A 288,358-nucleotide genomic window follows, 5' to 3' on the forward strand; every position below is an offset into this window, starting at 1 on the left:
AGTCTGGCTATGCTCTATCTTCATCACACAAAATATTTAAATCATGCACAACCCCGATGACAAGCCAAGAAATTGTTTCATACTTTTGATGTTCTCAAACTTTTTCAATCTTCACGCAATACATGAGCGTGAGCCATGGACATAGCACTATAGGTGGAATAGAATGGTGGTTGTGGAGAAGACAAAAAGGGAGAAGATAGTCTCACATCAACTAGGCGTATCAACGGGCTATGGAGATGCCCATCAATAGATATCAATGTGAGTGAGTAGGGATTGCCATGCAACGGATGCACTAGAGCTATAAGTGTGTGAAAGCTCAAAAAGAAACTAAGTGGGTGTGCATCCAACTCGCTTGCTCACGAAGACCTAGGGCATTTTGAGGAAGCCCATCATTGGAATATACAAGCCAAGTTCTACAATAAAAGATTCCCACTAGTATATGAAAGTGACAGCATAGGAGACTCTCTATCATGAAGATCACGGTGCTACTTTGAAGCACAAGTGTGGTAAAAGGATAGTAGCATTGCCCCTTCTCTCTTTTTCTCTCATTTTTTTTGTTTTTTTGTTTTTTTTGGGCCTTCTCTTTTTTATGGCCTCTTTTTTTTCGTCCGGAGTCTCATCCCAACTTGTGGGGGAACCATAGTCTCCATCATCCTTTCCTCACTAGGACAATGCTCTAATAATGATGATCATCACACTTTTATTTACTTACAACTAAAGAATTACAACTCAATACTTAGAACAAAATATGACTCTATGTGAATGCCTCCGGCGGTTTACCGGGATGTGCAATGAATCAAGAGTGACATGTATGAAAGAATTATGAACGATGGCTTTGCCACAAATACGATGTCAACTACATGATCATGCAAAGCAATATGACAATGATGAAGCGTGTCATAATAAACGGAACGGTGGAAAGTTGCATGGCAATATATCTCGGAATGGCTATGGAAATGCCATGATAGGTAGGTATGGTGGCTGTTTTGAGGAAGGTAATGGTGGGTGTATGATACCGGCGAAAGGTGCGCGGTATTAGAGATGCTAGCAATGGTGGAAGGGTGAGAGTGCGTATAATCCATGGACTCAACATTAGTCATAAAGAACTCACATACTTATTGCAAAAAAAATTAGTTATCGAAACGAAGTACTAAGCGCATGCTCCTAGGGGGATAGATTGGTAGGAAAAGACCATCGCTCGTCCCCGACCGCCACTTATAAGGAAGACAATCAATAAATAAATCATGCTCCGACTTCATCACATAACGGTTCACCATACGTGCATGCTACCGGAAACACAAACTTTAACACAAGTATATCTCAAATTCACAACTACTCAACTAGCATGACTCTAATATCACCATCTTCATATCTCAAAACAATCATAAGGATTCAAACTTCTCATAGTATTCAATGCACTTTATATGAAAGTTTTTATTATATCCATCTTGAATGCCCATCATATTAGGACTAATTTTATAACCAAAGAAAATTACCATGCTGTTTAGACTCTCAAAATAATATAAGTGAAGCATGAGAGTTCAACTATTTCTTCAAAATAAAACCACCGCCGTGCTCTAAAAAGATATAAGTGAAGCACTAGAGCAACGACAAACTACTCCGAAAGATATAAGTGAAGATCAATGAGTAGTTGAATAATTATGTAACTATGTGAAGACTCTCTAACATTTAATAATTTCAGATCTTGGTATTTTATTCAAACAGCAAGCAAAAAAAATCAACTAAAATGATGCTCCAAGCAAAACACATATGATGTGGTGAATAAAAATATAGCTCCAAGTAAAGTTACCGATGAACGAAGACGAAAGAGGGGATGCCTTCCGAGGAATCCCCAAGCTTAGGCTCTTGGTTGTACTTGAATATTACCTTGGGGTGCCTTGGGCATCCCCAAGCTCAGGCTCCTGCCACTCCTTATTCCATAGTCCATCGAATCTTTACCCAAAACTTGAAAACTTCACAACACAAAACTTAACAGAAAACTCGTAAGCTCCGTTAGTATAAGAAAATAAATCACCACTTAGGTACTGTTGTGAACTCATTCTAAATTCATATTGGTGTAATATCTACTGTATTCCAACTTCTCTATGGTTCATACCCTCTGATACTACTCATAGATTCATCAAAATAAGCAAACAACACATAGAAAACAGAATCTGTCAAAAACAGAACAGTCTGTAGTAATCTGTATCATTCGAATACTTCTGCAACTCCAAATATTATGAAATAAATTGGAGGACCTGAGTAATTTGTCTATTAATCATCTGCAAAAAGAACCAACCTAAAAGCACTCTACAGTAAAAAATGGCAGCTAATCTCGTGAGCGCAAAAGTTTCTGTTTTTTACAGCAAGATCACAAAGACTTCACCCAAGTCTTCCCAAAGGTTCTACTTGGCACAAACACTAATTAAAACATAAAACCACATCTAACCAGAGGATAGATGAATTATTTATTACTAAACAGGAACAAAATGCAAATAACGAAAATAAAATTGGGTTGCCTCCCATCAAGCGCTATCGTTTAACGCCCCTAGCTAGGCATGATGATTTCAATGATGCTCACATAAAAGATAAGAATTGAAACATAAAGAGAGCATCATGAAGAATATGACTAGCACATTTAAGTCTAACGCACTTCCTATGCATAGGGATTTTGTGAGCAAACAACTTGTGGGATCAATAATCAACTAGTATAGGAAGGCAAAACAAGCATAACTTTAAAAATTTAAGCACATAGAGAGGAAACTCGATATTATTGCAATTCCTACAAGCATATATTCCTCCCTCATAATAATTTTCTGTAGCATCATGAATGAATTCTACTTGCAGCTGTGAGACAACCCCTGTGCAGTCGCTGCCTCAATCCGTTTGACTTCTTCAATCTCAACTTAAAGCGGAAAGGCTTGCTTCAGCTCAGCTCCGACTTGAAGTCAAAGATGCAATGAAGATGTCACAGGATTGCCTTCCTGGCCAGTCCTAGTGCCTTCTAAAGTGCTCCCAATTTTGTATATTCTTTTGTCGGTGGGTTTATATGCACTGGTGGCGACCTTTGATGCCCAGTGTATGTAATCCGCGGTCACGTTGCGCTTTATTATCACCGGTAGCGAACTTTGATTCCTAGTGGATGTAATATGTCGTAATTTCTTTATTGTATAGTCTAGGTTTATTCTTTGGTCGGTATGCTATAATTTAGGCCGAACCGTTCAGTGGATCTTAGTGTTGTCGGTCTTCAGGCCGGCCCGTTACGGGCCAAAACGTGGGCCTATAATCATCTTGGGCAATTAGCAGGTCTAAACCTATAGTAGTTTGCCGCCTTTAACATGCCGAGTAAAGTTCGGGCCAGCTGGGCCAGAGAATACCATGGGCTTTTAACTGGCTAAAACCTAGATTGGGCTAGCGTTGAGCCAAAAAATTCACAGGCCAATATAGGCCGAAACTACCTAAGGCCCATGTTTGGCCCAAATAGGATGAGCAGTTAACAGGCCAAAATATATCTCGGGCCTGTTTGGCCCAATAAAATTATGGGCTTTAAGCAGGCCGGTATCCACGCGGGCCATAGGCCCAAAAGTGTCATAGGCCATTATCAGATGGGCTGTAAGCAAGCCGGATTCAACACGGGCTGTAATTAGGCCCAACTGTTACACGGGCCATTAACAGGCCGATAGGCCAGTTGGGCTGAAATTTATCCACGAAGACTACGGGCCGTTAAGAGGCCTAAAGTTACTTCGGACAAGAAATAGCCCAGTTTCTGCATGGCCCGTAAAATGGCCTAAAGTTAAACCGGGCCGACAATGTCCCAGATGCACCACGGGCCACTAACAGGCCGAAACTATTATCGGGCCGAACTGGTAAACGAGCATTTAACAGGCTGAAATACAAACCTGTCTTAGAATGGGCCCAAAAGAACAGTGGCCTGGTAACGCGCCTGATCTGATATGGGCCATAATTTGGCCCAAAACACGGCAGGCTGTGAATGGGCCTGATCTGGTATGGGCCTCAATTTGACCCAAAACATGGCAGGCTGTTAACGGGCCAGCCCACGAGTGTCTAAAAAAACATGTTGGGCCTTTAGCTGGGCCGGCCTTTTTACCTAAAATGGGCCACTGTTGGGCTCTGCCACGCGTTGACATATCATAGGCGTCTTCCATCCATTGTAGGAATGACATCTGTCCCAACGATTAGCTGACACGTGCATTATCCGGCAAATGAGAATTTTACACGTGGAAAATCCCCATTGGTCGGGCCTGTTAACGGGTTATCGGATCCAAACCGGAACCCGATAGCTTAATGGCGACCCATTACGGTGGATACCACGTGTCGGTCACCCTTAACGAAAGCACTTCCATGACGCGCGATTTATCGTCATGGAAGTGGACACTTCCGTGATGATAATTTTGGTAATGTCATGGAACACTTCTACTACAACACAGGTATGACTATCTTGATTCTGTCATAAAATCGTCATGGATATACATGCATGACAGAAAACGTGACCAACTGTGACAAACACACATCATCACGGAAGTGTATTTTTTTGTAGTGATTGTTTTGAAAAAGTGTTGTCATCCGAGATTTCTTATTATTGCTCGCTAGCTAGTTGATCATGCCATTGATATGAGTGAATGTGAGACCTAAATGTTAGTGTGAATATGGTTAGTTCATAATCTTTGTTGAAAACTTGAATGATGGCTTTACATATTTGCAACAACAAGATCAAACAGAGTTTGTAAGAGTTTTTCTTTATCACTTTCGGTTTGTCAACTGAATTGCTTGAGGACAAGCAATGGGTAAAGCCTGGGGGAGTTGATACGTCTCCATCGTATCTACTTTTCCAAACTCTTTTGCCCTTATTTTGGACTCTAATTTGCATGATTTGAATGGAGCTAACCCGGACTGACGCAGTTTTCAGCAGAATTGCCATGGTGTTATTTTTGTGCAGAAATAAAAGTTCTCGGAATGACCTGAAGCTTCACGGAGATCAGTTTTGGAATAAATAAAAATATTGGCGAAAGAATCAACCGAAGGGGGGCCACTCCCTGTCCACAAGGGTGGGGGTGCGCCCTCTGTCCTTGTGGGCCCCCTGGACCTCCACCGACCTCAACTCCAACTCCATATATTCATGTTCGGGGGGAAAATCAGAGATAAGGATCCGTCGTGTTTTACAATACGGAGCCGCCGCCACTGCTGTTCTTCCTCGGGAGGGTAGATCTGGAGTCCGTTTTGGGCTCCGAAGAGGGGAAATCATTGCCATCGTCATCATCAACCATCCTCCATCACCAATTTCATGATGCTCACCGCCGTGCGTGAGTAATACCATCGTAGGCTTGCTGGACGGTGATGGGTTGGATGAGATTTACTATGTAATCGAGTTAGTTTTGTTAGGGTTTGATCCCTAGTATCCACTATGTTCTAAGATTGATGTTGCTATGACTTTGCTATGCTTAATGCTTGTCACTAGGGCCCGAGTGCCATGATTTCATATCTGAACCTATTATGTTTTCATGAATATATTTGTGTTCTTGATCCTATCTTGCAAGTTATAGTCACCTACTACGTGTTATGATCCGGCAACCCCGGAGTGACAATAGTCGGGACACTTCCCGGTGATGACCGTAGTTTGAGGAGTTCATGTGTTCACTAAGTGCTAATGCTTTGGTTTGGTTCTCTATTAAAAGGAGGCCTTAATATCCCTTAGTTTCTAATAGGACCCTGCTGCCATGGGAGGGTAGGACAAAAGATGCCATGCAAGTTCTTTTCCATAAGCATGTATGACTATATCCGGAACACATGCCTACATTATATTGATGAATTGGAGCTAGTTCTGTGTCACCCTATGTTATAACTGTTGCATGATGAATGCTATCTGACATAATTATCCATCATTGATCCATTGCCTACGAGTTCATTTCATACTGATCTTTGCTCTGTTACTTTTCTGTTGCCGCTGTTACGATCGCTACAAAACTACTATTGTTACTTTTGCCACCATTACTGCTACTTCCATACTACTTTGCTACTAAATATTTTGCTATAGATATTAAGTCTTTCAGGTGTGGTTGAATTGACAACTCAGTTTCTAATACTTGAGAATATTCTTTGGCTCCCCTTGTGTCAAATCAATGAATTTGGGTTGAATACTCTACCCTCAAAAACTACTGCGATCCCCTATACTTGTGGGTTATTAGTAGAGATTTCAGCTTCAGGTATTTTTCTTTATTAGTGACAGTATCTTTCATGTATTTAGCATAAGGGGCCATCTTTAAAATATCAGCCAAACGAGTACGCAAACAGACTGGTCTAAGCATTTCAGCAAAGCGTTCAAATTCTTCATCATCCTTTTTCTTAAAGGGTTTAGGTGGAAAGGGCATGGGTTTCTGAACCCATGGTTCTCTTTCTTTACCATGTTTTTAGCAACAAAGCCTCTTTTATCATAGCGCTTATTTTTGGGTTGTGGGCTATCAAGATCAACACTAGGTTCTATTTCAACATCATTATCTGGTTCCTTATCATTATCTGGTAGAGTATCTTCATGAACATCATCATTATCATTATCATTATCACTAGATGAATGTTCATTACCAGATTGAGTTTCAGCATCAAAAATAGAGACATCATTGTTATCTTTAGAAGGTTTTTCTACCTCAGGTTCACTAGAAGTAGGTAAAGTCCTATGATGTTTCCTTTTCTTTTTTCCTTATAGATGGACTAGGTGCATCAACATTGGTTCTTTGAGAGTCTTGTTCAATTCTTTTAGGGTGACCTTCAAGATAATGTGTCTCCTGAGTCATTTTACCTCCTCTAGTCGTTACTCTAACAGCATAATCATCCATATTATTGTTCATTTCATTAAGCAGCTCACTTTGAGATTCAGCAACTTGTTCTAACTAGGTTCGAACCATAGAGGCATGTTTCCCTACACCTCTAACATCATTTGTAATTCTAAATAACAAGTCACTCAAGTGAGCAATCATACCAGAATTTTGTTTCAACTGTTTCATAACATTAGCATTGAAGTGATCTTGTTTTCTAATGTAGTTTCCGAATTCATACAAGCATTGACTAGGATGTTTATTATAAGGGATATCACCTTCATCAAACTTTAAAAGAGAATTTACCTCTAACACCTATGGTGGTGTGTCAAGACCATGTATTTCTTCAATGGGTGGTAAATTCTTAACATCCTCGACTTTAATACCTTTTTCTTTTTTTTGAAGGGTAAATGACAGTGGGAGAGGCTCCCACTGACTTTGTATTACTCACAAAGGAACAGTTACATATGCGTTACAAAGGGTTTTTGCGGCCCCCCCGGCCATGCAAGCTAGCTACAACCCTAGTGACCCAAATTTACAATGTAACTAGACAAGAAGGGGCGAAGTTCCTCTCTGCAGTTATGTGTTAGCAACTCCAAGAGATGCTTGAATCTAGCCAGCCATGCTCCAAAGGAATGCTGAATCCCTCTGAAGTGTTGGTTGTTTCTCTCCATCCATAGACTCCAAGCAGCCAAAAGAAATATATCCATGAAAAGAGGTTGCCTCCAGTTATCCCTACCCCCACATAGCAGAGCCAATCTATTGGCACCTATCGGCCATGCCAATCCAACTTTACTCCAGCAGTGTTGACTAAAGGGGCAATTGAAGAACAGATGTTCCACAGTTTCCTCGGGAGGGTTTTGACAGAACATGCATGTGTAGTTGCCCCCCGCGACAGAAAAATGTCTGCGTTTGAGCATATTCCTGGTATTCAGACGATCAACTAGGAGCAGCCACCCGAACATCTTGAATTTGATCGCGCTCTTGGCTTTCCAGAGCCAACCGAACGCCTCATCTGCCACAACCTGCTTGTAGCAGTGATTATAGAATTTCTTGGACGAGAAACGCCCGAGCGTGCATTCCCAAATGTCACAACGGTCGTTGGCCACACGAATTTGCGTCGACCCCTACTGGATCTCTTTGATTTCCTCTCTCGCCTGGATCGAGAGAGGTAGACTAAAGATCATGGCTGGGTCAGTTGCAGTAAGAACCTTAGCAATGGAGTCGTCTTCATTCAAGCAAAATGAGAAAGCCCGTGGGTACATGTCCATGAGTGGGGAATCTTGACTACTATCAAACCAAACATCTTTCCAAAATAAAGTGCTAGAGCCATCCCTCGGGGTGACTTTGGTGATCCCCCGGAAGACCCCACTGAGTTGCATCACGTCCTTCCACCAGAAAGAGCCCACTGCATCAGTTGCATGCGGTATTTTGTTTCTGTAGTAAGCGTCCCAAACTAGCTCCACCCAGGGGACATCTTCATGATTATAGAATTTGAATAGATGTTTCAGGAGAAGGGCAACATTGTGTGTTTTGATATCAATAACACCAAGGCCTCCACAGCGTTTTGGGCGGCACACAAGTTCCCAGGCCGCAAGGGAGTTGTTCTTGACCCCATCGTCAGAATTTTTTGCCCAGAGGCAATATCTGCGCAGTTTGTCCAGATGCTCGATCACTTTTCGGTGCAATTTGATTATGCACATTGCATATATCAGCATCGAAGTCACAACAGAATTGACCAAAGTCAGTTTGGCCCCGGATGACATCAACGACAACGCAGTGGACGTCTTCCTCTCGACTGCATGTACTAGCGGCATGAGATCAAGAACACTTGGCCTCGTCGTCCCCATTGGGAGGCCGAGGTAGGTGAAAGGCATGGAACCAACATAACAACCAAAAACCCCAGCCAATTCAGAAGCACGCTGGTGATCAATGTTAATGGGTATAAGAGTTGATTTCTGGAAATTGATCTTCAGCCCAACCGAAATAGCATAATCCTCCAAGATAGTTTGCATACGGGCAGCTTGTTCAGGACATGCCTGCATAACCAAAATCATGTCGTCAGCGTATTGAACAACGGGGAAGTCACCCGCACTGTCACGAGGGAGAGGAAGCTCAACTAGTCCTCGAGCGAAAGCATCATTAATTGCTGCTTGGAGAAGGTCAGCCGCAAGGACAAAGATCAACGGTGAGAGAGGGTCACCCTGTCGCACACCACATTTACAATTAAATTTCCGACCAAGAACTCCATTAAGGAGTACAGAAGAAACCCCCGAGCCAAAGATCGTTTTCATCCATCCGAGCCATTTGTCATCAAAACCCATGTGCTTCATGATCTCCATCATGGGGGCGTGCTCAATCGTGTCAAACGCCTTAGCAAAGTCTAACTTGAGGAGGATATTTTCCCTCGCTGAGGTATGGCATTGATGGATGTATTCAAACGACCACGCCAGGCAATCTTGGATTGTCCTCCCTTTGATGAAACCGTACTGGTTTTTGTGGATGATTTTGAGGATGACTTTCTGCAGCCGGTTAGCCAAGATCTTTGTGATGATTTTCAGACAACAATTCAGTAAAGTAATTGGTCTATAATCATTTGCAGTTTCTGGAGAAGAGATCTTAGGGATCAAGGTGATGTACCCCTCACTAATGCTGGTGATATCTAGCCCTCCAGCATGAAAGGCATGGCACAGCTTATAGAAATCCGACTTGATGATCTGCCAGCAGCTCTTAAGGAAACAACCATTAAAACCATCAGGGCCCGGAGCCCTGTCACTCGGCATTTCCTTAATTACAGTATCTATCTCTTCATTGGAAAAGGGTGCCGACAATTGATCCAGTCCCTCGATCCGACGAATGATTCTAGAAAGATCAAAACGCATGTAGTGGGTTTAGAAGAACCCAAACGTTCCTTATAGGTTTTGAACAGCACCCCTTCCTTGCCAACGTGGTCATGGATTTCCACAGCATCATCACGAAGCATGGCAATAGAATTGTGTCTATATCTCTCAGTGGCCAGAGATTGAAAGAGCTTGATGTTTTCATCAGCAAATCTAAAATACCTGATCGTGCATCTTTTCCTCCAGTACTCGTTCTGAAACTTTAGCAGTGTCTGCAAGTGAGATTTCAAAATCCTCCTAAAGTTTGACTCCTGGATAAATAGAGGTCTTTTGTCCTCGAGATTATCCATCATAACTAAAGATTCATTACTGTTCTGGATCATAATTTTTAGCTTTGAGATACCTCTGCTCCATCTCTTGAGATCATATCCCAGAGTTTTCAGTTTTTTACAAATGCGGGCAGCAGCGTTCGGGGCATGGCATGCCTTGGACCAAGAGGCGGCAACCACATCCGTAAACCCAGCATGGTTAACCCAGAAATTCTCAAAGCGGAAGAGCTTGGACTTGGGGATATTAGATTCAATTGCAACCACACACGGAATATGATCAGACACCGGTTTCCCCAATGGCAGGACCATCATGTTTGGGAAGGAGGTAGTCCAACAAGAGGAAGAAAAGAACCAATCGAGTTGTTCGAGCAGGGGGTCGTCTTGCATGTTGCTCCAGGTATATGCTCTGCCCTTCACAGGTAACTCCATCAGAGAAAGCGCTCGAATGATTTCATTAAACAACAACATGTCCGCAGCATCGCCCCCAGGCTTGTTTCTATTATTCGTGGAACGAATAAAATTGAAATCTCCAAGGATCAACCAATTTTCATCATCAGGTATATTTAGGTCAAATAACCAGTTAGTAAAATCCACCCGACGCTGACGAGAGCATGGACCATAGACATTGATCAATTTCCAAGAATCACTAGACTGAGTAGCAACAAAAGAGACACCCACAGCAAACGAGTCAACATACCAAGGCGTGCCCACAAACACAGAACTATTCCATATTATAATAAGACCACCAGAGGCACCCACTGATGGTGCAAACACAAATTTATCAAAACGCTTAGGGCAGAAAGTTTTAATAAACGCCAGATCAAAAGATTCACGCTTAGTTTCCTGGATACAAAGCACAGAATAACCGCTAGTATCAATAGCATTCCTAAGAGCCAAAGTCTTAGCATCAGAGTTGATGCCCCTGATGTTCCACGCCAGTACATTCCACGACTTATTCATGAGCGAGCGAAAATTCAGTCGCCAGCTCCAGTGGACGAGCGCTGATCATCCAGCAGCTTCTCGGGAGAAAGAACATCTTGCGCAATCCCGCAACGGCTACCCATCTGTTGAAGATCTTCAATCGACGTAGGAGGGGGACAAGCACCAGACATAACCTGCACGGGGGCAGCAGCCAAAGAAACAGCTGTGATAAAAGAGGTCTCGCGTGGTTTCACCCGTGACTTAGAGCGCTTGGTGTCAGAGACATGATTGATCTTGAAGCCATCATACTTGTTAGATCGAGCGCTTCTTCTGACAGTGGTTGTGTCTAGAGGCACTAGCACATTGCAGGGCTGAGGAGCATTATAAAGAGAAGCAGAAGCAATCACCTGAAGAGCAGTATCTTGATCTAACAGGGGCACTGACTGTAACTCTGCATCTTTAGAAACAAATCGTGAGATCGCCTTGAGACCAGGAGAGCGAGCCGCCATCTCCCAATCAGTATCTATCACTTCAGACCTGTGCTCAACAGACTCCTGCAGCAGAGACGAGGGTATGATGACAGCCCCCAACTGAAAGGTTGAACTGAACACCGCTGACATAACATCACGCTCTGGGACCATGCCTTCAAGCTAGGCAGCCGCAGCAGCATTCAGTTGGTTCTGGAGAAACTTGAACGGGTTAAGGGGTAACATAACATCCTCAGATTGCTGAAAGGTGAGGGCCGGCGTATATATGCGTTTGAGCATCCCTTCCATCCAAAGCAACAGCTCATGATCAACAACCACAAAGAAATTAACTGAATCCCCTCCTGCTCTGACAAACGCCAGTCGTGCAGTAGGATTCCCAAGCACAAAACCATCAGCCAACGCTTCCACCGCCTGAAACTCTGAATCAGAAGACCAAATATCAGACAGGTTGTCCTGGACATTGTTTTCTGGGTCCACACCATCCATCAGGGACGGCTCGTCGTACTGGAAGAAAGTTCTAAAACTGAACCCTGTGTATGGCGGAGAAACCACGGGCCACATAGGCCAACCATTTTCCTGAATGTGCTCCTAGGCAGGTTCCGGGGCGTTCCATGCCTCTTCATTCAGAGCCTCTTGTGCAGTCATCTCATCAATTCTTGCCTGCTACATGAGGGTGTAGTATGGAAGCTCATATGGGTGGGGTGATGCATTCAGAAGAGGAGGAACATCTTCATTACCAACTAAGCTGGGAATAGTATTTCTGCCATTCAGAACATACACAGGGACAGACCAAGATCGAGCAAGACCTGGCAGCAAACCAACCCTGGTAACCAACAGACTATGCGGCACCTCAGCAACATCTTTGATATGACACTTAACCAGAACTCTAGCTTTGTTGTGACCCGGGCGTGGCCAGACAAGAAGCTTTCCAAAGTTAGAGACTGCCTTATGAATATAGTGTTCAGTCTGATAGTCCATTGGGAAAGCGAGAAACATGACCCAAACCTCATATTCAAAAGCAGGCATGCGCATATTGAAACATTCGTCATGAGGGACTAAAGAGAAAGTAGAATCCTCAGTCAGAGCATGAGGCCCCTCTCTAATGGCAGCATCCCTACTCTCCATATCCGCAAAAACCACACATCCAATTCCCAGCGGGTAAATAAAATCATCCACCAAATCATACTCTAGATCCCCAGTGATAATGCGACAGACCTCGGCTAGCCAGAACTCCTTTTGATGATCAGGGACTGGAGGATGGACTGAAACAATAGCGTACCTATCACGGTTGAGGGGCGGATCATCTACCACCATGACATGGCGCTGGACTCGATGAGCAGGGCCACGGTCAAAGGTCGATCCAGCCGGAGCGAAGGCGAACGGGCGCACTAGGAAGTTCGCCATAGCTTGAGTTGCCGGAGGTTTGGTATCCGCCCAAAGGGAGATCGCCGATGATGGACAGAGATTACTCCGAGACGAAGGCGATGGGAGCGGGGGCGATGAAGGTGGGGGTGGTGAGCTCGAGGAAGACGTCGGCTCACCCGATTGGGGTTTTTGGCAGGCTGAATTGACTACACCCTGACCGGGGAGGCGTATCGTCAAGCAATGGGGGGTGGCCACGTCCGAGGAGCGTGGGATTTTCTGTTTCTGTTTCCAAACCCAACGAGCACGCGTATCCCTCACAACACGGGCCATACCAACAACCATAGAATTTCCAAACGCAGACACACCCGATTCACCCCGAGGCAAGATCCTCTCTGATTTTGTTACTTGTAGGGATTTTTGTGCCCAAGCCCAATGAGGTAAAAATTTGCAAGATCTGGGCTTACGGGCCACATGACCCAGACGGTGGCAAAGCGTGCAACGACGAAGCCGAGGACAAAGCCTAGTCATGTGGTCAGTTGCAGAGCAAGCATTGCATGGATGACCTAAAGGGTCCGGGCCCATCTTGCATGGCACATGCTTGTGGGAATTTCTACGTGAAGAAAAACAAGAACAATCCCCAGAAACATCCCCACAACTTTGATAAAAGTACCCAGTGCAAGTGTCTACGACATGTCCAAGCCGATCACATATAGAACAATGCTTAAGCCTATTGTATATATAATCTTTGGTTGGAACTGATGAAATTTGTACCATGAGCTTAACACTGTCATTATCATAACCAGCCTGCCATCCATCCAAGATGGAGTAAAGAGTATCATCAGGGATGGACTCCCATGATCCCAAATTAAACAACCCACCTCGAAAAGAAGGCAACTTGGCCGGATTATCGGAGGAGATAGGTAGGGATATGGACCCAATCCGAAGAATATCCGGAGAAACCGGAGCCAGAAAACTACCAAAAGAGATCTCAGCAGGAGGCTCACCGGAATGCAAGTCCGTCGGCGGCGGGATCAAACCCAAATTCTGAAACACTGGAATAGATGCAGGATCCATAGGCACATTATGCTGTGAAGATAACCATTTAGATTTGATAGCCGGACCAGGTGAAGAAGCCAAACCAGTCAGCTCAGAGTCCGCATGCCATGATTGAGTCCATACCACGGTGCAAATGAAAGTGACAGATAAAATCCGGCCAAATACGGTCCCGTGGACAAAAGATAAAGTGACCCACTCGATTTGATGCCACCGAGAACCGGAAATGACGATCACCCAAGCGAACAACATTGAAACCATCACTGAGCCCTCCAATACATGATTGAAGAGCCAAACCAACCGAATCCACCGAGAGGGGAAAAGAGGCCGAGGAGAAGGAAACTTCAAGGAAGAATTCCTTGGAGCCGCGGTTGGGGACGAAGTGGACCGTAGATCCAAACCGTGCACGCACCTGTGCCTCGACCTTAAGGCCGGGGGAGAAGTCCCAATGGAGGAGGCCATCCATTACCTTTTTCCTTCATACATTTCTTTGCTTCTTGCATATCTTCAGGACTGAGAAATAAAATACCCCTCTTCTTCGGAGTGGGTTTAGGCGGTGGCTGAGGAAGTTTCCAATCATTATAATTCTTCAATATATTATTCAATAATTCCTCAGCTTGTTCAACAGTTCGTTCCCTGAAAACACAACCAGCACAACTATCTAGGAAGACCCTAGAAGCATCGGTTTGTCCATTATAGAAGATATCAAGTATTTCATTTTTCTTGAGAGGACGAACAGGCAAAGCATTAAGTAATTGGAGAAGCCTCCCCCGAGCTTGTGGGAGGCTCTCTTCTTCAATTTGCACAAAGTTAAATATTTCTGGTAAGGAAACCACTTTTTTATGAGCAGGAAAATATTTTTTTAGAGAAGTAAAAAATCATATCCTGGGGACTACGCACACAACCAGGAGCAAGAGTATTGTACCATATCTTAGCATCACCCTTTAATGAGAACGGAAAAAACTTGAGAATATAATAGTAGCGAATTTTCTCATCGTGAACAAAAAGGGTGGCTATATCATTTAATTTAGTAAGATGTGCCACAACAGTTTCAGTTTCATAGCCATGGAAAGGATCAGATTCAACCAAAGTAATTAGCTCTGGGTCGACAGAGAATTCATAATCCTTATCAGTAACAAAGATAGACGAAGTAGCAAACTTAGGATCACATTTCATTCTAGCATTCAAAGTTTTTTCTTTCAACTTGCATAATTTCTTAAGATCGTCTCTATCTTTACAAGCAAGAAAATCCCTAGCAACCTCTTCATCCATAACATAACCCTCAGGTATCTTAGGCAATTCATATCTAGGAGAGCTAGGCCTAACAGGTGTTTCATAATTTTCAGTTTCAAAGACTTCATCAGTTTTAGTAATTTCATCGGTTTCAACATTCTCAATATCTTTAACTCTAGAAAGTTGTTCATCAAGAAATTCACCTAGTCGCACATTCTTATCAAGCAAGGTACTAGCATCATCATAAGAATCATTCATAGCATAAGCATCATTATCAACTACTTGCGACATATCAGAATTAACAACAGGTTGTAGTGTCGCAAGCTTACTCAAAACAGAAGGCGAATCAAGTGCAGAGCTAGATGGCAATTCCTTACCTCCCCTCGTCTTAGAGGGAACGATCTTGGTTCTGATATCTTTCAGATTCTTCATAGTGATCAATAGATAATAATCCCAAGTGAATCAACAAATATAGCTATGCTCCCCGCCAATGGTGCCAGAAAAAGGTCTTGATAACCCACAAGTATAGGGGATCGCAACCGTTTCCGAGGGTAGAGTATTCAACCCAAATTTATAGATTCGACACAAGGGGAGCCAAAGAATATTTGCAAGTATTAGTAGTTGAGTTGTCAATTCAACCACACCTGGGGACTAAATATCTGCAGCGAGGTGATCAGTAGCACAGTAGTATGATAGTTTGATAGTGATAGCAATAGTAGTAGTATCAATAGTAACAGTAACAACAGTAGCAATAGTTTTGTAGCAGTTGTAAAAGTATCAGCAACAGTAGTAACTTAGCAGATAAATATGTGAAAAGCTCGTAGGCATTGGACCGGTGATTTCGTTGGATGATATTCATCATATAATAGTCATAACCTAGGGCGATACAGAACTAACTCCAGTTCATAAATATAATATAGGCATATATTCCGTAAATAGTCATACGTGCTTATGGAAAAGAACTTGCATGCCATCTTTTGTCCTACCCTCCCGTGGTAGCGGGGCCCATAAGGAAACTAAGGGATATTAAGGCCTCCTTTTAATAGAGAACCGGAACAAAGCATTAACACATAGTGAATACATGAACTCCTCAAACTACGGTAATCATCGGAAAGAATCCAAATTATTGTCACCTTGTGGTATGCGGATCATAACACGTAGCAGGTGCATATAACTTGCAAGATTGGATCACAAACATAAATATAATGGTGAAAACATAAACGGTTCAGATCTGCAATCGTGGCACTCGGGCCCTAGTGACAAGCATTAAGTATAGCAAAGTCATAGCAATAACAATCTCAGAACATAGTGGATACTAGGGATCAGGCCCTAAAAAAACTAACTCGATTATATGATGAATCTCATCCGACTCCTCACCGACCAACGAGCCTATGAAGGAATTAATCACTCCCAACGGTGAGCATCATGAAGTTGGTGATGGAGGATGGTTGATGATGACGAAGACCAAAAATCCCCCACTCCGGAGCCCCGAATGGGCTCCAGATCTGGCCTCCCGATGAAGAACATGAGGTGGGCGATGGCTCTATATCGTAAAACATGATGAAACTGTTGGGAATCATTGCATGGAAAACAAAAATTTCTACGCACGCGCAATGATCTATCCATGGAGATGCATAGCAACGAGGGGGAGAGTGTGTCTACGTACCCTCGTAGACCGTAAGAGGAAGCGTTTCTCAACGCGATTGATGTAGTCGAACTTCTTCGTGCTTCAACCGATCAAGTACCGAATGCATAGCAGCTCTACGTTCTGCACACGTTTAGTTCGGTGACGTCCCTCGCCTTCTTGATCCAGCAAGATGTTGAGGTAGTAGATGAGTTCCGTCAGCAGGACGGCGTGGTGACGGTGATGGTGAAGTGATCCTTGCAGAGCTTCGCCTAAGCACTACGAAAATATGACCGGGGGTGTAAACGGTGGAGGGGGGCGCCGCACACGGCTAAACAATTGTCTGGTGTGTGCTAGGCGCCCCCATATATATATATATATATATAGGTGGGAGGGGGAGGGGAGAGGCCAGGAGGCGCCCCAAGTAGGACCGAATCCTACTTGGGATCCTCCCAAGCCGCGCCCCCGCCATATCTATCAGAGGGGGAAGGGGGAATCCTATTCCCTTTCTTTCCTTCTCCACCTTGGCCGGCCCATATGGGGGGTGCACCAGCCCCTTGTGGCTGGTGTGTTTCCCCTCTTGGCCCATAAGGCCCATATCTTTTGCCGGGGCTGCCCGAAACCCCTTCCGGTGACCTTCTCCACCTTGGTTGGCCCATATGGGGGGCGCACCAGCCCCTTATGGCTGGTGCGTTTCCGCTCTTGGCCCACAAGGCCCATATCTTTTGCCAGGGTGCCCGGAATCCCTTCCGGTGATCTGATATGTACCCAGTACCCTCCGGAACACTTCCGATGTATGAATACCATCGTCCTATATATCAATCTTTACCTCCCGACCATTTCGAGACTCCTCGTCATGCCATGATCTCATCCGGGACTTCGAACAACATTCGGTCGCCAAATCACATAACTCATATAATAATATATCGTCAACGAACGTTAAGTGTGCGGACCCTACGGGTTCGAGAACTATGTAGACATGACCGAGACACCTCTCCGGTCAATAACCAATAGCGGAACCTGGATGCCCATATTGGCTCCTACATATTCTACGAAGATCTTTATCGGTCGAACCGTCATGACAACATATGTAATTCCCTTTGTCCATCAGTATGTTACTTGCCCGAGATTCGATTGTCGGTATCTTCTTACCTAGTTCAGTCTCGTTACCGGCATGTCTCTTTACTCGTTCCATAATACATCACCCCGTGACTAACTCCTTAGTCGTTTGCTTGCAAGCTTATGATGTGTATTACCGAGAGGGCCTAGAGATACCTCTCCGATACTCGGAGTGACAAATCCTAATCTCGATCTATGCCAACTCAACAAACACCTTCAGAGATACCTGCAGAGCATCTTTATAATCACTCAGTTACATTGTGACATTTGATAGCACACAAGGCATCCCTCCGGTATCCGGGAGTTGCATATTCTCATAGTCGAAGGAATATGTATTTGACATGAAGAAAGCAATAGCAATAAACTGAACGATCATTATGCTAAGCTAAAGGATAGGTCTTGTCCATCACATCATTCTCCTAATGATGTGATCCCGTGATCAAATGACAACTCATGTCAATGGTTAGGAAACCTTAACCATCTTTGATCAATGAGCTAGTCTAGTAGAGGCTCACTAGGGACACAGTGTTTGTTTATGTATTCACACATGTATCAAGGTTTCCGATCAATATAATTCTAGCAAGAATAATAAACCTTTATCATGAATAAGGAAATATAAAATAACAACTTTATTATTGCCTCTAGGGCATATTTCCTTCAATCTCCCACTTGCACTAGAGTCAATAATCTAGTTCACATCGCCATGTGATTAACACCAATAGTTCACATCGCCATGTGATTAACACCCATAGTTCACATCGCCATGTGACCAACACCGAAAGGGTTTACTAGAGTCAATAATCTAGTTCACATTGCCATGTGATTAACGCCCAAAGAGTACTAAGGTGTGATCATGTTTTTCTTGTGAGAGAGGTTTAGTCAACGGGTCTGCCATATTCAGATATGTATGTATTTTGCAAATTTCTATGTCTACAATGCTCTGCACGGAGCTACTCTAGCTAATTGCTCCCACTTTCAATATGTATCCAGATTGATACTCAGAGTCATCCGAATCAGTATCAAAGCTTGCATCAACGTAACCCTTTACGATGAACTCTTTGTCACCTCCATAACCTAGAAACATTTCCTTAGTCCTCTTTAGGTACCTAAGGATAATTTTGACCGCTGTCCGGTGATCTGCTCCTGGATCACTATTGTACCCCCTTGCCAAACTCATGGCAAGGTACACAATAGGTCTGGTACACAACATGGCATACTTTATAGAACCTATGGCTGAGGCATAGGGAATGACTTTCATTCTCTCTCTATCTTCACACCTTGTAACACAGGCAAGAACCCTTTCTTTGACTGATCCATTTTGAACTTCTTCAAAACTTTGTCAAGGTATGTGCTTTGTGAAAGTCCTATTAAGCTTCTTGATCTATCTCTATAGATCTTGATGCCCAATATATAAGCAGCTTCACCGAGCTCTTTCATTGAAAAACTCTTATTCAAGTATCCTTTTATGCTTTCCAGGAATTCTATATCATTTCCAATCAACAATATGTCATCTACATATAATATCAGAAATGCTACAGAGCTCCCACTCGCTTTCTTGTAAATACAGGCTTCACCATAAGTCTGTATAAAACCATATGCTTTGATCACCTCATCAAAGCGTATATTCCAACTCCGAGATGCTTGCACCAGTCCATAGATGGATCATGTTGGAGATATGCCCTAGAGGCAATCAAGTATGATAATATTTCCTATGTGTTTATGAATAAATATAGTCCTTGGACATTATCAATGATGTGTATCAGCAAGTACGTGACTTGTTTGTGGGACTATGCATTGTATGATGACTGTCCTAAAAGGCCCCTAGTCGAAAGGGCCGTGTGGACGCGCAGCCGACTAAACTAGCATATGATACGGTCGATGGCTTGGTCTCACTAGCCATGGAGCATTGGATGCTAACCGGATAATATGGACTTGGAAGGATCTGGTCGGATTCAACATAGTCGGATCCGAGTCGAGATAAGGTCCGAGTCGGACAGACCCAACTATGAGATGCAGTGATATGTCATCTGTGAGTCTCTAGTACAACATACGTTCTATGTCCTAAGACCTGAGCTGGCACATGTAATCGGGATGGTGGTAGACCTGCTTTGGGCCGACCAAACGCTACTCCGTGACTGGGTAGTTACAAAGGTAGGTTTCGGGCTTGTTCAGACCCATGATGTGAGACATGGTCAAGCAAGCTGGGATTTGCCCCTCCGATTAGGAGAGATATACTCTCGGCCCCTCGTGTGATCCGACTAGGATAAGCATGGCCATGCGACAAGGATTATGAGATAATCCGGTTTGTGGTCGGCATCACTTGAACGAGAAAGAGGTCAGCCTAGCACAAGGATGACAGACTCACCTTGAGCCCGACAACATATATCGTGCGGCAAAAGGAATGGAAGTGTGATGTACAGGTTCGCCTAACCAGCTTCATTGTCTACTTGGTGGTTGGCACGCCTTGCTAGAGGCCGCTACCAGTCGAGCAGGTCGGAGGTGATCCGACCTGCGACCAACCCGACTTGAACCTAAGGGGTCGCACGCTTAAGGGAAGGGACCTGTGAGGCCAGACCGGACTCCACGAGTCAGATGTGATCCTAATCGGACTCAGATCCCGGCCGAACATATTTTGGGCTTTAGGGTCCGTGCGAGGCCCAAGTGTTGAGGCCACGACGGATGCCTATATAAAGTGGAGGTGCGGCACACTCATTTGATTGATTGCTTCGGCACTGTCACTAGGGTTTGCATGTGTTGCGAATAGAAACCTCCACTCACCGCCAGTTGTGTGATCGGACCTAGCAGTCCGCCGCACAACGTTTCCTCCTGCACGCGCGGATACCGTTACAGGCGGTGCACTTGCGCCGCTCCGGCAAACTTGTACGTGGGATAGGACGACCGGCTGTTCAAGGGAGATCGGACGAGGAGGAGACGATCCACGCGGACGCGCTGCCCCAACTCTTCTTCCGCTGCACGGCATTGCGCGTCTAGTGGTAACGATCTGTGATCCATTCCCGTAGCATGTTCCTGGTTGTTCTACGCGTAGGAAAATTTTAATTTGTAGTTGACGCACCCTACCGTAGAACCCAACAGTGGTATCATAGCCTCTGCTATAGGATTGGGATTCAGATCATATGCATATTAGATATGTGGAGGCGGCAGATGAGATCTGTCGTCGTTTATGAGATCGGCTGTGTGCACGGTTGATGGGATCAACAACACATGGGGATTGATCAGGCTATGTTTTCTGTCAATCAGGATCGATGAGGTCGTGACACAACCTACCCCTATCAGTCGGGACCGCCGTGTGCGTAGCGCCTTGTATTTCGTACACGATCACTCAAACCGGTAGAATGCGATTCTATGCGTAACTTTATTTTTCAGGTTTGATGTGAATAGTATGGCTCATGTGTATGTGATGCATGTGTGTAATTTATACATGGCCTGCGTGTCATGTTTGTCAGCCGGCAGGAGCCAAAGTGCTGTCATTATAATGTATAACGACCTGCGCGTCGACTTGTGATTCTCTGTAAAATTCATTACTAGTTGTAGTAGTTGGATTATGGAGATTAGGTTGGTGGCTTGGCATCCCGGCATGACAAACAAGATGGAGTTCCTAGATGGTCATCGGAGTTGGAGCCGACCTGGAAGAACGTCCAAGAAGGAGCCATACTATTTCACAATATGTGTTTATTTGTGATTGTTATGCTTCTTTGTTTCTATGCATGTTAAAATGGTAGAAAGACCCCTCATGAATATCAAGCAAATTGCCATCCCCGATTTTGCACCTTCGCACGTCAAGTACGTCTAGTAGTGGGCTCATAAAATTGGGGTGCTGCTAGGTGTCCTTGAACTGAAGGGTTCGTGTCGGACATGGACATGCACTGCATCAGGTTAACTTGGCAAGGCTATCAAAACGGTTTTGGGCCTTGTGGCAAAGAAGGTTGGGAGCCGGGGTATGAGATACCTTCCCGACGGACAGGAGTCGTATAGAGATACGATTAGCAAGGAGTTGCTTACCTGATAGGCATGTTGTCTAGCAGTGATGCTAAAGCTCACTAGGCGCATGTGCTAGTAGAATCCTAAATCACTAAGAGTTTGCGGGGGATGCCGACTTCAGTGGGAGTATTTCAGTTTAGGCTTGAATTACTCTACATAAACACATTGCTTAGTGATTGCATATTTTATGTTGTAGATCAATGGCACCACCTGCTCAACCCAACTTTGCATTGAAAATCAATTCTGGAAAAGGATAAACTGAATGGAACGAACTTTACCACCTGATATAGAAATTTGAGAATTGTTCTCAAGCATGATAAAAAGGAACATGTTCTAGAGGATCCACTTCCAGAGGAACATGCCGATAATGCTAATGCCACAACTAAGAATGCCTACCAGAAACTCATTGATGAATCAATGGAGATCAGCTGTCTGATGCTGGCTTGTATGGAGCCCGATTTGCAACAACATTTCAAAAATGTTGAGGCTTACGATATAATCGAGAGTCTCAAGAGCATGTTTCAGACACAGGCTAGGACTGAAAGGTTCAATGTCTGGCGATCCTTGATAGATTGCAAGCTGAAGGAAGGTGATCCACTGAGCCCACATGTGATCAAGACGATCGGATATGTGCAAGCTTTGGATTGGTTTGGCTTCTCGCTCTTGGATGAGCTGGCTACTGATGCAGTTCTGGGTTCTCTTCTGCCCAGCTATGGGACGTTCATCTCGAACTATCATATGCATGTCATGGATAAGAAGCTCACTGAATTGGATGGGATGCTCAAAGTGGTAGAGCAGGATATTAAGAAAGGCACGCATCAAGTGTTGATGGTGCAGAAATCGGCTAAGTTCAAGAAGAGTTGGTCCAAGAAAAAGGCTAAGGCAAAGGGCACGGAGACGGTAAACTCCGCCGCTGCGCTGAAGTCTAGACCGGACTCGAAGACCATTTGCTATCATTGCAAGGAGACCGGTCACTGGAAGAGGACCTGTAGCAAGTGGCTTGCAGAGCATGGCAAGAAGGCCGGGAATGCTGCTTCAGGCAAAGGTACACTTGTTGCATATGTTATAGATATTTACCTTGCTGACATACCTAGTAGCTCTTGGTTATTTGATACCGGATCAGTTGTTCATATTTGCAACTCGATGCAGGGGCTGGTAAGAACTAGGCATGTGGCACAAGGGGAGATTGACATTAGGGTCGGCAACAAAGCAAGAGTTGCTGCATTGGAGGTCGGCACGATGCAGCTCCAGCTTCCTTCTGTATTTATTTTGGAATTGATTAATTATTATTACATTCCTGCACTTAGTCAGAACATTATTTCTGCCTCATGTTTGATGAGTCAGGGTTATGAATTCAATTTAAAGGACAATGGTTGTTCGTTTTATTTGAATGGTATGTTCCACGGCTATGCACCCATTGTTGATGGGCTATTTATATTGAATCTGGAACAGGAACCAGTCTATAACGTGAATGTCAAGAGATACAAGCTTAATGAGATAAATCCGACATACTTCTGGCATTACCGGCTTGGACACATTAGTCTGAAACGCATGAGGAAGCTCCATGATGACGGGCTCCTAACTTCGTCCGACTTCGGGTCATTCGAGACATGTGAATCATGCTTGCTCGGCAAGATGACTAAGTCTCCTTTTGCAAAGAGTTGCGAGAGGCCGTCCGAGCTATTGGAGCTTATACACAGTGATGTGTGTGGTCCAATGAGCACAACTGCCAGAGGTGGCTATCAGTACTTCGTGACTTTTACCGACGACTTGAGTAGATATGGATATATCTATTTGAAAAGTTCAAAGAGTTTCAGAACGAGGTTGAGAATCAGCTCGGCAAGACTATAAAGCTTCTACGATCTGATCGTGGAGGTGAGTACATGAGCCAGGAGTTTGATGATCATCTGAAAAGCCGAGGTATAGTACCTCAACTCAAACCTCCGGGTACGCCACAGAGAAACGGCGTGTCGGAACAGAGGAATAGGACCTTGCTGGACATGGTCCGGTCTATGATGAGCAAATCGGATTTACCCTTGTCATTCTGGGGATACGCTCTAGAAACTGCAGCTTCAACACTTAACAGGGTACCATCAAAATCTGTAGACGAGACACCACATGAGATGTGGACCGGGAAGAGTCCCAGTTTGTCTTTTCTAAAGATTTGGGGCTGTGAAGCATTTGTCAAGCGACTTATGTCAGACAAGCTTACATCCAAGTGAGATAAATGCATATTCGTGGGATATCCGAGGGAAACCTTGGGATATAGCTTCTACAACCGGGAAGAGAACAAAGTGTTTGTTGATCGGAACGGGGTTTTCCTTGAGAAAGAGTTTCTCAGTCGGGAGGCCAGTGGGAGGACGGTCCGACTCGAAGAAATTCGAGGACCACTCGGGGACGGCTCGGCTGGTGATGAGATCATACCGGAGTCAGTCAGGGAACCCGTAGTGGAAGCGGCACCGGAACCACAGAGGTCAGAGAGATTGCGCAGAGTGCGTGATGTATTGTTGCTAGAAAGCGACGAGCCGACCACATATGCAGAAGCGATGGTGAGCCCAGATTCCGAGGCATGGCTGGAGGCCATGAGATCCGAATTAAAGTCCATGGATGAGAATCAAGTCTGGGACCTGGTTGATCCGCCGCCTGGCGTAACAGCCATTGGTTGCAAATGGGTCTTTAAGAAGAAAACGGATGTGGATGGAAATGTTCAGATCCACAAAGCTTGGCTTGTCGCTAAGGGTTATGGACAAGTTCAAGGAATTGACTACGACGAGACTTACTCGCCGGTAGCGATGCTGAAGTCGGTGAGGATCGTTCTAGCTATAGCTGCATATTTCGATTACGAGATATGGCAGATGGATGTCAAGACGGCTTTCCTTCACGGAAATTTAACCGAGGACGTGTATATGATACAACCCGAGGGTTTTGTCGATCCAAATAGCGCTAGTAAGGTATGCAAGCTCAAGAGATCCATTTATGGGTTGAGGCAAGCATCTCGGAGTTGGAACATTCGTTTTGATGAGGTCGTCACTGGTCTCGGTTTCATCAAAAGCGAAGAGGATGCTTGTTTATACAAGAAGTTAAGTGGGAGCTCGATAGTGTTTTTGATCTTGTATGTGGATGACATATTGTTGATCGGGAACGATGTTTCGATGCTGAACTCGGTCAAGGAGTCATTGAATGGCAAGTTTTCGATGAAAGACCTTGTGAGGCAGTATATATTTTAGGCATTAAGATCTATAGAGGTAGATCGAGGAGGCTGCTCGGCTTAAGCCAGAGCATGTACATAGGTAAAGTGTTGAAGCGGTTCAACATGAGTGAGGCGGAGAAAGGGTTCTTGCCACTCTCACATGGTATAGGGCTAAGCGAGACTCAGAGTCCTTCGACATCTGATGAGCGAAGCAGGATGAGTAGGATTCCGTATGCCTCGGCAATCGGATCCATCATGTATGCCATGATATGTACAAGGCCTGATGTTGCTTTTGCAATAAGCCTAACAAGCAGATTCCAGGCCAACCCAGGTGAGAGTCACTAGGCAGCGGTAAAGACTATTTTGAACTACCTGAAAAGGACTAAAGAGATGTTCCTAGTTTATGGAGGTGAGGAAGAGCTCGTCGTAAGGGGTTACGCCGATGCTAGTTTCCAAACCGATAGAGATGATTGTCGATCACAGTCCGGATTTGTGTACGTCATGAACGGAGGGGCAGTGAGCTGGATGAGTTCCAAGCAAGATACGGTGGCCGATTCTACCATAGAAGCCGAATACATTGCGGCTTGTGAAGCTGCAAAGGAAGGTGTTTGGATCCGGCATTTTCTGGATGATCTTGGTATTTTCCCAGCCTCGGTAAAACCGTTCGGCCTTTATTGTGATAATTCTGGTGCCATCGCACAAGCCAAGGAACCGAGGAATCACCATAAGGTCAGACACATAGATCGGAAATATCACCTGTACGCAAGATCATAAAGAATGGTGATGTAGAGTTATGCAAAATTCACACGGATGCAAACGTTGCAGATCCGTTGACTAAGCCGCTTCCACAACCCAAGCATGAGGGGCACGTTAGAGCTATGGGCATTCGATATCTATTTGATTGACTCTAGTGTAAGTGGGAGACTGTTGGAGATATTCCCTAGAGGCAATCATGTATGATGATATTTCCTATGTGTTCATGAATAAAGATAGTCCTTGGACATTATCAATGATGTGTATCAGCAAGTACGTGACTTGTTTGTGGGACTATGCATTATATGATGACTGTCCTAAAAGGTCCCTAGTCGAAAGGGCTGTGTGGACGCGCAGCCGACTATACTAGCATATGACACGATCGATGGCTTGGTCTCAGTAGCCATGGAGAATTGGATGCTAACCGAATAATATGGAATTGGAAGGATCTGGTCGGATTCAACATAGTCGGATCCGAGTCGAGATAAGGTCCGAGTCGGACAGACCCAACTATGAGATGCAGTGATATGTCATCTGTGAGTCTCTAGTACAACATACGTTCTATGTCCTAAGACCTGAGCTGGCACATGTAATCGGGATGGTGGTAGACCTACTTTGGGCCGACCAAACGCTACTCCGTGACTGGATAGTTACAAAGGTAGGTTTCGGGCTTGTTCAGACCCATGCTGTGAGACATGGTCAAGCAAGCTGGGATTTGCCCCTCCGATTAGGAGAGATATACTCTCGGCCCCTCGTGTGATCCGACTAGGATAAGCATGGCCATGCGACAAGGATTATGAGATAATCCGGTTTGTGGTCGGCATCACTGGAACGAGAAAGAGGTCGGGGTAGCACAAGGATGACAGACTCGCCTTGAGCCCAACAACATATATCGTGTGGCAAAAGGAATGGAAGTGTGATGTACATGTTCGCCTAACCAGCTTCATTGTCTACTTGGTGGTTGGCACGCCTTGCTAGAGGCCGCTACCAGCCGAGCAGGTCGGAGGTGATCCGACCTGCGACCAAGCCGACTTGAACCTAAGGGGTCGCGCGCTTAAGGGAAGGAACCTGTGAGGCCAGACCGGACTCCACGAGTCAGATGTGATCCTACTCGGACTCGGATCCCGGCCGAACCGATTTTGGGCTTTAGGGTCCGTGCGAGGCCCAAGTGTTTGTCGGATTCTGGGTTCCGGAAAACCCTTGAGGTTCGAACACTGGGGTGTGCACAAAAATCTCTCTCTCCCTAGCTCGCTCTCACAACGATCTCAAGGCCAAGCTCGACGAACCCGAAGAACAAGAGACATGAGGGTTTATACTGGTTCGGGCCACCGTTGTGGTGTAATACCCTACTCCAGTGTGGTGTGGTGGATTGGCTTGTAGGCTGAGGATGAACAAGTACAAGGGATGAACAACCTCCTGAGGAGAGGTGTTCTTGAGCTCGGTGAGCTTGTGTGTGTGAGGATGGTCTGAATGATCCGTCCTTTGCTAGGGTGGTGGCTAGTCCTATTTATAGAGGCACCGGTCCTCTTCCCAAACATTAGGCAGGAAGGGATCCCACAACGGCCAATTTTGAAGGGAGACAACTAGTACAAGTTATCCTGACAAAAGGTGGTCTTCGCTTGGCAAAGGCTCTGGTGGTGACACCGTCGTGGGCTCCGTGATGACCTTCGTCCGTCGTCCTGCTGGTCTTGGTCTCATTGCACCGATATGGAAACCTTTCCCTGATGCCTCGGGACTCCTCGCATGTGCTTGCCCCTTTAGCACCAAAGAGGCAACTGGTACTTTGCGCCCGCTGGCGCCCGCGTGGCCTCGGTCGTCATGGCTCACATCACGCACACCTCGCGAGGTGCCCCCTACCTTGATATCTCCGCTCCTCACTAGCCGGCCTAGCGAGGCTACCCCTGAGGATGTCTTGTGTCGTCCACCTCGCGAGGCTTGGCCCCTCGCGAGGGTCTTGAGTGGTTGCTGAAGAAGATGGGCCGTACCAGGCTGCTCGCTGAGCCACGCCCTGGGCCACTGCCAGGCAAGTCTGGGGACCCCCGTTCCCAGGACGCCGGCAGTAGCCCCCGGGCCCAAGGCGCGCTCGTAGTTGGCTTCAAGGCTGTAACAGCCCCAAAATTGGTTTATCAATTTTTGTGCTGTTATTCTCTCCTGGCACTCATTTTCAAAATCTTTCTCCTGAGTTTGTTGGATGACTCTGAGACTTCTTGTCATTTCCAACCCTTCAAAACCTTGCTCATGTCTTTGTCAGTGGGCAAGACCTCATTTGCATCAGCTCAAACCCTCTCAAACCCTAATTCCAAATTTGTGGAATCTGAATATGGCCTTTGTGATTACAAAGGAGCTATCATTTTCCTTGAGCTGTTGATCATCCGATCTGTTCCCAGAGACCCTCCTATCCTTGTAAACCTTGGATATGCAAAAATATTGCCAAGTCCCATGCAATATTTTTGAATTATGATTTGTTCCCTTTCTTGCCTTTCTAAGGAATAAAACCCAAAGGCATAGCTAGCCATCTCCTAAATTCATGTGAATTGGTGGAGTTGATATTTATGCCTAATCGAAGCTCTCGCAAATATATTGGCCATAATTAAATAAGGAAAGTTGTCTTTTCTTATTTTATGCCAATATTCCAATTCTGCCATTTTCTAAAGGAACTACTATTTTTATAGCAGAGAAAATTCCCACATAAATTATGGAGCTTGTCCTTGCTATATAATCACTAGTTACATCCTTATCTCATGTTCCACAGATCAAAAATTGGGCACATGATCCAATGCAAGTTTCTGCCTTCTCTGAAATCTTGCAAAGGAAGTGCCTTATTCCTAATTCTTATTGAGCTGCAATTTGGCAGGGTGATTAACATTGATAAATCACCCATGGATACCAGAGATGAGCTCAATCCATTCATCCTAGCTTCCTGTGCAATTTTTCAAAGTTTCTGACCAGAATGCAACTTTGTGAAGGAAGTGCCTTCATAGAGCTTCCAAATGGGATGAAACTTTGCCATCCTCTCAAGTATTCCAAATAATTAGCCTCCACCTAAATTCAATTCATTTAAGTGAATTATGTGAGCACAGGAGCAATTCTTGTTTTCTGTCCGAATTTTCAGTTTGTGAAGCAAGTATATTTTATCCTGCTCCATTATGGCTGAAAATATTTCCAAGCCTTCTACTATCCATATAACCCATCTACCCAAGAGTTTGGCTCATTTCATGTGGCCAATATTTTCCTAGAATTTTCCCAAGTTTCTGGTCAGAAGTGATGTTTGTGAAACAAGTACCAATTTGGCAAGTCCATTTGGTATGATCTTTTTGCAGCATCTGCATATGACGAAATCATGGAGAATTGCCAAGTGGTAGCCTTTTCCAACACTCCTAGTGGTGCTCCTTCCTCATTTGTTTTCCGGACCAATTTTAGCAGTTGCAAAGAAACTATGCTAAATCCTTTCCCTAATGCCCTCCAACTTCCCAGGACCGTAGTCCTTGCTAGCTAAAACCTGCCAGACATCAAGTTTAGCCCTTAAGCTCACCGTCTTGATCACCAAGATGTGGCCAAGTTTGCAACAACAAACTTGTCGAGCTTGTTTCCCTCTGCTCCCTACACATCTGCCTGTGACATCACCTCATCTTTAATGATCCTTGGAAGCACTACGATGTAGACATCATTTGGCATGAAGTAGATGGCCAGAGCGCGTGTTGTCCTTGGTGACCACGGGCATTGCCAGCCAAATCGATGGTCTAGCCACTGTTGGCATCGGCAATGCTGCTCCGGCCAGATTTGGTTTGTCCATGAGTGTCTACCAGCTCAGCATCGTCGTCGCCGTTCGCCTGGACTCCTTTCCCCCTTCGTTTGCTTCCTCGTTGAGCCGTCGCCGAACAGTGAGCGCCTGTGCGCGCCGTCGTCTTCCTCCTCTGTCTTCTTCTCCCTGAGCCCCCTTGGCATTACGCAGCCCCGTGAGCTCATCCGGATCCCCCTCGTCGCCTTGCCGCCGCTTCCCGTGACCTTTGGCCGCGCCTGCCGACACTGCGCCCATCGCCGGCGCACGGACACGTTGCCTGTCGCGTGCCACCTCCTTCCCTCCCCCTCGAGCCCTCCCCGCGGCTATTTAAGCACGCCCTCGAGCCCTCGCAGTCCACAACGCCTCCCTGAGCCACCCATCCCTCCCCGGGGCCTCTCCCCGACCCCCACCGCCGCCATGGCCGCCGCCTCGGTCTTCTCTGATTCCGGCGACCAGTAGACCCCCTCGCCGTTCCACCTCCACCATCTTGTCCCCTGGAGTCCAGCGAGTCTTCCCGTAGCCTCGTCCGTCCGTTTCTCCCACCGAAGCACCTTGCTCGACGGCGGCCGAAGCCCCTCTCCTCCGCGGGCCTTGCTCCTCCCTCCCTAGGGCTCCTCGACGACAGCTGACACCACCACGAGATGCGCCTCTCTCTCCTGAGCATCTGGGTAGGTCGGCCGTCTTGTGCGGTGGCCGGAGTCGCCGGTGAGCGCCGTTGGGGCGGATGCCTTCCACGGCCATGCGCGCACCCGCGCGGGAGGAAGAAGAAAGCAGGCCAGGCGGGCCCCACCACCACGCGACCCCACCTGCCATAGAGTTAGTCGCCACATCAGCGTAAGTGGAAGCACCCCTGCCACTTTACATTTTCTGTTAAATGAAAACGTATTATCTGGAATACGTTTTCTCTGCACTGGAAACATATTCTGAAGAATGCACTTTCTATTTTTCAGCCCCACCCGCCGAAATGCTTAATTTGTGAATGTTCAGTGTTTAGTGCCTTTTCTGCCTAAAAAGTGAACGGCCACAATTTTTCAACCGTAACGCCGATTGAGGTGATTCCAACGCTCACGTTCTTTGTTCGTCGAGCTCTTTCCGTTGGTATCATTTTCATTATGTTTTTACACAATGAAAATGACCACTTTGCCCTTGCCTGTAAACAGCCCCCTCCGAGAGAGAACTGTTTCCGGCAACTCTTTCCGCGATCGTTTCACACTTCTTCCCGAAGTATTTGTCAACCCCCAGGCAATCCAACCTCTTATCATGAGCCCCGAACTTGCATGTTGACTTTGCTGGTACCTCGTGTGTGTGTTTAGTTGCAGTAGTCCTTATCTGTTTTGTCTGCCATGATTCCAATTGTGCTTTATGTTAGTACTGCTTGTTACGTCATGCTTGCCTTTCATGATAGCACTTGCCATGCTAATTAGAGTTTTGTTAATATCATACTTGTGTTTGGTTAGTTTCATGCCAGTAGTTTTGATGGTATGATGATTTTGGTTACACCGCCGATAAGCTAGTACCCGGTATTGTCATGTTTCATATGCTATACCTGTTCACTGGAAAAGCTTGATATTTGTTAATGCATTTGTTTTCTGCATGTTCATTGTTGCATCCTTGTTAAATATGCTCATAATATTGATGATAACATGACTTGATAATAAACCCCCTCCGTCATCGATGGGATCGAGTCATAGTGCCACCAAATCGAGCTTTCTCCAGTGCAACCACATTTACCTTATGGGAGGTCCTAGCTGGGTCTATTGTCATGCCTCTCATCGGTGCCTCCAACGAGGGAAGGTTATGGGCGCGCGCTACCCTGATCAGGTAGGCGGACATAAGCCTTGTGTGCCCAGGTTTGTTTTTGAGGTCATGTCCCCGTTTGGGACCGTTTTTGTTTTGCCACGACGGTAGCTGTTGGTGCCTTTGGTAGGCATGGGGCCACCCAGGACTGAACCCCAAGGGGGTGTTGGTCGAAGTGGCCGGGAGAGTATCATGGCAGTAGGACGGTTTTGTCGGAATGCCGTTGGTCCACCCGAATGGGAGTGCGAGGCCATGGATTCCGTGGTGTGGGTAAAAGTGCACTACCTCTGCAGAGTGTATTCAATCTATCGATAGCCACGTCCTCGGTCATGGGCACAGTTCGTAGTAGATCACACTATCGGGTCTTGGTCGAAATGGAGGATAAATCTGCTAATAACTTATGTGATAACTAAGATGTGATAAATAATAAGGTGACTTGGACTATGAGAAAATCGTGAGAAGTCACGATGATGTGTTGATATGACCCCGAGACGAGGTCTCGGTAAGTCATGAGTTTGCTCCGAGGAGCCGTGGCAGAGTAAGTGATTGTTTCATGAGGTTAATACAATATGTCTTCACGGGAGGTAACTGGTAGTTTGTTTTCAGCATAGTTTCATGATGCCATGCCATGTTTTGATATGCTATGCTTTCTTGTTGTTATATTAGAAGTAAGTTTGATATGCCATGCTAGTAGATGCTATGATGTTGTTCATGCTTAGTTTGATTTGTGATTCTTGTTAATATTATACCATGCTTAGAAGTTGCGTTGGAGTAGATTCTTGCATATGCTTGGTTCTTGCTTGTCATCTATTTGTTTGGATGCTATGTATTTGGTTGTCTTGCAAGTACATTCAATGTACCAACCTGGCGTGTCATGCCAGTTTGTAGGTCGTGCCAGGATTACTTGCTTGTTTGGTCGCGCTAGGCCGTAACCTTGCCAGTCCTGTGAGTTGTGGAGCCCAGCCAGAGTCGGCGAGCCGTCAAACCAAGACTTCCGCCGCCAGTTATAGATAGCCGTAGAGCTATGCCACACATTGTATTCATCAATGATGTACTCTTCTATGTCATGTAATTGATGAATATCCTTGTACCTGGAATGCTTTATCATGGACCTATCGTGCGTCAGGTGTTACCCTGGGCTGACGTGCGAAGGCCCCCTGCTCCAAGCGGATCGAGGTGCCACAGGGGATGGTATCAGAGTAGCCAGGCTGGCATAGGTTATCCTAGCATTAGATCACCGCTACCTTCAACCCGTAATGACCCTAGAGATTTGACCCATCCCTGGCATCCGGCATGGCCACTATTAATCAACAGGTGGCGCAGTCGGGATCGACACGTCCTCACCCCACTGTCCCCACCTAGTTATCCATGGAACGAATAGCAACCCTATCCGTTCTGGTCGGCCGTACCGCTTACCCTTCACCATTAAGGGAAAGGGGCCACACCATGCGGGCATGTCCCGCATAGCTGCCTATAAATTCCCCTTTCCGCTAGCCGTATCGCTCACCCCTTAGTCAGCCATGTCCCTGCAGAGAAGCTTAGCTAGTAACAGTCCAGCCATGACTAGCACCTTCAAAGCTCCCAAGTTTTACACCCGCACCTGTGCCGTCAACCATACTGGCTTTCCACCCCTTCTTGCCGAGATGCTCACCAAAGCCTTTGGCTGTAATGCTAGCCCCGATTACCTGGTGTTCCAATCGACACCCGTCCCTCACCTTCACCGCTATAATGCAAGTGTGCACATCGGCCCAGGTCCCGCAGTAGATGGCCAGCCTTTGGTTTTTCAGGGTAGAGCCATGCCTACCACTGATTTAACCATTCAGGCCGCTGCTGTGGAGGCTATTCTATACCTCCGAACCAAGTTTCCGCAGGTGGCACAAAGATGGGAGTTCTGCCTTTTCCCCATTGTGGCAGAAGCAGGAATTCAGCCTTCTCCCATTATCCAAGGAGATGACCCCGCAATCGCTCGCCTGGTGCAATATATCACTGCCCAGGGGATGATGATTTCTAAGATGCTTGCTAAATTTAGAACCCTGGACAACGATGCGGTACGAGTTGTCAGGGAAGCTTATCGTGAGGCTCGTAAATTTGCATCTCAAGCCGTCCCCCCATGCCATCCGAACCAGTGCTACCCTCTCAGCCTGTGTTGTGGCCCAGGCCAAACATCGTCACCCTCGACAAGGCTCTTTACCGAATCCACCAGCAGCATTTGCTTGGATCAATTTCAGCTGCACCCCCAGCAGTCGAACCCCCACCCATAGTAGTGTCGAACGATGAAGATGGAGATTGGCTCAGTCTTCATCCTCCCGGAGAGCCCTAGCAAGGCCAGCCCTCTGCATGACCTCAGTCACGCAGTCAGGTGTTTCTGCGAGTAGGTCGATCTGTCGGTTCATCCTCGATATGAGGATAGAACCATGTATCCCGGAGTGCGTAGTTTGGATTAGCGCGTAGCGCATTCGTGCTTGGTTGTATGATGGTACTGTTGTAACTCATATGTTGTGGTTTATGTATGCTTGCTTGCTCTTGTTTGTGTCTTTGTGTTTGCTTGTCTCTCTGTCAAGCAGAAATGTTTGATAGGGTTGGCAATGGTTGCTAACAAGATTTTAATCAGTAGAGCACATACACTAAAAACAACATTGACTCGTTCAGAGTCTATAATAAAATGCGCGCTGGTGTAGGTATATGTATACTAGGAGTACATATACCCACTGGCATTAAAACACCTTAGTTTGATTTGTCTGGTGTGTTTTTCTGTTGCATGTATGTTGCATCTGTTTGTTTGTTAGTTTAGACTACACTGCATCCTGCACGCAGCCCTGGTTCACTTACGAGTACTTTTGTGTAGTACTCGGGAAATGCAAAGTCACATCCCTATCTCTATCTGTGCATACCCCGTGTGCCAGATTTTCAAACCCAGAACCTCGAGGAGACATTTTCATTTGGCCATTTCTCGTCCCTAATTCTTTTTCGCTAACCCAATTTTGTTTCCGGAGAAATGTTGCCAGCTTTATTTCCCTCAATCCAATACAACTCCCCGATACATATTTCAACTTCGATTCTACCTCGACACATACATTTCGCAGAGCTATCCGCGAAAATTTTCCCGTGCCCTAGTCTGACTCCTGAGCTGGCACAGCCACCTCACCCGCATCCGAACCCCATCATCATCACCATCACTGCCTTGCGTGGCGTCGGCCAGTTGCCACCACCGCTCCATCACAGCGCGTGATTACTCCGCCGGCGCGAAGCGACGGAGAATCAAGCGTGGCGGAGGACCACCCCGTGCACCATCTTCTTCGACACCTCGAGCCACCGCACCCAGTCGCGCGTTGCCTCGAGCCCGCTCATTCCTGATGAGTATCACCAGGAGGAACGAGGCGCCGATCAGCGTGCCCAGCATCGCAGCTAGGAACCACCGTAGCGCCACCAGGAACACAGCCTCGCCGAAGGAGCTCGGCTCGATCCCTTCCAAACCAAAGAGGTAGTAGAGCGGCATGGTGTTTGTGTGTTGGAAGAGAGCCGCGCTGCCGTTTTTATAGCCCAACCCTGGTGTACGGTGAGTGAGGTCCAGGAAAATCGCTCGTCGCCCGATCACCGACGTCCAAGAGGCGAATCCGCGAGCAGTGCCGACAAGGCACTGGCCCGCGACGTGAGTGCTCGCTGCACCGGCACCGTGCATGCCGTGCACTATGGCTCTAGGGTCCTCATCGCCCTAGGAGCTAGATGCGTGCTGCACCAAGCCGCACGCGAAGCAGCAACACAGAAGAAGCAGTTAGCCGGAGGCAGAGGAAGGAGGCTGCCAGTGGGCCCTGGACCCACGTGTCAGCAGGTGAATCCACTGTTCACTGGGGTGCATATAGCAGATTTTTTTTCGAGAGTTTGATCTCGAGTGCCCCTAGCCGTGGATATAACCGTGTTTGCCCATATCTCTCGGGGTGTACCAATTATCGGTGCCCCCAACTCGTTCAAACTTGACCAAAGGGTTAAAATTAACCCAGAGGTTTTTCCCCGGAGTGGTTATCTTTGCAATTGTGCTGTACACCTAGGAATCTCGAGGATGAGATTCTTTTTAAGGGGGGAAGAGTTGTAACAGCGCCAAAATTGGTTTATCAATTTTTGTGCTGTTATTCTCTCCTGGCACTCATTTTCAAAATCTTTCTCCTGAGTTTGTTGGATGACTCTGAGACTTCTTGTCATTTCCAACCCTTCAAAACCTTGCTCATGTCTTTGTCAATGGGCAAGACCTCATTTGCATCAGCTCAAACCCTCTCAAACCCTAATTCCAAATGTTTGGAATCTGAATATGGCCTTTGTGATTACAAAGGAGCTATAATTTTCCTTGAGCTGTTGATCATCCCATCTGTTCCCAGATACCCTCCTATCCTTGTAAACCTTGGATATGCAAAAATATTGCCAAGTCCCATGCAACATTTTTGAATTATGATTTGTTCCTTTTCTTGCCTTTCTGAGGAATAAAATCCAAAGGGCATAGCTAGGCATCTCCTAAATTCATGTGAATTGGTGGAGTTGATATTTATGCCTAATCCAAGCTCGGGCAAATATATTGGCCATAATTAAATAAGGAAAGTTACCTTTTCTTATTTTATACTAATATTCCAATTCTGCCATTTTCTAAAGGAACTACTATTTTTATAGCAGAGAAAATTCCCACATAAATTGTGGAGCTTGTACTTGCTATATAATCACTAGTTCCATCCTTATCTCATGTTCCACAGATCAAAAATTGGGCACATGATCCAATGCAAGTTTCTGCCTTCTTTGAAATCTTGCAAAGGAAGTGCCTTATTCCTAATTCCTATTGAGCTGAAATTTGGCAGGGTGATTAACATTGAGAAATCACCCACGGATATCAAAGATGATCTCAATCCATTCATCCTACCTCCCTGTGCAAGTTTTCAAAGTTTCTGACCAGAATGCAACTTTGTGAAGGAAGTACCTTCATAGAGTTTCCAAATGGGATGAAACTTTGCCATCCTTGCTAGTATTCCAAATCATTAGCCTCCACCTAAATTCAGTTCATTTAAGTGAACTATGTGAGCACAGGAGCAATTCTTGTTTTCTGTCCAAATTTTCAGTTTGTGAAGCAAGTATATTTTATCCTGCTTCATTATGGCTGAAAATATTTCCAAGCCTTCTCCTATCCATATAACCCACCTACCCAAGAGTTTGGCTCACTTCATGTAGCCAATATTTTCCTAGAATTTTCCCAAGTTTCTGGTCAGAAGTGATGTTTGTGAAACAAGTACCAATTTGGCAAGTCCATTTGGTATGATCTTTTTGCAGCATCTGCATATGATGAAATCATGGAGAATTGCCAAGTGGTAGCCTTTTCCAACACTCCTAGTGAGTGCTCCTTCCTCATTTGTTTTCTGGACCAATTTTAGCAATTGCAAAGCAACTATGCTAAATCCTTGCCCTAATCCCCTCCAACTTCCCAGGGCCGTAGTCCTTGCTAGCTAAAACCTCCCAGACATCAAGTTTAGCCCTTAAGCTCACCGTGTTGATCACCAAGATGTGGCCAAGTTTGCAACAACAAACTTGTCGAGCTTGTTTCCCTCTGCTCCCTACACCTCTGCATGTGCCATCACCTCATCTTTAATGAGCCTTGGAAGGACTACGCTATAGACATCATTTGGCATGAAGTAGATGGCGTGAGCGCGTGTTGTCCTTGGTGACCACGGGTATTGCCAGCCAAATCGGTGGTCTAGCCACTGTTGGAATCGGCAATGCTGCTCCGGCCGGATTCGGTTTATCCCAGAGTGTCTACCAGCTCAGCATCGTTGTCGCCGTTCACGTGGACTCCTTTTCCCCCTTCGTTTGCTTCCTTGTTGAGCCGTCGCCGAACAGTGAGCGCCCGTGCGCGCCGTCGTCTTCATCCTCTGTCTTCTTCTCCCTGAGCCCCCTTAGCGTTATGCAACCCCGTGAGCTCGTCCGGATCCCCCTCGTCGCGTTGCCGCCCCTCCCCGTGACCTTTGGTCGCGCCTGCCGACACTGCGCCCATCGCCGGTGCACGGACACGTCGCGTGCCGCGTGCCACCTCCTCCCCTCCCCCTCGAGCCCTCCCCGCGGCTATTTAAGCACGCCCTTGAGCCCTCGCAGTCCACAACGCCTCCCCGAGCCACCCATCCCTCCCCGGAGCCTCTCCCTGACCCCCACGGCCGCTGCCTCGGTCTTCTCTGATTCCGGCGACCAGTAGACCCCCTCGCCGTTCCACCTCCACCATCTTGTCCCCTGGTGTCCGGCGATTCTTCCCGTAGCCTTGTCCATCCGTTTCTCCTACCGGAGCACCTTGCTCGACGGTAGCCGAAGCCCCTCTCTGCCGCCGGCCTTTCTGCTCCCTCCCTAGGGCTCCTCGACGACATCTAACACCACCACGATATGCGCGTCTCTCCTGAGCATTTGGGTAGGTCGGCCGTCTCGAGCGGTGGCCGGAGTCACCGGCGAGCACCATCGGGGCGGATGCCTCCCACGTCCATGTGTGCGCCCGCACGAGAGGAAGAAGAAAGCAGGCCAGGCGGGCCCCACCCCCACGCGACCCCACCTGCCATAGAGCTAGTCGCCATGTCAGCGTAAGTGGAAGCGCCCCTGCCACTTTACGTTTTCTGTTAAATGAAAACGTATTATCTGGAATACGTTTTCTCTGCACTGGAAACGTATTATGAAGAATGCGCTTTCTCTTTTTCAGCCCCGCCCGCCGAAATGCTTAATTTGTGAATGTTCACTGTTTAGTGCCTTTTCTGCCTAAAAAGTGAACGGCCACAACTTTTCAACCGTAACTCCGATTGAGGTGATTCCAACGCTCACGTTCTCTGATCATCGAGCTCTTTCCGTTGGTATCATTTTCATTATGTTTTCACCCAATGAAAATGACCACTTTGCCCTTGCCTGTAAACAGCCCCCTTCGAGAGAGAACTGTTTCCGGCAACTCTTTCCGCGATTGTTTCACACTTCTTCCCGAAGTATTTGTTGACCCCCAGGCAAGCCAACCTATTATCATGAGCCCCGAACTTGCATGTTGACTTTGCTGGTACCTCATGTGTGTGTTTAGTTGCAGTAGTCCTCATGTGTTTCGTCTGCCATGATTCCAATTGTGCTTTATGTTAGTACTGCTTGTTACGTCATGCTTGCCTTTCATGATAGCACTTGCCATGCTAGTTAGTGTTGTTAATATCATACTTGTGTTTGGTTAGTTTCATGCCAGTAGTTTTGATGCTATGATGATTTTGGTTACACCGCCGATAAGCTAGTACCCAATAATGTCATGTTTTATATGCTATACCTGTTCACTGGAAAAGCTTGATATTTGTTAATGCATTTGTTTGCTGCATGCTCATTGTTGCATCCTTGTTAAGTATGCTCATAATATTGATGATAACATGACTTGATAATAAACCACCTCCGTCATCGATGGGATCGAGTCATAGTGCCACCAAATCGAGCTTTCTCCAGTGCAACCACATTTACCTTATGGGAGGTCCTAGCTAGGTCTATTGTCATGCCTCTCGCCGGCGCCTCCAACGAGGGAAGGTTATGGGTGCCCTACCCTGATTAGGTAGGCGGACATAAGCCTTGTGTGCCCAGGTTTGTTTTTGAGCTCATGTCCCCGTTTGGGACTATTTTTGTTTTGCCACGACGGTGGCCGTTGGTGCCTTTGGTAGGCACAGGGCCACCCAGGACTGAACCCCAAGGGGGTGTTGGTCGGAGTGACCGGGAGAGTGTCATGGCAGTAGGACGGTTCTGTCGGAATGTCGTTGGTCCACCCGAATGGGAGTGCGAGGCCATGGATTCCATGGTGTGGGTAAAAGTGCGCTACCGCGTCCTCGGTCATGGGCACAGTTCGTAGTAGGTCACACTATCGGGTCTTGGTCGAAATGGAGGATAAATCTGCTAATAACTTACGTGATAACTAAGATGTGATAAATAATATGGTGACTTGGACTATGAGAAAATCATGAGAAGTCACGATGATGTGTTGATATGACCCCGAGACGAGGTCTCGGTAAGTCATGAGTTTGCTCCGAGGAACCGTGGCAGAGTAAGTGATTGTTGCATGAGGTTAATACAATATGTCTTCACGGGAGGTAACTGGTAGTTTGTTTTCAGCATAGTTTCATGATGCCATGCCATGTTTTGATACGCTATGCTTTGCTGTTGTTATATTAGAAGTAAGTTTGATATGCCATGCTAGTAGATGCTATGATGTTGTTCATGCTTAGTTTGATATATGATTCTTGTTAATATTATGCCATGCTTAGAAGTTGCGTTGGAGTGGATTCTTGCATATGCTTGGTTCTTGCTTGTCATCTGTTTGTTTGGATGCTATTTATTTGGTTGTCTTGCTAGTACATTCAATGTACTGACCTGGCGTGTCATGCCAGTTTGTAGGTCGTGCCAGGATTACTTGCTTGTTTGGTCGCCCTAGGCCGTAACCTTGCCAGTCCTGTGAGTTGTGGAGCCCAGCCAGAGTCGTCGAGCCGTCAAACCAAGACTTCCGCCGCCAGTTATAGATAGCCGTAGAGCTATGCCACACATTGTATTCATCAATGATGTACTCTTCTATGTCATGTAATTGATGAATATCCTTGTACCTGGAATGCTGTATCATGGACCTGTCGTGCGTCAGGTGTTATCCTGGGCTGATGTGCGAAGGCCCCCTGCACCAAGCGGATCGGGGTGCCACAGAGGCGAAGACAAGGGGAAAGTGCGGAGTGCCATGGGCCCCAATAGCCTGCGGCCTTCATTGACGCATGGTGATTGACAGGACGTGGGCGTCGCCGCTTCCCCACGTTGCCTTGGCAACCGTCCCCACCTGACAAAAGGCCGGCGCGCGTTGCACAGCCTTCATTGCCTTCCTTCACCTGGCTCTAGACCCCTTTCTCCTTCTTGCCCCGAGAGACTCCAGATCCACAGGGACCCTTCTCCGAGCCCATAGCCAATGGCGTCCGACAAGGCGAAGGCCGCGAACTCGCCTTCCTGGTACGAGCCGGCCTGGAGCACGCCGAGCGTCTCGGAGAAGAACCTCGCCGCCACGCTCCTGATGACGGCGGACGGTACCAACGAGGGGGGGGAGACCACGCTCCGGGCTGGCTCTGGTGAGGCAGAGCCCTCAGCAGTACCTTCTATCCCTTCTCTGAATTCTTCTATGCCGTCCTTAGCCACTACAAGCTACATGCCCTTCATCTCCATCCCAACTCCGTCCTCCTCCTGTCGATTTTCTCCTTTTATTGTGAAGCATTTGTGGGGGTGATGCCGTCCGTGGCATTGCTTAGCCACTTCTTCTACCTCCAGCTAAAGGAAGGCCATTTCTCGGGGTGCGCCAACTTCGTCGCGGCTACCGGGACCAACGCGATCTCGAAGGCCAGGAAGAAGGCCGAGGGCTTCAGGAGCAAGTGGGTCCTTATGGACGCCAAGTGCGTCCACCCTCGGTTGGTGCTGCCGACGGGGATGCCCTCGCCTCATGACGGATAGTTCCGCGCGAAGCTCACCGACCCCTGGGCAAAGCAGGTGCTGGAGAAGATGACCGCTGACCTGAAGCCTGATGACCCGAGGGCGGAGAAGCTGATGGGACCGATGCTTGTTAAGGAGTTCCTGGCGCAGCGCATAGCTCCGCTCCCGGCACGCTCGCGCCCCCTATGGAAGCTTGGGGACGAGGGGGACACCCTCCGTCTGCACCCGGGTGCCTTGTCCGAAGAGGAGCTGGGCGCGGCCATCCGTCTTCTGGTCGGGGATGACGAGGGGTATCCGCCAGCCTCCCATCTTCCCTTGTACCGCCGCCCAGATAGGGCGAAGGTGGCTGCCGCCATGCCTGTCTTTGACGGATGCGGGCTCGTGCTGCCAGCGCCTTCCGAGGCCACGGAGGTGGTGGCCCCGGTACTGGTGTCTTCTGCTGATTCTGGCAAGGAGGAGAGGCCCAATTCGGAGGCGACCCTGGAGGGGGAGGGGGAGACCTCTCCTCTTGCGGCGGACCTCCTCCGCGCCCTTCCTAACGACGACGAGGCCGGCGGCCATCCGGTGAGGGAATCCCAGGCCCCTGCTGGGGTCACCATGAGGTCCGGGGGCACCCCCCGAAGAAGCCGTCGACCGGGATTCCGACAAAGAGCAGGTCGGCGTTGATCTCCCGAGGTGGCGCCACTATTGTGACATCGACCGGTGCTGCTACCGGGCCGGCTGCCGCGGCCTCATCTGCTCCTGGAACTCGCAAGCCGGCGCCCCAGGCTGCGAGGCCCCTGGGCTCCGCGCTCCTGAAGAGGCCGCGGGACTACGCCGCCGTGGACCAGTAAGCACCTTGTCCTGATTTTGTTCTTGCTACTACTTCTATCGCTGCTTCCTGACATTTCTCCTTGCACCATCAGGCCGATGCTGGCGGCGAAGAAGAAGAGAGACGGAGCGGCCGCCCCCCCGAAGACCCAACATCCTGACATGGCCGCACCTCCTCCGGCGCAGAAGGGCGGCAACAGCCCTCTCGCCTCTCCGGCCCGGTCATCCTCACGAGGCCCGGAGGACCGTCCCCAGGAGAAGTCGACCTCCACAGCCCAGCCGGCTTCGAAGGCGCCCATCCTCAGCTCGCCGGCCGAGGTCCCACAAGCTCCGGAGCTCCCAGTTTCTTCTTCTGCTACCATAAACTCACAGACCTTGGCAACGACGTTGCCTCCTCCTCCCGCCACATCGCTAACTCGCGATCCTTCTGCTTCGCCTGACGCTCTGGAGAAGGCTCTTTCTGCGCTGACCCGGCTTCGGGATGACCTTCAAGGTGCTGACCGTCGCCTGGTGGCGGGGCGCCTTGAGCTGATCTCAGGTCGGCTGCACTCCGACGCGTTTGTCAGGGCGGCGCTGGGCCAGGCCGTGGTAGCTTCCGAGGAGGACAAGCGGGCCGTCGACCAAGCCGCGGCCACCGGCGAGGTGGCGCTGAAGGATGCCGAGGCCGCCAAGGAGCGCTGCAGGGTGGCGGAGGTCGAGCTGGAGAACTTGCACAAAGAACAGGCTGCCGTGGCTCGCCAGCTCGAGGTGAGGCAGGAGAAGGTGCAGACTCAAGAAGAGGCGGTGACCGGCCGTGATGCTGAGCTGGAGCAGCTGGCGCAGGCGCAAGCCGCGGAACGCGAGCGCCTGAAGAAGCTAGAGAAGGAGGTGGAAGCGGAGAGGGTCCAGCTGGAAATCAAGGCGAAGGTTCTTGCCGAAGATCGCAAGGCGTTCAAATCTCTTGAGGAGAGATCCCGTGCGGCGCTGCGGGAACTCTACGAGAAGGGCTTGGAGAGGCCTTTGGTGACAGATGACGACGGCCTCGCCCAGCTACTCCCTCAGCTCGTCACGGCGCTCGAGGACATCGTCAGCAGAATCAGCCCCATGGTGGAGGGGGAGGCGCGCGCTCTTTCCTCATCGGCCTTGACGCGCGTCCTCAGCCATCTTCACCTTCGGGATCCCAACGCTGACCTTGGTGTCCTGCTCGAGCCTGTGGATGAGGAGCGCTGTGCAGCTGCTGCCAAGGCCGTGAAGGGCCAAGTGGAGGCCTTGCTGAAGAAGTTCCTTGCCATCGACCATGCACCTAGGGATGTAAATGGTACGGATAATTTCTGCGTCGAATCCGCATCCATTTTTGAGGATATGGTATGCAATTATGTGAATCCGGCGGATATGGATGAGGATACGGATTTTGATCAATCGGATATTCGGCGGATATGGTAGCGGATATGGTATCACTAGTATCCGACGGATGTGGATTATCCTCTATTTTTTGCGGATTATCCGAGGTAAGAAAACCGGATTATATCCGATAAAATAAGCCCAGACGAGCTGGTCCATATGACCACCCATTTAAGTTAATAATTGTTGATTTGCACTCACCCCATATACTCTACCATAATCTCGTACGCAATCACTGCTTGTAAAATTGGTAGCACATCGGCCGACGGCGATAGCGCATCATATCATATCCCTCTCTCCATCGCCATCTTGCATTGTTGCTTCTCCCCGGCCGCCAGCTGCATCTCTGATCTCTCGATAGTCCGGTGGTTGAACGATGGTCAAAGATGCCCGTGGCCAATCAGTTGGTGCCAACAACGGAGGTAAGTGAATTCGTAGATGCACATAGTCTTGCGCAAGTTAGAGCAACGATGATCTATGATCATGTCCGGCTGTCGATGGACGCCGTGAGCAGCAGCACGCCCACACCACGGCAAAAGGCACTCAAACATCATAGAGCCTCGATGGGCGTGGCCGACGCTTCTCACGGCCATGATCGGCAGCCTGGAAGCGACGATGGGAAACGTCCGTCACCTTGATGGCGATCTGCATGGATCCGACGTGGGTTCGCATCGACGCAACTCGCCATTGGTAACACGCTGATAGAACTTGACCAGTAGCACGTACACACATACTCCTCTAAACTCACCAGGTTGAAAGCAATGAATCCAGTAGCTAGCTCTAGAAATCAATCCGATTGCTTGCTTGCTTGCTTGGGCCTTGGGTTAGCTTCTTGCACCTACATGTCTTGCTGAATCATCAGACCCTCACAATCTCTCTCGTCCCTATCTTCTTTTTGTGGACTCACACACATGATGTGTTTCAGAAAGACGTATGCTTCAGACTTTCAGACAAAAACAGAGTAACTGAAAAACAGAGGAGACAGACAGAGACAGTAGTATTTGGTTTCGGCCAACACTTATTCCTGAACATTTATACAAGATCCTGTACACAAATTCCTGAACATTTATACAAGATCCACTTGGCAACACAACCTGATTTAAACATTGAACCGACGCACCCAGCTGATTCAACTCAGCAGGATAGAAAACCATTCTGGCACATGTGTAAGTTAGCTTCAGTTGCAGGCAAACTGCAGCATGCCACTTTACTTCGGCACCCACATATACTATTCAGTTTAGATCACCATGCAGAGAAAAATCAGTGTTGCTCGCGGCCATGATCGACACCCATACATGACATTGGGCAAGTTTGTAGTAGTCGAGTAGGCTTTATCTTAATAGACTACAAAACACTGAATTTATGTTGTTTAATGTCTTGCTTGCCGATCCTTCTAAGTATTAATTCCTTTGATCAGTAAAAAGTGACTGATTACTTCTGTATTATTATTCTTTTTATAGATCGTCTGAAAAAGATATTGGGGAAAAGATCAACATCTGCAAGAACAAGTGCAGTTCAGAGTATGGTTTTATCACCCCCAGCTGAAAGTCAAGATGAAGAACCGCCGAATATTGGCAGTGGCAATGAAGCTGCCAATGAAGTGATTGATCTGGAGGGTGATAATCAGGATGCAGGAGTAGATGAGCCTATAGGGAAGAAACAAAAGAAGACCACATCAGAATGTTGGGACCATTTTGATAAGTTTTTCAAGATGGTGGAGGTAGATGGCAAGAAAGTTAAGGAAGAATGGGCTAAATGCAAGTACTGCACTTATGATGCAAGGAGAAATAGCAGGAATGGGACATCAGTCTTCTTGAGCCATATTAAGATGCATAGTGTGAAGTCAGGCCAACAGTTGCTTAAAGTAGAGAAGAAGGAACATGGTTCTGTTGCTGTTGAGGCTTATAAGTATGATCAAGAGTCTTCCTTGAGAAAGCTCTACTTGGCAATAATCATGCATGAATATCCCTTCAATATTGTTGAGCATGAATACTTCTGTGACTTCATCAAATCCTTGCGCCCTTCATTTCCTCTGAAGAACCGTAACACAGTTAAAAATGAAATAGTGGCTATGTTTGAAACAGAAAAGGATAAGCTGTATGAGTATTTCAAAACAATTAACTGGCATTTTAGCACCACAATGGACATGTGGACATCAAATCAGAATAAAGGGTACATGTGTGTCACTATGCATTGGATTGATGATGAATGGATTATTCGGAAAAGGATCATCAAATTTATGCATGTAGAAGGGCGCCATACTGGTCTTAACATGTCTGGAGAATTTATTGCTTGCATTTTGCACTGGTTTATTGAGAAAAAAATGTTTTCTCTTACTTTGGACAATGCATCTTCAAATGAAGTTTGTGTTAAACATGTCATTAGTAAACTGAAAGAGTATTCCCCTCTAGTATGTCCATGGTGAATTCTTTCATGTGAGATGTGCAAATCATGTTCTTAATTTGGTTGCTAGAGATGGTCTTGATTAGATTTCAAATGCAGTTTGGGGTGTTAAGGCATTTGTTTTGGCAGTAAAATCATCGCCTCGGTTGGAGGGGGAATTCTATAAGTGTGCATCTGAGTGTGGGTTGTCCACAGAAAAAGGTCTACGGCTGGATGTCCAAACAAGGTGGAATTCTACATACCACATGTTGAGTGATGCCCTATATTATAAGAAGGCCTTTGATAGGTTGCATGATATGGACAAAAAGAAGTTTGACAAGTTTGCTCCAACAGCTGATGATTAGGACAAGGCGCTTACCCTTTGTAGATGCTTGAAGAAGTTTGATGATCTCACTACTCTGCTATCAGGTAATCAATATCCAACAGCAAACTTATTCTACAAAGGCTTCTGTGAGATCAAGGCTTTAATTTCTGGTTGGCGTAAAAGTAGTGATACTGCTATTAAAAAGATGGCAGGTTCTATGCAAACTAAATTTGATAAGTACTGGAGGAAGTCAAATCTTGCTCTTGCGGTTGCCTTCTTTCTTGACCCTAGATACAAGAGAAGTGGAATTGAACATTACATGAGAAAGGTTCATGGGGAACTACTGTATCATGGTAAAGTTGAAGAGTTGATTATTGCTGTGAAGCAGATGTACCAAGCATATCAGAATGAATATGCACAGAGCACTGATGGACCTAGCTGTACTACCACTTCCCAAGAAGGCAATACTGATCTTATGGTAGAAGATGAAGATAATTATTTTCTCTCTCAGCAGGGCACTCATGGGTCTAATGAAGGTGACACTGACTTGGATAAGTACATGGCAGAAGTTACAGTAAGGCTTTCAAAGGTTGCTTTTGAGAACTTTGATATCTTATCATGGTGGAAAACACATCAAGATGTATATCCTGTGTTATCAATGCTTGCTCGTGATGTTTTGGCCATACAAGTGTCCACTATTGCCTCGGAAGCAGCTTTCAGTGCCGGTGGTCGTGTTATTGATCCATTCCGTAGTCGTCTTGGCCCCTATGTGGTAGAAGCATTAATATGTACAAAAGACTGGGTTGTTGCATCTAGGAAAAATAACAATAAAAAAGGGGATAGACTTGGTTCTATTGTGAACGATCTGGAGGTTGTGGAAACACTTGTTGCTAATATGAGTCTTGAGGAATAGCTTGACGAAAAGGTAAGGCTCTGCCCTCTCTACCACTCTTACTCATTTTGGAAGAGACTTGCCTTCATGATCATTAATGCCCTATACATGATCTAATGCCAATATTTTCCCTGGACTTTGTAGCAACAAGCAGAAGCTGACAGTGATGATGACAATTTCGATTATACCATGAGTACTTCAACTTTAGGGGAGAGGCTAGCCATGCAAGTATGTCTGATTACCTCTTGAACATTACTGCTATTTTATTTCTCTAAAGTAATAACAATATTTTCCTTAAATTGCATGCTGCTGATACATAGGATAATCAAGGAACGGATATTGAATAAGAGGCTGATCAACTGCATCAGGAGCAAGAAGTTTAGGTACGCAGTTATACCAACAATTCTCTGATCTATATTAGTATATATTACCAGCCTGTATCCTCTTTGCACATATGGATTAGTTTTACTGATATATGCCTTTTATATGTGTGCTGCTACTTGCTAGTTACGAATCACATGCCGATCAGATTAGATTTACATTTATATATACATCTGTACTCATGAATCATGATTAGATATGTATGTTGCTAGTTACCGACCAGATATCAATATAATTGAATTAGTCATCTATGTATAGTACGTGCATCTTGAATTAGTCATCTATGTATAGTACGTGCATCGATGCATTCAATATCTGATGCTTGATGTTTCTCTTCTCACTATATACACATACTCTAAGAAGTTACAAATTAATCATGTGGATATATACACCTCAGAACTGATGCATGTGTGTCCGAACTACTTAATTGTCCACAGCCAAGTATCAATAATTTCTCTTACTGTCAAGTGTAGCATCTAATGATCTAATATCTCTTATCATTCTCACAGGGTGATACCAGTGGATTGGAAGAACACCATGTTGAAGAGAAATCAAGGATGATTACCGGCTTCTACGTACTTGATCGGATACTTGCCTTTCATAATAAATAAAAACTTCGATTGAATTAAATATTTCTTAAGTACGACCTTCGTCTTGGACACTATGTGTAATGCTATCAGCATATTATCGGTACTACATATTGTTGCTATACTCGTGATTTATAACTTTAAAACGCCACTCTCTAGTGTTATGCGCTTGGATGAAAACATGTTTTCATATTGTTTGCTTAGTAGAAATAAATCATGTCTTTGCACGTATCATCCGATAATTTTTGTCCGTTTCCGGTCCAAATTTGCTCCGCCTCCGCTCCGAATCCGTAGTCCGACATAATCCGCATTCGAATCCGCATCCGGTCATTATCCGCTCCGCTCCGAATCCAGCCAAAAAATATGGTAAAGGATATGGTACAAGCATTATCTGATCCGATCCGATCCGTTTACATCCCTACCTGCACCTCTAGCCGATGGTGCCGCCGACCCCGCGACAAAGGCCAATGACACGACCGACGGTGATGCTGCTGACAGGAAGGCGCTTCCTGACGACGGCGCCCAAGGCTGAAGAAGAGGCTTGCTGGTGAACGATGGCGCTCCTTCCCGTTTTACTTTCCTGCGAACTTTCCTGCAATATGCGGCGTGCCTCGTGGAGGCGTTAAAACTTCTTGTGGGTGCTTAAGGAACAATATGTTTTGTCACGTTTTATTGAGATTCTACGCCTTCCTTCCCGTTTGCTTGGTGTTCTACATCGGCAGGGCCCGACCCCGCGCATACCTCAACCGCAATTGGGCCGTCCGGATCACCAGGACGTGACCAAGGGGTGAGGGGCTACGTGGTCAGTTAGGCTCCTGAGTCGCGATGCTCAGGAGTCCCCCTTGACGCGCAAACGGCCTGCGGGAAGGAGATGCGAAGGTAGGCCTTAGTGTTCTACGTCGGCAGGGCCCGACCCCGCGCATACCTCAGCCGCCGTTGGACCGTCCGGATCGCCAGGACGGAGCCAAGGGGTGAGGGGCTATGTAGCCAGCTAGGCTCTTGAGTCACGATGCTCAGGAGTCCCCCTTGACGCTCAAACAGACCTTCATACCTGTCCTCGTCGAGGTTCCGCTCGTGAGGGGCGCGCGACGACTAGGTCCGAGGGACCTGGCAGGGCGGCGTACACTAGGCGTGACCTGAGCGTAGCCCCCGTGCCCAGCCCCCTCGCACGACTCTCCCGAGGGGAAAGCACTGCAGTGAGGCTGGAAACTGAGCCGGGTGGCTCCCTGAGGTTGATGCGGCCGTGGGGCCACCCTAAGTTGTTTATCACCAGCATGGAGCATAGCGCTTCCGTACTTGCACGGGCATAGCCGCTCCTCGACCGTGTCGACTGCCAGCGCGGAGCATGGTGCTTCCATTGGTGCATGGGCGAGGGCTCCCTCTGAGTGGAGCCCTCGGGGCGTGTACAGCCCGCCTTGACACGTTGCTCGCATGGTAGGGCTAGACGAGGTGTGTCTGGGCACTCGTGAGCCAGCGTGGGACTCACAAGGCCCTACCTCAAGGCGGGTTGCGCCTGGTCTTGATTCTTGATAGCTATTGCGATCCTGTGAAATGGTTAGGCAACCTGCACCGAATGAATCTCCTGAGGTGATTACATGAGGGGGCCAGACACCAACGACCCCAGGAGGTGACGTGAACAGGGCCGGCCCGCCAGACAGAGCTCGGTCGTTGGGTTTATCGACGCTGCAGGGACGGACCCGAGCACAGACGCCGTGCCTAGCTTCGTCATGCAAAGAATCCTAAAGAAAGACAGTCGGCGCGCGGCTTCCGCGATGGTGAGGGTGGTTGTGGGTGGGCTTGCAAGGGTGTGCAGCGTTCATGGTATCGAAGTACCGGGCAGGCACACGATAATCATGAAATGACTCAAGCAATGAGGCAGGTTAGCTCAGATAGATGCAATAACGATACATGCCACTGGGACGGACCCGAGCGGCCTGGGGATGATGCAGCCCAAGAGGCGCTCCCAACAGAGTAAGCTAAAGATGCAAAAGGATACACGTCGTAGGGACATGCCCATGCAACTTGGGGATAATGCTGCCCGAAGGGCGCCCCCAACTGAACGAACTGGAAAGAGTCACCTGATAACGTAGCTGGAGTGGTGTTGGAGTAGCCGAAGATGCGTGCCGAAGAAGTTGCTCCTCACGAGCCGCCAGGGTCCTGAGCCTCAGGAGGCTCCGTAGGCCCAGGTCGCTCCTAAAGAACTGTCGCGATCTCTGCCAGGACAGCATGATGCCTGGCCTCCTGAGCCGCCAGAATGCTCCGCAAGTGGTGCTGGAAGGTGACAGCTGCGTCCGGCAGGCCAAATGGCATGCGAACATAGCTGTGAGGTGGACCCTCTCACCGTCCAACGCGCGAAGGCCAGAAACGTCCGTGAGATGCGGCCCGGTTGAGCCCTGGAATGTCGACACAGACGCGTAGCCCGCCGTCCTCGCCAGGATGGAGAGCTGCACCGGGTGGTGGGCGGCGGTCGCCGCGTATGGTCCTTGCCTCTTGAAGCTCCTGGGTCGCCTTGGTGATGAACTCCTGAGCACTGGGCGCTCCACGCCTTGTGCCCTCTTGAGGGAAACGTGCGACGAAGCACACCCCCACATGGTGCCCGAGCGCCTCCCTCGTGACGTTGGCTAGGTCTGAGGCCCTCCAGAAGAGAGCCCCCGAGCACAGCCTAAGGAGGGCGCCGGGCGCGCCTTCCTATGCTAGGGAGGGAGGCGCCCCGGCTGCGGGCGCAGATCCTGAGGTGGCGCCGCTGGAAACGCTGCTCTCCTGAGGCCCCGGGTGGAGTAGCTGCTTCTTCTTCTTGGGGATGGCCTTAGGAGGGTACATGGTGCCTTCATTGTCGGGGTCTTCGGGCCCTGCAGCTTGGTAAGCACGCTCGAGGGAGCACACCACATCTCTTTCTTCACAGGGGACCGTGATGATGCCGCCGCTCCCTGGCTTCTTGAGGACGTTGTAGCCGTGGTGGGTTACTGCCATAAACTTGGCGAAGGTTGGATACCCAAGGATGGCGTTGTACGGCAGGCAGATGTGGGCGACGTCGAAGTCCATGAGCTCGGTGCGGTAGTTGTTACGCTGGCCGAAGGTGACAGGGAGGCGGACCTGCCCTATCGGGGTGGTGGAGCCGCCGGTCACTCCTGAGAAGGGCTTGGTAGGCTGTAGCTGATCGTATGGCACTTGGAGGCTGTCGAACATCTCGACGGACAGGACGTTGAGCCCTGCGCCGTCGTCGATGAGGGTCTTGGTGACTTGAACGTTGTTGAGGACGGGTGAGCAGAGCATCGGGAGGGCGCCTACAATTGCCGCGCACTTGAGCTGGTCTGACGAGCTGAAGGTGATGGCGCACTTGGACCACCTGAGCAGGTGCGTGGCCTCAAGCCTGGGAAGGCCCGCGTTCACCTCACGAGCAAACTGCTTGAAGATACGCTGAGAGGCTGGGGCCTAAGCACCACCCAAGATGCAGATGATGGCACGAGGTGTAACGACCCGAGACCGACGCTCCAAACGCCTTCCATGTTTTCCGAGTTTCGTCGGGTGATTTGTTTTGGTTGTTGCATTCTTCATTGCATCATTTGCATCGCATCATGTCATCATGCAACCCTTTTTAAAACTCAAATAAATTGCATGGATCTTTGATCCACTTAAATCGAGGGAATTCACATGGTGATTTATCTTTATAACATATCCTCTCGATATCTAGGGAGCTATAATAAATATTCCATTAGTTTGGAATTAACTCCAACCCACTTGCAATTTAATTCTCATGCCTTTTTGCTTCAACTTTGTTCTTCAAACTTTCTTCATAATTCTTTCTCCATTTATCGAGGCTCCTCCTAAATTCTCAACATTTTTTGGACCTACCGAATACCCACTTCTTTCTCACTCATTTGAATTAAATTCAAATGAGGTTGAATTCAACTTCACGCCCATGAACCCACTTGCATGTTAAATCCTTTGGCCTTTTCTTCTTCAAGTTTTGACTCTCTAAGCCCTTTTGCACCAAGGCCTCCCAGGCCCACCTAATCCTAACCCTAGCGGCCTAGGCGATCCCCTGCTCTCTCTCTCTCTCTCGATCCCTTGACCCCTCCTCCTCGTTCCCTTCCGCCACCACCACCCACGCACGCAGGGGCCTCGCGCCCGATCCCCATCCCTCCCTCCTCTCGCTCTCTTCCTCATGCCCGATCCCCATGGCCCCGACGCCCGCACCTCCTGCTCGCCAGTCGCCTCCGCTGCCATCCTCCATGGCCGCTACCGGCCGAGCTCGAAGCCTTGCGGTTGCACCTCATTGCCGGAGTCCCGCTCCTCTGCCTCCCTGCTTCGTCCGCCGGGACGTTCGGCCGTCATGCTGCAGCGCCACCGGCCTCGACCTCCCCCTCGCTGCGGCTGCACCCTGCAGGAGCTCCGCCTCCTCTGCTTCATGCCACCCCGGCAAGCTTCACCGACCCTTGTCTCGCCTGCGCCGGTGACCAACAGCAGGTCGCTGCTCTGCGCCGTCCCTGTCATCTCTGTCGCCGGACTGCTGCACCTCCGGTCGTCCCCATCGACCGCAGGCCTCCTCGCCCCGCCTTCTGCTTGCAAGATGACCGTCACCACTATCAGAGTGTCGCATATTGGGTGCGACAAGTTGGTATCAGAGCCTCGACCGACCATAGGAGCCCCCTTGATTGATCGCTGGTGTTGTTGAGTCTTAGGAATATATATATCGGAGAGTAGGATTTCTTTTTACTCCTCAACCCCTTCGTCGCTCTGGTGAGGACTCCTGACGTAGATGTTTTAACATTCCTCTCCCCAATTTTCACTAAATTTTTTTAGGATCACACGGGTATCTCGGAGTCGTTCCGATAATTTTGTGACAAGAACATTGTTCTTGGTGCCTCCTATCATTTAGGGATTGTGGCAGTGTCCCGAGGAGTTGAGCTCCGAGGTGTTGTCTTCACAATTTTATCGTTGCAGTTCCGGTATAACTGAGCTTTTGCCGACATCGAAAATCTCTTATATGTAGTTAGTGGTGAGATAACCTCGACGCCACCCAGTACTAGGGCGGGAGTTCGGGAGTATTGCCACATCTCATATATCGGATGCTTTTCGAAGGTCGAGGTACACGATTTCCAGAGTTTTCTTGGTTATGTGTTGACAGATGGATACAGCTGGATGTAGGGATTGTTAGTTGGGTGAGATATTGTGCTTCCCTTGTATCCCCAACACCAGATTGCATAACCAGAAAGTTTCGGGAGTTAATAGGTGGGAATTCAAGTATTGCGTAGGATATCCTTCCAACAGACACATGATACGATATGGGATCTATCATATGTTTGGTCCGGCTTATTCCCCAAGCCAATCCCTTGTTTTGTTTTGAGTTGTGGTATTCGAGTTGCTTCGAAGTCAAGTGTTGATTCCATACCTTTCCTAAGCGGTGTTCTCATATTTCTATGTGAATAGTAATCCTCCTTGACCATCGAGGTTGTCATGTTAATTCTTTTCCAACCGGCGTGCTTCTCTTCAAGTGGATCCGATCATTTCAACATCCGCAAGATCAATTCTAAGTTTTCTCAACGGTGTCTGTTTCATCCGTCCCCAAGTTGCCTTTGTTTTCCCGCCCTCCCACCCCTTGTTTCTTCAAGGACTCAGATTTCTTAATCAAGTATCCATTTTATTGATGCGAAGTCTCATCATTCCTGTCCTTCAATGTTCTTACCCGGTGATTTCTCATGGAGATGCTCACGAGCTTCAAGTTCAACATTCTTCGTTCACATTTTTTCTTCCCCGGTGGATTCAATACAAGCTTTCGGTGTTGATCATATTCCTTTCCTTGTTTCGAATGCTTTCTCATGCCGAAACACCTCTTAATCATTCACTTCTCGCTATTCATTTGTTCTGGAGTGCTGAAGATATCTCAGAAGATTCATGTTTCCATTCTTAATCCGTTTGAGTTATTTCGAGGTTGTTATCTCATTCAAGCCATTTAATTCAACCGGTGCAATCTCTCTTCAAAATCATTTCAACGGTGTTTCTCTTGAGTGGGCCCTAACCCACAGGTCTTTTCCCAGGATCTTACCTAACCCTTCTAATTTATCCGGAGCGATTCCCAAATTCTTTTCAAGGTGTGATGTAAGTATGGATTCCATCAGTCATATGCCTTCTCCAAGATCGCTTACAAATTCTTTTCATCGCTGGTTCAACCTTTCTATTCTTCATTCTGGAATGCCTCAATAATTCATGGTTGTGGTTCTCGTCGTCATTCTCGGTTTTTGAAGACCGAAGAAGAGTTCCTCTTAAATCCTTGCCCGTTCTTCCAAAGATTCATGGTTCTAGCTTGATGCCATCCTCTCATAATTGTTTTCGATTGTGGGAATTCTTTTCACCCATCCGACGCATTTCAGGAGTTACGTTCCTTTCTCGATCATCCGAAGGCCATCATTTCCAATATTACTCATTCTCAGCTTTCAGCTCTCGTTCTCCAAATCTTACTGGTGCATCGCTCAAGTATTCCCTAGTCAGATCGTGATCTCTTCGTTCTCATATATTTATATTGCGTCAAGTATCTTTATTCGTTTTCTTATTCTTCCCGGTGAATTGTGCCTTTGCTACGTTCATTTTCAATTCTTATGGTGGATCGTTCAAGATTTCTCTTCCTTCGTTATCGTATCAATTCATTCGTTCTTCCCAAATCCTACCGGTGGTTTGTTGAAGACCTTCCCAAGTTGAGTTATATCTGTCCTTAATCCTTTTTCAGTGAGAATAAGTACTATGCCAAATCCATTATTAGTCATCAATTTAAGTTGATGAAGGATAAGCATAACATAATTCTTATTCTTGTTTCATCCAGGTGATTTAATTTCTTCTTTCCAGAGTTTGTTCGTCATATCACATTCTCGGTTTCTAGTTGTTCATCTTCCTTTTCCGGAGTTCAAAGTCTTCTAATTATATCATCATGAAGCTCCAACTAAATCATTGCAAGGCTTCAATCTTATTTGCTTCAACCTTCAATTCTTTCTGTTATCCTATCCTATCCGGAGTTTTTCATGGAGGCTCAACATGGTGGCTCGTCAAGGATTCCTTTCATTCTTCATTCGTTCTTCAAGATTTCTCTTGAAGTTAAGATCCGCCAACTATACTCTAAAATAAACATGGTGTTCAACACATGTCTTGTTTGGAGGAGCTGAAGCATTCTTCATCTTGCATTCCGAACTGCAATTGTTCTCCATTATCTTTTGAGGTGGTGTTATGTCATTCTTGATAATTTCCCTTCGTGTTTCATGATTCACAAGTATTCAAGAGTGACATATTGTAAACCCATCATTTTCAATTCATTCATGAGATCTTTTCAACCCAATAATTTCTTCATTGGTGTTATCTTGGTATAGATTTCACTTAAAGCCTTCCCTAAGGAATGTTGCCATTATAGTGTTTATCAATGATCCAAGTTTCCTCCTATTCTTGCGGAGAAAGAAGTTTTCCCATCTCTTTGTTCCTCTTAGCTAATCAATCTTTTGGTAGTGGCTGGTTGTCACCTCATAATTTTGAGATGTCTCCATAAGCCCACAAGCATCATATCCTTTCGTATTGATCTTCCATCAACTCCGTTCAACCCTTCTTTGTAAGGATACTCTTTCAATTTTAATTGGGAGAGTTTTCATGTTCATCTCCATTCATTCCATTCCATTCTTTCATTTCTTCCGGAGGCGTTGTGTTGATCCTTTTGTAAAGGATTTCCCAATCTTATCAAATGCATGTTGATTCCTTCCATTTAACCGGAGTGTTGTGTTCTCATTCAAGTTCTTTCAGCTTATCAAGTCTTGCGTCTCTTTTCAACCGGAGTGTTGTTCGAATTTGTTCTTCCTCGTTCCTTGTTTATCTTGTTTCAACCAGAGTGGTTTCAATTCCTTCTTGTCCATTGTGCTCGTCATTCATAGCTTTGCAACCTCCAAGGTTCACATGGTGTTCCTTATTTCTTTTTTCTACCGGAGTGCTCTCAACTTCGTTCAACTCTGTTGTGTTCTTTCTTTAGAGTTTTCAACCTCTCATGGTTCGTGGTTTCACTCGTTTGTCAAAGAACTAACTTTGTTTTACCTCTTCCTCTTCTGCTTTTCTCCGGTGCCATCCTTAGATCTCGGGTCGAGATCTCTTGTAAGTGGAGGAGAGTTGTAACGACCCGAGACCGACGCTCCAGACGCCTTCCATGTTTTCCGAGTTTCGTCGTGTGATTTGTTTTGGTTGTTGCATTCTTCATTGCATCATGTCATCATGCAACCCTTTTTAAAACTCAAATAAATTGCATGGATCTTTGATCCATTTAAATCGAGGGAATTCACATGGTGATTTCTCTTTATAACATATCCTGTCGATATATAGGGAGCTATAATAAATATTCCATTAGTTTGGAATTAACTGCAACCCACTTGCAATTTAATTCTCATGCCTTTTTGCTTCAAGTTTGTTCTCCAAAGTTTCTTCATAATTCTATCTCCATTTATTGAGGCTCCTCCTAAATTCTCAACCTTTTTTGGACCTACCGAATACCCACTTCTTTCTCACTCATTTGAATTAAATTCAAATGAGGTTGAATTCAACTTCACACCCATGAACCCACTTGCATGTTAAATCCTTTGGCATTTTCTTCTTCAAGTTTTGACTCTCTAAGCCCTTTTGCACCGAGGCCTCCCAGGCCCACCTAATCCTAACCCTAGCGGCCTAGCCGATCCCCTTCTCTCTCTCTCGATCCCTTGACCCCTCCTCCTCGTTCCCTTCCGCCGCCACCACCCACGCACGCAGGGGCCTCGCGCCCGATCCCCATCTCTCCCTCCTCTCGCTCTCTTCCTCATGCCCAATCCCCATGGCCCTGACGCCCGCACCTCCGGCTCGCCGGTCGCCTCCGCCGCCGTCCTCCATGGCCGCTGCCAGCCAAGCTCGAAGCTCCGCCGCTGCACCTCATCGCCAGAGTCCCACGCCTATGCCTCCCTGCTTCGTCCGCCGTGACATCCAGCCATCGTGCCGTCATGCTGCAGCGCCACCGGCATCGACCTCCCCCCTCGCCGCGGCTGCACCCTGCAGGAGCTCCGCCTCCTCTACTTCGCGCTACCCCGGAAAACTCCGCCGCCCCTTGTCTCGCCCGTCCCGGCGACCAGCAGCAGGTCGCTGCTCCACGCCATCCCTGTCGTCTCTGTCGCCGGACTGCTGCACCTCCGGTCGTCCCCATCGACCGCTGGCCTCCTCGCCCCGCCTTCTGCTTGCAAGATGACCGTCACCACTATCAGAGTGCCGCATATTGGGCACAGCACGATGCTCTTGGAAGCCCTCAACCCCCTCATCCGGATGATGGTCGTCGTTCCTCCTCGGTGGCGGCGGCAGCGGAGGGAGGCCGGCGTTGCCCTGAGGGCGGTCCTCACGAGGCTGTTCCCTCCAGGCGCCCTCACGAGGCTGGTCCTGCCAGCGATCCTCATGAGGTCGGTCGCGCCACTCCCGCGGGGGCCTCGGTCGTCCCAGTGTACCCCACTTCGTCCTCCTCCTCGGCCGTAGCCGCGGTCGCTGCGCTCAGGGCATCGACCGAAGCGCTCGTCGTGGATGGCCCTGAGCTCTTGGCAGTCATTGGTATTGTGGCTATGTACGTTGTGGAAGGCGCAGAATGGACGGCTGCTCTTGGACGACTCGGCGTGGTCTCTGCCGCGCTTCGTCTCCGGCTCAGCCGCGAGCACGGCTACCCCCTTGCGCTTCACATCTTTGGCCTTGGCCTTCTTGTCTTCCGTGATAGCAGCTGGGTGCTCGAGGAGGGAGAGGCGCCCTTCCTCAGCTCTTGCGCACTTGGTCACCATGTTGAACATCTCCAGGGCCGTGCATAGTTCCTCGTGGATGGCAAGCTCCTCCTTCATCTTGACGTCGCGGACGCCATCGGAGAACGCGGAGATGATGGCCTCGTCCGTCACCTTGGGGATCTTGAGGCGAACGCTGTTGAAGCGCTGGATGTACTTTTGCAAGATTTCCACTGGCTACTGCTTGATGCGCCGCAGGTCGCCCGCGGCCGGCGGGTGGTCGCGAGTGCCCTGGAAGTTGGCGATGAAGCGCTCGCGCATCTCGCCCCAGGAGGAGATCGATCCCGCGGGCATGTTCAGGAGCCACGAGCGCGCACCATCTTTGAGGGCCATGGGAAACCAGTTCGCCATGACTTTTTGTTGCCGTTGGCCGCCTCGATGCTCAGCTCGTAGAGCTACAAGAACTCTGTGGGGTCGGGGGCGCCGTCATAGCGCGGAGGTAGGTCTGGCTTGAACTTGCCGGGCCAGATGACGCTGCGCAGCTCGGGAGTGAAGGCTCGGCAGCCTGCTGTGGTCACCGAAGCCCGCCGCGGAGGCGGAGCCTGATCTTGATATCCTCGCGACGCCGCCGCAGGCGGCACGCGGTCTTGATGCAGTGGTGCTGGGAGCGTAGGAGCGTTTTTTCGGATCACGGGTTCCGGCAAAACCCTTAAGGTTCGAACTCTGGGGTGCACGCGAAGTTCTCCCCCTATCGATCCACGTCCTAGCTTGCTAAGATCTCACGGACGAACTCGCAACACAAGGGACACAGGGTTTATACTGGTTCGTACCACCGTTGTGGTGTAATACCCTACTCCATTGTGGTGGTGGATTTCCTCTTGGGCTAATGATGAATAGTACAAGGGGAAGAACAGCCTCCTCGGGTTGAGGTGTTCTTGCGCTCTGTGTGTGGATGAGGATCACTCAAGATCAGATGAGATGCCTCCGAATGAGTTATCTCCTACGGTGGTGGCTAGTTTTACTTATATAGGCCCTGATCCTCTCCCCAAATATTGAGCGGGAAGGGAGCCAACAACGGCCAATTTGAAAGGGGACAACTAGTATAGCTTATCCTGACAAAAGCGGTCTTCGCCTGCAAAAGGCACTGGTGGTGACGCCGCCTTGGGCTCCATGGTGACCTCCGTCTTGCCGTCCTGCTGGTCTTGGTCTCGTTGCACCGATATGGAAACCTTTGCTTGACGCCTCGGTACTCCATGCCTGTGCTCGCTTCCCTAGCACCAAAGGGAAAACAAGGACACTGCACGTGCTGGTGCCCGCCTGGCGCCCGCCTGATCTTGATCGTCATGGCTCACGTCACGAGAACCTTGCGAGGTTTGCCTTGCCTTAATCTCTCCACCCCTCGCGAGCCAACCTGGTGAGGCCACTCCTGAGGTCTTGTGTCGTCCGCCTCGCGAGGCTTGGCCCCTCGCGAGGGTCTTGAACGCCTTGTTGATGAAGATGGGCCGTACGGGCCCACGCGCAGAGCCATGCTGTGGGCCCTAGGCAGGCAAGTCTGGGGACCCCCATTCCCAGAACGCCGACAGTAGCCCCCGGGCCCAAGGCGCGCTCGGGCTTGGCCTCGAGGCGAAGCCAAAGGTCAAGTGCGGAGCGCCACGGGCCCCAATAGCCTGCGACCCTGGTCGACGCATGGCGGTTGATTGGATGTGGGCGTGTTCGCTTCCCCACGCTGGCTCGGCAACTGCCCGATTTGACAAGTCCCTGCGACATGCAAGGGAAAACCATCATTACCTGCGATCATGGGAGGCGCTGGTTGGCCTTCTCTTGCTATAAATAAGGAGGGGGCAGAGCCTCCGTCGTCCATATCTTCCCAGTCCGCTTGCTTCTTCCTCCTTGCTCCTCTGCTAGTAGTAATGGCGCCGACCCGAAGGTTCTCCGCCGAGGAGAAAGGAAAGGCTCCCCGTGACGAGCCAGGGCCGCTTCCGCTGAAGAAGAGGCCTGTCCACCGTCGCGACATTGTCGTGAGGGCAGAAGTGACGAGGCCCTAGTGCGAACGGCCGCCTCCAGGGTATCCGCTGCCCCTATAAGCCCAAGCCGGGGGCTCATGAGGAAGGAGCGACGAGCGGCGCCACCCGCGCCGCGACCGCGGCCGCCACACCATGGCGACACGCGCTGTCGCCCCTGGTCCATGCTGCGGACTCCTCTCGCGAGCTCGTGCTGTGGGCGGCGATGCCCCCAAGCACTTGGATCTGCTTCCCACTGTTCTTCTCCGACGTGATGCTGTCGAGGGGACCCCTTGAGCTCTGGTTGCAGCATGCTGACTGCGACGCCCCAGCGACCGGAGCAGAGGTTGAAGTGGTCTCCTCTGGCAAGATCTTCATGACCTGCGGCTGGGGCGAGGTTGCGCGGGTTTGCCGTGCTGAGGGCGCCCTCGCGATCCACTTTGATTATAACGGCGCCTCCACGCTGTTCTTCAAGGTCTTCGATGCGGAGGGCCGCCGCCTGGAGTGCTGCCCTGGTGGGGAGCGCCAGGAAGATGCGCGCTCGGCCCGCGGCTCCTCCAGCAGCAGCGACTCTTGGGCGTCCAGCGGTTCTCCTGAGCTCTACGAGACTCCGGAGACGAGCGACGACAGCTACGTGCACCCGAGCTCTCGCTGCGCCCGGAGCAGGGCTGGAGCGTCCAGCCGCCGCCGTTGCTGATCTGGATGGGGTTGGCGCCAGCTTCCCGCGGCCCACTGTTGATGACGGCGTCGGCCGCCGGGGGGGTGTAGATAGGATTCCCCTAAGTTCTTGTCTTTTGTTCCCTGCGAGGAATCAAGAAGTACCCGGTGGGGGTGTGTAAAGGGTCTGTAACGTCTTTTGTTGATACTATCCTTGTTATGAAAAATTGTGAATGCATGTCTTGTTTAGGCTCGGTCTCCCCTTTCCAACCTCGCGACGGCTCGTTGCTCTACGCTAATAGGTCCCGGTCCCCAGGCAAGCTGCAGCCCTCGCTGGTATGCCAGGTCGCGCGCCGTGGTCAAGGCCAGGAGGTGAGCGGCCCGAGGTCCAGTAAGAGCCCCTGAGGCGTGATGCTCAGGAGGTCCCCTTTAGCGCTCAAGTAGCCGTGGTAAGCTAAGAAAGGGAGGTGACGTTGCCGCAACAGGGCTGCAGCGAGCGTGATCCCTAGGCTCCAATGATTAGCCGATCTGAGCGCGGGACTTATCTTGGCGGTCTGGGGTCGATTCCTTGCGATGCACCGTGTTAATGCGTAGCTAGGCCAGGTCCATGCGAGCCTCCCCCTCTTCTCCATGCTCTCCTTCATGCTCTGTGTCCTCAGGTCCCGGCCCTCGAGCGAGCTCAGCCGCTGCTGGTATGCCAGGTCGCGTGCCGTGGTCAAGGCCAGGGGGTGAGGGCTGGAGAGCTAGTAGGAGCTCCTGAGTCGCGATGCTTAGGAGCCCCCTTTTAACGCGCAAGCGGGTTGCATGGGAGAAGAGGGAGCTCGCGGTGCCGCCTGCTGTCATTCTCATGAGATTCCTGCGAGCCATCACAAGGAGAAACACAATTTGCCATTATGGTTGCCAGTCCGCCGCTGGTTGCTTCGCGAGGAGATGAAGGCACTGAGGGCCTGGTGAGGTGACGTGCGTGGGGCGTGCCGCAAGCCAGAGCTCGACCGCTCAGATTTGTCGATGTTGCAGGGACGGACCCGTGCACAAGCGTCGTGCCAGCGTGAGTAGCCCCCGTGGGAGGTGAGAGTCAAACAGGTGATAGTCATAGGTAGACTAGGCATGGAAATCAAACTGGATTAGGTAAATGCAGGGAAGATACATGCCACCGGGTCTGGCCCGAGCGGCTTGGGGATGATGCAGCCCGAGGGGCGCCCCCAGCAAGGTAAGCCAAAGACATAAGAAAAAAGGGGTACATGCCACAGGGACGGACCCACGCGGCCTGGGAATGATGCAGCCCGAGGGGCGCTCCCAGCTAAATAAACTTGGAAAATGTCACCTGGTTCTGTCAATGAAGGGATGTCAGAGCAGCTGGAGGTACGCGGTGAAGGGGCCGCTCCTCACGAGCCACCGGGGCCCTGAGCCTCGGGAGGCTCTGGGGGTCCAAGCGGTTCCTTGAGGATTGTCTCCATTTTCGTCAGGACGGCGTGATGCCTGGCCTCCTGGGCTGCCAGGGTGCACCGCAAGTTGCGCTGATAGGTGGATGACACGCTCGGCAGGCCAAAAGGCATGCGAACGTAGCTGTGCGGTGGACCCTCGCAGCAGCCCACGCGCGAAGGCCAGAAGGGCTCCTGAGATGCGGCCCATTTGAGCCCTGGGACATCGATGCAGAGGCGCAGCCCATCATCCTCGCCTGGATGGGGAGCTGCGCCTCGCGAGTGGCGGTCGCCGCGCATGGCCCTTGCGTCTTGCAGTTCCTGAGTGGTCTTGGTGACGAACTCCTGAGCGGTGGGCACCCCTCGCCCTGTGTTCTCCTGAGGGAGACGTGCCGTGAAGCACGCCTCCAGGTGGTGCCTGAGCGCCTCCCTTGTGATGTTGGCAAGGTCCGAGGCCCTCCAGAAGAGAGCCCCCGAGCCCTGCCCGAGAAGGGCGCCGGGCGCGCCTTCCTATGCGATGGAGGGAGGCGCCCCTGGTGCAGGCGCTGATCCTGACGAGGTTCCAGTCGCGACGCCACCCTCCTGTGGTCCTGCACGGCGTAGCTTCTTCTTCTTCTTGGGGGTGGCCTCAGGAGGGTGCTCGCCCTTGCTGTCGGGGTCATCGATTGGTGCAGCTTGGAAGGCACGCTCAAGGGAGCACACCGCATCTCTTTCTTCGCAAGGGACCGTGATGATTCCGTCGCTTCCTGGCATCTTGAGGACATTGTAGCCCTGATGGGTCACTGCCATGAACTTGGCTAGTGCTGGATACCCGAGGATGGCATTGTACGGCAGACGGATGTGCACGATGTCGAAGTCGATGAGTTTGGTGCGGTAGTTTTTGCGTTCTCCGAAGGTGACGGGAAGGCGGACCTGCCCGATCGGGGTAGTGGAGCCGTCGGTCACTCATGAGAAAGGCTTGGTGGGCTGAAGCTAGTCATATGGCACTTGGAGGTTGTCGAACGTGTCGATGGACAGGACGTTGAGCCCTGGGCCGCCGTCGATGAGGGTCTTGGTGACTTGCATGTTGCTGATGACTGGGGAGCAAAGCATCGGGAGGGCGCCTACGGTAGCCGCGCACTTGAGTTGATCTGCCGAACTGAAGGTGATGGCGCACTTGGACCACCTGAGCGGGCGTGTGGCCTCAAGCTTGGGGAGGACTGCATTCACTTCACGAGCAAACTGTTAGAAGCTACGCTGCGAGGCTGGGGCCTGAGATCCGCCCAAGATGCAGGCGATAGCACGCGGCTCCTGGAAGCCCCCAGCCCCCTCGTCTTGATGGTGGTCATCATTCCTTCTTGGCGGCGGCGGTAGTGGAGGAAGACCGGCGTTGCCTTGAGGACGATCCTCACGAGGCTGGTCCCTCCAGGCGCCCTCGCGAGGCTGATCCTGCCAGCGGACCTCACGAGGCCGGTCGCGCCACTCCTAGCGTGGGCCACGGTCGTCCCACTGTCCGCCACCACGTCCTTCTCCTCGGCCGTAGCCCCGATCGTTGCGCTCGGGGCGTCGATCGAAGCGTCCTTCCCGAATGGCTCTGAGCTCTTGACAGTCGCTGGTGTTGTGGGTATGCAGGTTATGGAAGGCGCAGAATGGTCGGCTGCTCTTGGATGACTCGGGCTGGTCTCTGCCGCGCTTGTTGTCCGGCTCCGCCGCGAGCATGGCTGCTCCCTTGCGCTTCACGTCCTTGGCCTTGGCTTTCTTCTCCTCCGGGTCTGCAGCCGGGAGCTCGAGGAGGGAGAGGCGCCCCTCCTCAGCCCTTGCGCACTTGGTCGCCAGGTTGAACAGCTCCAGGGATGTGCATAGCTCCTCGTGGATGGCGGCTCCTCCTTCATCTTGACGTCACGGACGCCATCAGAGAACGCGGAGATGATGGCCTCGTCCGTCACCTTGGGGATCTTGAGATGAACATTGTTGAAGCGCTGGATGTACTTCTAGAGGGTCTCTCCTGGTTGTTGCTTGACGCGACGCTGGTCACCCGCGGCTGGTGGGCGGTCGCGAGTGCCCTGGAAGTTGGCGACGAATCGGTCGCGCATCTCGTCCTAGGAGGAGATTGAGCTTGGAGGCAGGTTCAGGAGCCACGAACGAGCGCCGTCTTTGAGTGCCATGGGGAACCAGTTCGCCCTGACTTTCTCGTCGCCGTTGGCCGCCTCGATGCTCAGCTCGTAGAGCTGCAGGAACTCCGTGGGATCGGGGGTGTCGTCGTAGCGAGGAGGCAGATCCGGCTTGAACTTGCCCGGCCAGGCGACGCTACGCAGCTTGGGGGTGAAGGCGCAGCAGCCGGCCGTGGTCACCGGGGCCCGTCTTGGAGGTGGAGCTTGGTCTTGGCGCCCGCGTGCCGCTACGGCAAGCGGCGCGGGGCCTTGCCGCAACAAACGATCCTGGCGCGGCGGTGCGAGGAGTGGCGGAGCATTCTCTTGCAGTCGAGGGACTTCTTGACAACTTCTTTCTTCACGCGCAGGCGCCAGACACGATGGGTCGCGCCATGGAGCCGCGTGCCTTGGCGCCAGGGCGCCGTCTTGGTGCAGAGGTGGTGGAGGTGCTCCGTGAGCGACGTCGCCCGTAACTGGCGGAGGGCGAGGCAGTGAGAGGGACGGCGCAGGGGAGCCCCCTGCGGTGCTGACAAGCTCGGCGATGCGGTCGAGCCAGTCCTCGTAGAGGTCGTCGACCGGGCGGTTGCGCAGGAGCTCGTGCACCATGAGGAGCGCGGCATGTGCGTCCGTGGGAACGCGACGGGCGTGAGACAACGAACCAGCAGGAGTCGGCAATGGAGTGGCGGTGCGGCCGTCCTGTCGCACCGAGCGGTGCAACAAGGACGCTTGCTGCTCGTTCCCCACCGGCTCGGTGGCGGCGTTGGCGGCAGGCGACGGAGAGCGACGGGGTGGCCCGCCGACAGGGGCCGTCTGAGCAACTCGGGTGGCGAGGGCAGCCCGGCACCCGGCGCGGGCACGGCGTGCGTCCTCCATGGAGACAATGAAGCGACGTGATGCGGAGCGACGGAAGGGAAGCTTCGGTGCACACCTACCTGGCGCGCCAAATGTCGGATCACGGGTTCCGGCAAAACCCTTAAGGTTCGAACTCTGGGGTGCGCGCGAAGTTCTCCCCCTACCGATCCACATCCTAGCTTGCTAAGATCTCACGGACGAACTCGCAACACAAGGGACACATGGTATATATACTGGTTCGGGCCACCGTTGTGGTGTAATACCCTACTCCAGTGTGGTGGTGGTGGATTGCCTCTTGGGCTAATGATGAACAGTACAAGGGGAAGAACAGCCTCCTCGGGTTGAGGTGTTCTTGCGCTCTGTGTGTGGATGAGGATCACTCAAGATCAAATGAGATGCCTCTGAATGAGTTATCTCCTACGGTGGTGGCTAGTTCTACTTATATAGGCCCTGGTCCTCTCCCCAAATATTGAGCGGGAAGGGAGCCAAGAATGGCCAATTTGAAAGGGGACAGCTAGTACAGCTTATCCTGACAAAAGTGGTCTTCGCGTGCAAAAGGCTCCAGTGGTGACACCGCCTTGGGCTCCATGGTGACCTCCATCTTGCCGTCCTGCTAGTCTTGGTCTCGTTGCACCGATATGGAAACCTTTGCTTGACGCCTTGGTACTCCACGCCTGCGCTCGCTTCCCTAGCACCAAAGGGGAAACAAGGACACTGCGCGTGCTGGCGCCCGCCTGGCGCCCACCTGATCTTGATCGTCATGGCTCACGTCACAAGAACCTCACGAGGTTTGCCTTGCCTTGATCTCTCCACCCCTCACGAGCCAACCTTGGGAGGCCTCCCTTGAGGAGGTCTTGTGTCGTCTGCCTCGCGAGGCTTGGCCCCTCGCGAGGGTCTTGAACGCCTTGTTGATGAAGATGGGCTGTACGGGCCCACGTGCAGAGCCACGCCGTGGGCCGCAGGCAGGCAAGTCTGGGGACCCCCATTCCCAGAACACCGACATGTTTTCTTGCGGCCTCGGGACTTCTTGGCAGCTTCCTTCTTCGTGTGCGGGCGCCCGGCGCGGTGGGTCACGTCGCGGGGCCGCGCGTCTTGGTGCGAGGGCGTCGTCTTGGTGCGGAGGTGGTGGAGGCGCTCCGTGAGCTACGTCGCCCGCAGCTGGGGGTGGACAAGGCAACGAGAGAGATGGTGCAGGAGAGCCCCTAGCAGCGCTGACGAGCTCAGCGATGCGGTCCAGCCAGTCCTCGTAGAGGTCGTCGACCGGGCCGTAACGCAGGAGCTCGCACGCCATTGGCAGTGCGGCCTATGCGTCCGTGGGCGCGCGACGAGCGTTGGACGACGAGCCGGCCGGAGTCAGCGATGGGGTGGCGGTGCGTTCGTCCCGCCGCACGGAGGGGTGCAGCGATGAAACTTGCTGCTCGTTTCCCGCCAGGCCGGTGGTGGCGTTAGCAGTGGGTGATGGAGAACAGTGGGGAGGTCCGCCAACGGGCGACGTCTAAGCGATGCGGGCGGCGAGGGCGCCCGGCGCTCAGCGCGGGCTCGGCGAGCGTCAGCCATGGTTGCGGTGAAGCAGCAGAGCGCGGATCGATGGAAGAAAGGCTTCGGCGCACCCCTACCTGGCGCGCCAAATGACGGATTCTAGGTTCCAGCAAACCCTTGAGGTTCGAACACTGGGGTGCGCACGGAAATCTCTCTCTCCCTAGCTCGCTCTTGCAACGATCTCAAGGCCAAGCTCGACGAACCCAAAGAACAGGAGACACGAGGGTTTATACATGTCCGCGCCACCGTTGTGGTGTAATACCCTACTCTAGTGTGGTGTGGTGGATTGCCTTGTAGGCTGAGGATGAACAAGTACAAGGGATGAACAGCCTCCTGAGGAGAGGTGTTCTTGAGCTCGGCGAGCTTGTGTGTGCGAGGATGGTCTGAATGATCCGTCATTTGCTAGGGTGGTGGCTAGTCCTATTTATAGAGGCCCCGGTCCTCTTCCCAAACATTAGGTGGGAAGGGATCCCACAACGGCCATTTTGAAGGGAGACAACTAGTACAATTTATCCTGACAAAAGGTGGTCTTCACCTGCCAAAGGCTCTGGTGGTGACGCCGTCGTGGGCTCAGTGGTGACCTCCGTCCTACCGTCCTGCTGGTCTTGGTCTCGTTGCACCGATATGGAAACCTTTGCGTGAGCCTCAGGACTCCTCGCCTATGCTTGCCCCTTTAGCACCAAAGAGGCAACTGGTACTCTGCGCCCGCTGGCGCCCGCCTGGCCTCGGTCGTCATGACTCACGTCACGTGCACCTCGCAAGGTGCCCCCTGCCTTGATATCTCCGCTCCTCACGAGCCGGCCTAGCAAGGCTGCCCCTGAGGAGGTCTTGTGTCGTCCGCCTCGCAAGGCTTGGCCCCTCGCGAGGGTCTTGAGTGGTTGCTGAAGAAGATGGGTCGTACCAGGTTGCTGGCTGAGCCACGCCCTGGGCCGCAGGCATGCAAGTCTGGGGACCCCCGTTCCCAAGACACAGACAGTGTTGAGCCCACGACGGACGCCTAAATAAAGTGGAGTTGCGGCATACTCATTTGGTTGATTGCTTCGGCACTGTCACTAGGGTTTGCATGTGTTGCGAATAGACACCTCCACTCGCCGCCGGTTGTCTGATCGGACCTAGCAGTCTGCCGCACGATGTTTCCTCCTGCATGCGCGGATACCGTCTTCTTCTTGAAGATCCATTAATTCTCTTTGACTTTCTGATCATCGGACAAGTCCACCAAAGTCCACACTTTGTTCTCATACATGGATCCTATCTCAGATTTCATGGCCTCAAGCCATCTGTCGGAATCTGGGCTCATCATAGCTTCTTCATAGTTCGTAGGTTTGCCTTAGTCTAGTAACATGACTTCCAGGACATGATTACCATACCACTCTGGTGCGGAACATGTTCTGGTTGACCTACAAAATTTAGTAGTAACTTGATCTGAAGTTTTATAATCATCATCATTAGCTTCCTCTCTAGTTGGTGTAGGCATCACGGGAAAGGTTTTCTGTGATGAGCTACTTTCCAATTCGAGAGAAGGTACATTTACCTCATCAAGTTCTACTTTCCTCCCACTCACTTCTTTCATGAGAAACTCCTTCTCTAGAAAGGATCCATTCTTAGCAACAAAGATCTTGCCTTTGGATCTGTGGTAGAAGGTGTACCCAATGGTTTCCTTAGGGTATCCTATGAAGACGCACTTCTCCTTCGGGTTCGAGCTTATCAGGCTGAAGCCTTTTGAAATAAGCGTCGCATCCCCAAACTTTTAAGAAATGACACCTTAGGTTTCTTGCTAAACCATAGTTCACACGATGTCATCTCAACGGATTTAGAAAGTGCCCTATTTAACATGAATGCGGCTATCTCTAATGCATAACCCCAAAACGATAGTGGCAAATCGGTAAGAGACATCATAGAACGCACCATATCTAGTAAAGTACGGTTACGACGTTCGGACACACCATTACGTTGTGGTGTTCCAGGTGGCGTTAGTTGTGAAACTATTCCACATTATTTTATATGAAGGCCAAACTCGTAACTCAAATATTTGCCTCCGCGATCATATCATAGAAACTTTATTTTCTTTTTACAATGATTCTCCACTTCACTCTGAAATTCTTTGAACTTTTCAAATGTTTCAGACATGTGTTTCATTAAGTAGATATACCCTTATCTGCTCAAATCATCCGTGAAGGTTAGAAAATAACGATACCCGCCGCGTGCCTCAACACTCATCGGACCACATACATCGGTATGTATTATTTCCAAAAAGTCATTAGCTCGCTCCATTGTTCTGGAGAAAGGAGTTTTAGTCATCTTGCCCATGAGGCATGGTTCGCAAGTATCAAATGATTCATAATCAAGTGATTCCAAAAGTCCATCCACATGGAGTTTCTTCATGCGCTTTACAGCAATATGACCTAAACGGCAGTGCCACAAGTATGTTGCACTATCATTATCAACTTTGCATCTTTTGGCATCAATATTATGAATATGTGTATCACTACGATCGAGATTCAATAAACCATTTACATTTTGTGTATGACCATAGAAGTTTTCATTCATGTAAACAGAACAACAATTATTCTCTGACTTAAATGAATAACCGTATTGCAATAAACATGATCCAATCATATTTATGCTCAACGCAAACACCAAATAACATTTATTAAGGTTCCACACTAATCTTGAAGGTAGAGGTACTGTGCGATGGTGATCTTATCAACCTTGGAATCACTTCCAACACACATCGTCACCTCGCCCTTAACTAGTCTCTGTTCATTCTGCAACTCCTGTTTCGAGTTACTAATCTTAGCAACTGAACCAGTACCAAATACCCAGGGGCTACTATGAACACCAGTAAGGTACACATCAATAACATATATATCACATATACTTTTGTTCACTTTTGCCATCCTTCTTATTGTTGGAAATATGCCCTAACCGGAAACCGTAATACATGTGTGAATACATAGACCACAACATGTCCCTAGTAAGCCTCTAGTTGACTAGCTCGTTGATCAATAGATGGTTGTGGTTTCCTGACCATGGACATTGGATGTCGTTGATAACGGGATCACATCATTAGGAGAATGATGTGATGGACAAGACCCAATCCTAGGGATAGCACAAGATCGAGTAGTTCGTTTGCTAGAGCTTTTCTAATGTCAAGTATCATTTCCTTAGACCATGAGATTGTGCAACTCCCGGATACTGTAGGAATGCTTTGGGTGTATCAAACGTCACAACGTAACTGGGTGACCATAAAGGCGCACTACAGGTATCTCCGAAAGTGTATGTTGGGTTGGCACGAATCGAGACTGGGATTTGTCACTCCGTATGACGGAGAGGTATCTCTGGGCCCACTCGGTAAGGCATCATCATAATGAGCTCAATGTGACTAAGGAGTTAGCCATGGGATCATGCGTTATGGAACGAGTAAAGAGACTTGCCAGTAACGAGATTGAACGAGGTATGGGGATACCGACAATCGAATCTCGGGCAAGTAACATACCGATGGACAAAGGGAATTATATACGGGATTGATTGAATCCCCGACATCGTGGTTCATCCGATGAGATCATCGTGGAACATGTGGGAGCCAATATGGGTATCCAGATCCCGCTATTGGTTATTGGCCAGAGACGCATCTCGGTCATGTCTGCATGGTTCCCGAACCCGTAGGGTCTACACACTTAAGGTTCGGTGACGCTAGAGTTGTAATGGGAATTGTATGTGGTTACCGCAAGTTGTTCGGAGTCTCGGATGAGATCCCGGACGTCACGAGGAGTTCCGGAATGGTCCGGAGGTAAAGATTTATATATGGGAAGTCCTATTTTTGCCATCGGAAAATGTTCGGGATTTTTCGGTATTGTACCGGGAAGGTTCTATAAGGTTCCGGAGTGGGGCCCACCTGCATGGGGGACCCACATGAACGTGGGTAGTGGGGGCAAGGCCCCACACCCCTGGTCAAGGCTCACCAAGATCCCCCCTTAGAAGGAATAAGATCATATCCCGAAGGGATAAGATCAAGATCCCTAAAAAGGGGGATAACAATCGATGGGGAAGGGAAAGGATGGGATTTCTTTCCTCGCACCTTTGCCAACGCCCCAATGGACTTGGAGGGCAAGAAACCAGCCCCCTACACCCCTATATATAGTGGGGAGGTGCATGGGAGCTGCACCCCTTGCCCCTGGCGCATCCCTCCCCCTCCAACTCCTCCTCCTCCGTTGAGTGTAGCGAAGCTCTGCCGGAGAACCACGAGCTCCACCACAACGCCGTCGTGTTGCCGAAGTTTTCCCTCAACTTCTCCTCTCCCCTTTCTAGATCAAGAAGGAGGAGACATCCCCAGACTGTACGTGTGTTGAATGCGGAGGCGCCGTCCGTTCGGCGCTTGGCGGATATTCTGTGATTTGAATCGTCGCGAGTACGACTCCATCAACCGCGTTCTTGTAACGCTTCCGCTTAGCGATCTTCAAGGGTATGAAGATACACACACACTCTCTCATTGCTATCATCTCCTAGATTGATCTTGGTGACACGTAGGAAAATTTTGAATTATTGCTACGTTCCCCAACTGTAGTATCAGAGCTAGGTCTATGCGTAGATTCTATGCACGAGTAGAACACAAGTAGTTTTCGGCGCTGATTTGGTCAATTTGCTTACCGTTACTAGTCCTATCTTGATTCGGCGGCATTGTGGGATGAAGCGGCCCGGACCGACCTTACACGTACGCTTACGTGAGACAGGTTCCACCGACTGACATACACTTGATGCAAAAGGTGGCTAGCGGGTGTCTGTCTCTCCCACTTTAGTCAGATTGGATTCGATGAAGAGGGTCCTGATGAAGGGTAAATAGCAATTGGCATATCACCGTTGTGGCTTTTGCACAGGTAAGAAACGTTCTTGCTAGAAACCCATAGCATCCACGTAAAACATGCAACAACAATTAGAGGACGTCTAACTTGTTTTTGCAGGGTATGCTATGTGATGTGATATGGCCAAAAGGATGTGATGAATTATATATGTGATGTATGAGATTGATCATGTTCTTGTAATAGGAATCACGAGTTGCATGTCGATGAGTATGACAACTGGCAGGAGCCATAGGAGTTGTCTTAATTTATTGTATGACCTGCGAGTCAATATAAACGCCATGTAATTACTTTACTTTATTGCTAACCATTAGCCATAGTAGTAGAAGTAAATGTTGGCGAGACAACTTCATGAAGACACGATGATGGAGATCATGGTGTCATGTCGGTGACGATGGTGATCATGCCGCGCCTCGAAGATGGAGATCAAAATCGCAAGATGACATTGGCCATATCATATCACTTTATGATTTGGATGTGATGTTTATCATGTTTACATCTTATTTGCTTAGAACGACGGTAGCATAAATAAGATGATCCCTCACTAAAATTTCAAGAAATGTGTTCCCCCTAACTGTACACCATTGTGAAGGTTCGTTGTTTCGAAGCACCACGTGATGATCGGGTGTGATAGATTCTAACGTTCGCATACAACGGGTGTAAGCCAGATTTACACATGCGAAACACTTAGGTTGACTTGACGAGCCTAGCATGTACAGACATGGCCTCGGAACACGAGAGACCGAAAGGTCGAACATGAGTCGTATGGTAGATGCGATCAACATGGAGATGTTCACCGTTGATGACTAGTCCGTCTCACGTGATGATCGGACATGGCTTAGTCGATTCGGATCATGTATCACTTAGATGACTAGAGGGATGTCTATCTGAGTGGGAGTTCATTAAATAATTTGATTAGATGAACTTAATTATCATGAACTTAGTCCCAAATTGTCTTTATAATCTATCATATAGATCCAATGGCCCATGCTAATGTTGCCCTCAACTTCAACGCGTTCCTAGAGAAAACCAAGATGAAAGACGATGGAAGCAACTATACAGACTGGGTCCGTAACTTGAGGATTATCCTCATAGCTTCCAAGAAAGCATATGTCCTTGAAGCACCGCTAGGTGACGCACCCATTTTCCCAGCAACTCAAGACGTTATGAATGCCTGGCAGTCGCGTAGTGATGATTACTCCCTGGTTCAGTGTGGCATGCTTTACAGCTTAGAATCGGGGTCCAAAAGCGTTTTGAGCAACACAGAGCATATGAGATGTTCCAAGAGCTGAAAATGGTTTTCCAAGCTCATGCCCGGGTCGAGAGATATGAAGTCTCCAACAAGTTCTACAATTGTAAGATGGAGGAAAACAGTTCTGTCAGCGAGCATATACTCAAAATGTCTGGGTTGCACAACTGCTTGTCTCAGCTGGGACTTAATCTTCCAGATGACTCGGTCATTGACAGAATCCTCTAGTCGCTTCCACCTAGCTACAAGAGCTTTGTGATGAACTAGAATATGCAAGGGATGGAGAAGTCCATCCCTGAGTTATATTCAATGCTTAAATCAGCGGGGGCGGAGATCAAAAAGGAACATCAAGTGTTGATGGTGAATAAGACCACTAGTTTCAAGAAAGGCAAGGGTAAGAAGAACTTCAAGAAGAACAGCAAGGGAGTTGCTGCACCCGGAAAGTCAGTTGTCGGGAAGAAGCCAAAGAATGGACCCAAGCGTGAGACTGAGTGCTTTTATTGCAAGGGAAATGGTCACTGGAAGCGGAACTGCCCCAAGTATTTAGTGGATAAGAAGGCCGGCAACGCCAAAGGTATATATGATATACATGTTATTGATGTGTACCTTACCAGCGCTCATAGTAGCTCCTGGGTATTTGATACCGGTGCGGTTGCTCACATTTGTAACTCAAACAGGAGCTGCGGAATAAGCGGAGACTGGGGAAGGACGAGGTGACGATGCGCGTCAGGAATGGTTCCATGGTCGATGTGATCGCGTCGGCACGCTACCTCTACATTTACCTTCGGGGTTAGTTTTAAACCTCAACAATTGTTATTTAGTGTCAGCTTTAAGCATGAACATTGTATCTGGATCTCGTTTAATGCGAGATGGCTACTCATTTAAATCCGAGAATAATGGTTGTTCTATTTATATGAGAGATATGTTTTATGGTCATGCCCCGCTGGTCAATGGTTTATTTTTATTCAATCTCGAATGTGATGTTACACATATTCATAGTGTGAATACCAAAAGATGTAAGGTTGATAATGATAGTCCCACATACCTGTGGCACTGCCGCCTTGGTCACATTGGTGTCAAACACATGAAGAAACTCCATGTAGATGGACTTTTGGAGTCTCTTGATTATGAATCATTTGACACGTGCGAATCATGCCTCATGGGAAAAATGACCAAGACTCCGTTCTCCGGAACAATGGAGCAAGCAACCAACTTATTGGAAATAATACATACTGATGTATGCGGTCCAATGAGCGTTGAGGCTCGTGGTGGCTATTGTTATGTTCTCACCCTCACTAATGACTTAAGCAGATATGGGTATCTCTACTTAATGAAACTCAAGTCTGAGACCTTTGAAAAGTTCAAGGAATTTCAGAGCGAGGTAGAGAATCAACGTGACAGGAAAATAAAGTTCTTACAATCAGATCGTAGAGGAGAATATTTGAGTCACGAGTTTGGCACGCACTTAAGGAGATGTGGAATTGTTTCACAACTCACGCCGCCTGGAACACGTCAGCATAATGGTGTGTCCGAACATCGTAATCGCACTCTATTGGATATGGGGCGATCTATGATGTCTCTTACCGATCTATCACTATCATTTTGGGGTTATGCTTTAGAGACTGCCGCATTCACTTTAAATAGGGCACCGTCTAAATCCGTTGAGACAACACCGTATGAAATGTGGTTTGGGAAGAAACGTAAGCTGTCATTTCTGAAAGTTTGGGGATCCGATGCTTATGTCAAGAAACTTCAACCTGAAAAGCTCGAACCCAAATCGGAAAAGTTCGTCTTCATAGGATACCTTAAGGAAACTACTGGGTATACCTTCTACCTCAGATCCAAAGGCAAGATCTTTGTTGCCAACAATGGATCCTTTCTGGAGAAAGAGTTTCTCTCGAAAGAAGTAAGTGGGAGGAAAGTAGGACTTGACGAGGTACCCCCTCTTGAACCGGAGAGTAGCACAGCTCAGGAAGATGTTTCTGTGGTGCCTGCACCGACTAGAGAGGAAGTTAATGATGATGCTCATGAAACTTTGGGTCAAGTTGCTACTGAAATTCGTAGGTCCACGAGGACACGTTCCGCACCAGAGTGGTACGGCAACCCTGTCTTGGAAATCATGTTGTTACACAACGGTGAACCTTCGAACTATGAAGAAGCGATGGCGGGCCCGGATTCCAACAAATGGCTTGAAGCCATAAAATCCGAGATAGGATCCATGTATGAAAACAAAGTATGGACTTTGGTGGACTTGCTCGATGATCGGCAAGCCATAGAGGTGGATCTTTAAGAAGAAGACTGACGCGACTAGTAATGTGACCGTCTATAAGGCTCGACTTGTCGCTAAGGGTTATTGACAAGTTCAAGGGGTTGACTACGATGAGACTTTCTCACCCGTAGCGAAGCTGAAGTCCGTCCGAATAATGTTAGCAATTGTCGCATTCTATGATTATGAGATGTGGCAAATGCACGTCAAAACGGCATTCCTTAACGGTTTCCTTAAGGAAGAATTGTATATGATGCAGCCGGAAGGTTTTGTCGATCCTAAGAATGCTGACAAGGTATGCAAGCTCCAGCGCTCCATCTATGGGCTGGTGCAAGCATCTCAGTGTTGGAACATTCGCTTTGATGAAATGATCAAAGCGTTTGGATTTATACAGACTTATCACTACAAAAAAAAGACACATCCGTGACATTTTGGGCCGAACGAATTTTTTTTCTGTCATACATGTGACACTTCTATGACGATAATTGTGACAAAAACCGGTATCATCATAGATGTGGTGGGCTCTTACTTCTATGACAAAAAATGGACTTTTCGTCCTGGGCGGGCCGGAGACGCAGCTGCATGACATTCTTTGGGCCGTCCATGACGGAAAAAATCATGGTAGAAGCGAGGGCGAGGAATATTTCGGGGAGTTCCCGGTTACGGTGGGAGGTCGGGGGCCGAGCGATGCGCGTTTCTCTCGTACACGTACGCGCGTGTGTGCAAGGCGTTGGCTCTAACTGAACCCGAGCGAGGCGTTGGGCTCTAACTGAACCCAAGTGATTGCACTGCAGGCTACGCGTTACTGAACCCGAGCGATCGATCGATGGCTGTTAACTGAACCCGATCGAGCGACGGGGAAGAAGATCCGAGGCCTCGGATCTTCTTCCCCGCCTCCGACAGTCACACCAGCATCATCACCATCCTCCACGTCCAACCCAATGATCCTGAGGTCCACAAGGCTATGCCAAAGAGGTTGTACACTCGTCGCATCACTTTGTTTCTCCATTCCTCTGTTCTTCCAATTCATGTGAGCCAAACACCCAGGTTGACTGAAATCCTATGTTTCTAAATGCTCTGTTTTGCACGTGCATTCCTATCCAATTCCTGTGTTTTTCCTGTCCCTGCGTTTATAGAATCCTCCAATTCTAAGGAGCACTTACAGATTTACTTCATTTTTAGATAGGCGTCAAAGAAAACTCTGTGTGTTATGTCCTGCTCCTGCCGCGCCGTCATCCACCCCACCTGAGGTGCACCATCGACAGAAGCGTTCACTACAGCAGAGATCCCCCCTGCAGACTTCCTTTCGCCGCCTCAGATCATCTTCCCCGTTGCCGGCAGCCACGCCAACTGCATTACCATCATTGACTGAGTAGATGAACCCGAGGACTACACAGTTCCGGAAGAGAGGTCGCAGTCTTTCGTGTTTGCTTACGTTATACATCGGTTATTATTACCTGCTACTTTATCATTCAATCTTGAGTTTTGAATTGCCCATGGGTCTCATATCGAGCCAGCAACGAATAGTATCTGTCTACTATCTGGTTCATCTAGGGTCTTCTATGTGGTTCATGTTGGGTGGGCAACAAACAATAGATGATCCATTGTCTATCTTTTTAAACTGAAGCTATAATCTACCTGCTATCATTAGTTTTGGATCCATCCACTCGTTTGCTACCATCAGTCTTGATTTTTGCATGCACCCCTTAGGCCTTACAAAATCTAACTATTTTTTTATTATGCATGTCAGATATTGTACACAATCGTACTGAACATGTAGAGAAAAAGAGAAGACCATTGCATGCGAATATAATGTCATGCAGATGCCGCTCCATGGTGGGCAAAGTGGCCCCCTCCTGCATTTCCAGATTGTATTCCAGAGGAAGATAACTGTTCAGATGGAGATTCAGAAGGAGCCGACCACGCCTGTTTACCACCTGAGGTGTTTGCTCTAACCTGGCATGCTGATGTTGGTCATATCATGCATATGGCGCCTTGCATTGGTTACATTATACATCTTATATGTCATCAGCTTAGTTTAGATTTGCTTTGTGTGAATGCCACCTGTTTGGTTTCTATATCATACTCCCACCATTCCTAAATATTTGTCTTTTTAGAGATTTCAACAAGTGACTACATACGGAACAAAATGAGTGAATCTACACTCTAAAATATGTCTATATACATCTGTATGTGGTAGTCCATTTGAAATCTCTAAAAGACAAATATTTAGGAATGGAGGGAGTATATGGGAATTATGCAATGCCATCTTCTTTAGCCAGGCATCGTATACGTGAATCATGCAATGCCATCCTGTTTAGCCAGTCATCGTATATGTGAATTGTATTGCGCCATATTTTTTTCCATAATGTATTCCATCTGTCAACAATGTTTATACATTCATCTACTCTTCTTGTGCATCAGCCATTTGAGTCGGTCATGGGAAAATCTGGACTGAAAACAAGGTCTTCTGAGCATTCAGTGCTACCTGTCGATGCAGATTTCTTGCTGGTTACAGATAGCTCCTCAGAGGAGGATTCAGAGAGAGATGACCAGTCGTATTCCCCCCCTGAGGTGCATGCTCTAACTTGGCTGGGTTATATTGCTCATATCATGCATATGGTGTCTTGCATTGCCATGCCATCTGCTTAGATTAGACATGCTTTGTGTGAATGCCTCCTGTTTGCTTTCTATATCAGATATGTGAATTATGCAATGCCATGTTTTTCAGCCAGTTATCATATATGTGAATTATGCACCGCCATGGAGCCAGGCATCATATATGTGAATTATCTCATGCCATCTTTTTTTTCATTACGTATTCCATTTGTCAACAAGGTCTTCAGAGCAGGCAATGGTACCTGTTGAAGCATATATCTCGATGGTTACAAGGAGCTCCTCAGAGGAGGATTCCGAGAAAGATGACCAGTCCTATATCCCACCTGAGGTGTATGCTCTAAGTTGCAATGTTTATATTTCTCATATGATGCATATGGTGTCTTGCATTGCTTAGTTTAGACATCATATGCACAATATTGAATTCTATCTGCTTAGTTTAGAGATCATACATGCGAGTGCCAGCTCCTTAGTATATGCATCAATTATGTCAATTATATCATGCCATCCTGTATACTTAGACAACGTGTATGTGAATTATTTCATCCCAACCTATTTTAGAAAGACATCATATAGTTTTTTCATGTCATCCTGTTTAGGTACTCATCATATGTTGAATTATGCCATTATATCCTGTTAAGTTATCCATCATATATCTGAAACTGTGTCATGCTATCCTGTTTAGTTAGGCATCATATATGTGAAATTGTGTCATGTTGTCCTGTTTGGTTAGACAACATATATGTGAATTACCACATCTGTCTATCATACAATGTCTGTACGTTCAATTTCTTTTCTTGTTTATCGGCCATTTGAATTGGAGGGGGTGATGGCAGTATCTAAGGGAGCAAAAACCCGTTCTTCACAAAAGACAGTGCTACCCGTCGATGCAGATAGAACCATGGTTGTACTGGCTCACAAACTAGCCCCACCACACATAATCGAGACTCTTCTAGATTGCACACTTACACCGTTGGGCAGAGAACCAGCTACAACCCATCTAACCGCAACCCTAGCGGATAGTAACCCACTTATAGTTGACAAAGCACCATGTCCACCACAGAGTACCCCCACACGAGCAGTTTGTAAAGCTACTGCAGTGCCCAAAGCACGAAGACCACCACAGCTAACCCAAACTCCACGTTTAAAGCAGAAGAGCAACTATTCTCAGGTCAGATTCCGTAGCTATGGTCCATACTCCTTTGTTGTTGCATCACTGTATTTACTCGTACCAACTACTTTCGAATTTGAAGGATCCAATTGAAACTCCAATGGCGCAACAGGTATGTTTTAAACCTATTTCTTTAACTGGATTGCTGTTCTAACTTGTTGCTCTACGTTGATTTCAGTTTAAGTTGTATAAACAGTTATGTTTTCATGTGATGCACATTACAAGTGCTGCCAATGCTGTGTAGTTTCTCACACTTATATTCTGTCTATGCTGCTGTGTCTTAAAAATATATGAGTTGCCTGTGTCCCTATCTTGATTAGGGAACATAAACTAGAATGATATGGACAATACAGTGACCATAGTACATAGATATATGTTTGTTTCATGTTGTTATCCTGTCCACCTTACTACTGAACCGGTTTACCAAAATGAGTTCCGTATACTACAAGCTAAACCTGTGATGTGTCTGCTTGTTTCTCTTGTAGTATGCAAACAGAATATTGGAGAAGAGCACCTCACTATGCAATGGTAGAGAAAGTAATGCAGATAAGGTTCAAGATAGTGAGCCAACCCTGTTGGTCTCCAAGAAAGGTGATAAAAACGATCTTGTAGACAGTGAGAAAACCCCACAGTCCTGCGTTGATGTAGTGTTCGAGTTACTGGCCAGTACCGCTGGCACAAGCTCTTCGAACTCGCTGCCTGAATCACTTCGGCTTCTTCAGTCTCAGCTACAAGCTGAAAGGCATCAGTCAGCTGTGCTGCGGCAAGAAGCCGAAGGACTAAGGAAGTCCCTGCAGAATTCAGATGCGTACTTTCTTGTGCAACAGCAAGCGCTGGAGGATTTAAGCGCCAAACAAGAGAAAGTTAATAAGCTTGCTAAGCATCTTGCCAGCATTATGGGCACCCAGGATATTGTTTCTCGAACTCTTCTGAAGTGGTTTCAGTTCTGGACTTGTTTTGCTGCGGCGTTTATATGCTGCTTTGTTCCCTATATTTGCACTGGTGGCGAACTGTGATGCCCAGTGGATGTAATATGTGTAATAGCCGTGATAGCCTAGCATAAGTTGCTTGCTTATTTATTTCCTTGTTGTCTTGTTTATTTGTTTGCTTGTAGTCAGTGCAGTTCTTTTTCCGCGGTTTGCTAGTGGCTGCAATAACCTATTTTTTAAAACTAGGCCACAATAACCATGGGCTAATATTTACTGTAGTGACACTGGGCCTCCTACGGGCCGTAGAAACAGTGGGCCTTCTACGGGCCGTAGAAACAGTAGGCCTTCTACGGGCCATAGAAACATTGGGCCTTCTACGGGCCATAGAAACAATGGGCCTTCTACGGGCCGTATCATCAATGGGCCTTATACGGGCCGTATGATCGATTGGCCAAACATGGGCCAATAACATGCCGCATTATGGCCGTAAACGGGCTAGAGTTGGAATCGTCCGTTCATGGGCCGACCATAATGGGCCATCGTTAATAGGCCGTATTTGATGACGCTATGAAAACGGCCCAACGTATTAACGGACCACAAACGGGCCGACTGTAACCACGAGCTGAATTTGGCCCACAAGCAGAAAATGACAGTAACGGGCCGTAAGTAAACGAATGCTGGAAATGAGCCCAAGAATAAATGGGCTCTGAGAAGGCCGAAAGATAACATGGGCTAGAAAGGGCCCAACGGAATAACGGGCCGTTAATGGGTATAAAGTGATACACTGTTCATTACGGGCCAGTTTCACCACGGGCCGTTAATGGGTGTAAAGTGATACACTGTTCATTACGGGCCAGTTTCACCACGGGCCGTTAATAGGCCAAGAGTTACATAGGGCCTCATATGGGTCAAAAGACGTCATGGGCCATACATGGGCCAGAAGTGAAAACGGGCTGGAATCATATTGGATGGCCCAGATGACGCTACTGGGCCTAATTCGGATAGGGCGTAACGGGCCTTGGGTTAGCGGGCTGTAAATGGGCTATATGCGAACAGGCCGTTAACAGGCTTTCCATTGGCCGGCCCGCCACCTTTTGACCAAGTCAAACGGGCCGTCCTTTTCACAGGAATGGGCCTCTGTTGGGCCATGCCATGTGTCGATGTATCATAGGCGCCTTCTGTCCAATGAGTGGATGACATCTGTCCCAACGATGAGCCGACACGTGTTTCCTCCAGCCAATGATGATTTTACACGTGGAAAATCCCCATTGGTCAGGGCTGTTAACGGGTTATCGGATCCAAAACCTGACCTGATAGCTTAACGGCGTTCCGTTACGGTGGATGCCACGTGTCGGTCACCCTTGACGAAAGCACTTCTGTGACGCGCGATTTATCGTCATGGAAGTGGACACTTCCGTGATGATAATTTTGGTAATGTCATGGAACACTTCTACGACAGCACAGGTATGACTATCTTGATTCTGTCATAAATTTGTCATGGATGTACATGCATGACAAAAACGCGACCTACTGTGACAAACACGTATCATCACGGAAGTGTATTTTTTTGTAGTGTATGGAGAAGCCTGTATTTACAAGAAAGTGAGTGGGAGCTCTATAGCATTTCTCATATTATATGTGGATGACATACTGTTGATGGGAAATGATATAGAACTTTTGGAAAGCATAAAGGCCTACTTGAATAAGTGTTTTTCAATGAAGGATCTTGGAGAAGCTGCTTACATATTAGGCATCAAGATCCATAGAGACAGATCGAGACGCCTCATTGATCTTTCACAAAGCACATACCTTGACAAGATATTGAAGAAATTCAATATGGATCAGTCCAAGAAGGGGTTCTTGTCTGTATTGCAAGGTGTGAGATTGAGCGTGGCTCAACGCCCGACCTCGGCAGAAGAAAGAGAAAAGATGAGTGTCATCCCCTATGCCTCAGCCGTAGGCTCTATTATGTATGCCATGCTGGTACCAGACCTGATGTGAACCATGCCATAAGTTTGGTAGGGAGGTACCAAAGTGATCCCGGTATGGAACACTGGACAGCGGTCAAGAATATCCTGAAGTACCTGAAAAGGACTAAGGATATGTTTCTCGTTTATGGAGGTGCTGAAGAGCTCGTCGTAAAGAGTTACGTCGACGCTAGCTTCGACACAGATCCGGATGACTCCAAGTCACAAACCAAATACGTGTATATATTTGAATGGTGGGGCAGTCAGCTGGTGCAGTTGCAAGCAAAGCGTCGTGGCGGCATCTACATGTGTTTGTAAAGTACATACGGATCTGAATGTCGCAGATCCGTTGACTAAACCTCTTCCATGAGCAAAACATGATCAACACCAGAACTCTATGGGTGTTTGATTCATCACAATGTAACTAGATTATTGACTCTAGTGCAAGTGGGAGACTATTGGAAATATGCCCTAGAGGCAATAATAAAATGGTTATTATTATATTTCCTTGTTCATGATAATTGTCTATTGTTCATGCTATAATTGTATTAACCGGAAACCGTAATACATGTGTGAATACATAGACCACAACATGTCCATAGTGAGCCTCTAGTTGACTAGCTCATTGATCAATAGATGGTTGTGGTTTCCTGACCATGGACATTGGATGTCGTTGATAACGGGATCACATCATTAGGAGAACGATGTGATGGGCAAGACCCAATGCTAAGCATAGCACAAGATCAAGTAGTTCATTTGCTTGAGCTTTTCTATTGTCAAGTATCATTTCCTTAGACCATGAGATTGTGCAACTCCCGGATACCGTAGGAATGCTTTGGGTGTATCAAACGTCACGACGTAATCGGCTGACCATAAAGGTGCACTACAGGTATCTCCGAAAGTGTCTGTTGGGTTGGCACGAATCGAGACTGGGATTTGTCACTCCGTATGACGGAGAGGTATCTCTGGGCCCACTAGGTAATGCATCATCATAATGAGCTCAATGTGACTAAGGGTTAGCCACGTGATCATGCGTTACGGAATGAGTAAAGAGACTTGCCGGTAACGAGATTGAACGAGGTATGGGGATACCGACGATCGAATCTCGGGCAAGTAACATACTGATGGACAAAGGGAATTGTATACGGGATTGATTGAATCCCCGACATCGTGGTTCATCCAAAGAGATCATTGTGGAACATGTGGGATCCAATATGGGTATCCAAATCCCGCTATTGGTTATTGGCCAGAGAGGCATCTCGGTCATGTCTGCATGGTTCCCGAACCCGTAGGGTCTACACACTTAAGGTTCAGTGACGCTAGAGTTGTAATGGGAATTGTATGTGGTTAACACAAGTTGCTCGGCGTCTTGGATGAGATCCCGGACGTCACGAGGAGTTCCGGAATGGTCCGGAGGTAAAGATTTATATATGGGAAGTCCTATTTTTGCCATCGGAAAATGTTCGGGATTTTTCGGTATTGTACCGGGAAGGTTCTATAAGGTTCCGGAGTGGGGCCCACCTGCATGGGGGACCCACATGAACGTGGGTAGTGGGGGCAAGGCCCCACACCCCTGGTCAAGGCTCACCAAGATCCCCCCTTAGAAGGAATAAGATCATATCCCGAAGGGATAAGATCAAGATCCCTAAAAAGGGGGATAACAATCGATGGGGAAGGGAAAGGATGGGATTTCTTTCCTCCCACCTTTGCCAACGCCCCAATGGACTCGGAGGGCAAGAAACCATCCCCCTACACCCCTATATATAGTGGGGAGGTGCATGGGAGCTGCACCCCTTGCCCCTGGCGCATCCCTCCCCCTCCAACTCCTCCTCCTCCTCCGGTGAGTGTAGCGAAGCTCTGCCGGAGAACCACGAGCTCCACCACCACGCCGTCGTGTTGCCGGAGTTTTCCCTCAACTTCTCCTCTCCCCTTGCTAGATCAAGAAGGAGGAGACATTCCCAGGCTGTACGTGTGTTGAACGCGGAGGCGCCGTCCGTTCGGCGCTTGGATCGGATATTCTGTGATTTCAATCGTCGCGAGTACGACTCGATCAACCGTGTTCTTGTAACGCTTCCGCTTAGCGATCTTCAAGGGTATGAAGATACTCTCTCTCTCTCTCTCTCTCTCTCTCTCTCTCTCTCTCTCTCTCTCTCTCTCTCTCTCTCTCGTTGCTAGCATCTCCTAGATTGATCTTGGTGACACGTAGGAAAATTTTGAATTATTGCTACGTTCCCCAACACTTATCCGCCAAGTATTTGGGGTAGTTCCACTTCTAGTGACCATTCTCTTTGTAGTAGAAGCACTCAGTTTCAGGCTTAGGTCCAGGTTTGGGCTTCTTCACGGGAGTGACAACTTGCTTGCCATTCTTCTTGAAGTTCCCTTTCTTTCCCTTTGCCCTTTTTCTTGAAACTAGTGGTCTTGTTAACCATAAACACTTGATGATTTTTCTTGATTTCTATCTTCACCAATTTCAGCATCGCGAAGAGCTCGGGAATTGTTTCCGTCATCCCTTGCATATTATTGTTCATCACGAAGTTCTATTAGCTTGGTGATAGTGACTAGAGAACTCTGTCAATCACTGTCTTATCTGGAAGATTAACTCCCACTTATTAAGTGATTGTAGTACCCCAGACATTCTGAGCACATGCTCACTGGCTGAGCTATTCTCCTCCATCTTGTAGCTATAGAACTTGTTGGAGACTTCATATCTCTCAACGCGGGCATTTGCTTGAAATATTAACTTCAACTCCTGGAACATCCCATATGCTCCATGATGTTCAAAACGTTTTTGAAGTCCCGATTCTAAGACGTAAAGCACGACACACTAAATTATCGAGTAGTCATCAGATCAAGCTTGCCAGACGTTCAAAACATCAGCATCTGCTCCTGCAGTAGGCCTTTCACCTAGCGGTGCATCATGGACATAATTCTTTTGTGCAACAATGAGGATAATCCTCAAGTTACGGACCCAGTCCGTGTAGTTGCTACCATCATCTCTCAACCTATTTTTCTGTAGGAACATATCAAAAAAATAAGGGAGCTATATCGCGAGCTATTGATCTACAACATAGATTTGCTAAACTATAAGACTAAGTTCATGATAAATTAAGTTCAATTAATCAAATTACTTAAGAACTCCCGCTTAAATAGACATCCCTCAAGTCATCTAAGTGATACGTGATCCAAATAAACTAATCCATGTCCGATCATTACGTGAGATGGAGTAGTCATCAATGGTGAACATCTCTATGTTGGTCGTATCTACTATATGATTCACGTTCGACCTTTCGGTCTCCAATGTTCCGAGGCCATGTCTGTACATGCTAGGCTCGTCAAGTTTAACCCAAGTATTCCGCATGTGCAAAACTTTCTTGCACCCGTTGTATGTGAACATAGAGTCTATCACACCCGATCATCACGTGGTGTCTCAAAACGACGAACTATAGCAACGGTGCATACTCAGGGAGAACACTTTTACCTTGAAATTTAGTGAAGGGATCATCTTATAATGCTACCGTCATACTAAGCAAAATAAGATGCATAGAAGATAAACATCACATGCAATCAAAATATGTGACATGATATGGCCATCATCATCTTGTGCTTTTGATCTCCAACTCCAAAGCATCGTCATGATCTCCATCGTCATCGGCTTAGCACCTTGATCTCCATCGTAGTGTCGTGGTCGTCTCTCCAACTATTGCTTCTACAACTATCGCTAACGCATAGTGATAAAGTAAAGCAATTACATGGCGTTTACATTTCATACAATAAAGAGACAACCATAAGGCTCCTGTCGGTTGCCGGAAAGAATCCCAATTATTGTCACCTTGGGGTATGCGGATCATAACACGCAGCAGGTGCATATAACTTGCAAGATCGGATCACAAACATAAATAAAATGGTGAAAACATAAACGGTTCAGATCTACAATCATGGCACTCGGGCCCTAGTGACAAGCATTAAGCATAGCAAAGTCATAGCAACAACAATCTCAAAACATAGTGGATACTAGGGATCAGACCCTAACAAAAGTAACTCAATTATATGATGAATCTCATCCAACTCCTCACTGACCAACGAGATTATGAAGGAATTAATCACTCCGGAGCCCCGAACGGGCTCCAGATCTGGCGTCCCGATGAAGAACAGGAGGTGGGTGACAGCTCTGTATCGTAAAACGCGATGAAACTATTGGGAATCATTGCATGGAAAACAAAAAAATTCTACGCACACGCAATGATCTATCCATGGAGGTGCATAGGAACGAGGGGGGGGGGAGTGTGTCTTCGTACCCTCGTAGACCGTAAGCGGAAGTGTTTCTCAATGCGGTTGATGTAGTCAAACTTCTTCACGCTTCAACCGATCAAGTACCAAACGCACGGCACCTCCACGTTCTGCACACATTCAGTTTGGTGACGTCCCTCGCCTTCTTGATCCATCTAGACGTCGAGGTAGTAGATGAGTTCCGTCAGCACGACGGCATGGTGACGGTGATGGTGAACTGATCCTCGCAGGGCTTCGCCTAAGCACTACGAAAATATGACCGGGGGTGTAAACGGTGGAGGGGGGCGCCGCACACGGCTAAACAATTGTATGGTGTGTGCTAGGTTCCCCCCACATATATATAGGTGGGAGGGGGAGGGGAGAGGCCAGGAGGCGCCCCAAGTAGGATCGAATCCTACTTGGGCTCCTCCCAAGCCACGCCCCACCCGCCATATCTATCGAAGGTGGAAGGGGGAATCCTATTCCCTTTCTTTCCTTTCCTCCTTCCCCTTTCCTTCTCCACCTTGGCCGGCCCATATGGGGGGTGCACCAGCCCCTTGTGGCTGGTGTGTTTCCCCTCTTGGCCCATAAAGCCCATATCTTTTGCCGGGGGTGCCCGGAACCCCTCCCGGTGACCTTCTCCACCTTGGTCGGCCCATATGGGGGCGCACCAGCCCCTTGTGGCTGGTGCGTTTCCCCTCTTGGCCCATAAGGCCCATATCTTTTGCCGGGGGTGCCGGGGGTGCCCGGAACCCCTTCCGGTGATCCGATATGTACCCGGTACCCTCCGGAACACTTCCGGTGTCCGAATACCATCGTACTATATATCAATCTTTACCTCTCGACCATTTCGAGACTCCTCGTCATGTCCATGACCTCATCCAGGACTCCAAACAACATTCGGTCACCAAATCACATAACTCATATAATACTATATCGTCAACGAACGTTAAGCGTGCGGACCCTACGGGTTCGAGAACTATGTAGACATGACCGAGACACCTCTCCGGTCAATAACCAATAACGGAACCTGGATGCCCATATTGGCTCCTAGATATTCTACGAAGATCTTTATCGGTCGAACCGTTATGACAACATACGTAATTCCCTTTGTCTATCGGTATGTTACTTGCCCGAGATTCGATCTTTGGTGTCTTCATACCTAGTTCAATCTCGTTACCGGCAAGTCTCTTTACTCGTTCCGTAATACATCACCTCATGACTAACTCCTTAGTCATTTGCTTGCAAGCTTATGATGTGTATTACCGAGAGGGCCTAGAGATACCTCTCCGATACTCGGAGTGACAAATCCTAATCTCGATCTATGCCAACTCAACAAACACCTTCGGAGATACCTATAGAGCATCTTTATAATCACCCAGTTACGTTGTGATTTTTGATAGCAGACAAGGCATCCCTCCGGTATCCAAGAGTTGCATAATCTCATAGTCGAAGGAATATGTATTCGACATGAAGAAAGCAATAGCAATAAAACTGAACGATCATTATGCTAAGCTAACGGATGGGTCTTGTCCATCACATCATTCTCCTAATGATGTGATCCCATTATCAAATGACAACTCAGGCCAATGGTTAGGAAATCTTAACCATCTTTGATCAATGAGCTAGTCTAGTAGAGGCTCACTAGGGACACAGTGTTTGTTTATGTATTCACACATGTATCAAGGTTTCTGATCAATACAATTCTAGCATGAATAATAAACCTTTATCATGAATAAGGAAATATAAAATAACAACTTTATTATTGCCTCTAGGGCATATTTCCTTCAGTCTCCCACTTGCACTAGAGTCAATAATCTAGTTCACATCGCCATGTGATTAACACCATGAAAGTGCAACTAATCCCTGGGTGCTTTTCGTAATTCTTAACAACATATAGCTCATTGAACTAATACTCTTTCAAGATGATCATTTCAGAAAGTTCAATGGTTGGCATGGCATGGACTAGAGATGTGGACCCCTCAAAATGTTAAGGACACATATTGGCAAAAGCTCAAGACTCTACATTTTCATTTTAGTGATCCAAGATCACACTGAGTCCATAGGAAAAGCCAATACTATTAAAAGGGGATGAGGTGTTGCTTAATGGCTTGCTTGCTCAAAATGCTTAGTGATATGCTCCAAAAGCCCTCAACCACTTTCTCAATTCCACATATGTCCTAAACCTAAAGTCAAACTCGGCCCCACCGATTTGATCTATCTGGCGCCACCGAGTTCATTTGACATAGCCATAGCCAGAAACCCTAATTAGTTCGGTCTCACCGATAGGGATCTCGGTCTTACCGAGATGGGATTGCAAACTCTCTGTTTCCCTTCGTAACGTTTTGGTCTAACCGAGATGAGCGATCGGTCCCACCGAGTTCGCAATGCAAACTCTCTGTTTCCTTTTCGTGATGTTTCAGTCTCACCAAAATGAGCGATCAGTCCCACTGAGTTTGCCTGACCAACTCTCTGTTTGCCTATTACTAAAATCGGTCTCACCAAGTTCATGTGATCGGTCTCACTGTCGGTGTCAAAACCGGCGGATCTCGGGTAGGGGGTCCCGAACTGTGCGTCTAAGGTGGATGGTAACAGGAGGCGGGGGACACGATGTTTACCCAGGTTCAGGCCCTCTCGATGGAGGTAATACCCTACTTCCTGCTTGATTGATCTTGATGATATGAGTATTACAAGAGTTGATCTACCACGAGATCGTAGAGGCTAAACCCTAGAAGCTAGCCTATGGTATGATTGTTGTCGTCCTACGAACTAAACCCTCCGGTTTATATAGACACCGGAGGGGGCTAGGGTTACACAGAGTCGGTTACAAGGGAGGAGATCTACATATCCGTATTGCCAAGCTTGCCTTCCACGCCAAGGAGAGTCCCATCCGGACACGGGACGGAGTCTTCAATCTTGTGTCTTCATAGTCCAACAATCCAGCTAAAGTATATAGTCCGGCTGTCCGAGGACACCCTAATCCAGGACTCCCTCAGTAGCCCCTGAACCAGGCTTCAATGACGATGAGTCTGGCACGCAGATTCTCTTCGGCATTGCATGGCGGGTTCCTCCTCCGAATATTCCATAGAAGATTTTGAACACAAGGATAGTGTCCGGCTCTGCAAAACAAATTCCACATACCCCCGTAGAGAGAATAATATTTCCACAAATCTAATCTGCTGACACATTCTGCAGCATGACATCACACCATGGCCCGGTCATTATTCGAACCGTTTTTCTCAACCGGCCACTGCACATATCGCGAGGCGGTTTTCTTGGCACGTCTAGTCGAAGCAGAGATCGTGTCCCCTTATCACGGGATTCTCATCAATACGGGTGTGGGTAACCTAACCACGCCATCAATTACGGAGCTTGGGGAATAAGCGAGTTTACCAGGCAGGTGGGGAGGCGCATAGTTCCTTCCGCCCTTATAAAGAGACAAGGATTCATCTTTTTCACCCACGCCCTCTTCCTCCTTGCTCATCCGTTCTTGCGCACTTGAGCTCCAGCACCCAAGTTCGCATTTTCTCCTCAAACCACTCCAAGCATGTCTGGAGCGGGAGGCAAGTGGATGGTCTCCTCCGTTACGGAGGAGGACATCACAAAACTACGGGGAGCCGGATACCTGGCCGCGGATATTGTGCACCGGCTACCAGATGCGGGGCAGATCTTCCCTACTCCAGAACCTCATGAGAGGGTGGTATTTCTTACCCACTTCGTCCGCGGACTGGGATTTCCCCTCCACCCGTTTGTCCGCGGGCTCATGTTCTACTACGGGCTGGACTTTCACGATCTGGCCCCCAATTTTATCCTCAACATCTCGGCGTTTATCGTCATGTGCGAGGCCTTCCTCCGCATCAAGCCCCACTTCGGCCTGTGGCTGAAGACCTTCAACGTTAAACCGAAGGTGGTGGTCGGCCAGCAAGCAGAGTGCGGAGGCGCCATGGTGGGCAAAATGCCCAACGTCACCTGGCTCGAAGGCTCCTATGTGGAGACCGTAAAGGGGTGGCAATCGGGGTGGTTCTACACCACCGAGCCGCGTGACACCAACTGGGTGGCGGCCCCCGAATTTCGATCCGGAATCCCCATGCGGCTCACCTCCTGGAAACAGAAGGGCCTATCCTGGGGTTCCTCGGTAGAGCTGACCGGACTCCAGACCTGCGTCAAAAACATGATGAGCAAGAAAATGAAGCCTGTCAACGTGGTCCAGGTCATGCTCTTCCACCGGATCCTCCCGTGTCAAAGACGGGCATTCAATTTGTGGGAGTTCGACCCGGCCGAGCACCAGACACTGCGAGAGCTCTTCGACACGACGCACAAGGACGTTTGGAAGGTGTTGTTCAAGGGCGCCGAGGTACCTCCTCCCCTTACCGAGGACCACGGACTCAGCGCAAAGCGCCCTGCCAATCCGGTAAGTCTTCTATATCTCATAAGATGTTCTTTTCCCCAGTATAACCACGCGCGGGATCTAAGCCTCCACGCCATTTAACAGGACTGGGTAGCGACAGCGGAGCAGATCGATTGTCCAGCCCCCCTTCCCGAAGATCCAGTGGATGCTCTCCTAACGGAGATGCTGGTTCCGATGCCTTATGAGGTGCCGGAGAAGAAGGCCAAGAAGAAGGCCACGGGGACCAGGAAGGGTCTCCGGCGCAAGGTTATATTGGACTCATCGTCCCAAAACACCGAGGCGCACTCCTCCCACGAAAACGAGGAGGAGGAAGAGGAAAGTCCCCCCCCCCAGCCAGGGGGGACAGGAAAAGGAAGGCCACCCCATCAGGGGAGGCCGAAGGGTCCAAGAAGGGAAGGACCCTCGTCCCGGACTGCTTCACGACGGCCGCTTTCAGCGACGAGGAGTGGTTACCCAGGGACAAGTCCCTGGCAAAGTCGTGAGTATCCGGATACCATAATAATTCTTGGTACGTCTTATTGTACTGTTTCTTATCACGCCGCGCATGATTGTGCAGTCCGTCCCGAGCCCATATCGACGTATCTTCGTCGGATGATTCTTTGGGCCTGTCAGATATGAACAGCTATTCACTCCCGACCGCCTCCTCCCCCCACCCTACGGACGACGCCGAGGTGTTGTCTCAAAGGGAACTGAACCAAGGGGAGACAGTTCCGGAGGCGCCCCAAGGCGACATTCCAGGCGCTAGGCGCACGAGGGGCAAGACTCCCCTGGGCCCTAATGCTGGGGGCAACAAGTCTAGCCCAAGCCGAATACGGCGCCGGAACCTCCAGTGGTTCTGGATTCTGTCAGGCAACCCCTCACTAAGGGGGGCAAGCCGTCTGTGCTGATGGCCTCTGTCCATCCAGAGGCATCGGAAAACTTGCAGGAAGTGCTTCGCGGCGCTTCCATTGACGAAGAGCACCACACTATTATGAGTGCGGTAGTCAAGAAGGTTCAGTCCGCTAAGAGCGGACTGACTGAAGCCTGTGCCAGCCTCCTAACCGGATTTGAGGTAAGTAATCAAATGGTAAGAAAATGTTACAGCATAGACAGTAGCCCCTGATGCTCTGTTTGGCATTCGCGGAGAAAGGACGAATAGAGGATCAAATAATAATCGCAGGAGTCTAATCAGAATGTGTCTATGTGAATAAGCAGGCTTCACTGCTGGCTACCGCCGCTCGTACTGTGGAGGTCGCCACACTGAAGCGGGACCTTGAGCGGTCCAAGGAAGAGCTCGGCCTTACCAAGAGGCAGCTCGAAGAGAACAAAGGTAAGTGACACCCCGTCTGAATATTGATAGAAAAATTTGGTTTTGGAATAATAGGATCGTCATGAATTTGCTAGGGGCCACAACCGAAGTGGCGGCCCTGCAGAAGGTGCTATCCGAAGCCGAAGACAAAGTGGCCAAGGAGCGCATCGAGCGAGAGAAGCAAGAGGCCCGAGTAGGCGAGGTGCAGCAAGAGCTCCAGGCTCTCGTCAAGAAACACGAGTCCTTGGAGCTTCACTCTAAGATGCAAGGGTCTGAGCTTGCGAAGGCCCTCGAAAGCGCACAACATGCCAAGGCCGAAACCCAAAAGGCCCTCTAGGAAATTGAGGCGGTTAAGAAGATAGCGGCAGGTAAGGCATTCATTATGCAAAGCAAGCATGTGAAGGAAACTTTCTTTTTACTTACCCGAGTTCGGAGCTCTCCAGGAGCGTTCGCAGATCTACCCCGTAGTGTGTCGGATGCCGCGGAGTTCTACCGGGCCGTGGAGGGGAGCTCGACGGAGAATTTGTTCTGGTCTCAGTATACTGGGACCGAAAACCCAATGCCCTTGAGCGACCAGTTGAAGCAACTGGTCGAGCTTCACAAGGCGGCCGAACAGGCCATGAAGGGTCTTATAGTCCGGATGTGGCCTGGCGAGCCCCTGCCTGGTAGCTACTTCGATCTGGTGAGGCGGCTTGTGTATGCCTGCCCGCGGTTTGAAGTCATAAAGCGGCCCGTCTGCATTGAGGGTGCGCGCAGGGCTTTTGCTCGGGCGAAGGTGCACTGGGCGAAGCTGGACGCCGAAAAGCTGGTGAAGGAGGGGCCGCCGTAGGGCATGGAGCATCGCCACCCTGAAAAGTATTATGACAGTGTCCTGAAGGGTGCTCGCCTTGTGGCGGAGGAATGTGCTAAGGATGTAATATTTGAATGAATGTACTCATGTGATCCTGTAATATGAAACGAGTTCATTTGCGCTATGCAACGCTTGTTAATTTAAAATATTACCTTCTGTGCGGCCGTTTATAAAATCTGAGAGTTGGCCAGTCGTCGGCTTCTGCCCCCATGTAACTAGTACTGAGGTGTTCGGGATAAACCTGAGCACTCTTTATCCCAATTTTGGGTCCTTCGAAGGAGGTGTTCAACACAACGAACCAGGCAATCGGACTATAAAGCTTTATCACTCTCACTTAGCCATAGAAGTCTACAATTTTAAATTTTGGTGAAGCCCCTAGTATTCGGAAGGCCGAATTTGGGGCGCTATATATGCCTAAGTCGGGCAAGGCCGACTCCTCGCCCGAAGCGGAAAAAGTCTTTAAGGACTTGAGACCTCTCGAACAGCGACCAGCTCTCGCCTCATCATGACAGTTAGTTTTCAGCTTTCTCTACTGAGGTGCTCGTCCGGAAGAACCGGACACAATTGCAGTAGTTCTCCCAGTGCTACCTTAGCCGATATTGCGGAACGTAAGGTACCAAAACATGGGAGCCTGGCAAACCCAACTATTGACCCAAGACATGATTCGGAGCTGATGCATATAATGCTATAAGTTCGGGGTGCCGCACTGTCGAAAGTGTTCGGACTTCTCACGCCGTATTATGGGGTATACTGAAGCCCCTGGCGCACTGGTCGTACCAGGATGTACGGGTGCAATTTGTCGTAAATAAGCAGACAAGGAAAAAAAGAAAGGGGAATGCAATAATAGACTAACGCTATGCATTGTTATTAAATAATACGTCAAAGCGTACGGATACAAGTAGTGCAATAAGCAAAAAATAGGACTATTTGACATGTCCTATCCAAGGGCAAGCTGTGTATGGGTATGTAAAACAGGTATTTCGATCGTTATCAGAGACCACCTGGGGATTCCCTTGTACGTCAGAGCGTCTTGCTTCCTTGGTACGTCCTTACCGCGATGGGTCCAACAATTAGACTGCCGGAAAGGGCTTCCAGAGAGTAAGGTCCTGAAAGAGAGAAAATGATAAAGGTATATGGCCCCTGGGGCGGTTGAGCCGCATTGTGGGACGTGTCGTAGCTGTGCCTCCGCCTATGCCCATGGTATCTTGAGTGCGTAGTTATGTACGCGCGGTGCAAATTTCGCCACTTGACTGGGACTAGGACGGAGGCCGAATTGCTAGGCGAGCTCAAAACGTGCCTGGCGATCCTCCTGCGGGGTACCCCGGACTGGCTTGAAGGTGTCCGGGGTTTTTTCCGCCGAATTGGCGGTTTGCCTAATAAGGCTGCTTTGCGCTTCTGCTACGAGGGCCGCAGTGTGCTCCTCCATGCGGAGCGAGCGCTCTGTGTTTCCATTAACTATTATAACCCTACCTGGTCCTGGCATTTTGAGTTTGAGGTATGCATAATGCGGTACCACATTGAATCTGGCAAATGCGGTTCGTCCGAGCAGTGCGTGATAGCCGCTGCGAAAGGGGACGATGTCGAAGATTAACTCCTCACTTCGAAAGTTGTCTGGAGATCCGAAGACCACTTCCAGTGTGATTGAGCCCATGCAATAGGCCTCTACACCTGGGATTACACCTTTAAAGGTGGTTTTGGTGGGTTTGATCCTCGAGGGGTCTATGCCCATTTTGCGCACTGTATCCTGATAGAGCAGGTTCAGGCTGCTGCCACCGTCCATAAGGACGCGAGTGAGGTGAAATCCGTCAATGATGGGGTCAAGGAGCAATGCGGCAGATCCGCCATGACGAATACTAGTGGGGTGGTCCCTGCGATCGAAGGTGATCGGACAAGAGGACCATGGGTTGAACTTTGGGGCGACTAGCTCCATCGCATAGACATCCCTTAATGCACGCTTCCGTTCCCTCTTGGGAATATGGGTTGCGTATATCATGTTCACCGTTTTCACTTGTGGAGGGAACCTCTTCTGTCCTCCTGTGTTCGGCGGCCGAGGCTCCTCCTCGTCATCGCTATGCAGCCCCTTGTCCTTGATTTCGGCATTCAACTTGCCGGCCTGCTTGAATACCCAGCATTCTCTGTTGGTGTGATTGGCTGGCTTATCGGGGGTGCCATGAATTTGACATGAGTGATCGAGTATACGGTCCAAACTGGACGGGCCCGGATAGCTTCTTTTGAACGGCTTCTTCTGCTGACCGGATTTAGAGCCACTGAATCCGGCATTGACTGTCGTGTCTTCGGCGTTGTCGCCGTTGTTGTGGCGCTTGTGTCTGTTGTGACGTGGTCTGCCGTTAGTATCTTTGGCGTCTGAATTGCCAGGATTGCTTGATGTGCTGTTGCTGCGAGCCAGCCAGCTGTGCTCGCCCGCACAAAAGCGGGTCATGAGTGTCGTGAGGCCTGCCATGGACTTCGGCTTCTCTTGGCCGAGGTGTCGGGCGAGCCACTCGTCCCAGATGTTATGTTTAAATGCCGCTAAGGCCTCGGCATCCGGACAGTCGACAATTTGGTTCTTTTTAGTTAGGAACCGAGTCCAGAATTTCCTGGCCGATTCCCCTGGCTGTTGGGTTATGTGGCTCAAGTCATCAGCATCTGGTGGTCGCACATAAGTGCCCTGGAAGTTGTCCAGGAATGCGTCTTCGAAATTCTCCCAACTGCCAATGGAGTTTGCTGGCAGGCTATTCAGCCAATGCCAAGCTGGTCCTTTGAGTTTTAGTGGGAGGTACTTGATGGCATGTAGATCGTCACCGCGGGCCATGTGGATGTGGAGGAGGAAATCCTCGATCCATACCGTGGGGTCTGTTGTGCCATCATATGACTCAATGTTCACGGGTTTGAATCCTTCTAGGAATTCATGATCCATTACTTCATCGGTGAATCATAGGGGGTGTGCGGCGCCTCTGTGCCGGGCTATGTCACGACGCAGTTCATACGAGTCTTGTTTGCTGTATTCGGCTCGGCCGGATTTGCTTTTAGTGTATCCAGCGTGACGATCATCGTCACGCGTTGGGGCGCGACCCCATGATCCGCAGATCGATCTTGTATGTCCTGCTTTGTTTTCCAATACGTCTCGCAGGTCCCGCGTGTTTCCCCAGGCCTTGGTATTTTTGTTTGAATGGCGGCGGGGTGCGGGCTGGACTTCGGGCTGATATGCCCCTCTGTCTCGGCCACGAGGTGGCCGATCAGCCGCATCATACGCTGGTGATGTAGGTTTTAATGCTTCCTCCTCGAGTTGGGGTAGCAACCTGCGCTTTGGGTAACTCTTGGTTGGGCGCTCGAGTTTGTATTCCTCGGCCGCCAGGACTTCAGTCCATCTATCTGCTAGCAGATATTGATCAGCTCGAAGCTATTGTTGTTTTTTTTCAGGCTATTTGCTGTGGCTATAAGCCGGCGCTTGAAGCGCTCCTGCTCGACGGGATCCTCATGCATGATAAATTCTTCGTCGCCGAGGCTCACCTCGTCTTCGGAGAGAGGCATGTAATTGTCATCCTCTGATTATCCGTCTGTTGTCTGTTCCGGAGGGCTAGCTTGTTCATCCTCCCGCTCGAGGTCTGGCTGGAGGGGATTGTCGTCGTCCTCGGCACTATCCGGAGCGTTATTGTCTCTTGTCCCGGTATTGCTGATTTTGCTATGACGGGACTTAGAGCGGCGCCGCTGACGTCGGTGCTTGGATTGCTTCTTGGAGGGATTATCCTCCGTTGTCTTATCGCCATCACCTTCTTTGGGGGTGTCCACCATGTATATATCATATGATGAGGTGGCAGTCCAGCGCCCTGTGGGCGGTGGTTCCTATTCGTCTCCCGCATCGTCGTCCATGCCGTCGATGTCTTCGGAGCCGAAATCGAGCATGTCGGTTAAATCGTCGACAGTGGCTACTAAGTGGGTGGTGGGTGGCGAGCGAATTTCTCCGTCTTCCGCATCCCATTCTAGCCGAACATAGTTCAGCCAAGGGTCTCCTAACAAGGAGAGAGACCTCAATGAGTTTAGCACGTCGCCCAGTGGTGAGTGCTGAAAGATATCCGCGGAGGAAAACTCCATCATCGGTGCCCAATCGGATTCGATAGGCACGGACGCAGGCGGCTCAGAGCCCGTGGCCGGGGACGAATCTCGGTGTCCGGCAACACGGGTCTCATAGGAAGTGAAGTCAGCATTTGGCTCTATCGCTGCTGAGTGCGCGGCCTTCGTGGCGGGGTCCATCCGCCCGTCCTTGGACGGCGCAATCTGCTCCGGATTGAGGGCCGGAGTAGTTGCAGGTGTGATCTCCCAAACACTGTCCGACAACAGAGCTAAGTCATGCCCGTCGTGACTGTGCGGCGCACTTGACATGGGCTCGAACCCGTCGAAGATTGTCTCTGTGGATGTCGGCAGTATAGTTCAAGTTTCCAAACCTGACCTGATGGCCAGGGGCGTAGCTTTTGATCTTCTCCAGATGGCCGAGTGAGTTGGCCCGCAGTACGAAGCCGCCGAATACGAAGATCTGTCCGGGGAGGAAAACCTCGCCCCGGATCGCATCGTTGTCGATGATCGAAGGAGCCATCAAGCCTTATGGTGACGGCACAGTGGAACTCTCAATGGAAGCACCAATGTCAGTGTCAAAATCGGCGGATCTCGGGTAGGGGGTCCCGAACTGTGCGTCTAAGGCGGATGGTAACAGGAGGCGGGGGACACGATGTTTACCCAGGTTCAGGCCCTCTCGATGGAGGTAAAACCCTACTTCCTGCTTGATTGACCTTGATGATATGAGTATTACAAGAGTTGATCTACCACAAGATCGTAGAGGCTAAACCCTAGAAGCTAGCCTATGGTATGATTGTTGTCATCCTACGGACTAAACCCTCCGGTTTATATAGACACCGGAGGGGGCTAGGGTTACACAGAGTCGGTTACAAGGGAGGAGATCTACATATCCGTATTGCCAAGCTTGCCTTCCACGCCAAGGAGAGTCCCATCCGGACACGGGACGGAGTCTTCAATCTTGTGTCTTCATAGTCCAACAGTCCGGCTAAAGTATATAGTCCGGCTGCCCGAGGACCCCCTAATCCATGACTCCCTCACTCACCGAGATCAAGTTATGCCCTAACCCTAGCACATCGGTCCCACCGAGTTGATCATGTCGGTCCCACCGAAAAACCTAACGTTCACATTTTGAACTGAATCGGTCTGACCGAGTTTCACTATTCGGTCCCATCGAGTCTGGTAAATTGTGTGTAACGGTTAGATATTGTGTGGAGGCTATATATACCCCTCCACCCATCCTCCATTCGGGGGGGAGCCATCAGAAAGTGCCTACACTTCCAGCATTCATTTTCTGAGAGAGAACCACCTACTCATGTGTTGAGACCAAGATATTCCAATTCAACCACAAGAATCTTGATCTCTAGCCTTCCCCAAGTTGCTTTCCACTCAAATCATCTTTCCACCATATCCAAATCTGTGAGAGAGAGTTGAGTGTTTGGGAGACTATCATTTGAAGCACAAGAGCAAGGAGTTCATCATCAACACACCATCTATTACCTTTTGGAGAGTGGTGTCTCCTAGATCGGTTAGGTGTCACTTAGGAGCCTCCGTCAAGATTGCGGAGTTGAACCAAGGAGTTTGTACGGGCAAGGAGATCGCCTACTTCGTGAAGATCTACCCTAGTGAGGCAAGTCCTTAGTGGGCGATGGCCATGGTGGGATAGACAAGGTTGTTCTTCGTGGACCCTGCGTGGGTGGAGCCCTCCGTGGACTCGCGTAGCCGTTACGCTTCGTGGGTTGAAGTCTCCATCAACGTGGATGTATGATAGCACCACCTATCGGAACAACGCCAAAAATCTCCGTGTCTACATTGCGTTTCTCCCTCCAAACTCCTCCCCTTTACCTTCATATGCAATGATTTACATTCCACTGCTATACTCTTAGAATTGCATGTGTAGGTTGATTGCTTGACTTGTGCTAAGTTGCTAAAATCTGCCAACACTTAAAATTGGGAAAAGGCAAGATTTTTATTTGGTCAAGTAATCTAATCACCCCCCTATAGACATACTTTCATCCTACAAGTGGTATCAAAGCTTTGGTCTCCATTTTCCTTGATTTCCATTGCTTTGGTGATCATAGCCTTGGTTTCACAACCTAGGAGAGTATTGCGTCTAGCGAGGGAAATTACCACCGTGGAGGTCCTTACTTTGATGGTACTAATTTTGCTAGTTGGAAGCATACGATGAAAATGCATATTCTTGGACATAACCCCGCTGTTTGGGCTATTGTGTGTATTGTCTTGCAAGGTGAATTCCTCGATGGGAGAGAACCTAATTGTGAAGCGACCGCAGAAGAATTGAAGATGTTGCAATACAATGCTCAAGCTTGCGTTATCCTCTTCAATGTGCCCCGAAGAATTCAACAAAATCATCCGTCTTGAGAACGCAAAGGAAATTTGGGATACTTTGATTGAAATGCACGAAGGTACCGACTCCGCCAAGGAATCCAAATTGGATGTGCTTAAAAGTCAGCTTAACAAGTTCAAAATGAAGGATGGTGAAGGTGTCGCTCAAATGTACTTTAGGCTTGCTCTCATCACAAATGAGATTGCTGGCTTAGGAAGTGAAGAGATGACCGACTGATTCATCATAAGGAAGATCCTAAGAGCCTTGGATGGAAAATATGATACCGTGTGCACTTTGATCGAAATGATGCCCAATTACAAAGATCTCAAGTCAACCGAAGTCATTGGAAGAATTGTTGCTCATGAGATGTCACTCAAGGATAAAGAAGAGCTTCACAACAAGTCTAGTGGTGCTTACAAACCCTCATGTGATGCTCCTACATCATCAATTGAGAAACAAGCCTTCAATGAAGAATCGAGTCTAATGGTGAAGAACTTCAACAAGTTCTACAAGAGTAGAAGCAAAGAAAGATGTTCCAAGTCAAGGTCCTACAATGACAAAAGACACTGCAAAAAAAAGACACATCCGTGACATTTTGGGCCGAACGAATTTTTTTCCTATCATGCTTATGACACTTCTATGACGATAATTGTGACAAAACCCAGTATCATCATAGATGTGGTGGGTTCCTACTTCTATGACAAAAAATCATGACAGAAAATGGGCTTTTCGTCCTGGGTGGGACGGACACGCAGCTGCATGACATTCTTTGGGCCGTCCACGACGGAAAAAACATGGTAGAAGCGAGGGCGAGGAAAATATCAGGGAGTTCCCGGTTACGGTGGGTGGTCGGGGCCGAGCGATGCACGGAGGTTTGCGCGTTTCTCTCGTACATGTACGGGCGTGGGTGTGAGGCATTGGGCTCTAACTGAACACGAGTGAGGCGTTTGCCTACTGAACCCGAGCGATTGCACTGCAGGCTACGCGTTACCGAACCCGAGCGATCGATCGATGGCTGTTAACTGAACCCGACCGAGCGATTCCTTCACTACAGCTGCTAACTAAAGCCGATCGAACCCTGCTGCCTCCTTCCCTTGATGAATAGTGAGTGTTGTTGGGGGGGGGTGGATGAACAGTTCCCAGTGGGGGTTGGATGAACAGGACCCGGTGGTAGTAGAGGCCGTTACCGCTGGATGAACAGGACCCCGGTCGAGCCGGTTGGGGGTGGATGAATAGGACCCCGTGGAGAGCTGGATGAACAGGACCCCGTGGAGGGCTGGTTGAACAGTAGCCGGTGGAGGGCTGGATGAACAGTAGCCCGTGGAGGGGTGGTTGAACAGGACCCCGTGGAGAGGGCTGGTTGAACAGTAGCCGGTGGAGGAGCGGTGGAGGCTGGATGAACAGGAGCCCGTGGATGAACAGTCGCAGGTGGAGGCTGGAGGAGATCGACGGTGGACGAACAGTAGCCCGTGGAGGCTGGAGGATGTCGACGGTGGAGACGAACAGCATCCCGTGGAGTCCCGTTTTGCGGTACGCCACACACCTCCCGATGAACAGGACCACCGTTTCGACCGTAGCATGCCAACACAAGTCCGTTTCCTCCGTTTTGCGGTACGCCACACCCCTCCCGATCAACAGGACCCCGTTTCGACCATAATAGGTCCAACAGAAGTCCGTTTCCTCCGTTTTGCGGTACGCCAGACCCCTCCCGATGAATAGGATCCCGTTTCGACTGTGGCCGGTCGAACACAAGGCTGTTCCTCCGTTCTGCGGTACGCCAGGCCTCATTTCGATCGGTTGTTCCGTCCAAGCCGGTTGGCTCCCGATGAACACGACGTATTCCGTTGCCTCCCGATGAACACGACGCTTTCCGTTGCCTCCCCATGAACACGACGACACGGTTTCTCCATTCCGACCCAGCCATGTACACGAGACCTGGCCATACGTATGCGCGAGTAGGCGTTCGAGACCCCGCCCGTATGTACGTATGTGGCCGTATTTACTTTCTTGCACCATGGCCACTGTACGTACGTCTACACAATATTAACGGGACTGCGTGACACGCTACGTGCACGCCTCTACTACGACAAGTGCCCTTCCTTACATGGCCACGGTTCATCGCTGCAGCCTACAGACAGACCGATCATATGTACGTACACGTTCGCGACCAGAATGTCAACGCTACGTACGCTTCGACCAGGTGGGTCCCGACTGTCAGGCACTTCCTTACATGCGAAGATGTAGCTGGTGGGTCCCAGCAGTCAGGGGGTGAATCATTTCTTTTTTCCCATAATATGGATGCACTTCCTTGCGTGCAAAGATGTAGCTGGTGGATCCCAGTAGTCAGGGGGAAAAGTTTTTTTCATGAAATACGGTGGCCCATTCGGTGGGTCCCTACTGTCAGGTGGAGGAATCATTATTTTCCGCGTAATAAGGAGGCACTTCCTTGCTGCGGCCGTGGACCCAGCTGTCAGCCTCTCCACGTACAGTACTCTTCCGATGGAAGTCATTCCTTGACCATGTTGACCACGCCACGCCGAGAGCACCAGGGCGGTGGACGACAGCGAGGCCTAGGAAGGGGATGACGCGGAGCCGGGGAAGACGCGGCAGTGGAAGCCCACACGGAGAAGAGTACGAGGGTTCACTGGTTCGGCTGCGGTGTGATGCTACCGTCGCTGCAGAATAACAGGAGGTCTGGGTGAGTGGATGGCCTGGCCAGCGGGGGGAGTAGTAGGGGGCGGTAAGGCCTCCGCGGCAACACATCCGACCACGGGAGGCAGGAGCATGCGACACGACCGGCGCTGCTTTGGGCGGCTGGAGCAAGAAGACCAGAGGTTGAAGAAGCACTACGGCAGTTGGATGGACATCATACGATCACTGGAGCTAGAATCGTTCATATTGACTAAGTTGACAAAGCCCTCCGTCCCCGTCAACTTAGTAGGCCCACAAGTCAGCCTCCCACTATGTTGGGTCCCAGCTAGCAGGGGGAGTATTCATTTTTTTTGTGCGTAATAAGGAGGCACTTCCTTGCGTGCAAAGATATAGCTGGTGGGTCCGACCTGTCAGCGGGGGGGGGGGCATTTTTCGCAAAATATAGAGGCCCTCCCGGTGGGTCCCAGATGTCAGGTGGATGAATAATTATTTTGCGTGTAATAAGGAGGCATTTCCTTGTGTACGGCCGTGGACCCAGCTGTCAGCCTCTCCACGTGCAGTCCACGTCCGATGGATGTCGTTCGTTGACCACGTTGACCACGACGCACCGAGAGAACTAGAGCGGTGGAGGATGGCGAGTCCTAGGAAGGGAACGACACAGAGCCGGGGAAGACTCGGCAGTAGTTGCCCACGCGGTGGGGAGTACGAGGGTTTACTGGTGCGGCTGCCGTCGCCGGAAAATAATAGGAGGTGTGGGTGAGTAGAGGAATGGCTTGGCCAGCAATGGAGTAGGGTGGGGCGGTGCAGCCTGTGCGGCAGCACAACCGGCCATGGGAGGCGGGAGCAGGCAGTCCCACCAGCGCTGGTTTGGGCGGCTAGAGCAAGATCAGATATTGAAGAAGTAGCACGGCCGTTGGATTAACATCCAATGGTCACTGTTGCTAGAATCGTTTGTGGACTAAGTTGACAAAGCGTTTCGTACACATCAACCTAGTAGACCCACAAGTCAGCCTCCAAATCTGTCCCAGACAACATAAAGACCGAAATTTCTAGCCAGATTCAAATTAATTTAAAAACTAAACATACCTTCATCCAATGAAATTTTACCCGCACAAAAACAATGAAATTTAAAATATCAAAATCCGAAAGAAAAAAGTATTTTGGAACTAATTGCCTATTTCCTGTATTTTTCATTTTACAACCCATTTAATATTACTTACAGCCCATTTCTTATTACTTATAGCCCATTTTCTGGGCAAAATGCATCCCTCCTCATCTTGAAAGATTTCCGGTCCAGCAGGGCGTAGAAAAGCAAGTAGGCCTATGTTGGTTATTCTGCAAAAAAACAAAATAGCTGGGCTAGCCATTTTCAGAAAGGAAAAAAAACAAACTGGGCTGGTCATGTGCTAAACATATGAAATAAAAGCCTGGGCTAGACGGGCCACAGCTCCCGAACAACCAAGTTGATACCCTTCTCCGTCCTGAAAAAACAAAACTACTGCGCGCGCTGTTGGGTCCCTATTGTCATCCTCACCATGTATAGTCATCTACTTATTCCTCTCGGTTGTTGACCATGTTTACAACACCGGAGGGCGGTGCCGTGCCGAGCGAACCAACGCGAAGCACGATGGTGAGGCCTCGGACGGGAACGAACAGGAGCCGGGGAAGGTGCGCAGAGTTTTAGGGTGCGATGTGGCCACGATGCGTGCGCGGCAGCACAACCAGCCGTGGGAGGCGGGAGCAAGTGGTCCCGCCGACGCTGGTTTGGCTTTGGCGGCTGGAGGAAGAAGAGACTGAAGAAACACGATAGACGTTGAATGTCAATCCAAGGTCAAGGTTGGCACAATCATTTGTTGACTAAGCTGACACCAAGTAGCATACTTTTTTATATATAGGAAGAAAAGAAAAACTGGGCTCATTCGCCTGATAACATTCCCGAAACTGCAACCGTTCGATCTTGCATCACAACTAAAACTACGAGGAAAATGTGTTGGTCTGCAGTCCTCCTCCCAGGGAACGCTCGCCACATAAGTGACTAGCACCCTTGGTTTTGAACCGAGAGGTCTTGGGTTCGAGTCCCAGGAATTCTCAATTTTGTCCTCCTTCCTTCCTCGCAAAAAAGAGAGAAAGAAAATCAAAGACTTTAGAAGGCGTACAGAACAAGCTAGTGTACCGGTAAAGAGACGTTGCTGAGTTTTAGAAAAAAGAGAGACATGCTCCTGTAGCTGGTTCGAATCCAAACCTAGACTATGACTATATATGGTGCTATGCTACTCTGCAAGTAATGAAACTGACATATCCAATGTTCGCTTCTCCTCTTCTCTACTTACTCTGCCTAGCATCAGAAGCTCTGGCCGCAGCAACCATGTCCGCTCGCTGCTCGTCCACCTGCTCTTCAGCAGGCAACAACTAGATATGCACCAAGTCACCACCCGTACCATCGCCTGTGGGTCCCATCACACCCCCGCCGACACACGCACCGCAGCCGGTTGCTCATCGCAACCCACTGCCGTTGGTGTGGTGCCACTGCTGCAGATCACGCAGAGTCATCCGTCACGTCTCGACCACAATCCTCAACCCTGGCCGAGTGTTCTACAAATGCCCGAATCATGGGGTAATAATATGTTTAAGTGTTGTTCTGCTGCTTTCAGTTGCTGATTTTTTAATAGTTTGGTTGATGATCTTCCAATTTGATTCGTGCAGAAAAGGGAAGATTCATATGATTTGTATTTTTGGGAAGTTACTGATATGGGGGAATGCAACTACGCTGATTATTTGGTTAGCCGAGGAATCCCAATACCAGCAGGTTGGGGTGTTGGACAAGTAACTGAAGGAACGGCAGAAGAGGAAGATGCAGAGCAGAAGGTTAAAGATGCAGTTCCTCTGATCATGGCCAAGCAACAGCTGCTGAACAGCCTTGACAGTAATGAGGAGATGGAAGAGCTTGTGAAGATAATGGGAAAAATAGATGTGCTCTGTAGGATGATTGTCTCTTTATTTGTAGTGTATGTAGCACTTGTGATGTATTCAGTGGCTATGACATGAGCACTTTGCAGAAACTAGTAATGAATGAAACCTGTGTAGCAGGCTGGGCGTAGTGTTGTGAACATCGAATGATTTCTATTAACGGAAATCAGGTGGTATCCCCTTTTGCTCATAAATAAATAAATAGCACAGGCCCTTTTGGTAATAAATAAATAAATTAGCAGAGGCCCTGTCGGGTAAGCTTTGTTCCCATTCAAAGACGTCGAGCAAATTGCAGTCCAACAGCAAACTATGTCATCAAATTCAAGTTTCACAGCCAAATATGAGTACAACTAAACAACAATGTCATCATGTTTTAGTCGTCGTAGAATCACCAACACAAATCAACATACATAACAAGTGATGTTCTCACAGCAAAATACTAAACAACACGTTCATTAGGTTTCAGTTGTCATAGCAAACACAATTTCACATAGTAGATAAAAAACGTCTTCTGACAGGCAAATACGACAAAAGCAATCTAATCATCATCCGTAGCAGCAGCGTCAACATCTTCGCCATGTGTATCAGTCTAAATCGTAATTCCCCACAATGTCATCTTCTTCTTCATCCTCAATGTTCTCGAACGTTGGCTTCTTCTTGATCAACTCTTGTATGTCCACAGCATGACAGGCAATCTTTTTGCCGGCGTCATTGATGTGATGGTTCTCAAAGATATTAGGAACATCTGTGGAATCTTGTACATCAGGAGCAGTGTAAGCATCATATGTTGTGCAACTTCATTAAACGAATTCCTCTACTCAAACCTTTGCAATACTCTCCAGTCATCGCTACGTGCAAATGTGTCTTCCAAGAAAAATATCTGTGTTGCTTGATTTGCCAAAATAAAAGGCTCGTTGGTCTGGTACGCCACCTTGACATTGATGGATTTGAAATATTCATCAACTCTGGGTTTTGCGATCCTGGAAAACAGGTTATACCAACGACAGCACAACAGAACCAGACACCGATGATCCTCGAAATGGAGATATACTGCAACTGAACAATGTCTATTATGTAAGCATACATTTCAGTTGTCTCTCTGTCGTACGTATCCGTGCTCATGATGGCACTATTTTGTGTCTTCCTGCCTTCGCCGCGTGCAAGGGTGTTGTAGCGCACATCTCCAACAATGCAAGATTCATAATGTCTTACCCGAGTATCAGGACCCATTGCTAGTGCGTAAAGGGCATCATCAACTGCCTGCCCATCCTCCCGCATCTTCTTAACCTATGGTTAGAAAATAGAGAAGTTGATCATCTTATGTACTCAATATATTAAAAAACTGAGAGTGCAATTCAAAAGCTTACATGGCTCTTGAACCATTTCGCAAATCCTGCCATAACCAGTTTGTCAATGTTTCTTGGATTTTGCGGCAGTAACTCATTTTTGTAGATGTTGCACAACATAGTGATCGCGTCAAACATCTAAATATATAAGAATGCGCTGCAAGTTTAGTAGATTATGATGTATAAGCTGTAGTACTTAGCACTTACTTGATATAAGGTAGTATCTCAGGACAGTTATTCAACACATACCAAACCATTTTGTCCAAATCTTTAGGTTTGTCCTCTTGTCGACTCTTCCCTGTAACTCGAATAGAATAATCAAAAACATTGAGCCCGGGATTGTCTTCACCCACCTCTTTGCTAAGCTGATTAGCAGTTTCAATGTATTTTGAGCAGAATGTCAACGCTTCTGTAGCAATGTAGGCCTCTGCAATGGAACCCTCGGGTCTAGCTCTGTTCCTAACATAGACCTTGAAAGTACTGGACCTCTAAGTAGTGCTTCATCAGGTAGATGAACAACCAAATGCACCATCACATCAAAGAAGACTGGAGGATATATCTTCTCAAGGTCGCATATGATAGTTGGTACCTTGTCTCTAAGACGCTCCAAAGCATCTATCCTGATATTTTTACTGCAGAGTTCCCTGAAGAACTGTCCCAACTCTGCAACTGCTCTGTATAAGTCAGGGCGGCCCAATCCTCTAAGGATAACAGGTAAAACCCTTTGAAGTAGGACGTGGCAGTCATGAGTTTTCAACCCTTGTACCTTGTTTCCATCTGCACTGACTCTCCTATCAGGTTGGAAGCAAATCCATGTGGGAATCTCACACGTGACAGGACCTCGCAGAATTCTTTTCTTTATACCTTGTCGAAGACGTACACAGCTGGTGCCATATCCCGTGGTTTACCTTCATCTTGCACTTGCAAATCCTGTCTGATACCCAGGTGTGTCAAATCAATCCTAGATTTTAAGGTATCTTTTGTCTTTCCTTCAATATTAAGAAGTGCGCTGATAATGCTGTCACATATATTTTTCTCGATGTGCATCACATCAAGATTATGTCACAGATCCAAATCTTTCCAACACTCCAAGTCCCACAAAGTGGACCTGCGGGTAAACAATAATCTCTCTTCTGCCCTGCCACGCTTCCTTTGTTGGAAATATGCCCTAGAGGCAATAATAAATGGTTATTATTATATTTCTTTGTTCATGGTAATTGTCTATTGTTCATGCTATAATTGTATTGTCCGGAAATCGTAATACATGTGTGAATACATAGACCACAACGTGTCCCTAGTAAGCCTCTAGTTGACTAGCTCGTTGATCAACAGATAGTCATGGTTTCCTAACTATGGACATTGGATGTCATTGATAACGGGATCACATCATTAGGAGAATGATGTGATGGACAAGACCCAATCCTAAGCATAGCATAAAAGATCGTATAGTTTCGTTTGCTAGAAGCTTTTCCAATGTCAAGTATCTTTTCCTTAGACCATGAGATCGTGCAACTCCCGGATACTGTAGGAGTGCTTTGGGTGTGCCAAACGTCACAACGTAACTGGGTGACTATAAAGGTGCACTACGGGTATCTCCGAAAGTATCTGTTGGGTTGGCACGGATCGAGACTGGGATTTGTCACTCCGTATGACGGAGAGGTATCTCTGGGCCCACTCGGTAATGCATCATCATAATGAGCTCTGTGTGACTAAGGCATTAGTCATGGGATCATGCATTGCGGTACGAGTAAAGAGACTTGCCGGTAACGAGATTGAACAAGGTATTGGGATACCGACGATCGAATCTCGGGCAAGTAACATACCGATTGACAAAGGGAATTGTATACGGGATTGATTGAATCCTCGACATCGTGGTTCATCCGATGAGATCATCGTGGAACATGTGGGAGCCAACATGGGTATCCAGATCCCGCTGTTGGTTATTGACCGGAGAGGCGTCTCGGTCATGTCTGCATGTCTCCCGAACCCGTAGGGTCTACACACTTAAGGTTCGGTGACGCTAGGGTTGTAGAGATATGTGTATGCGGAAACCCGAAAGTTGTTCGGAGTCCCGGATGAGATCCCGGACGTCACGAGGAGTTCCGGAATGGTCCGGAGGTAAAGAATTATATATAGGAAGTCAAGTTTCGGCCACCGGGAAAGTTTCGGGGGTTACCGGTATTGTACCGGGACCACCGGAAGGGTCCCGGGGGTCCACCGGGTGGGGCCACCTATCCCGGAGGGCCCCGTGGGCTGAAGTGGGATGGGAACCAGCCCCTAGTGGGCTGGGCGCCCCCCATGGGCCTTCCCCCTGCGCCTAGGGTTGGAAACCCTAGGGCAAGGGGGCGCCCCACTTGCCTTGGGGGGTAAGTCACCCCCTGGCCGCCGCCCCCCATCCAGATGGGATCCCTGGCCGGCGCCCCCCCTTCCCAGGGGGCCTATATAAAGGGGGGGCAGGGAGGGCAGCAATAACACTGCCTTGGGCGCCTCCCTCTCCCCCTGCAACACCTCTCTCTCTCGTATATGCTCGGCGAAGCCCTGCCGGCATCCCGCTACATCCACCACCACGCCGTCGTGCTGCTGGATCTCCATCAACCTCTCCTTCCCCCTTGCTGGATCAAGAAGGAGGAGACGTTGCTGCACCATACGTGTGTTGAACGCGGAGGTGCCGTCCGTTCGGCACTCGGTCATCGGTGATTTGAATCACGGCGAGTACGACTCCGTCATCCACGTTCATTGGAACGCTTCCGCTCGCGATCTACAAGGGTATGTAGATGCATTCCTTTCCCCTCATTGCTAGTATACTCCATAGATGCATCTTGGTGAGCGTAGGAAAATTTTAAAATTATGCTACGATTCCCAACATCCTTTTCCCGGTACCATTACCAGGATGGTTTCCTAGTGTAATATGCCTGACCTTCTCTAATTCCACTTGCAACTCATCGGCGGTGAGCCTCTTTGGCGCATCACGGTTTTCATGCTTTGCATTGAACACATGTCTTCAGTATTTGTAGGACGCGGCGTCCTTGGCAAGGAAACAGTGGTGTCCAATGTAACAGACCTTGCTAAGTATTGCATATGACAACGGATTCCTATCACAATGAACACATGCATTGTAACCATGTGTTGTTCGCCCTGACATAGTGCCCAAAGCTGGATAATCATGGATGCACCAAATTATAACAACACGCAGAAAGAAATCATCTGGTGGGCTGCTATATAGGTCTCGAGTGAGAACACCCCTCCATAGCTGTTGAAGTTCCTCCACAAGAGGCTCCATGAATAAATCAAAATCATTTCCAGGACTTTTTGGACCTGGGACGAGCAAGGCCATCATGTAGTTTGATTCTTTGGTACAGACATTCGGAGGCATGTTGCAAGGGATAACAAGCACTGGCCACATGCTATATGTGGCGCTCTGGTGGCCAAATGGGTTAAATCCATCTGAAGCTAAGCCAAGTCTAATGTTTCTTGGGTCAGCAGCAAACTTTTTGTGTTTCTGATTGAAGCTTTTCCACTCACTACCATGAGATGGATGGCTCATTACATTCTGATCTCTGTACTCCTGGTTTGCCACAGTACATCCTCTCTTGTTTCAGCATCATGAAACAACCTCTACAATCTTGGTATAATGGGAAAATATCTCAGAACATTATGAGGAATCCTCTTCACAACATCGCCATCTTTCCATCTTGATGATTTGCATTTCGGGCATTTACTTAAGTTGGCATAATCCTTCCGGAACAGAACACAATTATTCTTACAAACATGGATCATATCATATCCAATTCCAACTGCACGAAGGAAATTCTTCATTTTACTGTAGGTGTGTGGCAGCTTAGACGCATCTGGGAAAGATTTGCGGAAGCAGCCAACATCGCATCGAATGATTTGTTGGTCATCCGCTCAGATTCCTTCACCTGAAGAAAGGTGACCATAGCTGAGAATACTGACAGCTTATTTCCTGGGGTGACAGCCACGTTGCATTGTTCCAACATGCGGGCCCACCTTTTTTCTTCTACAGGTGAAAGTTCACGAAATGCACGAGCATCTCGTAGCACTGTTTCGATGTTGGTCAAACTCACTAGCTCCACCACCACCACCTCCTCCTCCTCTTCCACCTGAGCATCAGGAAGATCACAATGGTTATCTGCTGCTTCCACGTAGTCAGTAACATTGACGTTCACAACTTCACCATGATGAACCCACCTAGTATATGTGACCGACATCCCATACAAGTGTAGATGATTTTGCACAGTTGACTGGGGTCTTGTAACTGAATTCATACAACTGCTACACGGCTAGAGCACATTTGATTTCGGACCACCGTACTCAGCTTTGATAAAGTTCATGAAGTTTTCAACCCCCTCGACATATGCAGCGGGGAATCTTCGAGCAGAAGTTATCCAAGTCCTGTCCATCTGTTAGACATACAAATTAGTTCTTCTACTAGATATTACAACTTTTTTATGAAGTCCAGAAAAAAATACCTAGGTCGATGTCTAAAGCTATGGCAAGATATTTGGACGAGCAGATCTAAGTAACGAAATATATTTAAAGCTAATTCAGCAAACAGATTTGAGTGCTAAATTATGGCAGGCTGTTTCAGCGGTCAATGAGGCCGAGCACACAGCCATCGAACTATCGAAGGCCATCGCAGCAACAAAGATCGAGTATAAAACGGTGTAGAGCTATTTCACCTAACAGATTGGCTACTAGACCATGGCAATCTACGTCAGAATAAATATGTGGCAAGATATTTTAGCAACTAATCGGGCTTGGCATGCTATCTCAGCTAAGCAGATTGAGTGCAGAACAGGGCAAGGAAGCTTCTTAAGTAGAGCATATTGACTGTAAACTACTTTGGCAAATAGTGAGATCAACAGCGTCTATCAGCTAACATTCAGTGCTACACCGACATGCACGGGGCCTCAGTCTAGAATGCGCGTACCGTGGGAGAAGCTGACCGCCGTGCGTCTCCACACGAACGTCGCCAGCGATGGCGGTGCTGACCGCCTTGCGCCTCCACAAAAACGTCGCCAGCGGTGGCGGCGCGGCTAGAGGACGGTAGTCTACGAGAGCGTACTGTGGGAGCGAGAGGATCGCCGTGCGTCCCCTCGACGAACCGCGACGCCGACGTATCGGCGCGGCGGGGAGGGCGGCTTTGGCGAAGCGAATGGAGTGGAGGGGGGAGGGGGAGGGGGTTTGGGGAATATTCTTGGCTAGTGGGCCAAAGGGCGGTTGAATTTGGGATTTGGGGGGGATTTTTTGGGGGGGGGGGATTTTCGCGCGGTGGGCGGGGAGAGTTTGGTGCATGGTCGATTTCTCCAAGTGTAGTTGCATGTGTTAGTGAAGAGGCAAGCCGAAGCGCGTTCCATTTGCGTGAGTCGTGTGCAGGACCGAACGTGTGTGGGGTGCAATGCGACCGCGACAGGTGTGCTGTGAGTGTACCGCCTTTTTCTGTTTAAACTAGGTGCTTCGCCCCCTAAAAAAACTTGGTGCTTCACGCGATCCATCGATACTACTTCTAGTAATCCAGTAATCCCGACTAAAACGGCGCGGCCGGGTCTTTTCCCGCGTGATATGGCTTAGTTGGGTTTTTTAGGACGAGTAATGCTACACCTACGTAATCCCAGTTACATAATTAATGTAATGTGAAACGTGTGAGCTATTGATTGTAGATTGGGGGGAGGGGCCCACCACCATGAAAATCAGGGAGGAGAGAGAGAGAGGCAATTTACGTTAACCCTTTCATAGGTTCCCGTAGATGTAGAAAGATGTGAAATGCGTGAATGTGTAGTGGACGTACTATTGGAGTTCCTAAGATAAATTGTGTATGTAGACCATCTGTGTTTATTTACTTCGCATGTTAGCTTTGTCTCGGTTCAATAAAAATCAGAGTTGGTGATGATGGTGTGCCTGCCATCCTACAATATAGGCCGTCCGATCTATATCTAACGGATAGGAAGGAAACTATGACAATTTACCCGCACTCCTCTCCACATTTGCAGATAAGGCCTTCCCTCGTTCATCCTTTTCTCCCACAACATCTTGATGTTCCGTGCAACGCACGGGCATCTTGCTAGTACTCCTACAATATACTATATTATTGTGAAAGTTCATATACACCGGCCGAGATTAATGCAAACACGGCAGATTTTCATTACATTTCGAACTTTTATAGGACAAAAAAATAAAAGAAACCCGACCCTAAACCTATTCTACGACGGCGACTGACGTCCTCTATCTGCGATCTCCATGTACGGGGGCGGGGTTCAAGACCCATGAAGTGAAGGTGCGGTCTCCGGCGAGGAAGAGTAAAACACGGGAGACGGACCGGCCAGTTGGCACACCATGCCCTGCCGCCTCCCATGCCCTACCCATCCTCGGAGGAGTCCCCGACCTAGGCGGTGCCGGACGTTGGACGGCGGCAAGTAGGACGCATGGCTGACGGTGCTCCCGTCATCGGCCACCAGCGTGGCCACCGCTTGTGCGGTCGCGTCTGCGTCCGGCTACACCGCTATTGCGTTGCGAGCGGCGACTTGAGCGAGGGCAGCGACCTCGAGCTTCATCCCCAAAGACAAGCTCTCCCGCAGAGCGTTCGCGCTCGCGGTCATGGCAGTTGTGGTGCCAGGTAGCAGGCCGATGCGCTATGGTGTGGAGGTTAGCTATGCGTTGCCGCTTTAAGTAGCGCATTCCGGTGAGGCCAAGCGTCCAGATGCGTCATTAAGTCACCGGAGTTGGTTCCTCGGGCATCGAGCCTCTTAACGAGGGCATACAGACAGATGGCATGAATGCGGGCAGCTGGCGCCGACTGGGAATGCACTGCGCGATGGCGCGAGGGACGAGGGTTTTTGGTGTGCCATGGTAGTCAGCTGCGGTCATGGCAACGTTGGAGATGCCCTTTGCTCACATGCGACCCCACATGTCATCGAAAAAGCAAGACAACCCGGCATGGTCTCAGGTCCTGGGGATGCAGTTGGCCGCGCTACACCACTCCGCGGACGCGTCGCGGCGCGCGTGCACTTCGGTGCCCCGTGCATCCTCGACGAGCCGGGTGTTGATCTGTTGGCCGTGCCACAGCGCTAGCGCCACCCACGGCACACTGAAACCGACCGTGTCCAGCAATGATGAGCGTGTCGCTCACCGCGGTCGCCGTGTCCAGAGGCGGTGCTGGAGCCGCGCCACGTTGCTGGCCCCCATGACCCACATGAACGGTTGTTGGTGGCGAGAAGGTCGTGGGCCAGCTCCTCCATTGGACTAGTATGCGCCACGTCGTCCCGACAGGTGTGCCCCACATGTCGGTTTCTGTGTTTTCCCGGCCATATTCGAGCGTTAGTGCTCCGTGTTGCGCATTAGGCGCAGAATAGCTGGTTTTTGTGCCCTGGTTCAAATGTGGTACAGTACCAAGTTGTTACCCTAGCCCCAAGCAGTGTGGTGGTTTTGGGTACGGTACCACCCTTTTCCTTTTCAAGTAGTGAAGCATAACACTTGATTAAGTAGCCGGATGGTGTGCTAAATGTAGGTGTCCAACTGTTTGAAAGAATAATTGAGGTGTGCCCGGTCCGTGCCCGCATTTAGGGGTCCAACTTACCATGTTCCGGCAGTAGTAACTATACTAGTCCCTGCGTACTCCCTCTGTTTTTATTTACTCCGCATTTTAGCTTTGCTCAAAGTCAAACTTTGTAAACTTTGACAAAGTTTATAGACAGAAATAATAACATATACAATAAAAAATCAATACCATTAGTGTAACATCCCAAATTTTCAATTTGGAATGTTATACATTAGATCATCATTGCATAGCATATTTTATTGCATTTTGGCAAATGCTCAAAATCCTAAGCAACTCAAGGACCCTAGGAGAGAGTTGGGGATTTTCCCGGTTTTCATATTTGATTTTTTTATCAAATAATGAAACAAGGATTTTGGTTTTAATTATTTTTCTCTCCGGAAAATATTTCATATTAAAATAAATGAGAGGAGAAAATATGAGTTCTCCGAAGTAATTGAAATATTGGAGGAAAAATATTAAAATCAAATATTTGATTTTATTCGGATTTTATTTGCATTAGAAAAATTTCACGTTTTCAAAACTGCATTTTTGGGCCAAGAAAATGTTCATCTCGTTCAAATTATTTTAATTAGATGGCGAAAATTTATTTTGGCATTTTTAGATTTTTATTTATTTTTCTAGGATTGTTTTAGGTTTGGCGGAATTATTTAAAAATAAAAAATAAAAAATCCCGCGAGCGCCGACTGGGCCGAAGCCCAACCGAGCGGCCCAGCCCAACTCCCCGTCGTCTCCGAGCTGGAGACGTCCGCGCCGCCGCCCGAGTCCCGATCGACGCCGCCTCCCGCCGCCTTGCCCCCTCCCCCGCGGCAGCCCCCCCACCTATATATATCCCGCACCCCGCCGCCTCCCTCACCCCGTCCCACCCCGACCGAAGCCCGCCGGAGCCGCCCGACGCCGGAACCCGAAGCCGCCGACACCGGAGACGCCGAACGCCGCCGCCCGTCGCCACCCGCCGCCTCCCCGCACCCTGCCGCACCCCCCAAGCCCCGCCGGAGCCCGTCCCGCCCGCCGGAGTAACCTCGCCGGAGGTAACTGAAGCCGCCGCCGCCGAGTCCTTTTTTTTAAAACCGTTTCGGTTTATTTTTTAGAAACCCTAGGTTTATTTTTTTAAGATCGGTTTATTTTTCTTCTTCTTTGGTTTAGTTAGTTAGTGAACGTTCGCCGGTCCGTTCGTTTTAACGAACGTGTTCAGCATTTAGTTGCTGTTAACGAACGTCCGTTCGATTAACTGTTCGTCAGTTTCCTTTTTCGTCGGATTATTCGCGATTTCCGATCTGTTTTTCGTTTTAGTTTAACTTTTCGCTTGTTTATCGGAATCAGGCGATTCAAGCACCTAGAGTTTCATCTCGAAATTCTCTTTCCGTTTAACCAACTCAAACAAGTTTTTGCTACTGTAAAATTTGACTTAGATCCAGATTAGTAAACGAAGCCTGTTTCTTTTGCCGTTTGACTTTCATTGCTTCGTTCGATTTGATTCTTTTTGCAAACCAGAGTTCTTAAGTTGAACTTTCTGGTTAGATCTTTTACTTGAGTTTTACCTGTGCATTAGATGTGTGCTTATTGTATTCTTGTTTGTTTGCGATAGAGTACCCGGAGTGCGCCACTTGCTACTTTGAATCTCTAAGTTTCACGGATCATCAGCAAGGCAAGTAACACTTTGATTATACCTCTTTGACTACCCAGTTTTATTGCCTTAGATCAGCCCTCAAACATTGCATGATTAGGATCTAATTAAATTGTGGGTTCTGGGAAGTAGATGAGGTAGTACCTATTGCCCTGTTTATTATCAAACCCTTGGGAGTTACTTCTACGTTATGCTTATTGCCATGCTATGCTCGTAGACGTGGATTGGGTTCGAGTGTATCCATGACAGATGTGAGATTATTAATTAATGGTTCAACTTAAGGTGGCAACTTTAATACACATCTGGGTGGATTGAGGTACCTGGGTATTCCAGGATTGCCTGTTTTTCTTTTGGACCGCCACCCAGGTTCAAAGGGATCATGAGATTATTCATGCTAGAAACTTCCGTGTGTAGCCACAAGCTATTATGGGCTCTAGCATAGTTGAGTAGGTTGTTTGAGCTCTTGGTAGACTAGCAGATGTAGGTGATGTAGGTGGTACTGTCTACCCGGAGTAGAGAGTTAATGCTTCTGAAAGACTGTGTCTCGGACATCCGTTTCTCAAACACCATGAAGTGCGAGAATCCCAACGGAGGATATCGAGTCTTGTGGGGAAAAGTGCACAAACCTCTGCAGAGTGTATAAACTAATCATGGTTAGCCGTGTCCCCGGTTATGGACATCTTGAGTATCTAGTACTTGGATTATCATGTGAATCTCATAATGTTACTTTAATTAATTTTGTTGGGTTAATGATGATACTTAATTGGGATTGAGATGCTGTCAACCATCTCAATGTTTAACAACCACCATTATAGTTAAATAAAATTTATTCCTTTGCAGTAGGGAAAAATTGGCTTTTTGCAAAACTGTAACCATAGAGCTTAACACCAGCCATATATGCATGTAGTATAGCATTATTCTGTCCATTACTCTCTATGTGTTATTTTGCCAGCATATTCCATGTGCTGACCCGTTTTCGGGCTGCAACGTTTCATGTTGCAGACTTTTCAGACAACGAGTAAGGTGCCTTAGGTCGTGGTCTTATACTCAGTGATGCCGTTGGAGTTGATGGACTCACTTATCTTCCAAGTCTTCCGCTGTTATCATTTTAGATGGCCTTAAGCCATATTTGTCATACTTATTTCTCTCTTGAGATACTCGTTGTAATAAGTGTGTGATTGCTACTCTGTTATAAATCCTCCAAGTACTGTGCGTGTCAGCATTACTGATCCAGGGATGACACTGGTGCACGGTAGATCAGACTGTTTGAGGTCTGGTTGCTACAAAGGTGGTATCAGAGCAGACGTTGACTGTAGGACACGAGCACTAAGCTTAAACCCTAGAACACTACTCTCTTCTCATTTCTGACTCCTCTCCACTTTCTACTCTTTTAGGAATGGCGGATGCAAGGAACAAGTTCATGCAACCGGATGAAGATACACCTTTTGGATGACACTTGAAGGAAGTCACTAAGTACCTGAACATCGGAATACCAAGCTTCACCGGGACCTACAACGCCACACTACCAGAAGAGGAGCACTGGAAGATTCAAGTTCAAGTTCCAGGAAGGACGTTTACGCCAGTCACTTAGCCTATAGAGTATTCCTTTGATGCACCAACCTGGAGTTTAGGGAAGAGCATGGCAGCCCACATCACTATGGGACGCATTGGAGAAGTCTACCACAGGGAGCTTAAGGATACTATTTATCAGATTTGTGGACGCCGAGATGAGCAATGGAGATGATCAGCACCAAGAAGGATGGATCAATTGCAGCTTTCATCCAGGAGCAAAACCAACACATTCGTCACCAGGAGAACCAGATGTGCGCATACATGATAGATCTGAAGAAGGCATTAACCAAGATCACGGAGTTGGAGGAAGAACTCAAGGCTACACTCGAGGATTATATGGAGGAAATCGTCGCACTGGTGGAGAAGAATGACAACCTGATAAAGAAGATCGGAGTATTCATGGGAGACCCAGCACCAGGAGGAGAAGATGATGATTGCACTTGCCCGGATAACTACATCATCATCGACGACACCGACTCAGACCCCAGTGAAGATGATTTTGTTGATGAAGCTGGAGCAGATATCATGGAGTCTTCGACCGATCAAAATTTCTAGTAGACCACCATAATCAGTAGTAGTATTCCCCCATGTATATAGTATAGTCCGAGCACTTTGTAACGATAGTTAGATCGATTGTATGCCTTGTTTGAATTGATTGAGTGATATTGATTGTGTTTGTCTCATGAGCATATGGGTAGTGTTTTCTCTCTATACCTCATTCTATTCTAAATTCTCATCTTTTCTAAACCTATCAGATGCCTCCAAGACGCGACACCGGATTTGTTTTCCCACCGGAGATCACTCGGTTGATTCAGCAGCAGAATGCCCTGATGCAAGTGTTAGTACAGAACCAAGGCAACAAGAACAACAACAACAACCCACCACCACCACCTATTGATCATTTAGCCCGTTTCTTGAGGCTAAATCCGCCGGTGTTTTCCAGCAGCACCGAGCCGATTGTTGCAGATGATTGGCTCTGCAAAGTTGAAAGGGAGTTGACCACTGCAGGATGCACAGATGCGGAGAGAGTGCGTTTTGCCGCACATCAGCTTGATGGACCCGCAGCATCATGGTGGGGGAATTACACAGCCACACACCCTATTGACACTGTCACATGGGACCAGTTTCAACAAGCTTTCCGTACTACCCATGTCTCAGCAGGAGCTATGGCTATGAAGAAGCGTGAGTTTCGCAACCTACGCCAAGGAGGACGCACCGTAGGCCAGTATGTGGAGGACTTTAGTAAGTTAGCACGTTATGCTCCAGATGACGTTGCAACAGATGCAGCCAAGCAGGAGAAGTTTCTGGAAGGACTGAATGATGAGCTGAGCATGCAGTTGATGGTAGCAACCTTCAACAACTACCAGGAGTTGGTAGATAGAGCTCTCATGATTGAAGGGAAGCAGCAGCAGATTGAAAACCGTAATAGGAAGTATGGACAAGGGAAGTACAATTCCGGAGCTCAGCAGAAGCCACGTTTTACCTCGAAATCGGGAGGACCATTTCAGCACACCCATGGAGGAGGTTCGCACAACCATAATGGCCCCAAGAATGGTAATGGGAATGGAGGAAGCAAGGGCAAGAACCGTACCAACCCTTCAACCCCAGCTAAGAGAGACCTGAGCCAAGTCACTTGCTTTAAGTGTAAGAAGACTAGACATTATGCCAATGAATGTCCTGAAGCCCAGAATGGAAATGGCAATGGAAGCTCTGGGAAGAAGCCGACCCCTTTCAACAAAGGACATGTGAACCACGTTAGCGTGGAGGAGGTTGAAGCTCAGCCAGATGCAGTAATAGGTAAGTTTTTGGTTGTCATTTACTGCACTCGTTCTTTTTGATACTGGTGCATCGCCTTCATACATATCAAGGGGATTTGTGGATAAGTATAAACTGCCAACCCAAGCCCTTAGGTCACCCATGTTAGTAACCTCGCCAGGAGCAGAGTATATGGCTAGTTTATGGTGTGATCGGTTACCATTAAGGATTGGTAACTACGTGTATCCCTCGGACCTAATAGTACTGGAATCGCAAGGATTGGATGTGATATTAGGCATGGATTGGTTATCGAAGTATGGAGGGAACATTGAGTGCGCCAGTAAGTTGATTTTGCTTACCACCCCAGAAGGAAGAAGGATTAAGTATGTATCCCGACATATGCCGAAGAGGACTCAGGTGAATTCCTTATCAGGAGTTGTACAGGAGGAAGTACCAGTGGTGAAGGATTTCCCGGATGTATTTCCAGAAGAGTTGCCAGGCATGCCACCGGATAGAGACATTGAGTTTTTGATTGAGCTTTTGCCAGGCACAGGGCCAATATCTAAGAGACCGTACAGAATGCCCACAAAGGATTTGGAGGAGATTAAGAAGCAGATTAAGGAGTTACTGGATAAAGGCTATACTCACCCAAGTTCTTCAACTTGGGGATCACCCGTACTTCTAGTGGAGAAGAAAGATGGATCATTGAGGATGGTTGTTGATTATCGTGGATTGAATGAAGTGACCATCAAAAATAAGTACCCACTGCCAATGATCAATTATCTATTTGACCGATTACAAGGAGCTAAGGTATTTTCCAAGATCGATCTACGATCAGGATACCATCAGTTGAAGATTCGAGAGCATGATATATCTAAGACGGCTTTTACCACCAGGTATGGGCTGTACGAGTATACCGTTATGTCATTTGGTCTGACTAACGCACCTGCCTATTTCATGAACCTGATGAACAAAGTGCTTATGGAGTTTTTGGATAAGTTCGTCGTAGTGTTCATTTATGACATTTTGGTTTACTCCAAGAATGAAGAGGAGCATAAGGAACATTTGTGTTTGGTACTTGAGAAGCTCAGAGAACATCAGTTATACGCCAAGTTCAGCAAATGTGAGTTTTGGTTGAAGGAAGTTGGATTCCTCGGACATGTTATATCCGGAGAAGGAATAGCAGTAGACCCCGCCAAAGTCGACACTGTGACAAACTGGGAATCACCCACATCAGTTGGAGAGATCCGGAGTTTTCTTGGACTTGCAGGATACTACCGGAGGTTCATTGAGAATTTCTCGAGGATTGCTAAGCCCATGACAGAGCTGTTAAAGAAGGACACCAAGTTCAATTGGACTGAGGAATGTGAAGCTAGTTTCCAAGAGTTGAAGAAACGTTTGGTTACATCACCAGTGTTGATTCTGCCAGATCAACGCAAGGATTATGAAGTATATTGCGACGCTTCACATCGAGGACTTGGAGCAGTGCTAATGCAAGAGGGAAGAGTTGTTTCATATGCTTCACGACAACTTAAACCCCATGAGAAGAATTATGCCACACATGATCTAGAGTTAGCAGCCGTAGTACATGCGTTGAAGACATGGAGACATTTTCTCATCGGAAATCACTGTGAGGTGTACACGGATCACAAGAGTTTGAAGTACATTTTCACGCAGAAGGAGTTGAATCTCAGGCAAATGAGATGGTTGGAGCTCATTAAGGATTATGATATGAGATTGCGTTATCACCCAGGGAAGGCTAACGTAGTAGCTGATGCGTTGAGCCACAAAAGTCATGTCAACACACTCATGATCAGAGAATTACCCAAGAAGTTAGCCGAGGATCTTCGTGAACTACGTTTGGAAATAGTTCCGAGAGGCTATGTAGCAACGTTGGAGATTCAGTCTACCTTGATGGAAAAGATCAGGGAAGCTCAGAAGACAGACAAGGAGATTGCAGAAATAAAGAAAAGGATGAGTAAAGGAAAAGCCAAGGGATTTCGTGAGGATGAGCACGATACCTTATGGTTTGAGGACCGCGTTTATGTGCCCAATGATCCGGAGATCAGGAAGTTGATCTTGCAAGAGGCCCATGATTCGCCTTATTCGATTCACCCAGGAAATACCAAGATGTATTTGGATTTGAAGGATACTTTCTGGTGGACCGGAATGAAGAAGGATATTGCGTAGTATGTAGCAGTTTGTGATGCATGTCAGAGAGTGAAGGCAGAGCATCAGAAGCCAGCAGGATTGCTACAACCATTGCCGATACCCGAATGGAAGTGGGATAAACTAGGCATGGATTTTATCACGGGATTGCCCAGGACTCGTTCAGGCTATGACTCGATATGGGTTGTAGTCGATCGTTTGACGAAGGTAGCTCATTTCATCCCAGTAAAGATCACTTACACCAGTGCTAAGTTGGCAAAGATATACATGACTAGGATCCTATGTCTGCATGGAGTTCCGAGGACCATTGTATCAGATAGAGGAACCCAGTTTACTTTGAAGTTTTGGAATCAGTTACATGAAACTTTGGGTACCAGGCTAGAGTTCAGTATAGCCTTTCACCCACAGACAGACGGACAGACCGAGAGAGTCAATCAGATTTTGGAAGATATGCTGAGAGCTTGTGCGCTAGATTATGGATCTAGTTGGGACGAAAATTTGCCGTATGCAGAATTCTCTTACAACAATAGTTATCAAACCAGTTTGAAGATGGCCCCTTTCGAAGCTTTATACGGAAGGAGGTGTAGAACACCATTGTTATGGGACGAAGTTGGAGACCGCCTGTTGTTTGGACCAGATTTGATTAAAGAGTCCGAACAGAAAGTGAAGTTGATTCGCGATAGGCTCAAGGTAGCCCAGTCCAGGCAGAAGAGTTATGCGGATTCTAAATGCAAGGAGACAGTTTACAAAGTCGGAGACAAAGTTTACCTACGAGTATCACCACTTCGAGGAGTGAAGCGCTTTGGAGTTAAGGGAAAGTTAGCGCCACGTTTTGTAGGACCATACAAAGTTTTGGAGCGTATGGGAGAAGTTGCCTACAAGCTGGAATTGCCTGAAGGATTGTCAGGAGTTCATGATGTATTTCACGTTTCCCAGTTGAGGAAGTGCCACGTAGATATGGCTGATATACCACTGAGAGATACGGTGCCACTGGAAGCGATTCAGTTGGATAGTGACTTGACCTATGAGGAGAAACCAGTTAAGATTCTGGAGTATGCCAGCCGAGTCACCCACAACAAGGTTATCAAGTTTTGCAAAGTTCAGTGGAGTCACCATACCGAGGACGAAGCCACCTGGGAACGAGAGGAAGATCTACGGAAGGACCACTCTCACCTATTTTCTAGCCAACCCGAATCTCGAGGGCGAGATTCCTCTTAAGGGGGTAGGTTTGTAACATCCCAAATTTTCAATTTGGAATGTTATACATTAGATCATCATTGCATAGCATATTTTATTGCATTTTGGCAAATCCTCAAAATCCTAAGCAACTCAAGGACCCTAGGAGAGATTAGGGGATTTTCCCGGTTTTCATATTTGATTTTTTATCAAATAATGAAACGAGGATTTTGGTTATAATTATTTTTCTCTCCGGAAAATATTTCATATTAAAATAAATGAGAGGAGAAAATATGACTTCTCCGAAATAACTGAAATATTGGAGGAAAAATATTAAAATCAAATATTTGATTTTATTTGCATTAGAAAAATTCCACGTTTTCAAAACTGCATTTTTGGGCCAAGAAAATGTTCATCTCGTTCTAATTATTTTAATTAGACGGTGAAAATTTATTTTGGCATTTTTAGATTTTTATTTATTTTTCTAGGATTTTTTTAGGTTCGGCGGAATTATTTAAAAAAAATCCCGCGAGCGCCGACTGGGCCGAAGCCCAGCCCAGCTCCCCGTCGTCTCCGAGCTGGAGACGTCCGCGCCGCCGCCCGAGTCCCGATCGACGCCGCCTCCCGCCGCCTTGCCCCCTCCCCCACGGCAGCCCCCCCACCTATATATACCCCGCACCCCGCCGCCTCCCTCACCCCGTCCCACCCCGACCGAAGCCCGCCGGAGCCGCCCGACGCCGGAGCCCGAAGCCGCCGACGCCGGAGACGCCGAACGCCGCCGCCCGTCGCCACCCGCCGCCTCCCCGCACCCCGCCGCACCCCCGAAGCCCCGCCGGAGCCCGTCCCGCCCGCCGGAGTAACCTCGCCGGAGGTAAGCGAAGCCGCCGCCGCCGAGTCTGGTTTTTTTTAAACCGTTTTGGTTTATTTTTTTAGAAACCCTAGGTTTATTTTTTTAAGATCGGTTTATTTTTTTCTTCTTCTTTGGTTTAGTTAGTTAGTGAACGTTCGCCGGTCCGTTCGTTTTAACGAACGTGTTCACCGTTTAGTTGCTGTTAACGAACGTCCGTTCGATTAACTGTTCGTCAGTTTTCTTTTTCGTCGGATTATTCCCGATTATTCCAGATCGCGATTTCCGATCTGTTTTTCGTTTTAGTTTTACTTTTCGCTCGTTTATCGGAATCTGGCGATTCAAGCGCCTATAGTTTTGTTTCGAAATTCTCTTTCCGTTTAACCAACTCAAACAAGTTTTTGCTATTGTAAAATTTGACTTAGATCCAGATTAGTAAACGAAGCATGTTTGTTTTGTCGTTTGACTTTCGTTGCTTCGTTCGATTTGATTCTTTTTGCAAACCAGAGTTCTTAAGTTGAACTTTCCAGTTAGATCTTTTACTTGAGTTTTACCTGTGCATTAGATGAGTGCTTATTGTATGCTTGTTTGTTTGCGATAGAGTACCCGGAGTGCGCCGCTTGCTACTTCGAATCTCTAAGTTTCACGGATCATCAGCAAGGCAAGTAACACTTTGATCATACCTCTTTGACTACCCAGTTTTATTGCATTAGATCAACCCTCAAACATTGCATGATTAGGATCTAATTAAATTTTGGGTTCTGGGAAGTAGATGAGGTAGTACCTATTGCCCTGTTTATTATCAAACCCTTGGGAGTTACTTCTACGTTATGCTTATTGCCATGCTATGCTCGTAGACGTGGATTGGGTTCGAGTGTATCCATGACAGATGTGAGATTATTAATTAATGGTTTAACTTAAGGTGGCAACTTTAATACACATCTGGGTGGATTGAGGTACCTGGGTATTCCAGGATTGCCTGTTTTTCTTTTGGATCGCCACCCAGGTTCAATGGGATCATGAGATTATTCATGCTAGAAACTTCCGTGTGCAGCCGCAAGCTATTATGGGCTCTAGCATAGTTGAGTAGGTTGTGTGAGCTCTTGAAGAGGTAGACTAGCAGATGTAGGGGATGTAGGTGGTACTGTCTACGCGGAGTAGAGAGTTAATGCTTCTGAAAGACTGTGTCTCGGTCATCCGTTTCTCAAACACCATGAAGTGCGAGAATCCCAACGGAGGAGATCGAGTCTTGTGGGGAAAAGGCACAAACCTCTGCAGAGTGTATAAACTAATCATGGTTAGCCGTGTCCCCGGTTATGGACATCTTGAGTATCTAGTACTTGGATTATCATGTGAATCTCATAATGTTACTTTAATTAATTTTGTTGGGTTAATGATGATACTTAATTGGGATTGAGATGTTGTCAACCATCTCAATGTTTAACAACCACCATTATAGTTAAATAAAATTTATTCCTTTGCAGTAGGGAAAAATTGGCGTTTTGCAAAACTGTAACCATAGAGCTTAACACCAGCCATATATGCATGTAGTATAGCATTATTCTGTCCATTACTCTCTATGTGTTATTTTGCCAGCATATTCCATGTGATGACCCATTTTCGGGCTGCAACGTTTCATGTTGCAGACTTTTCAGACGACGAGTAAGGTGCCTTAGGTCGTGGTCTTATACTCAGTGATGCCGTTGGAGTTGATGGACTCACTTATCTTCCAAGTCTTCCGCTGTTATCGTTTTAGCTGGCCTTAAGCCATATTTGTCATACTTATTTCTCTCTTGAGATACTCGTTGTAATAAGTGTGTGATTGCTACTCTGTTATAAATCCTCCAAGTACTGTGCGTGTCCGCATTACTGATCCAGGGATGACACTGGTGCACGGTAGATCAGACTGTTTGAGGTCTGGTCGCTACAATTAGATTCATTATTGAATATACTTTCACATCATATAGATTTGCTATTGTAAATGTTCATATTTCTACTCTTACTAGCAAGATGCCCGTGCATTGCACGTAACATCAAGATGCATTTGTATGACTAGTTTATCTTGTGAGAGAAAAGGATGAACGAGGGAAGGCCTTATTTGCAAATGTGAAGAGGTGTGTGGGTACCTTTTTGGAAAATTGCCATAGTTTCCTTCCTATTCATCAGATATAAATCGGACGACCTATATTGCAGGATGGCAGGCACACCATCATCACCAACTCTGTTTTTTATAAGAGTCCGTCCGATTTATATCTGATGATAGGAAGGAAACTATGGCAATTTTGCAAAAAGATACCCACACCCCTCTCCACATTTGCAAATAAGGCCGTCCGTCATTCATCCTTTTCTCCCACAAGATAAACTACTCATACAAATGCATCTTGATGTTCCGTGCAACCCACGGGCATCTTGCCAGTGTAGATAAAAAGCAGAGTTGGTGATGATGGTGTGCCTGCCATCCTGCAATATTGGCCATCCGATCTATATCTAACGGTAGAAGGAAACTATGACAATCTACCCACACTCCTCTCCACATTTGCAGATAAGGCCTTCCCTCGTTCATCCTTTTCTCCCACAAGATCTTGATGTTCCGTGCAACGCACGGGCATCTTGCTAGTTTTCCATAAATTTGGTCAAATTTTATGAAGTTTGACTTCAGTCAAACCTAATATGCAGAGTAAATAAAAACAGAGGGAGTATCTTACTCCGTGACCAAGATGGAAGGGAAAACGAGACAACTTATTGTTTATTTGAGCCGTTCAAGTATAATTATGTGGCGTTGCTTATTTCTCATTCCTCTCCAACCCTCTTCTCCATCGATCATGCCGCCCTCCGGTTGAGTCCATCCTCCCGCATGCCTCATTTGAACATTCCGCCGAGTATCATTCACATGTAGGCCTAGACCATTCTTGTATTTCCAATGTTGTAATTTGTCCGACATGCATACAAACAAACGGTTCGTTTAAAGTTTCACTTTGCCTCCACTACGTGTCACTTCCCGTCTTAATTTTGACATCCCATTCGGTTCATGCCCCAACACATATTGACGAGATCGATTGATGTTGAGAGATCAATTGCGTGTCATGCAAGAAGATAAAGGTTTGGTCTGTTTCTATGATAGAAATGACCCGGGGGTCTGTGGGGATTAGAGGGAGTATATTGTACATTCATAAGCGAAACAAACGTATTGTACCCACCCTAGTCCTCTTTCAATCGATCTCCGGACCCCGAGATGAAATCAAGAGAGAACAAGTGGGTGCATGTGCGATACCTAAGGCGGATTCAAAATTTTGAACCAGTGATCATAGCATACGCAAATCATATATAAAGGGTATTCAATGTTTGTTTCGCTTTTGAACGTACAATATACTCCCTCCGATCCTTTCTAGTTTACATATAAGTTTTATGTGTAGTCAAAGTATCTCTACTTTGATCAAACTTACAGAAAAAAGTATCAACATTCAACAACGCCCAATCAATATTGTTAGATTCGTATGTACTCCTAGATTTGTATTCAAACAGAGATGGTTTCCAATTTGTTTTCAACCACGTGAATGTGCTTGTTCTCGTGCATGCTCTTCCTACTAGGATTTCGCCACGTATAACCAGTCCAATAGTAACTTTTTTAAGCTCCATGTCCAATAGTACTAGTGGAGTACTGACAACATCTGTAGTAGAGTACGCAGTGCTCATAGTACTCCCTCCTTCCATTTATATCGGGCCTAAGAGCAAGTCTAATAAGGCCTAGTCAGCAGGCTATAAGACTTGTCATGTCATTAAAATCCTACTTGGAGGAGTGAGAAGAGAGGAGAGAGAGTGAAGTGGGCTCTTATTCTATAGCCCATCTATAATACATAGATCAAGAAAAATAGTATGCATGCAACTCTCTTCCAATCATATACCTTGCTCATGCAAATATTAAATGCTTAGAGCCAACCTAATAGCCATTCTAAGAGCCAACTTACATGCCACTTTTGCCTATGTGGAGGAGAGAGATGTGAAAAAGTAAGGGGAGTGAGCTCTCATGCAAGAGCCTAGCTATATACGCATTCCTAGGTAAATACAACAAATATGAAGAAAGAGATAGACAGGAGATGGAAAAAGTACTGATACAATAGCCAACCTTATATTTTTTGCAGGAAATAGCCAACCTTATAGCCCACACTATTGTATGCGTGCATATAGATGATGGCTATAGATGACATGGCAGTTCCTTATAGCCATCGGCTGGCTATATTATTAACCATGCTCTAATGCGTTTTTTCAAAACCTCCTTTGACTATTGACAAGATTAATAGTACATGAGATGTATAATGTGAAAATTATATCATTGGAAGCTCCTTTCACATACGAATTTGACCGTATGCTTTTTGTAAGTTGCATGTCATATATTATTACTCTAACATTTGGTCAAAGTTAGCCTCGAAAAACGCATTAGGCCCCCTATAGTAGATGGAAGGAGGGAGTAGTAGTGGAAGTGGATCCTCTGACGTCGGTATCCCTACCTTACCCTCCCTTTCGGCCACTTACTGGCGGACCCCATGCTTGCTAGGCCCCGCATGTCAGTTACTCAATGGGTTCGGCCACGTCAGGGGGTCCTCATCCATAGTATACTCCCTCTGTTTTTATTTACTCCGCATAAAACGGAGGGAGTGGTAGTATAAATGACGTGGGCGGGGGAGGGGGAGGGACGTCAGTTTGCTCTCAACTACGGTCCCACAAGCGAGCGAAAACGCAAGACGAAGCGTGTTCCATTCGATGAGCAACGTGGAGGGTCCAGCGTGCCGGGGTGCAACGCGAACGCGACAAGAGCGATGTACAGTCAAAACCGATTGACCGGTTGTCACCGGAACCACTATTCACACCAGAACCTTCGCTGCTCGGCCTACTCCAGCCACTGCCCCAAAACCACACCTCCTCTCCAGCCCATTCCCCCACCTTTCGATCCCCTAGCCCGCATCAAGCGTCCCCTAGTTCGCCGGAAAGCCATGGTGTGCCGCAAGATCACGTACTACAAGATGCTGACGCCGGAGCATCGCGCAGAAATCGCAGCGGCGGTTGGCGCCACAGACCTCCGTTCCCAAGCTCGCTTTGCGGCGGGCCAATCGCCGAGTTCTCTGGAGCCAAGTTACGAGGAGGAGGAAGCCGATCCAATGTTCATGGCGGAGGTCGCGGCGCCGAAGGCCCCCGATGGGTATGAGACGATGGACGTCGACTTTGTGCCGGCGTCCGGGTCCCCCATGGTGCAGACGGACCAGTGGTTCAACCTGGCGATACTAAAGGAGGACCGGGAGGCAGAGGCTCAACTCGACGCGGAGCGCGCGCATGCCGCTGCCATCGAGGCTCTCCTGCAGGCAGAACCAGATGTCGTGGATGTGAACCGGGCAGCGGAGGCTCAACTTGACGCGGAGTGCACGGATGCCGCTGCCATCGAGGCCCTCCTGCAGGCGGAACCGGACGTCCTGGAATTGAACCGGGCGGCGGAGGCTCAACTTGACATGGAGCGCGCGGATGCCGCTACCATCGAGGCCCTCCTGCAGGAGGAACCGGACGTCCTGGACTTGAACCAGGCGGTGGAGGCTCAACTCGACGTGGAGCGCGCGAATGCCGCTGCCATCGAGGCCCTCCTGCAAGAGGAACCGGATGTCCTGGACTTGAACCGGGCGGTGCTCTCGTCCGTGCAGAGCACCCGCACGCTCCGCGTGAACGAGTAGCTGGAGGCCGAAGACAACCACGGTGCGGAGACATACGTCGGCAACTACGGCCGGTTCGCGCCGGCAGCCAAAGACGACAAGGCCATCTCGTTCCGCGAGCAGTGATAGTTTTTCTTTATGTTGTTGTTTTTAGGGATCTTTTGCTGTGTAAAAACATATATTGTTATGCAAGTCGCCTGACTTTCATCATTTGGGACAGTCTACGATTTCAGGTGGTTGGATGAATATCCTACGTCTCCTAACCCTTCTTCCTCACCTCTTCTTCTTCCCCAGCAAACCACCGCATGGGCCGTACGGATCCTCCCCAACATACGGTTGGATAAACATATTGTATGAACGAAAATTATGTGTCAGCGGTAGGATGGCCGAGTTTGGTTTGTTCACATGCGGTAGCACGTGTCAGTGAGGGTGTGTTCCCTTGGTTGGGTTTGCGGCGTGCAGGAGCGACTTTGTGAGGGTGCGGCGACCGCGGCGTGCAGGAGCGACTGTGTGAGGGTGCGGTGCGACCGCGACAGCCGTGCACAAGTGTACCTCCTTTTCATTTTAAAAACTTTAGGCAAGCTTGGCAAAAATGTGTGGCGAAGTAAGGCAATGCAAGGCCTACCAAACAGGATACAAGTACGTACGTACTAGGAGTACTAGTGTTAAAAAAGAAAGGCGGGGTTTTCCTTCGCGGGATTAATCGATACAAATCCTCGTTTGACGTGTCAATTAATGTGTATTTTTCTCTCCAAAGCCCAAAGAGCTAACCATCTCACTCCTCGTCGCTTGATTAATGCAGCATCATGCAAACCAACCTTCTCACTTCCGCATGCATGAAAGGGTATATTAATGTCCTTGGTTGCTAGTACAAGGCAAACCCCATCAATTTTGCCTCGATTAGTGTTAGTGGCCTTTTGCAAATTATAATTTTGATATACTGGCCTTGTGTACAAAAAATGGAGGTAGTAACTATTTGACTTCCTTCCCCATTGCGGTGACGTCGACGATATCTCGAACGTTGTGGTTTGGCGAAGTGCGTTCAACGGAGAACACCATTGAGGGAGACCACGGTAAGTCGTTCACAAGTGCCGCCTGCAAGCCGAGACAACAGCCTTATTTGCATCCAGGAAGTCCGTTGAACCAAAGGACGCGTAAATGTACTAGTACTACTAGTACACAATAGCGTCGTCCACCCAGCTTAGTGCGGTGAGGTGGTTTCTTGAAGAAGACGATGGAGAAGCGGAGTCAACGAAGAGTGAAATGATGGTTGCTTCGTCCGTGCTTTGTGATTTGACGCCTCACTGCTTTGTGATTTGTGATAGAAGGGACAGGGGAGTAGACTCTGTGCTCTATACTGTACATGCGTCCAAGCATGGAAGAAAGAGGAGAGACGTTGCATTTTTCTATTCCTTCAATCAATCAATCAGGGAGCTTCAGTTCCATCTTTTTGGCTTTGGCAGTACCGTCCACAATGATTCCCATCGATGCCAAAAGCTATTTTCACATTTGGCTACACATTGTGGATGCCCTTAACTGTACCACTTGGTTTTGCTCCTGTGTGCTATCTATACAAATCTCAATTATATTGATCTAAAAAATTATAGAATCAAGATTAGTAAAAGGAGGTGATTTTGCCACGCAGATGGCGGGGGAGGTTTCTTATTTTTAGAGGACGTTGGCCTGGCGGTTTGCTAACATGCGGTCCCACATGTCAGTGCTTTACCAAGCCGATCCGCGTCCCACATGAGGCAGAACAACGGCAGAAGCAACATGTGGTTAACTTGAAGAAGATGAGGGAGAAGCGGATTCAGCAACGAGTGAAATGATGGTTGCTTCGTGCCTCCATCTTCTTTTTTTAGCATTATTACTTCGTCCCTCCAACTTAACTGCGGGAAAGGTGCAGCTTTGTGATTTGACGCCTCATTGCTCATTACTATGCCGGCGCCATGACTGGGGTGCTTCACCCTGCTGCTCTGCACTATATTTCGGTATGGCACGTGGACCCGGCAGCGCTATGTCCCACATGTCGGCGAAAGGGACTAGAACATTTATGAAAGCGAGCGCTCCACTCTTACGACGGAGGAGTACACGACACGGCGGCCTAGTGAACTGTTACTTGTAATGTATAGTACTATGGTACTATAGTTTTGCTGTTTCGCACGATCCATCGATACAAACCCGATTAAACAGGAAAGGGCGGGATTTTTCCCGCGCGGTAGATGATACTGGCCATACATTTCAAAGGCAATTTTAATGTATGCAAACTGAAAAATTAAGTAACAATATGATATCTAGTAGAACTAAAAACACATATGATTTATTGTGTTAGAGTGTAGTAGTAGTGCTGTATTGCATAGTTGTTAGATGTAACATGCGAGAATGTGTAGAGATGTAGTTTTGGAGGGCCTACAGAGAGAAAATGGTAATACGGTCACCGGACTTCAGAATACGCTCATTACGGTCACTATAAACGTTTTGCGGTGATTATACGGTCACTTGCTCACCGTTCAGCATTGGATTGCACTTATATAAGTTTTGCGGTGGTTATACGGTCACTTGCTCACCGTTCAGCATCGGATTGCACTCTGTTGACCGGCCAAATAGTCTGCGTGGCACCATGTTGACTAGTTAAATTGACCACGTTCCTTGTGGGTCCCACCTGTCAGTTCGCATAGGAAAAAGGTCAGATAAACACAAATTTACGCAGGCGCGACAAGACTCCAACCCGTGCGCGGGAACCACCTGGTTGTGTATGTGTCTGTCAGGGCCTGGTGTGTGCGCATGCACGTGTAGGTTGAGCACTTGAGCGTGAGAGTGTGGTTGGTCGTGTGGTGTGTGCATGCATGCGTGCGTGTGTGCGTGTGAGTGTTGCGTGCGTGCGTGGCTGCATGTGTACGTGTGTGTGTTGCGTGCGTGCATGGCTGCATGTGTTCGTGTGAGTGTTGCGTGCGTGCAGTTCGTGTGCATGCGTGCGTGTGTGTATAATCACCACACCAGCTCCTGTGTGTTAAAACAAACGACTCAGCATACCAATACAAGGCCACCTTGTCCGCTGTGCCCGCGGTCATTACTTCGAACCACCGTCCAATATTTTTTTGTCGTTTGTTTTCATTCTTACTAGCAAGATGCCCGTGCATTGCACGTAACATCAAGACGCATTTGTATGACTAGTTTATCTTTTGAGAGAAAAGGATGAACGAGGGAAGGCCTTATTTGCAAATGTGGAGAGGTGTGTGGGTACCTTTTTGCAAAATTGCCATAGTTTCCTTCCTATCTGTCAGATATAAATTGGACGACCTATATTGCAGGATGGCAGGCACACCATCATCACCAACTCTGTTTTTTATAAGTGTAGAGCAGATACAAGCCGACAGGTGGGCCCAATGGTAGTGAGATAATGTGATGCAACACTAGAGGTGCCACGTGGAGCGTTTAACTGGTCAACTAGTCGTATCTTGAGCAAATACAGAGCTGTACGGTGAGCCCGTGACTGTATAATAACCACAAAACGTAAATGGTGACCGTAATGAGTGGATTCTGAAGTCCAATGTACGTATCATACTTTCGCTTCAAATACAATGATCGTCATTGTATATATCGCGAGAGAAAGATGAAATATGCGTGAATGTGCTGGGGGGCTTAATTTTAGAGGACCTGGAGATAGTTTGTGTGCGTACGTGAAAGGGGTGTAGAGTGCGATGGAGAGAGAGATGCTCTTCATTTCTCTTTATTATGACTAACTTTATATACAGTATAAAAATATAAAAATTCACAATGCGAATAAATATCATTGTGGGCAACATTCAATGCAAATTAACGTTTATACTCCTCCATATAACTTTGTAATGTTGTATAAATGTAGAAATTCTAAAAATAATTTTTGGCCACACTTTATTCAAAAGGAATGTTGTATGCGAAATAAACGTGAAGAGAGGGCTTTTTAGATCAATGGGGTACGTGATGTAACATGTGTGAATGTGTAGTTGATGTATTTGGCAGGGCCTAGAGAGGTATGTGTGTGTATTACGTATTCGAGAGATGCATGGATAGAGGGGCCGGTGGGGGAGGGGGCGTGGGAGAGATAGCACGACAAATGAGAGAGGTCTAGAGAGAGACGAATATGATGTCACAGCGAGAGATTCCCTTGAGTGTGTATATGCAAGGGGGGAGGGGATAGAGGCACGAGGAGAATTTTTTTGTGTGGTGTCTGTGTTGGTATGTGTGGGTGTGAGATGATAAAGAGACCTAGGGGCAGAGGGTGTGTCACCGCTTGAGGTTCGGTGGGCCGAGGTGAGGCCCTTGGTTCAGTTCCGTCCTGCGCCACATTGGTCGGCCCGTGATGCATTTAGGGAGACCCATGGATGACTAGTCATACAAGACAAAGATAGCAGAATCGTGAAGGACTCTGTGTCCACTCACAAATCCGGCTAGGATTTGTAACCCTAGGTCCTCGGACTAAGGTAACCCCTTATCTCTGATATTACTATTCATCCAACCTAACTTTAAGGGGCATCCTACATAATGCTCTGCTAGAATCATACTCGTCGATTAGGAAGAGAGGTGTGAGACAATGCGTGAGAGACAGGCCTAAAGATAATGTGCGTACAGGAGACACGTAGGCAGGTCTATGTATATAGAAATGGGTCGATGGGGATTGTGCGTGTGTATGCTTGTGAGAGGAAGAGTGCTTGTGATAAAGGTTAGTGAAAACAGTCGTAAATGGTTACGAGAGGGAGGGAGGGTTATATCGTGAGCATGTCTGTGAGAAAGACATCTCGGGAGAGAGAGTGTGAGCATGTGTGAGAGACCACCGATGGAGAGTGAAACTACACGTAAAAGACTGATGTACACATTGATTAAAGATATAATTGTATCCAAATATTAGGATGGGATCATGATATTTGCAATTCGTGTAAGGAACGGTCATTGATCCATCAGACATCTAGATTCTATCGAATTTGAGCATGTCTATGTTATTATTCGACATAATTGATCCACATAGGTTGGAACTTCTTCCAAGAACTATGATATAGGTTCCAGTGAAGTGGACGCACCTAGCTGGAAGCACTATTATTGTAGTATCTTGATTAAGCCGTTTGGTCACTCCCCATGAGGATTTCGCATGACTTATTCTAGAAGTTGTTCCTTATGGATTTCGTGCTCCCGAAGTCCGACCTTTCTTGATGGCCATGTTGATGTTTTTTTGAACATGACCGTGGAAGCTAGAACATCAAGGAGAATATTAGAAGCGGAGTGCTAAATGTCACTCGGTCGATCATCCAGGTTTTGTCTCCTTGGCATTGCTAAGGTAAAATCTGAGAAGGTGTTGTCTTCCTTTGCATCTGCATCGTCCATCACTGTTCATCATGGTAGTTTGATGTGGCTCTAGGATCCTCGGCACGGATGTTGGTAAGACCCTGATGAATATGGAAATGCTCAAGTTCTTGAGAGCATGCTCAGACACTAGGTTATATCCTCGGTATCAATTGGAATGTGCCTTCCGTTGCCGAGTTGTCCTATAACTCTAGTTTCCTCTCCAAACTGAGTATGCCATTCTTTCGAATTCATTCGAATGATCAATTGTGATTTTCCTTAGGCTGGTATAGAGATTTTCAATGATCTCTGTATCAAAAGTAATTCTTTTTGCCACTTAAGGGAATAATTCTACGAGTCACCTTCCCCGAGGTGTCCCGTTATGGTATCATGGGCAACTTAACTCCTCGCTACTTTGAAACCCCTCTCACCATCTATTTAAGCGTCGATTTGTCGCCTACCAATTTGAACCTTTGTCATATGTTTCTCATCCATCATCTCTGATGTGTGTTTTGCGTCTCAGCTCAAGGGATGTTTCTACGTCTCATTCCGTGAGTTGATCTTGTGTTCATTAAGATCGATGCTCCATTCTTGTGAGGTTGTCTTGCTCTCTTGTCGCCATGTTGGATGAAGTTCTCGAAGGAAAGGATGTCATAATCAAAGATGATGATCGAATCAACGTTCTTATGAAGTGCAACATGGATCGTGAAGACTGTGTCAGTTCCGTGTCCCCTCTGTCTTCTTACCTCACGTCTTGAATCTCGGGACGAGATTCTTGTTTAGTGGGGGTGAGTTGTCACAGCCCTAGATTCATGACTGTAAATAGTTGCATCAGTGAGCATGCATCATGTTAAATTCGAAGAAATTTGAATTGAGGAAGATTCTCAAAGCCTCAGAAACCTTTTAAAAATGAGCAAGTTAAAAATTTCTTCAAATGAGCCCAAGGAAATGTTCATTTTAATCCCTGAAAATATTGGCAAGAGGTAAAAATGCAAACCAATATTAGCATTAAGAGTAATTAATTTGGGCATTTGAATTAAATTATAATGTATTTGAATTGGCTTTATTTCTGTTATAAAAGAAATACATGTCCAATAATTTTGGAAATTATTGTGGGGCTCTTGAGTAATATCTCTAGTCCATACAATAATTTACAGAAGCAATAAATTGGTTTAGTACTCCTACTAAATCAAAACAAACAGAACTAAATAAATAGAAAAACCAGAGAGAGAGAGAGAGAACCTACCTGGCGCCTGCGTGTGCGGCCTGCTGCTGAAGCCGGCCCAGCCCAGTCACCTCCCCTGCGCTCGATCCATGGCCCAGCGCCCGTTAAGGCCCCTGGCCCAATGACAGCCGCGGCCCACCCCTGGAACGAATTAAAAAAAGAGAGAATAAAAAATAATAAATGAAAATGAAAATATTAATTAACTTAATTAATCTTGATTAGATTAACCTAATCACTAATTAAACTAATTAACCTGTTTAGTTAATCTCTGTCAATGGCATGCGGACCCACACGTCAGTTTGACTAAGTCAACTGACTGTTTGACTGCTGACATCACCCTGACATCATGCTGACGTCATAACTGCATTTCCTAATAAAATTAATTCTGTTAATCCTAAAAATAAATAAAACTTTAAAAATTAATATAAAATAATCCGTAAGTCGGATGAAAATACTTTGTACATGAAAGTTGCTCAGAACGACGAGACGAAGCCGGATACGTAGCCCGTTTGTCCGCCACACATCCTTAGCATAGCGAACACGCAACTTTCCCCCTCTGGTTCATCTGTCCAAAAACGCGAAACACCGGGGATACTTTCCCGAATGTTTCCCCCCTTCGCCGGTATCACCTCCTACTGCGTTAGGGCACACTTGGCACCGTTACTTGTCATGTCATGCATCGATATGCATATGTTTGCATTGTATTCATTGTTTCTTCCCCCTCTTCTCTCCGGTAGACTACGAGACTGACGCCGCTTCTGGTGCCCCGATCGACTACGTTATTGACGACTCCTTGCCAGAGCAACCAGGCAAGCCCCCCCTTGATCACCAGATATCGCCTATTCCTTCTCTCTACTGCTTGCATTAGAGTAGTGTAGCACGTTACTGCTTTAATCCTATTCTGCTGCATAGCCTGTCATTGTTGCTACAGTTGTTACCCTTACCTGCAATCCTAAATGCTTAGTATAGGATGCTAGTATTCCATCAGTGGCCCTACATTTTTGTCCATCTGCCATGCTATACTACCGGGCCGTGATCACTCGGGAGGTGATCACGGGTATATACTTACATACATATTATATGATACATGTGGTGACTAAAGTCGGGTTGGCTCATAGAGTACCCGCAAGTGATTCCGATGAGGGGGCTGAAAGGACAGGTGGTTCCATCCCAGTAGAGGTGGGCCTGGGTTCCCGACAGCCCCAGATTGTTACTTTGTGGCGGAGCGACAGGGCAGGTTGAGACCACCTAGGAGAAAGGTGGGCCTGGCCCTAGTCGGCGTCCGCGGTTGCTTCAAAATAACACGCTTAACGAGGTCTTGGTATTTGATCTGAGTCTGTCCACTAGCCTATACGCACTAACCAACTACGTGGGAACAGTTATGGGCACTCGATGTCGTGGTATCAGCCGAAGCCTTCTTGACGTCAGCGACTGAGCGGCGCGCGGCGGATTGGACTGGAACGCCTGCTCTTGTATTAGGGAGGCTAGGTCTGCTTCCGGCCGCCCACACAACATGCTGGTGTGCAATGGGCGATGGGCCCAGACCCCTGCGCCATAGGATTTAGACCGGCGTGCTGACCTCTCTGTTGTGCGTAGGTAGGGCTGCGACGTGTTGATCTTCCGAGGCCGGGCATGACCCAGTAAAGTGTGTCCGGCCAAAGGGGATCGAGCGTGTTGGGTTATGTGGTGCACCCCTGCAGGGAAGTTTATCTATTCGAATAGCCGTGATCTTCGATAACAGGACGACCCGAAGTTGTACCTTGACCTTATGACAACTAGAACCGGATACTTAATAAAACACACCCTTCCAAATGCCAGATATAACCTGGTGATCTCTCTCACACAGGGGACGAGGGGAGGATCGCCGGGTAGGATTATGCTATGCGATGATACTTGGTGAACTTACCATCTACTCTCTTCTACGTGCTGCAAGATGGAGGTTGCCAGAAGCGTAGTCTTCGACAGGACTAGCTATCCCCCTCTTATTCTGGCATTTTGCAGTTCAGTCCATTGATATTGCCCCTTACACTATTACCCATGCATATGTAGTGTAGATCCTTGCTTGCGAGTACTTTGGATGAGTACTCACGGTTGCTTTGCTCCCCCTTTTCCCGTTTTCCTTCCTTCCTGGTTGTCGCAACCAGATGCTCGAGCCCTGGAGCAAGACGCCACCGTCGACGACAACTCCTACTACACCAGAGGTACCTACTACTACGTGCAGGCCACTGACGACGAATAGGAGTAGTTTAGGAGGATCCCAGGCAGGAGGCCTGTGCCTCTTTCGATCTGTATCCCAGTTTGTGCTAGCCATCTTATGGCAACTTGTTTAACTTATGTCTGTAATCAGATATTGTTGCTTTCGCTGACTCGTCTATGATCGAGGACTTGTATTCGAGCCCTCGAGGCCCCTGGCTTGTATTATGATGCTTGAATGACTTATTTTATTTTTAGAGTTGTGTTGTGATATCTTCCCGTGAGTCCCTAATCTTGATCGTACACGTTTGCGTGTATGATTAGTGTATGGTTGAATCGGGGGCGTCACAATGCACTGGTTCTAATTTGTTGAAACGCCATTTATGATGGGACGCTTTCAACTTGGCAGAGTCATATTGGTTGCATCTTTCATGTGGTGTCTAGCTTGCATTGCTTCTTATTTCTTGAAATGGCTTCTGCTTAGTTTACATAAACAGTTGTGAATATGCCATGTCGTCGTGTTTTTCGTACATATTCCATCCTGGTATCATGTGTTTGCCTTACATCAAAGTAGTGATTGTCAGTACCATGCACGAATGAGTTCTAAAGAGTGAATTTTATTGCTTTTTCTTGTCGGTTTTACTTGACAATTCAAAATCAATAAAGCGGAAGGAAAGTAGCAAGGCAGCGGATATAGGTGCCCCTTCCAAACGGAGGGCCTCTATAGATTCTACTCCGCCACCCCCCCCCCCCCCAAGAAGATTTGCAAGACAACACATGCATAGACACTCAACATAGCTGTGTTGATGATGAGCACGTCTCCCCTAGTGCACCATCACATGTGCTCCCTCTAACTTGGCACTGTTATATGTGGTTGCATGTTATGTATGATGTCTAGCTTGTATCGCTTCTAATTTTGTTGAATTCCATCTTCTTACTTTACACATTATACTTGTGAATAAGACACATGTTCCTGTTTCTAGAACATACAATATATGTCTATCACACCATGTTCTTACATCAAAGTACTACTGTTGTGTAACCTGCAACAATCACTTATCATAAGACACGTTTGACTTGGGAGTGTGATATAGGTTACATCTCACATTCTTTTCTGGCTTGTACTACTTCTAATTTGTTGAAATGGCACTTATGACAAGACAGTTTTAACTTGGTAGAGTGATATTCGTTGCATCTTTCATATGGTGTTTAGCTTTCATTGCTTCTAATTTGTTGAAATGCCTTCTCCTTAGTTTACACATCATAAGCTGTGAATATGCAATGCTGTGAATATGCAATGGCACTAATGATGAGAGACCTTTAACTTGGTAGTGTGATGTTGTTTGCATCTTGCATATGATTTATTTCTTGTACTGCTTCACATCTGTTTAAACGCCATTTATGATGAGACACTGTTAACTTGGCAGAGAGATATTTGTAGCATCTTTCATATGGTGTCTACCTTCCATTGCATTGCTTCTAATTTAGTGAAATGTCTTCTGCTTAGTTTACCATCATAGTTCTAGTTATCTCTTGCCATCCTGTTTTTCGTACATATTACATCCTCCTATCATGTGGTTGTCTAACATCAAAGTTCAGTTCGTCTGTATCACGCATCAATTTGTTCTGAAGAACTAAAATGTTATTCATTTTTTTGTCGGCTTGACTTAACATGGCACAGAGAAAGAGGAAGGAACACAGAATGACCGGGAAAAGGAAGCGGAAGAATCCTGCAGATTCTGCTGGTACTGATGGTGCAATAGAAGGTCAAAGTCTAGCAAAAAAATTTACAAACAGGGTATCCCGTGCTACGCGAGCAGCAGAACAAGCCAAACAGAAACCAATAGCTGCCACCAAACAAGCAGAGACATCCCTAGTTGTTGCAACACCTTCCACAGTACCACCAGCTGCACGAGTTACTCGTTGGTCAACTCAGCTAGCAGCACGTTCCCAAGCTCCCTTGCCACCTGACACGACTTCCGAAGCACTCTTGACACAAGACGAGTTGGCAAGATCAGATGAACTTTGTGAGCTTCAACGGCAAGAAGGTAGTTGCTGGAGTCAAGTTACAGTTGCATACTTCTTTATATGTAGTCTCACAGTTTGATGTACACTAACACTTCCTATGTTCGTCGTTGGACTAGCACCTAGGCGCAAGAGGAAACAAACATTAGGGATAATGCTCGATAGGTTAACTAAATCTAGAGGAGGAAGAATGGAGATCCGTTTTGAGGCAGGTTTAAAAAGGCCACGTGATGCTACAGAATCAGCCAAGTTAGTATTAGAGGTAGCGGTTGCCGTTAGGTGTCATGTACGTATCCTCCCAACATGGATTCAGTACAGGAATGACAAAGATGAAACCCAGTTCAACACCTTCCTCGACCATTTATCTGTAAGTATGGTTATGTATGGAAACTAGTAATATCGTCTTGCTCTGTCACATACTTTCTAGGTTGCTGATAATGAGACTCCCATAATTTTCAACAGATGAGGTTCAAGTTGGATAGCCAAGATGATGCAACCAGACAAGCTTGCACCCATGTTTTCAAGTCTGATCTGCGACAGTATCGGTATAACTTGAGGAAAACTCACTTTGAAGGCAAGGCTAACAGTGAACTTGCCCAAACATCTCCAGTGGAAAATATATCGGATGAAGACTGGAGAGGCCTTGTTAAACACTGGTCTGATCCAAAGTATCAAATACATTATATATATGTGATCAGATCACATGTTGAAGTCCTATTTACGCATGTGCCTCACAAATCTATCTTCTTGTAGGTGAACTGTTCAAAGAACAAGGCCAACCGTACGAAAGTGAAATTCCAACAGACGACGGTATCTCGTAGCTATATTGCACACTACGAGGCTCTTGTAATTAGCTGCTGTTTCACTCTTTTCGCTGTACCATATTATCAGATCTATATTGACTTGTTCCAAATGCAGAGGAAAGCCCGCAAGGACCAAAAAGTACCTGAACCAAATGCTGTGGAAATCTTCAAGGACTGTCACACCAGCAAGACGAAGGGCATGACTACACCAGTCAAAGCCGCTGTTGTAAGTCCTTAATCCTCATGCCTTTTAACTACTACTTACTCTGACTTGTGCCTTGAACTGCATGGTTTGCAGCCAATGTCTATTACTCTTTTCAATTTTATACACAATTGTCTTAGCGTATCATTGCACCTTACAAGGTTTAAAGGAGAGGAGTGATGTACCTTTGATCTTGATCTATAATCTAGTTCCGTGCTGGACTTGCCCACACAATGTTACAATTGCCTGTTTGTCTGTTCTCAGTTGTTTTGTGATATGAATGATGTCATACTATGCTTACTGTATTATAAACTTTGTCTCTTTATCCTTAGATGTCAATACAACGTGAAGAAATAGACAATACATTAGCCATGATACATGGTCATATGTTTGGAACCTGGTTTTATTATGTACTTTGCAGTAAAATACAACTAATATTTTACATGGGTTCACTAGAATAAGTTCTGTATATAGACCAAAGCTATTTTGTTTGGTTTTGTTGCCTCCTTAATATCTTCTGTTCTGGTACTACTAATGTAAGAACTCAACTTTTCAGCAAGCTATGGAAAAAATGGTGTAACCGCCGCCTTCTGAAGGTCAATGTCAGCTCTTGCTACAGTGAGTCAGTACCTGTCCACTAACAGTGCCAAAAGCACGTTCCTGCATAGTACTAGGTTGGTTGTTAAGGTAATCTCATCCAAACTGCCTCATGATCAAGATATGCAAGCTCAAAACAATGTTATATCTGCGCTCCAGACACATGTCCATTCCCTAACAGAGACCCTTTGTGAAACAAGGACAGACATTGTTCGATGTCGTCAAGATATGCATGGTTTTGAAACCAGACTATCAGACATTTGCTATGTTGTTCAGGAGCCTAGGAGAAATGAAGGCGAAGGTTATGGTGCTCCATCGAACAATACAACATGAAAACGTAACAGTCATGTCAAATAAACTGAGCTTCTGAACTTCTGGTGGTGCATTTATCTGCCAGACTATTAACTTTTATGCCAACCTTTTATTTTATAGTTGTAATTTTTTTTGTTGCGATACAAAATTTGTTCTTAACGGGCAGCCACCGGCTGAAGAAAACAGCAAGACATTTTTGTATAGTGTAGGGTGTTCCCTATATTTGCACGGGTGGCGATCTTTGATGCACAGTGGATGTAATCTGTGCAATCGCCTTAATAGCCTAGCGTTAGTTTCGGGCTTATTTATTTCCTAGTATTCTTTTCCCTGGTTTGCTAGTGGCCGCAACAACCATGGGCCATATACGGACCGTGGTAACCTTTACCTTGCTACAGGTCGTAGGATCCATGGGCCTCCTATGGGTCGTCGATAAATGGGCCTCCAATAGGACCATAGAATTGGTGGGCCTCAGGCCGTCGGATAAATGGGTCTACATGGGACGTAAACGGGCGTAATTGGTATCGGCCCAACACGGTAATGGGCCGCTAACAGGCCAGAGGACAGCAAAGGCTTAATTATATCACAGGCATAACGGGTCGTTAATGGGCCAGAATATAGGACGGGCTAGAAACGGCGCAACGGGTTAACAGGCCACAAACGGGCCGACTCTGGCCACGGGCCGAATTTGGCCCATTAGGGGAACAGGCCAGTAACGGGCCAGAAGTAATCGAGGGCCGGAAAGGAGCCCAAGAACGTATGGGCCGTTAGTAGGTCGAAAGCTAACACGGGCTGGAAACGGCCCATGTGAATCATGGGCCGTTAATGGGTATAAAGAAATTTACTATTCATTATGGGCTAGAGTCGCCGTGGGCCTCTAAAGGGCCTAAAGATACGAAAGGCCTCATATCGGCCGAAAGACATCGTGGGCCATACATGGGTTGAAAGTGAAATGGGCTGGTGTTATATTCAACGGCCCACATGACATTGTTGGGCCGATTTTGGTTAGGCCCTAACGGGTCGTGAGTTACCGGGCCGTAAAATGGGCTATTTGCGAAGAGACCATTAACAGGCTTTTAATGGGCCAGCCCGTGAACTTTTGACCAAGTCAAACGGGCCGGCCTTTGTAAACTAAATGGGCCAGTGGTGGGCCGTCGCACGTGTCGACATATCATAGGCGCCTATCTGACCCACTGACGAGCTGACACGTGTTTCCTCCGGCCAATCAGAATTTTACACGTGGAAAATTCCCATTGGTCCGGGCTGTTAACGGGTTACCAGATCCAAAACCGGACCCGATAGCTTAACGGTGACCCGTTACGGTGGATGCTACGTGTCGGTCACCCTTGACGAAAGCACTTCTGTGACGCGTGATTTATCGTGATGGAAGTGGACACTTCCGTGATGATAATTTTGGTAATGTCATGGAACACTTCTACGACAGCACATGTATGACTATCTTGATTCTGTCATAAAATCATCATGGATGTACATGCATGACAGAAAACGTGACCTACTGTGACAGACACGTATTATCACGGAAGTGTATTTTTTTTTGTAGTGAGATCTTCTAGTCGTGAGCGTAATTGCTACAATTGTGGAAGACCCGGACACTACTCCAATGAGTGTATGGCTCCCTACAAAAGAAGAGAAGAATCACCTAAAAGGAGAAGCAAAAGAGTAGAATCACTTCCTAAGGAGGGAAGGAGTAGAGATGATCGTTATGAACGAAGAACCTCTCGCAGAAGCAAGGATTCAGAAACAAAGGACAAGTCATCAAGGAGCTATACAAAACGAAGACATCAAGCTCATGTTGGTGAATGGGTATCCGGCTCCGAATCCGACCACCACTCCGAGAGAAGTTATCACTCCGACTCTGAATATACTCAAGATGAAGGTGTTGCCGGTCTAGCACTTGTGTCAACCAACTCCTTTGACATTTTTGATTCACCAAATGAAGGAATTGGAAGATGCTTCATGGCTAAAGGCCCAAAGGTATCACACCCCGAGTATGTTGATTTTAATAGTGATGAAGATGATTTGCTAGGTGATGATGATTTACTTGTTGACAACTCTAGTGATGAAAACTATGATGAAATTGCTATTAATCATGCTAATCAAGATAAAACGAATGACGATGATAAGAAGGAGATTGAGCGTCTAACTAAAGAACTAAACACTCTTAAGTTAGCTCATGAAACTACCTTAGAAGATCATCGAGAGCTTTTAAAGACTCCTGAGAAGCTACGCTTTGAAAAGCTCAACCTATATCAAGAGCATGGGTTCTTAAAAGCAATCAATGATGATCTTCGTAAGAAAAGTTCTTCTTAAATTGCCAAGCGTTTACTCTTGTCTACTTACATGCCACAAGTAAAATCTAGCAACAAGAATAAGAAAGATTCTTCATCTAGTAGTAACAATAATCATGCTAAATCCAATATTATTGCTTCTAGTAGTTCTCTTGATTCCACTAATGATTCTCTTAGCCAAGTTACACTTGAGCAAGAAAATAGCTTATTGAAGGGAATTATAGAGAAAGATGTTTACAAGAGCCTTGCCGGAAGTAAGCAATTTGAGGAAATTGTATGCAAGCAAGGAAGGCACCGGAAGAATCAAGGTGTTGGTTTTGAACGAAAGTTCAATTCCAATGGAGTTGAGTGGGAAGAAGATCAATACCCCAAGACGAAGTTTGTTCCTCAACAAGAGAAGTATGATCCTGCTTCCTTCAAGGGGACACAAGCTCAAGATGATCTTCCACCACAAGACCACAAGCAAAAAGGCAAGGACAAGCTTTAAGGGGAGGTTGATGCATTTGAAGAAGCTCCTAAGGCCGTGGTCAAGTGGGTTCCCAAGACTACATCAAGTTCCACTTCATCAAGTACGACAACAACTCCAAGGATTCCCATCAAGTTGATGTGGATCTCGAAGAAGAAGAACTAGAGAGTTCTTGAGGGTGACTCCACCAACATACTTCACTCATATTTATTTTGGCAATGACAAGTGCAATCAACTTCCACATCTTGCACTAGTTCAAGGAGTCACAAACCCTCTTGTTGGTAAGACAAGGGACAAGGTAATCTAATGCTTTCATGGACATCATCTTGTGTGTACTTCACTCTATGTCTATGGATATCCTTGTTTGTTCCTTGTGGGACTAACCCATGTAGGTATTGAAAGTGCAACTCACTCCAACGGATTGCTCCAAATGATCTACATCGACATTGAGCATCCACATCTTCAACATCTACATGAAGTCATCATCGACAAAACCCAAGGTTAGTTCATCCCTCTTATGGGGGATATCATATCTAGGGGAAGCTTTACTCTAAGAATTGAGCTAAAGCCACTCTAATGGTGTGAACACAACAATGCTTTATGTAAAAGTGGTAACCCCACTTGTGCTTAAACGATGAGTATGACCTACGATCAAATGTTCTCATTTGACTCCTCAGTCAATATACTCATATATAGATGACCTAGTCATCACCAATTGCTTGATAGATGCTAGAGTGTTTGTGCATGCTTTGCCACATATTTCATTTGCCATCTTATTGTGTGAGAATGTTGATTGCATATTTTTCCCATTCGAGGACATCCATTTGTTGCTTTAATTGTTTGGCTCTTTTTCTTTTGCCAAATGGATGGACAAGAATGCCTAAGAACTTCCTCTAGCTATCTATGATTTTCTCATCTCAAACTCTATTCATGGTACATCACAAAGTTTGATCAAGTCAGATTCGAACCCTCTGGGTGAGGAGCACTCAGAGCCACCGATTCTTCATAGACTTAAACTTCCAAAACCTCTCCGTGTATTTTGGTCTGACCAATTAATTACTCTCGGTCATACCGAGTTCATTGAGTTGATCTAGGTTTTCAATCTCGGTGCAACCGATTAGAGCAATTCGGTCACACCGAGTTGCAGTAACCGCTTGTGATTCTCCATCTCGGTGCCACCGAGTCGTTCCACTTGGTCACACCGATAGGGTAAGGATATATATACCCACGGGTCAAATTTTGGAAATTCCTCCGAAACCCTTTGCACGCCCGTATCCTGCTCTGCTGACCCGGGTCTATGGATCGTCTCCTCATCGCCAGTGACCTCCTGCTGTTGGTCTCTGCCGCTGTCAACGGGAATCTTCATCGCCGTTGTTGCCGTAGCGAGTTCACCGTCGAGTTAGGGTATGAACTCGACCCTGCAATCTTTACCTCTGATTCCTGCACTTAGGTCAATGCCATGATTCTTACCATGTATGAGATTACTCTATACAGCAAAAACTTCCTTTAGATTAGTTTTGATTCTAAAATTTAGGGTTAGGTTTCCGCTGAACTCATCTCGGACCGACCGAGTTGTAGAAATCGGTCTCACCGATTTGGCCTAGGTCGTTGCACTTGTAATTTTCGGTCTGACCAAAACTTATGAATCGGTGTGACCGAGTTCAACTCTCAGTGAAACCCTAGCAATCTCGGAGTCACCGAACTGTGTCTCGGTCTGACTGATTCCAGTAGTTTAGACTCCAATGTTGCTTCGGTGTCACCGAGTTTAACAAATCGGTAGCTCCGAAATGCTTTTTGTAGAAAACTAAAACTAAGTTTTTGACTCAATTGTTTTGCAAAATCTCTGCACTTTGTGATGCTCATCCACTCTATCTCAACTACATCTATTCACAGGGTCAACTTTCAGTTTGCAATGTCAGCTATGTCAGATCAACACTGGTGCGCGTCGGTCCTAAACAAACAGTTTTTTACCCCTTTCCGCGATGGCATTTGGAACCATCGCCAAGTGAGTGTGGGCGATAGGGGGGTCCTTCCCACACGACCCAGAAACCGTTGGGGATATGCCCTCCTGGCACACATGCTCGGCAAAATGAGGTCATGTGCGACCGGCGAGCACTCAAATACAGAAATACGTACAGTAGTGCTAAAAAAATTACAATTATACAGGCAAAATCATTTCTGGTCATAAGTACATCCCACATAGTCAGTCACCACTAAATGTTTCCGTTCGTATATACATCCCACACAGTCACTAGAAGGAAAACGTTTGCGCAAGGTGGCGTAACGCAAACAGTTTTGAAGAGAATGTCGTGTGTGATTGTTCATTGATCCAACACGGTTTATTCCCAGAAACTGTGTGCGTTGCCTTAGGTCATCACCCACGGTGTTTCCTCATTAACCGTTTGCAATAGGAAAACCCAATTAGCAAGCTAATTGGCCTATTATTAATAATCCATTTACTACTCTAATTGACATTCATATTAAGCACATAATATATTCCATTTCAATATTAAGGAAGCAGGATTTCCTAATTGAAATACATCAGAGTACAACATGATATAGCTTCAGCACTCAGCTACCCCATTACACAACTGCACCAGCAGCAAGTTTCACATGCAACATCTAGAACCTTTCAAAATTAGCATCATAGACGGTACATAGAGAGATGCATCTCATCTGGAAAACTGCTGAAGCGGAAGGCGAATATTGAGCCTTCATTCATGTTGAAGGTCTTTGCAACTTTAGGCTAGTGCCTGTGGATGATTGACCGTCCATCCTTCGACCTCTTCAGGAACACTTCAATATTGAACCGTGGGTGTTGTATGAAAACTTTCCTCGCCTCCTGACCACAGAGGTGGTTTGAGAGGTAATCATCAGTGAAGCCTGAAAACAAGGATGTGCATAAATATCTTCTCTATATTGGAAATGGGGCAAAGGAATACAAATAGGCAAGGTATAATAGTTAGTACCATCTTGTAAACCTCAGTGCTTCCCATTGTTTCCCTGCAACACATATAAGGTAGTTAGTCATCAGGTTAAGTAAGGGTTCGCATGCTATCAGTAAAATATGTTGATGATAAATAAGCACATTGCAGATTCATCAGATTAATTCAAGCCACATGGAAAACCCATTTATCCAAACCAAGCATGATTAGGAACTAGGAAATATAGCACTTGTATATGTTTCTCATGTATTAAGTGCAGCCAAATTCGATTTATTCCTCACATGGTATACAATAACAGAATGCAGCCACAACAATTGAACATCGCATTGCAGAAATGAACCAAGCAGTTAACTAAACACCACAACAAATGAACCAAATGTCAACTGAGCACCACATTGCACAATATAACATACTCCTAATAGAAGATCAGACATTTAACCAAACCAAGCATGCTTAACAACTTGGAAGTATAGCAATTGTATTTGTTTCTCATGTATTTAGTACAGCCAAATTCGATTTATTCCTCACATGGTACACAATAAGAGAATGCAGCCACAGCAATTGAATATCGCATTGCAGAATTGAACCAAGCAGTTAACTAAACACCACAACAAATGAACCAAACGTTAACTGAGCACCACATTGCACAATATAACATACTCCTAATAGAAGATCAGACAGTTAACCAAACCAAGCATGCTTAACAACTTGGAAATATAGCAATTATATTTGTTTCTCATGTATTTAGTACAGCCAAATTCCATTTATTCCTCACATGGTATACAATAATAGAATGCACCCACAACAATTGAACATCGCATTGCAGAATTGAACCAAGCAGTTAACTAAACACCACAACAAGTGAACCAAGCTACAACAAATGAACCAAGCAGTTAACTAAACACTAATTGAATAATATAACATACTCCTAATAGAAGATCAGACAGCTAACCAAACCAAGCATGCTTAACAACTGGAAATATTGCACCCTGAAGAATTGAACATCACATTTGCAGAATTGAACCAAGCAGTTAATTGAACACCACATTGCACGACATATAGAACATATATACTATCGCAGAAGATTGCATGGTGAAAGTAGATAGCACAATTCACTAGAATTTGTTAAGGAAAGGCAGTAGCTAGCAAATTGGACATGGGTCCTTATAGTGAGCTAATAAGACAAGCTACTCCTCATTGTCGGAGATATCAATGACGATTGGCTCCTTAGACATGGAAGAGGGAGAGGCCTCCGCATCGTGGGTGCCCTCGTTGTAGTGGTGAGTTGCCTGAGCCGCTCCAGGCACCAACCGCTGGTTCTCGAGATGAGGTAAGCACGTGCACGCTGAGAAAACACCTCGTAGTCTTTGTCGAAGGCACCGACGGTGGCCTCGAGAAAACGCCACGAACTGTCGTTTAAAGCAGTCAACTGCGTCGCGGCGTCGGCGCGCGAGGCATCAATGGTGGCCTCGACGGCGAGGTGCTCCTCCAAGATCTGGGGGTCGGCATGAATGGCAGCCATCGCGACCTCATCGGCGCATGCGGCTGCGATTTGCTTCTCCGCTGCCAAATGCTCCTTGAGGTCCTGGCTATACTGTGTGCACCATGGCTTAGGCCGGCGTTATTTGGTGGAGGGGTCGGTGATTTGGGTGGAAGGTGTCGCGCTCGCGCCGGCGATCGGGGCATGTGGGATGTGGAAGGAGGACAAGGATGGGGGTCGGGTGTGGATTACCTGCCTGGATAAGCGAGGCCGAGCAGCGTGAAGGAGGGTCGCCAGCGAGGAGGCGGCGATGCTGCAAGCAAGGAGTGAATGTTTCAACTTGGAAAGGAAGGCAGAAAGGGGGGAAATGTGGCTTTTGGTAAGGGGGAGGGGGCGGGGAGGTAGATATTTCCGCGGAAGCCAAAAATTTGGAATCGCTTCAGCCAAAAAACTAGCGCGCAAAGTGTCATCAGACACGGTCCCTTATTCAGACACGGTCCGAAGATATTTTGTGCTGCATCTCACACGGTTGGTTATAATAAACTGTGTGGGATGTACTTGATTTTTCTTCTTGATTTGAATTACATAATGGGGTCACAGCGGCCATGGACAGTGTTTGAATTGCTAGACCTTTTATCTGCAGTGATCACAAAAGAATTGGAATTATTCAGGGTTCGTTTGGACATTTTTATGCATTAAGTGAGTTTTCAATGCATTTATGTGCATAATTCAAATTTGAACTACATGCGCATGCTCCAGTGCATATAAATTGGTTGAAAAATCAAATCTTTGTCCTCGGGTGCATGCTTAGGTCCCATGCAAGAAATGGGAATGAATTTCAAACACCAGGGCGCCGTTGATTGACGGCAAAACATTGAGATGCCTGGTTTTTAAATTCTAGTAAATCCAAAACTCGTCTGAAATTCATGAAACTTGGCATGCTATCATGGAGCGGCATCAACATGTCGTGGTACAAATTTTTTCCCATTTGGGGCAGGTTTGGGTATATGCTTCTCACAAACCGGAGCTTCTCACAATAAGCATGATGGAGTTCGGTAGGGAACGTCCCACCTTTGGGGACGAAACAATATCCATTGCCTCTTATTGCTTTCAAGTTTTTTTCTTGTGTCAACATAGAACAACAGGAGTGTTGTGTGAATTTTTATGATTTTTCGGGGTTCGTTTGGACATTTTTATGCATTAACTGAGTTTTCAATGCATTTATGTGCATAATTCAAATTTGAACTACATGCGCATGCTCCAGTGCATATAAATTGGTTGAAAAATCAAATATTTGTCCTTGGGTGCATGCTTAGGTCCCATGCAAGAAATGGGAATGAATTTAAAACACCAGGGCACCGTTGATTGCCGGCAAAACATTGAGATGCCTGGTTTTTAAATTCTAGTAAATCCAAAACTCGTCTGAAATTCATGAAACTTGGCATGTTATCATGGAGCGGCATCAACACGTCGTGGTACAAATTTTGTCCCATTTGGGGCAAGTTTGGGTATATCCTTCTCACAAACCGGAGCTTCTCACAACAAGCATGATGGTTTTCGGTAGGGAACGTCCCACCTTTGGGGACGAAACGATATCCATTGCCTCTTATTGCTTTCAAGTTTTTTTCTTGTGTCAGCATAGAACAACAGGAGTGCTGTGTGAATTTTTGTGATTTTTCGGGGTTCGTTCGGACATTTTTATGCATTAACTGAGTTTTCAATGCATTTATGTGCAGAACTGAAATTTGAACAACATGCGCATGCTCCAGTGCATATAAATTGGTCGAAAAATCAAAGTTGTGTCCTTGGGTGCATGCTTAGGTCCCGTGCAAGAAATGGGAATGAATTTCAAACACCAGGGCACCGTTGATTGCCGGCAAACATTGAGATGCCTAGTTTTTAAATTCTAGTAAATCCAAAACTCGCCTAAAATTCATGAAACTTGGCATTCTATCATGGAGCGGCATCAACATGCCATGGTACAAATTTTGTCCCATTTGGGGCAGGTTTGGGTATATGCTTCTCACAAACCTGAGCTTCTCACAACAAGCATGATGGTTTTCGGTGGGGAACGTCCCACCTTTGGGGACGAAACGATATCCATTGCCTCTTATTGCTTTCAAGTTTTTTTCTCATGCCAACAAAGAACAACAGGAGTGTTGTGTGAATTTTTGTGAATTTTCGGGGTTCGTTTTGACATTTTTATGCATTAACTGAGTTTTCAATGCATTTATGTGCATAATTCAAATTTGAACTACATGCGCATGCTCCAGTGCATATAAATTGGTTGAAAATCAAATCTGTGTACTTGGGTGCATGCTTAGGTCCCATGCAAGAAATGGGAATGAATTTCAAACACCAGGGCACCGTTGATTGCCGGCAAAACATTGAGATGCCTGGTTTTTAAATTCTAGTAAATCGAAAACTCGTCTGAAATTCATGAAACTTGGCATGCTATCATGGAGCGGCATCAACATGCCGTGGTACAAATTTTGTCCCATTTGGGGCAGGTTTGGGTATATGCTTCTCACAAACCGGAGCTTCTCACAACAAGCATGACGGTTTTCGGTAGGGAACGTCCCACCTTTGGGGACGAAACGATATCCATTGCCTCTTATTGCTTTCAAGTTTTTTCTCATGCCAACATAGAACAACTGGAGTGTTGTGTAAATTTTTGTGAATTTTCGGGGTTCGATTGGACATTTTTATGCATTAACTGAGTTTTCAATGCATTTATGTGCATAATTCAAATTTGAACTACATGCGCATGCTCCAGTGCATATAAATTGGTTGAAAAATCAAAGCTGTGTCCTTCGGTGCATGCTTAGGTCCCATGGAAGAAATGGGAATGAATTTCAAACACCAGGGCACCATTGATTGCCGGGAAAACATTGAGATGCCTGGTTTTTAAATTCTAGTAAACCCAAACTCGTCTGAAATTCATGAAACTTTGCATGCTATCATGGAGCGGCATCAACATGCCGTGGTACAAATTTTGTCCCATTTGGGGCAGGTTTGGGTATATGCTTCTCACAAAGCGGAGCTTCTCATAGCAAGCATGATGGTTTTCGATAGGGAACGTCCCACCTTTGTGGACGAAACGATATCCATTGCCTCTTATCGCTTTCAAATTTTTTCTTGTGCCAACATAGAACAACAGGAGTGTTGTGTCAATTTTTGTGATTTTTCGGGGTTTGTTTGGACATTTTTATGTATTAACTGAGTTTTCAATGCATTTATGTGCATAATTCAAATTTGAACTACATGCACATGCTCCAGTGACTATAAATTGGTTGAAAAATCAAATCTGTGTCCTTATGTGCATGCTTAGGTCCCATGCAAGAAATGAGAATGAATTTCAATCACCAGGGCACTGTTGATTGCCGGCAAAACATTTAGATGACTGGTTTTTAAATTCTAGTAAATCCAAAACTCGTCCGGTGCGCAGGTTCACCGGGAAGCGCGCAAGATGTTCAACGCAGGATTTGTGCATCTCTTCAACGCAAACGGTTCAGTGAAGCACTAAAGCGACAGAAAATAAACCAAAAAATATACATGCTGCCACACGCCCCGTGTGTCGTGCGAGCAGGTGTGAGGTGACGGGACGCACGCGAGCAGTCCGCCGCTCAGGCATACCGAGAGGCGTGCGTGCAGGTGTGTGTATCGACAGGGAGGCGTGCGAGTAGCTTTGTGAAATGATGGTAGGAATGGCAGACGTCTGCCGCGCAAGCTCACCGGGAGGCGAGACAACTTTTGATCGCAGCCTGCCTCGCTCCCACTGGTCCGTATTAATTGCGTGCCCGAGCCGCCGGCCATAATAGGCAGCCGCACCCCCGGTCCAAAGTGGTCACCGATGTTTGGACTCCGTAGTGTATGACGATGCCGCCGAAGCGCACCATCGGAGGGAGTGGTGACACCGGGGCTGGTGAAGCACCCGCACAACGCGTCAAGCTGGCCACAGAGGTTTCCATCGCTGCCGACGAGGTCTCGCGCGGGCAGCAGCATGACCTTGAATTCATCGGCGCCGTCGTGCCCCCCAGCTGGAGCCGGAGGTCAACAGCAACTCCGGCAACAACTGCGACTCCGACGGAAAACTGGTTAGTCACCTACATATATGTTTGTGCCTTTTTTCTTCCTGATCTTGGGAATTGATTTCGAATGTCCTACATGTTATGCCATTTTTTCTTTCAGATTGGTATGAACACAGATGAGGCTTCGACCAGCGCCGCTGCCGGATGTAGATCTTGGACCCGGTTGTGCGGCCAGAAGCGCCCCGTGGACCTGAGGAACCAGTAGAATCTCGGGCGGACCGCATCAGCGATCTCCCGGACGGAATCCTTGGGGAGATCATCTCCCTTCTCCCCACCAAGGATGGCTGCCGCACACAAGTCCTCGCATCTCGGTGGCGCACTCTGTGGCGCATCGCGCCTCTTAATCTCGACTGTCGTCAGCTATCTGTCGATGATGATTCTGAACTCCCCGGAGCCATCATCTCCTCCCACGGGGGCTCCGTTCAACGCATCTGCATCCCGGCATGCTACCTGCTAGACATACCTTGCACGGTGGCCGCCTGGCTGACAACCCGTCAATTCGATAAACTCCGGCAGCTTGAGTTCTACCATGACTATGTATGTAACATAACACGAACCGATGTATCTGTGCCCTCACCACCGATGTCCATCACGTGGTTTTCCTCCTCTCTCTCCACACCGCCACCTTTGCCCGATGCCATCTAGCAGACAATCTGGTACGAATGCTTCGACTCCCACTACTAAAAAACTTGCACTTGTGGTGGTTGATCTGTCGGAGGCCGCACTGCACAGCATCATCCACTCCAGCTGCCCTGCCCTGAAGCGCTTGCTGCTTGTTTTTGCAATGGAAATTCATATCCGTTGTCTCAAAACAAAGTCGCCCCACCTTGTAAGCATGGGAATTTGTTTTTTTGGACATGATCTCATCATCGAAGATGCCCCTTCACTTCAAAGGTTGCTCATTGATTCTGGTATAGTACCTTCGCAAATAACTATAGTCTCTGCGCCTAAACTGGAGACCTTGGGTGCAATTCATGACCCTTTTAGATGGTTCAAAATGGTGTTTGGCTCCACACCTATTGAGGTACTGTATATTATTCACGTAAACTTTTGTAATCTGCCTTTTTCATTTGTGCGCATAAGTTAAGTAGCATCTTGGAGTACACTTTTGGTACTAATATTATGTTCTATGCTCGATGAAGAGCTTGTTCGTCCTATCAGTGGTGGTGGATTCTGTCAAGACCTTACATATCAGTATGTGGTGTTCTGATCTGAACACGATTATTGGCTTGCTACAATGCTTTCCATGTCTGGAGAATTTGTATATAAAGGTGATGATTTCACGCACATTGAAAGCCCATATATAATGTACTATAATTAATCATTGAGTTATCACTCTTTCAACATAATATTTTTAGACATTAACTGTTTTCAATCTTCATCTCTATTTAGGCACTAACACATGGAGGAAAAGGTATAACCAATCGATGGTTCAAGAAGCACAGGGATTTTCTCAGATCTCATGACATTCGTTTGAAGACAGTAACACTGGAAGGATATGCATCCAACAATGCAAACACTAGCTTTGTCACATTCTTCATGTTGAATGCGAGGGCACTATTGTCCGCGAGGGTAAAGTTTTTCGACAAGAAATTTCTTACGGCTGCAAGTGTTGAACAACATAAAAAGAAGTTTCAGGTGGACCTAAGGGCTTCTGATCGTGCTCGGCTTCTATTTACAACAGCTTGTCATCATGTACCAGTAGAATTCTGGCCGGGGATCTTGATTTTATGATCAACCGATCCATTTGATTGTGACTGCCGAAAACGTTGGTTGAGTTGGATGTCATTGTCCGGTTCAATCTGGATTTTTTCTAAACCTGATGAGCAATTAATCCTCGTGCTTTTGTACTGTTTGTAAGCTGGAGTTAGATGTTGTTTCCCTTTTCAACTAGGTTTTGACCCATATTTTCTTTCATACTAGGCCAATGGCTTGCCATTTCTTTCATTAAGACATAAATATTATAAGCATTAACAACATAGGGAAAGAACATCATTGTTACTGTTAGTCCAATTTGTGACAAGTTTTGGTACAAACTTCTTACAAACCAGAGCTTCTATCAAAAAGGCTCATGGTTCCAAGAGGGACCTTGTCACCTATGTGTGCGAAACGACATACGCTGTCCGCCTTGATTTATTTTACAGAGGCAACATGCAACTATATATAGTAGTGTCGTCCTAAAAATATGAAATTATTCACGGTTCGTTTTGCCTTTTTATACATTATTTGAGTTTCCTAGGCATTTTGGAACATACTTTCGTGTGTGCAAAGGTCATGTGTGTGCTAGCCACATATGTAATTCGATGTTCAATCTATTTATGGAATCAAGTCCCTATAAGGTATAAGTACATGTGTTGTTGTTCTGTGTGCAATGACATCGCACACGGACCCTCTTGGGGAACCCGTCGGTGATGATTTAGTCAATCGCTGACAATTGTATACCACCAAGCGTTTGCCCACAACACACACGGCTTATTAGCAGCAATCGTCTGTGTTATTATGGATCTTCGCACACATTTCTGATTACAGACTTGTTTGCCGCGTATCACACACATCTTGTTATATTGAAACGTTTCTGTTCTCTTGGCTCAAAGCAAACAGTTCATTCGAGTGAACCCCATGCCGTATATCGCACACACCTTCATCTGGCTGACCGTTTCTTTTGTGTTGCCTAATCACAAACAGTTCATCCGAGTGAACTGTATGCTCACACATCTTCATCTGGCTGCCCGTTTCTTTTGTTCCTCATCATCACAAACAGTTCATTGAACTGAATCATATGCCCTGCATCGCACACGCAACTAAAATCTGAACCGTGTTTGATGCATCCTCCATCGCAAACGTTTTGCACCTTTTTTGACGGGTTTTCTACATCCCCATTTGCGATTAGTCCATCGCACACAGTTTCGTGAAAGGGTCTCTGATCGTAGTGTCGCATTAGCAGCATCCTACAGTAGTGCAAAGTGACAGCAAGAACAAGTCCGAGGAGCAAGTTAACATGAGTGAGGGCACTAGTCCCTCTGGCAGCTATGATGAGGGTAGCAGAAGCACCCCAAACAACTTACCCAAGGCAGCAACAAGGACAAGGAAGAAGAGAAACTCAGATTCTAAGGATGAAGATTATGTTGCTGTTGAGGAGGAGGTCAGCTCAAAGAAGAAAGTTGTCAAGAAAGAATTTGGCACGACAGCTTCAACCAAGCCTGGTTTTCACAAGAAGGCTCCTGCCAAGAGAGTGCCCATGTCTAAGGCCAGAGCCTCAACTCTTGAAGCCTCCAAATCAACAGTTGGAGAGGCCGCTGGTGAGGGCAAGAAAAAGAAGGAAAGGAAGAGAGGGAGATGGTGCAAGCGTATTGATCCCATGGCTGAATTTTAGAAGCACTCTTCTGATGAGGAAGAAGATGAAGAAGAGGATGCTGCACCAGCACCCAAAGCTCATAAGCTGATGGGGATGCCATCAAGTCTGGGGCTTCTCCATCAAAGCCCAAGACTGCCCCAAAGCTACTGCTCAAGCCTCTAAGTGAAAGTGCTAGTTATCGACTAGAGGGGGGGTGAATAGGTGATTTTATGAAAGTCTTCAAAACATGGGAGTTTTGAAGACAAACTATAGAAATGAACCTATTGACATGCAGCGGAAGGTAGACTACACTAGACAAACCATAGTCAAGTATTCAATGAAGTAAAAGCACGAAGACTATTAGCAGCTAGGTAGTATGGATCAGGATGGAAGATAGTGTGAAGCCAAACAACAATAGTCGTCACACAGTGAAGTCAAACAGATAAGCAGGCAATGACTTCACAAGGACAAACTATAAGTAAAGAGAAGTAAGAGATAGACCAGTTGCTTGGTGAGAATAGTGATTTGTTGGACCAGTTCCAATTGCTGTGACAACTGTACGTCTGGTTAGGGAGGCCGAGATTTAACTCAGAAGACTGCGTCTTCACCGTATTCCCCTTGAGCTAAGGACACTTAGTCCTCGCCCAATCACTCTGGTAAGTCTTCAAGGTAGACTTCCAAACCTTCACAGACTTCGTTTACCGGCAATACACAATAACTCTTGGATGCTCACAGTGCGACGCCTAACCGGCTGGAGGATTCACAGTCCTCAAGTGTAACAAGTCTTCAGGTCACGCGGACAGAAAGACTTCAGCGATGCCAAACACTCTTTGGGCTCTGGGTGTTTTGGGCTTTGTCCTCGCAAGGATCGCTCTCTCAAATGCTTCGGAGATGGGTTGCTCTCAAACGACAAAAGCCGTGCACTAACTCTGAGCAGCCACCAATTTATGGTGTAGGGGGTGGGCTATTTATAGCCAGAAGGCAACCCGACCTGATTTGTCCAAAATGACCCTAGGTCACTAAGGAACTGACACGTGTCCAACGGTCAGATTTCAAAACACACGGCAGCTTGACTTGAGCTACAAGTAAAGCTGACTTATCCAACTCTGGATAAGATTTGCTCTCATTGTCTTTGCTCGAAGACATAGGATTTGGTTGAGCATCACTTCAGTCACTCTGACTTTGTTCACTTGGACTCCACTTAACAGTACGGTGGTTCCTATGACTCAACAAAGAAGAAAAGGAAACTATGAAACAACTATGTCTTCGCTCTTCAAAGTCTTCATGCGATGTCTTCTTATGTCATACTCTTCAATGTGAATATCTTCACAGACCACCATTATCTTCAATGTCTTCACACATTTTTAGGGGTCATCTCTGGTAGGTAAACCAAATCAATGAGGGACTACTACCTGTGTTATCCTGCAATTCTCACAAACACATTAGTCCCTCAACCAGGTTTGTCGTCAATACTCCAAAACCAACTGGGGTGGCACTAGATGCACTTACATTAAGACTGCACCAAAGAGAAGCACCAGAAACATACCTGCTACAGAAAAGAACAAGGCCCCAGTGCCTGGAATGGAAGAAGAAGAGGAAGCCCAAGTGCTTAGGAAATTGAAGCCCAAGATCCCATATCATGATGATACACATCCAGTGGCTGAAAACATGAAGATAAGGAAGGATGCAGGTCTCGGATTGTGGAGACAGTCAGATCCCTATGCCACAAGAAGAAGAACTGCTGTAGATTACAAGTTCCACACTAAGGAACAACAGGACTTCTATGAGACTGTGCTCCTGGATAAGAAGCCCATAGTCAGTGACATGAGATGGGTTGATTGGTCATATATTGATGACAATGAAGATCACTTTCCTGGAGTTCATGAGAGCTTCAGAATGAATGGAGTTGACAACTTTGTGGGTCAAAAATTCACCAAGTGGAATGATGAGCTTATCATGCAGTTTTATTCAATAGCTCACTTCTACCCAGATGGAAGAATTGCCTGGATGACTGAGGGTACTAGGTACTAGTCTACTATTGCTGAGTGGGCCAAGCTTATCAATGCCCCTAAAGAGCATGATGATGATACTGATGTGTATGCCAAGCCAAGGAAAGGACACAACTCCGTGGCACATATGTACAAGGAGATTCCATATGCAGCCTTGGAACATCACAAGTTTGGCTCTATCTATTATCTTATGTCAGGACTGCCCACAATCAATACTATCCTCAGGCACACATTGTTGCCCAATACTGGAGATGACAGGATGATAAGAGGGCATTCCATCAATTTCTGCATATGTTTGATGTGCCAGAAAAGTTCAAAGTGATGACACTGATTGTAGAGACAATCAAGAGAACTGTTGCTGATCAAAAGAGATCATGTGGGTATGCTCCACACATTCAGATGCTCATCAACTCCAAGATGGGCAAAGGCATATATCTGTTAGACAAAGAGCACCTTCCCTTGAGGCTTGATTTTGAGGACAACACAGTTGTCATGGATGCTACAGAACCTACTTCAGTGGAGGCTCAAGAGAAGAGAGGAAAAGCAAAAGCAGAGAAGGCAGCCAAGATGCCAAGTGTTGAAGAGGCATCCCAAGTTTTTCTCAAGTCAAAACAAGACCAACTTGGCTATCTCATTCAGGCTACTTTGAGGATTAAGAAAGGATTGGCCACCCTGACTCAGAATCAAGAGAGTCTTGAGATAATTTTTGAGACAAAATTTCATGACTTGGATGTCAAGGTGACAGAGATTCACACTTCTGTGGAGAAGATCCAAGAAGAGCTTGAGGATATAGGAGTGACAAGACCACCACTGATGCTTATCAAAGGGTGCCCAGAAGACAGAGGTCTGCAGCAGTGCCAGTGACAGACACTAGAGCTACAACTTCAGCTCCTGCAGCCATAGCTTCAGTTGCCCCTCCAATTGCAACTCCACCAGCTTCTACAACCTCTTTAGATGCATTTGTTGCAGGACTCCTCTCCACGCCACCTCCCGAAGATCAAGCTTAGAGAGTCGTATAGTACTATGCATTTTCAATTGTCATGGATGCTACAGATCCAATATATGGTGTAGGGAGTGGGGTATTTATAGCCAGAAGGCAACCCGACCTGATTTGTCCGAAATGACCCTGGGTCACTAAGGAACTGACACGTGTCCAATGGTCAGATTTCAAACACACGCGGCAGCTTGACTTCAGCTACAAGTAAAGCTGACTTATCCGACTCTGGATAAGATTTGCTCTCATTGTCTTCGCTCGAAGACATAGGATTTGGTTGAGCATCACTTCAGTCACTCTGACTTTGTTCACTTGGACCCCACTTAACAGTACAGTGGTTCCTATGACTCAACAAAGAAGAAAAGGAAACTTAGAAACAACTATGTCTTCGCTCTCCAAAGTCTTCATGCGATGTCTTCTTATGTCATAGTCTTCAATGTGAATATCTTCACAGACCACCATTATCTTCAATGCCTTCACACATTTTTAGGGGTCATCTCCAGTAGATAAACCGAATCAATGAGGGACTACTACATGTGTTATCCTGCAATTCTCACCAACACATTAGTCCCTCAACCAGGTTTGTCGTCAATACTCCAAAACCAACTGGGGTGGCACTAGATGCACTTACAATCTCCCCCTTTTTGGTGATTGATGACAAACTGGTTGAAGTTTTCAATGGGGATAAAAGTATGTGAAATTGTAAGGGTAAAGATATTGTCTTCATAAGTAGGAAAAGGCTCCCCCTGAAGATGTGCATATAAATAGTTTGCGTTTGAATGCAAATGCACATGGCAGGATTTACTTGTGGAGATCCTCTTCAACTAATGAAGACAATTTATCATGCATGAAAAGATATAACGAAGATAATGACATGCATAATGAAAAATGGACGTCTGCAGAATGACTTCGTGCGAAATTTATCGTCGCACATGCGGAATTTATCGTCGCATCACATAGTTGACAGAAAGGTAGCAGACGACCATCAAGTTTAAGTGTTACAACTCAAAGAACCAAAAGTATCAAAAGAGAGAGTTGTAAACACTTGGCAAAAAGTATAGCAACCACCCATAAGGACCCGCTTGAAGACTATCAACCCATATGCTTCTCCCCCTTTTGTCAGTAAGGACCAAAAAGGTTTGAAGACATAGAGCCTCTACTCGTTCCCATGAGGAGTAGGTGAAGGTGCAGGGTCGACGTTGGAGTCCGGTGGTGCAGAAGAACTTGGTGCAGTGTCGATGCGAGGCGAAGTTGAAGTTGGTGAAGTGTTATCATCTTCGTCATCGATGACTCTGGCATTAACAGTGGCCGCCGAGGAGGAGTACTCAGAGTCTTCGAGTGAGGGAGTCTGATGCAAGACAACATTCCTGGGAGGAGTGGAATCAAATTTGAATCTCTCTGTGAAGCCATCTTGTTGAAGATCATCTTCAGAACTGAGCAATGTCACACTCTTCCATGACCGCTGACAGGTTTCATGAGTGACAAATGCATTCTTGGTGGCTAGATTGCGAATGCGATTAACATCCACCAAGAGACTCTGCATCTGATGCTTGAGCCAGTCATGATGCTTATCTTGTTTCTGATGCAAGGCCACGAGAAGCTCCCGGTCATTGAGTACACGAGATCGCTTCCGAGGCCTTTGAGCAATAGTGCTTTCAGTTGCTTCAGTATGGGCACGATGAGGTGCACGTGTATTTCCAGCCAAAGGATAAACACGAGTTGCAGCAAGAACTCCTTCAATAGGTTGAGTGAAACTTTAACGATCGACGTTGTGAAGATAAATTGGCTCCTTGGCAGGCTCTGGGTATATAGCTTTGACAGACATATCAACCTCTGGCAAGAATATGAGATGGTTGCCCGCAGAAGGCTGATAGTTGATAGCAGAGTGAAGCTTGATGAGGCGCATTACCCATGGAGCATAAAACTTCAGACCAAATAGATCAGAGCCAGATGCAGCAAGTTCTCTGATGAAGAAATCCTGAGCATTGAAGCTGATGCCATTGAGAATATAGAAAACCAATGTCTTCATTGAGCCTTCAAGCTTTGCTGCAGAAGAATGTCCTTTGACGGGCCATAGAGTTCACCTTATAATATGATAGATGGTGCGGGGAAGATACTCTAGGTCTTCAACAAAGAATTCCTTTGGATATTCAGCATCTTGTGGCAGTGGCTTCATCATGCTCAGCATTTGGCTCACATTTGGCTCAGGCTTCTGGAATATGCTCTCCAAGGCATTGCGGTGAAGCTGACAACCAGGTTCATAAAGTTCACCTGGAGTGGGCAGGGCAGTAAGCTCAATGATATCAAGAGCTTTGGCTTCATGGTGTACATTGCCTGACATCCACTCAAGGACCCAAGTCTTCGGATCCCTGTTGTAGCCGTGAATGTGAAGAGTTGCATAGAATTGTAACAGAAGCTCTTCATTCAAATTCTCTTTGTCGGTCACAAACTGCAGAAGGCCAGCATCTCTGAAGCAGTCAAGGGCTTCTTCCAAGCAGGGCAGGCCAGCAATGGCTTCGCAGTCTAGACACATATGGGGAAAATGCGCCCTTGATTGTATAAGACACAAGAATAATAACTACGCTGCTGATAGCTCCAGAATTGATCAGATGAAATTTTTGGCCTTGAATATGGGTTCTTGGCACTATCAAAGAAGGTGTTGTGTGCTTTGAAGCCATTCACATTGAACGATCCTGGCGAAGACGCAGTACCTGGAAACCTTGGCAGCCGGGGCTTTGGCTTCTGATCCTGAGGCCTGTGCTCCACATGGTAGTCAAACTGTGGTCCGGGAGCAGGCGGAGGAACCAGAATAGGCCAACAAACCATGACAGGTTGGCCGCGATCAAATGCCAGCTCAATAGTATGAGGCCTTGGAGGAGGTACATGAGCATTGGCATTGACATGGGCTTCATGCTGCACAATGGCTTCAGGTGCAACATTGGCTTCAGGCACCATATCCACTTCAGGCGCCACATTAGCTTCAGCCATGACAACGTCATTGGCTTCAGTAGTGTTGTTGGTGGCCGCCTCAGTATTTTCAACCTCCACTTGAGTAGCTGGAGGGTCGGGCACAGACTCGTTCTCCTCGAGAACATCTTCTTGGTTGGTAGGGGGTGTGGCAACGCGCTCTTCTTCTTGATGGGGTTCTTGTTGGTCATCGGCTGATGCAGCCGGAAAGTCTTCTGCAGCTTTTGCTTCAGACTCAGAGACGTTCGCACTCGGAGTGGCGTTAGGAAACACTTGTCGTGCGACTGAGTTGTTTTGCACTTCTCCTTCTGGAACGCTTGGCAGAGCAACTTGTGGCCTTGGTCCTTTGCGAAGCCTGCGGAATGCGGGCAACGCTTTTGGAGAGGGAGTTGGCTGGACCACATAGTCGTCATCGCAAGCACGGGAGTGGTGACTTGAGGTGGTGGAGTACTTGGTGATTCTTCTTGACGGGGGGAGTCTTGAGGGCGATCAGCCCATGAATCATCCTGAGCAATGGGCGTCAGGGGACGACCAATGCTGATGAGTTCGCTGTTCGTGAGAACAGGAGATGATACCGTTTGGTGCTCTATCTGAGGAAGGACTTCATCATCATCTACATTGTCTTGGGGACCAATGTCTTCAGCTGCGATGGGGTCAATAGCTGGAACTTCTTCAGCTTCAGGAGCCTCTGTGGAAGCAGGCTCGTGAAGTACTAGCTGACGCTCTTGGTGTTCGGATGCAGGACGAGAAACTGAGATGGGCTCGACAACAAGGGGCTCTGAGGGAGCAGCCTGATCTTTCTTCGAAGACTTCGTCTTTCGCTTCTTGGGCTGTGGTGCATCATCAGTGGCGTTCTTGTTCTTGCGCTTTCTGGCTTCGGCTTCAGCTGCCCTTGTTTTCTTGAGTTCTGAAGTGACTATGGGGACCTCAGGCTTCGAGCCTGTCATACTGGCAGGGAAGACAATGTGAGGTGCTTCCTGCCCTGATGCTTCAGCTTGGGCCACAGCAGGCTTCTTCTTTTTGGCAGCCAACTTGGGGTCAATGCCAGGACGCCCAAGAGCCTTGTGCTTTTCTGCTTCATTGTGAGCTTGAACACATTTTGCAGCGAGGTGTTTCATTCATTCTCTTGAACCTTTTGCTTTGTAGCGACCAGACCTCAAATAGTCTGTGCTGCTGTGCACCAGTGTCATCCCTGGATCAGTAATGCTGACACGCACAGTACAAATGGAAGATTTATAACAGAGTAGCAATCACACACTTATTACATCGAATATCTCAAAAGAGAATAAGTATGATAAATATGGCTTAAGGCCATCTAAATACGATAACAGCGGAAGACTTGGAAGATAAGTGAGTCCATCAACTCCAACGGCATCACTGAGTATAAGACCACGGCCTAAGGCACCTTACTCGTCGTCTGAAAAGTCTGCAACATGAAACGTTGCAGCCCGAAAACGGGTCAGCACATGGAATATGCTGGCAATATAACACATAGAGAATAATGAACATAATAATGCTATACTACATGCATATATGGCTGGTGGAAAGCTCTATGGTACAGTTTTGCGAAAAGCCAATTTTTTCCTACTGCAAAGGAATAAGTTATGTTTAACTATCATGGTGGTTGTTAAACATTGAGAAGGTACCTCCAACTCAATCCCAATTAAGTGTCATCATTAACCCAACAAAATTAATTAAAGTAACATGGTGATGAGATTCACATGATAATCCAGGTACTAGATACTCAAGTAGTCCATAACCGGGGACACGGCTAACCATGATTAGTTTGTACACTCTGCAGAGGTTTGTGCACTTTTCCCCACAAGACTCGATCGCCTCCGCTTGATTCTCGCACTGCATGATGTTTGAGAAACGGATGACCGAGACACAGTCTTTCAGAAACAATCACCCTTTACTCGGGATGGACAATTACACCTACTTTCCCCTACATCTGCTAGCCCACCTCTTCAAGAGATCATGTAACCTACTCAACTATGCTAGAGCCCATAATAGCTTGTGGCTGCACACGGAAGTTTCTAGCATGAATAATCTTATGATCCCTTTGAGCCTGGGTGGCGGTCCATAGGATGATCACACGGGTACCCCGGGATATCCAAAAATGCAGGCAGCACTGGGTTCCCCAGGTGCCTCAATCCACCCAGATGTGAGTTTTAGTTGCCACCTTAAGTAAACCATTAATTAACAATCTCACATCTGTCATGAATATCTCTCAAACCCAATCCACGTCTACGAGCATAGCATGGCCATATAATAGCAAACGTAGAAGTAACTCCCAGGGTTTGATAAATAACACAGGTAATAGGTACTACCTCAGCTACATCCCAATACCCACAGTTTAATTAGATCCTAACCATGCAATGTTTGAGGATTGATCTAATGCAAATAAAACTGGGTATGGAGAAGTATGATCAAAGTGTTACTTGCCTTGCTGATGATCCGCGAAACCTAGAGATTCGAAGTAACAAGCGGCGCACTCTGGGTACTCTATCGCAAACAAACAAGCAAACAATAAGTACTCATCTAATGCACAGGTAAAACTCGAATGAAAGATCCAACCAGAAAGTTCAACTTAAGAACTCCGGTTTGCAAAAAGAATCAAATCGTACGAAGCAACGAAAGTCAAACGGCGAAAGAAACAAGCTTCGTTTACTAATCTAGATCTAGGTCAAATTTTACAGTAGCAAAAACTTGTTTGAGTAGGTTAAACGGAAAGAGAATTTCGAGACAAAACTCTAGGTGCTAGAATCGCCTGATTCCGATAAACGAGCAAAAAGTTAAACGAAAATGAAGATCCGATCAGAAATCGAGATCTGGAATAATCGCGGAAAAATCCGACGAAAAAGAAAACCGACGAACGGTTAAAGAACGAACGTTCGTTAACAGCAAAAATCCGACGAACACGTTCGTTAAAACGAACGGGTCGGTGAACGTTCACTAAATAATAAAACCGAAAAAATATAAACCGATCTAGGGTTTAGAGAAAAAAACGAACGGTTTTTTTTAGAAAACCGGCAAACGGCAGCGGATCGGTACCTCGTCGGGACGGGGCTCCGGCGGGGTCGGCTGGGCTCCGGCGGGGCTCGGCGAGGGGCGACGAGGGCGGCGGGGCTCGGGCGGCGGGGGGCGGCGGCGTACGGCGAGCGGGGCGGCGAGCTCGGCGAAGGCGACTTGGGGCGGGGACGGGGTGAAGGGGGTGGCGGCGGTATTTAAGAGAGGGGGGGCTGGTGGCGTGGGGGAGGGGCAAGGCGGCGGCGGCCGTGCTCGGGGCGGACTCGGGCGCGGTGGCGGCGGCGTACGCGCGAGGGAGACGGCGCGGGGTGGGCCGGCTGGCTCGGTTGGGCCTCGGCCCGGTCGGGCGCGATTTTTTTTTAATATTCCGCCGAATCTAAAAAAATCACAGAAAAATAAATAAAAATCCAAAAATGATAAAACAAAATTTTCCCGTCTAATTAAAATAATTAGAACAAGGTGAACATTTTTTTGACACAAAAATGCAGTTTTGAAAACGTGCAATTTTTTTAATGCAATTAAAATTGCGAATAAAATCCAATATATGATTTTAATATTTTTCCTCCAATATTTCAATTGTTTTGGAGAAGTCATATTTTCTCCTCTCATTTATTTTAATGTGTAATATTTTTCCGGAGAGGAAATAATTAAAACCAAAATCCTCGTTTTATTATCTGATGAAAATCAAATATGATAAATCGGGAAAATCCCCAACTCTCTCCGAGGGTCCTTGAGTTGCTTAGGATTTATCGAGGATTTGCCAAAATGCAATAAAATATGATATGCAATGATGATCTATGTATAACATTCCAAATTGAAAATTTGGGATGTTACAAACCTACCCCCCTTAAGATGAATCTCGCCCTCGAGATTCGGGTTGGCTAGAAAATAGGTGAGAGTGGTCCTTCCGTAGATCTTCCTCTCGCTCCCAGGTGGCTTCATCTTCCGTGTGGTGACTCCACTGGACTTTGCAAAACTTGATAACCTTACTGCGGGTGACTAGGCTGGCATACTCAAGAATCTTAACTGGTTTCTCCTCATAGGTCAAATCACTTTCCAGCTGAATCGCTTCCAGCGGCACTGTATCTCTCAGTGGTATCTCAGCCATCTCTGCGTGGCACTTCTTCAACTGTGAAACGTGAAATACGTCGTGAACTCCTGACAATCCTTCGGGTAATTCCAGCTTGTAGGCAACTTCTCCCATACGTTCCAAAATTCTGTATGGTCCGATAAAACGGGGCGCTAGCTTTCCCTTAACTCCAAAGCGCTTCACTCCTCGAAGTGGTGATACTCGAAGATAAACTCTGTCTCCGACTTCGTGAACTGTCTCCTTTCGTTTAGAATCAGCATAACTCTTTTGCCTGGACTGGGCTACCTTGAGCCTATCGCGAATCAACCTCACTTTCTGTTCAGACTCCTTAATCAAATCTGGTCCAAACAACTAACGGTCTCCTACTTCGTCCCATAACAACGGTGTTCTACACCTCCTTCCGTACAAAGCTTCAAAAGGGGCCATCTTCAAACTGGTTTGATGACTGTTGTTGTAAGAAAACTCTGCATATGGCAAATTGTCGTCCCAACTAGATCCATAATCTAGTGCACAAGCTCTCAGCATGTCTTCCAAAATCTGATTGACTCTTTCGGTCTGTCCATCTGTCTGTGGGTGAAAGGTTGTACTAAATTCTAGCCTGGTTCCCAATGTTTCATGTAACTGCTTCCAAAACTTCGAGGTAAACTGGGTTCCTCTGTCTGATACAATGGTCCTCGGAACTCCATGCAAACATACGATCCTGGTCATGTATATCTTCGCCAACTTAGCACTGGTGTAAGTGGCCTTCACTGGAATGAAATGAGCTACTTTCGTCAAACAGTCGACTACAACCCATATTGAGTCATAGCCTGAACGAGTCCTGGGCAATCCCGTGATAAAATCCATGCCTATTTTATCCCACTTCCATTCGGGTATCGGCAATGGTTGTAGCAATCCTGCTGGCTTCTGATGTTCTGCCTTCACTCTTTGACATACATCACAAACTGCTACATACTCCGCAATATCCTTCTTCATTCCGGTCCACCAGAAAGTGTCCTTCAAATCCAAATACATCTTGGAATTTCCTGGGTGAATCGAATACGGTGAATCATGGGCCTCTTGCAAAATCAACTTCCTGATCTCCGGATCATTTGGCACGTAAATGCGGTCCTCAAACCATAAGGTATCGTGCTCATCCTCACGAAAACCCTTGGCTTTTCCTTTGCTCATCTTTTCCTTTATCTCATCAATCTCCTTGTCTGTCTTCTGAGCTTCTCTGACCTTTTCCATCAAGGTAGACTGAATCTCCAATGTCGCTAAATAGCCTCTTGGGACTATCTCCAAACATAGCTCGCGAAGGTCCTCGGCTAACTCCTGAGGTAACTCTCCTGTCATGAGGGTGTTGACATGGCTCTTGCGGCTCAACGCATCTGCTACTACGTTAGCCTTCCCTGGGTGATAATGCAATCTCATATCATAGTCCTTAATAAGCTCCAACCATCTCCTCTGTCTGAGATTTAACTCCTTCTGCGTGAAAATATACTTCAAACTCTTGTGATCCGTGTACACCTCACAATGGTTTCCGATGAGAAAATGTCTCCATGTCTTCAACGCATGCACTACGGCTGCTAACTCCAAATCATGCGTAGCATAATTCTTCTCATGGGGTTTAAGTTGTCGTGAAGCATATGACACAACTCTTCCTTCCTGCATAAGCACTGCTCCAAGCCCTCGACGAGAAGCATCACAATAAACTTCATAATCCTTGCGTTGGTCTGGCAGAATCAACACTGGTGATGTAACCAATCGTTTCTTCAACTCTTGGAAACTAGCTTCACATTCCTCGGTCCAATTGAATTTGGTGTCTTTCTTCAATAGCTCAGTCATGGGTTTTGCAATCTTTGAGAAATTCTCGATGAATCTCCGGTAGTATCCTGCAAGTCCAAGGAAACTCCGGATTTCTCCAACTGACGTGGGTGATTCCCAACTTGTTACTGTGTCAACTTTGGTAGGGTCTACTGCTATTCCTTCTCCAGAAATAACATGTCCGAGGAATCCAACTTCCTTCAGCCAAAATTCACATTTGCTGAACTTGGCGTATAACTGATGTTCTCTGAGCTTCTCAAGTACCAAACGCAAATGCTCCTTATGCTCTTCCTCATTCTTGGAAAAGACTAAAATATCGTCTATGAACACCACGACGAATTTATCCAAAAAATCCATAAACACTTTGTTCATCAGGTTCATGAAATAGGCAGGTGCGTTAGTTAGACAAAATGACATAACGGTATACTCATACAGCCCATATCTGGTGGTAAAAGCCGTCTTAGGTATATCCCGCTCTCGAATCTTTAACTAATGGTATCCTGATCGTAGATCGATCTTGGAAAATACTTTAGCTCCTTGTAAGCGGTCAAACAAATCATTGATCATCGGCAGTGGGTACTTGTTTTTGATGGTCACTTCATTCAATCCACGGTAATCAACAACCATCCTCAACGATCCATCTTTCTTCTCCACTAGAAGTACTGGTGATCCCCAAGGTGACGAACTTGGGCGAATATAGCCTTTATCCAATAACTCCTTAATCTGTTTCTTAATTTCCTCCAAATCTTTTGCGGGCATCCTGTACGGTCTCTTAGATATTGGCCCTGTGCCTGGCAAAAGTTCAATCAAGAACTCAATGTCTCTATCTGGTGGCATGCCTGGCAACTCTTCTGGAAATACATCCGGGTAATCCTTCACCACTGGTACGTCCTCCTGTACAACTCCTGATAAGGAATTCACTTGAGCCCTCTTTGGCACATGCCGGGATACATACTTGATCCTTCTTCCTTCTGGGGTGGTAAGCAAAATCGACTTACTGGCGCAATCGATGTTTCCTCCATACATCGATAGCCAATCCATTCCCAAAATCACATCCAAACCTTGCGACTCCAAAATTATTAGGTCTGAGGGGAAAACATGCCTACCTATGGCCAATGGCATCTGAAAACATCCTTGGCTTGCCATATACTCTGCTCCTGGCGAGGTTACTAACATAGGTGTTCTGAGAACTTTGGTGGGCAACTTAAACTTATCCACAAATCCCCTTGATATGTATGAATGTGATGCACCAGTATCAAAAAGAACGATTGCAGTAAATGACTTAACCAAAAACTTACCTATTACTGCATCAGGCTGTGCTTCAACCTCTTCCACGCTCACGTGGTTCACATGTCCTTTATTGAAAGGGTTCGGCTTCTTCCCAGAGCTTCCATTGCCATTACCATTCTGGACTTCAGGACAATCATTTGCATAGTGTCCAGTCTTCTGGCACTTGAAACAAGTAACGTGACTTAGATCCCTCTTGGCTGGGGTAGATGGGTTATTACGGTTCTATCCGTTGCTTCCTCCATTCCCATTACCATTCTTGGAGCCATTATGGTTGTGCGTGCTACCTCCTCCATGGGTATGCTGAAACTGACCTCCCGGTTTGGGGGCAAAACGTGGCTTCTGCTGAGCTCCAGAATTGTACTTCCCTTGTCCATACTTCCTCTTACGGTTTTCAATCTGCTGCTGCTTCCCTTCAATCATGAGAGCTCTATCTACCAACTCCTGGTAGTTGTTGAAGGTTGCTACCATTAGCTGCATGCTCAGTTCATCATTCAATCCTTCCAAAAACTTCTCCTGCTTGGCTGCATCTGTAGGAACGTCATCTGGTGCATAACGTGCTAACTTACTGAAATCCTCCACATACTGGCCTATGGTGCGTCCTCCTTGGCGTAGGTTGCGAAACTCACGCTTCTTCATAGCCATAGCTCCTGCTGAAACATGAGCTGTACGGAAAGCTTGCTGAAACTGGTCCCATGTGACAGTGTCAATAGGGTGTGTGGCTGTGTAATTCTCCCACCATGATGTTGCGAGTCCATCAAGCTGATGTGCGGAAAAACGCACTCTTTCCGCATCTGTGCATCCTGCAGTGGCCAACTCCCTTCCAACTTTGCGGAGCCAATCATCTGCAACAATCGGCTCGGTGCTGCTGGAAAACACCGGCGGGTTTAGCCTCAAGAAACGGGCTAAGTGATCAACAGGTGGAGGTGGTGGGTTGTTGTTGTTGTTGTTGCCTTGGTTCTGTACTACCACCTGCATCAGGGCATTCTGTTGCTGAATCAACTGAGTGATCTCTGGTGGGAAAACAAATCCGGTGTCGCGTCTCGGAGGCATCTGATGGGTTAGAAAAGATGAGAGTTAAGAATAGAATGAGGTCTAGAGGGAAAACACTACCCATATGCTCATGAGTCAAATACAATCAATATCACTCAATCAATTCAAACAAGGCATACAATCGATCTAACTAGCGTTACAAGGTGCTTGAACTATACTATTAAATGGGGAAAAACTACTACTGATATGGTGGTCTACTAGAAATTTTGATCAGTTGAAGAATCCATGATATCTGCTCCAGCTTCATCAACAAAGTCATCTTCACTGGGGTCCGAGTCTGTGTCGTCGATGATGATGTAGTTATCCGGGCAAGCGCATTCGTCATCTTCTGCTTTTGGCACTGGATTTCCCATGAATACTCCAATCTTCTTCTCTAGGTCGTCATTCTTCCCTACTAGTGCGACGATTTCCTCCAAATAATCCTCGCGTGTAGCCTTGAGTTCTTCCTCCAGCTCCTTGATTTTCGTCAATGCCTTCTTCAGATCTTCCTTGTCTGAGCACATCTGGTTCTCTTGGCGACGAATGTGTTGGTTTTGCTCCTGGATGAAAGCTGCAATTGATCCATCCTTCTTGGTTCTGATCATCTCCCATTACTCGTCTCGGCGTCCACAAATCTGAAATAGTATCCTTAAGCTCCCTGTGGTAGACTTCTCCAATGCGTCCCATAGCGATGTGGGCGGCCATGCTCTTCCCTAAACTCCAGGTTGGTGCTTCAAAAGCCAATCTTATGGGTTCAGTGACTGGCGCAAACGTCCTTCCTGGAACTTGAACTTGAATCTTCCAGCTCTCCTCTTCAGGTAATGTGGCGTTGTAGGTTCCGGTGATGCTTGGTATTCCTATGTTCAAGTACTTAGTGACTTCCTTCAAGTGTCGTCCAAAAGGCGTGTCTTCATCTGGTTGCATGAACTTGCTCCTTGCATCCGCCATTCCTAAAAGAGTAGAAAGTGGAGAGGGGTTAGAAATGAGAAGAGAGAAGTGTTCTAGGGCTTAAGCTTAGTGGTCGTGTCCTACAGTCAGCGTGTGCTCTGATACCACCTTTGTAGCGACCAGACCTCAAATAGTCTGTGCTGCTGTGCACCAGTGTCATCCCTGGATCAGTAATGCTGACACACACAGTACAAATGGAGGATTTATAACAGAGTAGCAATCACACACTTATTACATCGAATATCTCAAAAGAGAATAAGTATGATAAATATGGCTTAAGGCCATCTAAATACGATAACAGCAGAAGACTTGGAAGATAAGTGAGTCCATCAACTCCAACGGCATCACTGAGTATAAGACCACGACCTAAGGCACCTTACTCGTCGTCTGAAAAGTCTGCAACATGAAACGTTGCAGCCCGAAAACGGGTCAGCACATGGAATATGCTGGCAATATAACACATAGAGAATAATGAACATAATAATGCTATACTACATGCATATATGGCTAGTGGAAAGCTCTATGGTACAGTTTTGCGAAAAGCCAATTTTTCCCTACTGCAAAGGAATAAGTTATGTTTAACTATCATGGTGGTTGTTAAACATTGAGAAGGTACCTCCAACTCAATCCCAATTAAGTGTCATCATTAACCCAACAAAATTAATTAAAGTAACATGGTGATGAGATTCACATGATAATCCAGGTACTAGATACTCAAGTAGTCCATAACCGGGGACACGGCTAACCATGATTAGTTTGTACACTCTGCAGAGGTTTGTGCACTTTTCCCCACAAGACTCGATCGCCTCCGCTTGATTCTCGCACTGCATGATGTTTGAGAAACGGATGACCGAGACACATTCTTTCAGAAACAATCACCCTTTACTCGGGATGGACAATTACACCTACTTTCCCCTACATCTGCTAGCCCACCTCTTCAAGAGATCATGTAACCTACTCAACTATGCTAGAGCCCATAATAGCTTGTGGCTGCACACGGAAGTTTCTAGCATGAATAATCTTATGATCCCTTTGAGCCTGGGTGGCGGTCCATAGGATGATCACACGGGTACCCCGGGATATCCAAAAATACAGGCAGCACTGGGTTCCCCAGGTGCCTCAATCCACCCAGATGTGAGTTTTAGTTGCCACCTTAAGTAAACCATTAATTAACAATCTCACATCTGTCATGAATATCTCTCAAACCCAATCCACGTCTACGAGCATAGCATGGCCATATAATAGCAAACGTAGAAGTAACTCCCAGGGTTTGATAAATAACACAGGTAATAGGTACTACCTCAGCTACATCCCAATACCCACAGTTTAATTAGATCCTAACCATGCAATGTTTGAGGATTGATCTAATGCAAATAAAACTGGGTATGGAGAAGTATGATCAAAGTGTTACTTGCCTTGCTGATGATCCGCAAAACCTAGAGATTCGAAGTAACAAGCGGCGCACTCCGGGTACTCTATCGCAAACAAACAAGCAAACAATAAGTACTCATCTAATGCACAGGTAAAACTCGAATGAAAGATCCAACCAGAAAGTTCAACTTAAGAACTCCGGTTTGCAAAAAGAATCAAATCGTACGAAGCAACGAAAGTCAAACGGCGAAAGAAACAAGCTTCGTTTACTAATCTGGATCTAGGTCAAATTTTACAGTAGCAAAAACTTGTTTGAGTAGGTTAAACGGAAAGAGAATTTCGAGACAAAACTCTAGGCGCTTGAATCGCTTGATTCTGATAAACGAGCGAAAAGTTAAACGAAAACGAAGATCCGATCAGAAATCGAGATCTGGAATAATCGCGGAAAAATCCGACGAAAAAGAAAACCGACGAACGGTTAAAGAACGAACGTTCGTTAACAGCAAAAATCCGATGAACACGTTCGTTAAAACGAACGGGTCGGTGAACGTTCACTAAATAATAAAACCGAAAAAAATATAAACCGAACTAGGGTTTAGAGAAAAAAAACGAACGTTTTTTTTAGAAAACCGGCAAACGGCAGCGGATCGGTACCTCGTTGGGACGGGGCTCCGGCGGGGTCGGCTGGGCTCCGGCGAGGGGCGGCGGGGCTCGGCGAGGGCGGCGAGGGGCGGCGGCGTACGGCGAGCGGGGCGGCGAGCTCGGCGAAGGCGGCTTGGGGCGGGGACGGGGTGAAGGGGGGGGGGGGCGGCGGCGGTATTTAAGAGAGGGGGGGCTGGTGGCGTGGGGGAGGGGCAAGGCGGCGGCGGCCGTGCTCGGGGCGGACTCGGGCGCGGTGCCGGCGGCGTACGCGCGAGGGAGACGGCGCGGGGTGGGCCGGCTGGCTCGGCTGGGCGTCGGCCCGGTCGGGCGCTATGTTTTTTTTAATATTCCGCCGAATCTAAAAAAATCACAGAAAAATAAATAAAAATCCAAAAATGATAAAACAAATTTTCCCCGTCTAATTAAAATAATTAGAACAAGGTGAACATTGTTTTGACACAAAAATGCAGTTTTGAAAACGTGCAATTTTTTTAATGCAATTAAAATTGCAAATAAAATCCGAATAAAATCCAATATATGATTTTAATATTTTTCCTCCAATATTTCAATTGTTTTGGAGAAGTCATATTTTCTCCTCTCATTTATTTTAATGTGAAATATTTTTCCGGAGAGGAAATAATTAAAACCAAAATCCTCGTTTTATTATCTGATGAAAATCAAATATGATAAATCGGGAAAATCCCCAACTCTCTCCGAGGGTCCTTGAGTTGCTTAGGATTTATCGAGGATTTTCCAAAATGCAATAAAATATGCTATGCAATGATGATCTATGTATAACATTCCAAATTGAAAATTTGGGATGTTACATGCTTCTTCACATTTCTTGTGAAACTCCTCCTTGAGGTCATGCAGCATCTGCTTGAAGTTTTGAACATCAGCCATGCTGAGCTTGGCCATGTGCTTCTTGAATTGAGCCTCCTCATAGTCAATTTTGTTCTTTAGCTCGACGATCTTCTGAGCCAGAGCCAGCTCATGAGCAATGGCTCCGTGGAAAGAGACACTGATGCCAATTGGGAGTTGTAGATCATCGATACTGAGGCTTGGGTTGTCAAACCACTCATCAATGAAGTTATTCAAGATATCCACATCAAAGAGGGGCAGATCATTGAAGATCTCTGCCTCTTGCTTGCTCTTTATCAAAAGCTCAAGAGCATCATCGCCAAGATCTTCGTCACTTGACAGATCAATAGCTTCATTCTCGTTCCTTTGAACGGCAGCTGGGGTCAGTGCTTGCCCAGAACACTTGATGGGCATCTTCTTCTTGGACTTCTCTGTCTTCCTGGAGACACGAGAAAGATCTTCTGACTGCACACTTGCTTCAGGAGGTGCAGTGGCCAATGGCTTCAGATGCGAAGCTTTAGGTGCAACAGGGGGCTTTGAAGCCTTTGTTTTCTTCTGCTTCTGTGGCTTTGGTGGAGCTGGCGCTTCATCACTATCAGCATCATCCGCAGATTGATCCACTGTAGCCCTCTGAGCGGCGATGTAGGAGAGGAACCCATCAAAGTTGTCGAAGGGGCCGATGACATTGGGATTTGCATCGCGCGTGCCATCAGCCCTGGGAGCAGAAGGACCTGGGTTGAAATTACATCCAAGATTCTTCTTGTTCTTCACAATAGAATCCTTGGCAAACTTATAGTTGCACTTGAACAGATTGTCTTCGCGACACCATAGCAGAGAGGATGGGTCGGCATTTTCAGGCTGTGGTCCTCGGACCATGCAAGGATAGAAGCCTTGAGCAAGGGCTTCGGACTTGGACTTGGGTTGATGATTTTTATAGAGAATATCTCCCCAAGGTCGCTTGATGGCATTCTTTTCAACATATTCAGATGTGACGAATCTGTACTTGAACCATTCCTCTGCCCAATATCTTCGAATCCATCGGATTCGAGTCTCGCGTTCGCCATAGGTTTCTTCAGGATCTGTCTTGTACATTTCATACAGATCAGGTGGCAAATCTTTGGATGTATTCCCACGGCGCTGTCTGCCGCCCTTCCTTGCAGATTTTTCCGTTGCCATAATATTCAGACTGAGAGGCTTCAGAACAGTGAATGGCTTCCTTCTGCTGGTCAGACAGGAACTGGCTTCAGGAGAATTGATGTGACACTGTAAGAATTCTGCAAATGAATGCAGACTATGAGAACCAAGGGATTCTCCCACGGACATGTACCTGTGATAGCATTAGAGATGCGAGGGAAGGGGAAGAGGTCATATGCATTCTCAGAAGATTTTGAAGATAAAACAGTTTGAAGACATTGACCTCATAGCGCGAAGACATTCACTTATTTGTTGAGAGTTGGTTCTAGATTTGTACGAATCCAAGAATAGGTACAAGTGAGGAATCTAAGTTATTGTGAAGCATAAGTGAATATACTAGGCATGATATGAGATGCAGAACAGGATAGATTCAATTTTGTAGGCATAGAAACCACTTTTGGTGGAGAAGGATGAATCTATCGGATCAAAAAGGCAGTAGAAAGTAAGTTTTAATTAACACACAAAGAACTGCTAGACGGAGCGGAGTGGGAGGCCGAGCAGTTCAATCTCCCGTGCCCTAACTTGGCAACGGAAGACACCTACGGCGGCGGTGGAGGAGACAATGTCTGCGGCCGGCGTGAGGACGGTGTCGATGAGGTCGCGACAGCTAAGCACGTCGTCGCCGACGTCGTCGAGAGCTAGCGGTGGCGCTAGGGTTTGTGCGAGGTGGCGAGGTGGGAGAAGGATTTTGACCGCGATGTGATGTGTATTTATAAGGAAAGGGACAGCACCGCGCAATTACGCAGGTGCCCCTGGCGGTTCACATCTGAAGGACACGTGGCAAACATGCAACACATTGGAAGTTGTTCCATGTTCTCACGCACGCCTGGACTGTCAGGTGGTCGTTCCGGCTTCTCCGGGTTTCAGGCAATAAGGGAATAGCATTTAAAACAGATTCAATTTTTCCTCTGTATCTTCTGCTGACAAGGACGCAGAGAAGACATTTGACAGTTTCAATAGAATGCATATGATTTGGATAGATAGAATTTGAGGTAGAAGGATAGAAGAGGTTGGGGTCCGATCACATTCACTTAGATCAAAAGATTCAAGCAAGAAGACATAGTTATAAGTGAATGATGTAGAGGACAGAACACAATTATATGTATATATCAGAATAAGACCAAATCAACATTGTGAAGATAAACATGAAGACAAATCAATGTTGAAGACAAATCAAATGCGAAGACTTTGCAAACGTAACGCCAAATGAAACACTTCAAACAAAAGTTTTGGTGGTGGCGTTACCCACCGTATAGGAAGTATTAGACCCAGACACGGCGCACAATTATCGTGGTGCTCCGAAGTCAAATTCCGCATTAATATATTCACACTTAGAGTGTATGTCTTCATTGATTGAAGATATATGTTACTTTGTGTGTTGCACATCTAAGTCATCAACATGCATAAGTGTTAGGATGTGTGTCCAATTACAAGTCATTTGAGGATTCTAAGATATTTAGCTCACACCGCAACTTGCAAAACCTTTTTCTCATCCAAGGGCTTTGTGAAGATATCTGCCAATTGCTCTTCAGTGTTGACGTGAATGATATCAATATCTTCCTTCATGACATGATCTCTGAGAAAGTGATGATGAATTTCAATGTGCTTTGTCTTCCAGTGCTGGACTGGGTTCTTGGCAATCTTGATGGCGCTTTCATTGTCGCAGTAGAGTGGTACTTGTTTCAGATGGATGCCATAGTCCTTTAGAGTCTGCTTCATCCATAGAAGCTGAGCGCAACAAGATCCAGCAGCAATGTATTCAGATTCAGCAGTGGAGAGAGGCACACCGTTCTGCTTCTTTGAAGACCAACAGACAAGTGATCGTCCCAGAAAGTGACATGTGCCTGATGTGGACTTGCGATCAACCTTGTCACCAGCATAATCAGCATCTGAGAATCCAACTAGATAAAACTCTGAGCCCTTTGGATACCATAATCCTAGTGTTGGGGTGTAAGCCAAATATTGAAGAATTCGCTTCACAGCTAAGTGATGCGATTCCTCTGGTGCCGCTTGGAATCGGGCACACATGCAAACACTAAGCATTATATCTAGCCTAGATGCATATAAATAAAGTAAAGAACCAATCATGGAGCGGTATACCTTTTCATCGAACTCTTTACCATTGGCGTCGGGACTCAGATGACTTTTGGTTGGCATTGGCGTCGTGTAACCATTGCAGTCTTGCATTCCAAACTTCTTCAGGCGGTCTTTGAGGTATTTCTCTTGAGATATGAAGATGACGTTGCTCTGCTGACGGATTTGAAGACCAAGGAAGAACTTCAGCTCACCCATCATGGACATCTGATATTGCTCTTGCATCATGTGTCCAAACTCATCACTGTATTTCTTGTCAGTGCAGCCGAAGATAATGTGATCCACATAGATTTGGCACACAAATAGTTTTCCATCATATGTCTTCGTGAAGAGTGTAGGATCTAGAGAACCAGGTTTGAAGCCTTTGCTCTTCAGGAAGTCTTTGAGTGTGTCATACCAAGCACGAGGGGCTTGTTTAAGGCCATACAGTGCCTTGTTGAGCTTGTATACCATATCAGGATGTTTTGGATCTTCAAAACCAGGAGGTTGTGAAACATACACTTCTTCTTCAATCTTGCCGTTGAGAAAGGCACTCTTCACATCCATTTGATACAGAAGGATGTTGTGATGGTTGGCATAGGCTAGCAGTATGCGAATGGCTTCAAGCCTAGCCACGGGAGCAAATGTTTCATCGAAGTCAATTCCTTCAACTTGAGTGTATCCTTGAGCAACGAGACGAGCCTTGTTTTGGACAACTTGACCATGCTCATCTTGCTTGTTGCGATATATCCATTTGGTACCAATGATGTTGTGCTTCCGAGGATCAGGATGCTTGACCAATTCCCACACATTGTTCAGCTCGAACTGTTGAAGCTCTTATTGCATAGCTTGAATCCATTCAGGTTCCATGAAGGCTTCAGCAACTTTCTTGGGTTCAGATATTGAGACGAATGCAAAGTGCCCACAGAAATTTGCTAGCTGTGTTGCTCTTGAACGAGTGAGTGGACCTGGTGCATTGATGCTATCAATTATCTTCTCAATCTATACTTCATTTGCAACACGAGGGTGAACTGGACGAAGATTTTGCTCTTGCTGATCATTGTCTTCATTTTGAGCATTGGCTTCAGGTTGAGCATTGTCTTCAGGTTGATTAGGCGCAGAAATGATAAGTTCCTCTTCAGCCTATGCTTCAGACGGTATGATTTCTCCAGTTCCCATAAGCTTGATGGATTCACTAGGTGGAACTTCATCTAGCACATTTGGCAGGTGCTCTCTTTGCGAGCCGTTAGTCTCATCGAACCGCACATCCACAGTTTAAACCACTTTATAGTGAAAGAGGTTGAAGACTCTGTAGGAGTGCGAATCCTTTCCGTAACCAAGCATAAAACCTTCATGTGCTTTCGGTGCAAATTTTGAAGTGTGATGTGGATCCTTGATCCAACACCTATTACCAAATACTCTGAAGTAACTTACATTTGGCTTCTTACCAGTCAGGAGCTCATAGGATGTTTTCTTCAGGAGCTTGTGAAGATAAACACGGTTGATGACATGGCATGCAGTATCAATGGCTTCGGGCCAGAACTTCCTTGGAGTCTTGTATTCATCAAGCATCGTCCGAGCCATCTCAATGAGTATTCTGTTCTTGCTCTTCACGATGCCATTGTGCTGAGGTGTGTATGGAGCAGAGAACTCATGAGTGATGCCTAATGTGTCCAGGTAAAGGTTGAGGCCGGTGTTCTTGAACGCTGTGCCGTTGTCACTTCTGATGTGCTTGATCTTGATGCCATAGTTTGTCATGGCACGATTCGCGAAGCGTCTGAAGACATCCTGCACTTCATTCTTGTAGAGGATTATATGCACCCATGTATATCTTGAATAATCATCAACAATGAAGAAACTATAGAGGCAAGTAGTGGTAGTAAGAGTAGAGTAGTGAGTAGGGCCAAAGAGATCCATGTGAAGCAGTTCGAAGGGTTGAGATGTAGTCATGATTGTCTTCGAGGGATGCTTGGCCCTCATCATCTTTCCAGCTTCGCAGGCACCGCACATATGATCCTTCTTGAACTTGACGCCCTCGATGCCTACGACATGTTTCTTCTTTGCTAGTGTGTACAAGTTCCTCATGCCCGCATACCCTAGCCTCCGATGCCAGAGCCAGCACTCTGAAGATTTTGCAAGAAGATATACGGCCAACTGTGGTCCTGCTGAGAAATCTACCATGTATAGATCATCTTTCCGGTACCCTTCAAAGACTAGAGACTTGTCAGATTCCATTAGAACAAGGCAACGATATTTTCCAAATATCACAATCATGTTCAAATCACAAAGCATTAAGACAGACACTAATTTGAAACTAAGGGATTCAACAAGCATCACTTTATCCATGTGTTGATCCTTTGATATTGCAACTCCACCTAGACCCAATACCTTGCTTTTACCAGTGTCAGCAAATGTGATGTGACTCTTGTCAGATGAACGTAAGGTTGAGTCCATGAGAAGACTTAGATCACCAGTCATGTGATTAGTGCATCCACTGTCCATAATCCATTCTGAAGCATTTGGTGTCATACCCTACAGTACAGTTAGGGGGGTAGGCTTCACCAAGAGTATTGTGAAGCATAAACATTTGAAGGACAAGAGGATTATCAAAGCTCATATCAAGGTTAGGACTGATAGGATGATTGGCAAGCGATTCAGGAACAAAATACATAGTAAGACCATTTGGGCATTTTATCTTGCGCCCCACAAGATGTTTTAGGTCCCCGGCATAAGCATCTGACGCCTTTGATTTCCGGCTGGAGACCTTTCCCTGTAAAAGAGAGTTAAGTTTTCTTAACCACCCACATTTTCAGGGGTGGCTTCGAAGCAATGAGTCTAAGTATAGCATCTGAGAACCTTCGCTTTGGAGCCCTAGCAAATAGCCTTGCAGGTGGTGAATAATACTCATATGAATAAGCAGAATAGTTCTTAGTCTTATGAACATAGCGGTTTGATGATACACGCTCATATTCATAAGTCTGAGTATGATTTCCCTGCAAAACATTGGCGTTAGGGTGACTCTGGTGAGTCCTCTGTCTGTATGAAGCCTTTGGGCCATATGAAGCCTTTGGTCTGGGGTTTGTCTTCTTCCCTAGTGGTGTCATGATGACATTCACAGGAAGATTCTCAAGACACTTTTTGGGCACCCAGATCTTCTTCATGGGTGGTCCATCCCTGCAGTTAGTACCAATATACCTGGCAAACACTTCACCATTCTGATTCTTAAACAGTTTATAGATTGCATCAAAGGATTCATCAATGATAATCGGGTTAGCACAAGTGAAGCCAGATAAGGTGGATGGGTCCACTGAAGGTCCCTTTGCAGCAACCCATGTGGTTTTGGGGTACTGCTCAGGCTTCCAGTAAGAACCATCAACTTCATTTTACTCTCGAACCCAACACCCTCTTTCCTAGGGTTTCGGTTCAGAATCTGCTTTTTGAGGACATCACATAGTGTCTGATGCCCTTTGAGACTTTTGTACATCCCAGTCTCAAGCAATATCTTCAGCTTGGCATTTTCATCAGCAATAGTAGTGGCATCCTCAGTAGAGGGGTTAGTTACCACAACAGTAGTTGAAGATATTGCAGCAGTAGCAGTAGCGGAACATTCAGCAACAGAAGTAGCGTTATCACGCTCAAGGCATTTTAGACATGGTGGTTCAAATCCTTCCTGGGCGGGACTGATCTGTTGAGCGCGAAGTGACTCATTCTCTTTTTGAAGATCTTCATGAACTGCTCTCAATTTCTCGAGTTGTTGCTTCCTTTGAAGATAATCATAGGAAAGCTTTTCATGAGTTGTTGAGAGCGTTTCATGACGACTTTCAAGTTCCTCGTACTTAACATGAAGATTTTTTATGTCTTCAATTAAGGACTGAGATCGGGTCATTTCTGCGTCCAACAGGTCATCGCTTTTGTCTAGCAATTTTTGAATATGTTCCATAGCTTTCTGTTGTTCAGTTGCAATTTTAGCAAGTGTTTTGTAGCTAGGTTTGGATTCACAATCAGAGTCATCTTCACTTGATGTTTGAAAGTAAGCATCGTGTGAGTTTACCTTGGCACCACGTGCCATGAAGCAGTAGGTGGGGGCAGAGTCGTCCTTGTCATTAGCATCAACGTTGGTGATGGAGCCATTGTCTTTAGTGTTGAAGATGGACTTGGCAACGTAGGCTGTGGCTAGAGCCAGACTAAAAATGCCAAAGTCGGACTCCTCCTCAGACTCCACCTCTGCCTCCTCAGAAGCAGACTCCTCCTCTGAATCCATCTCCTTGCCAACAAAAGCACGAGCCTTGCCAGATGAGCTCTTCTGATGTGATGAAGACTTGGACGAAGACTTGAAAGAAGACTTTGAGGATTTCTTCTTCTTCTTGTCATCAGAATCATATTCCTTGCTCTTCTTCTTGTTGTTGTTCTTATTGTCCCTCCCACTGAGGACACTCAGAGATGTAGTGACCAGGTTTCTTGCACTTGTGGCATGTTCTCTTCTTGTGGTCATGAGTATAAGCTTCATCATTTCTTGAGCTGGATCTTGAGGACTTTCTGAAGCCTTTCTTCTTCGTGAATTTCTGGAACTTCTTCACAAGCATCGCAAGCTCCTTTCCAATGTCTTCAGGATCTCTAGAACTGCAGTCAGATTCTTCTTCAGATGAGGAAACAACCTTTGCCTTCAAAGCGCGAGTACGTCCATAGCTAGGACCATAGATATCTCTTTTCTCAGATGACTGGAACTCATGTGTGTTGAGCCTCTCAAGCATGTCAGATGGATCGAGAGTCTTGAAGTCAGGGCATTCTTGGATCATCAAGGCTAGAGTGTCAAACGAGCTGTCAAGTGATCTCAGGAGTGTCTTGACGATTTCATGATTGGTGATCTCAGTGGCGCCAAGTGCATGAAGCTCCTTTGTGATGTCAGTGAGGCGATCAAACGTGAGCTGGGCATTCTCATTGTCGTTTCTCTTGAAGCGGTTGAAGAGGTTGCGAAGAACACTGATGCTTGAGTCTCTCTGGGTTGACACGCCTTCGTTGACCTTGGAGAGCCAGTCCCAGACTAGCTTCAAAGTTTCCAGAGCACTCACACGGCCATACTGTCCTTTGGTCAGATGACCACAGATGATGTTCTTGGCAGTTGAATCCAGTTGAACGCACTTCTTGACATCAGCAGGGGTGACACCTTCACCAGTCTTGGGAACGCCGTTCTTGACGACATACCAGAGGTCGACATCAATGGCTTCAAGATGCATGCGCATCTTATTCTTCTAGTAGGGGTAATTAGTGCCATCGAAGATAGGGCATGCAGCGGAGACTTTGATTATCCCTGCAGTCGACATAGCTAAAACTCTAGGTGGTTAAACCGAATCACACAGAACAAGGGAGTACCTTGCTCTGATACCAATTGAAAGTGCTAGTTATCGACTAGAGGGGGGTGAATAGGCGATTTTTATGGAAGTCTTCAAAACATGGGAGTTTCGAAGACAAACTATAGAAATGAACCTATTGACATGCAAAGGAAGGTAGACTATACTAGAAAAACCATAGTCAAGTATTCAATGAAGTGAAAGCACGAAGACTATTAGCAGATAGGTAGTATGGATCAGGATGGAAGATAGTGTGAAGCCAAACAACAATAGTCGTCACACGGTGAAGTCAAATAGATAATGCAAGCAGGCAATGACTTCACAAGGACAAACTGTAAGTAAAGAGAAGTAAGAGATAGAACCAGTTGCTTGGTGAGGACAGTGATTTGTTGGACCAGTTCCAGTTGCTGTGACAACTGTACGTCTAGTTAGGGAGGCTGGGATTTAACTCAGAAGACCGCGTCTTCACCTTATTCCCCTTGAGCTAAGGACACTTAGTCCTCGCCCAATCACTCTGGTAAGTCTTCAAGGTAGACTTCCAAACCTTCACAGACTCCGTTCACCGGCAATCCACAATGACTCTTGGATGCTCAGAACGCGACGCCTAACCGGCTGGAGGATTCACAGTCCTCAAGTGTAACACGTCTTCAGGTCACGCGGACAGAAAGACTTCAGTGATGCCAAACACTATTTGGGCTCTGGGTGTTTTGGGCTTTGTCCTCGCAAGGATCTCTCTCTCAAATGCTTCGGAAGTGGGTTGCTCTCAAATGACAAAAGTCGTGCACTAACTCTTAGCAGCCACCAATTTATGGTGTAGGGGGTGGGCTATTTATAGCCAGAAGGCAACCTGGCCTGATTTGTCCAAAATGACCCTGGGTCACTAAGGAACTGACACGTGTCCAACGGTCAGATTTCAAACACACGCGGCAGCTTGACTTGAGCTACAAGTATAGCTGACTTATCCGACTCTGGATAAGATTTGCTCTCATTGTCTTTGCTCGAAGACATAGGATTTGGTTGAGCATCACTTCAGTCACTCTGACTTTGTTCACTTGGACCCCACTTAACAGTACGGTGGTTCCTATGACTCAACAAAGAAGAAAAGGAAACTACGAAACAACTATGTCTTCGCTCTCCAAAGTCTTCATGCGATGTCTTCTTATGTCATAGTATTCAATGTGAATATCTTCACAGACCACCATTATCTTCAATGTCTTCACACATTTTTAGGGGTCATCTCCGGTAGGTAAACCGAATCAATGAGGGACTACTACCTGTGTTATCCTGCAATTCTCACAAACACATTAGTCCCTCAACCAGGTTTGTCGTCAATACTCCAAAACCAACTGGGGTGGCACTAGATGCACTTACACTAAGACGGCACCAAAGAGAAGCACCAGAAACATACCTGCTGCAGAAAAGAACAAGGCCCAGTGCCTGGAATGGAAGAAGAAGAGGAAGCCCAAGTGCTTAGGAAATTGAAGCCCAAGATCCCATATCATGATGATACACATCCAGTGGCTGAAACATGAAGATAAGGAAGGATGCAGGTCTCAGATTGTGGAGACAGTCAGATCCCTATGCCACAAGAAGAAGAACTGCTATAGATTACAGGTTCCACACTAAGGAACAACAGGACTTCTATGAGACTGTGCTCCTGGATAGGAAGCCCATAGTCAGTGACATGAGATGGGTTGATTGGTCATATATTGATGACAATGAAGATCACTTTCCTGGAGTTCATGAGAGCTTCAGAATGAATGGAGTTGACACCTTTGTGGGTCAAAAATTGACCAAGTGGAATGATGAGCTTATCATGCAGTTTTATTCAATAGCTCACTTCTACCCAGATGGAAGAATTGCCTGGATGACTGAGGGTTCTAAGTACCAGTCTACTATTGCTGAGTGGGCCAAGCTTATCAATGCCCCTAAAGAGCATGATGATGATACTGATGTGTATGCCAAGCCAAGGAAAGGACACAACTCCATGGCACATATGTACAAGGAGATTCCAGATGCAGCCTTGGAACATCACAAGTTTGGCTCTATCTATTATCTTCTGTCAGGACTGCCCACAATCAATACTATCCTTAGGCTCACATTGTTGCCCAAGTCTGGAGATGACAGGATGATAAGAGGGCATTCCATCAATTTGCTGCATATGTTTGATGTGCCAGAAAAGTTCAAAGTGATGACACTGATTGTAGAGACAATCAAGAGAACTGTTGCTGATCAAAAGAGATCATGTGGGTATGCTCCACACATTCAGATGCTCATCAACTCCAAGATGGGCAAAGGCATATATCTGTTGGACAAAGAGCACCTTCCCTTGAGGCCTGATTTTGAGGACAACACAGTTGTCATGGATGCTACAGAACCTACTTCAGTGGAGGCTCAAGAGAAGAGAGCAAAAGCAAAAGCAGAGAAGGCAGCCAAGATGCCAAGTGTTGAAGAGGCATCCCAAGTTTTTCTCAAGTCAAAAAAAGACCAACTTGGCTATCTCATTCAGGCTACTTTGAGGATTGAGAAAGGATTGGCCACCCTGACTCAGAATCAAGAGAGTTGAGATAATTTTTGAGACAAAACTTCATGACTTGGATGTCAAGGTGACAGAGATTCAGACTTCTGCGGAGAAGATCCAAGAAGAGCTTGAGGATATAGGAGTGACAAGACCACCACTGATGCTTATCAAAGGGTGCCCAGAAGATAGAGGTCTGCAGCAGTGCCAGTGACAGACACTAGAGCTACAACTTCAGCTCCTGCAGCCATAGCTTCAGTTGCCCCTCCAGTTGCAACTCCACCAGCTCCTACAACCTCTTTGGATGCATTTGTTGCAGGACTCCTCTCCACGCCACCTCCCGAAGATCAAGCTTAGAGAGCCGTATAGTACTATGCATTTTCAAGCTTTTTGGTAACTTGTTGCCAAAGGGGGAGAAAGTCTATAGATCATAGGTTTCGAGAGAGAGAGCTTTGCATCTTTTTGCCTCTTTTGCTACTTATTTGCTACTTATTGGTTTGCTTGCTTGGATGATACTCTATGGTTGTGTGTGTGAGATACTTGTATGGTCATGTGTTTGATCATATCATACTTTAATGTTTGTTCTTGGATGATGATATTCTCTATCTCTCATGTATGATCATTCACTTTGTCTTGGTGATGAGTGTATATTTCATATTCTATCATTTTGAGCGCTCCACCAAGATGTATGTGACATGGAAGAGTAACCCATGATCCTAATCGATTGTGCATTTGCATTCAAAGCAAATTTTAAATAATGCACAAATTTAGGGGGAGCTCTTGCTTATCACATACTTCTCAAAGCGACAATGTATTTAATTCTTATTATCATTTGTCGAAGCTTTGATCTATATGTTGTCATCAATTACCAAAAAGGAGGAGATTGAAAGTGCAACTAATCCCTGGGTGGTTTTGGTAATTCTTAACAACATATAGCTCACTGAACTAAAACTCTTTCAAGATGATCATTTCAGAAAGTTCAATGATTGGCATGGCATGGACTAGAGATGTGGACCCCTCAAAATGTGAAGGACAAATATTGGCAAAAGCTCAAGACTCTACATTTTAATTTTAGTGATCCAAGATCACATTGAGTCCATAGGAAAAGCCAATACTATTAAAAGGGGGATGAGGTGTTGCTTAATGGCTTGCTTGCTCAAAATGCTTAGTGATATGCTCCAAAAGCCCTCAACCACTTTCTCAATTCCACATATGTCCTAAACCTAAAGTCAAACTCGGCCCCACCGATTTGATCTATCCGGTGCCACCGAGTTAATTTGACATAGCCATAGCCAGAAACCCTAATTAGTTCGGTCTCACCGATAGGGATCTCGGTCTCACCGAGATGGGATTGCAAACTCTCTGTTTCCCTTCGTAACGTTTTGGTCTAACCGAGATGAGCGATCGGTCCCACCAAGTTCGCAATGCAAACTCTCTGTTTCCTTTTTGTAAAATTTTGGTCTCACCGAAATGAGTGATCGGTCCCACAAAGTTTGCCTGACCAACTCTCTGTTTGCCTATTACTGAAATCGGTCTCACCGAGTTCATGTGATCGGTCTCACACAGATCAAGTTATGCCCTAACCCTAGCACATCGGTCCCACCGAGTTGATCATGTCGGTCCCACCGAAAATCCTAACGTTCACATTTTGAACTGAATCGGTCTGACCGAGTTTGGTAAATTGTGTGTAATGGTTAGATTTTGTGTGGAGGCTATATATACCCCTCCACCCATCCTCCATTCGGGGGGTGAGTCATCAGAACGTGCCTACACTTCCAGCATTCATTTTCTGAGAGAGAACCACCTACTCATGTGTTGAGACCAAGACATTCCAATCCAACCACAAGAATCTTGATCTCTAGCCTTCCCCAAGTTGCTTTCCACTCAAATCATCTTTCCACCATATCCAAATCTGTGAGACAGAGTTGAGTGTTGGGGAGACTATCATTTGAGGCACAAGAGCAAGGAGTTCATCATCAACACACCATCTATTACCTTTTGGAGAGTGGTGTCTCCTAGATTGGTTAGGTGTTGAAAGTGCTAGTTATCGACTAGAGGGGGGTGAATAGGCGATTTTTATGAAAGTCTTCAAAACATGGGAATTTTGAAGACAAACAATAGAAATGAACCTATTGACATGCAGCGGAAGGTAGACTACACTAGGCAAGCCATAGTCAAGTATACAATGAAGTGAAATCACGAAGACTAATGGTAGCTAGGCAGTATGGATCAGGATGGAAGATAGTATGAAGCCAAACAACAATAGTCGTCACACAGTGAAGTCAAACAGATAATTCAAGCAGGCAATGACTTCACGAAGACAAACTATAAGTAAAGAGAGGGAGAAGATAGAACTAGTTGCTTGGTGAGGACAGTGATTTGTTGGACCAGTTCCAGTTGCTGTGACAACTGTACGTCTGGTTCGGCAGGCTGAGATTTAACTCAGAAGACCGCGTCTTCACCTTATTCCCCTTGAGCTAAGGACACTTAGTCCTCGCCCAATCACTCTGGAAAGTCTTCAAGGTAGACTTCCAAACCTTCACAGACTTTGTTCACCGGCAATCCACAATGACTCTTAGATGCTCAGAACGCGACGCCTAACCGGCTGGAGGATTCACAGTCCTCAAGTGTAACAAGTCTTCAGATCACGCGAACAGAAAGACTTCAGTGATGCCAAACACTCTTTGGGCTCTGGGTGTTTTGGGCTTTGTCCTCGCAAGGATCTCTCTCTCTCAAATGCTTCGGAGGTGGGTTGCTCTCAAACGACAAAAGCCGTGCACTAACTCTGAGCAGCCACCAATTTATGGTGTAGGGGGTGGGCTATTTATAGCCAGGAGGCAACCCGACCTGATTTGTCCGAAATGACCCTGGGTCACTAAGGAACTGACACGTGTCCAACAGTCAGATTTCAAACACACGCGAGAGCTTGACTTGGGCTACAAGTAAAGCTGACTTATCCGACTCTGGATAAGATTTGCTCTCATTGTCTTCGCTCGAAGACATAGGATTTGGTTGAGCATCACTTCAGTCACTCTGACTTTGTTCACTTGGACCCCACTTAACAGTACGGTGGTTCCTATGACTCAACAAAGAAGAAAAGAAAACTACGAAACAGCTATGTCTTCGCACTCCATAGTCTTCACGTGAATGTCTTCTCGAGTCATAATCTTCGTTGCGAATATCTTCACATACCACCATTGTCTTCAATGTCTTCACACATTTTTAGGGGTCATCTCCGGTAGGTAAACTGAATCAATGAGGGACTACTACCTGTGTTACCCTGCAATTCTCACAAACACATTAGTCCCTCAACCAGGTTTGTCGTCAATACTCCAAAACCAACTAGGGGTGGCACTAGATGCACTTACAATCTCCCCCTTTTTGGTGATTGATGACAAACTGGTTGAATTTTCAACGGGGATAAAAGTATGTGATAGTGTAAGGGTTAAGGTATTGTCTTCATAAGTACCAAAAGGCTCCCCCTGAAGATGTGCATATAAGTATTTTGTTTTTGAATGCAGATGCACATGGCAGGTTGTACTTGTGGAGATCCTTTTTAACTTAAGAAGACAATTCATCATGCATGAAAAACATATAACGAAGATAATGACATGCACAATGAAAAATGGACGTCTGCGAAATGACTTCGTGCGGGATTTATCATCGCACATGTGGAATTTATCGTCGCATCACATAATAGCAGAAAAAGTAGGAGACGACCATCAAGTTTAAGTGTTACAACTCAAAGATCCAAATGTATCAAAAGCGAGAGTTGTAAGCACTTGGCAAAAGTATAGCAACCACCCATATGGACCCGCTTGAAGACTATCAACTCATATGCTTCTCCCCCTTTTGTCAGCAAGGACCAAAAAGGTTTGAAGACATAGAGCTTCTACTCGTTCCCATGAGTAGTAGTTGAAGCAGCAGGGTCGTCGTTGAGGTTCGGTGGTGTGGAAGAACTTGGTGCAGTGTCGATACGTGGCGACGTTGTAGTTAGCAAAGTAGCATCATCTTCATCATCAATGACTCTGGCATTAATAGTTGCCGTTGAGGAGGAGTACTCAGAGTCTTCGAGTGAGGGAGTCCGACGCAAGACAACATTTCTGGGAGGAGTGGAGTCAAATTTGAATCTCTCTTTGAAGCCATCTTGTTGAAGATCATCTTCAGAGCTCAGCAATGTCAGACCCTTCCACGACCGCCGACAGGTTTCATGAGTGACAAATGCATTCTTGGTGGCAAGGTTGCGAATGCGATTAACATCCACCGAGAGGCTTTGCATCTGACGCTTCAGCCAGTAATGATGCTTATCCTGTTTTTGATGCAGGGCGACGAGAAGCTCTCGGTCATTGAGAACACGAGAACGCTTCCGAGGCCTTTGAGCAATTGTGCTTTCAGTGGTTTCAGTATGGGCACGATGAGGTGCACGTGTATGTCCAGCCAAAGGATAAACACGAGTTGCAGCAAGAACTCCTTCAATGGGTTGAGTGAAACTTTGACGATCGACATTGTGAAGATAAATTGGCTCCTTGGCAGGCTCTGGGTATATGGCTTCGACACACATATCAACCTCTGGTAAGAAGATAATGTGGTTGCGCGCAAAGGGCTGATAATTGACAGCAGAGTGAAGCTTGATGAGGTGCATTACCCATGGAGCATAAAACTTCAGACCAAATAAATCAGAGCCAGATGCAGCCAATTGCCTCATGAAGAAGTCTTGAGCATTGAAGCTGATGCCATTGAAGATATAGAAAACCAATGTCTTCATTGCTCCTTCAAGCTTCGCTGCAGGAGAATGTCCTTTGACAGGCCATAGAGTTCGCCTGATAATATGATAAATAGTGCGGGGCAGATACTCTAGGTCTTCAACAAATACTTCCCTTGGATATTCAGCATCGCGTGGCAGTGGCTTCATCATGCTCAGCATTTGGCTCATGTTTGGCTCAGGCTTCTGGAAGATGCTCTCCAAAGCATTGCGGTGAAGCTGACAACCAGGTTCATAGAGTTCACCTGGAGTGGGCAAGGCAGTGAGCTCAATAATATCAAGAGCGTTGGCTTCGTGGTGTACATTGCCTGTCATCCACTCAAGGACCCATGTCTTCGGATCCCTGTTGTAGCCGCGAATGTGGAGGGTGGCATAGAATTAGCAGAAGCTCTTCGTTCCACTGCTCTTTATCAGTCACAAATTGTAGAAGGCCAGCATCTCTGAAGCAGTCGAGTGCTTCTTCCAAGCAGGGCAGGCCAGCAATAGCTTCGCAGTCTAGACGCATATGGGGAAAGATGTGCCCTTGATCATAAAGAACACAAGAGTAGTAACTGCGCTGCTGATAGCTCCAGAACCGATCAGATGAAATTCTTGGCTTCGAGTATGGGTTCTTGGCGCTATCAAAGAAGGTGTTGTGTGCAACAAAGCCATTCACATTGAACGATCCTGGTGAAGTTGCAGTACCTGGAAACCTTGGCAGCCTCGGTTTTGGCTTCTGGACCTGAGGCCTGTGCTCCACATGATAATCAAATTGAGGTCCGGGAGCAGGAGGAGGAACCAGAATAGGCCAACAAACCATGACAGGTTGGCCGCGATCAAATGCCAGCTCAATAGTGTGAGGCCTTGGAGGTGGTACAGGAGCATCGGCATTGACATGGGCTTCAAGTTGTACAATAGCTTGAGGTGCAATAGTGGCTTCAGGTGCAACATTAGCTTCTGACACCGTATTCACTCCAGGCGCCACATTAGCTTCAGCCATGGCAACATCATTGGCTTCAGTAGTTTTGTTGGTGGCCGCCACAATGTTTTCAACCTCCACTTGAGTAGCTGGAGGGTCGGGCACAAAATCGTTCTCCTCGAGAACATCTTGGGTGATAGGGGTGTGGCAACACGCTCTTCTTCTTCACGGGTTTCTTGTTGTTCTGCGGCTAATGCAGCCGGTGTATCTTCAGCAGCTTTGGCTTCAGATTCTGAGACGTTCGCAGTTGGAGTGGCTTCGGGAAACACTTGTTGTGATACTGAGTTGTGGTGCTCTTCTCCTTCTGGAACGCTCGACAGAGCGACTTGTGGTCTTGGTCCTTTGCGAAGCCTGCGGAATGCGAGCGACGCTTCTGGTGAGGGAGTTGGGTGAGCCACATAGTCGTCGTCATCAAGTACCGATGTGATGACTTGAGGTGGTGGAGTACTTGGTGATTCTTCTTGACGGGGGGAGTCTTGAGGGCGATCAGCCCATGAATCTTGAGCAATTGGCGTCAAAGGACGACCAATGCTGATGAGTTCGTTGTTCGTTAGAACAGGCGATGATACCATTTGGTGATCTATCTGAGGAAGGACTTCATCATCATTTACATTGTCTTGGGGACCAATGTCTTCAGCTGCGGTGGGGTCAATAGCTGGAATGTCTTCAGCTTCAGGAGCCTCTGTGAAAGCAGGCTCGTGAACTATTAACTGACGCTCTCAGTGTTCGGACGCAGGATGAGCAACTGAGATTGGCTCGATGACAAGGGGCTCTTTGGGAGCAGCCCGATCTTTCTTCGAAGACTTCGTCTTCGTCTTCTTGGTCTGTGGTGCATCATCAGTGGCGTTCTAGTTCTTGCGCTTTCTGGCCTCGGCTTCAGCTGCCCTTGTTTTCTTGAGTTCTGAAGCTACTGTGGGGACCTTAGGCTTCGAGCCTATCATGCTGGCAGGGAAGACAATGCGAGGTGCTTCCTGCCTTGATGCTTCAGCTTGGGCCACAGCAGGCTTCTTCTTAGCAGCCATCTTGGGGTCAATGCCAGGACGCCCAAGTGCCTTGTGCTTCTCAGCTTCATTGTGAGCTTGAACACATTTTGCAGCGGAGAGCTTCATACGTTCTCTTGATCCTTTTGCTGCTTCACGTTTATGTTGAAACTGCTCTTTGAGGTCATGCAGCATCTGCTTGAAGTTTTGAACATTAGCCACGCTCAGCTTGGCCATGTGCTTCTTGAACTGAGCCTTCTCATAGTCAATTTTGTTCTTAAGTTCAACAATCTTCTGAGCCAGAGCTAGCTCATTTGCAATGGATCTGTGGAAGGAGACACTGATGCAAATTGGAAGCTGAAGATCATCGATGCGGAGGCTCGGATTTTCAAACCACTCATCAATGAAATTATTCAAGATGTCCACATCGAAGAGGGGCAAATCGTTGAAGATCTCCGCCTCTTGCTTGCTCTTTATCAGCAGCTCAAGAGCGTCATCGCCAAGATCTTCATCACTTGACAGATCAATGGCTTCATTCTCGTTCCTCAGAACGGCAGCTGGGGTCAGTGCTTGTCCATAACTCTTGACAATTTTCTTCTGGGGCTTCTCCATCTTCTTGGAGACACGAGAAAGATCTTCAGAATGAATACTTGGTGCAGGAGGAGTAGTAGCCAGTGGCTTCGCACGCGAAGCGCTTGGTGCAGCAGCAGGTTTCAAAACCTTTGGTTTCTTTTGCTTTTGTGGCTTTGGCGGAGCAGGGGCTTCATCAGAATCAGCATCATCTCCACACTGATCCACTGTGGCCCTCTGAGCAGCGATGTAGGAGAGGAAATCATCAAAGTTGTCGAAGGGGCCGATGACATTGGGATTGGCATCACATGTGCCATCAGCCCTAGGAGCAGAAGGACCTGGATTGAAGTTGCAGCCGAGACACTTCTTGTTCTTAACTGCAGAATCCTTGGCAAACTTGTAGTTGCGCTTGAACAAACTATCTTCACGACACCGTAACAGAGATGATGGGTCGGCATCAGCAGGCTGTGGTCCATGGACCATGCAAGGTTAGAAACCCTGAGCAATAGCTTCAGATTTGATTTTGGGTTGAAGATTTCTATAGAGAATATCCCCCCAAGGACGCTTGATGGCATTCTTTTCAGCATATTCCTTGGTGAAGATTCTGTATTTGAACCATTGCTCGGCCCAATATCTTCGAATCCATTGGATTCGAGTTTTGCGTTGGCCATTGCTCTCTTCAGGATCAGTTTTGTATAACTCATAGAGATCTTCAGGCAAATCCATTGAAGTTCCCCCGCGGTGCTGCCTGCCCCCCTTTCTTGCTGACTTTTCACAGGCCATGTAGTTCAAACTGAATGGCTTCGAAGCTTGCAAAGGCTTCCGTCTGCTGGTCAGACAAGAACTGGCTTCGGGAGAATTGATGTGACGTTGTAAGAATTCTGCAAATGAATGCAGACTATGAGAACCAAGGGATTCTCCCACGGACATGTACCTGTGACAGCATTAGAGATGCGAGGGAAGGGGAAGAGGTCATATGCATTCTTAGAACATTTTGAAGATAAATCAGTTTGAAGACATTGACCTCATAGTGCGAAGACATTCACTTATTTGTTGAGAGTCGGTTCCAGATTTGTACGAATCCAAGAATAGGTACAAGTGAGGAATCTAACTTGTTGTGAAGCATAAGTGAATATACTAGGAATGATATGAGATGCATAACAGGATAGATTCAATTTTGTAGGCATAGAAACCACTTTTGGTGGAGAAGGATGAATCTATCGGATAAAAAAGGCAGTAAAAGTAAGTTTTAATTACCACACAAAGAACTGCTAGACAGAGAGAAGTAGGAGGACGAGCAGTTCGATCTTCCGTGCCCTAACTCAGCGACGGAAGACACCTACGGCAGCGGCGGAGGAGACGAGGTCCGCGGCCGGCGTGAGGACGGCGTCGGTGAGGTCGCGGCAGCTAAGCGCTTCGTTGCCGGCGTCGTCGAGAGCTAGCGGTGGCGCTAGGGTTTGTGCGAGGTGGCGAGGTGGGAGAAGGATTTTGACTGCGATGTGATGTGTATTTATAAGGAAAGGGACATCACAGCGCAATTACGCAGGTGCCCCTGGCGGTTCACATCAGAAGGACACGTGGCGAACATGCAACACCTTGGAAGTTGTTCCATGTTTCCATGCACGCCTGGACTGTCGGGTGGTCGTTCCGGCTTCTCCGGGTTTCAGGCAATAAGAGTATAGCATTTAAAACAGACTCAATTTTAGTCTCTGTATCTTCTGCTGACAAGGACGCATAGAACACATTCGACAGTTTCAATAGAATGCATATGATTTGGATAGATAGAATTTGAGGTAGAAGCATAGAAGAGGTTAGGGTCCGATCACATTCACTTGGATCAAAAGATTCAAGAGGGAAGACATAGCTATAAGTGAATGCTGTAGATGTCGGATGTGGGGTTTCGGCAAACCATTAAGGTTCGAACACTGGGGTACGTGCAAAGTCTCTCCCTCCTACCGATCTACGCCCTAGCTCGCTAAGGTCTCGCAGACGAACTCGATGAACTCGCAACACAGAAAGACACGAGATTTATACTGGTTCGGGCCACTGTTGTGGTGTAATACCCTACTCCAGTGTGGTGGTGGTGGATTGCCTCTTGGGCTAATGATGAACAGTACAAGGGAAGAACAGCTTCCTGAGGTTGAGGTGTTCTTGTGGCTAGGCTCTCGATCGGGTTGGATCAAGATAAGGTCAGATCCCTCCCTCTACTATGGTGGCTAGCTCTACTTATATAGGCCCTGGACCTCTTCCCAAATATCGAGCGGGAAGGGAGCCAACAATGGCAGGCAAATTTGAAGGGGGACAACTAGTACAAGCTATCCTGACAAAAGCGGTCTTCGCCTGTGAAAAGCTCTGGTGGTGACGATGCCTTGGGCTCCATGATGACCTCCGTCTTGCCGTCCTCCTGGTCTTGGTCTCGTTGCACCAATATAGAAACCTTAGCCGGATGCCTCGGTACTCTTCGCCTGCGCTGGCCTCCTTAGCACCAAAGAGGAAATAAGGACGCTGCAAGCGCTAGCGCCCGCCTGGTGCCATTTGTCATGGCTCACGTCACGAGAGCCTCGTGAGGTTTTGCCCCGCCTTGACATCTCCGCTCCTCGTGAGCCTGCCTGGCTAGGCTACTCCAGAGGAGGTCTTGCGTCGTTCGCCTCGCGAGGCTCGGGCCCTCGCGAGGGTCTTGATGCCTTGTTGATGAAGATGGGCCGTACGGCCTGCTTGCTCAGCCACGCCGTGGGCCGCAGGCAGGCAAGTCTGGGGACCCCGTTCCCAGAACACCGACAGTAGCCCCCGGGCCCAAGGTGCGCTCGGGCTTGGCTTTGCGGCGAAGCCAAGGGTCAAGTTCGGAGCACCGCGGGCCCCAAAAGCCTGCGGCCTCGGTTGACGCATGGCGGTTGATTGGACGTGGGCGTCTCCGCTTCCCCACGCTGCCTCGGCTACTGCACGACTTGACAGGTCCCTGCAACATGCAAGGAAAACTATCATTACCTACGATCGTGGGAGACGCCGGTTGGCCTTCTCTTGCCATAAATGGGGAGGGAGCGGAGCCCCCATTGCCCATCTCTTCCTTGCTTGCTTGCTCCTTCCTCCTTGCTCCATCGCTTGCAGTGACACCCATGGCACCACGAAGGAAGTTCTCCGCCGCCGAGAAGGGGAAGGCCCCTCGCGAGGGACCAGGCTCCCCGGCGCCCAAGCGCGGCCGCGGCCGCCCGCGCAAGCATGCCGCGACCCCCGTCGTGGCCCATTGTCGAGACGGCGCCACGGCACGCGGAGTGGGTCATCCCAGCCATGGCGGTCCAGTTGATGAGGGGAGGCGTGCTATGGTGGCGCGGCCTCCTCGTCCACGCTTCCACACGGCGGAGGTGTCGCCGGAGTTTGTCGTCTGGTCGGAGAACCCGGCCGGCAACTTGCTCCAACTTCCGCGCTTCTTCGCCGGCGAACTGCCGGCCTCTGGTCCAGGCGGACTCTGGCTGCAGGCGGATGGCTGCTGCAGCAAGGCCTCTTGGGTTGCGGTCGAGACTTCCGCCGCGGGCAACATAGCCCTGGCCCGCGGCTGGCAGACATTCGCCCGCGCGCGCGGCCAGGGCAGGTGGTGCACCCTCCACTTCAGGTACGACGGTGGATCGACCCTCTATGTGAGGGTGTTTGGGGAAGATGGTCGCCGCGCCGGGTGCTGCCCCCAAGCGAACGACGGTGAGGAGGTACTCGGCCTTGGGGATGGTCAAGACAAGGACGAGGGCGAGCCCACCCTCGGCGGTGACCATGTCTCGTCCAGCTACGGCGGCTCTTCCTCCGGCAACAGCTCCAGCAGTGGCGGCTATGACCAGCCGTCGCGCCCGTTTTGAAGGCGGCAGTGGGTCGTCTCGTCGCCGCACCTCCGTGAAGCGTGAGGAAGGATCCGGCTAGGCTCGGGGTAGCGCTAGGGGCCTGTCTTCGCGGATGGCTGCAACGTCACTTTTGTTTTACTCTTTCCCTGCATCAAGAGTGAAACCAGTATGGGCCCAGGGGGGCGTGTATCGAACTATGGTTCCTCGGTTATAACAGTATGTGTGTTGTTATCGTGTTGTGTCGTTATTTTGCACAAAGATAACTTAACCTGGTATACTCGGGACGCCCTCTTCCTCGCGAGGCGTTTATTTCCTCGCGTCCATCTTGCCTTGGTGGCCTGCATTCGCTCAGGAACTGCGAAAAACTCGTTAGGAAGTGCGTTAAAAGATTTACCGTTCATCCTGGCCCTGACCTGGCGCTTTGTATCGCGGTACCCGAGGGGCACAGACTAGGAGAGGCGCGCCAGCTTTGGGCTCAAACGAGGGTGGCTCGCGAGAAGGCAGGAAGGAGAAAAAATGCTCGCGAGGGCACCTGCCTAGCCCCCTCATGAGGCATGCGAGAGAGAGAACACGAGCAAATTCGAGCCGGAAAAAATGCAGTGAGAGGCGAGGGAATCAAATCAGCAAGGAACGCCAAAGGCAAACTTTGATTAAGGAAAAGCGATCCAACTACAGAAAGCAAATGAAAAGCCGCGTCCGGCACCTAATCTAGTCTTCAAGTCTTCTCGCCAGCGCGGAGCTAAGTGTTGTCCACTAGGCATGGGAGGGAGCCCCAGGGCCTCAGGCCGGCGCTCCTGAGACTCCGGGGCGTGTACGGCCCCACTCATTATTACGTGAGAGTGTCACGGGCGGTGATTCTTCACAGGCACCGGGCCTTCTTCACAGGCTCTGGGCCTTTCTTCTCAGGCTCTGGGCCTTGCTTCATGGATAGAACTTCCGGAGGTGCTGGATGTTCCAGGCGTTCTGGATGGGTATCCCGTCCTGCGTCTCCAGGCGCGCTGCACCCGGCCTGGAGACATGGGCAACCCTGAACGGGCCCTCCCACATGGGCGAAAGCTTGTGCAGCTCTTCTCTGGAGAGGACCCGCCTCAGGACGAGGTCGCCCACCTCGAGCGTCCTAGAGCGGATGTTGCGGCAGTGGTATCGCCGTAGCACTTGTTGGTACCTTGCCGCCCTCAATGCATCTTCGCAACGGTGTTCCTCCCCCAGCACGAGATCCATCCCCCGCATGGCATCCTGCTGCGTTTCGTCGAACGCTAGGACCCGCGCAGAGCGATGCTTGACCTCGTGAGGAAGGACTGCTTCAGCTCCGTAGACGAGGAAGAATGGAGTCTCGCCCGTTGGCTTGGTGGCGGTGGTGCGGATGGACCATAGCACGGACTGGAGCTCGTCGTGCCAGCCCCTGCCGCATGCCTCTACCTTCTTCTTGAAGGTCCTGGTCTTGAGGCCCCTCGGGACCTCCGCGTTGGCGCGTTTGGCCTGGCCATTACTCCTGGGGTGCGCCACCGAAGCATAGCAGATCTGCGTTCCAAGGTTAGCACAGTAGGTTTTGAAGAGGTTACTAGTAAACTGCGAGCCATTATCTGTGATGATACGATTGGGGACCCCGAAGCGGCTCATGAGGCCCTTGATGAACTTGACAGCAGAGCCGGCTGGGATGGTACGCACGGCTTCCACTTCTGCCCACTTGGTGAACTTGTCGATGGCGACGTAGAGATAGCGGTAGCCCCCTGGCGCCCGTGGGAACAGGCCTAAGATGTCCAGCCCCCAGACTGTGAACGGCCATGTGAGAGGGATGGTTTGGAGGCCCTGGGCAGGCTGATGGATTTGCTTGGCATGGAATTGGCAAGCTTCGCAGGACTTCACCAGCTCGGCTGCGTCGTTGAGTGCTGTAGGCCAGTAGAATCCACTGTGGAACACCTTGCCGATGAGGGTCCGTGACGACGTGTGGTGCCCACAGTCCCCGCCGTGTATGTCAATCAGCAACTCCCTTCCTTGATCGCTGGAGATGCAGCGCAGCGTGACATTGTTCGGTCGTTTTCTGTATAACTCACCGTCTTGGAGACAGTATGCCGTGGCTTGCGGGCCATGTGCTCTGCATCCTCTTCCTTCTCCGGCAGCGTCCCGTGCGTCAGGTACTCTTTGAATTCCTTGGTCCAGCATTCCTCCTGGGGCTCGAGCGCCAAGAGCAGCCGAGCTCCTGAGGTCGGGCCACAGGCCGGGGCTCCCGTGGCCGGGGGCTGTGGGAGCTCCTCCCGAGGCTGATTCGTGCTTGAAAGAGGTGGCGTAGCTGAGGGCTTGAAGAGCCGCTCCTCAAAGATGCCGGGCTCCTACGGTTGGCGCTTGGATGCTCTCCTGGCGATGTCGTCGGCTTCCTTGTTGGTGCCCCGGGGCACGTGTTGCAGCTCCAGGCCCGAGAACTGCTTTTCCATCTTGCGCACCTCCGTGAGGTAGGCCTCCATGTGCTCGTCCTTCGGCTCGTACACCTTGTTGGAGAAGTTGACGAGGAGCTGCGAGTCACCTTTGACGGTGAGGCGCTTCACCCCTAGAGCCGCCGCAGCCTTCAGGCCAGCTATGAGGCCTTCGTATTCTGCGATGTTGTTGGAGACCTTCTCGCCGTGCTGAAAACAGAGTTGCACGGCGTAGTAGAGCTTGTCCTAAGTGGGCGAGATGAGCACTGCTCCAGCCCCCGCGCCCTGGTGCGCGAAGGCGCCATCGAAATACATGACCCAGCCGTCTGGCGCCTCGCTTCCTGGGGAGGTGGACCGGTCTTCTCCTTCCTCAAGAGCTGGGGCATTTGTCCATTCTGCCACAAAATCGGCGAGCGCGGCTCCCTTGATGACCCTGGTAATGCTAAACTCCAATTGGAATGCCTGCAACTCGATGTTCCACTCAGCGACCCTTCCGGCTGAGTTAGGGCTCCTGAGTACCCTCTCCAATGGGTAGGCTGAGACGACCTTGATGGGGTGGCCCTGGAAGTAGTGCCGCAGCTTGCGCGAGGCCACCAAGAGTGCGAGGAGGAGCTTTTGCGGCATGGGGTAGCGCGCCCTCGCGTCCCGCAGTACGGTGCTAACGAAGTACACCGGGTGTTCGACAAGGGCTGGCGCACTGTCGAGGCTGGGGTCCTGCGGAGATGGGTGCATCTCCTAAGGTGAAGGGTTTCCTGAGACTTGGCTGTCCTCAGGAGCTTCTGCGACGTTGTCCTGCCGAGCTTTGTCTTCCCCAGCTGACGCCCTCGCAGAGTGCTCTTGATCCTGCGCCACTTCTGCTCCGGCTTGGCGCGGCGCACCCTTGGTTTGGCGTTCCTCCCTGACCGCCACCAGCGCTGCGCTGGCGGAGTACGGGGTGGCGGCGAGGTAGAGTACCAGAGGCTCAAGAGGCCGTGGTGCTACCATCACCGGGGGGCTGGTAAGGTATTTCTTGAGGTCTTGGAAGGCATGATCGGCCTCCGGGGTCCATTCAAACGGGCCCTTCTTCTTCATGAGCTTGAAGAAGGGTAAGGCGCGCTCTCCCAGCTTGAAGATGAAACGCCCTAATGCGGTCACCCGCCCCGCTAGCTTTTGCATCTCTTTGAGGGTCTGTGGCGGGCTCATGTCCTCGATGGCCTTGATCTTCTCAGGGTTCGCCTCGATCCCCCTGTGGGACACGAGGAATCCCAGCAGCTTGCCGGAGGGGACACCGAACACGCACTTCTCCGGGTTAAGCCTCAAGTTCACTTGGCGCAAGCTCTCGAAGGTCTCCTCCAAGTCTTGAATCAATGTCCTCGCCTTGCGAGATTTGACCACTATGTCATCAACGTAGGCCTTTGTGTTTCTGCCGAGCTGCCGCCCCAAGGCGATGTGCATCAACCGCTGAAAGGTTGCGCCTGCATTGCGCAGCCCGAAGGGCATGCAGGTGTAGCAGTACACCCCACACGGTGTCAGGAAAGTTGTCTTCTCCACATCTTCCACCGCCATCTTGATCTGATGATACCCTGAAAACGCATCCAGGAAGCACAGCAAGTCGCACTCGGCGGTGGAGTCGACAATCTGGTCGATGCGCGGGAGCGGGAACGGATCTTGGGGGCAGGCTTTGTTAAGGTTGGTGAAGTCGACGCACATCCGCTCCTTCCCGCCTTTCTTCAGCACTACGACAGGGTTTGCCAGCCATTCGGGATATCGCACTTCCCGAATGGCGCCTGCCGCCTCTAGCTTGCGTGTCTCTTGGACGATGAAGGCCCGCTTCTCAGTGGACTGCTGTCTGGCTCGCTGTTTCATGGGGCGTATGTTGGGGCATACCCTTAGATGATGCGGGATCACCTCTCTCGGGACCCCTACCATCTGATTGGGCTCCCACGTGAATATCTCCTTGTTCGCGCGTAAGAACCTCACTAAGGCTTCTTCTTGTCCCTGGTCAAGGCCGGCTCCTATGGTGAAGGTGGCCCCCGAAGATCCGTCCTCGTTGACCGGCACCTGCTTGGTTTCCGCCTTGTCTTGGGTGAACAGCTGCTTCTTCTTGGTAGGCGCGGCCTCCTTGGCCTCGTGGGTACCAGCGCCGGCCGGCTGCACTGCTGCCGCGGTCTTGAAGGCGAGCCTAAGCGCCGTCACGGCCTCCCAAGTGTCCCCCTTGATGGTGAGGACGCCCTTGTTTCCTGGCATCTTCATGAGGTTGTAGGCCGGATGGGTCGCCGCCATAAACTGAGCGAGAGCTGGGTACCCGAGGATGGCGTTGTATGGGAGACCGATGCGTGCGATGTCGAACTCCACCAGCTCGGTGCTGTTGGGGAACATAGTAATTTCAAAAAAAAATCATGCGCACACGCAAGATCATGGTGATGCATAGCAACGAGAGGGGAGAGTGTTGTCCACGTACCCTCGTAGACCGAAAGCGGAAGCGTTAGCACAACGCGGTTGATGTAGTCGTACGTCTTCACGATCCGACCGATCAAGTACCGAACGCACGACACCTCCGAGTTCAGCACACGTTCAGCCCGATGACGTCCCTCGAACTCCGATCCAGCCGAGTGTTGAGGGAGAGTTTTGTCAGCATGACGGCATGGTGACGATGATGATGTTCTACCGACGCAGGGCTTCGCCTAAGCACCGCTACAGTATTATCGAGGTGGACTATGGTGGAGGGGGGCACCGCACATGGCTAAAAGATCAAACGATCAATTGTTGTGTCTCTAGGGTGCCCCCTGCCCCCGTATATAAAGGAGCAAGGGGGAGGTGCGGTCGGCCAGGAGGGGCGCGCCAGGAGGAGTCCTACTCCCACCGGGAGTAGGACTCCCTCCCTTTTCCTTGTTGGACTAGGAGAGGAGAGGGAAGGAGAGAGGGGGGAAGGAAAGGGGGGGTGCCCCTCCTTGTCAAATTCGGACTTGGGGGAGGGGCGCGCGGCTGCCCCTTGGCCGCCTCTCCTCTTCCACCAATTGGGCCCATGAGGCCCAATAGCCTCCGGGGGGTTCCGGCAACCCCCCGGTACTCCGGTACATATCTGATAACCCCCGGAACCATTCCGGTGTCCGAATATAGTCATCCAATATATCAATCTTCATGTCTCGACCATTTCGAGACTCCTCGTTATGTCCGTGATCACATCCGGGACTTCGAACAACCTTCGGTACATAAAAACTCATAATATAACTGTCATCGAAACTTTAAGCGTGCGGACCCTACGGGTTCAAGAACTATGTAGACATGACCGAGACACGTCTCCGATCAATAACCAATAGCGGAACCTGGATGCTTATATTGGATCCCACATATTCTACGAAGATCTTTATCGGTCAGACCGCATAACAACATACATTGTTCCCTTTGTCATTGGTATGTTACTTGCCCGAGATTCGATCGTCGGTATCTCAATACCTAGTTCAATCTCGTTACCGGCAAGTCTCTTTACTCGTTCCGTAATACATCATCCCGCAACTAACTCATTAGTTGCAATGCTTGCAAGGCTTAAGTGATGTGCATTACCGAGTGGGCCCAGAGATACCTCTGCGACAACCGGAGTGACAAATCCTAATCTCGAAATACGCCAACCCAACAAGTACCTTCGGAGACACCTGTAGAGCACCTTTATAATCAGCCACTTATGTTGTGACGTTTGGTAGCACACAAAGTGTTCCTTCGGTAAACGGGAGTTGCATAATCTCATAGTCATAGGAACATGTATAAGTCATGAAGAAAGCAATAGCAACATACTAAACGACCGAGTGCTAAGCTAACGGAATGGGTCAAGTCAATCACATCATTCTCCTAATGATGTGATCCCATTAATCAAATGACAACTCACGTCAATGGCTAGGAAACATAACCATCTTTGATCAACGAGCTAGTCAAGTAGAGGCATACTAGTGACACTCTGTTTGTCTATGTATTCACACATGTATCATGTTTCCGGTTAATACAATTCTAGCATGAATAATAAACATTTATCATGATATAAGGAAATAAATAATAACTTTATTATTGCCTCTAGGGCATATTTCCTTCAGTCTCCCACTTGCACTAGAGTCAATAATCTAGATCACATCGTCACGTGATTTAACATCAATAGTTCACATCACCATGTGATTAACACCCATAGTTCACATCGTCATGTGACCAACACCCAAAGGGTTTACTAGAGTCAATAATCTAGTTCACATCGCTATGTGATTAACACCCAAAGAGTACTAAGGTGTGATCATGTTTTGCTTGTGAGAGAAGTTTACTCAACTGGTCTGCCATATTTAGATCTGTATGTATTTTGCAAATTTCTATGTCTACAATGCTCTGTATGGAGCTACTCTAGCTAATAGCTCCCACTTTCAATATGTATCTTGATTGAGACTTAGAGTCATCTGGATCAGTGTCAAAAACTTGCATCGACGTAACCCTTTACGACGAACCTTTTGTCACCTCCATAATCGAGAAACATATCCTTATTCCACTAAGGATAATTTTGACCGATGTCCAGTGATCTAATCCTAGATCACTATTGTACTCCCTTGCCAAACTCAGTGGTAGGGTATACAGTAGATCTGGTACACATCATGGCATACTTTATAGAACCTATGGCTGAGGCATAGGGAATGACTTTATTCTCTTTCTATCTTCTGCCATGGTCGGGCTTTGAGTCTTACTCAATTTCACACCTTGTAACACAGGCAAGATCTCTTTCTTTGACTGTTCCATTTTGAACTATTTCAAAATCTTGTCAATGTATGTACTCATTGAAAAAAACTTATCAAGCGTCTTGATCTATCTCTATAGATCTTGATGCTCAATATGTAAGCAGCTTCACCGAGGTCTTTCTTTGAAAAACTCCTTTCAAACACTCCTTTATGCTTTGCAGAATAATTCTACATTATTTCCGATCAACAATATCTCATTCACATATACTTATCAGAAATGCTGTAGTGCTCCCACTCACTTTCTTGTAAATACAGGCTTCACCGCAAGTCTGTATAAAACTATATGCTTTGATCAACTTATCAAAGCATATATTCCAACTCCGAGATGCTTGCACCAGTCCATAGATGGATCGCTGGAGCTTGCATATTTTGTTAACACCTTTAGGATCGACAAAAACTTTCTGGTTGCATCATATACAACTCTTCTTTAATAAATCCATTAAGGACTGCAGTTTTGTTTATCCATTTGCCAGATTTCATAAAATGCGGCAATTGCTAATATGATTCGGACAGACTTAAGCATAGATACGAGTGAGAAACTCTCATCGTAGTCAACACCTTGAACTTGTCGAAAACCTTTTGCGACAATTCTAGCTTTGTAAATAGTAACACTACTATCAGCGTCTGTCTTCCTCTTGAAGATCCATTTAATCTCCATGGCTCGCCGATCATTTGGGCAAGTCAATCAAAGTCCATACTTTGTTATCATACATGGATCCCATCTCAGATTTCATGGCCTCAAACCATTTCGCGGAATCTGGGCTCATCGTCACTTCCTCATAGTTCGTAGGTTCGTCATGGTCAAGTAACATGACCTCCAGAATAGGATTACCGTACCACTCTGGTGTGGATCTCACTCTGGTTGACCTACGAGGTTCGGTAGTAACTTGATCTGAAGTTACATGATCATCATCATTAGCTTTCTCACTAATTGGTGTAGGAGTCACAGGAACCGATTTCTGTGATGAACTACTTTCCAATAAGGGAGCAGGTACAGTACCTCATCAAGTTCTACTTTCCTCCCACTCACTTCTTTCGAGAGAAACTCCTTCTCTAGAAAGGATCCAAATTTAGCAACGAATATCTTGCCTTCGGATCTGTGATAGAAGGTGTACCCAACTGTCTCCTTTGGATATCCTATGAAGACACATTTCTCCGATTTGGGTTTGAGCTTATCAGGATGAAACTTTTTTTATAAGCATTGCAATCCCAAACTTTAAGAAACGACAACTTTGGTTTCTTGCCAAACCACAGTTCATATGGTGTCGTCTCAACGGATTTAGATGGTGCCCTATTTAACGTGAATGTAGTTGTCTCTAATGCATCACCCCAAAACGATAGTGGTAAATCGGTAAGAGACATCATAGATTGCACTATATCTAATAAAGTACGGTTATGATGTTCAGACACACCATTATGCTGTGGTGTTCCAGGTGGCATGAATTTGTGAAACTATTCCACATTGTTTTAATTGAATACCAAACTCGTAACTCAAATATTCGTCTCTGTGATCAGATCGTAGAAACCTTATTTTCTTGTCACGATGATTTTCCACTTCACTCTGAAATTCTTTGAACTTTTCAAAGTTTTCAGACTTATGTTTCATCAAGTAGATATACCCATATCTGCTCAAATCATCTGTGAAGGTCAGAAAATAACGATACCCACCACGAGCCTCAACACTCATCGGACCACATACATCAGTATGTATGATTTCCAACAAATCTGTTGCTTGCTTCATTGTACTGGAGAACGGCGTTTTAGTCATCTTGCCCAAGAGGCATGGTTCGCAAGCATCAAGTGATTCATAATCAAGTGATTCCAAAATCCCATCAGCATGGAGTTTCTTCATGCGTTTTACACCAATATGACCTAAACAGCGGTGCCACAAATAAGTTGCACTATCATTATTAACTTTGCATCTTTTTGGCTTCAATATTATGAATATGTGTATCACTACGATCGAGATCCAACAAACCATTTTCGTTGGTGTGTATGACCATAGAAGGTTTTATTCATGTAAGCAGAACAACAATTGTTCTCTAACTTAAATGAATAACCATATTGCAATAAACATGATCAAATCATATTCATGCTCAACGCAAACACCAAATAACACTTATTTAGGTTCAACACTAATCCCGAAAGTATAGGGAGTTTGCGATGATGATCATATCAATCTTGGAACCACTTCCAACACACATCGTCACTTCACCCTTAACTAGTCTCTGTTTATTCTGCAACTCCCGTTTCGAGTTACTAATCATAGCAACTGAACTAGTATCAAATACTTAGGGGTTGCTATAAACACTAGTAAAGTACACATCAATAACATGTATATCAAATATACCTTTGTTCACTTTGCCATCCTTCTTATCCGCCAAATACTTGGGGTAGTTCCGCTTCCAGTGACCAGTTCCTTTGTAGTAGAAGCACTCAGTCTCAGGCTTAGGTCCAGACTTGGGCTTCTTCACTTGAGCAGCAACTCGCTTGCCGTTCTTCTTGAAGTTCCCCTTCTTCCCTTTGCCCTTTTCCTGAAACTAGTGGTATTGTCAACCATCAACACTTGATGTTTTTCTTGATTTCTACCTTCGTCGATTTCAGCATCACAAAGAGCTTGGGAATTGTTTCCGTTATCCCTTGCATATTATAGTTCATCACGAAGTTCTAGTAACTTGGTGATAGTGACTAGAGAATTCTGTCAATCACTATCTTATCTGGAAGATTAACTCCCACTTGATTCAAGTGATTGTTGTACTCACACATTCTGAGCACATGCTCACTAGCTGAGTAGTTCTCCTACATCTTGTAGGCAAAATACTGTCAGAGGTCTCATACCTCTCGACACGGGCATGAGTATGAAATACCAATTTCAACTCTTGGAACATCTTATATGCTCCGTGGCGTTCAAAACATTTTTGAAGTCCCGGTTCTAAGCCGTAAAGCATGGTGCACTAAACTATCAAGTAGTCATCATACCGAGCTTTTGTCAAACGTTCATAACGTCTGCATCTGCTCCTGCAATAGGTCTGTCACCCAGTAGTGCATCAAGGACATAATTCTTCCGTGCAGCAATGAGGATAATCCTCAGATCACGGATCCAATCCGCATCATTGCTACTAACATCTTTCAACTCAGTTTTCTCTAGGAACATCTCAAAATAAAACAGGGGAGCTAAACGCGAGCTATTGATCTACAACATAGATATGCTAATACTACCAGGACTAAGTTCATGATAAATTAAGGTTCAATTAATCATATTACTTAAGAACTCCCACTTAGATAGACATCCCTCTAATCCTCTAATCCTCTAAGACATCCCTCTAATCAACTAAACCATAACCGATCATCACGTGAAATGGAGTAGCTTTCAATGGTGAACATCATTATGTTGATCATATCTACTATATGATTCACGCTCGACCTTTCGGTCTTAGTGTTCCGAGGCCATATCTGCATATGCTAGGCTCGTCAAGTTTAACCTGAGTATTCTACGTGTGCAAAACTGGCTTGCGCCCATTGTAGATGGACGTAGAGCTTATCACACCCGATCATCACGTGGTGTCTGGGCACGATAAACTTTGGCAACGGTGCATACTCAGGGAGAACACTTTTATCTTGAAATTTAGTGAGAGATCATCTTATAATGTTACCGTCAATCAAAGCAAGATAAGATGCATAAAAGATAAACATCAGATGCAATCAATATAAGTGATATGATATGGCCATCATCATCTTGTGCTTGTGATCTCCATCTCCGAAGCACCATCATGATCACCATCGTCACCGGCGTGACACCTTGATCTCCATCGTAGCATCGTTGTCGTCTCGCCAACTATTGCTTCTACGACTATCGCTACCGCTTAGTGATAAAGTAAAGCAATTACAGGGCGATTGCATTGCATACAATAAAGCGACAACCATATGGCTCCTGCCAGTTGCCGATAACTCGGTTACAAAACATGAATATCTCATACAATAAAATATAGCATCATGCCTTGACCATATCACATCACAACATGCCCTGCAAAAACAAGTTAGACGTCCTCTACTTTGTTGTTGCAAGTTTTACGTGGCTGCTACGGGCTGAGCAAAAACCGTTCTTACCTACGCATCAAAACCACAACGATAGTTCATCAAGTTAGTGATGTTTTAACCTTCTCAAGGACCGGGCGTAGCCACACTCGGTTCAACTAAAGATGGAGAAACTGACACCCGCCAGCCACCTGTGTGCAAAGCACGTCGGTAGAACCAGTCTCGCGTAAGCGTACGCGTAATGTCGGTCCAGGCCGCTTCATCCAACAATACCGCCGAACCAAAGTATGACATGCTGGTAAGCAGTATGACTTATATCGCCCACAACTCACTTGTGTTCTACTCGTGCATATGACATCTATGCATAAAACCAGGCTCTGATACCACTGTTGGGGAACGTAGTAATTTCAAAAAAAATCCTACGCACACGCAAGATCATGGTGATGCATAGCAACAAGAGGGGAGAGTGTTGTCCACGTACCCTCGTAGACCGAAAGCGAAAGCGTTAGCACAACGCGGTTGATGTAGTCATACGTCTTCACGATCCGACCGATCAAGTACCGAACGCACGGCACCTCCGAGTTCAGCACACGTTCAGCCCGATGACGTCCCTCGAACTCCGATCCAGCCGAGTGTTGAGGGAGAGTTTTGTCAGCACGACAGCGTGGTAACGATGATGATGTTCTACCGACACAGGGCTTCGCCTAAGCACCGCTACAGTATTATCGAGGTGGACTATGGTGGAGGGGGGGCACCGCACATGGCTAAAAGATCAAACGATCAATTGTTGTGTCTCTAGGGTGCCCCCTGCCCCCGTATATAAAGGAGCAAGGGGGGAGGTGCGGCCGGCCAGGAGGGGCGCGCCAGGAGGAGTCCTACTCCCACCGGGAGTAGGACTCCCTCCCTTTTCCTTGTTGGACTAGGAGAGGAGAGGGAAGGAGAGAGGGGGAAAGGAAAGGGGGGGCGCCGCCCCCCCCCTCCTTGTCCAATTCGGACTTGGGGGGAGGGGCGCGCGGCTGCCCCTTGGTCGCCTCTCCTCTTCCACCAATTGGGCCCATGAGGCCCAATAGCCTTCGGGGGGGTTCCGGCAACCCCCCGGTACTCCGGTATATATCCGATAACCCCCGGAACCATTCCGGTGTCCGAATATAGTCATCCAATATATCAATCTTCATGTCTCGACCATTTCGAGACTCCTCGTTATGTCCGTGATCACATCCGGGACTCCGAACAACCTTCGGTACATCAAAACTCATACACTCATATATAACTGTCATCGAAACTTTAAGCGTTGGGACCCTACGTGTTCGAGAACTATGTAGACATGACTGAGACACGTCTCCGGTCAATAACCAATAGCGGAACCTAGATGCTCATATTGGCTCCCACATATTCTACGAAGATCTTTATCGGTCAGACCGCATAACAACATACGTTGTTCCCTTTGTCATTGGTATGTTACTTGCCCGAGATTCGATTGTCGGTATCTCAATACCTAGTTCAATCTCGTTACCGGCAAGTCTCTTTACTCATTCCGTAATACATCATCCCGCAACTAACTCATTAGTTGCAATGCTTGCAAGGCTTAAGTGATATGCATTACCGAGTGGGCCCAGAGATACCTCTTCGACAATCGGAGTGACAAATCCTAATCTCGAAATACGCCAACCCAACAAGTACCTTCGAAGACACCTGTAGAGCACCTTTATAATCACCCAGTTACGTTGTGACGTTTGGTAGCACACAAAGTGTTCCTCCGGTAAACGGGAGTTGCATAATCTCATAGTCATAGGAACATGTATAAGTCATGAAGAAAGCAATAGCAACATACTAAACGATCGAGTGCTAAGCTAATGGAATGGGTCAAGTCAATCACATCATTCTCCTAATGATGTGATCCCGTTCATCAAATGACAACTCATGTCAATGGCTAGGAAACATAACCATCTTTGATCAACGAGCTAGTCAAGTAGAGGCATACTAGTGACACTCTGTTTGTCTATGTATTCACACATGTATCATGTTTCCGGTTATTACAATTCTAGCATGAATAATAAACATTTATCATGATATAAGGAAATAAATAATAACTTTATTATTGCCTCTAGGGCATATTTCCTTCAGGTGCGGTAGTTGTCGCGTGTGCCGAAGGTGAAAGGGAGGCGGATCTGCCCCAGGGAGTGGGCAGCTCCACCACCCACTCCTTAAAAGGGCCTGCTGAGGCCGGGCCGCTCGAGCGGCACGTGCAGAAGGCTGAAGGCCTCTACGGAGAGCAAGTTGAGGCCGGCGCCGCCGTCGATGAGGGTCTTGGTAACGGCCACGTTGCAGATGGTGGGCATGCAGAGCATTGGGAGAATTCCGGAGCCGGCGGTGGAGCCGGGGTGGTCTTCTGAGCTGAAGGTGAGGTCGGCCTCTGGCGCAGCCCAACCCGGCGGAGCCCCCGGGCGCTTGGAGACGGCCCCAATCTGACGGAGGAACGGTTTGAGGTGGCGATCTGAAGGCGGTGCTTGAGAGCCGCCCAGCAGAGCCGCGACTGCGTGGTGCGCCGGCACTGCGTAGCGAGCGATGAAGAGGTCGTGGAGTTCCCCCCAGGACGCCACCGTGTATCCAGGGAGGTTGAGAAGCCAGGCGCGCGGCTCTCCGGCGAGGGCCATGGGGAACCAGTTGGCCATGACCTTGTCGTCGCCCCCGGCCTCGAGGACGGCCTCCTCGTACGCCAGCAGGAACGGCGTCGGGTCTGCCGCGCCGTCGTAACGCGGCGGCATCTCTGGCTTGAACTTGGTCGGCCACCACACTCGGCGCAGGGCAGGGGCCAGGGCTCGGTACCCAGATGCCCCGGTGTCAACGCAGGTCGCGGAGGTGGATGGCGGGGCACCCGCCATGGGAGCGAAGTGCGGCGGCACGGGGCGCAGGTTGGGGGAGAGGAGCTCCGGCGCACCCCTAACTGGCGCGCCAAATGTTGGATGTGGGGTTCCGGCAAACCCTTAAGGTTCGAACACTGGGGTGCGAGTGAAGTCTCTCCCTCCTACCGATCTACGCCCTAGCTCGCTAAGGTCTCGCGGACGAACTCGACGAACTCGCGACACAGAAAGACGCGAGATTTATACTGGTTCGGGCCATCGTTGTGGTGTAATACCCTACTCCAGTGTGGTGGTGGTGGATTGCCTCTTGGGCTGATGATGAACAGTACAAGGGAAGAACAGCCTCCTGAGGTTGAGGTGTTCTTGTGGCTAGGCTCTCGATCGGGTTCGATCAAGATAAGGTCGGATCCCTCCCTCTACTATGGTGGCTAGCTCTACTTATATAGGCCCTGGTCCTCTTCCCAAATATCGAGCGGGAAGGGAGCCAACAACGGCAGGCAAATTTGAAGGGGGACAACTAGTACAAGCTATCCTGACAAAAGCGGTCTTCGCATGCGAAAAGCTCTGGTGGTGACGCTGCCTTGGGCTCCACGATGACCTCCGTCTTGACGTCCTCCTGGTCTTGGTCTCGTTGCACCAATATAGCAACCTTTGCCTGATGCCTCTGTACTCTTCGCCTGCGCTGGCCTCCTTAGCACCAAAGAGGAAATAAGGACGCTGCGCGCGCTGGCACCCGCCTGGTGCCGTTCGTCATGGCTCACGTCAAGAGAGCCTCGTGAGGTTTTGCCCCGCCTTGACATCTTCGCTCCTCGTGAGCCTGCCTGGCTAGGCTACTCCAGAGGAGGTCTTGCGTCGTCCGCCTCGCGAGGCTCGGTCCCTCGCGAGGGTCTTGGATGCCTTGTTGATGAAGATGGGCCGTACGGCCTGCTTGCTCAGCCATGCTGTGGGCCACAGGCAGGCAAGTCTGGGGACCCCCATTCACAGAACACTGACAGTAGAGGACAGAACACAGTATATATATCTGAGTAAGACCAAATCAACATTGTGAAGTTAATCATGAATTCAAATCAATGTTGAAAACAAATCAAATGCGAAGACTTTGCAATTCTAACACCAAGAGAAACACTTCAAACAAAACTTTGGTGGTGGCGCTACCCACCGTATAGGAAGTATTAGACCCAGACACGGCGCACAATTATCGTGGCGCTCCGAAGTCAAATTCCGCATTAATGTATTCACACTCAGAGTTTAAGTTTTCATTGATTGAAGATATACGTTACTATGTGTGTTGCACATCTAAGTCATCAATATGCATAAGTGTTAGGATGTGTGTCCAATCACAGGACATTTGAGGATTCCAAGATATTTAGCTGACACCGCAACTTGCAAAACCTTTTCTCATCCAAGGGCTTTGTGAAGATATCTGCCAATTGCTCTTCAGTGTTGACGTGAATGATATCAATATCTTCCTTCATGACATGATCTCTAAGAAAGTGATGACGAATTTCAATGTGCTTTGTCTTCGAGTGCTGAACTAGGTTGTTGGCAATCTTGATGGCACTTTCATTGTCGCATAGAGTGGCACATGCTTCAAGTGGACACCGTAGTCCTTGAGAGTTTGCTTCATCCATAGAAGCTGAGCGCAGCAAGATCCAGCAGTAATGTATTCAGATTCAGCAGTGGAGAGAGACACACAGTTCTGCTTCTTTGAAGACCAACAGACAAGTGATCGTCCCAGAAAGTGACATGTGCCTGATGTGGATTTGCGATCAACCTTGTCACCAGCATAATCAGCATCTGAGAATCCAACTAGATCAAACTCTGAGCCTTTGGATACCATAATCCTAGTGTTGGGGTGTAAGCCAAATATCGAAGAATTCGCTTCACAGCTAAGTGATGCGATTCCTTTGGTGCCGCTTGGAATCGGGCACACATGCAAACACTAAGCATTATATCTGGCCTAGATGCACATAAATAAAGTAAATAACCAATCATGGAGCGGTATACCTTTTGATCAAACTCTTTACCATTGGCGTCGGGACTCAGATGACTTTTGGTTGGCATTGGCGTCGTGTATCCTTTGCAGTCTTGCATTCCAAACTTCTTCTGGCAGTCTTTGAGGTATTTCTCTTGAGATATGAAGATGACGTTGCTCTGCTGACGGATTTGAAGACCAAGGAAGAACTTCAGCTCACCCATCATGGACATCTGAAATTGCTCTTGCATCATGTGTCCAAACTCATCACTGTATTTCTTGTCAGTGCAGCCGAAGATAATGTCATCCACATAGATTTGGCACACAAATAGTTCTCCATCATATGTCTTCGTGAAGAGTGTAGGATCTAGAGAACCAGGTTTGAAGCCTTTGCTCTTCAGGAAGTCTTTGAGTGTGTCATACCACGCACGAGGGGCTTGTTTGAGGCCATACAGTGCCTTGTTGAGCTTGTATACCATGTGAGGCTGTTTTGGATCTTCAAAGCCAGGAGGTTGTGCAACATACACCTCTTCTTCAACCTTGCCATTGAGAAAGGCACTCTTCACATCCATTTGATACAGAAGGATGTTGTGATGGTTGGCATAGGCTAGCAGTATACGAATGGCTTCAAGCCTAGCCACCGGAGCAAATGTTTCATCGAAGTCAATTCCTTCAACTTGAGTGTATCCTTGAGCAATGAGACGAGCCTTGTTTCTGACAACTTGACCATGCTCTTCTTGCTTGTTGCGATATATCCATTTGGTTCCTATTATGTTGTGCTTGCGAGGGTCAGGACGCTTGACCAATCAGCTCGAACTATTGAAGCTCTTCGTGCATAGGTTGAATCCATTCAGGCTCCATGAAGGCTTTAGCAACTTTCTTGGGTTCTGATATTGAGACAAATGCAAAGTGCCCACAGAAATTTGCTAGTTGCGTTGCTCTTGAACGAGTGAGTGGACCGGGTGCATTGATGCTATCAATTATCTTCTCAATATGTACTTCATTTGCAACACGAGGATGAGCTGGACGAAGATTTTGCTCTTACTAACCATTATCTTCATTTTGAGCATTGGCTTCAGGCTGAACATTGTCTTCAGGTTGATCCGGAGCAGTAATGATAATTTCCTCTTCAGCATGTGCCTCTGAAGGTATGATTTCTCCAGTTCCCATTAGCTTGATTGATTCACTAGGAGGTACTTCATCTAGCACATTTGGCAGGTGCTCTCTTTGCGAGCCGTTAGTCTCATTGAACCGCACATCCACAGTTTCAACCACTTTATAGTGAAAGAGGTTGAAGACTTAGTTAGGAGCTCATAGGATGTCTTCTTCAGAAGCTTGTGAAGGTAAACACGGTTGATGACATGGCATGCAGTATCAATGGCTTCGGGCCAGAACTTTCTTGGAGCCTTTTATTCATCAAGCATCGTCCGAGACATCTCAATGAGTGTTCTATTCTTGTGCTCCACGATGCCATTCTGCTGAGGTGTGTACGGAGCAGAGAACTCATGAGTGATGCCCAATGTATCCAGGTAAAGGTCGAGGCTGGTGTTCTTAAACTCTGTGCCATTGTCACTTCTGATATGCTTGATCTTGACGCCATAGTTCGTCATGGCACGATTGGCGAAGCGTCTGAAGACATCCTGCACTTCATTCTTGTAGAGGATTATATGCACCCATGTATATCTTGAATAATCATCAACAATGACGAAACCATAGAGGCAAGCAGTGGTAGTGAGAGTAGAGTAGTGAGTAGGTCCAAAGATATCCATGTGAAGCAGCTCGAAGGGTTGAGATGTAGTCATGATTGTCTTCGACGGATGCTTGGCCCTCGTCATCTTTTCAGCTTCGCAGGCACCGCACAGATGATCCTTCTTGAACTTGACGCCCTCGATGCCTACGACGTGTTTCTTCTTCGCGAGAGTGTGCAAGTTCCTCATGCCAGCATGCCCTAGCCTTCGATGCCAAAGCCAGCACTCTAAAGCTCTTGCTAGAAGACATACGGCCAACTGTGGTCCTGCTGGGAAATCTACCATGTACAAATCATCTTTCCGGTACCCTTCAAAGACTAGAGACTTGTCAGATTCCATTAGAATGAGGCAACGATATTTTCCAAATATCACAATCATGTTCAAATCACAAAGCATTGAGACAGACATTAAGTTGAAACCAAGGGATTCAACAAGCATCACTTTATCCATGTGTTGATCCTCTCGAGTATGTCAGACGGATCGAGTGTCTTGAAGTCAGGGCGTTCTTGAATCATCAGGGCTAGGGTTTCAAACGAGCTGTCAAGTGATCTTAGGAGTGTCTTGACGATTTCATGCTTGGTGATCTCAGTGGCACCGAGTGCATGAAGCTCATTGGTGATATCAGTGAGGCGATCAAACGTGAGCTGGATATTCTCATTGTCATTTCTCTTGAAGCGGTTGAAGAGGTTGCGAAGGACTCTGATCCTTTGATCTCTCTGGGTTGAGACGCCTTCGTTGACCTTGGAGAGCCAGTCCCAGACTAGCTTCGACGTTTCCAGAACACTCACACGGCCATACTGTCCTTTGGTCAGATGACCACAGATGATGTTCTTGGCAGTAGAATCCAGTTGAACGAACTTCTTGACATCAGCAGAGGTGACACCTTCACCAGTCTTTGGAACACCGTTCTTGACGACATACCATAGATCGACATCAATGGCTTCAAGATGCATGCGCATCTTATTCTTCCAGTAGGGGTAATCAGTGCCATCGAAGACAGGGCACGCAGCGGAGACTTTGAATATCCCTGCAGTCGACATAGCTAAAACTCCAGGTGGTTAAACCGAATCACACAGAACAAGGGAGTACCTTGCTCTAATACCAATTGAAAGTGCTAGTTATCGACTAGAGGGGGGTGAATAGGCGATTTTTATGAAAGTCTTCAAAACATGGGAATTTCGAAGACAAACAATAAAAATGAACCTATTGACATGCAGCGGAAGGTAGACTACACCAGGCAAGCCATAGTCAAGTATACAATGAAGTGAAATCACAAAGACTAATGGCAGCTAGGCAGTATGGATCAGGATGGAAGATAGTATGAAGCCAAACAACAATAGTCGTCACACAGTGAAGTCAAACAGATAATTCAAGCAGGCAATGACTTCAGAAGACAAACTGTAAGTAAAGAGAGGGAGAAGATAGAACCAGTTGCTTGGTGAGGACAGTGATTTGGTGGACCAGTTCCAGTTGCTGTGACAACTGTATGTCTGGTTAGGGAGGCTGAGATTTAACTCAGAAGACCGCGTCTTCACCTTATTCCCCTTGAGCTAAGGACACTTAGTCCTCGCCCAATCACTCTGGTAAGTCTTCAAGGTAGACTTCCAAACCTTCACAGACTTCGTTCACCGGCAATCCACAATGACTCTTGGATGCTCAGAACACGACGCCTAACCGGCTGGAGGATTCACAATCCTCAAGTGTAACAAGTCTTCAGATCACGCGGACAGAAAGACTTCAGTGATGCCAAACACTCTTTGGGCTCTGGGCGTTTTGGGCTTTGTCCTCGCAAGGATCTCTCTCTCAAATGCTTCGGAGGTGGGTTGCTCTCAAACGACAAAAGTCGTGCACTAACTCTGAGCAGCCACCAATTTATGGTGTAGGGGTGGGCTATTTATATCCAAGAGGCAACCCGACCTGATTTGTCCGAAATGACCCTGGGTCACTAAGGAACTGACACGTGTCCAATGGTCAGATTTCAAACACACGCGGCAGCTTGACTTGGGCTACAAGTAAAGCTGACTTATCCGACTCTGGATAAGATTTGCTCTCATTGTCTTCGCTCGAAGACATAGGATTTGGTTGAGCTTCACTTCAGTCACTCTGACTTTGTTCACTTGGACCCCACTTAACAGTACGGTGGTTCCTATGACTCAACAAAGAAGAAAAGGAAACTATGAAACAGCTATGTCTTCGCACTCCATAGTCTTCACGTGAATGTCTTCTCGAGTCATAATCTTCGTTGTGAATATCTTCACATACCACCATTGTCTTCAATGCCTTCACACATTTTTTAGGGGTCATCTCCGGTAGGTAAACGAATCAATGAGGGACTACTACCTGTGTTATCCTGCAATTCTCACAAACACATTAGTCCCTCAATCAGGTTTGTCGTCAATACTCCAAAACCAACTAGGGGTGGCACTAGATGCACTTACAGGTGTCACTTGGGAGCCTCCGTCAAGATTGTGGAGTTGAACCAAGGAGTTTGTACGGGCAAAGAGATCGCCTACTTCGTGAAGATCTACCCTAGTGAGGCAAGTCCTTCGTGGGCGATGGCCATGGTGGGATAGACAAGGTTGCTTCTTCATGGACCCTTCGTGGGTGGAGCCCTCCGTGGACTCACGTAGCCGTTACCCGTCGTGGGTTGAAGTCTCCATCAACGTGGATGTACGATAGCACCACCTATCGGAACCACGCCAAAAATCTCCGTGTCTACATTGCGTTTGCTCCCTCCAAACTCCTCCCCTTTACCTTCATATGCAATGATTTACATTCCGCTGCTATACTCTTAGAATTGCATGTGTAGGTTGATTGCTTGACTTGTGCTAAGTTGCTAAAATCTGCCAAGACTTAAAATTGGGAAAAGGCTAGATTTTTTTGGTCAAGTAGTCTAATCACCCCCCTCTAGACATACTTTCGATCCTACACACCAAAAGTTCACATCGCCATGTGATTAACACCCATAGTTCACATCGCCATGTGACCAACACCCAAAGGGTTCACTAGAGTCAATAATCTAGTTCACATCGCCATGTGATTAACACCCAAAGAGTACCAAGGTGTGATCATGTTTTGCTTGTGAGAGAGGTTTAGTCAACGGGTCTGCCATATTAAGATCCATATGTATTTTGCAAATTTCTATGTCTACAAAGCTCTGATCGGAGCTACTCTAGCTAATTGCTCCGACTTTCAATATGTATCCAGATTGAGACTCAGAGTCATCCGGATCAGTGTCAAAGTTTGCATCGACGTAACCCTTTACGACGAACTTTATTATTGCCTTTATCATGAATAAGGAAATATAAAATAACAACTTTATTATTACCTCTAGGGCATATTTCCTTCAGAAACTTCCTCCCCTATTTTTTCTGGAAAATAAGATTTTATAGCATCGGAATTAGGGTCGGCGGAGCCTCGTGGGTCCCACTACCCACCAGGGCGCGTTCCAGTATTTTTTATTTATTCCAAAATAATTCTCCAAAAAGTTTCGTCCGATTCCGAGAACTTTTATTTCTGCACAAAAACAACACCATGGTTATTCTGCTGAAAACAGCGTCAGTCCGGGTTAGTTTCATTCAAATCATGCAAATTAGAGTCTAAAACAAGAGCAAAAGTGTTAGGAAAATTAGATACGATGGAGACGTAACAGTTAACACCAATATTCTTACTAAACCACAATTTCTCACTAGCACAACCCACATATCGCAAAATTATTGCAAGGAATCAAACTTATCATATATTCAGTGATCTACACAAAAGTTTTAATTATATCCCTCTTGAATACCTACCATATTAGGACCAAATTCATAACCTGTACTAATTGCCACTAGTGTTATCAACTCTCAAAAACGTATAAGTGAAGCATGAGAGTGCAACTATTTCTTTAAAATATAACCACCACTGTGCTCTAAAAGATATAAGTGCAACTATCTTCCCGGCAATGACGCCAGAAATTCTTCCTGCTACTTGTGAGCTACGTTGGTATTTCCCCAAAGAGGAGGGGATGATGCAATACCATAGAGATAAGTATTTCTCTCAGTTAAGAACCAAGGTTATCAATCCAGTAGGAGAACCAAGCAACACCTCGTTAGCAGTACCTACAACACAAAATAACAAATACTTGTCCTCGATGCAAACAATGGGTTGTCAATCCCTTGACGGTTAAATGCAAGGATCAAATCTCATAGTGATAGATAAATGAAAATACAAAATAAAATAAAGTAAATAAAATTGCAGCAAAGTATTTTTGGATTTTAATATATGATAAAAATAGACCCCGGGGCCATAGTTTTCACTAGAGGCTTTTCTCTTGAACATAGCATACGGTGGGTAAACAAATTATTGTTGGGCAATTGATAGAAAAGCGAATAATCATGACGATATCCAAGGGAATGATCATGTATATAGGCATCACGTCCGAGACAAGTAGACCGACTCCTGCCTGTATCTCCTATTATTACTCCACACATCGCTGCTATCCAGCATGCATCTAGAGTATTAAGTTCATAAGAACGGAGTAACACCTTAAGCAAGATGACATGATGTAGACAGAGTAAACTCAAGCAATATGAATAAACCCCATCATTTTATCCTTAATGGCAACAATACAAATACGTGTCTTGTCCCTTTCTGTCATTAGAATATATATCACCTCAAGGTTGAACCCATCATAAAGCACCTCTCCCACTGCAAGATAAATCAATCTAGTTGGCCAAACCAAATCAATAGATCAGAGAGAAATACAAAGCTATAATAATCATGCATAAAAGAGTTTAGAGAAGACTCAAATAATATTCATGGGTAATCTGATGATGAACTCACCATTCATCGGATCCCAACAAACACACTGCAAAAAGATGACATCGAATAGATCTCCAAGAACATGGACGAGAACATTGTATTGAAGATCAAAGAGAGAGAAGAAGCCATCTAGCTACTAGCTATGGACCCGTAGGTCTGTGGTAAACTACTCACACATCATCGGAGGGGCAACAAGGTTGATGTAGAAGTCCTCCGTGACTGATTCCCCCTCCGGCAGAGTGTCGGAAAAGGCCTCCATATGGGATATCGCGAGAACAGAAACTTGCGGTGGTGGAAAAAGTGTTCTAGGTGGCTCTCTATTGGTTTCTCGATTTTAGAGAATTTATAGAGGCAGAATTAGGTCAAACGGAGCAAAGGTGGACCCACAAGGCACCAGGGCGCGCCTACCCCTTGGGCGCGCCCTAGTGGCTTATGGCCACCTCCTTCGCCTTCTGATTTCCTCCCAAAGCTTCTAGGGCCTCTTGTGTCCAGAAAAAAATTGTCAAAAAGTTCTGTGGCATTTGGACTTCGTTTGGTACTGATTTCCTGGAAAACCAAAAACAGGCAAAAAACAGCAACCGACAGTTGGCACTAATTTAATAGGCCAGTCCCAAAATTGATATATAATGACATATAATTGCATATAAAACATCCAAGATTGATACTATAATAACACAGAACAATAAAAAATTATAGATATGCTGGAGACGTATCACGTCTCGGTGGAGCTCCAAAACACGTCAGTTCTTCTATGGAAGCCAGTTGCCTCGTGCACTACGTCATTACGCCTAAGACGCGCTCTAGATGTGGCGGCCCCAAGGGAGGAAGAATGTGTATAGGGGATTGAAAAGTGGCGTGGGTTGATCAAGAACTCCCTCGTGGTGTGGTCGGTGTGGGGTTAAGGGCAAGGAGGCCTAGGTTTATCCGCAAGATGAGTCGCGGCGCAAGTTCGCCGACTGAGCGCAGGTATGGTGACTAGAGAGAGAGAGGGAGGAGGAGGAAGCGGAGAGAGCGGTGAAGCGTAGGGAGCTAGCGGCGGTAGCGACGCAGGTTCGCGGAATCGGGTTCGCCGAAGTTGAGAGAGTGTTCGAGGTAGAGAGAGTTTTTCCTTTTGTATTTTTTCATTTTTGTCTTTTCTAGTTAGGCCCACATGTAAGAGAAAGAGAGATGGTGAGAGGGGTCCACTTGTAAGCGGCATATGGAGACATGGGCAAAATTCTTCAGGAAATGTTTGGTAAACGGTCAAATGCCTTTGTATGGATGAAAACGACTCAGAAGGGCATTCCTATAAACGCACCAGGCGGAAGAAGGGCAAATTTTAGCATGATGAAAGGAGCAAATATCAATATTGGGTTCGAGTTAGGAAGAAAAATGCGAATGTCCTAGAAGTAAAATTGACTGAAAGGAAGTGAAAGATCAGGCATCATTAATTTGATTGATACAAGAGGTGTATATACATGATTAAAACATGACTGTTCAGGCTGAACACACGTCTTTACTAAGGACATACTATGTGCAATGGTAGCAGTGCCATGTAAGATAAATACAATGTAGAGGAAACAAAAACTAGAAAAAAATGACTTTTTCTTCTCTTAATTAAGAGATGATATTTTAGCAATAAATATTTCATCATGCTTTAGAAATATCTAGTTACTAAAGGTAAGATTAAGAGATAACTTATTGCATGTCATATTTTTTTGCTGTTTCTAGATTACTTGACATGATTAATAAGTCAGTTTTATCAACCATTGTACACACCGAGTGACCATTTTATAATTATACCAATAGACATGTGCTAATTTACTTATAATCCTTTTTATATATTCCTCACAACACCAACATATGTATGCGTATGGATAGTTTAATCCTGAATTCTGAACCGCGCAGCTGCGCTGGTTCATCACCTCGAGCGCACGCTGCATCTGCCGCACGATTCCATCGCAAGGCGATCCCGAGCGTGCAGGTCCTACCTGGTCGGGCGGCAGACAACCCATCTGTCCCGACCGCAAAATCCAAAATCCCCTTTCCTTTCGCACTAGTCGTCTCCGACGCCCTCGCGGCAGCTCTGATCCGTTCACCGTCCCCCCTGCAGCACCGCTCGACGGCAGCTGTCTAGGCCTTCGTCTCCCACGCGGTAGATTCCGCCATGGCGCTTGACCAGGTCTCATGCTAGAGCGACCCCGACCAGTGCTTCAACTCCTCATCCTCACCCATCGGCGCCGGATCTGAGACCTTCACCTCCTCCTTCCTCCCGTTAGCTGACCTCTTGACGCGGCCGCATGGGCAGGGGGTCGCGGCGCGTCCCGCTTCCTCGTCGACCCCGAGGTTAACTCGAGGATCTACCTCTGCCGGAGGACACCCATGAAACTCCTGATTGAACAAATCCAATGAGGAGGCACTAGGTGATCTTCCAGCGCCGCTGCCTTTGCCTTCTACCCTTGCGCCGACTGGTCTGCACCCATCTCTGCCCTCTTGGCATATGCAATGTCGCCCGTCGACCCCTTCTTTTGTTCTGACCAATTTCTCCTGAAACGAAATTGTTAATTTACACGAAAGTTGCAGTTTTCAATGAAATAAGTTGCCTCAATATTAATAGTACTTGCCTAAATCACTCAGTAAAAGTTTCTTATGCAACCAGGGGGGCTCCGTAGTCATTGCTGAACATCAGGTGGTAATTCATATGGACCTAGCTTGTTCCCTTGTGTGTTCTGTAATAGGACGCGCGTAGGGATCCATCCATCCACGGAATGAGCACAACACATTAATTGATCGCGCAGTAGAAATTCTAATAGGGTCAGATGTATTAAACTGCACCATGATCATGACCATGCATGTTACACTAGTGACTGATTTGGTGGGAAATAGCTCCTGGTTCCTAGGTGTATTTACACCCAGGATTTGGATTTTGTTTTTAATAAATACAAAAGTCGAAAAAGTTCAGTAGTCTTTTTGAAATAAACTTGACTTTTACTTTTGTACAAGGGATGCATGCTAATTTTTACTTCAAGGAATTCGTATGGGGCAGCAGACCTTTTTTACATTTCTGATAGTAGTTGCTTCAAATTTTAATGCCGGTTGCTTGAAATCATAAATAAAGTTGTCACATGTGGTTTTACTCTTTTGAAAACAGCACGATACACCGCCCATACATGCATGTTATTACGGACGTTGAGGGGGCCGGAAAACACCTCCTCGTTATTCAGTTTGGGGCATTGCGGACCCATAGACTTGTCCATAAAAATTAAGTGATCGTTGAATGAATAGGTGTCCGGACAGGTCGGTCCAGACATTTGGGGAGAAGTTGATGATCCGCGTTGGAGTTGGCCTTATGGTAGACAACTTAGAGATGTGACTTGTCAATTTCGTAGTCATGCTAACCAACATAGAAGGAATCCACGCTGATAGGTAGTCATACTAGGCAAAATAGAAGTTGCTTTTCTATAGCACTAAAGTTGCCGTCATAGCGCCCAGAATTGTTCTAAACAATGTTTTTCATCCTACGTTAGAATTGTTGGGAATCGTAGCATAATTTAAAATTTTCCTACGCTCACCAAGATGCATCTATGGAGTCTACTAGCAACGAGGGGAAAGGAGTGCATCTACATACCCTCGTAGATCGCGAGCGGAAGCGTTCCAATGAACGTGGATGACGGAGTCGTACTCGCCGTGATCCAAATCACCGATGACCGAGTGCCGAACGGATGGCACCTCCGCATTTAACACACGTACGGTGCAGCGACGTCTCCTCCTTCTTGATCCAGCAAGGGGGAAGGAGAGGTTGATGGAGATCCAGCAGCACGACGGCGTGGTGGTGGATGTAGCGGGTCTCCGGCAGGGCTTCACCGAGCTTCTGCGAGAGAGAGAGAGAGGTGTTGCAGGGGAGGAGGGAGGCGAACAAGGCTGTGTGTTGCTGCCCTCCCTCCCCCCCTATATATAGGCCCCCTGGGGGGCGCCGGCCCAGGGAGATGGGATCTCCAAGGGGGGCGGCGGCCAAAGAGGGGGAAGGGTTGCCTTGCCCCCCAAGGCAAGGGGGAAGCCCCCCCCCCTTAGGGTTCCCAACCCTAGGCGCATGGGGGGAGGCCCAAGGGGGGCGCCCCAGCCCACTAAGGGCTGGTTCCCTTCCACTTTCAGCCCACGGGGCCCTCCGGGATAGGTGGCCCCACCCGGTGGACCCCCGGGACCCTTCCGGTGGTCCCGGTACAATACCGGTAACCCCCGAAACTTTCCCGGTGGCCGAAACTTGACTTCCTATATATAATTCTTCACCTCCGGACCATTCCGGAACCTCTCGTGACGTCCGGGATCTCATCCGGGACTCCGAACAACTTTCGGGTTTCCGCATACACATATCTCTAGGGCATATTATCATGAACAAAGAAATATAATAGACTATTATTATCATGAACAAAGAAATACAATTATAGCATGAATAATAGACTATTATCATGAACAAAGAAATATAATAATAACCATTTATTATTGCCTCTAGGGCATATTTCCAACAGTCTCCCACTTGCACTAGAGTCAATAATCTAGTTACATTGTGATGAATCGAACACCCATTGCGTCCTGGTGTTGATCATGTTTTGCCCTAGGGAGAGGTTTAGTCAACGGATCTGCTACATTCAGGTCCGTATGTACTTTACAAATATCTATGTCTCCATTTTGAACACTTTCACGAATGGAGTTGAAGCGACGCTTGATATGCCTGGTCTTCCTGTGAAACCTGGGCTCCTTCGTAAGGGCAATAGCTCCAGTGTTGTCACAGAAGAGAGTCATCGGGCCCGACGCATTGGGAATCCCCCCTAGGTCGGTAATGAACTCCTTCATCCAGACTGCTTCCTGTGCTGCCTCCGAGGCTGCCATGTACTCCGTTTCACATGTAGATCCCGCCACGACGCTTTGCTTGCAACTGCACCAGCTTACTGCTCCTCCATTCAATATATACACGTATCCGGTCTGTGACTTCGAGTCATCCAGATCTGTGTCGAAGCTAGCGTCGACGTAACCCTTTACGACGAGCTCTTCGTCACCTCCATAAACGAGAAACATATCCTTAGTCCTCTTCAGGTACTTCAGGATATTCTTGACCGCTGTCCAGTGTTCCTTGCCGGGATTACTTTGGTACCTTCCTACCAAACTTACGGCAAGGTTTACATCAGGTCTGGTACACGGCATGGCATACATAATAGACCCTATAGCCGAGGCATAGGGGATGACACTCATCTTTTCTATATCTTCTGCCGTGGTCGGGCATTGAGCCTTGCTCAATTGCACACCTTGCAATACAGGCAAGAACCCCTTCTTGGACTGATCCATACTGAACTTCTTCAATATCTTGTCAAGGTATGTACTCTGTGAAAGACCAATGAGGCGTCTTGATCTATCTCTATAGATCTTGATGCCTAATATATAAGCAGCTTCTCCAAGGTCCTTCATTGAAAAACACTTATTCAAGTAGGCCTTTATACTTTCCAAGAATTCTATATCATTTCCCATCAATAGTATGTCATCCACATACAATATGAGAAATGCTACAGAGCTCCCACTCACTTTCTTGTAAACACAGGCTTCTCCATAAGTCTGTGTAAACCCAAACGCTTTGATCATCTCATCAAAGCGAATGTTCCAACTCCGAGATGCTTGCACCAGCCCATAGATTGAGCGCTGGAGCTTGCATACTTTGTTAGCATTCTTAGGATCGACAAAACCTTCCGGCTGCATCATATACAACTCTTCCTTAAGGAAGCCGTTAAGGAATGCCGTTTTGACGTCCATCTGCCATATCTCATAATCATAGTATGCGGCAATTGCTAACATGATTCGGACGGACTTCAGCTTCGCTACGGGTGAGAAAGTCTCATCGTAGTCAACCCCTTGAACTTGTCGATAACCCTTAGCGACAAGTCGAGCTTTGTAGATGGTCACATTACCATCTGCGTCCGTCTTCTTCTTAAAGATCCATTTGTTTTCTATGGCTCGCCGCTCATCGGGCAAGTCAGTCAAAGTCCATACTTTGTTTTCATACATGGATTCTATCTCGGATTTCATGGCTTCTAGCCATTTGTCGGAATCCGGGCCCTCTATCGCTTCTTCATAGTTCGAAGGTTCACCGTTGTCTAACAACATGATTTCCAGGACAGGGTTGCCGTACCACTCTGGTGCGGAACGTGTCCTTGTGGACCTACGAAGTTCAGTAACTTGATCCGAAGCTTCATGATCATCATCATTAACTTCCTCCCCAGTCGGTGTAAGCACCACAGGAACATTTTCCCGCGCTGCGCTACTTTCCGGTTCGGAAGGGGTGACTATCACCTCATCAAGTTCCACTTTCCTCCCACTCAATTCTTTCGAGAGAAACTCCTTCTCTAGAAAGGACCCGTTCTTGGCAACGAAGATCTTGCCCTCGGATCTGAGGTAGAAGGTATACCCAATAGTTTCCTTAGGGTATCCTATGAAGACGCATTTTTCCGACTTGGGTTCGAGCTTTTCAGGTTGAAGTTTCTTGACATAAGCATCGCATCCCCAAACTTTTAGAAACGACAGCTTAGGTTTCTTCCCAAACCATAATTCATACGGTGTCGTCTCAACGGATTTAGACGGTGCCCTATTTAAAGTGAATGCGGCAGTCTCTAAAGCATAACCCCAAAATGAGAGCGGTAAATCGGTAAGAGACATCATAGATCGCACCATATCCAATAGAGTGCGATTATGACGTTCGGACACACCATTTCTCTGAGGTGTTCCAGGCGGCGTGAGTTGTGAAACTATTCCATATTTCCTTAAGTGTGTACCAAATTCGTGACTTAAATATTCTCCACCACGATCTGATCGTAAGAATTTTATTTTTCTGTCACGTTGATTCTCAACTTCACTCTGAAATTCCTTGAACTTTTCAAAGGTTTCAGACTTGTGTTTCATTAGGTAGACATACCCATATCTACTTAAGTCATCAGTGAGAGTGAGAACATAACGGTATCCTCCGCGAGCCTCAACACTCATTGGACCGCACACATCGGTATGTATGATTTCCAATAAGTTGGTTTCTCGCTCCATTGTTCCGGAGAATGGAGTCTTGGTCATCTTACCCATGAGGCATGGTTCGCACGTGTCAAATGATTCGTAATCAAGAGACTCCAAAAGTCCATCTGCATGGAGCTTCTTCATGCGCTTGACACCAATGTGACCAAGGCGGCAGTGCCACAAGTATGTGGGACTATCGTTATCAACTTTACATCTTTTGGTATTCACACTATGAACATGTGTAACATCACGTTCGAGATTCATCAAAAATAAACCATTGACCAGCGGGGCATGACCATAAAACATATCTCTCAAATAAATAGAACAACCATTATTCTCGGATTTAAATGAGTAGCCATCTCGAATTAAACGAGATCCAGATACAATGTTCATGCTCAAAGCTGGCACTAAATAACAATTATTGAGGTTTAAAACTAATCCCGTGGGTAGATGCAGAGGTAGCGTGCCGACGGCGATCACATCGACCTTGGAACCATTCCCGACGCGCATCGTCACCTCGTCCTTCGCCAGTCTCCGTTTATTCCGTAGTTCCTGTTTTGAGTTACAAATATGAGCAACCGCACCGGTATCAAATACCCAGGAGCTACTACGAGTACTGGTAAGGTACACATCAATTACATGTATATCACATATACCTTTGGTGTTGCCGGCCTTCTTCTTGTCCGCTAAGTATTTGGGGCAGTTCCGCTTCCAGTGACCACTTCCCTTGCAATAAAAGCACTCAGTCTCGGGCTTGGGTCCATTCTTTGACTTCTTCCTAGTAACTGGTTTACCGGGCGCGGCAACTCCCTTGCCGTCCTTCTTGAAGTTCTTCTTACCCTTGCCCTTCTTGAACTTAGTGGTTTTATTCACCATCAACACTTGATGTTCTTTTCTGATCTCCCCTTCCGCTAATTTCAGCATTGAATATACCTCGGCAATGGTCTTTTCCATCCCCTGCATATTGTAGTTCATCACAAAGCTCTTGTAGCTTGGTGGAAGCGACTGGAGGATTCTGTCAATGACCGCGTCATCCGGGAGATTAACTCCCAGCTGAGACAAGCGGTTGTGCAACCCAGACATTCTGAGTATGTGCTCACTAACAGAACTGTTCTCCTCCATTTTACAGCTGAAGAACTTGTCGGAGACATCATATCTCTCGACCCGGGCATGAGCTTGAAAAACTAATTTCAGCTCCTCGAACATCTCATATGCTCCATGTTTCTCAAAACGCTTTTGGAGACCCGGTTCTAGGCTGTAAAGCATGCCGCACTGAACGAGGGAGTAATCATCAGCACGTGATTGCCAAGCGTTCATAACGTCTTGGTTCTCTGGGATTGGTGCTTCACCTAGCGGTGCTTCTAAGACATAATCTTTCTTGGCTACTATGAGGATGAGCCTCAGGTTCCGGACCCAGTCCGTATAGTTGCTGCCATCATCTTTCAGCTTGGTTTTCTCTAGGAACGCGTTGAAATTGAGGACAACGTTGGCCATTTGATCTACAATACATAGTGTAAAGATTTTAGACTAAGTTCATGATAATTGAGTTCATCTAATCAAATTATTTAATGAACTCCCACTCAGATAGACATCCCTCTAGTCATCTAAGTGATACATGATCCGACTTTAACTAGGCCGTGTCCGATCATCACGTGAGACGGACTAGTCAAGATCGGTGAACATCTCCATGTTGATCGTATCTTCTATACGACTCATGCTCGACCTTTCGGTCCTCCGTGTTCCGAGGCCATGTCTGTACATGCTAGGCTCGTCAAGTCAGCCTAAGTGTATTGCGTGTGTTCCGAGGCCATGTCTATACATGCTAGGCTCGTCAACACCCGTTGTATTCGAACGTTAGAATCTATCACACCCGATCATCACGTGGTGCTTCGAAACAACGAACCTTCGCAACGGTGCACAGTTAGGGTGAACACTTTCTTGAAATTAATATAAGGGATCATCTTACTTACTACCGTCGTTCTAAGCAAATAAGATGCAAAAACATGATAAACATCACATGCAATCAAATGGTGACATGATATGGCCAATATCATCATGCTCCTTTATTCTCCATCTTCGGGGCACCATGATCATCTTCGTCACTGGCATGACACCATGATCTCCATCATCATGATCTCCATCATTGTGTCTTCATGAAAGTCGTCACGCCAACGATTACTTCTACTTCTATGGCTAACGCGTTTAGCAACAAAGTAAAGTAATTTACATGGCGTTATTCAATGACACGCAGGTCATGCAAAATAATAAAGACAACTCCTATGGCTCCTGCCAGTTGTCATACTCATCGACATGCAAGTCGTGATTCCTATTACAAGAATATGATCAATCTCATACATCACATATATCATTCATCACATCTTCTGGCCATATCACATCACATAGCACTTGCTGCAAAAACAAGTTAGACGTCCTCTAATTGTTGTTGCAAGTTTTTACGTGGTTTGTAGGTTTCTAGCAAGAACGTTTTCTTACCTACGTATGACCACAACGTGATTTGCCAATTTCTATTTACCCTTCATAAGGACCCTTTTCATCGAATCCGTTCCGACTAAAGTAGGAGAGACAGACACCTGCTAGCCACCTTATGCAACTAGTGCATGTCAGTCGGTGGAACCTGTCTCACGTAAGCGTACGTGTAAGGTCGGTCCGGGCCGCTTCATCCTACAATGCCGCCGAAACAAGAAACGACTAGTAGCGGCAAGAAGAATTGGCAAACTCAACGCCCACAACTGCTTTGTGTTCTACTCGTGCATAGTAACTACGCATAGGCCTGGCTCATGATGCCACTGTTGGGAATCGTAGCATAATTTAAAATTTTCCTACGCTCACCAAGATGCATCTATGGAGTCTACTAGCAACGAGGGGAAAGGAGTGCATCTACATACCCTCGTAGATCGCGAGCGGAAGCATTCCAATGAACGTGGATGACGGAGTCGTACTCGCCGTGATCCAAATCACCGATGACCGAGTACCGAACGGACGGCACCTCCGCGTTCAACACACGTACGGTGTAGTGACGTCTCCTCCTTCTTGATCCAGCAAGGGGGAAGGAGAGGTTGATGGAGATCCAGCAGCACGACGGCGTGGTGGTGGATGTAGCGGGTCTCCGGCAGGGCTTCACCGAGCTTCTGCGAGAGAGAGAGAGAGGTGTTGCAGGGGAGGAGGGAGGCGCCCAAGGCTGTGTGTTGCTGCCCTCCCCCCCTATATATAGGCCCCCTGGGGGGCGCCGGCCCAGGGAGATGGGATCTCCAAGGGGGGGGCGGCGGCCAAAGAGGGGGAAGGGTTGCCTTGCCCCCCAAGGCAAGGGGGAAGCCCCCCCCTTAGGGTTCCCAACCCTAGGCGCATGGGGGGAGGCCCAAGGGGGGCGCCCCAGCCCACTAAGGGCTGGTTCCCTTCCACTTTCAGCCCACGGGGCCCTCCGGGATAGGTGGCCCCACCCGGTGGACCCCCGGGACCCTTCCGGTGGTCCCGGTACAATACCGGTAACCCCCGAAACTTTCCCGGTGGCCGAAACTTGACTTCCTATATATAATTCTTCACCTCCGGACCATTCCGGAACCTCTCGTGACGTCCGGGATCTCATCCGGGACTCCGAACAACTTTCGGGTTTCCGCATACACATATCTCTACAACCCTAGCGTCACCGAACCTTAAGTGTGTAGACCCTACGGGTTCGGGAGACATGCAGACATGACCGAGACGCCTCTCCGGTCAATAACCAACAGCGGGATCTGGATACCCATGTTGGCTCCCACATGTTCCACGATGATCTCATCGGATGAACCACGATGTCGAGGATTCAATCAATCCCGTATGCAATTCCCTTTGTCAATCGGTATGTTACTTGCCCGAGATTCGATCGTCGGTATCCCAATACCTTGTTCAATCTCGTTACCGGCAAGTCTCTTTACTCGTACCGCAATGCATGATCCCGTGACTAACGCCTTAGTCACATTGAGCTCATTATGATGATGCATTACCGAGTGGGCCCAGAGATACCTCTCCGTCACACGGAGTGACAAATCCCAGTCTCGATCCGTGCCAACCCAAAAGACACTTTCGGAGATACCCGTAGTGCACCTTTATAGTCACCCAGTTACGTTGTGACGTTTGGCACACCCAAAGCACTCTTACAGTATCCGGGAGTTGCACGATCTCATGGTCTAAGGAAAAGATACTTGACATTGGAAAAGCTCTAGCAAACGAAACTACACGATCTTTTATGCTATGCTTAGGATTGGGTCTTGTCCATCACATCATTCTCCTAATGATGTGATCCCGTTATCAATGACATCCAATGTCCATAGTCAGGAAACCATGACTATCTGTTGATCAACGAGCTAGTCAACTAGAGGCTTACTAGGGACACGTTGTGGTCTATGTATTCACACATGTATTACTATTTCCGGAAAATACAATTATAGCATGAATAATAGACTATTATCATGAACAAAGAAATATAATAATAACCATTTATTATTGCCTCTAGGGCATATTTCCAACAAGAATAGACCAACCACTACGTCTTGAAAGTGTTGTTAGGGCGTCTTAAGTGCCCACATCAATTTCCTTTTTACTTTTGCACAGGGGATACATGCTATTTTTTACTACAAGGAACTCATATGGGGCAACAGACCTTTTCTACACATCTGATAGTAGTCGCTTCAAATTTTAATGCGGGTTGCTTGAAATCATAAGTAAAGGTGTCTCATGTGGTTTTACTCTTTTGAAAACAGCACGATCCACCTCTCGTACATGCATTTTATTAAGGACGTCAACGGGACCGTAGAACACCTCCTCGCTATTAGTTTTGGGGCATTTCGGACACACAAACATGTCCAAAAAAATAAAGCGACCATCGTTGGATGACTAAAGGTGTCTGACAGGTCGGTCCAGACATTTGGGGGCAAATTGATGATCTCCGTTGGAGTTGGCCTTCTGGTAGAGATGAAACTTGTCAATTTGGTAGTCATGGTAACCAACTTAGAAGGAATCCACGCTGATAGGTAGTCATACTAGGAAAAATAGGAGTTGCTTTTCTATAGCACTAAAGTTGCCTTCTTAGTGCCCAGAATTGCTCTAAATTATTTTTGGCCAATTTCATCGTACGTTAGAATAGACCAACTACTACGTTTTGAAAGTGTTGTTAGGGCATCTTAAGTGCCCACATCAGTTTCCTTTTTACATTTCCACAGGGGATACATGCTATTTTTTACTGCAAGGAACTCATATGGGGCAACAGACCTTTTTTACACGTCTGATAGTAGTTGCTTCAAATTTTAATGTGGGTTGCTTGAAATCACAAGTGAAGTTGTCTTTTTGTTTTACTCTTTTGAAAACAGCATGATCCACCGCCCATACATGCACTTTATTAGGGACGTCAAGGGTCCGTAGAACACCTCCTCGTTATTTAGTTTGGGGCATATCGGATGCACAAACCTGTCCAGAAAAATTAGGTGACCAATGATTTATGACTAAAACACTAGTAGAAAACAGGGCTTTCGTTCGGGCCTGGCCAGCCCATTAGTCCCGGTTCTGCACGAACCGGGACCCATGGGGTGCATTAGTCCCGGTTCGTGAGCCCAGGGGGCTGGCCGGGCCACGTGGGCCACTGGTCCCGGTTCCACGCATGAACCGGGACCAATGCGACTCGCCCCTGGCCCATGACCATTAGTCCCGGTTTGTGCCACAAACCGGGACTAAAGGGTTGGTCCTCGTTGCGGTCAGAGTTTAGTCCCACCTCGCCAACCGAAGGGCGCTCACACCGGTTTATAAGCCCGTCCCTCTCCGCCTTGTTGATCTCCTCTCAAAATGAAAATAGATGCCCTTATACAGGGAATTTGACCTAAATTCAGAGTGAATTTCTCTGAAATTCATAGAAATTTATTATGAATTTAGGTTGAATTCTCTCTATAGGCGCATCTATGCTCATTTTTTTATGTTGGGGTTGGCGATCTTTACAGACTTTTTGTGTGTTGAATATGCACCATTCAAAATCAGTCTCTGCTTTGAATGGTTCATTTTGAACACACAAAAAGTCTGGAGTTCAAATAAGTTCAAGAAAATGAAATCCCTTTGTAACAGATGAGTTTTCGTCCGAAACCCTAATACTTCGAAAGAGATTGTCCATTTTGTTCACGAAGTGCATCCACCTTTTGCCGGGACCCTCTCAACTTTTTAGCACATGCTATGTGGGTGAAATGATGATACCATGCCAACTTTCAACCTTTTTAGAGTTCATTTGAAATGCTTTTCAATTTTAGGGTCTTATAGCTCAAAATAATTAGTAAATGCATGAAAAATAACAAATGAAGTCAGAAAGGATTGAAAAATGATGATGTGGCTTTGAATGGTGCATTTTGAACACACAAAAAGTCAGGAGTTCAAATAAGTTTTAAAAAATGAAATCCCTTTGTAACAGACGAGTTTCCATATGAAATCCTGATACTTTGAAAGAGATTGTCCGTTTTGTACACGAAGTGCATCCACCTTTTGTCGGGACCCTCTCCACTTTCTTGCACATGCTATGTGGATGAAATGATGATACCATGCCAACTTTCAACCTTTTCAGAGTTCATTTTGAAATGCTTTTCAATTTTAGGGTCTTATAGCTCAAAATAATTAGTAAATGCATGAAAAATAACAAATAAAGTCAGAAAGGATTGAAAATTGATGATGTGGCTTTGAATGGTACATTTTGAACACACAAAAAGTCAGGAGTTCAAATAAGTTTTAAAAAATGAAATCCCTTTGTAACAGACGAGTTTCCGTATGAAATCCTGATACTTCGAAAGAGATTGTCCGTTTTGTACACGAAGTGCATCTAGTTTTTGTCGTAACCCTCTCAACTTTCTTGCACATGCTATGTGGGTGAAATGATGATACCATGCCAATTTTCAACCTTTTCGGAGTTCATTTGAAATGCTTTTCAATTTTCGGGTCTTATAGCTCAAAAAAGCAGTAAATGCATGAAAAATAATAAAATGCATAAAACTATAATATTTGTTATGATCAACTAAAAAACTAAAATCAATTAAAATATTCTGTTATGATGAACTAAAATAAAACTGTAATATTCTTCAATAGCAAAAAGAATCAACTAAAAAGCTTTTATAAAACTATAATAGCAAAAGGAATCAACTAAAAAGCTTATATAAACCTCTAGTATTTTTGAAACTAAAATTATATAAATTTTATGCAACTTATATTAACAAAGTATTTTTTGTTCAAAACATTAATAGCAAAAAGAATTTAATAGCAAAAAAATTAACAAAATCTGGTTTTGATTAAAATAGATATTTAAAATAACCTAAAATAACCAAATTGAGTATAATGATAAAACATATTAATATTAAATAGCAGGAAATGGAATCACTCAAAAATCTATTTTATAGTAAATTTATTCATAAAACTAGTGATTCACATACATTTAAAAAAATAAATTTTAAAACTAATGGCACTAACAGAAAGTTTATAATTTTTGTGACCTAAAAGCAAAAAAGAAATCACTAAAAAACTATAAGTATTCAGTTTTAAGTAGAAATAAAAAATAAAAAGGAAAAAATGCCACCTACTGGACCTCCACGGCCTGAATACGACTAGAAACCCTACAATGGGCCAGGATTCAGGCCCGCAGAAGGCCCAATAGGCCCAACAAGCATGGCAAAATAGAGATTAGGCCCGTAAGCCTGCAATAGAGAGGAGCTCGAGAGGGTGGCGGCAGCAAAGCTTATAAACCACTCCGAGCCCCTCTCAACTAGCGAGGTGGGACTAAACTTCCCACCGCACCGTGCCAGCACAAGGCCTATGGTCCCGGTTCATGCCACCAATCGGGACCATAGGTGGGCATTCGTACAGGTTCGTGGCACCAACCGGTACCAATGCCCACCTATGGTCCCGGTTCGTGCCACCAATCGGGACCATAGGCCTCAGTTTCCCGCCCTTTGGGCTGCCTAAAAGAGACCTTTGGTCCCGGTTCGTGGCACTAACCGGGACCATAGGTGGGCGTTGGTACCGGTTGGTGCCACGAACCGGTACCATTGGTTTTGCTATATAAGGTAGCACTTGTGAAAATTTCGCCAACTGCTCCCATTCCCCCCGACGCCGCCAGGCCGTTCCTCGTCGTCGTCGTCGTCACCGCCCCGAGCCCCTGCCCCGACGCCGTCGCCCCGCCCCTGACCCACCGTCGACGTCGTCCTCGCCATCGCCGTCGCCGCCCCCTCGCCGCTCCTCCCCGAGCCCTCGCCACGCGCGTAACCCCTCCCCCATGAGCCCGCCGTCCTCGTCGCCGTCATCGTCACCGGCCTCGTCGTCGTCCTCGTCACCGGCCTCGTCGCCGTCCTGCCTCGAGCCCCCAGTGAGCCCCTTCCCATCCCGACCCGTGCGCTGCCGCGGCTGCCGCCGCCCCCTGCGCCACGCCGCCGCCCCTGTTTTTGTATGTATGTATGTATATGGATGTATGTATGTATGGATGGATGGATGGATGGATATGCATGTATATGGATGGATGTATGTGTTCATAGTTTTTTTTTGTTCATAGCATTTTTAGGCTGTATAGTTTTATTTTTTTCAATGTTTATGGTTAGAAGAGGAGAGGAAAAAATTGTGTTGCAAAAGTTACATTTAAGGTTAGTTGATTTAGTGCATTTTAGGTTATTAGTTCTACTGTTAGTGCATTTAAAGTTAGTTTATTTTTAGTTGAACTAGTTGATTAATTAATAAAACTACTTTATTTTACTATATATAGAAGTAGTTTATTTTTAGTAAGTACTACTTTATTTTATTTATAGTAAGTGCTTAATTAGTAGTTGAACTAGATGATTTAACAAAACTAGTTTATTTTACTATAGAAGTAGTTTATTTTTAGCAAGTAAATTATAGAACTAGTTTGTTTTTTAGTTAAAGCAATTATTCCCGCATCGACGTCGATGATGCCTATCTCGCATCCTCGTCGTCGACTCGGCGGAGGAGGTCGGCTTGATCAGAGGGGCCATGTCCGGGACTGGGCTCCGCCGGGCTGGTTTTGGGAGGTGCTACCTTCCGGTGGGCGTAGGTTGGTGAGGAGCCAGCCCGTCGTTGACCCGATCCTTGTTTGGTGGCGGTCGCGTGGGCCAGTGACGGTGCCGAGGCTTCCGAACACCGCGGAGGTGGTACGTCACCGTGTCAGCGAGGAGGACCAGCACGTCCGTCGCTACATGGTTGCGTTGGAGGGCAGGTTCGACAATACCTGGCAGGTTCTTCAAGGATCTCACTGGAGCTATGATCCTGTGATGGTTCCGTCCCTTTGGGTGTCCACCGCCCGTGCCGATACCCGTCGGGCGCTACGGTTCTAGCTGTACTAGCGATGCTATATGTATGATAGTATTCGAGGTGTATTAGTGATAATATTCGACGATGTACGGACGCATGGAGATGATGTAGTTTTGCTTATAATTGAATGCATCCTAATTTGAATACTACTTTATTTTGTGATTTGATTTTGCTTATTGAATGCTCAAAGTGGAAAACTACTCCTACTTTGAATGCTAAAATTGGAGAGCACTATGCAAGGCGTATGCATATGATTAGTTGATAGCTTATAGGGTTTTTGTTTTCGCAGAAATGTAGGAGCCCCCGGCCCCTCCATCATCCCCGCCGTCGTCCCCGTCACCGCCCCCTCCGACATCGAGGTGAGACCAGCCAAATCCTCTTTTAGAAAGATAATTAAACGATATTTCGGGTTGACTTTAAGTCTGTCGAGTCTCCGCCATATATGAGAGGACGAAGAATCCCGACTGTTGTCGTGGGGGTAGCTTCTCCTTCGTTCCCGTGTTCTAGACAATTTGGTGTAATGCACTCGAGAACGAAAGGAGGAGCTACCATCACCGACGGTCGCAAATGTCAGAGAGGAATCAGTGAGGAAGAGTTCCACCATATATATATATGAGAGGACGAAGAATCCCGACTGTTGTCGTGGGGGTCGCTTCTCCTTTGTTCCCGTGTGCTAGACATTTTGGTGTAATGCACTCGGGGACAAATGGAGGAGCGACCATCACCAACGGTCGAATGTATAAACCACGTGAGCTGAGAGTTTTCAAGAAAAGACTCGACAAACCGATAGTCAACCCGTGATGAATAATAATGATCTAACTTAGGTTTTTTAGTACATATATTTAATTGTAGACGTTTAATATTTGAATTATGAACATAGGAAATGTCGTACTCGGACGACGAAAGTCTCCCGGGGGAGTGCGACCGGTGCCAAGACGACCGAGGTCAGTGCGACCGGCCTCACCTGGACGAAGATCGGTGCTTCAGTATTAAGCTGGAGGAGACCTTCGATGTTCAAACGGTACGCAACGACGACAAGTGTTATTTTTTCGTAATTAAGCACGACTTCAACTATTTCAACGTGTACTTTTCATCTTTTACAATTCGACTAGCTTATCACATGCCATGCAAGACGCTACGTCTTGGAGAGGATGGGTTTTGAAGACCATGAAAGTATGGAAACAAAGAAAATTCACTTAAGGACCCATCATGATATAGATTTTGAAGTAAATCTATATAATTCTGAGAGCGTAACCCATTTTGGTTGCAAAAATTGGGAAGCATTTTGCAAGATGTATGGTTTTGATGAGGGTATGCTTGTCACCATGGATCTTGGTGATCCTGACATCGAGCAAGACAATATGGACATTTGGGTCCTTGTTGATACGCCTCCAATTCTACCGCTATGTGAGTTTCTCAAACATAGTTATTAGCTAATTTATATTGTTCATTTCAAAAAGTTGACAGCTTATTTTGATTGTTCAAACAATGTGCGGAACATGGTAGACAGAACCTACTACACCGATGGCTCTGAGTTAACTTATAAGGAGAAAACTCATCTGGTCGGATTTTGTACTCATCTTGGGAATTACAATATCTATTGTAAAACTCCTCCACATTATGGTCAATACGTGCCACTAGTGCACGTGTTGAACTACGGTAACTACTATGGAGATACCCTGGTAAGATTTCTTACTATTACGACATCCGTGCATCTTTTGCATACTTCTAAAACTAGTACATCATTGCTAACTATGAAGTTATTACTATGTTTTTCAACAGATAATCCCAGAGGATTGTGTGCCCCATTTGATGTATCAGAATGGTAGGCTTGATGTTTTAAACATACAACCAGGTCATCCTACGAATCTCAACTGTCCATACCGGATTTCTAAAAGAAGTGGAGACATGAAAATCAAAGAATGGAAAAATGTATGGACAGTCGCAAGGAGGTTCTTGGAAGCAAAAGGAAGCGAAGCACAAAAATTGAAGACAGGATGATCTCCATTCTCCATAATGGAGAGTCGGGGTCTATATTGTTTTATGCTATTTTACCTTAAAGAGGGTATTTAGGTCCTACCTAATACTGATGATCATGTGCTAAGAACAATTAAGTAGGGTTGGTTCGATGACTATGAGGATGATGATCGTATGACTTGTTATTAATAACGAGTAGAAGTTGTATGATGATGATTAGTAGGACTTGTTATTATGATGATGCATGATGCGGGCATGAAGAGTTATTATATATCAGTGGGTGAAATGAACATGGATTGGAATGAAGTGAAGGCAACAAGCATGTGGTGCATGTCAAAAGTAGTACTAATCCAAACTTGATCAAGTTAGGATTAATATTACTTTCGACATGCACCACATGTTGCCTTCACTTTAATCTAAGCCATGTTTAGGCATAGCAGTAGCGTTGGTAAATCAAGCACGGAAATAAGAGAGGACAGTTCTCTCTGTTAGCTAGCTTACACACCCTAAATTACCCCCTAAACCCTCCCCCTTTCAAAAAAAATCAAAACCCCCAGCCACTGAAATGCTGACGCGTGGATGCCTTTTGGTCCCAGTTGGTGTCACCAACCGGGACCAAAGGCCCTCCTGCCTGGGCTGGCCGCAGCGGCCACGTGGAGGCCCATCTGTCCCGGTTCGTGTAAGAACCGGGACTAAAGGGCTAGGGCATTAGTAACGACCCTTTAGTCCTGGTTCAACAACCGGGACAAAAGGCCCTTACCAACCGGGACAGATGACCCTTTTTCTACTAGTGAAAGGTGTCCGGACATGTCGGCCCAGACATTTGGGGACAAGTTGATGATCCGCGTTGGAGTTGGCCTTATGGTAGATAACTTAGAGATGAAAGTTGTCAATCTGGTAGTCATCGTACCCAACTTAGAAGGAATCCACACCGATAGGTAGTCATACAAGGCCAAACAGTTGTTTTTCTATAGCACTAAAGTTGCCTTCATAGTTCCCAGAATTGCTCTAAAAAAAGTTTGGTGAATTTCAACCTATGTTAGAATAGACCAACTACTATGTGTTGAAAACAGTGGAGTTATTGGAAAACTCCACAAACTTGCCCGCTAAATCATATCATTGGGATCATAGGCACCAACGAAATTGGGAGGAAGTTGCTTCATTTTAAGTAGTAGGACATAAACATTTTAAAAAAAATCTGCATATTTTTTCTGTAACAAAAACAGTTCCTAATTTTGTGTGGACAAAGTTTTATTGTATTTGCACTAAACAAGATTTCTACATTTTTTGCATGGACAAAGCTGCTTATAGCACACAAGATAGTTGCTTAAAACCAGTATGTCTTTGTTGGGAGAAGGGACATATGGCTAGTACACTTTTGATATTATCCAACCGTGTTTTTTTCATTTTTACTTGTGTATATAATGCACCTACATATGTGATATTGTCACCTATATATACCATCCCTATAAATACCATCATCTTTGCTGTTCTTGCGGTTGTTTACTTTTTTGCACACAAAGGGTTGCCTGATATTACTGCAAGGACCTTATAGGGGCAGCAACCCCTTTTTTTAACGTGTGACACTAGTTGCTTCAAATTTTATCATGAGTTGCCTGAAATCACAGGCAAAGTTGTTGCATGTTTTGTTTACTTTTGCATAGGGGGGATGCATGATAATTTTTACTGCAAGGAACTTATATGTGAGCAGACCTGTTTTACATGCCTGATTGTAATTGCTTCAAATTTTATTATGAGTTGTCTGAAAATCACAGGTATGTTTGCCTCGTGTGATTTTACTCTTTTGAAAACAACATGATCTATGGTCCATAGCATGAACTGTTTTAAGGCTCTATACTTGCAACACATAGTTGCCTAGCTTTTTGGTCGTTTTTTTGAAGTTCTTACAGGAAAATGTGTTTTGCCCAATAGCTTATCTATGCGTGAAAGGAGACAAACCAAGTTTTTGCTGATCATCAACCTGTTTTTTGGCCGTTCAAGTATCCCCGATCATTAAAAGAAGTGAAAAGCGAAGGAGCGGGAGGGGATGGAGAGGGGTGTGCATGTTTCAGCCAGCTGTTTTTTGCTATAATTTGATTGGTGCATTTGAGGACGGGAGAAAGATGACCTGTTCAAAGCGTCATGATTGCCAAGCTTTTTAGATCGGAAGGAGAGAGGATTCTGGAACTGTTAGGTGGGAGGAGCAGAAGAAGGACGATATGCTGGGGGATTTGGTACCTGGCGTTGGTAGCCAAGAAAAAGGAGGGGAGAAGGGGACCAGGTGGGGTGCGCGGTTCGGGCGGGCACAAACCTAATTTCAGAGAAAGATACCAAAGTTTTTCCTACACTGTTTGGATCCCTTTCTTATGCACCGTACATGAAAGATGATATAGTTGCCCAAAATCAACCATACAATTGCCTAAAATCATGTATCAAGATGCCCAGTCCTCATGAACGGGAGCATCACCAGGACCATATTTCGACCAATATCTAAAGGTTTTAGATACCTTTCAATTAGGGTTGTGTCATATAAATGCGTTAAGAATTTCAGAGAAAGATACCAGAGTTTGCCCTACACTATTTGGATCCCTTTCTTATGCACCGTACATGAAAGATAATATAGTTGCCCAAAATCAACCATACAATTTCCTGAAATCATGTATCGAGATGCCCAATCCTCATGAACGGGAGCATCACCAGGACTATATTTTGACCAATATCTAAAGGTTTTAGATACCTTTCAATTAGGTTTGTGTCATAGAGATGCGTTAAGAATTTCAGAGAAAGATGCCAGAGTTTTCCCTACACTGTTTGGATCCCTTTCTAATGCACTGTACATGAAAGATAACATAGTTGCCCATAATCAACCATACAATTGCCTAAAAGCATGTATCGAGTTGCCCAATCCTCATGAATGGAAGCATCACCAGGACCACATTTTGACCAATATCTAAAGATTTTAGATACCTTTCAATTAGGTTTGTGTCAGAGAGATATGTTAAAAATTTCAAAAAAAAAGATACCAGAGTTCGCCCTACACTGTTTGGATCCCTTTCTTATGCACCATACATGAAAGATAACATAGTTGCCCATAATCAACCATACAATTGCCTAAAAGCATGTATCGAGTTGCCAAATCCTCATGAACGGAAACATCACCAGGACCATATTCCAACCAATATTTAAAGGTTTTAGTTACCCTTCAATTAGGTTCATGTCATAGAGATGCGTTAGAGTTTGCCCTACACTGTTTGGATCCCTTTCTTATGCAATGTACATGAAAGATAACATAGTTGCCCACAATCAACCATACAATTGCCTAAATGCATCCATCGAGTTGCCCAATGCTCATGAACAGAAGCATCACCAGGACCATATTTCGACCAATATTTAAAGGTTTTAGATACCTTTCAAATAGGTTTGTGTCAACAACTCAAAGAAACTCAACTAAAAGTAACTTAGTACTGAATTATCCCCGTTCCGGGCGAGTGATGTGGTCTTGACCCAAGTAGGTATACTCATGAGGGACGTTTATAGTGACTCCGGTATGTGATAGCGTTATCTGACCTTGCCAGTGGCGCGGTCAACGACTAGTACGATGAGAAGGTCGCAATAGTTACCTCTATGGTCCGGACCGATGAAGAGTTGTGATATGATGTAGTAGAAGATGTACTCGTATGACGTACAAGTGGTTGCTAATCCCCGTTTCCTATGAACTTGCTTGATATAGACGCGGGCCAGGTGATGACGCGGTGCGCAACAGAGTGATGCCGTGGTTCCGAGGGGCGATGTTCACTTCATTTTTGAGGTAGTAGTGGTGGTCGTCGCAAGAGGTATGGGCAGTGTGCTGTAGTGATCATCGATTCATCGTAGAGGAGGTTGTGAGGGACACGATCTAGCATACGCCTCAAAAAGGAGGGACACGAGGGACGTAGTCTGGCATCGGGGCCGTTAGATTGGTCGGCCTGGCTCCCAGGCAACGGTGCCAATGCGCGATACGCTAGGTGACCAGACGGATCATTCGGCGAGGGGGCGTTCGGCACGGTACACTAGGCAGCAGGCGAACGAATCTGTTGATGAGGGTTTGGCGACCGGCGATGACACAACAAGCTAGGCAACACGAGCAGTTGCAGGTGTGTAAGAAAACGTAGCAAAGAAGCAAGTTAGCACACACGTGTGCTAGGCATCATTGAGCAGCTACTTTGCCATACACACGTACTAGATGGCTTAGCTGGTGCCTGATGGATGGATGTGGATGGATGCATGCATGGCGGGTGAGGGTGCTGATTGTGACTCCTAGCAACGCGCGCATCACGCGGAGCAGTTCTGGCCGTTCTGTGAGGGAGGGTGCGCTCGAATCAACGAACCAGCGCAACGGCGCTCGGTAGCCGGGTCCTAGTTTAATTTACTGGTCAACAACACGATTGATTGCTCTTTTGACCACAATACAATTAAAGTTGTTCATGTACACGAGCATACACTCATTTCTATGAAGGCATGTACGTACATTCTACCCTTATAAGCACCTCTGAGAGACTGAACCAACATGGCATTTTGAGATTGATGAAGTGAGACGCCTCATAGTCGACACAAAAGTATCCTCTCACTGAACGAACATTGCCGAAAAGATTAAAATAATTTCGAAAAATACAAGCACCGATGCCTAAGTCTGAGACTTTAAACTGTGATGAGCTGACTATGCAATCACACCTCAATTGGAAAACCAACAAGCTGCCGTGGTGACTGTAAGCGAAGCACACGACTGCCTGTCCTTTCCCCAATAATGCGCGGCATCGCCTCCGCCGGAACGCTCCGCCCCGGGCCATCCGCAGCTGTCCGATCAAAATCCAACGCGGGAGACCGCCCCACCCTCCACCGACGACCCCTCATCCACCTCCGGCGATCGCCGGAACCCTCTCTGCCGTCCATCCGCCGCAGCCGCCGCCTCATGCCTCCTCTTACCGCGGCCTCCCGGGCCACCAGCAGCGGCGGCGACGCCTTCAGCGAGTTGGCCTCTGCCGCCGACTTCGCCGGCATCGCCTCTCCCGACGGCCTCATCTCCGTCATCGGCTTCGGCTCCCTTCTTTCCGGTTAGTTCCACCGCGCTCCCCGTCAGTAATAAACTCCGAGTCCAAACCATAGGCTCTAAGTTTCGAGGTCCCTGACGCCAGAGCGGAGCGCGAGGAGCACGTTCCCGGAGCTGGAGGGGTTCCGTGTGGCGGCGCTGCGAGGGTTCCGGCGCGTCTTCGCCCACGCCGCCCCCATCTTCTTCGAGCGCGGCATCGCCATTGAGGCCACTAAGGCAAGCATACTGTATGCATATCTTTATGATGCCCTTGTGGCCTTGTCAGTACTCGTGCTTCATCTTTGTGTACGCATAGTCCGTCTGGTTGCATTTCCTGTATAGTTCTGTTTGTGGCGTAGTGGTGTGTGACTCTACAAGGTGTGTAGTATTTCCAATTTTCCATAGGGACATGGATGGATTGCTCGGAGCTGTCATATGCAATTCTGCCTGAATGTTGTGATGTTTGGAATTCCTGGATGACCAAATAGTCAGGGTGATAGGGAATTGAGCTTCTCTGTGGTGTTCATTTTTCTGACATTCTTATAGGACACATTACATATTTCACCTCTTTCATAGCTGCGCTTGACTGTTGATTTTTGCTATGTTGAAAGATACAGAGGGAAAAGAGAAGTTCTCATTGTGGAGTTAGGGCATCTATCCAATCAAATAACCGCCACTGATATGAGCTAGATGCAATTTTGGAGATGACCGTATCACTTTTCTTTTTACAAACTTCTGAAAAAGATATTTTTTGCTTATCTTTAATATTGACTAATGCATGAAACTCGTTTTATATATAATTATTTACCTTTTATATTGACTAACATGTGATTTTTTTATATTGCTTAATGTTTCTCTTTTATATTCGTGGGATCAATTGACCATGTGAACGCAAACTACTTTTGATCCATTTGTGGAGTCCAAAAGGATGAAACCATCTCGCACTGAACAAAACTGAGGCATGGAAATATGTTTACGAATGTATAAGATAATTATTGTATTACTCTATTGCAAGCAGAAGAGGACTTTTGTTACTGCTTAAGCAGATTTTCTGAAGCATGGATACTCGTCTTTGCTGTCTATGGTAATAGAAGAAAGGAAAGTGTGGTGCTTTATTGAGAGATCAAAATTATTGATTTTAGATTTGTATGTTTGAGGATGTAGAGTTTAGTGTGTACTTCTGCCAGGAACTGCCATTTTTATTTGGGTTTCCATAAAGTTTTGATTTTCATTGAAGTATTGGGATGACTTGTAGGAGTTCTCAAGCTTAAGCGTGGAGCATTGTGAGGGAGAAATGATAGTTGTCACTGTGTTTGAAATCAAGGAGGAGGAGGTACTGTGCTGCACTTTATGATAGTGTGCAACTTTTTGTTCATGTGCAATCCAGTGAAGTTCTTTTTAGGTTTTAGTGAAGTACTGAATTGGGATATTCGCAGGTGCCAGCCTTCATCGAGAGGGAACTCGAGTTCAGATTTCTTGCTGTGAGTGAGCAGTTAATTCACTGCATGCTAACCAATTTTGTTAGGTTTTCAGTTTCTTCGTCTCAAGCCTGGCTTTTGGTGGAGTTTAGATTGTCCAGTGTCCAGTCCTGGCTTTTAATTTAGGTTAACTCTTTTGTTTATGTATATATGTGTTGTCAGGTGGTCCCTGAAGGACTGGATGGAGTGCCTTTTCCAAATCCAGCTGTAAGGGCCTGTATTTTGGGACTGAATTTCTAGCTTAATTTTTTGTTTGATCTTCCTGCAATGCAGTTATTATTCATCTTCATGGAATTTATTGGTTCAGGTTGTCTGTGCACGCTATAGCGATGAAGAGTATTTCCAAGTGAGATGCAAAGGTTGAATCTATATGACACTCAAATTTCTTTCAGTCCTGCATTTCACTTTAATGACTTTTCTACTGACTTTGTAATGTTATTGACATTGGGTTATCAGCATATCAGTTTGTCCGTTTGACTGTTGATAAGATATGGTAGGATTTTTTTTCCATTACGATCCAAAAAAAGGATTGGGTTCCACTATCAAAATATAACAAAATGAAAACAAAACAAAAGCATCCAGTAAATTTGTGTCCACACTGAAATGAAAGGGCCTAGCGACAGAATTCGCAGGTCGCTGCCGCGTCTAAGCTAACAGCAGCAAGAACTGCTAAGAAAACGATGGTGTATATTACAGAGATTGAAAGCCAACTACCCCAGCACACAACTTGATTGTCAGGGGTGCCAGATCATCAGGAGAAGTCAGATCATCAGCGTATCCACTGAAACCTCAGCCTTTTCTTTTTGTCTTCCTCCATAGCTATGTTCCCATTTCCATCGTCTTCTTCAGCTTCCTCATGTCCATCATCTTCCAGGCGCAGATTTTGCCTTCTTCCTTCGCCATGTCCATCATCATGGGCCGTCAGTGCCTCACATTGCAGTGCATTCGCTCCTTCCTCCAGCATCACACGAACTTCATCAGATTATAGGCCTGCCCAGTAATGCATAAACGAGCATGCATAGCACACAAATTCAGCAGGCTATCGGACCAGTTTAAATTCAAAACAAATTATGTTGCAAAGTCTCCACATCACCAGCAAAAGCGCCGCCAAGCCCGCAATTTGTAAGTTTCGACTTCTAGGTAAGAAAGCTGGAATCCACCAGAAATACTGGGAGAAACAACCAGGTCTATCTACAGCTCCTATACATTTGGCTACCATGCTCCAGACATGCTTAGGCCCCGCTTGGCATCGGTGTAAATATTATACAGCTGTATTAGTTTACATGCGTATATTACTGGGCCACTGGTGTTTTCCAGCCGAAAAAAAACGACGAGTCGTGGCCTGTATCATAAACCGACTGAATAAGAGCGTGAAAAGGGATACAGGTGTAAATATTACAGGCCCAATCCGACGAACCAAGCGAACCCACCTGACTTTTTCTTACCCGGCAACGTTTTACGGGGGATTTAGAAAGGAAACAATATCCAAGCGGGGTCTTACATTTTGAGACAGAGGTAATATTTCTTTTTCCATTATTTGGTAGAAAGACTATTTTCTTGGTGACTTGGCATCCCTTTTTATATTCATCTGATACATTGCAGTGGTGATCTAGACTTCTCTTTTAGGTTTTTGTGTCCAGCATCCTGTTTTCCTTTTTGAAGCTACTCCCGCTGTTCCTAAATATAAGACGTTTACTTCTTATACTTTAGGAACAGAGGGAGTATTTAATAATATTTGATAAAACTTTCTGAGAAGAATTGTTGCATGTTTGTGTTAATTTATAACAACATATGACTTTTAACTATGTTATTCTTTGAGGTATTTTAGCATATTTATCTGCCTCTGTTATCGTAATTGTTACTATTGACCAGCCAGGGTAAAATTACATAAATCGCCATGGTGATACCTGAATAAAAATACAATGAGATATCAACAATTGTTTACTAGGCATAGTAATAGTTTGCTCATGTATAATATAAAGTTATTTTAAAACTGGGTCACACATATACTTTGAATCGCAGGATCAAGTTCCACTGAAAAGAAATCAGGATTCTAAGGAATCGTAGGATGACAAAGGCATCTGAGTAGAATTAGCATAGACATGTTTGACAATGAGCAAAGCTTTAAGCATGGTATTTCTTTTACCCTTTTACGGCAAAGTGATGCCTTCTTATGCAGATACAAGGCTATTTACTTTTGGATAATTGCACAAGACAGCCCAGAATTGTAATCTCATTCCTAATTCCATAACACACTAAAATGTTAACGAATTCTTTCTGCAGGAAGCAAAGAGATATATAATCAGCACTATGGACGGTACAACATTGATAAAATATGGAGGGATGATATCTTACCCTGTCGTCTATATCTCAGGCACTGGTATGTATTTACTCTTCAGTCATCTTATGCTGTACTATCCACATAGTTGCATTTTTTATTCCGTTCCTCAGTAAACCTGTTATAAACATCAGCAATGGCATCTTCTGCAAATTAAAATCACTGTACACCTTTGAGACTCCACCGAGGCACCGATTATTATAGGATATATTTGTTCTCCTGGTACATCTCATCAGTGACGTCTCAAAGCAAGGGGCATTCAGCAAGCAAGATGATATCATTGCTTTGTGACATCTGAAAGCAAGATGCATCATGAAGCAAAAAATAACTAAATAAGTTATTGCTCTGAACATTCTAGTTCCTTGTACCAACGCGTTTCTATCTAACTGTCTCTGTCATCGGCACTCCATCATTAGGTGGGGGTGTAGATAGAGCCCGATCCTTCTGATATTGCGAGCACCTCACACGGGTCTGATTGCCTTGCAGTGTTCTTGCTGCCAAGAATCTGGGAGAACCAGCATATAGCAACTTCTTAGACCACACCTATCTGGGTGACCGGAGAACCACAATAAGGGAATACTTGGCCACGACCGGAGCTGGCATCATGGAAGAGGAGCCACCGGAGACGCTAAGAAGCCGCTACGGCGGCTAACCCGACGATGACTCTCACGGCCACATCCACCACAGATTGAAATTCTCACTTGTGTGACTGCTTCCTACCAAATCGGCAGTCGATATGAACAGGGATGCACCAAATAATGCATGATGCTTCAGTGCAGAATATCTACGATTGCGATTGTTTTGGGCGCAAATTATCGGCGCCAAACGCGGTGATGTATGACCCTGTTGTGATTGATGTACACTGATAATAAGGCAATGATCGTGACTATTTCCCGTCATAACGAAGACGGAGCCATACACAGAGAATGAGGACAAAAATGCATCTGCCCCCCTTGCCGCTGGCTGCTGTTGATTCTCGTGCAGTTTGGGGAGATTTTCCGGTCATCCACCGGCAGCAGTTCGCCCACCGTCCCGATCGCCAGCCCAACTGCCGCACGCTCTGATTTGCTGTGATCTGCCATTTTGGTCTCTGACCTCGACGTCTGCACTCACTCTACCAAGAAAAGGACGGACGTCTTTCTCTTCCTTCCTTGGTCTTCACGGCAATGCAGGGACGAAGCTGTCCGTCTACGATGGCGGCGAGTGGTGGAGGAAGAGGCAGATCGCCGAGCAGTCGTCGACGGCGTAGCCCCGCCGCTTGCGCCTCCAAGCACGGACGGCGCACTGGACGAGGTGATTCGCCGCCTTCTCCCTGTCCGGCGTGGCAGCCACGATCTGCACCGCCTCTTCGTTGGAGACCACGTCCCAGACCTGCCGCCATTTTACGACGACCGTCAGATGATGCAGTAGGATTGTGCCAACAGCAAAGACATAAAAAGGTGGTTGGCTGCTTACCCCGTCGGTGGCCAGGATGACGAACTGGTCCCGGGCGGCGATCCTCCTCTGCGTCACCTCCGGCGCCGAGATGACGCCGTAGTCCTTGACGCAGTAGTCGCCGAACGCGCGCGACATGGCCAGCCCCGGCGCCTCCCGGTGGGGCAGCCATACCCGGTGCACGCCGGGCTCGTCGTCGTGGCAGTGCACGCGGCCCTTGCACTGCACGATGCGCGCCTTCTCCTCTGCATAATCAGATTTGACCGAGCGTGAGCAACGGCCGTCTCAAGAATCCTGAGCACGTCTGTCGCAGCGTACTTACGAGGCAGGTTGGGTTTGAAGTCCACGGTGAGCTGGACGGCGGCGACGCTGCCGTCGTCCGACATGGTCCCCAGGACGGCTCGGGAGTCGCCGACGTTCGCGATCACCATCGTGTCACCCTTCTTGACGATCGACAACGCCGTTGAGCCACTGTTGACAGCGTCGAGACGGCGGCTGCGGCGGAGCTCGTCGTCGACGGCAGCGGCGGCGGCAAGGTAGGACTGCTTCCAGAGGTCGAAGTGGGAGTCGCAGAGCTTCTTCTCGCCGTCGATGAGCGACGCCAGCGCGACGGCCTCCTGCCAGCGGCACAGCAGCGATGGCGGCAGCGAGTCCCGGACGGCCTTGGAGACGTAGTGGCCCCACTGGCCGTGGCCGTCGAAGATGCCGCAGAAGATGGTGTCATCCTGGCATCCGAACCCCTGAAGAGAAGGAGAAAACCACAGAACAAGTAGTATACTTTTAGCTTGGTATACATTTCGGGTTGGCTATTTTGAACTTGGAACATGCATGAAAATACTACTAGGAATTAAAGATGTACGCAGCGAAATTCAAGTAAAATTCATTTTAGGCCTCGTTTGTGCTAGAATTCTTGATAGAGCAGTTCTTTCTGATTTTTTTTCCTTCAACAACGCCGTGATTTAGTGTGTTCATTCTTGTTCTTTCTCCTATTACTGATTTGGCATTGGGTTTGGGCATATTTTAGAACTCGTTTAGGTTTGGTGTACCATTATACTCCCTCCGTTCCTAAATACTTGTCTTTTTAGGCATTTCAACAAGTGACTACATACGGAGTAAAATGAGTGAATCTACACTTTAAAATATGTCTAGATACATCCGTATGTGATATTCATTTGAAATGCCTAGAAAGACAAGTATTTAGGAACGGAGGGAGTAAATGATAACTGAAGAATTAAGTTTTCAGTGTGACACCATAGATGATAACTAACTGAACGAACCAGCATTGTTTAGCTGGTAGGAGGTCATGGCGGCCATTACCCTTTTCGTTGAGATTTTTCGTTTCTCATGCAATCTGTCTTTGTTCACGCATACCACAGGTAGTGCAATGTAGGCAATGCACCGTTTTCTGCCATCGCAGTCATACCCGCTCGCCTTGGATAAGGACCCAAGCCACATCGGATTCAGAAACCAAAAACCTAACACCTTTTTCTCTCCAACAAACCGAGACACGTATTATGCCTTTCTGGCATGGAGATACAGTAGTAGTAGTATAAAAGAGAAACGCCCAGAAGCCAAAAGCAAGCGCCATATCCAAGGACCTCGTGAACAACATGCTACAAAACCTATGTCTAGTGAAGCCACGTAGCACTACATCAGTGAAACAAAACTGCTTAATTAAGGGCCAACGTCAGTAATTTAGTAGTTAGTCAAAAAAAAGTCAGTAATTTAGTAGCAGTAGTAGTATACTAAGAGACTACCTCATTGCTCGGTTAGGCATTTTGCTCGATAGATTGTTATAGTCTGTCTCCCGCAAAAGAAAAAAGATTGTTAGTCTCGTTTACTGAATCAGTTTTGACTCATTTTTCTAAGAAACATCTTTATTTCTGTATATAATTTTCACTTGTGGATAACAAAACAATTCAACATAATATTTTGTGGCACAACGACATACTGAGTCTAAGTTGCCTTGAAGACTTCTTGTCGCGGCAACAACAAAACTGTACTGAAGAGTACAAAACGAACTAAAACACCTCACAGAAACAAAGAAAAAAACAATCAGAAAATTGATTAGGCAAACGGACAGGGAGAGAAGCCCATATCTTAGGCAGACAGGTACATGAAGCTGTTTGATTATTCAGTGGTCAGAAACTCTTCTAGACTTTTTCTGCAGGCTACAGCAATGAGGGGACGGCCAACCAACCATGGCACCATGCACAATATCTTTTTCTTCATAACTACTACTCCCTCTGTAAACAAATGTAAGAGCGTTTAGATCACTAAAATAGTAATCTAAACACTCTTATATTAGTTTACGGTTCCTAATGAGAATATTGGGATATCCGAGAGAGAGTTGTCTCGTCGCTAATTCGCTCCTATAATAAAGTCACCAATGATTGGCACGAGACGTGGAACAGAGCATCAACATGTAGCGATGGATGGATGGATGGAACTCACCTCCCAGACGACGGAGCAGTCCTGGTTGGTGCCTTTCTCGCCGCGGCGGGACCACACGGCGGCGAAGGTCCCGGAGCCCTCGCCCCGCAGCGTCCCCGACGTCCGCAGCACCGTCCCCTGCTCCTCCTCCTTCCGCTCCTTTCCCAGAGCCATGGATCGGGCCAGCCTCTGAAGCAGCGACGACAGCTGCCACATTCTCGCTAGACCAAGAGAAGAGTTTTTGTCTCCCCCCTTGCTCTCTTAGTTTGTGGGTGACCGACAGCACTGTTGGTGGTGTGCACGGGCGAGGACAGAGCACTGACCGGCCATGGCGATGGGTGGAGTGGATAGGGAGCTCGCTCGGGCGGTTTCTTTAGCTTAGGAGATGTGCTGATCGACTGATCGTTTCTCCTGGATCTTTCTTGTGTGTGTGAGGGCGCTCGACTTCGGATTGAAGAGACGAGCTTGGACTGGAGATATGGATAGCCAGATAGGCCCAGTCGACCTGGCTAACTTGGCCAAGGAAGAAAGGCGGGAAGCAAGCAAGCGTTGGGGAGAAGCGTGGGTCGAGTTATGGCGTCAAGTGAAAGCTCGGGAGGGAGCTTTTTAAAGAAGAGAAGAGAAGAGAAGAAGAGAGGGAAGATCGAAGGGGTGGGATGAAGAGCGCGGGAGTGCAGTAGAAGCTACAGACAGCATGCAGACCGAGGCAGCAGCACGAAGATGCCTCCTTTGCCCAAGGAAGAAGGAAAGGAGATAGGACGACGGGACGGGTATATGTCCTCGGAGACTGACCCGGCGTATTCCATTCCATTCCGTCAACAACTTTTAGGTCTTCCTTTTTTTTCGCGGGGGAACTTTTAGGTCTTCCGATCGAAAAAATAACTTTTTTGAAGTTGCGTTTTGTCCCGTCCCGTTCTAAAATGTGCGACGATGCAGGGGCATGATCGGCGACGGCGTGCGCGAGGCCAATAGAATGGATGGTGTTGGGGACATAACTACTGGCGTAACCCGTTCAGGAGGGGCGATTCATCATATGAAGCCCAATATCAAGCTTGAAGATGGCGGTTTAGTAAGGGCCTAAAGCCCATAGGCGACTTAAAGCCTGTAGTGATAAACCGCCGTAATGGCATGACTTGTATTATAAGGCAAGAATAGTTAAGAGACCGAGCCGGACACTGTTTATGAGCCGGCCGGGACTTTGAGAACCGCTGGGCGTTAACCTCTGTATATAAAGGGACGACCCAGCGGCGGTTCAGGATGGATAACATCAAATCGGTAGCCAGGCATAGCGGATTCGATCTCTGGTCATCGAAACCCTAGTAATTCCACCTCAACTGGAGTAGGCTTTTACCTTCACCGTAAGGGGCCGAACCAGTATAACCCTCATGTCCTTTGTCCCGCTTTAACCCCTTTAAGCTTCCTAGTTGCGATGGCTCCATGACTAAGTCCTTTCACGAGGACATCTGCCGTGACTATTCCACGACAGTTGGCGCCCACCGTGGGGCCAGCGCACGGTGGATTTGAGTTCTTGAAGGGCAGCTTTGAAGGGCTCAAGGGATACGCTGTGGGCCGGATGACCAAGAGTCGTCGCGGCAAGCTCTACATCGACGACGCAGGCTGGGGCCCCGACGCCGGCTCAATCGAGTACGGGTACCGGGTCCCCTTCGGCGGAATCCACATTTTCATTGGCAAGATCGGCGAGCCGGGCCCTGAGCCGGACATCTGCACCGACCTCATTGAGACGGCTCAGCGTGCGAGACCCGCCCGGACTCTGCCTGCCTTGAAGCGTGTTTTCGTGGGATGCATCCACGGAGGACTCTCTGAAGGATCTAGATCTGGCGATGAGACGACTATCTGCTCTGATGGTGAATCGTCCACAGGTGAGACGGACTCGTTGTATCAACTTCAAGACGGCAGGCTCGGGGGTTGTTCCGATGACGACAGTATTCCGGACCCTTTTGAGCCGCCAAGCCGGGTTGGAATCTTCATGGCCGGCACGCAACCTGTTCAAAACTCCGCCGCTGGGGCAGGAGGCCCTGTGCACTCGCCGGCTCAGGTGCTGATGGATCTCACGGATAAGATGACTGCCCTGTTAACCGCCACGGTTGTCCCAGCGGATCAAGCTCAACATGATGCAGAAGTGGCACAGTTAAAGCTGGATATAGCGCAGGCCAAGGAAGATCTGGCAGCGCAAGGAATCAGGATGGTTGCAGAACGGGCGGCTCTGGACGCCCAGACTCAGCTGATTCAGGCGCAGTCTTTTCGGCTCACAATGGATCAGAATGCATCCAATGAGGTCATGAGAAAGAGGCATCAGAAGGCTCAATCTCGGCTCCCTCCGGTTTATGATCCTCGAAACCTCTTCAACACGCCTGGTGCAGGGCCTAGTAACCTGCCAGAAATCACGGCACCCGGGGTTGGAACGCTGGTTCAGCCGCAAGTGATGGGGCCTCCCCGTGTGAATACTGCCCCACCTCGATACGTACCAATACCACCGGGTCATTATTCTAATCCATTGGAAAACATGATCGCTGCAGCGGCACGACTGACGGCTCTCCCGGTCGAGGGCGATTCTCCAACGGCGGTCGAAACCCCCAGGGTCAGAGAACTTCTTCAGACGGCTTTGGCACAACAGGAGGCATATTCATATAGCCGGGACAGGATTCATTCAACCCCTCGTCCAAACCGGAGCCCAAGTTATAGCAGACACATGGTTTCAGCGGCCGGCTGAAGCAACGTCCGGTGCCGTGACTTGCCAGGTGGGCATGGCCCGGCGCATAATGGAGTCTTTAACGCGGTAGATCAAGACAGAGCACGTCAAGAGGCTGAGCAGGCGGCTCAGCTGACAGCTTACCAGCCTTTTCCAGTTTACCCAACGGCTTCTATCGAGGCAGGCGTAGCTACGAGGACCGGAGGTGTCCCTTGTCTGGTGCCGGCTCTCCGTAACGAACGTCTGCCCAAAGATTTCAAAGGACCTAGGAAGGTACCTAATTACACGGCTGATTTACAGTCTGGATGTAACACCCACGATGCGGCTATATCTCCCACGTGTCGAGGCACGACTTAGAGGCATAACCGCATTGTGGTTTTGTCGCAAGAAGGGTCATCTTCACACAATCCCATGTAATGAACAAGAATGGGATAAAGAGTTGGCTTACAATCGCCACTTCACACAATACATAAATAATATTCATACATCATCCAAAATCCACACATAGACCGACTACGGTCAAATCCAAATGAAAATAAGATAACCCCAAATGCTGGATCCCCGATCGTCCCAACTGGGCTCCACTACTGATCATCAGGAAAAGACAAATAGTAACGACCACGTTCCTCATCGAACTCCCACTTGAGGTCGATTCCATCATCTGCACTAGCATCGTCGGCACCTGCAACTGTTTTGGTTGAATCTGTGAGTCACGGGGATTCAGCAATCTCACACCCGCGAGATCAAGACTATTTAAGCTAATAGGAAAGGATGGTGTAATGAGGTGGAGCTGCAGCAGGCACTAAGCATATATGGTGGCTAACATACGCAAATGAGAGCGAGAAGAGAAGCAACGGAACGGTCGTCATCTGGTAATGACCAAGAAGTGATCCTGAACTCCTACTTACGTCATGCATAACTCAAACCGTGTTCACTTCCCGGACTCCGCCGAGAAGAGACCATCACGGCTACACACACGGTTGATGTATTTTAATTGGGTCAAGTGACAAGTTCTCTACAACCGGACATTAACAAATTCCCATCTACCTCATAACCGCGGGCACGGCTTTCGAAAGATAATACTCTGCAGGGGTGTCCCAACTTAACCCATCATAAGCTCTCACGGTCAACGAAGGATAAACCTTCTCCCGGAAAGACCCGATCAGTCTCGGAATCCCGGTTTACAAGACATTTCGACAATGGTAAAACAAGACCAGCAAAGCCGCCCGAATGTGCCGACAAATCCCGATAGGAGCTGCACATATCTCGTTCTCAGGGCACACCGGATGAACACTACGTACAACTAAAACCAATCCTCAAGTTTCCCCAAGGTGGCGCTGCAAGTGGCTCTAGTTTGGACCAGCACTCAGAGGAACACTGGCCCGGGGGTTTAAATAAAGATGACCCTCGGGCTCGCGAAAACCCGGGGGAAAAGGCTTAGGTGGCAAATGGTAAAACCAAGGTTGGGCCTTGCTGGAGGAGTTTTATTCAAGGCGAACTCTCAAGGGGGTCCCATAAATCACCCGACCGCGTAAGGAACGCAAACTCAAGGAACATAATACCGGTATGACGGAAACTAGGGCGGCAAGAGTGGAACAAAACACCAGGCATAAGGCCGAGCCTTCCATCCTTTACCAAATATATAGATGCATTAATATAATAAGAGATATTGTGATATCCCAAAATATCCATGTTCCAACATGGAACCAACTTCATCTTCACCTGCAACTAGCAACGCTATAAGAAGGGTTGAGCAAAAGCGGTAACTTAGCCAAACAACGGTTTGCTAGCAAAGGATGGTTAGAGGCTGACATGGCAATATGGGAGGCATGATATAGCAAGTGGTAGGTAGCGCAGCATGGCAATAGAACGAACAACTAGCAAAGCAAAGATAGAAGTGATTTCGAGGGTATGGTCATATTGCCTGCAAGGTTCTCAGAGTTGTCAAAAGCTTGATCCTCGTAAGCGTACTCAACAGGTTCCTTGTTCACGAACTCGTCTCCCGGCTCTACCCAAAACAAGAACACAAGCAACGGAACCACAATCAATCATGGAAAATGCAGAAGCAACATGATGCAATACATGAATGATATGCAAGATATGATATGCGATCCATATGCGTGCTCCGGAAGGAAAATGATGAACAAGGCAGTAACTTGGCAAACCAAGCATGCCACTGGAAAGATTAGATGATTTCGGTCGAAATCGATATAAAGATCACGGGAAACAGATGCACGGTTTGCAAATGGCAAGCAAAACAAGAATGACACGAATCTGCAATTAACAGCATGATAGCACTTAGAATGCAACAAGAAACTATGCTACAACACTCCAACGTAGCAACAAAGCATATGACAGTAATCTACAGATGATGCTTGACAAAAGATGAACACTGAGCTACGGCTAGATCACACCACAGCAGGTTCAAACAAGCATAGAAAAAGTGCAAAAGATAACAGGTTCACAGACTGAAATTACTGGACATGACTGAAACAGCATCAGGTAGCACTGTTCAGAGCATGAAATCGATATGCTACAGGAACTTAACATGGCAAACCAAGGCATGGTAGTATTCTACTAAATGCATATAACAAAAGTCCCTTGCTGACCATAAGCCAAAAAGGACCAGAAGATATGATGGCAACCATGTGAACATAACAAGTTTCGTTAACAGTTTTCAGACAGCAGAAAACAGAGCATGGCAGAAACAATAATATGAAGGCATCTTTGTGAGCTTGATGCACTCACCACAAAGCAATGCATGACAAAACAAGCATACCTGCAGCAAGATGGCATGTTAATGAAGCTATCCATGGCAAGAACAAATACATAGCATATATGAAACAACTGGAACAAGCTTGGCAAAATTGCATATCATGTTAAGAATCTATCAGAAATATTTTATAGCAAAAGTAGAGCAATAATGAGTCATGCTATGGCACTCCATAATTGCAAACAAGGGCAGGAATGGATCAATTACAATAATATCTACAAAACATCCTTACTGAACATGACCAAAATAAGCATGGATCTCTCTGTAGCCACATGGATACATAGCAACAAAATAACAGCAGACAAAGACTGAGAAATCACTAAGTCCCTGAAATCAGAAACATCACGAGGCCTAGTTTGCATGCTTGTGCTAGTCACCATAGAGATCACAAAAATACATGGCATACACCTCTGTAAAGATGGCATGGCATACATCAAAACGCATGTAGAGCTCATGCGCATAAGATGCACAGATTAAATGCAACAAAAATAACAAATCCTCATGTTCTGATAAGTAACAGCAGATAACAGCAACTAGCACTCTTGCACCAGAGATTTGGGCATCAAGATGGACTCAAATGAACATGGTGCAATGGAACAAAATGAAGAGCATCACGAGGCGAACATTTCGATATATCACACACGCAAAACGGAGGAATATGCAGTGAGTTATGATGCGTTGAACAGGTGCACATACTGTCAAAATATTAGGACTTGGGGGATTTTGAGAGGGGGGAAAAGTCAACCTCGTGTTTGACTGGATCGGGATCGGCTCGAGGCAGCGGGCTCGCCGGAGCTGGAGCTCTCGCCGGAGCTAGCTCGGGCGAGGGAGGAGGAGCACCGGGGTTGGAGGAGGCTCGGGCGGAGAGGAAAAGGGAGGGGCGGCGCCGGGATCGGACGGCGACTGGTGCCGGCGGGCGCGGGCGCGGACGCCGAGGCGTGACGGCGCCGGCGTTGGGGCGGCGGGCGGCGATGGCGGCGGGGCCGGCCGGTGCGGGCAGCCGCGGGAGGAAGAAGGGGCGCGGGGAGCGGGCTCGGGAGGCCTCGCACGGGCCCCTGCGGGCCGGCGGCGATGTGGGCGCGGGGCGCCACATGGCGGCGTCCCGTTGGCTGCGGGCGTCGGTGGAGAAATGTCCGGCCGGCGGCGGACGTGTCCGGCGGCGCGTCGGAGCGGGTTATGGTTTGGACTGCGAACGTAATTCGGTAGGGATGCATATATATAGCTAGAGGGAGCTAGGAGACTCCAAATGAGGTGCGGTTTCCGCCCACACGATCGTGATCGAACGACCTAGAGTATGGAAGTGACTTAGAGGGGTTTTTGGGCTGTTTAGAGAGGGGTTTTTTGCTGCACACACAAACGGACATTGCGGTTACCCGGTTAACCGTTGGAGCACCAAACGACCTCCAAATGGAACGAAACTTGACCGGTGGTCTACCGGTGGTATACCAAGGCCACTTGACAAGCCTCGGTCCATTCCGAGAACGTTTGACACCCGCTCACGAAAGGAAAACAAGAGGGGGCGCCGGAGGAGGTGGGAGTGCCGGATTGCAAAACGGACAACGGAGAGAATGCTCGGATGCATGAGACGAACACGAATGCAAATGAGATGCACATGATGACATGATATGAAATGCATGACATGAACAAAATTTAAAACGAAAGAAAAACCCAACCACGAAGTAAATATCATAACACATAGCCGAAAATGGCAAGAGTTGGAGTTACAAATATGGAAAATTACATCCGGGGTGTTACACCGGAGCATGGATTGAAAGCTACGAGATGGCTATGGAGTTGCTGGAGGTCAGTGAAGCGGCGATGGCCAAATACTTCACCATGATGTTGGATGGGACTGCCCGCACTTGGTTGAAGGGACTGCCACCTAATTCCATCGGGTCATGGGCAGAGCTGAAAGCCCGGTTCATCCAAAACTTCAAAGATAGATGTAAGCAATCTATGTCAATTGTGGATTTGACTAGCTGCAAGCAGCAAGAAGGTGAATCTACAACCCATTGGGTACGCCGGGTCAAGGAAATAATACATTCGTCTGATAAGGTGGATGCCGGCTCTGCAGTCTTAATGTTGGAGCAAAATTGTCGTTTTGCGCCCCTGAAGATGAAGCTCGGGCGGCTCAAGCGCGATTGCAACGATATGGGTACGCTGATGGCGGCTCTGGTCAAGTACGCCGACTCTGATAGTACCAAGGATCCCGCGTCTGATGATGAAAAGACGGGGAAGGGAAAGAAGAATGGCAACGACAAGGGCCCTCAGCATAACCCGGCGAGTCAAGGAGGTAATAAACGTAAGGCTGATGATGGTATGGATTTTGTGGCTAACACCAACGCGCAGGGTAACAATCACCGATGTAAGGGGAGACCACCTCCCCGGTCTGGCGGGTCAGGCCCGACGCTTGAGCAATTGTTAAATGAGCCCTGTCCAAGGCATGGCTCTAGGGAGAAGCCGGCCACTCATCTATGGAAAGACTGCGCGATCATGAAAGCTTTCAAGAATTCCAACATGTTCGACGGTAACAATGGGCAGGGCGGCGGCTCAGGTGGCGGCGGCTTTTATGGCCCGGGCGGCGGTTCAAATTCCAATTTTCAGAATTCTCAAGGTAATCAAGGTGGTTTTAACCAGCAATCTGGCCAGGGTAATCAGCAGCAGCAGTAGGGGGGATACCAGACCAATCCAAAGCAGCTCAATAGTGGACAGTATCATGTGTTCACTACCAGTTTGTGCAAGCGAGACCAGAAGCTTCATAAGAGGGCTGTGAACGCTGTTGAGCCGGTAGTTCCACGTTACTTGCGATGGTCTGAGCAGTCGATTGTATGGAGTAGGGAAGATCACCCTCCCCGGGTTAATAATCCGGGTCACCTGGCCTTGGTGGTGGCTCCTCAGGTTGGTGGGTATAAATTCACTAAGGTACTCATGGACGGAGGTAGTAGCATCAACATCCTCTATTATGAGACCTTCCGTCGTATGGGATTAACTGATAAAAATCTCAACCAGTCCAATACTGTTTTCCATCGCGTGGTGCCCGGTAAGTCGGCGTATCCAGTTGGTAAGATCGAGGTGGAAGTAGCCTTTGGAGATGAGTACAACTCCAGGGCGGAAAAACTGACTTTTGGGGTAGTCAAGATCAGAAGCCCGTACCATGCTCTATTTGGGCGGCCGGCTTACGCCAAGTTCATGGCACGGCCGTGTTACGTATACTTGCAGCTCAAGATGCCGGGTCACAACGGGACCATCACAGTTCATGGCAGCCGAAAGATAGCTTTGGAGTGCGAGGAAGGTGACGCTGCTTACGCTGAATCTGTTTGTGCGACAGAGGAATTAAAGTTTTACAAAGATAATGTTGACCCGGCAGATATGACGTCTTTGAAAAAGCCGACCACGGAGCATGAGCCGGTAATGAAATTTAAGTCGGCCGATGAGACTAAGCTTATTGACTTTGTTCCAGGCAACTCATCTAAGCAGTTCAGCATCAGTGCCAATCTGGATCCTAAATAGGAAAGCGCGCTCATCGAGTTCATTCGTGAGAACCGGGACATCTTTGCATGGAAACCTTCGGACATGCCGGGTGTACCGAGAGAACTCCCTGAGCACACCCTTAATATTGATCCAAAATTTAAGCCAGTCAAGCAATTTCTCCGGCGGTTTAACGAGGAGAGGCGGAAAGCCATTGGTGAGGAAGTAGCCCGGCTCTTGGCGGCCGGGTTCATCGTTAAAGTCTTTCATCCGGAATGGCTAGCTAACCCGATGCTCGTGCTCAAGAAGAATGGCACCTGGCGTATGTGTGTGGATTATACGGATTTAAACAAGGCTTGCCCGGCTGATCCTTTTGCTCTCCCCCGTATTGATCAAATTATTGATGCTACGGTGGGTTGTGAGCGTTTGAGTTTTCTGCATGCTTACTCTGGTTTTCCTGACCCGACGGCAGGGTTTTGAACAGGCTGTGCACCGGCCATGAAGATTCCAACCCGGCTCGGCGGCTCAAAAGGGTCCGGAATACTGTCACCATCGGAACAGCCCCTGAGCCTGCCATCTTGAAGTTGATACAACGAGTTTGACTCATCTGTGGACGACTCGCCGTCAGAGCCGGCGGCCGTCTCATCACCAGATCCAGACCCTACAGAGAGTCCTTCATGGATACATCCCACAAAAGCATGCTTCAAGGCAGGTAGGGCCCGGGCGGGTCGTGCGCGCTGAGCCGTCTCGATGAGATCGGCGCAGAGATCCGGCTCAGGGCCCGGCTCACCAATCTTGCCAATGAAGACATGAATTCCGCGGAAGGGGACCCGGTACCCGTACTCAATTGAGCCGGCATCGGGGCCCCAGTTTGCATTGTCGATGTAGAGCTTGCCGCGACGACTCTTGGTCATCCGGCCCACAGCGTATCCCTTGAGCCCTTCGAAGCTGCCCTTCAAGAACTCAAATCCACCGTGCGCTGGCCCCACGGTGGGCGCCAACTGTCGTGGAATTGTCACGGCAGATGTCCTCGTGTAAGGACTTAGTCGTGGAACCATTGCAGCTAGGAAGCTTAAAGGGGTTAAACGGGTCAAGGAATACGAGGGTTATACTGGTTCGGCCCCTTAAGGTGAAGGTAAAAGCCTACGTCCAGTTGAGGTGGTATTGATTAGGGTTTCGATGACCAGGGAGCTTAATTGCTATGCCTGGCTCTCGATGAGATCTTTCTCTTCCTGGACCGCCGCCGGGTCGCCCCTTTATATAGAGAGGTTGACGCCCAGCGGCTCTCAGAGTCCCGGCCGGCTCATAACAGTGTCCGGCTCGGTCTCTTATCTATTCTTGCCTTACACTACAAGTTTTCCCCTAACGGTGGCTAATGCTACGGGCCTTAAGCCATCTCCGGGTCTTGGGCCCGTTATTGACCCGTCGTCTTCATCTCTGGTACTGGGCTTCGTGTAGTAACCATCATGAGTAACCCGGCCCCTCCTGGGCGGGTGACTCCAACGGCTATATCCTCAACATTAGGCCCCAGATTGATTTGAGCCGGCTCATGTCAATCTTCAATCCTTTCGATAGAAAATCTTCCGGCTTACAATTGTGTGAAGGCTATAACCCATCGTGACGTCATCTTCTGGATTTCGGGTAACCCGCCGTGACGTCATCTTCCATTAAATCCATTTTTTACTCCACCATATCCGCAACGGATCTTATCTTTAATTGCCGTCCTGAAAATCGAGGCGTTTTTATGGCGAGATAACCACGCCGTGGCCTCCTCGTTTCTCGCGCCCACTTATGAGCTTCCCCTTATAAGTAGCCCGGCCCATGAGCCTCGTGCCACTCATCGCCTCCATCTTCTTCTTCCTCTCGCCACTGTGCTGCTGCCCGAGCTCCGTCGCCGCCGCCGCCGCCGCGGGTTTCTTCATCTTCACCATCTCAGGCCGCTGCATCACCCTGACATGACCAGAGAAACGCGACGGATCTCCGCCGTAACTCCGCACCTGTAAGTTCCTGCACCTCTCCACCGTAGATCCACATTTAGGGTTCCACTGTTCCTCGCCGTTCTTCGCTGTTCTTCGTAAGTTCTTCGCAAGTTCCCTGTAGCTCTGCCACTATGGCCATGTTTCGATCCAAGATTAGCACAGAACTCCTGTGATAGTTGTTGCTTATCCATTTTAACACTAGTAGATCCCCTTTATTTGAAAGAAGATCCCATTCTGAACACATGGACTTCTTCTGCGTCAGTTCTAGGTCTAGAAATTTTTTCTCTTTAGCCAACCGTTTGATCCAAAATATTTACTGCGATATGTGAAACTTGTTTTCACCAGACTTAGTCAAAAATTGCCTCTGCTGAGCTATGGCGGCTTATGTTTCCGGCTCAAAAGAAGCCATGCGCCGTAAAATTTCCGGCTCATTTATGATAAAGCCATAGACAATTTGAATTACTCACGATACTTGTAGCGGCTTAGATAACCCGATGCACTTAACCATATGTCATTAGGCCCCTCTCATAAGCCGCCATTTGAGTATTTAAACTGTAAACATCTGCCGGCTTATAATTGAACCGGACATTTTCCTTTTGTCATAGGCTTCATCTTTCACAATGCCTCCCAAAGCTCCCAAAGCACCCATTACATGCAACTGGATGAGGTCCAACGTCACCAACGACACCTTAGCTGAATTCATAAAGACGGGTTACCTGCCCAAGAAGGATGTCATGTCTTACCGTGCCCCTGACCCGTCAGAGGAGAGACCGCAACCAAGGGAGGGTGAGGTAGTAATTTTTGTTGTATTTCTTGTTTATTCCTGTCCACCTTATTGATACTGATCATTAGCAGGATGACACCGGAGCAAGTAACCCGGTGACTGAAGAGGTAATGACACTTTCCTCCGACTCGGAGCCCTTGCCAAGGCTGAAAGTCCGAAGAGTAACCCGGAAAATAAGATTTTCACATCCTTTAGCTTATCAAGATCCTCAATTTCTTTTGAAGCAACAGATTCATGAGAGCCGGCGGCACACCCGGACCAACAAGGATGCTGACCTCTCCTCCGGCTTACCTGAGGCATCAAGGAAGCGCCGGACCGAGGTTATCTCCAAGTTATATCCTTTTCATCCTTTGGCGGGTGTTATACGTCAACCGCTCAATTCTTCTGACTCGAATTATCAGGAAACTTCACCCTCCTCTGGCGACTCTATGCAATCGAACCTGCCGGCTTTCAAGACCGTACCCGGGTAATGATGATCATCTCTTGTTGTGCTTATCTTTACTCATACCTTTGTACTAACTTTTTGTCCCTTCAGTGCTCAAGCAAAGCTCAGTAAAAGAGCAAAGAAGAATAAGCCGGTCAAAAAGCCGGTCGTGACTGAGCGAGAGGTTTCAGCTCAAGAGCCGCCAGCTGCCTCTGCTCCTGAAGCCACCGCTCCAACCGACGAGCCAATCACCGAGACTTCTGCTAACCCGGAAATCTCCAACCCGGCTCAGCCGGCCGATGACCCGGACGTGGTAATTACCCGGACGGAGTTTGTCGAGCCGGGGAGACCCACTGCGCTGGCTAAGTGCTGTGCCAAGGAAGAGTTGCTAGAGCGCCGCAGGGCCAAGCTGGACATCACCAATTATGCTGACTTGAGCATTGGAGAGATCATCTCCGGCTATGTCAATCAGGTGCACAGCAGCCGGGACTTAGAGATTCATATGGTGAAGCAGATACAACAGAAGTCTGAGGTACCACTCTATTGCTTACCGCACAGTCATCTTTACCATACTAGCCCCCAAGTCTACTACTTATGATAGAATATGTTGTAGACTTAATTTCCGGCTTACTTTCATGAACCGGTAATTTTGTAGATAGAAACTTCCAACATGCATTAGCCCCCAAGTGCCAAGTGTCTTTGCTTGGAAAGTGCTTGGGACTTTAAAGTTGCATAATAACTGTTCATACTATAACCCGGAAATTGTGCAGGCTGCTTGCAAGAAATTCGAGGCTGATATCTCAGAGCTGAAGAACCGCCTGAAGACTCAGGAAACTGAGACCCGGAAGGCCAACGCCAAATTTGAATCCAGCATTGCTGCTCAAGAGAAGCTGAAGAAGAATTTTGAAGCTGAAAGGAAGACTTGGGCCAAAGAAAAGGCTGCTCTGGTAAGCCGGGCCGAACAGGCTGAGAAGACTCTGTCGGAGAGAACCGCCGAACTCTCCGGCTTAAAGCGCCACGTGTCACAGATGGTCGCCGCAATCTTCGGTAAGTCATTCTGCAGACTTTGAACAAGTTTACAGTCTTTATGTCTCATAACTCCCATCATTGAGAACGGCTTATCTTACTTTGTTAAACAGGTCCCAGAAGCGCCAACCTCAATCAGAACGTGCTGACCAAGCTGAAGGCCGTGTACACCCTGGTGGAGCAACTCTACACCGGGTCACAGCGCGCTTTGGCTGTGGTGGCCCTATCCAATGAGGTTCCGACTCATCTGGCGGAAGTACTTCGCGGCTTGCCGTTCTTCCTCAGCGTGTCCAAGAGCTGCGACGGGCCTCTGCAAGAGCCGGAGCCACAGCTGCTCTGAGCCGGGCCAAGGCTTTCCTTCCAGAGCTAGACCCGGCCGATATTGCACTTGGTTACCCAAGCCTGAAGGAAGACGGCACCCCCTTCGACCAAAAAGACTTTGCTGCCTGGATGAAGATCGTGCGTCCGGTGGCCACCCTTATTGGGAATGACACCGATCTGACCAAGTACCAGCCGGGCTACGACGCAGAGAATCAGAGGATCCCTACTCCGCGTTATGAAGCCATCAGCTTGGTCCCGCCGACTCGTAAGCACACCTTTGCCTCAGAGATTAACCCGGCCGGGTTAATTGACGAGGAGGCTCAGTTTGAAGCTTTGAGCGGCATTGACTGGAAATCTTCAACCTTCCAGGTCATAGGAACAGCCGGAGGAGCGGAGAGGGATGAGCCGGAAGCTTCGACCCGGCAAGCATCTTGACTTGTAGGCGGCTCGTGACTACATCTTAAAACAATGCCTCATCTTTTGGACTCGGGGAGTCTTGTAATAGAGTAGGACAAATACTTAATTTTGTCGTGCCATCGAGCACGTGTTGAATGCTTAGCTCCATTGAAACTGCTTCTTCTTATTCCTCCGGGTTACAATTGATCAGTTATTTTCCTTATGCTCGAATAGCTGCATTGAACCATCCTGCATAGGAAACAAGTCACAAGTTTTTGGGCAGCTTACCGCACTGAGAAGCATAAACCATATATAGATAACCCGGAATATGAACAAGGTCACCAACAACTGGTCCTTAATTATATCCTTGATATAACCATAATAGCATACGTACAAGCCTTCAAGTATACTTCCGGTTTATGTAACCCGGATAATAAGGTTGGTACCTCAACTCAGGTTTACCAGTTTTGATAATTCTTATTGTATGTGACAACCAGAAGAACTTGTTGTAATTTAGAAAAATCGTAGGGGCTTCCGGTTCGAATACGACCAGAGACCCGTCCCAAAGGGGTTAAGCTACGATTCGAATGCGATCATGTAGCCCCCAGCGGGTTTGGCGATGCCGATCAAGAGGGTACCGACAACTATGTTCTCTTTGGTTCGAATACGACCCACGTTTGAACAGGAAGCCCCCAAATGACCTTAAGAGTTGTTTAACGACGCTGATTCGAATACGGTCCACGTCGGTTCCCAAAGGGGGTTGAGCTATGATTCAAATATGATCAAAGAAAAACTCCCCAATGGGCTCGGCAGTGTGCCAATCAAGTGGGTATCGACAGCTATGTTCTCTTTGGTTCGAATACGACCTATGTTTGAACAGGAAGCCCCCAGGTGATCATACTGTTAACAGCCAGATTCGAATACGATCGTAAGCCGGGTCCACCTCCAAGTGACCATGTAATGCTGCAATAGAAATAACACATGTACCTTTGGAGGGGAACAGGACAGTGTTCCCGCTTTATTATTTATCATAATATATACATGGCTATAGAAATATGTACATTATGAGAGCCGGTGGCTCAAGTGTAATAAGGCCGAAGCTGAGCTATGTTCCACGGCCGACGGGTCTCCTCCTCCGACTTACGTGAATCTTTATGCTCCCGAACGTCAATAAGGTAGTATGACCCGTTGTTCAAGTTCTTGCTGACCACAAAGGGCCCTTCCCAAGGCGGGGATAGCTTGTGCGCATCTGTTTGATCTTGAATGAGCCAGAGCACCAGATCACCTTCTTGGAAGACCCGGGACTTAACCCGGCGACTGTGATAACGGCGCTGGTCTTGTTGGTAAATTGCTGAGCGAGCTGCTGCCACATCTCGCTGTTCGTCCAATAAGTCAAGAGCATTTTGGCGCGCCTGTTCATTATCCGCCTCAACATAAGCCGCCACTCGAGGCGAGTCATGACGGATGTCACTGGGGAGGACTGCTTCCGCTCCATAAACCATGAAGAAGGGCGTGTAACCCGTAGACCTGTTAGGAGTAGTATTGATGCTCCATAACACGGAGGGTAACTCCTCCACCCAACAACCCGGCGTGCCTTGCAAAGGGACTAAAAGCCGGGGCTTAATGCCCTTCAAGATCTCCTGATTAGCTCTCTCAGCTTGACCATTGGATTGAGGATGAGCCACTGATGAAACATCAAGTCGAATATGCTCTCGCTGACAAAACTCCTCCATAGCGCCCTTAGATAGATTGGTGCCATTGTCAGTTATAATGCTGTGTGGAAAGCCAAAGCGAAATATCACCTTTTTCATGAATTGAACCGCCGAGGCTGCATCACACTTACTAACTGGCTCTGCCTCAACCCACTTTGTGAACTTGTCAACTACCACCAAGAGGTGGGTCTTTTTATCCTTGGACCTTTTAAAAGGCCCAACCATGTCAAGCCCCCAGACCGCAAACAGCCAAGTAATTGGAATCATCCTCAGCTCCTGAGCCGGCACATGGGCCCGTCACAAGAACCTCTGGCAACCATCACATTTACTGACCAAGTCCTCCGCATCAGCATGGGCCATCAGCCAATAAAAACCATGACGAAAAGCTTTGGCCACAAGAGATTTTGAGCCGGCATGATGGCCACAATCCCCTTCGTGAATCTCACGCAAGATTTCTTGACCTTCCTCAGGGGAGACACAACGCTGGAATGCTCCCGTAACACTGCGGCGATGCAGCTCACCATTGATAACAACCATTGACTTAGACTGCCGGGTTATTTGTCTGGCCAGAGTTTCGTCCTCAGGCAGACCTCCCCGGGTCATGTAAGCCAGATAGGGCACTGTCCAGTCGGGATGATGTGGAGAGCCGCCACCAATTGTGCCTCCGGGTCAGGGACAGCCAAGTCTTCCTCTGCAGGCAACTTAACAGAAGGGTTATGCAAGACGTCCAGGAAAGTATTATGCGGCACCGGTTTTCGTAGAGAGCCTAGCCGGCTTAAAGCATCAGCCGCCTCGTTCTTCCTGCGATCGATGTGCTCTACTTGGTAACCCCGAAAGTGTCCAGCAATGGCATCAACTTCACGGCGATAAGCCGCCATGAGAGGGTCCTTGGAATCCCACTTGCCTGATACTTGTTGAGCCACTAAGTCTGAGTCGCCGAAGCATCTTACCCGGCTCAAGCTCATCTCCATAGCCATCCGAAGACCATGGAGCAAGGCCTCGTACTCAGCCGCATTGTTAGTGCAAGGAAACATCAATCGTAGCACATAATGAAACTTGTCACCTTTAGGGGAAGCCAATACAACTCTAGCCCCCGAGCCCTCCAATTGCCTGGACCCATCGAAATGAATAGTCCAATATGTATTATCCGGCTTTTCCTCGGGCACTTGTAGCTCTGTCCAATCGTTGATGAAATCCACGAGAGCTTGAGATTTAACAGCAGTGCGCGGCACATATTTTAGACCATGAGGCCCAAGTTCTATAGCCCACTTAGCCACTCTCCCTGTAGCCTCTCTGTTTTGGATGATATCTCCAAGGGGGGCAGAACTAACCACAGTGATAGGGTGACCCTGAAAATAGTGCTTAAGCTTCCGGCTTGCCATGAATACGCCATAAACAAGCTTCTGCCAATGTGGATACCGCTGTTTAGACTCTATGAGCACTTCGCTGACGTAATAAGCCGGCCGCTCAACCGGATCCTCCTTACCCTCTTCCTTGCGCTCCACCACCACAGCCACACTGACGGCCCGTGTGTTAGCAGCTACATACAGCAATAAAGGCTCCTTGTCAACCGGAGCAGCAAGGACTGGGGGCTCTGCCAGCTGTCTCTTCAAATCCTCAAAAGCAGTATTAGCTGCATCATTCCAGACAAAGTCATCAGTTTTCTTCATCAACTGGTATAATGGCATGGCCTTCTCACCCAAACGGCTTATAAACCGGCTTAAAGCAGCGATACGACCCGCCAGGCGCTGGACGTCGTTTATACACGCCGGTTTAGCCAGAGGGGTGATTGCCTTGATCTTCTCCGGGTTAGCTTCAATGCCTCTGTTAGAAACCAAGAAACCCAAGAGCTTGCCTGCAGGAACACCAAAAACACACTTGGCCGGGTTAAGCATCATCTTGTAGACCCGGAGATTATCAAAGGTTTCCCTCAGATCATCTATGAAGGTTTCCTTCTCCCTAGACTTAACCACAATATCATCCACATAAGCATGAACATTGCGCCCAATCTGGTTATGAAGACAGTTCTGCACGCAACGCTGATAAGTCGCCTGTGCACTCTTGAGACCAAAAGGCATAGACACATAGCAGAAGGCTCCAAAGGGAGTGATGAACGCCGTCTTCTCCTGGTCCTTAACTGCCATTTTAATCTGATGGTATCCAGAATAAGCATCCAAGAAACTTAAGCGCTCGCAACCCGCCGTAGCATCAATGATTTGATCAATACGGGGAAGAGCAAAAGGATCAGCCGGACATGCCTTGTTTAAGTCCGTGTAGTCCACACACATCCGCTAGGTGCCATTCTTCTTGAGCACGAGCACCGGGTTAGCTAACCACTCCGGGTGAAAGACTTCAACAATAAAGCCGGCCGCCAAGAGCCGGGCCACCTCTTCACCAATGGCTTTCCGCCTCTCCTCATTAAACCGCCGAAGGAACCGCCTGACCGGCTTAAATTTCGGATCAACATTGAGGGTGTGCTCAGCGAGTTCTCTAGGTACACCTGGCATGTCAGAAGGTTTCCATGCAAAAATGTCCCTATTCTCACGGATGAACTCGATGAGCGCGCTTTCCTATTTTGGATCCAGATTGGCACTGATGCTAAACTGCTGAGATGAATCACCTGGAACGAAATCAACAAGCTTAGTCTCATCAGCCGACTTAAATTTCATTGCCGGCTCATGCTCCGTAGTTGGCTTTTTCAGAGAGGTCATATCTGCTGGATCAACATTGTCTTTGTAAAATTTCAACTCCTCTGTTGCGCAAACAGATTATGCATAAGCCGCATCGCCTTCCTCACACTCCAAGGCCACCTTCCGGCTGTCATGAACCGTAATGGTCCCATTGTGACCCGGCATCTTGAGCTGCAAATACACGTAACATGGCTGTGCCATGAACTTGGCGTAAGCCGGCCGCCCGAATATGGCATGATACGGACTTCTTATCTTGACCACCTCAAAGGTCAATTTTTCCACCCTGTAGTTATACTCGTCTCCAAAGGCTACTTCCAATTCGATCTTACCAACTGGATAAGCCGACTTACTAGGCACTACGCCATGGAAAACAGTATTGGACTGGCTGAGGTTCTTATCAATCAATCCCATAAGACGGAAAGTCTCATAATAGAGGATGTTGATGCTGCTGCCTCCGTCCATGAGCACCTTACTGAACTTATATCCTCCCACCTGAGGAGCCACCACCAGGGCCAAGTGACCCGGATTATCAACCCGGGGAGGGTGATCTTCCCTACTCCACAAAATAGGCTGCTCAGACCATCTTAAATAGCGTGGAACCGCCGGCTCAACCGCATTCACAGCCCTCTTATGAAGCTTCTAATCTCGCTTACACAGACTGGTGGTAAATACGTGGTACTGTCCACCGTTAAGCTATTTTGGATTGGTCTGATAACCCCCCTGCTGCTGTTGATGACCCTGGCCAGACTGCTGGTTAAAGCCCCCTTGACCGTTCTGAGGATTAGAATTTGAACCGCCGCCCGGGCCATTGTTGCCATTAAAGGCATTGGAATTCTTAAAGGCCTTCATGATTGCGCAATCCTTCCACAGATGAGTAGCTGGCTTCTCCCTAGAGCCATGCCTCGGACAAGGCTCATTCAATAGCTGCTCTAGCGTCGGACCTGACCCGCCGGCTCGGGGAGGTGGCCTCCCCTTGCGTCGCTGGTTATTACCCTGTGAGCTGGCGTTGGCTACAAACTCTATGCTGCCGTCGGCCTTACGCTTGCCACCTCCTTGGTTCGCCGGGTTATGCTGAGGACCCTTGCCATTGCCGTTCTTCTTTCCCTTCCCTGTCCTTTCATCATCCGACGCGGGGTCCTTGGTACTATCAGAATCGGCATACTTGACGAGAGCCGCCATCAGCGTACCCATATCATCACAATCACGCTTGAGCCGCCCGAGTTTCATCTTCAGGGGCAGGAAGCGACAATTCTGCTCCAACATTAAAACTGCAGAGCCGGCATCCATCTTATCAGATGAATGTATTATCTCCTTGACCCGTCGAACCCAATGTGTCGTAGACTCACCCTCCTGCTGTTTACAGTTAGTCAAATCCACAATTGACATAGACTGCCTACAGGTATCCTTGAAGTTTTGTATGAACCGGGCTTTCAGCTCAGCCCAAGACCCGATGGAATTTGGTGGCAGCCCTTTCAACCAAGTGCGGGCAGTCCCACCCAACATCATGGTGAAGTACTTGGCCATCGCCGCTTCACCGACCTCCAATAATTCCATGGCCATCTCATAACTCTCGATCCAGGCTCCGGGTTGCAAATCAGCCGTGTAATTAGGCACCTTCCTAGGCCCTTTGAAGTCCTTGGGTAGACGTTCATTGCGGAGAGCCGGCACTAAACAAGGGACACCTCCAGTCCTTGTAGGGATGCCCACATCGACAGAAGCCGTCGGATAAGCCGGGGGTGTCTGGTAAGCCGTCAACTGAGGCACCTGCTCCGCCTCTTGCCGTGCTCTGTCTTGGTCTGTTGCGTGAAAGGCCCCGTTATGAGCCGGGCCATGGCCAGGTGGCAAGTCATGGCGTCGGACATTACTTGAGCCGGTCGCTGAAACCATGTGCCTGCTATAACTCGGGCTCCAGCCTAGACGAGGGGTTGAATGGATCCTGTCCCGGCTGTAAGAGTACGCCTCTTGCTGCGCCTGCGCCGTGTGTAGGAGTTCCCTGACTCGGCGGGTTTCAACAGCCGTTGGAGAGTCGCCGTCATTTGGGAGAGCCGCCAGCCGTGCTGCCGCGGCGACCATGTTTTCCAGCGGGTTAGCATAATGACCCGGTGGAATTGGCACATACTGAGGCGGGGCAGGGTTCATCCGGGGAGGCCCCATCACTTGTGGCTGAATCGGTGTCCCCGCCCCGGGCACCATGACCTCCGGCGGGTTGCTAGACCCTGCACCTGGCGTGTTGAAGAGGTTTCGAGGATCGTAGATCGGAGGGAGTCGAGATTGGGCCTTTTGATGCCTCCTTCTCATGACCTCATTAGACGCGTTCTGATCCATCGTGAGCCGGAAGGACTGCGCTTGAATCAACTGAGTCTGGGCGTCGAGAGCCGCCCTCTCCGTAGCCATCCTGATCCCTTCCGCCGCCAGATCCTCCTTGGCTTTCACTAGATCTAACTTTAACTGCGCCACCTCCGCGTCATCCTGAGCTTGATCTGCCGGGTCAACCGTGGCGGTCAGCAGGGCCGTCATCTTGTCCGTGAGATCCATCAGCACCTGAGCCGGCGAGGGCACCGGATTTCCTGACCCGGCGGCAGGGTTTTGAACAGGCTGTGCACCGGCCATGAAGATTCCAACCCGGCTCGGCGGCTCAAAAGGGTCCGGAATACTGTCACCATCGGAGCAGCCCCTGAGCCTGCCATCTTGAAGTTGATACAACGAGTTTGACTCATCTGTGGACGACTCGCCATCAGAGCCGGCGGTCGTCTCATCACCAGATCCAGACCCTACAGAGAGTCCTTCATGGATACATCCCACAAAAGCATGCTTCAAGGCAGGTAGGGCCCGGGCGGGTCGTGCGCGCTGAGCCGTCTCGATGAGATCGGCGCAGAGATCCGGCTCAGGGCCCGGCTCACCAATCTTGCCAATAAAGACATGAATTCCGCGGAAGGGGACCCGGTACCCGTACTCAATTGAGCCGGCATCGGGCCCCCAGTTTGCATTGTCAATGTAGAGCTTGCCGCGACGACTCTTGGTCATCCGGCCCACAGCGTATCCCTTGAGCCCTTCGAAGCTGCCCTTCAAGAACTCAAATCCACCGTGCGCTGGCCCCACAGTGGGCGCCAATTGTCGCGGAATTGTCACGGCAGATGTCCTCGTGTAAGGACTTAGTCGTGGAGCCATCGCAGCTAGGAAGCTTAAAGGGGTTAAACGGGTCAAGGAATACGAGGGTTATACTGGTTCGGCCCCTTACGGTGAAGGTAAAAGCCTACGTCCAGTTGAGGTGGTATTGATTAGGGTTTCGATGACCAGGGAGCTTAATTGCTATGCCTGGCTCTCGATGAGATCTTTCTCTTCCTGAACCGCCGCCGGGTCGCCCCTTTATATAGAGAGGTTGACGCCCAGCGGCTCTCAGAGTCCCGGCCGGCTCATAACAGTGTCCGGCTCGGTCTCTTATCTATTCTTGCCTTACACTACAAGTTTTCCCCTAACAGCGGCTAATGCTACGGGCCTTAAGCCATCTCCGGGTCTTGGGCCCGTTATTGACCCGTCGTCTTCATCTCTGGTACTGGGCTTCGTGTAGTAACCATCATGAGTAACCCGGCCCCTCCTGGGCGGGTGACTCCAACGGCTATATCCTCAACACATACCGCTGTATCAGATGATGAAGAAAACAGATGACTTTGTCTGGAGTGATGCTGCCAATGCCGCCTTTGAGGATTTGGAAAGACAGTTAGCTGAACCGCCAGTTCTTGCTGCTCCTATTGATAAGGAGCCCTTATTATTGTATGTAACCGCTAACACACGAGACGTCAGTGTGGCCATCGTGGTGGAGCGCAAGGAGGCGGGTAAGGAACATCCGGTTCAGTGGCTGGTTTACTACGTCAGCGAAATACTTATTGAGTCCAAGCAACGGTATCCACATTGGCAGAAGCTTGTTTATGGGGTATTCATGGCAAGCCGGAAGCTTAAGCAATATTTCCAGGGCCACCCTATCACTGTGGTTAGTTCTCCTCCTTTAGGAGATATCATCCAAAACAGAGAAGCCAAAGGAAGAGTCGCTAAGTGGGCCATTGAACTTGGGCCTCATGGTCTAAAGTATGTGCCACGCACGGCTCTCAAATCGCAAGCATTGGTAGATTTCATTAACGATTGGACAGAGCTGCAGATGCCTGAAGAGAAACCGGATAACACATACTGGACTATTCACTTCGACGGGTCCAGGCAATTGGAGGGCTCGGGGGCTGGAGTCGTGTTAGCTTCCCCTCGAGGTGACAAATTTCGTTATGTGCTACGGTTGATGTTTCCCTGTACTAACAATGCAGCTGAGTACGAGGCCTTGCTCCATGGTCTTCGGATGGCTAAGGAGATGAGCTTAAGCCGGGTAAGGTGCTTTGGCGACTCAGATTTGGTGGCTCAACAAGTATCAGGCAAGTGGGATTCCAAGGACCCCCTCATGGCGGCTTATCGCCGTGAAGTTGATGCCATTACCGGACATTTTCAGGGTTACCAAGTAGAGCGCATTGACCGCAGAAAGAACGAGGCGGCTGATGCCTTAAGCCGGCTGGGCTCTCAGCGAAAGCCGGTGCCGCCTAATACTTTCTTGGATATTCTGCATAACCCTTCTGTCAAGTTACCTACAGAGGACGACTTGGCTGTTCCGGACCCAGAAGCACAGTTGGTGGCGGCTCTTCATGTTATCCCAGATTGGACAGTGCCATACTTGGCTTATAAGACCCGGGGAGAATTGCCTGAGGATGAAACTTTGGCCAGACAAATAACCCGGCAGTCTAAGTCAATGATAATAGCCAATGGCGAGTTGCATCATCGCAGTGTCACTGGGGCTTTCCAGCGTTGTGTTTCCCCTGAGGAAGGTCATGAAATTTTACGTGAGATTCACGAGGGGGATTGTGGCCATCATGCCGGCTCAAAATCCCTTGTGGCCAAAGCTTTTCGTCACGGTTTTTATTGGCTGACGGCCCATGCTGATGCCGAGGACTTAGTCAGTAAATGTGATGGTTGTCAGAAGTTCTCAAGACGTGCTCACGTGCCGGCTCAAGAGTTGAGGATGATTCCAATCACTTGGCCGTTTGCAGTCTGGGGGCTTGATATGGTCGGACCCTTCAAAAGGTCCAAGGATAAGAAGACCCACCTCTTGGTGTCGGTTGACAAGTTCACAAAGTGGGTTGAGGCAGAGCCAGTTAGTAAGTGTGATGCAGCCACGGCGGTTCAGTTCATGAAAAAGGTGATATTTCGCTTTGGTTTTCCACACAACATTATAACTGACAATGGTACCGGTCGTGGAATTGTCACGGCAGATGTCCTTGAGCTAGGACTTAGTCGTGGAGCCATCGCAACTAGGAAGATTGAAGGGGTTATGCGGGACAAGGAACACGAGGGTTTATACTGGTTCAGCCCCTTACGGTGAAGGTAAAAGCTTACGTCCAGTTCGAGGTGTTATTGATTAGGGTTACGATCGCCAGGGAGCTAAACAGCTATGCCCGGTTCTCGATGAGGTTGTTGTCGCCCTCAACCGCTGCCGGGTCCTCCCTTTATATAGGGAGGCAGACGCCCAGCAGCCCTTAGAGTCCCGGCCGGCTCATAAGAGCGTCCGGCTCGGACTCTAAACAATACTTGCCTTACACTACAAGTCTACTATAACAATGATGATAACTACGGGCTTTAAGCCATATCCGGGTCTCAGCCCATCTCTGGCCCATTATCTTGAAATTTGGCTCCGGGCTTCTGGTAACGACCCTACGAGTAACCCGGCCCCTCCTGGCGGGTGACTCTAAGGTCTATATCCTCAACATTAGGCCCCAGATTGATTTGAGCCGGCTCGTGTCAATCTTCAGCTCTGCAGACAGAAAAAAATCTCCGGCTTACCATTCATGTGAGGGCCATAACCCGGAGTGACGTCATCCCCCGGACTCCGGATAATCCGCCGTGACGTCATCCTCCATTAAGTCCGTTTTTTACTCCGCCAGACCCGCAACGGATCTTTGCTTTTACTGTCGTTCCGAGAATCGAGGCACCGTGAGGGGGAGATAACCACGCCGTGGCCTCCTTGAATCCCGCGCCCACTTATGACTCTGCCTTATAAATAGGCCGGCCCAACGCTCTCTTCCCACACTCTCCTTCTTCTTCCTCACGCTGTCGCTCCTCTGCCCGAGCTTCTGGCACTGCCGCCGCCGTCGCGCCCCTGATCTTCATCAACCCGGCCGCTGCATCACCCTGACTCGGACCAGACACGGCGGCGACCTCCTCTCCTCCTCAATCCCGGTGAGTCTTCTCTGCCTTGCTAGAACAGATCTGCGGTAGGGTTCCTCCAGTTCTTCGTGTTCGTCACCATTGCCCACAAACTTCGGTAGTTCTTGCTGCCACTGTAGTTGGTTGATCCTTAACCTCGCGTAGAACCACTGCGGTAGATGTTTGAGACCCATTTCATTTGCAAGAAACCCTCTTTTACTGCATAAGAACTATGCTCAACCTCAAGAACTTCTCCTGCCTCTGTTTTTTAGGTCTAGAAAATTTTCATCTGGCCCGACCATTTTGATCCGAAAAAATTACTGCAATATGTGAAATCTGTTTTACCACACTTAGTAAAAACTGCAGCCCTCGAATCTTGGCGGCTTATACTTCCGACTTAAAGAAAACACACGCCGTAGAACTTTCCGGTTTTAAAGAGAACCATGCTCTGTAGAATCCTCCGACTTAACTGCAGTAAGCCGTAGATGACCAACTTATCCTGAAAGCCCCGACGGCTCAGATAACTCACCGTATCAATATATATCATTAGTCCCCTTCATAAGCCGTCACTGTAGTTTGAATGATAATCCCCGGCTTATAATTAACCCGGACACCTTTCTCTTCCTCATAGACCACCAACCGTCACCATGCCTCCCAAGGCTCCCATCACTTGCAACTGGATGAGATCCAACATCACTGACGAAACCTTGGCCAACTTCGTTAAGTCCGGATATCTGCCCAAGAAGGAAGTGATGTCCTACCGTGCCCCTGACCCGTCAGAGGAAAGACCACAGCCGAGGGACGGGGAGGTAGTGATCTTTGCGGACCACATGAGCCGGGGCTTCGCACTGCCCGGCTCAAAGTTCTTCCGGGATGTGCTCAACTTCTTTGACCTTCGACCTCAGGATATAGGACCCAATTCCATATCCAACATCTGCAACTTCCAAGTCTTTTGTGAAGTATATCTTGGAGAAGAGCCGAGTCTGCTGCTCTTCAGAGAGCTGTTTTATTTGAACCGCCAAAATGAGTGCGCAAACGGTCCAAGTCTGGAATTAGGCGGCATCTCCATCCAACGGCGCAGGGACTGTCTGTTCCCTTACGCAGAGCCGCCGAGCCACCCTAAGGACTGGAACATGACTTGGTTCTACTGCCAAGATACATCCCCGGCTGACGAGAATCCACTGCCCGGCTTTCGCCCAACGCGCCTGGAGCCGACTCATCCATTATCCGACAAACTGACTGCCGCGGAACGCCAGCCCCTGCTTCCAACGATCAACAAGATCAAGGCCCTGCTAGGCAACGGTCTGAACGGGATTGATCTAGTCCGGGTCTGGATTTCATGGCGGGTAATCCCATTGAGCCGCCACCCCGGCTTAATGTGTGAGTACACCGGGCGAAAGGATGACCCGCAGAGGCACAGTCGCAATGATCTTCCAGAAGACATTGCTGAAGAAGAGACCAAGGCTCTGTTAAACGAGAGCCTGGCCGACTGTGGAAGAACCGGGCTGGCCCCGTTCTGCAAGACCAATCCAGCCCCATCAGTAAGCCGCGGACTTTAACCTTTCCACTTCTTTTACATGTCACCTTGCTCTGAATCATTTTAAGAGTTCATTACTGTATTTCTCAGGCTGATGATAAATTCTGGCGGGTCAAGTATGACCACGTGGCGGCCAAGAAGGCGAGGAAGGCGAAGAAAGCCGCCAAGAAAGCCGCCCCTCGCAGAAAGGGAAGCAGACCCACTGCTTCGGAGCTGCTGCAATTAAGCGACAGCTCCGAGTCAGAGGTAACCTTAAACCTTTAAACTCTTGCCATATTTGTCGTTTGCTGCTGTCCGCCTGATCAACATTTTGCTTTTTGACAGGATGACACCGGCGCCAGTAACCCGGTGATTGAAGAGGTAACATCACTTTCCTCCGACTCGGAGCCTTTGCCGCAGCTGAAAGTCCGAAGAGTAACCCGGAAAGTAAGCTTTTCTCATCCATTAGCTCATCAAGACCCTCAATTTCTTCTGAAGCAGCAGGTTCACGAAAGCTGGCGTCACACCCGGGCCCGCAAGGACGCCGACCTCTCTGCCGGGTTACCCGACGCAACAAGGAAGCGTCGGACTGAGGTTTTTTCTCACCTGTACCCTTTTCATCCGTTGGCGGGTGTCATCCGTCATCCACTCAACTCTTCTGACTCCAATTACCAGGAGACCTCCCCCTCTTCGGGTGACTCCACGCAGTCAAGTCTGCCGGCCTTCAAAACTGCACCCGGGTAATAACAAGCTCCTTACATTATCTGTCTGTACTTAATCTTTGTATACCTAACACTTCTGTCTTTTCAGTGCCCAGACAAAGCTCACCAAAAGAGCAAAGAAGACCAGGTCAGCCGGAGTGCCAAACTTGCCTGAGCCGGAGACGACAGCTCAAGAGCCGCCAGCCGCCTCCGCCGTCGAAGCCACCATTCCCATGGACACGGCGCCTGAAGCCCCTGCCCTGACCACCAAAACAACGACCGAAGCGTCAGCTAACCCGGAGGCCTCCGGCTCAACCCCACCAGCTAACGACCCGGACGTGGTAATTACCCGGACGGAGTATGTTGAGCCGGGGAGGCCGACCGCGCTGGCCAAATGCTCCGCGAAGGGGGAGTTGCTACAACCCCACCGGGTGAATCTGGATCTCTCCAGCTACACCGACTTAACCATTGGAGAGCTCGTCTCAGGCTACATCAGCCAAGTTCACAAGAGCTGGGACGCCGAGATCGCCATGGTCAATCAGATCCAACAAAAGTCTGAGGTAACCTTCTGTTGTCTTCTTACTTTCTGCATAGTGATCCTTGTCATGCTAGCCCCCAAGTCTATAACTTATACTTGAATATGTTGTAGACTTAGATTCCGGCTTACTTAGCTGAACCGACAGTACACAGATAGACACATTCAATATGCATTAGCCCCCAAGTGCCAAGTATCTTTGCTTGGAAAGTGCTTGGGACTTATATAATGACCATTAATAACCCGAATATATATGCAGGCTGCTGGCAAGAAATTTGAATCGGACCTTGCGGATCTCAAGAGCTGGCTAAAGACACAGGAGATGGAGACCCGGAAGGCAAACGCCAAGTTCGTCTCCAGCATCCCCGCTCAAGAGAAACTGAAGACCGAATTCGATGCTGAGCGGAAGGCCTGAGCTGAGGAGAAAGCCGCCCTGGTGACCCGGGCAGAACAGGCGGAGAAGGCCCTCACTGAGAAGACTGCTGAGCTCTCCGGCCTAAAGCGCCAGGTTTCCCAAATGGTGGCTGCTATCTTCGGTAAGTCGCCTCACCGGCTTTCATCAAGTCTGCACATGTTATGATTCATCCTTGTCACCGGCTTATCTCACCCTTATTAAACAGGTCCCAGGAGTGCCAACCTCAACCAGAGCGTGGTCACCAAGCTAAAGGCCGTGTACACCCTGGTGGAACAACTCTACACCGGGTCACAGTGCGCCTTAGCTGTGGTGGCCCTATCCAATGAGGTGCCAACCCATCTGGCTGAAGTCCTGCGCCGGCTCGCAGTTCTGCCACAGCGGATCCAAGAGCTACGCCGAGCCTCCGCAAGATCCGGAGCAATTGCCGCGCTGAGCCGGGCCAAAGCCTTCCTGCCGGAGCTAGACCCGGCAGACATCGCCCTGGGTTACCCCAGCCTGAAGGAAGACGGCTCCGCCTTCGACCAGAAGGACTTCGCGGCATGTGTGAAGGCTGTACGCCCGGTGGCCACCATCATCGGGAACGACACCGACTTAACCAAATATCAGCCAGGGTACAACGCGGAGAATCAGAGGATTCCAACCCCTCGCTATGAAGCTCTTAGTCTGATTCCTCCGGCTCGCCAACACACCTTCGCCCCCGAGATTGACCCGGCCGGGTTAATTGACGAAGAAGCCCAGTTCGAAGCTCTCAGTGGCATCAACTGGAAGTCGTCAACCTTCGAGGTCTTGGGATCAGCCGGAGCAGAGGATGAGCCGGGGACTTCGACTCAGCAGGCGTCATAAAGCGGCTGGCGGTTCACCAAACAACGCTCCACCCTTGAAACTTTGAAGGATTTTTGTAATAGAATAAGTGCAACAATTTATCTCTGCCGTGCCATCGTGCACGCAATGAATGCTGAAACCTTTTGAAGTTATTCTTTTGATGCTCCTCCGGGTCATGATTATCCTTTGTGCCTCTCAACCTTTAAAAAGTACCTTCAAGCATCTGCATAGAAAGGCAAGCCACCAGTCTCAAGGCGGCTTACCGCCCTGATAATCAGGTGTTTGAAATGGATAACCCGGAACACGAACCAAAAAAGACTGGTCGGTAACTATACTCTGAACATAGCCGTGATAACACACTTAACGGCCCGTAATCATACCTCCGGTTTAAATAACCCGGGTAGCCTGGTTGGTACCTGAACTCGAATTTACCTGTCTTGATGACATCCATGATGTTCAACTTAACAAGATAAACCAAATATAAGCCGGTCAAGAGAGACCCGGCAGTGCATACTTTGACATGAGCAGAGTAGACTTGCGATAAAGTATAAAAACTTGGGGCGGCCGGTTCGAATACGACCAGAAACCCGGTCCAAAGAGGTTAAGCTAAGATTCGGATGCGATCATATAGCCCCCAGTGGGTGTGGCGATGCCAATCAAAAGGGTATCGACAGCTATGTTCTCTTTGGTTCGAATACGACCCATGTTTGGACAGGAAGCCCCCAAGTGACTCTGAAATTTGTTTAACGACGCTGATTCGAATACGATCCACGTCGGTTCTCAGAGGGGTTACCCTATGATTCAAATATGACCAAAGGCAACCTCCCAATGAGCTCGGCACTTTGCCAATCAAATGGGTATCGACAGCTATGTTCTCTTTGGTTCGAATACGACCCATGTTTGAACAGGAAGCCCCCAAGTGACTTTTCCGCTTACGGCTAGACTCAAATATGATCATCAGCCGGATCCTCCTGTCAAATTAGTATGTAAAAAATGACACACACATAATTGGAGGAGAAAAAAGGACAGAGGTCCTGCTTTATTGCTTATCATAATGTATACATGTCTGAGATAAATATGTACACCACGAGAGCCGGCAGCTCAAGTGTAGTAAGGCCGAAGCTGAGCTATGTTCCACGGCCGACGGGTCTCCTCCTCAGACTTACGTGAATCTTTATGTTCCCGAATATCAATGAGGTAATATGACCTGTTGTGCAAGTTCTTACTGACCACAAAGGGCCCTTCCCAGGGTGGGGATAACTTGTGTGCATCTGTTTGATCCTGCATGAGCCGGAGCACAAGGTCGCCTTCCTGGAAGACCCAGGACTTGACCCGGCGGCTGTGATAATGGCGCAGGTCTTGTTGGTAAATCGCTGAACGGGCTGCTGCCACATCACGCTGTTCGTCCAACAAGTCCAGAGCATCTTGGCGCGCCTGTTCATTATACGTCTCAACATAAGCCGCCACACGAGGCGAATCGTGACGGATATCGCTGGGGAGGACTGCTTCTGCTCCATAAACCATGAAGAAAGGCGTGAAGCCAGAAGACCTGTTAGGAGTAGTGTTGATGCTCCATAAGACGGAGGGCAGCTCCTCCACCCAACAACCCGGCGTCCGTTGCAAAGGGACCAAAAGCCGGGGTTTGATGCCCTTCAGAATCTCCTGGTTAGCTCTCTCCGCTTGACCATTGGATTGGTTGTGAGCCACGGAGGAAACATCAAGTCGGATATGCTCCCGTTGACAAAATTCTTCCATAGCGCCCTTGGATAAATTGGTGCCATTGTCAGTTATGATGCTATGCGGAAAGCCGAAGCGGAAAATCACCTTTTTCATAAACTGAACCGCCGTGGCTGCATCGCACTTGCTAACTGGCTCAGCTTCCACCCACTTTGTGAATTTGTCAACTGCCACCAAGAGGTGGGTCTTCTTATCCTTGGATCGTTTAAAAGGCCCAACCATATCAAGCCCCCAGACCGCAAAGGGCCAAGTGATTGGGATCATCCTCAACTCCTGAGCCGGCACATGAGCCCGTCGTGAGAACCTTTGGCAACCATCACATTTACTGACTAAGTCCTCTGCAACAGCGTGAGCCGTTAGCCAATAAAAACCATGACGGAAAGCCTTGGCTACAAGAGATTTTGAACCAGCATGATGACCACAATCCCCTTCATGGATCTCGCGCAAGATCTCTTGACCTTCCTCAGGGGAGATACAACGCTGAAACGCCCCTGAAACACTGCGATGATGCAACTCGCCATCAATGACAACCATTGACTTAGCCCGCCGGGTTACTTGCCTGGCCAGAGTTTCATCCTCAGGCAACTCTCCCCGGGTTATATAAGCCAGATATGGCATTGTCCAGTCTGGTATGACATGAAGAGCCGCCACCAGTCGTGCCTCCGGGTCAGGGATAGCCAAGTCCTCCTCTGTAGGCAATTTGACCGAAGGGTTATACAGGACATCCAGGAAAGTGTTAGGCGGCACCGGCTTTCGCTGAGAGCCTAGCCGGCTTAACGCATCAGCCGCCTCGTTCCTCCTGCGATCAATATGCTCCACTTGGTATCCCTGGAAGTGCCCAGCAATGGCGTCAACCTCGCGACGATAAGCCGCCATTAGAGGATCCTTAGAATCCCAGGTGCCCGACACTTGTTGAGCCACCAAATCTGAGTCCCCAAAGCATCTTACCCGGCTTAAGCTCATCTCCTTAGCCACCCGAAGACCGTGGAGCAAAGCTTTGTATTCAGCCGCATTGTTAGTGCAAGGAAACATCAACCGTAGCACATAATGGAACTTGTCACCTTTTGGGGAAGCCAATACAACACCAGCCCCCGAGCCCTCCAACTGTCTGGACCCGTCGAAGTGGATAGTCCAATAAGTGTTATCCGGCTTTTGTTCAGGCACTTGAGACTCCGTCCAATCGTTGATGAAATCCACCAAAGCTTGAGATTTAACAGCAGTGCGTGGCACATATTTGAGGCCATGAGGTCCAAGTTCTATAGCCCACTTAGCAATTCTTCCTGTAGCCTCTCTGTTCTGGATAATATCACCAAGGGGGGCAGAACTGACCACAGTGATGGGATGACCCTGAAAATAATGTTTCAGTTTCCGGCTTGCCATGAACACACCGTATACGAGCTTCTGCCAATGCGGGTACCGCTGCTTGGACTCAATGAGCACCTCGCTGACATAATAAACCGGCCGCTGAACCGGATGCTCCTTACCCGCCTCCTTGCGCTCCACTACAATAGCCACGCTGACGGCTCGTGCATTTGCCGCTACATATAGTAGCAAGGGCTCCTTATCAACCGGAGCAGCAAGGACGGGGGGCTCTGCCAGTTGCTTTTTCAAATCCTCGAAAGTGGTATTAGCTGCATCATTCCAGATAAAATTATCAGTCTTCTTCATCAACTGATATAGGGGCATAGCCTTCTCACCCAAACGGCTTATAAACCGGCTTAAAGCACGATGCGACCCGCCAAACGCTGAACATCATTTATACATGCTGGCTTAGCCAGGGAGGTGATAGCCTTGATCTTCTCCGGGTTAGCCTCAATGCCTCTGTCAGAAACCAAGAAACCCAATAGTTTGCCTGCAGGAACACCAAAAACACACTTGGCTGGGTTAAGCATCATCTTGTAGACCCGGAGATTATCAAAGGTTTCCCTTAAATCATCTATCAGGGTTTCCTCCTTAATGGATTTAACAACAATATCATCCACGTAGGCGTGAACATTGCGCCCGATTTGTTTATGAAGACAATTCTGCACACAACGCTGGTAAGTCGCATGTGCACACTTGAGTCCAAAAGGCATAGACACATAGCAGAAGGCTCCAAAGGGAGTGATGAACGCCGTCTTCTCCTGGTCCTTAACTGCCATCTTAATCTGATGATACCCGGAATAGGCATCCAAGAAACTTAAGCGTGCACAACCTGTCGTAGCATCGATGATTTGATCAATACGGGGGAGATCAAACAGATCAGCCGGACACGCCTTGTTCAAGTCCGTGTAGTCCACACACATCCGCCAGGTACCTTTTTCTTGAGTACGAGCACCGGGTTAGCCAACCACTCCGGGTGAAAAACCTCAACAATGAACCCAGCCGCCAAGAGCCGGGCCACTTCTTCACCGATAGCTTTCCGCCTCTCTTCATTAAACCGTCGAAGGAACTGTCTGACCGGCTTAAATTTTGGATCAATGTTGAGAGTGTGCTCAGCGAGTTCTCTAGGTACACCTGGCATGTCAGAAGATTTCCACGCGAAGATGTCCCTATTCTCACGGATGAACTCGATGAGCGCGCTTTCCTATTTCGGGTCCAGATTTGCACTGATGCTAAACTGCTGAGACGAGTCACCTGGAATAAAATCAACAAGCTTAGTCTCATCAGCTGATTTAAATTTCATTGCTGGTTCATTCTCTGTGGTTGGCTTTTTCAGAGAGGTCATATCTGTTGGGTCAACATTGTCTTTATAAAATTTCAACTCTTCTGTGGCACAAACAGACTCTGCATAAGCCGCGTCACCTTCCTCACACTCCAGAGCCACTTTCCGGCTGCCGTGAACCGTATTAGTCCTGTTGTGACCCGGCATCTTGAGCTGTAAGTACACATAACACCGTCGTGCCATGAACTTAGCGTAAGCCGGCCGTCCGAATATAGCATGGTATGGACTTCTTATCTTGACCACCTCAAAGGACAACTTCTCCACCCTGTAGTTGTTCTCATCACCAAAAGCCACTTCCAGTTTGATCTTGCCGACTGGATAAGCCGACTTACCAGGTACCACACCATGGAAGATAGTATTTGACTGGCTGAGGTTCTTATCGATCAACCCCATACGACGGAAAGTCTCATAATAGAGGATGTTGATGCTGCTGCCTCCATCCATGAGTACTTTTGTGAACTTATAACCTCCCACCTGAGGGGCCACCACTAAGGCCAGGTGGCCTGGGTTATCCACCCGGGGGGGTGATCCTCCCTACTCCACACTATGGGCTGCTCAGACCATCGTAAATAGCGTGGAACTGCCGGCTCAACAGCATTAACAGCCCTCTTGTGAAGCTTCTCGTCTCGTTTGCACAAGCTAGTGGTGAACACGTGATACTGTCCACCGCTAAGCTGCTTCGGGTTGGTCTGATATCCCCCTGCTGCTGTTGATGACCCTGACCCGACTGTTGATTAAAGCCCCCTTGACCGTTCTGAGGACCGGAACTTGAACCACCGCCCGGGCCATGAAAGCCGCCGGCGCCTGAGCCGCCAGCGCCTGAGCCGCCGCCCGGACCAGTGTAGTTTTTAAAGGCCTTCATGATAGCACAATCCTTCCACAGATGAGTCGCTGGCTTCTCTCTAGAGCCGTGTCTCGGACAGGGTTCGTTCAACAGCTGCTCCAGAGAAGGTCCTGACCCGCCGCCTCGGGGAGGGGGCCTCCCCTTGCGTCGCTGGTTATTACCTTGAGAGTTGGTGTTGGCTACAAACTCTAGGCTGCCATCGGCCTTACGCATGCCTCCTCCTTGGTTCCCCGGGTTAAACTGGGGACCCTTGCCATTGCCATTCTTCTTTCCCTTCCCTGCCCTTTCATCGTCTGAAGGGGGATCCTTGGTACCATCGGAATCGGCGTACTTGACAAGAGCCGCCATTAGGGTACCCATGTCGGTGCAGTCGCGCTTGAGCCGCCCAAGCTTCATCTTGAGAGGCACAAAGCGACAGTTCTGTTCCAACATTAAGACTGCAGAGCCGGCATCCATTTTATCTGATGAATGTATGATCTCCTTGACCCGGCGAACCCAATGGGTCGTGGACTCACCCTCCTGCTGTTTACAGTTAGTCAAATCCACAATTGACATAGACTACCTGCAGGTATCCTTGAAGTTTTGAATGAACCGGGCTTTCAGCTCAGCCCAAGACCCAATGGAGTTCGGCGGTAATCCTTTCAACCATGTGCGGGCAGTTCCATCTAACATCATGGTGAAATATTTGGCCATGGCCGCCTCACTGACCTCCAGCAATTCCATAGCCATCTCATAACTCTCAATCCAGGCTGCAGGCGGTAAGTCTGCTGTATAGTTAGGCACCTTCCTAGGGCCCTTGAAATCCTTAGGTAGACGTTCATTACGGATGGCTGGTACCAAACAAGGGACTCCCCCGGTCCTGGTAGAAATTCCCACATCAACGGACGTCGTCGGATAAGCCGGGGGGGTCTGATAAGCCGTCAATTGAGGCGCCTGCTCTGCCTCTTGTCGTGCTTGGGTTGTTGCGTAGAAGGCTCCGTTATGAGCCGGGCCATGACCAGGGGGCGGGTCGTGGCGTCGGACATTACTTGAGCCGGTCGCTGAGACCATGTGCCGGCTGTAACTCGGGCTCTGGCCTGGACGAGGGGTTGAGTGGATCCTGTCCCGGCTGTAGGAGTACGCCTCTTGCTGTGCTAGTGCCGTCTGCAGGAGTTCCCTGACCCGGCGGGTTTCGATGGCTGCCGGGGAGTCGCCGTCAACTGGGAGAGCCGCCAGCCGTGCCGCCGCAGCGACCATGTTCTCCAGCGGGTTATTATAATGACCCGGGGGTATTGGCACATACTGAGGCAGGGCAGGGGTCACCTGGGGAGGCCCCATCACTCGTGGCTGAATAAGGGGTCCAGACCCGGGTGCTATGACCCCTGGCGGGTTACTGGATCCTGCACCCGGCGTGTTGAAGAGATTGCGTGGATCGTAAACCGGCGGGAGTCGAGACTGGGCCTTCTGATGCCTCCTTCTCATGACCTCGTTGGCCGCATTCTGATCCATCGTGAGTTGTAAGGACTGCGCCTGAATCAACTGAGTCCGTGCATCGAGAGCCGCCCGCTCCGCAGCCAGCCTGATCCCTTCCGCTGCAAGATCCTCTTTAGCCTTTATCATATCCAATTTCAACAGCGCCACCTCCGCATCATGCTGGGCTTGATCCGCCGGGTCAACCGTGGTGGTTAACAGGGCCGTCATCTTGTCCGTGAGATCCATTAGCACCTGGGCCGGAGAAGGCACCGGATTTCCTGCTCCAGCAGCAGGGTTCTGAACAGGCTGCGCACCAGCCATGAAAACTCCAACCTGGCTTGGTGGCTCAAAAAGGTCCGGAAAACTGTCACCGTCGGAACAACCCATGAGCACGCCATCTTGGAGTTGGTACAACGAGTTTGACTCATCAGTGGCCGACTCACCGTCAGAGCCGGCGGCCTCCTCATCACCGAACCCGGACGGATCAGAGGGCCCTCCATGGATGCATCCCACAAAAGCATGCCTTAAGGCGGGCCGGGCTCGGGCGGGTTGTGCACGTTGAGCCGTTTCGATGAGATCGGCGCAGAGACCCGGCTCGGGGCCCGGCTCACCAATCTTGCCGATGAAGACATGAATTCCGCCGAAGGGGACCCGGTACCCGTACTCAATTGAGCCGGCGTCGGGGCCTCAGTCCGCATCGTCGATGTAGAGCTTGCCGCGACGACTCCTGGTCATCCGGCCCACAGCGTATCCCTTGAGACCTTCGAAGTTACCCTTCAAGAACTCCAACCCACCGTGCGCTGGCCCCACGGTGGGCGCCAACTGTCGTGGAATTGTCACGGCAGATGTCCTTGAGCTAGGACTTAGTCGTGGAGCCATCGCAACTAGGAAGCTTGAAGGGGTTATGCGGGACAAGGAACACGAGGGTTTATACTGGTTCAGCCCCTTATGGTGAAGGTAAAAGCTTACGTCCAGTTTGAGGTGTTATTGATTAGGGTTACGATCGCCAGGGAGCTAAACAGCTATGCCCGGTTCTCGATGAGGTTGTTGTCGCCCTCAACCGCTGTCGGGTCCTCCCTTTATATAGGGAGGCAGACGCCCAGCAGCCCTTAGAGTCCCGGCCGGCTCATAAGAGCGTCCGGCTCGGACTCTAAACAATACTTGCCTTACACTACAAGTCTACTATAACAATGATGATAACTACGGGCTTTAAGCCATATCTGGGTCTCAGCCCATCTCTGGCCCATTATCTTGAAATTTGGCTCCGGGCTTCTGGTAACGACCCTACGAGTAACCTGGCCCCTCCTGGCGGGTGACTCTAAGGTCTATATCCTCAACAGTACCAATCTGTCTAAAGGCGCCATGGAAGAATTTTGTCAACGAGAGCATATTCGACTTGATGTTTCATCAGTGGCTCACCCCCAATCCAATGCTCAAGCTGAGAGAGCCAATCAGGAAATTTTGAAAGGCATCAAGCCCCGGCTTTTGGTCCCTTTGCAGCGGACGCCGGGTTGCTGGGTGGAGGAATTACCCTCTGTGATATGGAGCATCAATACTACTCCTAATAGGTCTACGGTTTATACGCGTTTCTTCATGGTTTACGGAGCCGAGGCGGTTCTCCCTAGCGACATCCGTCATGACTCGCCTCGTGTGGCGGCTTATGTTGAGGCAGACAATGAACAAGCGCGTCAGGATGCTCTTGACTTGTTGGACGAACAGCGTGACGTAGCAGCAGCTCGCTCGGCGATTTACCAACAAGACCTGCGCCATTATCACAGCCGCCGGGTTAAGTCCAGAACCTTTCAGGAAGGTGACTTGGTGCTCCGGCTCATCCAGGATCAAACAGATGCACACAAGTTATCCCCACCTTGGGAAGGGCCCTTTGTGGTCAGCAAGAACTTGCACAATGGGTCATACTACCTCATCGATGTTCGAGAGCACAAAGATTCACGTAAGTCAGAGGAGGAGACCCGCCGGCCGTGGAATATCGCTCATCTTCGGCCTTATTACACTTGAGCCACCGGCTCTCATAATGTACATACTTCCGTGACAATGTATATATTATGATAAATAATAAAGCAGGACCTCTGTCCTTTTTTCCCCTCAAAGGTAAATGTGTCATTGTTATTTTCATTATAATATCACATGATCACTTGGGGGCTGATCCGGCTTACGATTGTATTCGAATCTAGCCGTTAAATATTATGATCACTAGGGGGCTTCCTGTTCAAACATAGGTCGTATTCGAACCAAAGAGAACATAGCTGTCGATACCTTTTTGATCGGCACACTGCCGAGCTCACTGGGGAGTTTCTTGGTCATATTTGAATTATAGCTCAACCCCCTTTGGGAACCGACGTGGATCGTATTCGAATCAGCGTCGTTAAACAACTCTCCAGGTCATTTGGGGGCTTCCTGTTCAAACATAGGTCGTATTCGAACCAAAGAGAACATAGTTGTCGGTACCCTCTTGATCGGCAATGCCAAAGCCACTGGGGCTATATGATCGTATTCGAATCTTAGCTTAACCCCTTTGGGACGGTTTTTCTGGTCGTATTCGAATCAGAAGCCTCCAAATTTTTGAAGTCTCTTTTTGCAAACAAGTTTTTGGATTTTACTGGAAGTTCTTTTGATCATGTTTAAAGTGTTCAAGGGTGGTTCCTATTCCACCGGCTTAACCTTGATCAATAAAGATGATCGCATATAATAAACATCGTATTACAGAGTTGGGTTCTCACCCTCATTGTTCGGGTCACATAAACCGGAAGTGTAATCGAAGGGTCACAGGTATGCTGTTATGGTTGTCTCAAAGATATAATTGAGAACCGGTTTTTTATGATTTTGATTCATACTCCGGGTTATATGTAAAATATATAACCCTCTATGCGGTAAGCCGCCAAGGGACTTGTAATTTGTTCTCTATGCAGGACAGTTAAAGGCAGCTCTTTAAACGTAAGGAAAGAAGAGGATCAGCATAAAACGGGGGAATATAAGATGGCGACTTAAACAGTGTTGAGCGCCACACAAGTGCGCGATGGCACGACAAAAATAAGCGTTTTCCTACTCTATTACATGACTCCCCGAGTCCAAATAGTGAAGCATTGTTTTTTATCAAGACATAAATATGAGCCGCCTGAGGGATCAAAGGTGTTGTTGGGCTGAAGCTTCCGGTTCATCCCTTTTCGCTCCTCCGTCTGTTTCCCTGTCCTGGAAGGTTGATGATTTCCAGTCAATGCCACTGAAGGCTTCAAATTCAACTTCATCATCAATTAACCCGGCCGGATCAACTTCAGGGGCGAAGGTATGCTTACGAGTTGGAGGGATCAGGCTGATTGCTTCATAATGTGGTGTTGGAATTCTCTGATTCTCGGCGTCATAACCCGGTTGGTATTTGGTAAGATCCGTGTCATTACCGATCAGAGTGGCCACAGGGTGTATGTCCTTCACACAAGCGGTGAAATCCTTCTGGTTAAATGGGGTGCCGTCCTCCTTCAAACTGGGATACCCAAGGGCGATGTCGGCCGGGTCTAGCTCCGGTAGCCACGCCTTGGCCCGACTTAAAGCAGCTATGGCTCCGGCTCTTGCAGAAGTTCGTCTCAATTCCTGGAATCGTTGAGGTAGCACGGCAAGCCGCCTTAGCACATCCGCCAGACGAGTGGGAACTTCATTTGACAGAGCCACGACAGCTAAGGCACGTTGTGACCCGGTGTAGAGTTGTTCCACCAGGGTATAAACGGCCTTCAGCTTTGTCAGCATGCTTTGGTTAAGATTGGAACTCCTGGGGCCTGCATTACAAGGTCAGGTGAGCTGATGACAATTGAGATGCTTGTTGAAAAAGATTTAAGCTAGCTAACACTTACAAAGTAACTTACCAAAGATTGCTGAGACCATCTGAGATACATGGCGTTTTAACCCGGATAGCTCGGCGGTTGTTTCTACAAGAGTGGCCTCCGCTTGTTCAGCCCGGTTGAGCAAAGCGGTCTTTTCATCCGCCCAGGCCTTTCTCTCTGCTTCAAACTTCTTTTTCAATTTCTCTTGTGCGGATACACTGAATTCAAACTTGGAATTCGCCTTTTGGGTTTCACTCTCTTGAGTTTTCAGGCGACTCTTCAAGTCAGAGATATCCGATTCAAATTTCTTAATGGCGGCCTGTATAAATTCCGGGTTACAGTTAGGGTTATCATAATGCAGCATTAAGTCCCAAGCACTTTGCAAGCAAAGATACTTGGCACTTGGGGGCTAATGTATGCTAAAGAGCTCTATTTACAGCGGCGGTTCATGAAATAAGTCCCAAGCACTTTGGAGGCAAAGGCACTTGGCACTTGGGGGCTAATGCATATTGCTGTTCAAGGACTTGGTTAAA

At 47.6% G+C, this 288,358-nt stretch overlaps 2 protein-coding genes across 3 annotated transcripts; one reads left to right on the forward strand and one right to left on the reverse strand.

The window, feature by feature from the left end:
• The first annotated feature begins 240,690 nt into the window (after positions 1-240,690).
• Positions 240,691-245,824, forward strand: LOC109736075 (uncharacterized). Its single transcript, XM_020295295.4, has 8 exons — positions 240,691-241,094; positions 241,176-241,306; positions 242,325-242,402; positions 242,506-242,550; positions 242,710-242,754; positions 242,855-242,906; positions 244,831-244,927; positions 245,372-245,824. The coding sequence occupies exons 1-8, from the start codon at positions 240,788-240,790 to the stop codon at positions 245,535-245,537; spliced, it is 921 nt and encodes a 306-aa protein (XP_020150884.1). The 5' UTR covers positions 240,691-240,787; the 3' UTR covers positions 245,538-245,824.
• On the reverse strand, positions 245,583-249,588 carry LOC109736074 (probable protein phosphatase 2C 48). Of its 2 annotated transcripts, XM_020295293.4 has the most exons (4): positions 248,774-249,588; positions 246,642-247,059; positions 246,341-246,564; positions 245,583-246,256 (listed from the first exon to the last, which is right to left on the reverse strand). In XM_020295293.4, exons 1-4 carry the CDS (start codon positions 248,966-248,968, stop codon positions 246,074-246,076), a joined length of 1,020 nt encoding a protein of 339 aa, XP_020150882.1. In that variant the 5' UTR covers positions 248,969-249,588; the 3' UTR covers positions 245,583-246,073. The 2 variants fall into 2 exon arrangements, with proteins under 2 accessions (XP_020150882.1, XP_020150883.1); XM_020295294.4 differs by having other exon boundaries at positions 245,583-246,564; positions 248,774-249,497.
• Positions 249,589-288,358: the final 38,770 nt, after the last annotated feature.

This window comes from Aegilops tauschii, chromosome 1 (genome assembly GCF_002575655.3).
Source record: "Aegilops tauschii subsp. strangulata cultivar AL8/78 chromosome 1, Aet v6.0, whole genome shotgun sequence".
Lineage (NCBI taxonomy): Eukaryota > Viridiplantae > Streptophyta > Magnoliopsida > Poales > Poaceae > Aegilops > Aegilops tauschii.

What these genes read in the sequence shown, in the direction of transcription:
- LOC109736075 (XM_020295295.4), top strand. Translation starts at nt 240,788, where the DNA reads ATGCGCGGCATCGCCTCCGCCGGAACGCTCCGCCCCGGGCCATCCGCA. An exon ending in TCGCCATTGAGGCCACTAAG is followed by an intron (nt 241,307 to 242,324) that starts GCAAGCATACTG and finishes GATGACTTGTAG; the next exon opens with GAGTTCTCAAGCTTAAGCGT. An exon ending in CGTCTATATCTCAGGCACTG is followed by an intron (nt 244,928 to 245,371) that starts GTATGTATTTAC and finishes ATTGCCTTGCAG; the next exon opens with TGTTCTTGCTGCCAAGAATC.
- LOC109736074 (XM_020295294.4), bottom strand. Translation starts at nt 248,968, where the DNA reads ATGTGGCAGCTGTCGTCGCTGCTTCAGAGGCTGGCCCGATCCATGGCT. An exon ending in ACTGCTCCGTCGTCTGGGAG is followed by an intron (nt 247,060 to 248,773) that starts GTGAGTTCCATC and finishes CCTTCTCTTCAG; the next exon opens with GGGTTCGGATGCCAGGATGA. An exon ending in CTTCAAACCCAACCTGCCTC is followed by an intron (nt 246,565 to 246,641) that starts GTAAGTACGCTG and finishes CTGATTATGCAG; the next exon opens with AGGAGAAGGCGCGCATCGTG.